The sequence below is a fragment of the Mesocricetus auratus genome, unplaced genomic scaffold (assembly GCF_017639785.1).
Source record: "Mesocricetus auratus isolate SY011 unplaced genomic scaffold, BCM_Maur_2.0 Super-Scaffold_15014, whole genome shotgun sequence".
In the NCBI taxonomy this organism is placed as follows: domain Eukaryota; kingdom Metazoa; phylum Chordata; class Mammalia; order Rodentia; family Cricetidae; genus Mesocricetus; species Mesocricetus auratus.
The window spans coordinates 7,673,149-7,957,727 of NW_024429186.1; the positions used below are offsets into that span (position 1 = coordinate 7,673,149).

Genomic DNA, 284,579 nt, shown 5'->3' on the forward strand with positions numbered 1-284,579 from the left:
CCGAGCTTGCCTATACGGGCTTGGGAACCCTGCAGGTGCCCGCAGACGTCCCCAGAGAGGCCCGGCGGCATTACTAAGGGGTAGGGGTTGCGAGTGCCAGCCTCCGCGCCTTGGGAGCCGCGGCCCTCGTTCTGATGGGATTGCCCAGCGCCTGGCCTCCTCCCGGGCCTGTCAACACCTGTCAACATCAGGGAGGCAGGTGCTTTTGGTCGGAACAGGCAGATCCAATCACTTTGACCTCCTCAAAAAAAAAAATCAGACTGGTTAATAAGAGACAGCTTCTGTGGAGAGCACAGCAGCTCAGATTAGCCTAAAGAGAGGCTGTGGGTTCACGGTCAAGTGAAGCCCTAGGAACGAACCGCTGGTTGGATGTTGACGCCTGCTCCTGGCCAGGTGCCCCAGGAAAGAAAGAGCAGGCTAAGCGGGAGCCCATTTCCATCCCTCGGGTCCATTTGCCCCCTCAGAGCCCTGCACACCTGCACACCTCTTCAGTGAAGGGCGAAGACTCCCTCTCCCTTTATCTGTCCCTGCTGTCACCTTATCCGTGCTTTGGCATCTCGTTCTTTCGCCCCTTCAACTAACTGATGTCCTCTACGCTCCCACGGTCCTCATAGGAAGACCCAGGTGCATAAAGTGGCAGAGGATGTCTGCCATTCCGGTGAGGATGCTGAAACAGTAAAACAGGCAGGTGAGGGGGGAAGGGTACACAACCCAGACCCCAAGGTCCGAAAAGTGTGGCGGCTGGGAAAACAGAGGAAGGAATGGACCCGCAAAGCCAGCACAGAACGCTCCAGGAAAACCCTGAGACAGGCTGGTCCCTGTCGCGTTGTGAGGGGAGAAAAGACGAACTAGGCATGGAAGTGGTGGCGCACGCCTTTAATCCCAGCACTGGGGAGGCAGAGGCTGGTGGATCTCTGTGAGTTTGAGGCCAGCCTGGTCTACAAAGCAAACTCCCAAACAGCCACAGATGTTACACAGAGAAATCCTGTTTTGAAAAACCAAAAATAAAAGACCAAGCCAGCCAACGCTGCCACAGCCACATACCCCTCTCGGCACCAGGGTAAAACTCCTTAGCTTGGTCTATGGTCTACGGGGCCCACAGGACCCGGTTGTGCTATTACCCTGTCCCTAGCTGCCCTCACCTGCCCCCGAGTTTGCCCCCACCACATCTAGTTCGGTGTCCACCTGCCTAGAATGTTGCATGCCTCCTGGGGAGACAGAGACGTCTGCGCAGGGGCTGGAGAGATGGCTGAACAGTTAAGAATGTTTGCTGGTCTCTAGGAGGACTGGAGTTCTGTTTCCGAATTGGGGAAATGCTCCCAAATGCCTGCAACTCCAGCTCCAGGGTGTGTGTGGCCCTGTGGCCGGCCCTCTTCTGCACACATGGGCACACGCCCACACATACACACACACAAATGAATATGGATCTTTGAAAAGTATATAAATAACTGTTCACCACCAAATAGGGAGGGTATCAACAGCCCAAAGAAAGAGCTCCATCCTCATGCGACTGAGCCAAAGAGCTTATTAGGGTTATTTACAGAAGCAAGAGAGACTCCCGCACAGCTACACCACCCAAAGTCCACCCAGCATGTGTGACAGCACCTCAAAACACCCAGGACCTCTCAAGACCCCGGGCAGCCAGGGGCTGGAAGGGACGGCCACTGGACTCTTGGGTGAGGGTCTAGTTCCTCTCCTGGGAGTGAACAGCTCCTTCCCATGAATCTATCAAGCGCTCTATCATCTTGCTTCTCATTACCGTGCCTGCAGAACCAAGGTTTTCTGCAGGTCCCTGTAGCAATCTCCGTCACTGCCATGGTCATGGTATTCCCACAAGAACAAGTGTCTTCTTCGTCCCCCAGTACCCCAAGACTCAGGCAAGAGTCACTTCCTCAAGCCTTCTATGGCCATGCCAGGCTGGCCAAGGCCTCCACCAGTCTGCCACCTGTCCCTTCCCTACTACGCAGTGTGGTCAGTTGACACAGTTGTTTGTCCCCTGACAGCGTTAGAGCAGGAGCATCCTCACAGCACAGGGCTGCAGGGTATGCAGCTGGGGCCCATGGAAGAGGAGGTCAGCCTGACCCTTTGCCTCACCCGCTCCAGAGGAAGAGACACTCGAGCCCTTTGAGTCCTTGACTTCTGTCATGACTCTCGGAATTCCTGCCAGTTCTTAGAGCCATTAACGGCTGAGGCTGTTCCCCCGAGGGAGGGGCTGACCAAGGCAAAAGCAGAGATGCTGTGCTCTGCTGCCCAAACATTGGGCAGGACAGCGGCCTGGCTGGGGGCAAAGCAAAGGCGTCTCTACAGTCGGCCTCTGAGGCCAGCACTCACATCTTTGTTAATGTTTTGAGATAGTGTCTCATGTATCCCAGGCTGACCTCCGACTCATCGTGAGCTGAGGATGACCTTGAACTTCTGAGCCTCTGCCCTCCACCCCCCAAAATCCGGGACTGTGGGCGTGCGCCGCCACACCCAGTTCATGCAGTGCTGGGGATTAAACGCAGGGTTTTGTGCAGACGAGGCAAGCACTCTGCGAACTAAGCTAGATCTCCAGCCCTGTACTGTGTCTGTTGACCCTCTGACCCCTGGTGCTTCTGACTTGGAGGCTGGCAGAACAAAGGAGTCATGTCCCATGTGAGCTCAGCCTTGGCAGTGAGAACAAGCCTCTGCAGCCCGCATTGGGCCAACAGATATTTTATCCCATCCCGGGGAGCCTAGAGGAACAGGGCCCTGGGAACAAACACGGGGTTACCAGGGGGAAGCCTTGACACCCCACTGGAGATCCCTGAGGCTCTGAGCATCTCTGGGACCAGCTGAAGGGGTGGGGGGCTGTGCCAAAATGGGGCACTAAGGGGCCTGGCCAGCCTGCTTCCTATTACATGATGCTGCCCCCTGGGGTTGCTCCAGCTGCAGCCGGCTGGCTGAGCAAGGATGGGTACTGCTTGTGGGAACCCTCCTCTCCAGCAAGGGCACAGCATGGCGGCACTGCCTGTCTGCTTCTCTAACCCTTCCCCTTCCCAGATGGGAATGTGTGGTCCTCTGCCCTCAGCTTTTCCAGCTCCTTCAGCCTCTGACCCTTCTGCCCTGCTCCCAAACCCCGACAGATCAATAAGCTGCCGGAAATGTAAACCAAGGCTGGGGTTCAACTTGCAGATTTGATTTTTGTCCTAATTATTATTGTTGCTGTCATGAAACACCATAACCAAAAGCAAAGTGGGTTGGAGAGGGTTTCTCTGCCTTACACTGTTGTTCATTGTTGAAGAAGTCAGGGCAGCAACTCAGGCAGGGCAGCAACCTGGAGGCAGGAGTTGATGCAGAGGCCATGCCAACAGCCTGCTTTCTTATAGAACCCGGGACCACCAGCCCAGGAATCCACAAGGGGCTGTGCCCTCTGCTATGAATCGCTAATTAAGAAAATGCGATACAGGATTGCCTACAGCCCAATCTCACAGAGGAGTTTTCTCAATTGAGGCTCCCTCCTTTGGTTTGTTTTTGAAACAAGGTCTCAGGTAGCCCAGGTTAACCTCAAAGTCATTATGTAGTCAGGATAACTTGAATTTTTCTTCCTCCTGCCTCTACCTCCTAAAATCTAGGATTAATAGGCATAGACAAAAAGAAATCCTGATTTTTGTTATTTTTGCTTGTTTTTAAGACAAAACCTCACTGGGGTTGTGGAATTGGAGGTAGCCTTTAACAGGTGCTGAGGTAAAGTTGAATCTCTCACTAAAGAACACTGAATCAGCCGGGCGGTGGTGGCGCATGCCTTTAATCCCAGCACTCGGGAGGCAGAGGCAGGCGGATCTCTGTGAGTTCGAGGCCAGGCTGGACTGACACCCTCCAAAACAATACAGAGAAACCCTGTCTCCTAAAAACCAAAAAAAAAAAAAAAAAAAAGAACACTGAATCAGCCGGGCGGTGGTGGTGGTGCACACCTTTAATCCCAGCACTCTGGAGGCAGAAGCAGGAGGATGTCTGTGAGTTCAAGGTCAGCCTGGTCTACAGAGTGAGTTCCAGGACAGCCAGGGCTACACAGAGAAACCCTGTCTTGAAGGAGGAAGAGGAAGAAGAAACAGAACTACCAAGGAGAAATAAAACAGGTTGCTGATTTGCTTTTGGTTTTTGAGACAGGGCTTCTCTGTGTAGCCTTGACTGTCTTAGAACTCATTTTGTAGACCAGGCTGGCCTCAAACTCACAGAGATCCACCTGCCTCTGCCTCCCAAGTGCTGGGATTAAAAGCATGTGCTGGCCGGGCGTTGGTGGCGCACGCCTTTAATCCCAGCACTCGGGAGGCAGAGGCAGGCGGATCTCTGTAAATTCAAGACCAGCCTGGACTACCAAGCGAGTTCCAGGACAGCCTCCAAAGCCACAGAGAAACCCTGTCTCGAAAAACCAAAAAAAAAAAAAAAAAAAAAAAAAGCATGTGCTGCCACCGCCCAGCTAGATTACTATTTTTTTTAAAGGTTTATTTATTTATTATGTATACAGTGTTCTGTCTGCATGTATGCCTGCAGGCCAGAAGAGGGCACCAGATCTCATTACAGATGGTTATGAGCCACCATGTGGTTGCTGGGAATTGAACTCAGGACCTCTGGAAGAGCAATCAGTGCTCTTAACCTCTGAGCCATCTCTCCAGCCCCCTAGATTACTATTTTTTTAATCATATTTTCAATGTAAATATAGACAGGCTGAGGTTGTCCACAAATGCCCAAGAAGAGAGGAAAAGAGAAGGAGTAGGGGAAGAAGAGAGAAGGATGGAGGAGAAGGAAGAAACCAGGGGATGTTAGCCGTGAGGGTGTCCGTGGGATGCTTCAGAACTCAGTGCTGAAGGACAGACCTCAGGCTGGGAGGGAGCTGGCGGGCAGATGAGTGGGGTAACCAGCTGGAGGTACCCGCACCCCCTCAGAAGCATACAGTGCCCTCCTGACCTAGGCATCTAGCTATGTGCAAAGCTCAGGGAAGAGTCACCGGGCACACCCATCCTGGTATCCGTCCTGGCATCCGGCCCCGGGGAGATCCAGCTCCTGCAGATCACACCCTTTCTGGTCTAAGGCTCTAATTCTAAAAATGGAACTTCCAGGCGGTTTTCCCTTTGCAGAGTCAGAGCTGCCTAGCGCGAAGCTCCAGGGCTGTGGACTGCAGAGCACCAGTGCCGGGCTGAGAAACAACCACGGTGAGGCAGAGGCCCCCACGGCAGGCAGCCTGGCCGGCTCTGGGCCTGTGTGCACAATCCAGCTTCTTCACTGAGTGCCTGCACCCTCGGAGAGAATGGGACCACGGTTCCTCCAAGCTCTGCCGGCCACCACATCACTTCCTGCCAACCCAATCCTGACTCAGGAGGACGTGGTGGCTGTGCTCCTCACGTGATTCTGGAAACACACACCCTACATGTGCGCATGCATGTCCTGGAGGCCTGTCTGAACACAGGTGAAGAAGAGACCCCAAGCCTTAAGAGGATACCGGCAGCTGAAGGTGGCTGAGGCTTTAGCCCCAGCATTCGGGAGACAGAGGCAGGCGAGTCTCTGAGTTTGAGGCCAGCCTGGTCAGCAAAGGAAGTTCCAAGACAGCCAAGGCTGCAGAGAGACACTGTGTTGAAAAACACTCAGGAGGAGGGTCCAGCGCCTAGTACAAGGAAGGAGGTCCTCGGGGGCCACCGTCTAGGATGAGACAGGATGGCTTAGTGGTGGGCAGAAAGGACACGGCTGCCACACAGACAGGGCTGACTGCAGGTACACCTGAAGCTTCCCCACACGCTTCTGCGCTCAGAGACCACCTCAAACTTGCTGGGGCTGATCCTGAAGGCCTGATCCTCTTGCCTCCGAGCGCCAAACCTCCCAAGGAGCAGATTCCATACTGGTATTCGCTATTACATCCTCCTTTCGTTTTTCCCTTCTAAGGCAGGATCACACTGTGTAGCCCTGGCTAGCCTGGAACTCACTCTGCAGACCGGAATGGCCTCAGGCTCACAGAGCTCCTCCTCCCTCTGCCTGGCTGAGCTAAAGGTGTGTGCCCCATGCCTGGCTGGGGGTTTCCTTTTAAGCTCTAATCAACTGCCCTGCAGCTTGTACTTCAGTGGACACTTTGTCCTCAAGCTTCCTTTTGTGTCCGTTCTTTTTCTGTTTGTTTGAGACAGTGTTTCTCTCTGTAGCTTTGAATCCTGTCCTGGAACTTCCTCTGTACACCAGGCTAGCCTTGAACTCGCAGAGATTTGCCTGCTTCTGCCTCCTATGTGTTGGGATTAAAGGCTTGCGCCACCACCACCACTGTTCTGCCTTGTCTTTTTCCTGTGGACCTACTTCCAAATGGCACACAGAGACTTCTTATTAATTATGAAAGCTCGGCGATGGCTTAGGCTTATTACTAACTAGCTCTTACAGCTTGAATTAACCCATTTTTGTCAATCTACACTCAGCCACGTGACTCATGGCATTTACCTGTCCTCTTGGATGTTTTGCTCCCTCTGTGTCTGGTTGGTGCCTCTGCGCTTTTTCTTCCCAGAGTTCTCTCTGTCTTGCTCTCCAGTCTATACCTCTGCCTGCCTAGCTATTGGCCATTTAGCTCTTTATTAAGCCAATGAGAGCAACACATCTTCAGAGTGTACAAAAAGATTATACTACAACACCTGTATCTATTCTTAACTTATTTTTAGTTTTTTTGCTTGTTTGTTTTACTTTGAGATAGTCTTACTATGTAGCTCTGGCTTCTGTTATTTGCTAGGTAGACCAAGCTGACCTCAAACTCATGGAGATCTGCCTGTCTCTGCCCGAGGTCTGGGATTAAAGGCAAATACCACCATGCCTAGCAAATTCTCTTATTAATGAGACTAAAAATCCCAAGAGGGGCCCCCAAATTCCCAGGTGTATCAACTCTATTGGGACTCCCCAAAATTTCCAGCAACACATCCTTTCTGCTGTTTAAAGTTTTAATCAGCAGAGAAATTAAACCCATTCCTACACCCTAGACAGGGTCAAAATTCACAGAGACCCAACTGCCTCTGCCTCCCACAAGCTGGAATTAAAGGAATGTGCCACCACACCTGCCTTTTCTGTTTCTTTGTTTTTGTGTTGAAACCTCATTTCATTCTGTAGCCCAAGTTGGTCTCAAACTCATGGCAATCCTCCTACCTCAGCCTCCCTAGCAGTTGGGATTACAGGTTTGTGTCATCAGAACCATCATCATCATCACGCTGTTTATTCTACAGGTCTTGCGGCATAGCTAGAGGCCTGAAGAGTGCTGAGGAAACTTCCAGCTGTGTGACTGGAAGCCCTCCCCTTGCATCCTGCCATGGCCCCCGGCCGTGTGGTCTGGGTTTCTTTGCATCTTTACTTTGTTCATTCCGCCGGTCCCGAAACTGCATCAATGGGGTAGTGAGGGAGTGGCATCCTAGTGGCAGGGCAGTGGCACTGTCACATCTTTCAAGGTGACATTCACCCACATTACTCTCCCATGGAGTCGCCATCTGCCTGTAGTTAAGAGACTTGGCCTGCTCCAGCTTGAACATGACCAGATCTTCTCAGACAACATCTGGGGGCCTCTGTCGGGCTTTCGTGAGCCATTCAGTGTGGTGTCTGAGTGTTTCGTTTTTGTGTTGCTAGGGTTTTTTATTTTGTATTATTTTGGTGTTTCAAGACAGAGTTTCTCTGTGTGGCCCTGACCATGCTGGAACTCTCTCTGTAGACCAGACAGGCCTTGGACTCACAGAGATCTGCCTCTGCCTCCCGAGTGCTGGGATCAAAGGTGTGTGCCACCATGCCCAGCTTGTTGCTAGGGTGTGAACCCAAGGCCTCCCTCAGGTATGTAGGCAAAGACTCTGAGCCAGGCCCAGGCTCCTCTTTGCAGTATAAAATTGCATTTTCTCCATGCTGAAAATCCCACGTGCTTACTGCACATCTGTATGTCCACCTTTAGGCTTGCTTATGAAACACAAGGTCTCAGGTAGCCAAGGCCTGACCTCCAAGTCGCTATGTAGCCTGAACTTCTTGACTCCATGCCCACTTGCTAGGTGGTGGGAATGGGGCTTCACACATGCTGGGCAGGCCCTCTCGGAACTGACACAGCCCCTGCCACGTATCTGTCTTGTGAAGTACAGACTCAACTCTTTGCCTTGTTTTTTGAGGGAGGGGTCTTTTGCTTTTATTTTGGGGCTCATTACATAACCCAAGCTCATGATTGTCCTCACCAAGATGCCTGACTGAACCGTCTCACTGAGCTCCAAGGCTCCTTTCTATGGACTGGGTGCTAGACCTTGGTCAGACACGTGTTCTGTCATTCTCTCCCTCCAGTCTGTGGCTTGTGTGTCTTTCCCCCTATTTTTATTGCAATAAACTATACCCAATGTGCAATTTACCATCTAAAGCATTATGAACATTTAGCACTATTCAGCACATTATCAATTTATAACCATCCCCATCCATCTCCATGATCCTTCTCATTTTGTAAGATTGACTGTAAAGGTCAAGGGTGTGGTTCAGAGGCAGAGCACTTGCCAGCATGTCCAAATCCCTGGGTCCCATGCCCAGCACCGAAAAAAAAAAAAAAGAAAATTGGAATTTGAAGGTCTGGGACAATAGGGGACATGAAGACAGAGAGCTAGTTCCCAGGCAAGAGAAGGGAGGAGGGAGGGAGGGAGGAGGGGGAGGGGGAGGGGGAGGGAGGGAGAAGGCCGTTTTGATATAAAGCCACTTCTCCAGGTGAGAGACCCTGATACCTGGAAGTCTGCCAGAGTCTGGTGACGTGTCAGGATTTCTCGGTATGGTGTCCGGTACGGTGTCAGCTCCGTTCTGCAGCAGGGAGAAGAAGCTGCAGAGCGCTCAGCTTGAGCAGGGCCTGGTTCTACACGACACTGCCGGAACTCTGTTGAGGGTGTTCCTGGAAACTGTCATTCTGCTGTCTGCCACTATGACATGACGGCTCTCAGTATCTCACATACATGAATCATACAGCTTAGTGCATGTGCTGCTGGGATTGAACCCAGGCCTTGTGCATGCTGGGTAAGCTCCCGCCCTTGAGCATCATTCCCAGCCCATAATTGGCATTTCCATATCCTCTACTATTTCTCTTTTCTATGCCTTGGGAAGACGTAGACTCTGGACTCTTCCCTTTGAGTTTGTTGTTTCACAGGTTGAACCTGGAACCTCCTGCCTCCTTAGCCACACTCTTGGGTAACAAAACACCAGAACTCCCTAATCTGGCTCCAAGTACTATCTAAGCACGTAGAGGCACAAGCTGAAGATGTCACTTGGAATTTGGGGGTGTATACACTCGGTTGAACTCCCAACACCACACGCGGGTGAATACAAATACACAATGAGGCCAACATTGTAATGCCTCGTGTGTTTACCACGAGGGAAAAAGCAGGAGAGACAGCAGCAGCAACCACAGAAGCCGACAGCAGAGCTGGACGTGGGTCTCTGGTGTCTCAGCGTCTCTGCCACCTGAGCACCCACTCCACGATGACCCGAACACCACGGGCCTGTGGGAGTCTCCACTGTGAGCTTCCCTTACGCCTTCATCTTCACCCCAGGACTGGCCTCCCGTCTTACGCCTCCGTCTTCACCCCAGGACCGGCCTCCTGTCTTACGCCTCCGTCTTCACCCCAGGACCGGCCTCCTGTCTTACGCCTCCGTCTTCACCCCAGGACCGGCCTCCTGTCTTACGCCTCCATCTTCACCCCAGGACTGGCCTCCTGTCTCCTTCTGCAGCAGCTCCCCTGCTCTTCAAGTGCAGCTGCAGACAGCTGAGGACATATTTCTGGGTCCCCTACACTAGGTACACTCACATGGCACTTGGAGAGGAGGACCATGCACTTCCTCTGGATGGGCTCACACCAAGGGACCAGCCAGGAATACAGGAATCTGGAAACATTCCCCCAAAAAGGTATTGGACAGCATGGGGTGGCACATACTTGTAATACCAGGAAGATCAGGGGTTCAAGGTCATCCTAGCTACACAACAAAGCCAGCCTGGGGTACATCAGACCTTGCCTCAAAAACACAAAAGGAGAAAGGCATCGGGTGCAGGTTGCTACGGCTAGGATGGAGGACCCTAATGGACACATACATCCAGCCATTGCCACCCAGGCACGGGGGAGGTTCAGGCCTGTGCAGATGGAGGACACAGCCCACCCACTCAGAGGCATAGTCAAAGTCCATGGACCAGTTGGAGGGCTCAACTGTCTGGCCCTTCAGAACACAGCCTGACCTCTGCCAGGAGGACGGAGCATACCCTGAGCAATAGTAACCTTAGGGTTGGTTCTGCACAGGCTAATGTGGCGCATGCCAAAAATAATTTTCAGTGTGGAGATGGGGAGCTACTATGGCCTGCCTCAGGGGTGGCCAGCGCTCCAGCCCTCAGGATTCCCTCTGCAGAAGCTTCCCTCGGCAACCATGGGCAAGGCGTAGATAGCGCCTGTGCTGACCCAGTCTCCTGTCTCATGAGTGTCAGCCAGAGCAGAGAACATCGTCCCATTTTACACGTGGAGAAACTGAGACTCCAAGGACACTGGTGGTAAGGCCTCAACTCAGATGTGATCACTGGACCACTGTGATTGCCACGTCACTCCAGGGACATAGGCCTGAAGCTTCCAGGGTTCAGGTCCAAGTGACCTTGGACAATGTCTTCTGACCGTCTAGCCATCTTGTGCCAAAGCCGCTGAGCACGCAGACTCTGTTCCCACCCCTCCCACACAGGAAGCTGTACCTTTCTCTGGTCCCTTGCCATCTGTCCGCCTAGCACATGCCCAAAGCCCTCTTCTTGGCCGAGTCTGTGCTAACTATGAAAGTATGTGTCCTGGGACTGGACAGTCCCCACAGCTAGGAACAGCAGGAGCCCCTCTCTCAGGTTCTGAGGGCAAGAGGTCACCACCAAACAGCTGGGGAGCGGGGTCCTCTAAAGTGAGGCTCACCCTCTTCTCATACTCCCTTCCTGAGCCTTTGTTGATGTTTGAGACAGGGTCCGGTCCCACCATATAACCCCAGAACTCACTCTGTACACCAGGCTGGCCAGGAACTCACAGATCTACCTGCCTCTGCCTCTTGAGTTGCTGGGATTACACGTGCGCACCACACCTGTCTTTGATTTTTATCCCCTTACTCATTTGGGTGTGTGCAGTCATGCTCTGGCTGTGTCGAGCATGTGGAGGTCAGAGGGCACCTTGTAGTTCTTTCCTTCCACCGCCTGGGTCCTGGGGACAGAACGCAAGCCGCCCCGCTAGGTGACCAATACATTCATCCACCGGGTCACTCTCCAGCCCTCAATCCTTTTCACAGCTGTTTAATAATATATTCTGGGCAGGGCGTGGTTACACAGCACTCAGAGGGCGGAACCTCTCTGGGGCTCACCACACTGCTGTCCTTGCCTTCTGGCTGCACCCCCTGTCATGACTCTCAGATGCCCAGACCCGCAGTGATTCCCAAAGCCTTTGAAAGGACAGCTTACGTCTAACCACCTGCCTGTCCACGAGGACCTCTCCCCTCCCACCCCCGGCCCCCCACAACACAGCGGCCACCCTGCCCAGGCCGCTGCAGGACACAGCCGCTGCTCATCAGTGTCCTCTGGAGCTCCCTGCCCATGCCAGCTGTTGGCCCTGCACTCCCTAACCAAGTCGCCATTTTCCACAGCACTTACATCTTGCGGCAATCTGTGTAATTGACATATCTGTTGCATACACTGCTCCCCCTGCCCTGTCATCTCCTGCCTGCTCGGCTCTCCTAGGCTCCCCGGCACCTGTAGCTGTGACTCAGAGCCTGCCTGTCCTCTTGGATTGCACCAGACAGCAGCCGTGGCCACAGCCAGGCAGGTTTGTAATATCAGGGCTCTGATCCCAAAAGTGCACCCGTGCACAGCACAGGCTGAGTCCTGAGACCTAAACCCGCCCTCAGGCTATGAAGGACACCCAGGAGCCCTCCAAGCTCAGCCCTGAGGAGGGCATGATCCACACGAATACGGTCTGACGACCCTGACAGGCCTGCTTTCTGTCACCGCTGGGTGGAAGGGTCCAGGCACTGAAACACCTCTCATTTGACATGTGCGTTTGTTGAAGGCAGCAACAGAGGAACAGTTTGGGGACCGAGACGGTCCTGGGTCTGCCTGACTGGATGATTAGATTCTGATGCCACAGATGTGTTTCCAAGATGCCCTGCTAACTGGACGGAAATGAGGCTAGCCACTGTGTGCAGGAGGCACCTACTTCAGTCGGAGTGGACACAGCATGCCCGACCCTGGCTGCTGCATGGCTTGACCATTGGACAAGCTTGGGAACTCAAAGGACATGTGGGATACAGTTTTTATTAAAAACAAAAACAAGGGTTCCTTCACCTAGAACTGTACCCCCAACGACAGTCCTCCCCAGACCAGCCCTTAGGCTGCACAAGCTCCTTGGTGAGGATGTGAGGAGTGGCAGGACAAAAACGAACCAATGCCTTTTCCAGGGCCTCTAGTAACATCTAGGCCTAAGGGCCCCATAGGCTCATGGGGACTAGCACTACTGGGAGGCGTGGCATCGTTGGAGGAGGCGTGGCATCGTTGGGGTAGGTGTGTCACTGGGGCAGGCTCTGAGGTGTCAGCAGTTCAAGGCAGCCCTAGAGGGTGTCATTTCTTTCTGCTATCCACAGGTCAAAATATATAACTCCACTCTCCTTCTCCAACGCCGTGTCTGCCTGCTGCCCTGTGCTTCTCACCATGATGACAATGGACTAACCCTCTGAACTGTAAGCCAGTCCCAATAAAATGTAATCCTTCATAAAAGGAACAGAAAACATTAGGCCTGCTTTGGGTTCCTCTTTTTACTCCACAGCTGGCTGGAGCCTGTCTCTGCGGGCAGCTCCTCCCCGGGTGCCAGTGTGTGCCTGGGGAGGCAGGCTGTCAGCTGGGCCCGGGAAGAGCCTCATCTGGCCACCTACCTGGCTTACCCTCCTCCAGCTATAGCCCTGTACTTTTCCACAGAGACCAACTCAGGACAAAGTGGAGCCAATTACAGCCATCAATAGCGAGCAGTTGGAAGCAGCAGAATGTTTCTAGACCAATCGATTCTTTTTTGACAACATAAAGTAAAGAAATGACATTCTTGGCAAATGACCACAGTCAGCAGCAACTTCCTGAGCAGACATGGGACCTAGGGGCCTAAGACAAGGGTCACTGGGGGTTAGGGTCTGTCTTTTCTGGAAGCTCTTCTCAGTACCTGGTGGGGAGCCCTACACTGACTATCACTGCGTTGGGGCTGGGTGCCAGCTGCAAGCGTTTGTCTCCTGGCTACAACATGGAGGGGACTTGAGGACACTGGGCTGTGAGGTCAGCCGGTCTCAGAAACCGGACACTGTACAGGGCTCCACGTAGGTGAGATCCCGGGAACCATCGGATTCGTAGGACAAAGGCAGAGGCAGGAGGGACAGCCAGGGCGGACTGGCAGCAAGAAGTAGAATTTAGGAGGGACAGGTTCATCTGGGGAAAAATGAACAAGATCTGGAGATGGGGGCACACAATGTCATGTGACCGTCTACAACATACATGTGCGTGGTGCCCCAGTGCCGTGACGTCAGTGAGTTAGCTGGTGACGGCAGGATGATCAGGAGCTAAAGTGGGGTCAGAGGTCAGGCATGGCGATGCATACCTTTGACCCCAGCACTTGGGAGGCAGAGACAGACCCATCTCTGTGAGTTAGAGGTCAGCCTGGTCTACAAGAGTGAGTTCTAGGACAGTCAGAGCTACATGGCGCCACCGTGTCTCCAACAAACAAACAAAAAGAATTCCAGGTCTCCGTGGGTTATAGACTGAGTCAAGGCTAGCCTGGAGACTACATGAGACCTTGGTTTCAAAGCAAAAAGTAGCAAACGCTTCAAATCATTTTGTTTTGTACTTAAAAAAAAAAAAGTAAACCAGGAGTTGGTGTCACACGCCTTTAATCCCAGCACTTGGGAGGCAGAGGCAGGCGGAACTCTGTGAGTTCGAGGTCAGCCTGGTCTACAAGAGCTAGTTCCAAGACAGCCTCCAAAAGCCTCGGAGAAACCCTGTCTCAAAAAAAAAAAAAAGGTCATCTGGGTGCCAAGTTGCAGTTACAGCTGAGCATGTCCGAGTTCGTGCTGATTTTGGCAGCTGGCAAAGTGTGGGAGGCTGAGGGGAAGGCAGCCTACAGGAGAGTTAGGGTAGGAACACCTGGGGTGTTGGGAGAGGCACACACAGGGTTAGGGGAGAGGCACACGTGGGAATAAAGGGGTAGGATGAGGCTGGCGCCCCCTCGGGGTGTCTACACAGAGAAATGATGCTGGTTACAGATGAGGCTGGAAGTCAGAGAAAGGGTACAGGCCAGACCTCTTGACTGTGACTTGACAGAAGTTTCAGCTGCATCTTCCAGATGCCATGCTGCTCTTCCGTAATCCCTTTATGAAATCATAGACAATATGTCACCTCACTGAGGCCTGAGGATGGGGTGTCTGAGTATACAGTGAGACTCTGTCTGAAAAACAAAAAACTAAGAGGGGTAGGCATGGTGACACACGCCTTCAATCCCAGTGCACGAAGGCAGAGGCAGGAGGATCTCTGAGTTGGAAGCCAACCTGGTCTACAGAGTGAAACCCTGTCTCAGTACTAAATAACTTGATTTTTGGAAAAGTGTAAGGGATCTCTGGAATTTGCTGATCTCTCGCCCTCACCCGCACTGGCGTGCAGGCGAACACTTACAGCTACGTTAATGGGGTGTAGACACAAAACCGTACTAGCTGATTCTGCAATGGTGCTGGTGTCTTGTTTTTTTATTTTTTTATTTTTTATTTTTGGTTTTTACGAGACAGGGTTTCTCTGTATTGTTTCGGAGGCTGTCGGTCCAGCCCGGCCTCGAACTCACAGAGATCCGCCTGCCTCTGCCTCCCGAGTGCTGGGATTAAAGGCGTGCACCGCCACCGCCCGGCTGGTGTCTTTTTATTTTGGTTTTTCGAGACAGGGTTTCTCTGTGGCTTTGGAGACTGTCCTGGAACTCACTCTGTAGACCAGGCTGGTCTAGAGCTCACAGAGATCCGCCTGCCTCTGCCTCCGAGTGCTGGGATTAAAGGCGTGCACCACCATCGTCCGGCTCTGGTGGTTTTTTGTTATGTACCATTATCTTTTTAAGCCTAAGTCCTCTGGGCTTTGGATACATAAAGGAAACAACAGTAAAGTGTCAAGGTATGCAGCCCGTGTGCCCTAAAAGAGTGGGCACTGGGTGCTGATTGGGTGAATCCAAGACTACAGGTTTCCAGTCATTCTCTCTGCTCCCCTCAAATGCTGGGTGCTTGGGGGTCACAGGGAGGAGGATACAGCCAGGACCCCAAGAACGGTTGTCCAGGATGGGGGCTACATGCTGATCGTAACGAAACATGGGTCCACCAGGAAGACTGAAGAGATCAGGACACGCCCGGGCTGGAGATGCAGCTCAATGGGTAGAGTTCTCACAGGGCATGGGTTGAGTGTGGTGGGACACAGTCTCAGTACTGAGTTGGAGGCAGGAGACCAGAGATGCAGGCCATCCTTGGCTACAAAGTTCAGGGTCAACCTGGGCTAAGTGAGCTCCTGTCTGACACCCGACTCCCAAAGGTGACGGTTGGTCACTGGGAATGCTTGGTGCTCTGGAGGCAGATCTGACATGCATTCTCTGCACCTGTGTCAGGAGGCTCACAGCTGCATCCGACTCCACTCCAGAGGTGCTCACATCCTCTCCGGCCTCCGTGGGTACCTGTACACACGTGAGCAAACATACACGCAAATAAAAACAAATACATCCTAAAAAAAGAAGGAATATGGTAAAAGGCAGCTGAATGGAAAGAAAAACAAAACAGAGTTTTGGCAGGGTCTTTTATCCCAGCATTCAGGAGGCAGGGGCTGGAAGATCTCTGTGAGTTCAAGGCCAGCCTCCCTGTTTCAAAATAATAATAATAATATTGTTTTAATGCAGTCACCCTACAACAGGAAACAATACCCCAATTAGATATGATAGCCTAACAAATAAAAGCCCCATTACCAGGAACAGTTACTTACCTCTTTGTGAGTTGTTGTTGGCCAATGGGATTCCATGGACCTTGAAGAATTACCAGCTACTGCCAATACCCTTGGTTACCCTCCAAGAGCTTGATGGGCCGGGCGTTGGTGGCGCACGCCTTTAATCCCAGCACTCGGGAGGCAGAGGCAGGCGGATCTCTGTGAGTTCGAGGCCAGCCTGGTCTATTGAGCGAGATCCAGGACAGCCTCCAAAGCCACAGAGAAACCTTGTCTCGAAAAACCAAAAAAAACAAAACAAAACAAGAGCTTGATGGTAAGACCCTATTGCTAGAGACACCTCATACCTGAGCCTCAGAACGCAGAGAAATCCTGCTGGTATTCACCTGGAAACTTCAGTCCCGCTGGCTGTTTTCACGGCGCTGGAGGAAGGCAGCTGTGAGCCCTGTGAGCTGCTGTAAGGACTGACTGGCCTGACCAGGTGTGCCCAGCGGGGCAATCATGGCGTGAACGGCAGCTACCAGAGCAATTAACCACTGTCTGAGGGGATTTAAGGCCTGCTCCATGAGATGGAATCCATACCAGTACATAGTATTAACATGATTCCTCAGGACTTACTGCCATACCCATTGATCGCTGCATCTCTCCATCCCTATCAGAGAGGCTTCTATTTGCATCAGAAGGCGATTAACACAGACCCTCAGCTCTTCACCGTGTAGAGAGTAAGTGGCTGTGCTCGGCCCTAAAGGGGGCAGTGGGTATCTTACCCTTCCCGAATCTCGGGAATCGTTGAGGAAGAGGGAGAGGAAAGACTGTCAGTCAGAGGCACCAGGTGTGGTGCAGCACTCGGGAGGCAGAGGCAGGCGGATCTCTGTGAGTTCGAGGCCAGCCTGGTCTACAGAGTGAGTGCCAGGACAGCCTCCAAAGCCACAGAGAAACCCCGTCTAAACAAACAAACAAATCTTAGAGATTGCGGGTGACTTAAAGGAAATGGCATGTTCTGGATACCTGTGACCCCACGGTGACTGATGGCAGCATGCACAAGACCTGTGTGAGCGCAAATCCCCTGACAAGACCCCAGCATGGAGGAGGGGACACAGAGCTCCACCCAGCCGAGGAGCTCCTGGCGTCCGATGGCTGCTGGGAGGAGGATAAGGACAGGTCCCACTCCTAGGAGCTGCTGGACAACACGTACTTGGGAAGGAAAGCAAGGAGACAACTCAAAGGTGGGTGGGGAGGGAGGGGAGGAGGGGGAAGTGGGGGAGGGGAGGAGGTGGAGGTGGGGGAGGGGAGGAGGGAGAAGTGGGAGGGAGGGAAGGAAGTGGGGGAGGGAGGAGGGGGAAGTGGGAGGGAGGGAAGGAAGTGGGGGAGGGGAGGAGGGGGGAGTGGGGGAGGGGAGGAGGGGAAGTGGGAGGGTGGACATAATCAATACAGTGTATAAAATTCCCAAGGAGTTAGAAATATATATATATATATGTATATATATATATATATATATGGTTTCTCTGTGGCTTTGGAGGCTGTCCTGGAACTCTGTAGACCAGGCTGGCCTCGAACTCACAGAGATCCGCCTGCCTCTGCCTCCCAAGTGCTGGGATTAAAGGCCTGCGCCACCAACGCCCGGCTAGAAATATGTTTTAAAGTTAAAAGTTAACAGGCATTAATGGGAAATTAGCGGAGGGAAAGGGCTGGAAACACTGGAGCCCCAGACACAGCTGGTTCCCTCTATTGGAAACCTAACCCTCTTCCTGAGACAAGAAGCTCCTTTGGCCACACCTTCCCATGCTGCTTCTTAAGTAGAGGGTGTCACAGTGTGACTTAGAAACTGTCACACGGTGGTGGTGGTGGTTTTATATTCCTATTTTAAAAAGCAAAACGATAGCAAAATACACCAGCAAACAAAACTTGGTCCTACCGCTTCCCACAATTCCTCATCAACAGGAAGCCTAAGATATCTGTTGCAAGTTTACGGGACGGGACGCATCAAGGACAGCAGGGAGGGGACTGTGCCTGGCTGCTCTCCTCTGGGCTGGAAGCTTCAGCATTTCAAAAGCTGTCCCTTCTCACATGGGTCTTGGCTTTCAGGGCGGTGGGAAGACTCGGCCTGATCTTAGGGACAAAGGGTTGAGGTTCAGAACAATGAGAAAAACCTGGGTACAAGCTGTCTCTACATCCGGTCATGGGACTGGGAGTGTCCCTGGAGGGCATCCAGAGACCTGTCACTCCACACAGCTCCTCCAGCCTGCAGAGAGATCCTTTTGGAAGACATCATGTCACTGAAGCTTCAGCATTTTGCAAGAGACTGGGCCATTGCAGACACTGACACTAGAGCCACCCTGAGGCCACACGAGGTTCTGCAACCTGTGTACTGCTGTGTCAAAGGCTCTGAGGCCTCGGGGCCCGCCAGGCTTCCTGCATAGCACCGGTATTAAGTAAAAGCCTGTGACCAGATTTCCTGCTATGACTTATGTAAGCCAGCCAGAGCTCCTGTGTTTTAAAGACCACACCATTTTCCTTCCTGGGCGACTTTGAGCAGATGAACCGCAGCGTCAATGAAGCACAGCCCAGCTCAGAAGACAGCCAGCGATGTGCTTTTGAGACCGCCTTTTTTCTTTGTTTATTTACTTTTGGTTTTGCAAGACAGGGTTTCCTCTGTGCAACTTTGGAGTCTGTCCCAGAACTCACTCTGTAAACCAGGCTGACCTCGAACTCACAGAGATCCGACTGACTCTGTCTTCTGAGTGCTGGGATTAAAGGTGTGCACCACCACCGTCCAGAGATTGCTGTTTTAATTTTAACTATGTGTTTCCCTGCATGTATATCTGTGCACCATGTGTGTGTCTGGTATCCTCAAAGGTCAGAAGAGGGCTTCAGGTGCCCTGGGATCAGAGTTAGAGCTGGGAGCTGGGAACTGAACCCTGGTCCTCTGGAGGGCAGCCCTACTCTAAACCACTGAGCCATCTCCGCCCCCTTTTGAGACTTTCTAAGGCAACTACACAATCTAAATATTAAAAAAAAATTTGAGATTTATCAGGGAAGTGCTTTGTAAGGAAATCATTATAAAGCATGTCACTGAGACAGCCTTTATGTTACAGACATGTAAAAGTCCATATGCTGGTGGCACATGTCTACAACCCCAGCATTCTGGAGACAGAAGGCAACTGGAGAGACATGAGCAGTCTGGACTACATAGTAAGCTGGAAGCCCACCAGAGCTACACGGAAAGAGTGTGTTTCAAAAGGCTAATGCTTCAGTATGGGGGGATGACCTGGCAGGTGATGGATTTTGCCACTGGATGCAGTGGTGTGCGTCTGTGGTCCACCACTCCCACAGCAAGATGGGACACAGAAATGTGAGTCAGCTGGGGTTGTGTGTGGGGGGTGAGTACGGCCTGTGCAGTGCAGCAGCACAAACAGAGAGACACAGCCTCGACAAGGAAATAACCAACCTGTAAAGTTGTCCCCTGACTCCATACAAATGTCATGGTATAATGCCTGCACCCTCCCACACCACACATGGCACACACACAAAATAAATTTTAAATTAAAAAAAATTCTAAAGCCCCACCCCTAAACAAAAAAATCTCTAAGTAATACTTTACTAGAATGTGGCTATGAAAGAGACTTAACCTTGATATAACGTGTATTCTCCCTGCCAGCCTGGACCCATAGATGTGTCAGTCCCAAATGAACACACAGGATGCTATATTAATTATAAAGCTGTTGGCTGTTTGCTATGGTTTCTTATTGGCTAGCTCTGACTTAAGTATTAACCCATAATTACTAATATATATATATATATATATATATTTTTTTTTTTTTTTTGGCTTTTCGAGACAGGGTTTCTCTGTGGCTTTGGAGGCTGTCCTGGAACTAGCTCTTGTAGACCAGGCTGGCCTCGAACTCACAGAGATCCACCTGCCTCTGCCTCCCAAGTGCTGGGATTAAAGGCGTGCGCCACCAACGCCCGGCACATATATATATATATATATATATATATATATATATATATATATATACATTTTTTTTTTTTGGCTTTTCCAGACAGGGTTTCTCTGTGGCTTTGGAGGCTGTCCTGAAACTCGCTTGGTAGTCCAGGCTGGTCTCGAACTCACAGAGATTCGCCTGCCTCTGCCTCCCGAGTGCTGGGATTAAAGACCTAATACATATTTTTATAAGGTCTTATCTTACCGAGGATGCCAGACTTGCACCTTCTCCTCCCAGGATCACGTGGCGACTCTCCACTCTTGACTACATTTCCCAGACTAGACTCCCCCTCGACTCCTAGTCCCACCTATCTTGCTTCCCTATTGGCCAACAGTGCTTTATTTATCAACCATTCAAACAAACGTATACACAGGACTTCCCCCATCACCTTGACATGACATTTAAAAAACAAAACAAATGTTATGCTCAAGATAACTGCAATTACAGTTTATTTGCAAGTATTTGTGACTTTAGGAGGCAGAAGCTGAGGTGCTCTGTGAGTCAGAGGCCAGCAGGGTCTACATTTAAAGACCTATCTGGCCAGGTGGTGATGGTGTAATGTAAGCCTTTAATCCCATCACTCAGGAGGCAGAGGTGGGCGGATCTCTGTAAGTTTCAGGACAGTCTAGTCCACAAAGGAAGGTCAAGGACAGCTAGGGCTGAAAAACAAGCAAACAACAACAAAAAGACCCTGTCTTTAAAAAACATAAAGTGTAGCATTTCTCACTGTGGAACTGGGTGCACTTTCTAGGATCAGTTCAACTGTTGGGTTTGAGTGAGCACAGGACAGCAGACAGGCTTCTGAGACAAACCTCACGCTTATCTTTCTGCTGCTGGGACTCTCTCTCCTGTTAATCCTGGAGCATTCATCATCACAAGACCCACAATTGGACAATCTCAGGGGACCTGACCCCCGGGGCAGACGAGAAGACTGAAGTGTGCTCTTGGCACAGACTCCTGCTCATCCCCAGTCCCTGGGGCTGCCTCTCTGTTGACAAAGGCCTTGGCCTGAGGAAAAGATGTTTGCTTCTGCTCTGCTCCTGTATTCCTCCTCTTCCTGTGGGAACACCTGACACAAACGACTCTAGTGAGAAAAGATTTATTCTGGTTCAGGCTTTCAGAAGGGTCACACAGGGGAGGACACGGCACTGCAGGGAAGTACACCCCACGGTGACCGGGAGCAAAGAGTGCAACCAGAGTACTGTTGGCACAAGACACCTCCAAGGATCCGCCTTCATCCCCAACGGTCCAACCCAGAGGAGAGAGGCCATCTGCCGGCCTTGGTAACAGGTTAGCTGAGACTCCCCGCTGGCTGGTGTGAAACGCTCTTCAAAGACAGAGTGGCCCTCAGCCTGGTGCGATGGCACCTCAGTGTCTAAAGGTGCCCACCAAACCTGCCAGCCTGAGAGCCTCTGGGACTGACGGGGTAGAAGAAGACAGTGACTCCTGAAAGCTGTCCTGTGGTCACGCGCACACTCACCACATCGCACACGCACACTCACCACATCGCACACGCACACTCACCACATCGCACACGCACACTCACTCACTTACTCACACACTTATACACGCATATTCACATATTCACACACTCACACACTCACCCGCATCGCACACGCACATTCACACTCACTTACTCACACACTTATACACGCACACTCACCACATCGCACACGCACACTCACACACATCGTACAGGAACACTCACTCACTTACTCACACACTTATACACACACATTCACACACTCACACACTCACACACACTGCACACGAACATTCACACTCACTTACTCACACACTTATACACACACATATTCACACATTCACACACTCACACACTCACACGCATCGCACACGAACATTCACACTCACTTACTCACACACTTTTACACACACACATTCACACACTCACACACACCGCACACGCACACTCACTCACTTACTCACACACTTATACACACACATATTCACACATTCACACACTCACACGCATCACACACGAACATTCACACTCACTTACTCACACACTTTTACACACACACATTCACACACTCACACACACCGCACACGCACACTCACTCACTTACTCACACACTTATACACACATATTCACACATTCACACACTCACACACTCACACACACATCGTACACGCACACTCACTTACTCACACTTATACACACACATTCACACATTCACACACTCACACACACCGCACACGCACACTCACTCACTTACTCACACTTATACACACACACTCACACACATCGCACACGCACACTCACTCACTTACTCACACACTTATACACACATATTCACACATTCACACACTCACACACACCGCACACGCACACTCACTCACTTACTCATACACTTTTACACACACACTCACACACACCACACACGCACACTCACTCACTTACTCACACACTTATACACACACATATTCACACATTCACACACTCACACACATCGCACACGAACATTCACTCACTTACTCATACACTTTTACACGCACACTCACACACATCGCACACGAACATTCACTCACTTACTCACACACTTATACACACACACTCACACACACATCGTACACGAACATTCACTCACTTACTCACACACTTATACACACACATTCACACACTCACACACATCGCACACGAACATTCCCACTCACTTACTCACACACTTATACACGCACACTCACCACACATCGTACACGAACATTCACTCACTTACTCACACACTTATACACACACATATTCACACATTCACACACTCACACACTCACACACATCGCACACGAACATTCACACTCACTTACTCACACACTTATACACACATATTCACACATTCACACACTCACACACACATCGTACATGAACATTCACTCACTTACTCATACACTTTTACACACACACTCACCACACACATCGCACACGAACATTCACACTCACTTACTCACACACTTATACACACACACCACACATATTCACACACTCACACACACATCGTACACGAACATTCACACTCACATTTACTCACACACTTATACACACACATATTCACACATTCACCACACATCGTACACGAACATTCACACTCACATTTACTCACACACTTATACACACACACCACACATATTCACACACTCACCACACACATCGTACACGAACATTCACACTCACTTACTCACACACTTATACACACACACCACACATATTCACACACTCACCACACACATCGTACACGAACATTCACACTCACATTTACTCACACACTTATACACACATATTCACACATTCACACACTCACACACACATCGTACACGAACATTCACACTCACATTTACTCACACACTTATACACACACATATTCACACATTCACACACTCACACACACATCGTACATGAACATTCACTCACTTACTCATACACTTTTACACACACACTCACCACACACATCGTACACGAACATTCACACTCACATTTACTCACACACTTATACACACACATATTCACTCACACACATACTATACACATCACACACTCACACACAATAACTATAAAAAGGAGGAGTAGGGGGCTGGGGTAACGAGTCCCAAGCCCTGTCACCTGTTGCTGAGTCCTGCAAGCAGATGAGGACCTGACAACATTACCATTGGGCCTGATACTTAGGCAAGTGGTAGAGTCGCTGGCCCTCAGCTGCAGGGACCAGGAGTCTGTTTGCAAAGGTCCCTGGTTCTGATGCGACCTCCCCTAACTGACTACAGCTTGCTTTTAGTTTCTCTTCCCTGAAACAAGTGGCTTGGGACCAGTGCCACCCTCATACAATGTATACTCTAGGACGAGTCACCGAGCCATTAGCTGAGGGGCACAGCCCATCTGTCCAACAATATCGGTATCCCTGTCTCAGGATGACATTCTGGGACAGACGATCATCGCGCTGGCGACGTGGGATCTGTGCAGGTTTTGAAGGCCCATCAGTAGCAGCACACAGGGTGACATTAGCTCCCTGCTGCTGACAAACTTCCAGAGACATCAGCACAGAGGAGGAAAGGAAGCGGTCTCACAGGTCCAGGTCACTCGGCCCCGATGCCTTGGCTTGCTGGTCAAGTGCCACCTCGTGTCAAGAAGCAAGTGGCAGAGGAGGCTGTGGCAGCAGGAAGCAGAGAGAGAAAGAAGGGGCTGGACTCCTCCTAGCCCCTACCTACCGAGCCTCTGGGAGACACGCAGTGGGAGACGGCACATCAGTCCACACTCACCACTCCCTCTCTAACTGGGTGATGGTAGCTGCCACGCAGTCTTTGCCAGCTGAGGGGTCATCTCACTTTAAATGGTGACGTCACCTGTCGTCAGCAGGCTTGTGTTTGTGTTTGACTTTACTGTGTCAGGGCTTGGACCCCAGGCTCCCACCCAAAGTCCGCTGAAAGCCACTCCCAGCTTGCACTGGTCTAATTGTTTCAGTGAGACTTTATTCATACTTTGACATGGCTGTACTCTGAATTCAAGACACAGACAGCGCTCATACAGTGTGTCCACGAGAACGAGCCGGCTGGGACGCAGTCAGGAAAGGCAGATCATGGGCCATACCGTGCGTGCACGTGCTCACATGCATGGCGCGGGTGCTGGGGCCCGGCCGGGTGGTCTCCTAACTCGTCGTCTTGTGCCTCTGCCTCAGCCTGCGCCACATCCTCTCCAGTGCCACTTTCCCCATCAAGAATGTGATGGCGAAATTACGCTTGTACCAGTCTCTACAGAGAAGGAGAGGCACCGGTCAGCCACAGGGTCAAACAGCAGCTCCCCGGGGTGTGGTCTAGGCTCCCTACCTCCACCCCAACGGGCCATAAACATCTGTAGCCAGTTTCCTCCGTATGGAGGGTGCTCATCTTCCTCTGGCCTTTACTAAAAGATTCCCAAGATCCTCTCTGAATCCAGGGACATTCTAGATAGCACTGTGGAGACCAGTAACCATGGAACACAGCCTGGCAGGCTTCCTAGGGACGGGAAGGTATCCTGCCTTGGTCTAATTTATACACAGACACCGTGTTCCCCACTAGGAGGCTGCCTGGCCACAAGCCCTGAATCCCTTTTCCCGGACGACAGGTTTGTGTCCTCATACAAAGCGTGGTGGAATCTGTACAAGGGAAACGCTGCCTACAAGCCATTCAACGGGAGTCATTCACTGGTGGCAATTTCAAACCTAATGGCGAAGTCTGGAGAGCTCAATGGACAGAGGACAGGCACATCTTAGCCCTGGTGCAAGCCTCGGGCAGCCCCTGAGCTACTGAACCACTTCTGCTAGGGCTGGATCCACTGAGTTCCTGGATCTCAGTGACGAGGTAAGAGAGGAACCAGAGCCTGGGAGGGACAGCACAGGTCACACAGTGTAAGTCCCCAAGCTCCATCTACACGAGAACTTTACCACTCCCTCGCTGAGGCAGCACTGACACGCCACACCCTGGATAAAGAAAGAGGAAAAGCTTGGGAGAGCGAGAGGGCGCTCCTCCAGGTCTCAGGCCAAGGAGAGACACGCTGTCTCGTGATGTGGATGACCTGACCGACCAGGTAGGTGAAGAGCCTGCTGAGAGCAGCTGTACACGGGGAGCCTGTAGGGGGCAGTCAGGCTCTGACAGACAGGGACACTGCCGCTCATACAGCCTTCACTGTCACCCATATCCTCTCAGGGACTGCCACAACGGCCACACCCAGTCCTCACTGCTATATTTTAAAGCAAATCTCAAGTTGCACCTTAACTTTTACCAGAGACAACCAGAGGCTAAGGTGGTTATTTAAAAATCAGACTGATCAGGCCAAGCATGGTGGCCACTGACGTGGGATGTCCTTCTGTGTGCTGTGAATGCGTTGCTTTGACTGGTTGATAAATAAACCTGATCTGGCCAATGGCCAAGCAGAATATAGCTGGGTGGGAAATCCAAACAGAGTTACAGACAAAAAGAAGCAGAGTCGGGAAGATGCCATGTAGCCACCAAAGGAGTAACAGGCCAGAGCATCACCAGTAAGTCACGGCCATGTGGTGATACAGATTAGTAGGAATGGGTTAATTTATATGTAAAGGCCACTGGCCAAACAATTATAATTAATATTAAGCCTGAGTGATTATTTTATAAGAAGAGGCTGCGGGACTGGGTGGAACAAACAGAAGTTTCAATTTACAGCCCACACCTTTAATCACAGCACTTGGGAAGTGGAGGTAGGCAGACGCTCGGTGAGTTCGAGGCCAGCATGGTCTACATAGTGAGCGAGACCCTTTCTCAAAACACAAAATCAATAATATTAACAAAAGAGCCAAACATGACGACATATGCCTGTAATTCTATCACTCCCAAGGCAGAGGCCTGGTCCACCTAGCAAGTTTCAAGCCAATCAGGCCTATATATGAGACCTTGTCTCAGATTAAATAAATAAATAAATATAATAAAAGGGGGGGGAGAGTCACAATCTCACAGGATGATCAACTAACTCATGGACAAAACCACCTCATCTTTAGATACCCTGTCCAGATATCTGAAGACTCTGTAGAACTCCCAATATTTTGGGTTCAGCTGACATCAGGTTATGGTTTCAAATGTCTTCAGCTTTACATAGCCAAGGGAGACCCGTGAGCTTTCGTGAGCACTGGCACAGACACGGGTGTGCACAGACACGGGGCTGCACAGACACGGGTGTACACTGACACTGTGTTGTCCTCTGCATGTACAGTTCTGGGGAGGCTGCCTGACTCTGCCTTACACTGCACATCCTTGCTGGTCCCTGCATGGCTCTCCTGTGGCCTCTGGTCTCTGCTGACCTCCTCGTTTCCATTCAGGCAATGTCCTGACTGACTGTACACCCCCAAGGAATGACACTTGCTGACCTAAGGGCCGGGGGTGCCATGGGTGCTGAGCACACAGGAAGGCTGACAAGTTCAGCTAAAATGGCAAAAAGTGAAGATCACAAACTCATGCGACCTCCACCTCCAGTGAACACGTGGAAGCTTCAACTAAGGTAAGACAATAAGCAAATGCAGACATGACAGTCTAACTTTCGGGAAGATGCAAACACTTACCGGTTATAACACATGTGCTTCTGAAAATTCTTACTCAGAAACTCCTTATAAAAGTCAGCCATTTCCTCTGCATCCAGTGTTGCTCTCTGACCTGGAAGTAAATTACAACCTAACATAAGAAGTCGCCTGTGATGGTGACTATTTGCAAGCCCAGAGCACAGGTAGAAGTCTAAGGATCAGAAGTCAGAGGCCAGCCTTGGTATAGGAGAGCCTGTCTCAAAACTACAAGCACCAGGGGCCTGGTGCATGGCTCTGTGGGTAACGGCACCTGCTGTCAAGTCTGAAGACCTGAGTTCAATCCCTGGGACCCAGAAGGTAAAAGGAGAAAATTGACTCCCATTAATCATCCTCTGACCTCCACCTACATGCTACAGCATGTGCACACACACACTCACACACACACATACACACACACACTCACACACACACAAAAGTAAAAGGTTTCAAAGATTCTATTTTCTTTTTCAATTATGTATACATCTGTGTATCTATTCACAGGTCTGCGCACAGTGGGTAGGCAGAGTACCTGCACAGACCAGTGGGTGTTAGATGCCCTGGGCAGCTGTGAGCCGCTTGACATGATTGCTGGAAACCAACCTGGGTCCTCTACTAGAACAGAAAGAGCTCTTAAGCATTGAGCCATGGCCCCAGTTACTCCTCTCTGTAGGACCAGACTTCGTGGCACCAGGATGGAGCCCAGGGCAGAGCCACTTTCGGGGAGGCAGTCTTAGCCCATCCATAGAGAAGGGAGTGCTCTCTCCTCCAGCAGCATCTCTGGCCTTTCATGGGGACTGTCCAAACAGAAAGGCTGTTCCCCCGGCAACAGCAGCACAAGCTGTTTCACTGGAGGGACAGGCTCCCCTGCTGGCCGTGTAGACGTAAACTGTGTCCGCCCTCCACCTACTTCCTCATCTGGAGCAAACCATCACCACAGCCCAGCCTCACAGGAGCCTCTCTGAAGCTTGGCAGTAGTTGGAGCTGAGAGGGTACTCTGGACGGCCTTGCCATTGCTGTACTTAGCGCAGACAGGGAAGGGTGAGTGCAGGGCGGAGGCAGGCACAGCTGCCCACACCTGATGCTCTCCTAAGGGGCTCTCAGACAGGTTATAGGGTCACCACGCCCCAACTCCTCAGGTCAACGATGGACAGTAGGAACCTGCCAGGGTTTGCCAAGTCATTCTCGCTCTACTCCCTCTTGTGATAAACATAAAGCAGACTGGGGCAGGAAGAGGGGTGAAGAGAGGGCTGGGGAGCAGGAAGGGAGGAGGAGGGAGGGAGGAGGGGGAAAACTCAATCATTACATCAGTTCTGAAAATGCGTGGGCGTCTCACAAATGCCAGCAGACAAAGTGGCTCTGTCTCCATGGCTCCCTCTTTTCTAGATGCAAACACTTGTGCAATCATGGAAGGGGAGGGGGACGCCTTCCTGATCGTAGTTGACAACTGAAGTCGGGGCTTTCCACTTCCTGCACTTGCAGGCAGCCGGTGAACCCCACACAGCAGTAGAACGTGCAGCGTATCCCGCAAGCAGGTGGCCAGCCGCTCTGCCTAGTCTGCGGTCACATGGCTTCTAGACAGCCCACTTTGCAGTTAAAGGAAGCCTGTAAGGAACCCTTGCTGGACTCACGTTTGCTCCATAAGAACTTCTTAGAGACGGCTCATAGCTACTGCTTGTTTTCTTCTTTACATGTCACAACGGGTGCAACTAGATCCTTCTAGAAAAGGGCTAGGGACTTCAAGCTGCCACCAGCCACCAAAGCAGCTCCAGCAGAACTGAAGGAGAGCTGCCCTGTGAATGCAGACTGCCCCCTTGCTGCCTGAGACGCACTGTTTGTTAGGGCTGGCAGCTTCGTTTTCACACTCGTCATCGTCCATAGGTGTTCTCACCAAGGCAGAGTGGCTGCAGTCTGTTTAAGAGTCCTGATGGCCAATGGCATCTTGGCTATAAACACTGCCCATCTGCCATTCACGGTGAACTGTGTGTGCTTCCTGGACACTGAACCCTTTGTCTGCTCACCCCCTGGGTCTCCTCCATCCCCGGTTCCCATGGCAGCAGCCAGGCTCATTCAATACAACCCCATCTCTGTCTGCTGACCCAAGGCCCAGCATGGCTGGAGCTGGCCTGGGGGCTGGCATCACTGGACAAAGGAATAAGCAGGGCGGCAGAGGGCCAGAGTACACCAGGCAAGAGAAGGGCAGGAAGGAATCCTAGAGTGGTCCTGCCCCCACTGCCCGAGCACGGCCACGGCCAGGGCCCTGCTCCCCATGCCCAGCTCCTCGGCGTCCACTGAGCTGTTCAGCCAGCGCCTGCTGGAAGTCCCCCCACAGGAGCCCCCGCTGTTCAATGCTTTCAGCCCCGTGCTGCTGCTGTTTGGGTCTAGAATGCCTCCTGTGTCCTACAAGGCACAAGGCGTGGAGTCAAATAGGAGGCTCCTGGGTCACTATGTGTGCTTTCAAGGGGGATTGTGGGACCTGGGTCCTATCCATTTACAGAACTGGTTTGTTTTTTTTTAAATATACAATTTATTTTTTATTTTATGTTCCCTGGTGTTTCGCTTGCATGTATGTCTGTGTGAGGGTATCAGAAACTGGAGTTACAGACAGTTGTGAGCTGTCATGTAGGTACCGAGAATTGAACCCAGGTCTTCTGAAAGAGCAGCCAGTGCTCTTAACCACTGAGCCATTTCTCCAGCCCCATGATTTTGTTATTGCTGGTTGTTTTTCAAAACAGGATTTCTCTGTGTCTGTGTAGACCAGGCTAACCTTGAACTCACAGAGATCCGCCTGCTTCTGCCTCCCAAGCGCTGGGATTAAAGGCGTGCGCCACCATCGTCTGGCTCAGCCTGACTTTCTACCACTAGAAAGGTTAGCTTTAACTCTGAAGTCTATCAGTAACTGACGCCCAATAATAAAAAAAATATTTGGAATGTGTATTCTAAGAGGAATAAATCTAATTTTTTTCTTTTACATCAAAATCAATTCGTTTTTCCAATATAACTTCCTAGACAAAACTCTGACTGAAGCTCCAGGGGGGTCTCCACAGAGCCCGACATGTTAAGTGTTTCTCAGCACATGTGTGTTCTCTCAGCCACTGTGTCCCCCTCCCCATTTCAACCCCCTCAGCCTGGTAACTCTTTGCCTAACCTCAACAGAACATGCTTTTAAGCATTTCTACATTATGGAGGCTGTGTCTAGCTAGCTGACAAGAACTCCCCAGGACTCTTGTTGTGCTGAGGAACTTGACATCCACGCTCAGCAGTTTCCAGGAACACTTTATTAACCATGCCGCTCCCACCCAACTGGGATTTGTGTCCTCCACATGGCTCTAAAGACTGTCAGAGTGGTGACTCTGTACTGTCTGTCCCTCTCCATAGACAGTCTGTCTTTTTCATTGCCAAGTTAATTATAAGTGTTACATAAGGCCAGTCTTTCAGTACATAGCAGAGTCACTAAGAAGACTGTCATATTCACAGGGGTCAAAACAACTCTCCTGTTAGAAGAGCGGCCAATCTCTACCATAATACCACAGCATGAGCCGACCCGGTGCCACCATCTGGTAGACCAGACACCCCTTATGGAGACAACACACGCACACACATGGCCAGCTCTCTCTCTCTCTATCTCACACACGCACGTGCACGCACACACACGGACAGCACACACACACACTCTCTCTCACACACACGGACAGCACACACACACTCTCTCACACACATACACACACATACATGCACACACAAATACACATACACCCTCTCTCACACACAACACTCTCTCATACACGCACGCACACATGTGCACGCACACGCATGCGCGCACACACACACACACACACACACACACACACACACACACCTAGCAGAGGCTGCACTGAGAACTGCCGAGATCAGCAGGGTCTTGTGGCTGCCGTGGGTAGAGCCCAGCCTTTCTCACTGTGTGGTCTCGGGTTGGGCACTCACCCTAGTTAAGCCTCAGGTTCATCACGCATTATTTGGTCTTTGTGGCTGATACATGGAAAGGACTCAGAACAGTGGCTGGCACTCCATCAGGACCAAACTGACCACCATCCATTCCCACACTGAGTGTTGGGCACAGCATCCTCCTCTGTTGTGGACCCGCTAAGACACTGGTTGTCAGCACAGAGCAATAGAAGGGGGCTAGCACCCAGACTACTGCTCCTGAGCCCTTCTCCTGAGGAAACCAGGACAGCTAGGGATCAGCAGAGAGTGAGGGCACTTTGAACCCAATGACAGACTCAGCTTTGGAATTAATGGCTCTGGATTATCCATTAGAATATCTTGACAGTAGGCATCTACTTAACAAACAGTAAGGAATATTAGTAAGGTCTAACTTCAACACTAAGAGAAAATGGCCAACGCTGTTTTGAGTAAAAGAAATGGCAACTCAGGTATGGTGGCAACCTTGGTTAATTCCTGTACTGGGGAAGCTGGACAGAACTCAGGGTCAGCCCCAGCTACACAGTGAGACTTTGTCTCAAAAACCCAAAAGCCAAACAAACAAAAAGGAGACAAGCAAATCCAGCAGCCTGCATCTATTTTCCTGTCCTAGGAGACGGACAAGGACCAAGTGGTGAGGCAGCAGGCCTGCCCTGTGGTCACAGGGTCCAAAGCCTGTGACGAGGGCTGGGCATGATGGCCACACCTTTAATGCCAGCATTTTGGATCTCTGAGTTCAAGACTAGCCAGGGCTACATAGTGAGACATAGTTTCAACAACAACAACAACAACACAAGTCCACAAAGGGGGAGTACCAGGTATGAATTTTCGGCAGAATAGTCTAGCTATAAAGCAAAGAATGGATTTAAAGCAGGGATTGACAAGCCGGGCGTCTCAACAAAACAAATAAAAAGACCAGAAGCTGGGGAAGACTGAGACACTGCAGTGGACAGAGAATTAACAGGGGTCTAACTTCAATGCTTACAAGACAGGGATGCAAAGTGTTGGGAAACGCACAGTTCAATTGGCCTGACTTAGAAGAAGGTTAACAAACTGCTCTTCTCTTTCTGGCTTGAGAACTGACTCAGGAATCCAGGAGAGCTGGGAAGGTGGGAGGCTGGGTGATGGGGACGTCTTCTGCACGTATGTTTCTCTTACTGGTTGATGAATAAAGCACGGTGGCCAATGAGGCAGGATGGTAGGTGGGACTAGGAGACAAGGAGGATTCTGAGAAACATAGGCAGGGTCAGTTACTGTAGGAGGAAACAGCACTCTGCCATTAGCCATGTGGCATATTAGAGGCGCATACAGATGAGGTAATAAAAGGGCGGTTTACTGCACCACTAACCACACCCACTTTAGGCATGACTAAAGACGTATACGGACGTAGTCGGTGAACTATGCCACTTTTGGGCATGGCTAGGGGCGTGTATGGAGGAAGGAATAAAAGACTGAACAGCAGAACCTCTCGCCCTCTTTTTGGCTTCCAGTTCGGGGGCAGAAAAATACTCAGCTCATCTGGGTTACTTGTTTTTCTCTTGTGAGCAATTTCTACACTAAATACTTACTTATATTTTCAATAAGTGTGCCGTTTATCGTTGCAGCATCAAGTTACCATGTAGGACATGAGAGGAATAACAGGTCTAGACCCTTTCTCCGGTAAGAGAAGGCCATATGGAAATACTTAGATTATTAGAAGTGGGTTAATAATTTAGACAGAACTAGACAATAAGAAGCCATAGCCAGGGGCTGGAAGGATGGCTCAGAGGTTAAGAGCACTGGCTGTTCTTCCATTGGTCCTGAGTTCAATTCCCAGCAACCACATGGTGGCTCACAATCATCTGTAATGAGATCTGGTGCCCTCTTCTGGCCTGCAGGCATACATGCACACAGAACACATAATAAATCTTAAAAAAAAAAAAAAAGAAGAAGAAGCAGCCATACCTAGCGGCCAACATTTAATAATTAATATAGCATCTGTGCGTTTATTTGGGGGACAAGGACTACGGACCTGCTGGGCCAGAAAACTCATGCTTACAGTTGGAGATTACAGAGGCCTTGGCTTGAAGTCACCCTTCAGCAGGATGAAGGGCTGTGCTGTCGATGGCTGAGGATTTACCTAGAATGCTCAAGGCCCTGGATTCCACTTCCGGTACCATACAGAAAAAGGAAATCAATGGAAAGAGGAGGCCCTAAAGTCTGAGAGGCTGTGGTACCCCTGAAGGAGGGAGACAGAGGAGGGGGCCAGGAGCCTGTGGGAACCATGATGGTACACACACTCAGGAAAAGACGTCTCCTCAGGCGAGAGACAGAAAGGAAAGACACAGAGGTTGTCTGTCCCTCCACTTCCCTGTTTGGTTGGAATCTCAAGCTCACCCCTGCATGAAAGCCCCCTCCCTCCAAACCCCATCCACTCAGAGACTCTCCCAACAAAGGGAAGGCACCAAAGGCTTCCTTCCCTGAGGTTGCCAGCTGCCCCAGTGCCTGCCTAAAGCGGTTAGCTTTTGACCACACTTGGACACAAACCCAGCTGGGGGCGGACACGTCATCACCCCTTGCCTACAACCTATATAAACTCCCTACTTTAGTTCAGGCGTGTGACTTCTCTGGCCTCAAGCTCTGGAACTGGAGAATCTTCCTGGGAATTGCTTTGTTCATATAAACCTGTTGTCCTACTTTTTCAGTTCAGCTTGATCTGGCTTACTGCATCGGCAAAGAAACCTATTTCTTCAGACATTAACACAGCACACACATACTGACCTGATTCGGTTCGCAGGCCCAAGCCTTTAGCTTGCAGTCTTGAGTAAATGAATTCTTCTTTTTCCTGCAAGACGACCATCAAAACTCTCTTAGCCAGATGAGCTTGGGGAGTGGAGACAAGGGGAGCAGGAAGTCAAGGTCATTCTCAGCTATGAGACTGAGCCCACCATGCCTACATGAGACCCTGTCTAAAACATCAAAGTGAGGAAAAAATTAAAACTCAACAAACAACTCTCTTCTCTGCAGGAGTGGTGGTACATGTCTATAACCCAGCTCCTCAGGAGGTGAGGCACCATGGGCAATTTAACATGACTCCATCTCTAGGTAACATTAAGACGGGCTGGAATTGTAGCTTACTAGTAGAACACCTACCTAGTGCAAAGTCCTAGGTTTAATACTCAGCACCAAAAACAAAAGGAGAGAGAGAATGGTCTTCTCTAGCTTCCTACTTCTCTCAGTTAGAGCCCAATGCTGGGAAACACCACACCTCAAAGCCTGCTTTTTAAAAGATTTATTTTATGTATGTATGAGTGTCTGCTTGTATGTCTGTGTATATATAGCATTGTATGCACAGTGCCTGAGGAGTCCAAAAGGGGGCACTGTATCCCTGGAACAAGAATTACAGCTGGTGCTGGGCAGTGGTGATGGATACCGTTAGTCCCAGCAACTCAGAGGCAGACAGACGGATCTCTGTGAATTCAAGGCCAGCCTGGTCTACAAAGTGAGTTCCAGGACAGCCAGGTCGACACAGAGAAACTCTGTCTCAAAACATATAAACAAAAACAAAAAACCTTGAACTCTCATAAGTGACGACCTAAGACAGTGACTTTGTGTAAACAGAAACACCATTGAGGACAGGAACTAGTCCTGGCCCCTTGTTACTTCTCTTCCCACAAAATCCAAACTCTGTGACTTATGATGGCCAAGGTTTCTTCCATACAACTGCATGATGGTTTGAAACAATCCTTTGATCTTCTAAAGACTTCTGTTTTATTTTGAGACAGGGTCTCACTATGTATCTCAAGACCAGGCTGACCTTGAACTAGAGATCCTCCCGCCCTTGATGCCCAAATTCTGTGCATCACAAGACCAGGCTGCTAAACACTCTATTAAGAAAAGACAAACCATTCTATATATTCACACAAACCCCAAACAGAACAGCAACAATGTAAATGCTGTGTGTATTGTGGCTGAGTGTATTGTTCTTCACAGATATGAGTTCCACACTTACCTTTCTAAAAGTCAAGTTCTGGTTCGCCCAGAACTGCTGGTTCCATTCTTGTGTTTCTTGTCTCAATTCTCTCAGCCTTTGCTCCAAGGGGGACTCGTCTTCAGGAGCATGAAAATGAACTGGGCGAAGGTTTGAGTATTTATCTGGGGGTCCTATCCAATCATGGCAAGAATGTCTTGGAGGGCAGAATCTTGAGACCTTTAATGAAATGCATGGGATTAGCATTCAACTAAACCCGACCCCGGGTTACAAAACCTGACCCTGGTGTTACAAAAATTAACAATCAGTCGTTATTCAGGACCCTCATCTTATTCTGTGAAAGACTACAATGTAATCATTTTCCTAACTTTGTTTTGTTTTCCTTTTTGGTTTGGTCAGACAGGATCTAACTATGGCCTCAGCCTCCCAAGTGCTGGTATTACAGGCAGACACTAACACACCTGGCTTAAAAACATTAATGCCATTATACTGTTCACCAAATGATGCTGAAACAGTTCTACATCCTGACAGAGGAGGTGGCCAGGCTTAGCAGGCAGTCTGTAACTCCAGCTAGAAAGCTGACGCAGGATCACTGTTTGAAGCTAGCATGGAAAATCTGGTAAACTGTACCTCAAAATTACAAGTGTAAGCCAGGCGTTGATGGCTCACGCCTTTAATCCCAGCACTTGGGAGGCAGAGGCAGGTGAATCTCTGTGAGTTCGAGACCAGCCTGGTCTACCGAGCAAGTTCCAGGACAGTCTCCAAAGCAATACAGAGAAACCCTGCCTCGAAAAAAAAAATTACAAGTGTAGATAAAGGGACTAAGAATGTAGCTCAGTAGTAACAGTTTGCCTAGCACTCCCAAGGCTCTTGGTTCTATCCCCAGGACATCTAAAAAATATTGAATGTGTATGCTCGAGCATATGCACTTTGGTCTTCTGAAGACACTACTGAGGCCAAGTGATGGTGGCACATGCCCTTAATCTCATATTCAGGAGGCAGAAGCAGGCAGATTTCTGAATTCTAGGTCAGTCTGGTCTACAGAGTGTGTTCCAGGACAGCTACAGCTACACACAGAGAAACCCTATTTCAAAAGACAAAACAAACAATAAAAAAAGATAATGAAAAACAATCTTTTAAGACTGGGTGTGGGGCATACATAGTTTATGCCTCTCAGGAGGCAGAAGCAGACAGATATATGAGTCTGAGCTTTATAATGAGTTCCAGAATATTCAGGGCTATATAGTGAGACCCTGTCAAAATCATAAATGGCGGCTGGAGAGACGGCTCAGAAATTAAAAAGTGCTTGCTGCTCTTTTAGATGACCCAGCAACATCATTTTCTGGTTCACAGTCATCTATAACTCCAGCTCCAAGGGAGCCAGATACCCTCTTCAGGCCTCAGCAGACAAGCACATGCCACATAACGTTTATTCACTAATAGGTTTTTCTGCCATGCCACCCCCTGACCAAGCAAGTTTCTTCACTTGCGCAGTAAGCCAGATCAAGCTGAATTGAAAAAGTATAGCAACAGGTATATTGAACAAAGCAACCCGGGAAGGTTCTCCAGTTCCAGAGATCAAGGCCAGAGAAGCCAAGCACCTGAACTAAGGTAGGGAGATTTTATAGATTGTAGGCAAGGAGGGATGACACATTCACCACAGCTGGGTTTGTGCCCAAGTAAAAGCTGAGCTTTTAAATGCAAACTTGAGCATCTGGCAACTTCAGGATGCAGCAATAACCACCAAGAATACAGAACTGAGCTTTTGGTGCCTTCGTTTGTTCAGAGACTCTGAGTGGGCGAGGTGTAGAGGTAGGGGTAGGAAAGGGGGGGGGGGGGACTTCCCAAACTGTGCAGGGGGAGCAAAGGCTCTAACCAAATATTCATATACACATGAACATAAATAAATCCTTCAAAATATTTTTTAAAGTCAGCATTTAATTATATGCTTGTTAGGTCTAATTTATATGTTTATCATAATATCACATATCCTTTATTTTTAATTTATGGGCATCGCCCCCCAATATCAATCATCTTAAAACAAAGGCTTGGGGCTGGAGAGATGGCTCAAAGGGTAAGAGCACTGGCTGCTCTTCCCAGAGATTCTGAGTTCAATTCCCAGCAACCACATGGCAGCTCACAACCATCTGTAATGAGATCTGGTGCCCTCTTCTGGCCTGCAGGCTTACTTACATGCAGGCAGAACATTGTATACATAATAAATAAATCTTTAACAACAACAACAACAACAAAAAAGGCTCTTCCTGCAAGTTCAAAATCAAGTCAGGGAAAATGGGGACACAGCTCAGCAAGGCTTCACACATGCTGGGCAAGCAGTCTGCCCCAAGGAGCCACACCCCAGCCCTCTGAAGCTTTTCCTATTTATTTATTCATTTTTGTAACTGTGAAGATTGAAACCAGACCTCACGCAAGTGCTTTGCTACATATTTTTAATAGACAAATAGAAAAGGATGCTCTGGGCACTGGGCATAGTGACCCCTGCCTGGGGAGGCAAGGCAGACGCCTACTTAGCCCTCTAAGGAAGCCCCATCACCACGGGAGCACTCTGTCCACACTGCCCCCACCCGGTCCCCACCCTGTCACCCTGCACCACTGCCCACAGCCAAAGCAATCGCTAATGCTTTCTTTGAAAAGGCTGCAGCGAGGCTGGAGATGGCCCCGTGGTTAACAGCACTTGGTGCTCCCACACGGAACCCAAGTCCAGTTCCGCATATTCCAGGCAGATCTGACACCTCTGGCCTCTGTGGGTACCTGCACTGTTCTACATATGCCCATAGTTGCACACACACCTCCTAACCCAAAATAAAAACATTTCTAAGTTTATTTTTAATATTTTTATTTACTTATTGTGTACAGCCTTCTGCCTATAGGCCAGCAGAGGTTACCAGATCTCATTCAAGGTGGTTGTGAGCCACCATGTGGTTGCCGGGAATTGAACTCAGGACCTCTGGAAGAACAGTCAGTGCTCTTAGCCGCTGAGCCATCTCTCCAGCCCTTTTAAGTTTATTTTTGTGTACAGTGTTTTACCAGCATGTATACACCTAGTACCTGTGGAGGCCAGAAGAGAGTGTCAGATTCTCTGGAAGGGGAGTTATAGAGGGTTATGAGCAGCTATGTAGGTGTTAAGAATTGAACCTGGCCGGGCATTGGTGGCTCACACCTTTAGTCCCAGCACTCGGGAGGCAGAGGCAGGCGGATCTCTGTGAGTTCAAGACCAGCCTGGTCTACAGGGCGAGTTCCAAGATAGCCTCCAAAGCCACAGAGAAACCCTGACTCAAAAAACCAACAACAACAACAAAAAAGAGTTGAACCTGGGTCCTTGGTAAGAGTAGCCAGTGTTCTTAATGACTAAGCCACCTCGATAACCATAATAAATAATTCTCTTTATTGTTTTTATGGAGCTGGTATCAAACTCTGGACCCTACCCATTCAAGGCACACACTCTCTCACTGAGTCACAGTCCCAGGCCCCAGTGGCTTACCTTTGTGTGTGTGTACTTGTTATGGTGGCTGTGTACAGTCGAGGTGCGGGCACCGTGCCTATGTCACTGAGCCATCATCTCCCTCCCAGGGCTAACTTGTACAGACCACTCCACCACATGTGGCAGCTTTGGATGTGGTGGCATCAACATGATCTACGTCAAGTGTCTTCCTTCATCACTTTGCGTATCTTTATTATTGGAAGTAGGGCCTCTCAGGAAACCTGAAACTCATCAAATGGCCAAGCTGGCTGCCCAGCCAACAAGCTTCATGGATCTGCCTGTTCCCATTCACCACCAGGATAGAGACACACTGGGTTTTCACATGGGTGCTAAGGATCCAAACCTAAGTCTCACTGCATGTGTGGCACACACTTGACAATTAAGCCATCTCTCTAGCGTTCCGAAGGCTTATTTCCCCCTTTCTTCAAATGTTGGTGTATGTGGTATGTGTACATGTAACACGTGTGCATTGTGCATGCGGAGGTCCAAGGTTAGCTCTGGGTGTTGTCCCTTGTCGCTCTCTACTTGTATGCTGAACTTGAAGGCCAGTTTCAGCTTACTCCAGGGCTCTGTCTGCTTCCCGCATGCTGGGATCACAACAGGCAGTCACACTCGCTCTCATGTACAGGAATCCTCAGGCTTACAACGACTACCCGCCGCACATGGCAATTGCGGGGGAAATAGAGCATGCTTAGAAGCCCTGAGTGAGCCAAAAGTGGAGCGCGCTCTTCACATCTCAGGTTCTTGGGACCCCAAGGGGTTAGCTCTGGAGTTTCTGAAGCTACCCACAAAGGCCCAAACGCTGGGATTGCAGGCACGTAGGCGGGCCTGGGGTCCTGAGTGCGAACTTCTCAGGAAGGGGAAGACGCAGAGGCAGGCAGGCCAGTGCTAGCGGGAGCAGGGGAGAGAGCAAGGGACTCGTGAAGTGCGAACGGCCACTGCTGCTGGACCGCTGGGGACTTCAGAGACCCAGCACAGTCATACCCACCGCCCATGCTGCCCCTCAACTGCCTGGCCTTTCTGCACTTCTGCGTATAGCTTCAAAGCCTACAAGGAGCATTTTCACTGGGTAGACACACGTTCTTTTTCTTCTTAGACTTCATCCGCAGCAGGAGATGCTGAAAGAGCACCCCATGTGCACCTTTAATCCCAGTACTCAGGAGGCAGAGGCAAGAATTCCAGGCCAGCCCGATCTACATAGCTAGTTCCAGGCCAGCTAAGGATGCACAATGAGACACCGTCTCAAAAACAAATAGGGGGTGGCCCCAGTAAGCACTCTTCCTAACTGCCGTGCGCAGCACGGTGAGCCCAGGAGAGGCCAGCAGAGCAGGGGTCTCTTCAGACAATCTACTGGTGTCAGACCACCTGCTTCCACAGATGAACCTGGGTAAGGAAAGTTCCAGTCACTCTGCTTTGCATAATAACTTGAGAGATGCTTATCTTTGGCTATGATGGGTTAATTCCTCTGCTTTTGCTACATGAAAATACTTTGTGTCTTTGTTCACTAAGCAGGTGCTATTAGGAAAGAAAGCAAGAGGCTTGGGGGAGGGAATAAACCCTTCTGTAAAAGAAGCCTCCCTTTGTAGAGTGAATAATTACTGTAATTTAAGTTCTTATAATGTAAGAAAATAATGCCTGGCTTCCTGAAACGTGGACAGGAGGGCCATGTGTGGGAAGGGAGACTCCTTGTGGGCCACGTACCCTGCAGGGAGTCAGACAAGAATCCCTGCCTGTCGAGAGAGAGGCAGTTAGCCTGCCTGTCCTACCCTGCTTCCAGGCCCCTCCTTCCAGGCAGTGTTGCAGTCCAGAGCCACAGTGGGAGATGGGACAACAGGAGTGTGCATACTTGCCAGAGGCGGAATGCTTTACAAGGCTCCTCTGAGATGAGAGCTCAAAGCCTTCACTGGATTTGGGACCCCCAGTCCCCTACTGCATGAAGAAAGGTGCTACATAAACCCCAAACCAAATTCAGCTAACACAGACTATCCCGTGAGGCACTCAAAGCTTTAATTCTAGGAAAAGCAACAGTCACAGACTCTCCTGCTATCGGGGTGTCGTCTGCAAGACAAAGCATACACTAGGACCATAGTAGGCGTCTCCTCCCTCCAGTCCTCCATGGCTTCTGCTTTATTATCTTTGTCTTTCCTACCATCCCAGGATCCAAAGTCTGCTTCGCAGGTGGGCACTGCAGTGCTGTGTCTTAGGGTTACTGTCATAAAACACCACGACCAAAATCAATTTGGGTTTAATCCACTCACAGTCCCATAGAGCAGTTCAGTATCAACAAAGTGAGGGCAGAAACCAGGAGCCCAGAGGCAGGAGCTGATGCACAGGTCACAGAGGGGAGCTGCTCACTGGCTTGCTCCCCATGGCTGCTCAATCTGCTTTCTTACAGAACCCAGGACCATCAACCCAGAGATGGCCCCACCTACAATGGGCTGGGTCCTCCCCATCAACCACTAGCTGAGAAAATGCCTACAAGCTGGCCTACAGCCTGATCTTATGGAGGCATTTTCTCAACTGAGGTTCCCTCCTGTCATTTGACTTTAGATTGTACCAAGTTGACATAAAACCATTCAGCACACTGCCTAAGGATCTTATCTGTGGCTTTTTCTAACTCCTAATTCCTCTTAAAAGTTTACAGTACTCTGACAGTAAGCTGCTCAAGGGGCCCAGTCTCAAGCTACAGATTTAGAAAACTCCTTATGCATTCTCTCGAGGTGGGCAAGTGGCAGCTAGAGTAACATAGTAAGGTTTTTAGGAAACCACATTTTCAGGGGGAGTCAGCCTGTTTTCCTTCACGGCCACCTACAAACACTGAGGAGCATGAATTACCATATGAACTCTGCCCGCAGTCACCTGTGAGTGCCTCAGGGACCCACCCAGGAAACGACAGCCATCACTAGACACATGGCTCCACTGATGCTTTCAAAACTGCAGAGGTGGCTCCTTCAAGGGCCTGTCTGTGTCCCTGTGCAGTACTTCAAGTTGTTTGTTGCTGCCTCTAAAACACTATAAATGGCCTGTGCTTTGAAAAGTCAGGCCCAAAGGTTCAGAATGTTCTTCTAGTTGCAGAAAAGCTTAAACCACAATAAACAACCCCCGAGTCAGAAAGGGCAGGCTCCTGCTCTTTTTTTTTTTTTCTTTTTGAGCCACAGTTTCTCTCTGTAGTCCCAGCTGTCCTGGCACTCGCTCTGTAGACCAGGTTGGCCTTGAGCTCATGATGGCCTCTGCCTCCTGAGAGCTGGGATTAAAGGCATGCACTACCACTCACCAGCAACATTTATGACGTTAAAAGTGGCCTTTTTTTCCTGAAAAGGATTTCATATAGCCTCAGAATTCTATGTATCTGAGGTTAGCTTTGAATTGTTTCTCCCACTTTAGCTTCCCGAGCAATACGGATAAGGGCATGAGCCACTGTGCGTGACTGACAAACGTTTCTGAGGAACGGCACAGCAGTGAACGGCACAGCAGCGGTGGCATATCACATCAGGAGGCCATGGGTCAGGGAGTGACAACAGGCCTGTGCAGTACACAATTATTTGTTTTCTTTTGTAAATGATGAAAGTGTAAATGTCCTCTATTTCACTAAACTGTTATCCTTTGGCTGCAATGATGGCTTGGTGGTGAAGATTAGCTACTCTTCCAGAAGACCTAAGCTCAATTCCCAGCACTGGCATGGGGAGGGTTGGGGGCCCGCTCAGGTAGTCTGAATGTAATTGGCCCCCATAATCTCATAAAGAGTGGCACTATGGGAGGTGTGGCTTTGCTGGAGTGGGTGTGGCCTTGATGGAGGAAGTGTGTCATTGTGAAGGCGGACTTTGAGGTCTCATATATATGTATGTATATGTATGTGTATATACATGTGTGACCCAAGCCACCTCCAGTATCTGAGTCCACTTCCTGTTGCCTGCACAAGATATAGAACTCTCAGCTACCTCTCCAGCACCATGTCTGCCTGTATGCCACATGATGAGAATAAGCTGAACCTCTGAACTGTAAGCCACCCTATTAAATGTTTTCCTTTATAAGAATTGCCATGGGGGCTGGAGAGATGGCTCAGAGGTTAAGAGCACTGACTGCTCTTCCAGAGGTCATGAGTTCAATTCCCAGCAACCACATGGTGGCTCACAGCCATCTCTAATGAGATCTGGTGCCCTCTTCTGGCGTGCAGACAGACATGCAGGTAGAACACTGTATATAATAAACAAATAAATCTTTAAAAATTCTTTAAAAAAAAGAGTTGCAATGGTCATGGTTTCTCTTTACAGCAATAGAGACCATAACTAAGACAGGGGCTGACTGTCATCTTCAACTCCAGTTCCAGACGATCCAACACACTATTCTAGCCTCTGCAAACCCCACATGCTCAGATACACACACAGGTAAAACACTTATACACACAAAATTACCTTCTAGCAGGGCGTGGGTGGCGGGCATCTTTACTACCACCACTCAGGAGGCAGAGGCAGGTGGCCAGCCTGATCAACATAGCCAGTTCCAGGACTACACAGAGACACATGTCTCAGAAAAATATAAAGACAAAAGCAAACTAACAAACAAAACTCAAAACTGGAAACAACAACAACAATCCCCCTTAAAAATAACTGGGACTGCAGATGTGACTGAGGCCCTAGCCCTGAGTAACCCCTTCTGGTGGACACCATAGCCCCAGAACTGGGAAGGTGAGGCAGAGAGGAGAAGGTCAAGGTCATCCTCAGCTACATAGCAAGTCTGAGGGCAACCTGGGAAACATAGACTGTGTCAAAGACAAAATTAAAGGGCAACTAATGCAAACAGACCAGAAACAAAGTTATGTAGGTACTAAACGTAAAAGAAAAATATGCAAAATAAGCCAGTATAGGATTTAATTGCTTGAAAAAAAGACTTGCAATGTTCCTTTTTTTTTTCCCCTTTAAAATTTATGATGCATATAGTGTTCTGCCCCCATGTATTCCTGCACGCCAGAAGAGGGCACCAGATCTCATTACAAAAAGCTGTGAATCACTATGTGGTTGCTGGGAGTTGAACTCAGGACTCTGGAAGAGCAGTGCTCTTAACCTCTGAGCCATCTCTCCAGCCCATGCAATGTTCCTTTTTAAAAATGTTTTTTTTGTTTTTATTTTTCTGAGACAGGGTTTCTCTGTATTGTTTTGGAGGCTACCCTAGAACTTGCTCATAGACCAGGCTGGCCTGGAACTCAGAGATCCGCCTGCCTCTGCCTCCCAAGTGCTGGGATTAATGGCATGTGCCACCAACGCCCGGCTTTAAAAATTTTTTTTCGGGGTGGTGGTACATGCCTTTAATCTTGGCACTCAGGAGGCAGAGGCAGGCAGATCTCTGTGAGCGCCAAAGCTACACTGAAAAACTCTTTTTTAGGGTTTTTTCTTTATTTTTTTTGGAGGGGGGCGGTTTTGAGTCAGGGTTTCTCGGTAAAACAGTCCTGGCTATCCTGGAACTCTGTACACCAAGCTGGCTCAAATTCACCTGCCTCTGCCTCCCAAGTGCAGGGATTAAAGGCATGTGCTATCACGCCGGTTTTAATGTTACTTTTCTTTTTTTTTAAGATTTATTTATTTATTACATATACAGTGCTCTGCCCACATACCCGCAGAGGGCACTAGATTGAATTGTAGATGGTTGTGTGCCACCATGTGGTTGCCGGAAATTGAACTCAGGACCTCTGGAAGAACAGTCAACGCTCTCAACTTCTGAGCCACCTCTCCAGCCGGTTAATGTTACTTTTTTAGACTTGCTTATTTACAAAGGATCTTTACAAAGTAACAATCATCTTACAATCATTTGATAGCTCAGGAAACAAGAAACAAAGTAACATATAAGTTTCCCCTAGGCAAAACTGTTTCCTTTGTGCCACTTAATATTTATCACAATTGGACATTTAGATACTAAATGTAGCCAGTGTCGCATTTCAAAAGTGCTGGCTTGTAGCCAGCTCCCTTAGCCACAGTCATCCCCACTGCTGTCTTCCAAAGGGTGAGTAGCACCGGCTTGCCACTTGGACTACAAAAGGTTGAGTGTTATCCTGAGGACGCAGACTCTGGGTAAGATTTACTTTTTGTTTGTTTTGTTTGAGACAGTGTCTCACTTGGTTGCCTTGGCTCCAAGTTGCTATGGAGCTGACCTTGCTATGCAGACCAGCCTGCCTTGGGAGGTAAAGGCGTTCAGCCCCCACACCCCCAGCAAGACTCTTCAAAGATTACTCCTTCTTGGTCTTTTTTCCAGGGTTAGTTCACCAAATAGGCTAGGGAAGGTCATGCAAGGGCTCAGAGGTGAAAAACATTTCATGAGAAAGCGTGAGTTCACTCCTGGAAGGAGTGAAATGTCTCCAGAAAGCTGTACTCTGAACTCCACAGCAAGCATCTCTCTCTCTCTCTCTCTCTCTCTCTCTCTCTCTCTCTCTCTCTCTCTCTCTCTCTCTCTAATGATTGAATGTAAAGGAAAATTCTCACCCTGAGAAAGCTCTTGGCTGAGTTACATTTTTCCCTCCCAAAACATGTTCAGACACCTGTTTTGTTTTTTTCTGCCCAAGGACTAAAATTCCATTTTCTAGAGACAGAAATGAAGGCTTGTTTGTTTCTTCTGCCAGGGAACCGAGCCAGAAACCAGGAGCCCAGGCAACAAATCTTCACTGTAGACTGGACAGGACTTCAAAGCTGTAGTTATAATAAAAGTGTGCTGACAGACACAGCGTCACAGAAATGAAAGTTCACACAGCAGGCACATTTTGCAATTCTTAATTATCTCCCTTTTGTTTCTGGCCTGCCTTAATTATCGCTTAAACAAACCTCGCCAGTCTCTGTCATTAGCCTGATGACACACGAAGTGTTGGTACCCACGTGCCCTGTTTACTGTTGTATCTGAAATCTTAGTCGACATTTCCATCTGACTGACAGGCTCCCTCTGCCGTTACGAGCATATTCACAAACAACGTGAAGTCTACAGAACGCTAGTCTCCCTTAACGAAGCGAAAACGAGGAACTGCACACTTCAGGAGCCGAGCAGACAGACGCAAACAGTAATTAGCTCGGGGATAAGCAGGCTTCGCCCTCTCCCTAGCAGCCCGCGGGGTCGGCTCCGCCGCCTCCCTCCCTGCCAGCGTCCCGGGCGTCCGGCTTACCGCAGCATCCCTGCGCTCCGCACGGCGTTCCCGGGCCAGCCGGCCAACGCCGCCGGAGAAGGAACGGCCGACGAGCGGGCGAAGGGCTTTGCTTCCGGGCCGCAGAGCCGCCATGGCCCGCGCGCAGCGCACTGCGCGACGCACGGCAGAATCGCGACGGCGGGAGGGCCGGCTTTACGGCAGTGTCGCGCAGGCCGCGGCGACGCGCGGCGAGGCCGACCGTGCACGTTCCCTGAGAGAGGCGGCCGAGCGGCGGCGGGACGAGGCCAGGCGGCGTCTTCCCCCGGGCTCGGAGCCGTGCGGCCGGCTCTGCGGCGGCGGTGGCGACGCTGCGGAAGTGGAGGAGCGCGATGGCGCGTGCGGCCCAGGTGAGCGCAGCGCGGCGCCGAGCGGGGGGGCCGCGAGCTCCGTGCTTTCCCGGCTCGGGCTCCGCCGCCCCCGCCGCGCAGGCCCGCGCCCGCCCCGCGCCCATTGTGAGGTCAGGCGGCGGCGCGTCGGGGCCGGCCGAGACCCCGGGAGCGGCCGCCGCGGCCAGTAGCTGCCGCCGCCTCCGCCGGCCCCTTCACCGGCTGCCCGGGTGAGACCTAGCCGGGAAGGGCGAGGGGGATGCCGCTGGGGGCCCCGCTCCGGTGCCGCTCCCCGTGACGGGCCGATCTCCCACCTCGCCGCCCTCCGCGGCTGCCAAGACCGCCGCCACCCAGACCTCTCCGGGGTAAAGCGCTGCGAGGGCCGGGCTTGGACCCTCCCCCGGGACTGGCTGAGTTCTGTGGCCGGCCCGCCGCAAGTGAGCTGTTTGACCGAAACCTGAGAGCCTGGGAGATGCTCTAAGCACGCTTACGGGGAGGCGAGTGACCCAGTTAATCGCGGTTGTCACGTTTTTGTTTTCTGTTTTTTGCGCGGGAGGGGGATGGGGCGAGCAATTGAAGCCGAGGGCGAGGACTTTGAAAGTTGCTCAGTTCCCCTTTCTGAAAAGGAGAAGGTTGGCCCTCCGGCGGACGGTGGCCCTGGGAGTGTGGAAGAGCTGTTACCTTCCACACGGGTACCTCCTACCCTGCGGCCCCAAAAAAGCAGTTTAGGATGACGAGAACTAAGGAAATGACGTTGCTGCTGATCAGGCTTGGCCAGTATGGAAGTGTATGCGGCTCACTTTCACGGTGAAGCCAGAATCCACCCCAGACTGGACAGACTTCTTTCTGTCTGTTCTCCGAATCCCTGCCATGTTTCCCTGTTTGCGCTTTACTTTTGAGTCATGGGCTCACTAAGTGCCCCAGGCGGGTCTTGAGCTCATGATTCTCTTCCCTCTGCTTCCCTAGTGCCGGGCATGTAGGCACACAGCAGCACAGCCGGTTTGTTTTGTTCTGTCGGACTGCTCTGAGGAGAGGGAGTTGACGTGTCACATCTCCTCTTCCCTCAAGTATGTTTTTCAATCTGTGAGATAACAAAAGCTTCCGTCTGTGTGTGTTGGTGCGTGCCCAGGTGCCAGAGTTCAGTCCGTCCGTCCCCCACACACACACACCATTTCAGTGGTGTCCTACTTTGTTTTTTGAGGCGGGGCTCCTCATCACCCGGAGCTCCCCAATCAGGGTAGGCTAGCTGGCCAGTGAACCACAGAGAACCTTGCTCCCTGCCTCCCTGGCATCGGTAGTATAAGTGAGCACCGTCTTGCCTGGATTTTATATTTTATGTGCATCGGTGTTTTGCCTGCATGTAGGTGTGTGCACAACATGTGTGCCCGGTGCCTGTAGAGGCCAAAAGGGGGATTTGATCACCTGGAACTGCAGTTCCAGGTGACCAGAGCGGCCATGTGGGTGCTGGGGATTGAACCCAGGTCCTCTGGAGAGCATCCAGCGCTCTGAGCCACTGACCCCTCTCTCCAGCCCCTTCCCTGGCTTTCTTTACATGTGGTCTGGAGCTCCAGCTTGGGCAGCTGACTGACAACTGTCTCCATAGCCCCAATTAGTCCTTTTTAAAAGTGGGCTTACAGTGGGTTGATCTAAGAGTCCTGCATGGACGGTAATAAGTTACTCTTGCCATCTTTCAGTGCTTGTGAAACTGAACACAGAAGTATGGATATGGGAAACCAACACCCTTCTATTAGTAGGCTTCAGGAGATCCAAAGAGAAGTCAAGAGTATAGAGCCGCAAGTGGTTGGCTTCAGTGGCCTACCGGATGACAAGAATTACAAGAAACTGGAGAGGATTCTGACAAAACAACTTTTTGAAATAGACTCTGTAGACACAGAAGGAAAAGGAGACATTCAGCAAGCTAGGAAGAGGGCAGCGCAGGAGACAGAGCGCCTGCTCAAAGAGTTGGAGCAGAATGCAAACCACCCACACCGGATTGAAATCCAGAACATCTTTAAGGAGGCACAGGTCCTTGTGAAAGAAAAGATTGTGCCCTTTTACAGTGAGGGCAACTGTGTGACTGCCGAGCTTGAGGAAGGCATCCAGGACATCATTCTGAGGCTGACACATGTTAAAACCGGAGGGAAGGTCTCTTTGCGGAAAGCAAGGTACCGCACCCTGACCAAGATCTGTGCAGTACAGGAGATTATTGAGGACTGCATGAAGCAGCAGCCGTCCTTGCCACTGTCTGAGGACGTGCACCCTTCTGTCGCCAAGATCAACTCTGTGATGTGTGAAGTGAACAGGGCCAGGGGCACGCTGATCGCACTTCTGATGGGCGTGGACAGCACTGAGACTTGCAGGCACCTGTCGTGCGTGCTGTCCGGGCTGATCGCGGATCTGGATGCCTTAGATGTGTGTGGGCATACGGAGATCAGGAATTACCGGAGGGAGGTGGTGGAGGATATCAACAAACTACTGAAATACCTAGACTTAGAAGAGGAAGCTGACAATACGCATGCGTTTGACCTGGGACAGAACCATTCCATCCTAAAGATAGAAAAGGTCCTCAAGAGGATGAGAGAGATAAAAGATGAGCTTCTCCAGGCGCAGAGCCCTCCTGAATTGTACCTGAGCTCCAAGACGGAGCTTCAGGGCCTGATTGGACAGCTGGATGAAGTGAGTGTTGAGAAGAACCCCTGTATCCGGGAAGCCAGGAGGAGAGCCGTGATTGAAGTACAGACCCTCATCACGTACCTGGACCTGAAGGAAGCCCTGGAGAAGAGGAAGCTGTTCCCTTGTGAGGAGAACCCCCCACACAAGGCTGTGTGGGATGTCCTTGGAAACCTGTCAGAGATCCAGGGCGAAGTCCTGTCATTTGGTGGAAACCGAACTGATAAGAACTACATCCGTTTGGAGGAGCTGCTGACCAAGCAGCTGCTGGCCCTGGACGCGGTTGACCCCCAGGGGGAAGAGAAGTGCAAGGCGGCCAGGAAGCAGGCCGTGAAGCTGGCCCAGAACATCCTCAGCTACCTTGACCTGAAGTCGGACGAGTGGGAGTACTGACGGCCAGAGCTGCCCCGCTGCTTCGCACTTTACCTGCTTTCAGAGCTTCCGGCTCATGAAGCCTAAATGTAATTTCTATGTGCATATTCAATCTCAGTATTTATGATTTAATCAGATTATATTCAGTATTTCTGCTGCTTTTGATGTTGCAAAACGAATATCATTATAGCACATTAACTTTTCCATCTGGCTCATCATCTTACAATGTGTGCTTTGTGTTGATTCTGTGTGGTTTTAACGGGAATACGAGAAGGGCAGTAGTCCTCATTTTTAAGTGGGTTGTGCAAGCATTAAATGCAGAATTTAAGAGTCTAACTAGCTAAACGAGGAGGAGGAGGAGGAAACTCAGGCTGACTGGGAATAAAGTCCAAGTATAAAAACAATACAGAGATGTTTTATTACACTAAACAAAGCTTGGCCTTTTAAGTTACAAGGCCTGATTGGTCCTTCCTCATGGGGTGAGGTTTTTGTTAGGGTGGTCAGTTTTGTTTTGTTTTTCATACACATTTTTTTAATTACTTGTTTTTCATACACATTTTTGCTTTAAAAAAAAAAAAACCTGTCCCCCCTAGGCTTTTCATTAGAGAGGAGGAAATCTTAAGTACAACACACAAAAAGATTAATGAAACCTAACGACCCAAAATTTGAGACTGCTTGAGGAAGGGTAAAAACAGCTATTCAATGCCTTCAGTTCATTTTTGCTTGTGAGATCTCAACTAAAATTCTCATTAGTTAAAAAGGCTAGGGACCTTAAATGACGCCAGTGGCCCTTTTACAGAGCCATGGTCGTCTCCCTGTGACCGAGGAGGACGCCTGTTGTGCCCAGTGGCAGGTCACCGCAGCTGAGGGGCATCTGCCTGGGGCTGCATGAGATGATTCCTCTTGTCAGTTACCCCTGTGGAATAGACACGCCCATTTAACATGACCTCAGTTACACCATGACACCAGAGACCATAGGTAATCCAGGAGACCCTGTCTCTGCCACTGGCATCCTAAACATCACCTGTATCTACTAGAGAGAGACTGTGGTGCCTGGTGACACTGACTTGAGGACTCCTCATTTGCCTCTCGGTGCATAAAAGGTTTCATTACTTGTTTTATCCTTTTTGTGTATGGGGGTGGGGGTTGTTTGATTTGGCTTTTTTGAGACAGGGTTTCTCTGTAGCTTTGGAGGCTGTCCTGGAGCTCGCTCTGTGGACCAGGCTGGCCTCAAACTCAAAAAAAATCTGCCTGCCCCTGCCTCCCGAGCGTGCGCCACCACCGCCTGGTTTGTTTTACCCTACCCTCAAAGGGCATATGTGTTTCTGTGACTGTTTTCTAAGTACCCAGCTCTATGCTGTCTATTAATGCAAACAAAGGAATTCCCCACAATTCTGCAGTGGCTGGACAATGCGGGTCCCACATCATGTCTAATAAGCCCCATTCCGTGTCCCCATTTTATCACATGTCTAATAAGCCCCATTCCGTGTCCCCATTTTATCACATGTCTAATAAGCCCCATTCCGTGTCCCCATTTTATCACATGCCCTGTGAGAGTCACCCTTCTCAACTCTGGTGAGCCATGTTGTTTTGGGGTTCCCCCCACACGATATTGATTAGGAAACTTTGTAAGGGAATTCTCTTCAAACTTGTACAAGTGTGATGGATGAATAAATTAGTGTACCGTTCACAGGACAGCGGGTCCCCAGAGCTGTGGCTCCTCCTCACCAAAGTCCCTAGATTGTCCTTTTGGCCAAAGCCGTTGTGCTGACTGCCCCTCAGCATCACGGCTTTAGAACGCCCTTCAAGTGTGACTGCAGGTTTTTAAAGTGAACTCTGGGGAATCATTCATACCTGGAAGTCACTTCAGGTGCACCTTTCCCTGTTTCCAAGAGTGACATGTCAGCCTTCCAGTGTCCTGTTGAAGCAGACTTTGTCTCTTTAAAAGTGGATTTCTGTGACCTTCAAAGACACCCACCCCACACTGCACAGCTTGGAGCCCTGCCAAGCTCAATGCTACCCCCCCCAGTGAGATTTACCTGTGGCCTTTGGGTGCTGGAGGTGGTCACATGACCTTGTGTGGCTGTTGGGAAAGGCTTTGTCTCCTGTTAAGTTCCTTGGACCCAACTATAAAGAACACTAGCAAAGTTCAGGCTCTCATTCCTTACCCTCTTGGGACCCTTGTATGTCACTGTGGACAACTTCCTGGACTTTTTAACTCCGGCTCTCCACTGGGGCAGGTCTGACTCTCCTCTGGGGCAGGTCTGACTCTCCTCTGGGGCAGGTCTGAGTCTCCAGTGGGGCAGGTCTGACTCTCCTCTGGGGCAGGTCTGAGTCTCCTCTGGGGCAGGTCTGACTCTCTCTCTCCACTGGGGCAGGTCTGACTCTCCACTGGGGCACATCTGACCCTCTATCCACTGGGGCAGGTCTGACTCTCTCTCCACTGGGGCAGGTCTGACTCTCTCTCCACTGGGGCAGGTCTGACTCTCTCTCCACTGGGGCAGGTCTGAGTCTCCTCTGGGGCAGGTCTGACTCTCTCTCTCCACTGGGGCAGGTCTGACTCTCCACTGGGGCACATCTGACCCTCTATCCACTGGGGCAGGTCTGACTCTCTCTCCACTGGGGCAGGTCTGACTCTCTCTCCACTGGGGCAGGTCTGAGTCTCCTCTGGGGCAGGTCTGACTCTCCTCTGTGGCAGGTCTGACTCTCACCTCTGTAGCAGTTTTGTGATCATATGTGAAGATCTGTTCCTAAAGAAGCAAGGCCTTTGTCAGCATCAAACCATGCCATCCCCGCTTCTGAAAAGAAAGAAATGGCTGGAAGTAGTCATGTCTTCCTTGAAATTTGGATAGCGTTGCCTTCTGTTCCTTCTTTGTCCATCTAGATGAAAATCTTATGACAGAGTCACTGTTAAATGGAATAAATGTGCCTATTCAGTTCAATGCTTTTATTTTGCTAAAAAAAAAAAAATGCCCGTAGATTAGCGGTAATGAAGCTCAGTAGTTGTTCTCATTTTTAAAGAGGTTTTTGGCCGGGCGTTGGTGGCGCACACCTTTAATCCCAGCACTGGGGAGGCAGAGGCAGGGGATCTCTGTGAGTTTGAGGCCGGCCTGGTCTACAAAGCGAGTTCCAGGATAGGCTCTAAAGCTACACAGGGAAACCCTGTCTCGAAGAACCAAATATATATATATATATTATTTGTGTGGCTACTTCATAACTAATTTCACCACTGTTATGAATTGTGATGTAAATATCTGACATGTCACCCCTGTGACCACCCCCCAAGGGAGTCAAGATGCACAGGTTGGAGACCGCTGCACTAGGAGCTGTATGGATTTGGCCACCCTGCGATCTGGTAGGTCAGGGAAAGCCTAGCAGCCTCACAGGACAACTGAGCATGGGACTAGCGTTCCCTGCAGCAGGGCAACACCCAAGCAAGCTTGTGCACGGCTCCAGTCCAGCCCTGGAAGCAGGACTGGGCTCCGCCCTTCCTGGTTGGGACGTGTCTGAAGCCATCAATTTCCCATGCTGTAATTAGATGCTTTACTGGTTAATCTACCATTACGTCCCTATGGGCCAAGTGCCCTGCAGTGTTTCATATAAATTCCAAGTTCTTAGAACCTACTGCCACTGCTTTAATACTATCCAGAGATCGTCACTCAGTCACGTGACCAGGAGAAGACAGGACAATAAAGTGCAGGTCTACATAAATTAATTTACCTGGGGAAGGGTGGTGGCACATACCTTTGATCCCAGCACTTGGGAGGCAGAGGCAGGCAGATCTCTGTGAGTTCAAGGCCAGCCTGTTCTACAGAGCGAGTTTCAGGACAGCCAGGGCTACACAGAGAAAACCTGTCTCAAAAACAACCACCTGGAAAGTCCTAGCAATGGCTGGTGTGTAGTCCCTAAGAGAGGAGGATTCTACCAACTTAAGGTGCAGCATGGACATCACAGCTCGGTCTCTGTCAGAGCCAGAGCTACTGGTGAGCCTCTTAAATTTTGGCTTCTGGAGGTGTCACACTTCAGGGTAAAGGGCCAGGTGATTCATGAATGGAACATTTAGCTAAGGTGTCACATTGCTCCAAGCTACCAAGTCAACACTGGCAGAGAGGAGAGAGAATGCTGTGGCTCGCCCACTGTCTTGTCTCTAACTGCTGACGGTGCCTGGGCCTCTCCAGAGCATCAGGGCCGGAGGCTGCCCATCCATCCCCACCGGCCTGCACTCCCTGGCTCACTTCACTGATGACAAAAGCCTTTGATACCTAGGCCCTTTCCTTGAAGCTACCTGCTTCCCACACGGACGCTGCTGGTTGTCTCCAATCTCACACTGCACACGTCACTCTGAGGTCCTGAGTGAGCACAGGTGATGGACAGCCAGCCCGTTGGCAGCCTGGGCCGCTGCCTCACCCCACACGCCCCTCCCCGTCTCTAGGTCTGAAGCTGTGTCTGCCTTCCCCATTCTAGCACTGGCTTGCTTGTCCATGGCCAGGTTGCCTTCTTTCAAGCTGGCCGGGTAGGAGCAGACACTCGCCTGCCTGTGGGCGAGCTGTTCTGGGGTGTCTTAGCACTCGCCAGGCACTCGAAGATACTCGCCTAATAATTAGGCAGAGAGCAGGTTTGATTGGCCCTTCATGCTGCTCCAGAGAATTCGCAGAGTGCAAAGGACCTCCTCTCTGCTGTCCAGCTCTCTGGTGTCACCTGTCAGAGTGCCTCAGTTGGGGACAGAGTCGTCCTGGGCTGACAGTCTCACCCTGCTCTGGTGCTGCTGCCTCACTATGCAGGGTTGGGTCCAGCCTTAAACCTCACCTAGAACTCAAGTCTGTGCCTTGAAAATGCTGAATTCATAGCTGTGCTGTGACAAGAAAAAGTGTTTTCAGGGGTGGGGGATAGGTGATCAGGGAGGGACTATGGCAAAGCTGTCCTCTTTAAGACTGATTCCTTGGCCCGGTGATGGTGGCTGCGTTGACACACGCCTTTAATCCCCTCCCTGCCTCCCGGGCGCCAGGATCATAGATGTGCGACACCGTGCTCAACTGAAAATACAGTCTTGTCTTACAGCATGTGCATCCAAAACCAGTTCAGGCTGGACCAGGCCTCCTATTACATACACAACACTGGACTAAAACCCCTAAATTTCACTCTTAGAGAGGCAGGCAAACGTTGTTATTGTTCAGGGGTGAGAGTGTGTATAGTCCAACAGAAGTGGCAGGGGTTAGACATTGCTAGATGTACTGTCTGAACAGGGGTGTGTGCGTGTGTGAGTGTGTGAGTGTGTGTGTGAGTGAGTGTGTGCGTGAGTGTGTGTGAGTGTGTGAGTGTGTGTAAGTGAGTGTGAGTGTGAGTGTGTGCGTGTGAGTGAGTGAGTGAGTGTGAGTGTGTGTGAGAGTGAGTGAGTGAGTATGTGTGAGTGTGAGTGAGTGTGTGAGTGTGTGTGAGTGAGTGTGTGGGTGTGTATGAGTGAGTGTGTGAGTGAGTTGTGTGGGTGGGTGGGTGGGTGTGAGTGTTTGGGGGGGTGTGAGTGAGTGTGTGTGGGTGTGAGTGAGTGTGTGTGTGTGTGTGAGTGTATGTGTGTGCAGGCAAGGGAGCTAGGCTGCCAGGTGCATTATTACGGGAGGGGGTGTACATAACCAAAACTAAACAGGATCCAAGGCTAAACTTCCCCTGTGCTTCCTGCCCTGACTCATGTGACACGTGAGCCCTGAGCTCCAGGACGTCCTACTTCCTATCCCGCCATTCCACAAGCCTGCGCAGACGGCCCAGCCCACAGCGGCTCTTCTCCTCAGGAGCCCAGATTCTACCCACAGCTGCTTCAGCCCCAAGTGGCTGTCTGGTGGGCAGATGCAGGTGTCTGTCACTTCAGATCCTGGAGTTTCCACTAGGAAGGAAGGGTCAGCCATGCCTGGAAGCGAGAGGCAGGCAAGTGGCAGTATGGGGGGACTGGTGTCTGAGAACACACGTCAGTGCCTGAGAGCCACCTTGGGTAGGGCCTGTCTGCTCGGCGACACTGAGCTCCTCCCTCCAGAGCCCACCTTCCAGCCTCCCGCTTCCCTCCGCAGCCACCAGCTCCCCACTCACAAGACTCCCATTCTGTCTTCTTGTGGTGGATCCATTCTTAACTTGGGACAGGGTTTCTCTGTGTAGCCCAGGTCATCCTCTGTAGACCAGGCTGGCCTGCAACTCTCAGAGATCCTCCTGCCTCTGCCTCTGAGTGCCGGGATTAAAGGTGTGCGCCACCGTGCCCAGCTGCCTTACAGTGGTTCCACTGTGCAATAGCGTGGTTTGTTTTCCTCCCTGGAGTCTAGGGCTGCAGGCCTGGCGGGTCGACAGGGCAGCTGGGCTCAATGCCTGCCCCCATGACTCAGGGACATGCCCACTGCTGATTTGCTGGGGGGCCTTCTGGGGAGGATCCAGGACTGCAGCAACCACGCAAGTCTGTGTCTCCTCTGTGTCTCACCGTGGCTGCAATAAAGAGCAGGGACCAGTGACCTTTGCCAGGCCGCAGGACAGCGTGGTTCACCCCATTTTGGTTTCTGCCACCTCCCAGGTGGGATACCCCCAAGTGCCTGAAGTCTCCCCATGCACCTGTTTCCTGTCTACAGACAGGGTCATCACTAATGGGTTGTTGGATGGTTACATCCATAAGCTACCGAGGTAGTATCGATCTTGGGGACCTTGGCCACACAGCCTCTGCTGTGGGAGGGCAGGTCTCCCCTAGACCTGCCCACCTCTGCTCCCCTCCAGCAATGCCCATGTTTGCCGTCTCCTAAGCTTGCTTCCTTTACCCAGCCCCCTCCCCAAGGATGTAAACTGAGGGCAGAGGGTCTGTGGCTTGGAGCGTCTCCAGGCTGTGGTGGCAGGCATTTTCACCCTGCTCATCTGGAGCTCCCTGGACAAATAGTTTAGGTCTGAAACAACACTTGTGGCTGTCCTAGGTCAGGAGAGGTTCAGACAAAGGGGCCCAAGCCTAGCTTTACAACAAACACGATTAGCCAGGAGAGAGCAGAGGCTGAGAAAGCCATGTTCTAGAAGTCAAGGCCCGTCGGCAGCTGAACACAGGCCTGCGTCACTCACTTGGGTAAAGTAGGGATTTTTTTTTTTTTTTTGGTTTTTTCGAGACAGGGTTTCTCTGTGGCTTTGGAGGCTGTCCTGGAACTCACTTTGTAGACCAGGCTGGCCTCGAACTCACAGAGATCCACCTGCCTCTGCCTCCCGAGTGCTGGGATTAAAGGCCTGCGCCACCAACTCCCGGCCTGAAGTAGGGATTCTTTTTTTTTTTTTTAATTTATTTATTACATATACACCAGATTGAATTGTAGATGGTTGTCAGCCACCATGTGGTTGCTGGGAATTGAATTCAAGACCTCTGGAAGAGCAGTCAGTGCTCTTAACCTCTGAGCCATCTCTCCAGCCCCTGAAGTAGGGATTCTTAATAAAAAGGAATTTCAGGGCCAGCCAGTGCGGGGCAGAGCTGGAGTTCACTGGGAAGGAAATTTTAAAGCAAGCGTTAAGCACTGGGGTTGACAGAGAAGGCCCCAGGGAACAGGTAAGAGGCACTCTGGTGTGCTTGTGGGCTTCTCGGGAGTCTCACTTAAGGAACAGTTTTCGTGGCTTCCTCACAGCTCAGACGGTTGCTAAGGAACCACCATTCTCATTAAATGGATCAGTGGTTTCGGGTGTGTATGGGGTGGGTTAGAGCTGAAAGCCCAGGCCACGAGAGAAGCTGTTTCTACACCAAGGCTAGTGGTCTTGTTTGAGAGTCCTAGAAAATATCGGGGAAGCAACTAGGCTCTATATGCAAAGGCCGCTATCCCCTCAGGCCTGGCCTTATGCGTGGTTCATCATTATTTTAACTTGTTTATTCTGCTATGGGTACCATAAGTTATTGTGAGTGCAGACACGCTTATACCAAGGCCCGTCTGAATTCAGAGCACAACCTCCAGCTTAGAGTTCACCTTCCACCTTGCTTGGGACAGTGCTGGGGGTCCCGAAAGCGTCTGGGGGCTCTCCTGCCTGCCTCCCCCTTCCCCCCGGGGATCACAAATCTGTGGCACTATGCTCAGTCTATATAGTACTGAGGACTGGTCCTAGTGCTTCATGCATGCTAGACACGCCCTCTACCAACGGAGTTACACCCGTTCTTATCTGAAATCGCCCTACATAAAGACAGTACTGTTTTCATAGAAAATCTTGCTGTTTGCCAGAATTTTTTAATTTTGGTTTTTTGAGACAGAGCTTCTCTGTGTAGCCCTGGCTGTCCTGGAAATTATCTGTGGACCAGGTTGTCCTCAAACCCAGAGATTCACCTGCCTCTACCTCCAAGTGCTGGGATTAAAGGTGCCCCATGCCCAGCCCTGGCTAAGCATTCTTGACTTGACTTCAGCTGGCAAGAGGCTTCAATCACTCTGCAGTGGGGACTCCTTAGTCTCCCTCCTCGCTCACCCTGGTTCAGGGAGCGCTTGGCCATGGTGGCAAATAAGAAGAAAAGGCCATGTGGTGTGCACACTGTGGCGTTCTGTGTCTCCTCATCTTCCTGGCTAGGCCTGGGGTAGGGGAGACCCACACAGCAAGGTGCCCGGGGTCCAGATGGCAGACTGAAGCATAGGAGAAAGCCATCTGCCCGCAGTGGGCCCCATGGCCCTCCCCAACTCAGGCCCGAGCCACAGCAGCTGTCTGGCCCTGCTCACAAGGGCAGAGGCTGGCTCTGGCTACAGAGCCTCGGTGGAGGATGGGGAGGTTTTTACCTGGTCATAGGAGGCCCTGGAAGAGTCGGCTCCTGACTTGCGAGTAAGCGGAAGAGCCCAGCAAGTGCCTCCAGGCAGCCCAGTTGCAGCCCCCTGCCTGGAAGAGCCACCTTAGACCCTGATGACATAAGATGGGTTAGGTCCCAGCTCATCAAAACCTGTGACGCTTGCAGACAGGAAGTGCTGTGAGTGTAGGGGTGAGGTTGTGAGTGTAGGGGTGAGGTAGGTCCTCTGACGAGGCAGGCATGGGTCCTGACTCGATGCCACAAATGTGCCAGGTGAAAGGGAAGGAGCTGCCAGCCACGTGGTCGGCTGAGAGTCTGCAAACCTGGGTCCCTGGGGCCTCTGGGCTACGGGCACACCAAGGACTAGGTCTATATTCTGAACCAGAAACATCCCTAAATCAGCCATGGAAGGGTGGAGGGCCTGGAGCTAAGAACACTGGCTACTTTTCCAGAGGACCCAGGTTCGATTCCCAGCAGTCACATGGCAACTCACAACCATCTCTACCTCCAGTCCTGAGGGACCCACCACCTTCTTCTGACCTCCACCAGCACCCGGCACCGTGGGTACACAGAGAGATAAGCAGGCAAAACACCATACATATAAAATAAAATGCTTTTTCTGAGACAGGGTTCTCTGTGTAGCACTGGCTGTCCTGGAACTTGTTCTGTGGATCAGGCTGGACTGCCTTTGCCTCCCGAGTGATGGGATTAAAGGCATACACCATGCTCAGCTGGAAATCTTTGAAAAATAGCAAGCCAAAAAACAAAACAAAGAAACCAAATGAACAAAAACAAAGCAAAAAAGGAAGGAGCCATGGGCACAGCCCATCTCCAGCCCGGTGTTGCCAGGGGCAACAGCCTGCACTCAGCTCGTCCGAGGCTGGTCACCCAGCCTCTGTCTCCATCGTGCATCCTTCCTCATGCTTACATGGAAACATGGCTTCCTGCCTCTGCCAGGCCAGCCCTCTACCACTGGGAACACCAGCAACCACCTTTGTTTTTCCTGAGACAGAGTCTTAGGTTGCCTAGCCGGGCCTTGAAGCCACTCTGTTGCTCTGACAGGCCTTGTCCCCTTACACCAGATTCCTGAGGCAGTATTACAGAGTTCCTTCCCCAGGCCCAGTCAGTCAGGTGACTTTCTTGTGAACCGTGACTGGAAGAGGCCTGGCCCTCTAAAGGGAGGGATGGAAGCCGGGGCTCCTTTCGGGCTCAGCTGTCTCCTAAGCCCCCATTGCTAGGGACTTGCAGAGCCGGGTGTGCAGAGACAGTCCTGGTCACGCCCTGCCCCCAGCCTATATCATCCTTCTGAGGGTAGAGCCCTTGACCTTGGAGCACCCTCAAAAACGCATACCTGGTCCTTCAGGATTCCTCAGCCTATCTTGTTCTTTCAGTTGTGACCACCAGGAGGCGCTCAAGGCCGGTTTTTTCATTGTTTTCTCTTCTTTTTTTAAATCTGAGCACAGGCCACCAAAAATGGACAGGGCCCAGCCTGCCAGTGCAGCTGCCAAGCCTGGGCCTCCCCTGCTGCGTGCACCTGTCCCAGCTGATGGTGGACGGGGTGGCTGTGACACCACCTGGGCGGCAGTTCTGAGCCCAGGTAGATGAGGCTCCAGCTGCGCTGAGGACTGTTCACCATGCACAATCACAGGCTGGCGCCAGCCCTGCGTTTCTGGCAGCCTCACTCTAAGACTCCAGGTTGCAGGGAGCCGGGGGGTCTCCATCCCTGGCCCACTCTCTCACAGCTCCATGTGGTCCCGGGGACTCAAAGCCTGGGCGTGACCTCTGGGTGTGGGGCTAAAAGGGCGGATCTGTGCCCCCCCCCATGTTTCACAGGCTGTCGCCTCACCTGGCCACTCCCTTTTAGGTAGCCAGGGCTCCTCTTCTATGACCCAGACCAAATGCCACTCCCTGAAAGAAAACAGCCCTCAGCATGGCCTCTGTGATCTGACAGACCACTGCGGCTGGGGAGCCCCCTCTCGCCCTGCCCCACGGGCATTCTGCTCCATGCTGAGGGTCAGGGGTAGGAGAGGCAGCGAAGCTGGGCAGAGGCTGCAGAGCCAGGGCTTGTGGTGTGGGGAGAGCGTGGTGGCGGGAGGGAGGGAGGGAGGGAGGGAGGGAGGGAGGGAGGAGGGAGGGAGGGAGGAGGCTGGGCTCCTACCTTGCTAGGTTCCCCCAGTGATACTGAGACTTGAGGCCCTAACAATTTCTTCTGCTCCAAGCTTCAATTCCCTGTCCCATTTAAGACTCCTGTCCCTTGAATCCTGGATTGATTGCTCCTCCCTCCCTCCCTCCCTCCCTCCCTCCCTCCCGTCCTCCCTCCCTCCCTCCCTCCCGTCCTCCCTCTAGCTTCTGAGCCTTAGCAAGTGGATGGCTGAGGTTAAGATGAACCCTGGCCTAGGCCCCTGAGCCCTCGCTCTGGTCTGAGCAGCCCTGTATTGGAGGCTGGAGATCCAATCTGCCGCGTCACCTAAGGAACCTAAGCCCCTGGGACCTGGTGCTCCCCCAGCTTCACTGAGCAGTCTGTGTGTGGCTGTGTGTAACGTGCACATTTGTATGTATGCATGCCTGTGAGTTCATGCCAGTGTGCGAATGTCAATGTAGGTTCAAGCGTGCATTGTGTGGGCTGCGTGGGTGTGCTTGTGTGCACTTGTGGTATGTGTGCTGTGTCTATGTGGACACCCTTGTGTGTGTGTAGGTATAAGCACACGTGTGCACTTGCATGTGTGTGTGTCAAGGCAGGGATGGGGATAACGTGGGCCTTGGAGTCTGAGAGCAGTCCCTGACTGAGGACAGGCTGCGCGCTTTGGCCGGGGCTGGGGAGGGCTGTAGCTTGGACTGGCTCGAAGCGTCCTGGGAACAGGCCCAGAAGGAAGCTTGCACAGGCAGGCGATGGCACCATAGCAACGGAGAACAAAGTGCTGGCCTACTTACACCCCACCCCCACTCCTCAGTCTGCTGGGTGGGGGGGCATAGGGCCTTTGGGGCTCCAGGGACGCTGTGCCCCTGACCTTTGGGAGCCCAGTGCCCTGGGAGCTTTGGTCTCCTCTTGGCCTAGCTAGGCCTGCAAGACTGATTCACTTCCTTCATCCATAAATGGGTGAGGAGTGGGTGTGTGGGGGCCCAGCACTCTGTAAATGTCCCTGCCCCTGTGTGACTCGAGGCACACGGCTTTAAAGATATTAACAGATGTCCCATCCCTGGAATTTTTGGTGGTGTTGGGCGAATGTGGCACCCAAGTGTCTGTGACCCTTCCCCCAGTCAGAGTGTCACCAAGCTGGGAGGGGCTTCCTGCCTTCTCCCCTCGTACCCCTGATTACCCACACCATCCTCTAACTCCAGACCTGGGCTCAGTTCAGGACGGTAGGATGACTTCTGGGACCTGACTAGTCCTCTGTGACACCCCCACCCCACCCTGTGGGGTCTCCAGCAGAGTGCAGCAGGGCTGAGAGCCAACAAGTCTTGAGGAGGCTTTGTGAGTACCCTGGAGACAGGAAACCCGTGGCCTCATGTCAAGGACGGGTGTCACTGGACACTATCCACAGAAAAGCAAATATTTTCCTGACTTCCTGGAGCCCCCAGAGGCCTATGCAGCCCCAAGTTGCTGTGGCTCATGGTCTTGTGACAGGATCTTCCCATCTGCCTGAGCCTGGAAGGCAGTTGTGACATGCAAGTTCCAGTTCTCCCCAAGTCTGGCAGACCCCCCTCCATCATCACTCACACAGCCTGAACCGGCACCCAAGAGCCCCCTAAGAACAGCGGCGACCGGATGAGTGAGGGTGGGTAGTCGCCCTGTGCACGGAGTGGGGGATGTGTCCCCTTCACAGGCACCAGCTGCAACTGCGCTCCTCAGCTCCCCCTTAATTTATGCCGTGAGGAGGGCCAGCCACTCGCTGGTCCCCCACTTGGCAGCGGCTTTGTCCCCAGGCGGATTCCCAAGGGCTGCCTCTGGGAAGAAAGGGCCCTTCTCTGGTGGATGGTGAGGTCACCAGGAGAGGCCCCACAGGCACAAAGGCTTCAGGGCCCCCACCCCACCCCACCGGCAGCTGCCGCTTTGTCCTGAGCGCCTGGTCTCCCAGAGACCCCACAAGGCCCCAGTTCAGCCTTGGAGGGGCCGTGGTTTCCTCTCTGGAAAGTTCACACAGCTCCCCCCACCTACCCCTGATCAAGTAACAGCACCTGCTGGGGTGGGCTCCACCCAGAGACCAGGCTAGGCCAGAGGCCTGGTCAGGGACTTGTATACCTGTCTGTCCAGGTCCTCAGGACAAGCAGACAGCTCCAGAAGTGGTTGAGGGAGGTAGCCGAGGTTAGATGAGCCTTTGGGGTAGCTGCTGTCTCGGCCAGAGGCCGGCTCTTGGGCAATTACCCAGAAAGTGCCGAAGCCAGAGCTCCCTGGCCTGGGGCACTGGTATGTACGTGCAGTGTGTGCAGGTCTAAGTGGAGGGAGGGGACACTTCCTGTGCAGTTCTCAAGGAGCTCCAGGAGCCCAGGTGGGGAGCTCCTGAGTGTACCCCGGTCCACATGGGCCTGGGAGACTAAGGCTGAGAATAAGCTTTTCCCCCAAAGCCCCAGCTCTGAACGGAGTCTTTGGAGTCTCTGCTTGTCCTTCAGTGGCCATAAGCAAACCCTCTCTGAGGCTGCACCAAGGATTCTGGCACCAGGGAGACCAACAATGGGGCCAGGCAGGTGGCAATAGCTGTTCTAATACAGCAGGGAGGAGGTGTCCCCAGAACATCCATGATGCACAGTGCCTGCCAGGCCCTGCTGTCCATCCGCTGGGTGCTACTACATGCCCAGCTCCAGATGGGGAAATGGCCACATCTCCCTAGGAACATGCAGGTCAGCTGAGGAGACGGACGTGGGGGGAGGCAGGGACTTTGCAGGGATGTGGGGACTTTTGAGAACTCATTCAGGGGAGGGAGAGAGAGAGAGAGAGAGAGAGAGAGAGAGAGAGAGAGAGAGAGAGAGAGAGAGAGAGAGAGAGAGAGAGAGGAGAGAGAGAGTGAGTGTCGGGGGGAGCTTCCAGGATAAAGACCTGGTGACCACACCTAGAAGCTCAGAGATTGTCATGGGTGGGGCTGGGGGCAGATTGGGGTGATCCACAGCACAGTAACAGCCCCCCAATAGTTGGCAGCACCCAAACTCCAGAACACCTTAGCAGTCTCCATGGAAGGAGGAAACGAAGCCTGAGGGATGAAGACTTCTCTGCCTCAGGCAGAAGCCGGGAACAGGAGACTGCCTCGGTCTGGGCCTTCGGGCTCAGGTGGGGGCTGCTGCCAAGGGCCCTCCCCAAGCGGAAGCTGAACAGTGCCCACCCATCTTCTTTTGGTCCTAATGACAACCGAGGCATGATGCCACCAGCAGTCACTCTAAGGAACCCATGGATTTTGGGCTTCCTCCTCTCTCTCCTGGGGGCGAGCCAGCCCTCCTAGTCTGCCCTGGCCTGTATACTGCAGGCACGCCTGAGGCCAATTAAGGTAATGTTGCTTACAGCTCAGGTAAGAGCAGATGGAGGCCCAGATAAGGGTCCATCCTTCCATGAGTAAACAGTCAGCAAGCCCAGCTGGGGTAATCATTTTGCAGCTTGCAGGGTGTGGCTGAACTCCCCACAACGGCAGTTGCTTGATTCTAAGGATAGCCACACACACCAAGGATCTCCTGTGGAGGGCCTGAGCGGAGGCATGGGTCCACCTACAACTCGAATCCTCGGCTCCCTGACTCCTTCAAGCCAGGCTCTGGGAGTGAATGCCAGGTGTGCTCCCTTGGGACCAGAGGGGCTGGGGACAAAGGAGGAGGAGTGTAGGGCAGGCTGCCACCACCAGACAGACTGCAAGAGCCCAGTGCGGAGCTGGCCTGTGGCCCTTACAGGGAAGATGGCATTTAGCATCAAAGGGCCCACAGCCAGTTGTCTGGGCCTCCTGAGGGGAAGAGCCACTGCAGAGCTGGGGTAAGGGGACACCAGTGCCCCGTCTCCCTCCCCAACTGTCCCCTCCTCACTGCCTGGTGCCCTGCATGTCCATTGCTCGTCCTGTCGCCCCCACTGTTTCCGCCCCACAGCTGGCCCTACCACCCACAATGGGAGCCTGCATTCCTCAGCAAGGCCGGGACCTCAGCAGGCCCAAGCTTCCACGAGGAGCCAGATTGGGGGAGGGTGATGATTTACCCCACGCATGTCCAGTAGCTCAGAGTAGCCAGTGATGTGTAAGCCCAGTGCTGTGTGACAGAGGCTGCCAGTGCAAGCAGCCGGCCACTGCTGGCCACCGGGGCTGGCTCCTGGCACGGTGTGACTTCCTGTGGCAGCCACACTCGGTTTTCGCCTGCTTCCCTGCTGACATCCTCACTCTGGGCAAACGCGGTGCATCTGACAGGAAGTGCCTGCTCGGGTGCCTTAAAGTGGGGTTAGGAGAGACTACCAGGTGCCAAGTTAGTCCCACAGGAACACAGGCCAGTCAGGACGCTTGGCGCAGGGCAGATGATGGGAGACTTCTACAGTCCACACACCAGACTGCAGGAAAGTGGGTTTCTGACCGAGCGTAGTTCATGCCTGTAATCCCAGCACTCAGGAGGCAGAGAGGGAGGACTGTGGGTTACAGGCCAGTCTCGTCTTCATAGGTAGACCCTCCCCTACCCCCAACACACACATTTTTTTCAGGAGGAACAGACCTGTTGTTGGAGGCTGAGCTACAGGGGTGATAGAAGGGGACAGGAGGCCTCCATTAACGGAAGAGACGAGCGTGAGGACAGACAAGTGTCTCCAGGCCCTTTGTCCCCTGCCCCTGCTCTCCTCTACCCTGCGGGGCTAGGATGCCAGGGTGTTTTGGGGCGCCCTGACCCACAGCCACACTTGGAGGAGAGGATGAGTGCACTCAGTGAGTGACCTGTGCTGGGGACAGGGTCACCCCTTCCATCCGCCCCACAGCCTGTGACTACGTTCCCCGGCTTGAGGGGTTCCTAATGAAAGGGAGGCTTGGAGCCTTTTACCACAGAAGTGCCACAGCCGAGACAGGAGCATCACGAGGGCCTGACTATCCCTCCCTTCTAGCCCTTCATCCAGGTTACTCTGAGGTAATGCTGGACCACCCCATCCTCCCACAAACACCCACCATAAGCACCATGAAAAAGTTGCTATGCCTTAAACATTCAAAAATCAGCCGGGCGGTGGTGGTGCACGCCTTTAATCCCAGCACTGGGGAGGCAGAGGCAGCCTGGTCTACAGAATGAGTTTCAGGACAATCAGGGCTACACGGAGAAACCCTATCTCAAAAAAACAAACAAACAACAACAAAATCAAAACAAAGAAATAGAAAAAGAAAAGAACCAATTCATTTCAAGTTTCCTGGTAGCTGCATTATGAAAGGAAACACTTGGAAACCTGGTGTGGAGGAACACGATACGCAGGAGACAGAGCCCTGGGGATCTGGAAACATCAGACTCTCCGCCCTTTCTTTGGTTTTCTGAGACAGGGTTTCTCATTGAGAAAATGCCTCCCTGACATCGGGCTGTAAACAACCCTGCAAAGCTTGTTTCTTTCCTCATTTCTCTCTCTCTCTTTCCATCTTCCCTCCCTCCCTTTCGCCCCCTCCCTCCCTCCCTCCCTCTCTCTCTTTCTTTAGCAGAGTTTCTGTGTAGTGCTGGCTGTCCTTTAATTTACTCTGTAGACCATCAAACTCTCAGGATACAAAAAGCTAGGCTGCCCAGAGGCAGGGGCAGACCCAGGCTCTGGCCCCCCAGATAACCCCTATCCTCACCTGTGAGGGGCACCAGGGTTACTTTAGTTTGAGCAGGAGTCTGAGGGGTCTGGGAATGGAGAGAGGGACAGGATGGGCAGGAGGGCTTGAAGCTGCCAGCCAGCCTGTGTGTGTGTGTGTGTGTGTGTGTGTTGAGAGAGGGGCTGTGTGTGTGTGTGTTGAGAGAGGGGCTGTGTGTGTGTGTGTGTATGTCTGTGTGTGTGCGTGTGTGTATGTGTTGAGAGAGGGGCTGTGTGTGTGTATGTCTGTGTGTGTGTGTGGTGTGTGTGTGTGTGAGTGTGTGTGTGTGTGTGTGTGTGTGTGTGTGTGTTGAGAGAGGGGCTGTGTGTGTGTGTTGAGAGAGGGGCTGTGTGTGTGTGTGGTGTGTGTGTGTGTGTGTGTGTGTGTGTGTGTGTGTGTTGAGAGAGGGGCTGTGTGTGTGTGTGTGTGTGTTGAGAGAGGGGCTGTGTGTCTGTGTGTGTGTGTGTGTGTGTGTGAGAGAGGGGCTGTGTGTGTGTGGTGTGGTGTGTGTGAGTGTGTGTGTGTGGTGTGTGTGTGTGTGTTGAGAGAGGGGCTGTGTGTGTGTGTGGTGTGTGTTGAGGGGCTGTGTGTGTGGTGTGTGTGTGAGTGTGTGTGTTGAGAGAGGGGCTGTGTGTGTGTGGTGTGTGTGTGAGTGTGTGTGTGTGTGTTGAGAGAGGGGCTGTGTGTGTGTGGTGTGTGTGTGTGTGTGTGTGTGTGTGTGAGTGTGTGAGAGTGTGTGTGGTGAGTGTGAGAGTGTGTGTGTGTGAGTGTGTATGTGTGTGTGTGTGTGTGTGTTGAGAGAGGGGCTGTGTGTGTGTGTGTTGAGAGAGGGGCTGTGTGTGTGTGGTGTGTGTGTGTGTGTGTGTGTGAGTGTGTGTGTTGAGAGAGGGGCTGTGTGTGTGTGGTGTGTGTGTGTGTTGAGGGGCTGTGTGTGTGGTGTGTGTGAGTGTGTGTGTGTTGAGAGAGGGGCTGTGTGTGTGGTGTGTGTGTGAGTGTGTGTGTGTGGTGTGTGTGTGTTGAGAGAGGGGCTGTGTGTGTGTGTGGTGTGTGTGAGTGTGTGTTGAGAGAGGGGCTGTGTGTGTGGTGTGTGTGTGTGATGTGTGTGTGGTGTGTGTGTGTGTGAGTGTGTGTATGTGTGTGTGTGAGTGTGGTGTGTGTGTGTATGTGTGAGTGTGTATGTGTGTGTGTATGTGTGTGTGAGTGTGTGTGTGTTGAGAGAGGGGCTGTGTGTGCGCAGCTGTCCATCAAAACCAGCTTCCTCTCACATTCTCCTAAAAACATGCCCATGACTGCCTCTCCCCTCTGTGAAGGAACAGATGTCGGGGGAAAAAGCTGATTATTGTCAAAGGCTGGAGGCTGTGACCGGAGTGCTTGGTGAGCGTGACCCAATTCTGAGCTATTCTCAGCCTGGTGGGAGCCAAGTTATTCCCTCCCGCTGAAGATCCCGCCTTGGAGGCAGCCTGACTTTGAAACGCCCTCGTCCTGGCAACAGACTCAAAGCAGGCTGGCCAGGCTGCTCTACATGGATGCGGCCCTATTTGCTGATGACCCCCATGCAGAGCCCACGGGCCCTGTGGCCTGGTCGCAGGCTGCTGGCTTCTGCAGCTACATCCCAGGGCTAGGGAAGGGCAGAAAGGACTTGCTCCTTTATCTCTCAGCCAGTGACCTGCTATTCCTTCTTATTCTCAGGGTCTCTCTCTGCTCCAGGCACAGGAAATGCTTCAACCAGGGACTAGAAGAGCATCTCTGGACACAACAAGGTTTTGACAGCCCCAATGCAGCTGGGCTTGGACCCGCTGTACCTAAGCTCGTGATGCTGGCACAAGTCCTACAGGAGAGGCAGCCAGCAGCAGCAGCAAGCTGACATCCGCTCTCTCTACCCCAGGCCTCTCAAGAGCAGGTCTGTCTGCCGTTCTCACCCCTTCGGGGTTACTTGTTATCCAGCATGTCCACAGCAGCAGCTAGTGAGTACACTCCCTGGGAAATCGTAGAGGTCAAGAGAGAGACTGTCTGCTCACGCCCAGCCCAGGCAGAGCCAGCCAGCTTCAACACACAATAAAAGCGCGACCAACGCCCCGACTTTCTCTCCCATGGTCCTGATGACTCAAGGCCCCCAGAAGTGCACAGGCTATTCAGAGTGCCTGCCTGGAGCACAATGGTTTGTCTCAGACGGACCAGAGGTGGGACCCAAGTTCTGGCCTTAGATTCTCAAACAGACAGACAAGAGAGGGCTGAGCCGGGGACAGCTCGGCTGCATGTGTCTCAGGTTGAATGCCAGAATCAATCTCAAACTGAACGTGTAGTGACTTTATAATCCTAGAGAAGACACATGGGGTTCCTGGGGTTATTGACCAGCCAATCTCGCCGGACTGGTGAGCTCCAGATGAATGGGACCCTATCTTAAAGAGGGCGGGTGGCATTCCCAGTTACCTATGGCTGTTCTCTGGCTTTCACACACTCACAAACACACACATTTTTCTGCTTATTTATATTGCAGGGAGGGGCAGGGATGCTTGCGTGTCCCATGCTGCACACGTGGAAATCAGACAGAACTGGTTCTCTCCACCCACCCTGTGGGCCCCAGAGATTGAAGTAAGTTTCTCAGTTTGGTAGCAAGAGCCTGCCTTTACCTGCTGCGCCATCTTGCCAGCCCCTTTCCCCCCCTCCCTGAGGAGAGCTTCTTCAAGCAGGCAGTAGTTATCACTGTGGCGTTTTGCAAGCTCACTGTCCCAATCGTTGACATGACACACTCCATAAACCACGAGGCAGTCCCTGTCTCATCCCCGCAGGGAGGTGACTCACCAGCAGCCTGAGGGTATATCCAGAGACGAGCATACCCCAGCCCTGCATGGCTAAGGGCAGACTGCCCAACTGAGCTCTGCTGTCAGGTCAACTCCATAAGCCTGCAGCCCCTTCCCTGGGAGGTCTTTCGAACCACTACCCGCATAGCAGAGTCCAGGCAGTTTCTCTTGCTGCTCCCACACCGTGTGTCTGGTTCAAGCAAGGCCAGCTGTGCACATTGGGCACTGACATCTCCCAGATGTTCCTGACCTCAGGAGCTCGGGCCTGATGGAGGCCCCTCCCCAAGGAATCTCTTATTTAATTGGTCAAGAGCAGCCTAGGCTAGCCTCAAGTCCACAGGGTGCTCGCCAGCCCGTCCCCTTTGGCCTCTGATGTGCAAACTGGGCAGAGTCTCACCCTCCCACCTGTGTAGCATCTGCAGAGGTGGGCATGGAGCGCTGCTCCTTGGAGGCCCCTGGCAGTCTGCCTGCTACCAGGACGCAGACCAGGCTGCGGGGAGATGACAGACAGTACAATGGTCAGGAGGTTCCAGGACGCTGAGGCAATGTGAGAGGCAGAGGTGTACCTTGAACCTATACTACCCACTGCTCACCTGGAGATCCAACACTAGATGCCAGGGCACAGCTCACAGGTGGCTAAGGGGGAGGTGTACCCCTTGGGAGAAACTGACTGTCTGGCCCAGGAGCTTCTAGCAGGTGAAGCAGAGTTGCACCTAGGGGTGCATCTGGGCCCCCGGGGCTGGCGCTGCAAGTCAGGCTTCTGCCAAGGAGGTGTTCGGATGTCCCAATCACAGCGCAGGAGGCTGTGACCCGGGAAAAGATCGAAGGGAGACCAGAGGGCCACACACAGGAGTCAGGCTGGATGGGGAGTGCCTAGGATCTTGACCCATGATGAGTCTGGAGGCTCTGAGTCAGGCAGATTGGCTAACAGGACTCAACCATGGGAGTCAGACCAGGTCTGTAGGACCTGAGACCTTGTCTTGGGGGCTTCCATGCTGAGAAAGATCAGTAGGGTGTGGGACAGAGGATGGCTGAGCTGAATGTTCCCGGGTGAAAGTGGATAGTCTGGGAAAGCAACCAAGAAGGGGTGATCTACCTAGGCATGGTGGTGCACCCCTTTAATTCCAGCACAGGAGGCAGACAGGCACATCTCTGATTTTAAGGCCAGCCAGGGCTACACTGAGAAACCCTGTTCCAAAAACAAACAAATGAGGAAGATTTGAGCAGAGCCTTAGAGACTCGGGGTTCATGGCTAAGTTCACTGTCAGGTGGAGCTCTAGTCTGAGCCGGACTCAGAGGTGAAGTGGGGTTGGGTTAGCCCTCCAAGGCTCAGACCACAAAAGCAGAATTTGGTTATTCCACAGAACAGTAGGCAGATTGGGTTTTTCCAGCCTTCGTCACAGTCCCTCACCCAGGCCTTGGTAGCTCACAAGACATTTACTCCTAGAGCCCCATGTGGAAAAAAGACATCCTGGGCCTCACTGTCGGCCCGAGTCCACACTGAGCAGAGCCTGCTGCTGCTGCAAGGCAACGCCATCTCTAGACTTTACTGTTGTCTGGGAGCCCTTCCCCAAGGACACAGTGCAGGCGTGCTGGCGTGCGTGCGTGTGTGTGAGCGTGCGCGTCAGGGTAAGCAGGGCACCAAGGTGCACAGGCCATCCACCTTTTAGCAACTGTTGGCACTCCTCCACTCTCTGTTGGACATGGCCCAGGGACCCCTCACACCCTCCAAACCAGGCACTAAGGAAAAGCCAAGAGCAGGCCCTAGAGGCTATCGGTCCTAGGGGCCCTGAATAGCTCTGAGGGCACACAGACCTCTCGGGCTGTAGAATTCCCATCCACAGGTGACCTAGAGTTGCACTGCACAGGGAGCGGGCAGCCTGGGAAGTCACCACCAGGAACGCTGGGTTAGGTCCTCGAGGGAATGTGGGACGGAGTGTAGGTCAGGAGCAGAGGGAGGCCTGGTGCCCTAAGCAGTAGAGACCCAGCAGTGGAGACCTCTCGGAACAAGAGGCCCTTTCTGCATTGGGTGGAGGTGGCCATACACTGCGCCTTTGTGAAGCGTCCTGGGCTGCTATCCTAGAGCTTAACCCCACAGTACCAACTCAGGGTGGACAAGAAGCGACAGAGGTCAGGACGCCAAGTGTGGGGCAGTGGGCCCGGAGGACAACAGCTGAGACCGCAAAGCCCTCCAGCAGCCAGGGCAACAAAGCACAGCAGGACGAAACACTTATTGGTCCACTAGGTACCTCAGGGGCCAATGGCTGCTTCCATGCAGCAGGAGCAGCTGCGGGGCAGCCCCACGCCAATACGATCCATCGGGGCCCTGAGACTCCCTTGAAGCTGGCCACACACCAGGTCTGAACGCTAGGCCCAAGACGGCACATGCAGCAGTCTGCAGCCAGGGCTCCTAGGCATGCACCAGCTCTTTGACCCTAGCTCCAGCAGGGGTTTGACAGGACACAGACCTGTGCCACTGGACTCCCTTTCCACAGGATGATGGCACCGACGATGGCACGCCAGGGATTCTGGGTACAAGTATGCTCACACATGGCCTGTGCAGCACTCAAGACCTATGAGGTAACTCCTTTGACCCCTAGGCCAGTCTGGTCCCTTCATCAGCCCTGCGGAAGTACAGAGATGAGGGCAGGGGCAGGCTTTCCGGGTTAGCTCAACTACAGCTTTCCCCTGAGCTCTGGCCCACCAGTGGCTAGAGCCTTGGACCAGGGATAGGATAGTCCATGCCCCTGTAGGTCAGCCCAGGTTTCGGGCAGTGCCCGGAGCTTCCTTGGCCTTCAACTTGCACGATTTGGTCTCAACACCCAGGAGCGCCTATGGCAGAGGAAACTCCCTGTTGACAACAAAGAGCGGCCAGGACAGAGCTTGAGAAGAGCAGTGATGAGGTGGAGCTTCCCTCTCGGGAGACAGGAATGCCTCCCTCCTCAACAGGGCCAGCCTACTCACCCCCCTCAACCACCTAGGAGGCCCCTGCCTCATCCACCCTGCCATCTGTTTTTAAACAAGCCCACAGGCAGCGGCTGGCCATATAAGGCAGCCTCTGGCCTCCCTGCTTGCATGTGATACTCCTGCCCAGGCCCGCTAGCCTGGAGTCTTGGTGGCAAAAGTCAGGTAGCCAGTGTGACCCACAGTCTCCTTCATGGGTGTGCCACTACGGAAGGGGCTGGCATCGGAGCCCACGCTGACCTCTGAGTCACCGGTCCCCAGGTCAGGCAGGGGCAGACTGACGGTGCGTACATTGTAGACCTGGGGAAGCACCTCCAGGGTACTGAGCTCTGTGAAGCCATGGGCTGCCAGTGTCTGGCATGTGCGCTGCACTTGCTCAATGCATGGAGAGAAGGAACAGAAGCGCCCACCTGTAGGAGCAAGACACGGGGTCAGAGGGCAGAGTCAATAGCTCCCACAACCCACCCCGGACCTGAGGCTGCCTGCCTGCAGACTGTGAGCCGGTAGGCTATGGAGCTATGCAGGGACCTCGGAAGTTGTAAAGTTGCACCGGATCTGAGGACCCACACTGGGACAGGAGCCCAGGTCAGCAGTCAAGCCCAAACCCAAGACGCCTGGGTTTCCCTGGCTGCCAGCAGGCACAGCCAGCCTGCCTTACAGGAGGCAGTGGAAGGCTGGGGGTCAGGGTTGTCAGAGCCAGGCCCAAGAATAGCTCTAACAATAGGGTAGCATGAGGTGGTGTGTAGGCTGCTGCTGTCACAGGAAATTAGAGGCTGTCGTTGGCTCTTGGGAACAGGAGGAGCCTAAAGAGAGCACAGTCTGAGCCCCTCCCTGCTGCCTCCCACTGGGGCAGCCCACAGGCTTCACAGCCTGCAGCGAGACTGTGCGAGAGAGCCCTATCTGTGTCTTGGCAGGGGATCACGAGCAAGTCAGGGCAGGGGAGGAGTGTGTACAAATGTCCCTGGGCCTGGTACCCACAGTGCTCTCTGACACTGGACACCTGGCAGGTATGAAGTAGGAGCTGGCCTGATGTCAGTACAGAGTCCACTGTCACTCAAGAGCAGAGCACACCACATCCCGAACGGCCAGAAGCTACCAGAGACAGGTCGTGTTAGAAAACCCCAGGCACACAAAAAAAGGCCTAAGCACCCAGAGCGGGAAGATCTGGGGACAGCACAGAAAAGGGGACAGGGGACCAAAAACCAGGCACGGGCGCCTCTGGATGACTCTGCAAGGAGGCTCACCTGCTTAGACCTCAACGGGGCTGGACCAACCAGGGCCCTGCCTCAGGTCAGGGAACCTTCAGGTGTGGACTCCCAGGATTCCCCTCCCAGCTCTAAGCCACCTCAGCAGACACGAGGGACACAGAGATCTGGGCAGAGCTTGAGGCAGCAGAAAGACCTGGACTCCTGCCTGAGAGGCTTCCCCCCACCCTCTGTATGGAGCTGGGAGGAGAGCAGCCCTGGCTGCCAAGCCTGCTTCTTCTCCAGAAAAGGCAAAAATCCCTGGGACTCACCAGCCGCCTCTCTGGCTCAGGGCCGACCTTCTCCAGGCCTCCCTATTGCTCCGCCTCCAGAGTCTTCCCTAAAAGGGTCCAGCTGCCTGGCTCTACAGCATGGGTGTGGGGAGTCTGCAGGAAATGGCTGGGGGTAAGGGACTACTTATGACCTCCATATTGAATCCAGGCCTGCCCTGTCATGCAGATCCTATCTGCACTTGCGTGGAGTTGCCAAGGCCCCAGGGCCTCCGTGATTTCCCAGCACTGTGGTCTCCAGCCAGTCCAAGGCAGTCTTCACTTTGTACCAAAAGGGATCCTGGCCTGCCCATTGCTACTGCAAGGCCTACAGGAACCATGTCTCCCTGGGTTCTAGATGACCCAGAAGCTCGACCCCCCCCTTTCCAACACCACCGACATACCTTCAACCTTGAGGGCATCCCAGGCATGGCCCACAGCTTCCCAGGGTGATGGGATATCCAGGAAGACAGCATCAGCCACATGGGTCACACCAAAGCCACTGCGGCACACGTCCTGGGTGTGCACGGTCACCCACTGGCTCACCCGGTGCTCCTGGAACTCCTCCCGGGCCTTGTCTGCCCGCTGCTGGTGGAACTCCACGGTGTGTAGGTGGCCAGTGGGGGCAATGCTACGGATGATGGCATGGGACACAGAACCACTGCCCGTGCCTGGCGGGACAAGATGAGAGGGTTGAGGGGTCATCTGAGGACCTACACCACCCGTAAACAGTTCCCTTGCTGCAGGCCTGAGTTCAGCTGACCCCAGGGTCAGAGCTACAATCTGCTCTCAGCAACCTCAGCCCTGGGTTTGGGATGCTGGGCTGTGTAGTGTCCACAGGCGAGGGCAGGGCAGCCCTACCCGGTGTACACACAGAACGAGTCAGAAGCACAGAGGCTGTGGGTCTGGGCAGGGCTAATGCTGGCCTGTTCTAGCCTGGCCTGGCGTCTTCTAAACTACGGTCAACCCATGGGTCTACCTCCTGCCATGAGCTCCCATGGGTCTCCCTGACAGCTGTCTACCTTATTTTCTACCTCCTGCCGTGAGCTCCTCCCCACACCCCACCCCCACTGCACAGGGGCAATTCTCCCTGCTTCTCCTTGAAGTCATGTGACCTACAGCCAACCTGCTCCACCCTTCCCATAATGTCACCAGTCTGTCAAAAAACCTTCACTCAGATGGACAGTGGTGCACGCATTTAATCCAGGTGCTTGGGGTAGGGGCAGATGCAGGCAGATTTTTCTAGAGTTCGAGGCCAGCCTGGTCTACAGAGCAAGTTCCAGGATAGCCGGGGCTAACACAGAAAAACCCCGTCTCAAATCACTTAAAAAAAAATAAAGCCTCCACTCTCCTTAGAAGCAGGGCTACGTCTTCGGCTGACTTCACACCCGCAGGGCCTGGGCTAGCCCATCACCACTCATCCCGGAACTGGCCTTCCTCAGCTCCCAGTGCCCTGCTTGGTGACCACGGTGGCAATGGCCTCTCACCCCACTGTGGCAGTACTCTTGGGGTGACTCCGCCTCAGGGGTGATCCCGTCTCCCACCTCTGTGCCTCATCCCCAGTCCTCCCCTCTTCCATGTCTGCAGACGCTGGCCCTGCCTCCGCCTCCAAGGGAGGCTGCGGGCTCCTGACAGCCCCGTGAGGGTGCCCTCCTGCCTCCCAACCTCATTTACTGCTTCTTCGTCCTCGCTCCCTGCTCCGGCCAGAGGTCCTCTCCCCAGCGTGCACCAGCATCCGCCTCCTACCTCAGGGCGTCTGCACAGCTCTTCTGTGGCTTTTGCTAGAACCTCATCATTTTTAGCTCAAAGGTCACCTTCCCAGATCCCTGACTTCCTGAGTTTGGGGGATCCCACTAAGTCACCCTCAGACGAGCATTCCTGGTTATAAGCATCTCACAGTCAGCAGCACTGAATGGTCACCAGGTTCACCGCCTGTCCTGTCTTTTTGAGGGCGGGAACTTCGTACCACACAGGAGCGAAGGAGTTGTTGACTGACAAAGGGATGAGGGCCTGAGAGAGGATAGTGCCCACTGCAGGACAGGAAGGGTTGTTAGGGCTGGCTCTGAATTCTGCTGTCCACCGTCTCCCTCTGAAGGGAGAGAAAGCCAGCAAAAGGGGGGATCCAGGCACTCTCATGACTCTGAACCCCAGTTTCCAAGCCCACCACAAAAAAACGCCACCAAGGACGTAGCCACATGTGGCCCAGGAATCACTCTTGTTGGAGATACATGCCTAGGTTGTGTAGTGGTCACAGCATCCAGGGGTGTGTGACAGAGAAACAGTCAGCTCCAGAAACCTCTACCCACCCCCTGGTCTGGTCTCAGAGACAGTGCTGCCAGTCTTTGCTGGAACTAGGCGAGGGTCTGGCCGTGAATGGCTGTGGGCAGAATAGTCCCTACACTGAGCTCTTGGAGGTAATTAGCCTCCCTCTAGGAAGGGACAGCTGGCCTAGAGATGACGGTCAGCACTTTGGCCAGCACCAAGCCTAGCCCTGGCACCTCAAAGGAAGCCAAGACCCCCATAAGGTACCACCGCCGCCTCCCCCTCTTCCTTCTCCAGGTCAGTCCCCACCAGATGTCACTTCCCTCCCTGCAGTCACAGACTCCCCACCAAGCAGAGCTGCTAGAACAGAAACCAAGTAATTCAGCACCCATCTGCAATAAAGGGTTCGCTGCAAAACCGTCTTTAACCGTGGTGGGTCTGGCTCTCACTTTTATGTCGGTGCTCAGCTCTGGAGACACCAGAGGAGCTCACCTGATTCACAGACCACAGAACCGGGTCGCAGCTCTAGCATCATGGTGATTAAGGCAATGTCGGTGGAGTAGAGGATCTGTGTGCGGTGGGGCAGGTTCACTGTCCAGAGCTCAGGGGTGGGGTGAAGCACATACACCCAGCCGCCTCTGCTGCAGATCACCTTGGAGCCAAATGGGCGGCCAATGAGGTCCACTGAGTGCCGCAGGACGCCATGCCGGGTCTGGGTCTGGGCCCCACGTTGCACACGCACCGCCATCATCGAGCCATGGCCCAGCGACAGAATGGCCGTATCGCCTTCCTTGATCAGCTCCTCGTACGCCACGAAGCTCATGGTGTCAACGTCTACCAAGTATCCGGGACCTGGGGAAATGGTGTGTGAGCGTGAGGTAGGTCCAGGAGGTAGGAAGGGGGTCTGCGGTTGGGTAGAGAGGTCTGTGGGGCCTGGGTTCTGGCCAGTATGGGTACGGGTAGCTGGCTTGGTCGGGCAACCCAGCAGAGCTGCACTCTAGCCTGACACGCGGAGCCCTTCTAGATCTGGGCGGACACGAGAGAAGCCCAAGGATTCTCGCGCAAGAGCGACCAGAACAAAGTTTTTTCTTCACTCCCCAGCTGTGAAGGCGGAGGCCCCTGGAAGGTGTGCTCCAGCGGCGGAGCCGAGTCGCCGCCAAGCCGGGATTCCGCGGCGCCCCTTGCCCAGAGTCCCCCGGGCGGGCTCCCGACGGCAGGGACGGCTGGCTACCCGCGGAACGGCGCGGGACCTGCAGGCAATCCCGGAGCGCCTCTCCCGCCCTGGCCACTTAGTCCACGCTCGGACACTCACCCGGCGCACGCCGGCTCTCGGCTCACACGTGGCTCCGTTGCGACCGCCGCACTTCCGGTGCCTTTTGATGACGTCGACGCCGGCGCGGGGATTGCCGGGAGCCTCGGCGCTGTCCTCTGCGCGCCCCCAGAGGACGTTTCCTGGCTGGCGTCTCCGCGCCGGTGGCCTTGTGTGCAGACTTGCGCGTTGCCTGGGAGACGCGAGCGCTGTGCAAAATAAAAGTCCCCTCCTCGCCAGCGTCTGGTCCGCGTGCGGCTCTTTAGGGCTGCCCAGGGCTTGGGGCTTCTGCCCGCCCGATAGGCCTGACCCTAAAGCGCACTTTGACAGCTGGGCAGGCCCGGGGCCTCCCTGCCGGGGCCACCAGAACATTTTGTCTTTGCAAACACCCTGCCTGAACTCCTGGATGAATCCTAGAAAGTGGAACCCGAGAGCAGAGGCGGGGCCCAAAGGCTTTGGTCAGGGCCAGGCCAAGTATAAGGAGAAGGGGGAGTCTGGAATAGTCTGCCGAAGTGACCCGGCCCTGCCTGAGGGGAAGGACACCTAGGGTTCTCTTCCGCCATCCCTGGCGTCTTGAGGGCTGGGTGAACGGGGGAGGGGCTGCGGGAGACCCGGGCAGAAAGGGGAAGCTGTAGGGGTGTTTTGTCTCAGCAGAGCTGATTCAGAGCCCTCATGGGCTCCTCGTGAAGGAGTGTTGCTCATGAAGGAAGGTTCTTCCCCGGAGTGGAGCGTGTGCAATGGAGAGGGGAGCCGGGGCAGGGAGAGTGAAGGGCGAGGCTTCAGCAGGAGCACCTCCAGGCTCCCCAGCCACCTGGGGAAGGTGGGGGCGGCCCAGCCCCACGAACATGCCCTTTCTACAGTCCTGCTGGCTTGTGGGGATCCTCTGGGGCCAGACTATGCCAGTATGTGTGAGGGCCTTGCCCTGGAAACCCAGGTGCCTGACATTAGGGCTTCAGGTCTCTGCCCTGCCTGGCCTTGATCTGGTAGCTTGAGAGGGTAGGCAATGAGGGATTTTTGGATTTCCATGCTGTGGAGTCACCCCAGCCCTATCCTGGACTCCACAACCTCTGTTCCAGTAGGCTACTTCACTCCCGTGATGGTGCGCAGCCCAATCCACACCCTAATTGCTTCTCTGGAGAGTTAGACTTTCCACTTCTGGGAGGCTCCTCCCCAGTCTCTCAGCGGCATGGAGACCAGGCCCGATTGTGTCTCTCCCCAGCCTGTGAGCTCAACACAGGGTTTTCCCTTAGTCCCAGCTGTCCACTGCTGGCCTGCCTGTGCCTCCTGTGTCCCTTCCTCAGTCTGCTTTCTCGAAGCTAGCGTTTGCCATGTCTAGCCTCAGCCTCCCTGAGACCCTAGCTGGTGGGGGCATGGGGGTGGGAGGGGGGCTTCCGAGGGTTCTAATAAGAACGGATGCTACATTGCTAAATGCATCCCGCTAACTGTGATGCCACTGAATCATCCCCTACAATTTTATGACCACTTTATAGATGGGGAACAGAAGGTTAATTTGCCTAACATCAGACACACAACGTGGTTCAAGCAGGATTGAATTTTGTCTTTGAGACAGTTCCCCTATGTAGCCTTGGCTGGTCTGGAACTCACTAAGTAATACATGTTGGCCTCCGACTGGGAGAGAACTGCCTTCCTCTGCCTACCAAATCCTGGGGTTAAAGGAGTGTGTCACCTGGGATTGGAGTTTAAAGCCTCGTTTCAGAGAACTTGAAGGAGCAGGAATGGAGGCAGGCTGGAGGTGAGGAAGCTGAAGATGCCTTTGGGGGCGGCTGCTCCACCTGCACCTCTGGCAGGGTCTGGGTTGCCAAGAGTTCCCTGTGAGCCAGGCGGTGTCGGTGCATGCCTTTAATCCCAGCACTCAGGAGGCAGAGGCAGGCGGATCTCTGTGAGTTCGAGGCCAGCCTGGTCTACAAAGCAAGTTTCAGGACAGCCTCCAAAACAATACAGAGAAACCCTGTCTTTTTTTTTTTTTTTTTTTTTGTTTTTGTTTTTCGAGACAGGGTTTCTCTGTGGCTTTGGAGGCTGTCCTGGAACTCGCTCTGTAGACCAGGCTGGCCTCGAACTCACAGAGATCTGCCTGCCTCTGCCTCCCGAGTGCTGGGATTTAAGGCGTGCTCCTCCAACGCCCGGCGAGAAACCCTGTCTTGAAAAAACAAAAAACAAAACAAAACAAGGCCAGGCATTGGTGGTGTACACTTTTAATCCCAGCAACCAGGAGCAGAGGCAGATGGATCTCTAAGTTCAAGGCCAGCCTGGTCTACAGAGAGTGCCAGGACAGGCTCCAAAGCAATACAGAGAAACCCTGTCTCGAAACCCTCCCCCCCCCAAAAAAAAACACACCAAAAACCCAAAACAAAACAGGAGTCCCTTTTGACTGGCACAACCCCCTGATTCCCGGTGTCCTCCTGACCTTTGCCAATTCCCCTTTGCATTCCAAGAGCAAATGAGCAGAGAGGAAGCAATTCACTCGGCATAGACTAAGGATGGCCTGTGTGGAGCTTAGAGCCGGGCCCTGTCTGAGCCTGCACTTGCCCTGCTGGGCTGGCCCATGCTCTGAATAAAAGACTTGGGACTCCTTTGAGGCCCCTTCCAGGCCCTGTGGTTAATGTATGACTTGGTGTGATTACTTGGTGTGATTTCTAAGGAGATGGAACCATAAATCTTCTGAATGATGTCACCCAGCTTCTTGCCTGGAAGCTGGCAAACCAACTACTGTTTTTCCCAAGGACAGCAGAGGGTCATCCACAGTCAGGTCTAGGCTGGATTAGCAGGCCCTCACCTTGTTCCCTTCCTCTGAGGCCCTCCAGGACTTCCAAGCAATCCCCCAAGTGGGGGTCTCACACTGATGTTGTGGTCTGAAGGCTGTGAAGGTTCCTCATCTATCTACCCTGCTGTCATCTCTGCTACAGCTGCCTAGCCACGCTGCTCTGTGAGTCTGCCCAGCAGCCGAGGGTAGACACACTCTGCCCAGCAGCCGAGGGTAGACACTCGGGACCCTGGGTGCCTGGGTGCCTGAGTCAGCACTAACAGCCAGTCCTCCTTTCTGTTTCGTGGTGCAAGGGCACAGACTGAAGGCCACAGGAGCCCGTCCCCGTGCTGGGTGTGGCTGACTGCGGCCTTCTGTACCTCACCTTATTGCAGCCCTGGCCTTGTCCATGTGGGGAGACGGGAGGAGGGCAGAAGAGGAGGCTGCGAAACTGTGAATGCTGGAGACAAAGAGGAAGCCCTGAGCCCCTGCCCCCACCCTGGACACCATGTTTGCTTCCTCTCTATTTCTACAAACAGAAACTTGAGCACTTGGGGCTCAAGCAGAACCAGCTTGCCTGACATGGGTAGGCACTGGGTCAGCAGCTGCAGACATTTCTGAGAGGGGCTGAAGGGGGCATAGAATGCCGGAATTACAGGCTTATGGAACACCTGCTGTCTAGCCAATGCGTTACTCTCTCTCCCTCTCTCTCTCTCTGTCTAAGACAGGAGCTCATGGAGCACAGGCTGGCTTTGAACTCCTGATCTTCCTGTCTCCCCCTCCCATGTGCTGGACTAATAGGTTCTTGTCACCACCATACCCATGCTTGTCTCCACATACTTGGGGGGCATGGTATTTCTATGTAATCCTGGCTGTCCCAGAAGTTACTGTGTTGACTCTATGGCCTTAACTAGGATAATCCACTTGCCACTACTTCCTGAGTACTGAGAGCTGGGCACCACCATTTTTTTTAAAACATTTTATCTAGCCGGGCGTTGGTGGCACATGCCTTTAATCCCAGCACTCGGGAGGCAGAGGCAGGCGGATCTCTGTGAGTTTGAGGCCAGCCTGGTCTACAAAGTGAGTTCCAGGACAGCCTCCAAAGCTACAGAGAAACCCTGTCTCGAAAAACCAAAAAAAAAAAAAAAAAGATTTTATCTATCTATCTATCTATCTATCTATCTATCTATCTATCTATCCAGTGTTCTGCCTGCATGCCAGAGAGGGCACCAGATCTTTGTGAACCACCAATGTGGGTGCTGGGAATTGAACTTAGGCCCTCTGGAAGAGCAGTCAGTGCTCTTAGCCTCTGAGCCATCTCTCCAACCCTCAGCACATACCTTCTTATATGGGGTTGTTTTATTTGGCCTAAAAACAGTGACTTGATCTGGGTGGTACAACCCTGTAATACCAGAACTGGGGGGGTGGCTCTTGTCAAAGCAGGAGAGGTCGAGGCTGGCCAAGGCGAGCGAGAGAACAGGTGGAGTCACTTTGTAGCTTTGAGGAGAGCACAGCCAGGGCTTTTCATGCTCGCCCAGGCAGAGCCCTGCGTTCTTGGCTCCAGAGCCTTCTGCTGAAGTACCTGCACATTCTCTCTCAAGCCTGGAATTCCCGTCACCCCTCCCGCAGCCTTTTGCTCAGGGCAGCCCAGCTCCCGCAGAAAGGCAGGGATCCTGTCGCCCTCGTGTTCCTTGCATCTGGGCACCTGGACTGGCTCATCGTGAAATGACTGGAGGAATTCTGACAGACGCATAAGGACGGGAGGTTGTCTGGTTCTTGCTTTATTTGTGCAGCCTGGAGTGGTGAGGAGTTGGAGAGAACATTAAACTCATGCCTACACTTTTACTGACTTCGCCGCCCACCCACCTTTCCGCACCTTTCCTCGCAATGGCTGGTGTCCCCCCACCCCCTCCTCGCAGATGAGCCGAAGGCCGGATCCTAACGTGTCTCTCCCACTCCACATTCCCTGATCTATTGGCAGAGAAGGGACATACACTGTCCTTTCTTTTGTTTTCTTTTTGTGGGGGGGCGGGGTTCGAGACAGGATTTCTCTGTGGCTTTGGATGCTGTCCTCAAACTAGCTCTTGTAGACCAGACCAGCCTTGAACTCACAGAGATCCGCCTGCCTCTGCCTCCCGAGTGCTGGGATTAAAGGTGTGCGCCACAAACGCTAGGCCAACACTGTCCTTTCCACAGGTTGGATTCCTAGAATTCCTGTGTTAGGTCATGGAGGTAGACCATTTTTTTTTCATTTTAATAAATACTGCCAAATTATTTTCCAGAAAAGATGAAGAGGCTGGCAGTTGCAGGCGGGGTGCAAATGCCTGTCTTCACACATTTCAATTCACAGCCGGCGCTGTCTGGGGTCAGTCTGCTACAATTCCCCACGCCTGGGTGTGTGGGGCTGGGGGAGAGAGACTGTTTCAGCGTGTTGGGTGCCATTAGCGAGCTTATTTTTGGCTGATGCTGTCTCCACTCCCGGTTTGCCTGCTGACTGTAGGTGCTGTCTTTGTGGGTGGGGTGGTAGGAACCGGTCCCCTGAGGAAAGGGCCAGGGGATGGAGGTCTGGATACTCAAAACCAGCCCCTCAGAGCTCAGTGTCTTGAACCTTTTAGGGTCTGGGTCCAAGGGTGTTGGCTCGGTTCATTAGATCCCGCCCAAGGTCTGAACACCCTGGGTGCTTCGGGGCTGGACCATAGCCAGACTGCGCCTCTGGTGCTGCACCAAGAACACCCAGGAGATGCCCGCGGGCACCTTGAGGAAGGTCAGTGGCTCTGTGCCATTTCGTACAGCTTGGGTGCGGTGGATGAACGCCATACCCAAAGTTAAAGACCTGGAAACTCTCGACAGGCCCCCGCGCCAAGGCGGTCCACCAGACAAGGCAGGAGGAGGGGAAGGCAGGAGACCCAGTACCAGCCGGCTTTCCAGACTCAGTTTCCCGCCCCAAGGCAGTGTATATGAGAAAGATCTAGGATACTTAAGGCCCTGGGGTTCTGCCTTCGTTACCTTGTGCGAGCGCCGCGGGGATAGCTAAACTGTGGTGTCCAGACTCGGGGACCGCTGGGGTGGGCGGCTGGGGGTGTCGAGGGCTGCTGCCACGGACAAAGCAGCGGCACCACCCCAAAGCGCGGGCCAATGGAATGAATGGGCTATAAATAACCGCCAATGGGCAGCTGGCGACGAGCCCCTTAAGAGCTCCGGAGCAGCGAGCCGACGCTGTTCGTCTGTGCTGCGCCAGGAGCTGCTCAGGCAATCTGCGCCCTCGCTGTGTCCCGCATCCCGGTGAGCGGATCCAAGGGTCAGGGGTAGCTGCTCGGGGCACCGCGCGGAGGGGTGCGGGACTGGGGCGTCACGCACGGCCGCGCTGCGGGGAGCGCGCACCGGACCCACTGGGGACCAGGGATGCGCAGGCGCCGGGAGCAGAGGATGCAGACCCCGCTGACCTTGGCGGCGTCCGGGGGGGAAGCCGCAGGGGTCCCGAGCGGTTTGCAGGTCCCCGGAGGCCGATGCGCAGAGCTCCTCTGACCCTGCGCTTCCCTGCAGCCCGCCACCGCCGCCATGCCCTTCTCCAACAGCCATAATACGCAGAAGCTGCGCTTCCCGGCCGAGGATGAGTTCCCTGATCTGAGCAGCCACAACAACCATATGGCCAAGGTGCTGACCCCCGAGCTGTACGCCGAGCTCCGTGCCAAGTGCACACCAAGCGGCTTCACGTTGGACGACGCCATTCAGACTGGCGTAGACAATCCGGGTATGCGCACCCCTGTAAGCGTCAGGCTTCCGTCTCCCCAAGAGACCCCCTGGACAAGGGTCCCTCTGCCTTTCCCTCAACCTCCAGCGGGCTGGGGTCCCCTCATCCCCTTCCCGCGCTCAGCCGCAGGGACCTCAGCTCCAGCCTGGCGGTGACGTCAGTGTCGCCGCTCCCCTCCCCCAGGCCACCCGTACATCATGACTGTGGGTGCGGTGGCGGGCGACGAGGAGACTTACGACGTGTTCAAGGACCTCTTCGACCCCATCATTGAGGACCGGCACGGCGGCTACCAGCCCAGCGATGAGCACAAGACCGACCTCAACCCAGACAACCTGCAGGTGCGGGGCGGCCGGGTCAGGGCGCGATGGGGAAGAGGGGTCTCGGCGGCGCTCACTCCCGCCCTCACTTTGCGTCCTCAGGGCGGCGATGACCTGGACCCCAACTACGTACTGAGCTCGCGGGTGCGCACCGGCCGCAGCATCCGCGGCTTCTGCCTCCCCCCGCACTGCAGTCGCGGGGAGCGCCGCGCCATCGAGAAGCTGGCGGTAGAAGGTAGGGGTCAGGTAGCAGCCGGCAGAGCAGCTGCGCTCTTATCTGCAAGAGCGTTTCCCCAGGGGACCGGGAGGGTCAAAGGTCCCAGCCTCGCGCGCGGGGACACACTGCCTGGGGTGGGGCGGCGGGCTCGCTCGCCCACCCGCCCGGGCCTTGAACTCTGCACACCGCAGCCCTGTCCAGCCTGGATGGAGACCTGTCAGGCAGGTACTACGCGCTCAAGAGCATGACCGAAGCGGAGCAACAGCAGCTCATCGACGACCACTTCCTCTTCGACAAGCCTGTGTCGCCTCTGCTGCTGGCCTCCGGCATGGCCCGCGACTGGCCGGATGCTCGCGGCATATGGTACGAGCCCTCCCCCTCTCAGTCCTCGGAGGGTGGGGCCAGGCCTGATCTCCTGGTCCCTTGCCGTGTCACCCTGTCCCAGCCCTCCGCGCAGGTGACCTTGGTCCCTCAGATGTGTGAGATTCCCTGCGCTACTGGAGGCCGCAGTCTCCAGGGATTCAAGGGTGGTGACCGGTCTCTTAGGAGCCGGCGCTTCTTGTTTTCTCTCCTTCTCACTCACAAACCCCGCCGGGATTCTGCCAGTGACGCAAAAGCCTCCGCACCGGTCCGGGCAGGGCTCCTACCCCTGCCGACTGTGAGGGCGGAGGTGCGCTTGCTTCATCGGGGGGGGGGTGTTCCGCCTACTTCAGCCCCTAGCCTGCCACACACCACGTGACTGGGGTGTGTGTGTGAGGTGCCCTGGTCGCCCTGCCTTCCTCCAGTGTTGCTGACATGGGAGCTAGCCCACACTCGCTAGAATAAACACCCCATGACTTGGGAAACTTTTTGTTTGGGGTCACCTACCTACGGTTGTCTTTGGATGTGTTTAAGACCGTATGGGGGGCGCTTTTGCTTGACTGGACCCCTTCCCCAGGCACAATGACAACAAGACTTTCCTGGTGTGGATCAACGAGGAGGACCACCTGCGGGTCATCTCCATGCAGAAGGGGGGCAACATGAAGGAAGTCTTCACCCGATTCTGCACTGGCCTCACCCAGGTCCGGCGTGGCGCCCACATCCAGTGCCTGCTCACTCTGAGGGCTTGGTACCTGGGAGGGGTCCGGGCGGATCCCAGAGTCCACATCTCCCAGGGTCCCTTAGGGCTTCCAGCCGGGCTCTCCCTCCGAACTCTCCCTTCTCCACCTCCAGATTGAAACTCTCTTCAAGTCTAAGAACTACGAGTTCATGTGGAACCCTCACCTGGGCTACATCCTCACGTGCCCGTCCAACCTGGGCACCGGACTGCGGGCAGGTGTGCACATCAAGCTGCCGCACCTGGGCAAGCACGAGAAGTTCTCCGAGGTGCTCAAGCGGCTGCGGCTTCAGAAGCGGGGCACAGGTGAGGGCAGGCAGCACAGGTGAGGGCGCCGAGGTTCAGGTTTCCTCAGTCCGGCCGACCTGCCTGTCTCCCTGTCCCCCTCCCCCCCCAGGTGGTGTGGACACCGCTGCGGTCGGCGGAGTCTTTGATGTCTCCAACTCGGACCGCCTGGGCTTCTCGGAGGTGGAGCTGGTGCAGATGGTGGTGGACGGAGTGAAACTTCTCATCGAGATGGAGCAGCGGCTCGAGCAGGGCCAGGCTATCGATGACCTCATGCCCGCCCAGAAGTGAAGCCTGGCCCTCACCACCATCAGCCTGCTGCTTCCTAACTTAATACCCGGGCAGTGCCCGCCACGCATCCCTCATGTTTGCCGCCTGGCGGCTGAGCCCTTAGCCTCGCTGTAGAGACTTCTGTCGCCCTGGGTAGAGTTTATTTTTTTGATGGCTAAGCTGTTGCTGACACTGAAATAAACTAGGGTTTGGCCTGCCCTGTCTCACGAGTTGTGCCTCTCCTTTCCTGGGGACGGTGATGTGGGGGTGTGACCTGGCCATTTGTGTCAACTGAAAGATTGCATATTAGGCATACATGGTGGAGAAGGAGGGAGGGGCTCTTGAGGCTCTCCATTCCAGCCTGAGCATCTAAGGACACTCGTGCTTGCAGGGTGGAGCCGACTGTTTCCCCAGCTTCAGCCAGAGAGGGAGGGAGTCAGAAACTTGACATGCTCCCAGTCCTCCCAGCAGCCTGACATCCAAAGGTCCCTCCTCCGCTTCCTCTCCCCTCCAGGTTACTCCAGCTCCCAATTAATCCTCTCCCCAACCCCTTCCAGCTTCCATCCTCCTCGTGGTCCCCAGGCCCAGCCCTCCTCCATCCCGATCCGATGGCAGCAGGGTCCTTCCATCTGTAGCTGGCTCTCCAGGGCCCTGGTGGTTGGGAGGAGACCGCCCTCTGCTCCCACTCATCCAGTGTTTGTGCCACGTCATCTAGGAGACAGGATAGTAGACAGCGACTCTGGGGTGACCTATCCACGCACACGTCAAGGGGGAGGGATTCCAGGGCTCTCACATCAGGGGCCCTGGGCAAAAGGCTGGGCTGTCTAAAGAGCCATCTTCCTGGTGGCTTATCCCGGCTGGGGCCCCATGAACAGATGTGCCCCACATTTGAAAGCTGAGAAAAGACCATGTCAACCAGGGGCTGGAACTACAGTTCCCCACCCCCACAGTGCCTCTTCTAAGACAATAGTCTTGTGCTGCCACCTGCTGGTCATGGCCATGACATGCTTGCCCACTAGAGATCTTGGACATTAGGACACGGTTAACGCAGACTCCAGGCCCTGGACCAATAGACTAGGAGGCAGCATTGAGCTGTGAGCTACAGAAGTGTGTCCCAGTTGCTTCTGTGGCCAGGTTGCAGCTGTGGTCTCATCTAGGTGGGGTGCAGGCTGGGGAGAACCCTAGTGTGGGGCTTGACTTCTGTGGAGTACTTAACGGCAGGAATTGGAAGGGCATCGACCTCATTGGACAGGCTGGGCACAGGACAGAGCAGGTCCCCTGAGAGTGCGAAGGGGAGGGCCTCCTTAGTGTCCAGGGATAGCACTCCTCTCCTAGGATGCCCTAATTAGCTCCTAGCTAGCACTTTTGTCAGGAAGGCCTGGGGCCCAGACTAGACCAGGATGGGGGCTGAGCAGTCGCACTGTAGACTTCAGTCTGGCGACAAAAAACAGCCCTTGGAACCATCTCCATGAACAAAAAGAGAGTTTTTGACAGGGAAGGATGCAGGCAATAAGACAGGAGCACTAGGCACAGGGGGCATGTACGACCAAAACTCTCCAAGTCTGCCGCCACACCCCCAAAACAGGAAGTGAAACACAGTACCCTGCAATGAGGTTTATCTTCCTGTAACTACCTCAGGCCTATCAAGTTCCCACCTGGAACGCTCACTGCCCTTCCTCCTGCCCCTTGAACCCAGAAGGTTCTCCCGTTGGTTCAGGCCCCTTATCACCAGCAGCGTTAGGACCAAATAGGCTGGCTGTGGCTGGGATGAGACAGACCCGCCCCACTGGAAGTGGGCACAGCACTAAGCATCTTTCTCCCCTACCAAACCCTAAGGATGCAAAGAGCTGCAGCCAGAATCCCTCTATTTGGGCCTCACCACACATTCCTCAAGGTCCCCGCGGGCAGAGTTCAGACTGGAAAGACTGTGTTTTCCAGGCAGTGACTCTCATGAGCATTTTGGATCAGCCAAGGCACCAGCACCAGCTGGCTCTCTCTAGCTCTCACTAGCTGGGCAAGACCTGTGAGGGGACTGGCGAAGGTAACCTGGGTACCTTGCCCCACGTCCCTTCCGGCCGAGCGGCATCCTGACCACGGGCCATTTCCTGGCCTCTAAGTAGGCTCAGAGCCTCAGGATTCTCCTGGGCTCTGGGGCTCCTGCCCCAAGCTCTCCCAAGCAGCAGGAGAGTTTTGGAGCTAGTGTTCTGTCTTCTGTGCTGGGCTGTAAGCTGCAGGGGAGTTGGGGCCCAAGCAGGGTTTGTATACACGGGCTCCTCCTGCCTGAACTTGCCAGACCTATGGGACTCCCTCCTCTTCCTCTGGATCTGAGATTCAAATGAAGACGCTGAGCTTGACTTTGCCCTGCTGGGGTGGAATCTGGGGGTGGATGCAGGGAGGAAGGCGCTGTGCTCTCTGTGCTCAAAGGCAGCAGGGGTGGAGGCGCAGCGCCCTGGGGCACCCTGATCACACTGTGAATCCTGCACACCTGGGATTGCCCTGATTTCCTGCCGGGAACAGCCAGAGAAGGATTTCAAGTGGGAGCCACCAACACTGCTTGGGGTGATCCTTTGATGGGGTGAGTGCTCTGTCCACTGAGACATCTTTAAGTGGGGTTCCTGACCTCCAACCTCCCCATGCTACTAGAACCTCCCAGCCCCCCACCTGGGTGCTGGTAGAATTTCTAGACACTGGCCCAGAAAGACTGCAATCCTACAGAAATAACCAGGAGACACACAGCTTAGAATGGGAAAGAACTGGCCAGGGCTGTTTACCTGCAAAAGACAAAAACATAAAAACCAAACCAAACCCCTCAGTCTACCTCACCCCTCCTACTTCATGCAGGCAAACCTCCCACTGCTGTAGACAGCCTGAGGAAGCAGAGAGGCAAGCATGGGTTATAAAACAGCTCGTACTGAGATCCCACACAGATTATGTATGGAAAAACCCCCAGAACAGTCCTTGGCTGTGGGTGGTGGGGTAACAGGTGATTTCCTTCTTTATACTTCTTTTTCCAGATCCCTTCCAGAGAACATGCATTGCTTATATAAGGCTATGCTTTTTGCCCCGTTGAGGGTCAAACTCAGGGCTCTGCACATGCCAGCTGAGTGTCCCATCACTGGGCTACATCACCAGCCCTCCTTATGTGCCTGAGGATGACTTTGAACTTTCGATCCTCCCGCCCCCATCCACCATTGCCTGGGATTATGGATGTGCGCTACCGCACCGTGTTTTGCAGTTCAGTGTTTAGGGTTAGACTAAGGGCTCTGCACTAGTCAGTGCTCTGCTGACTGAGCTATGCCCCAGCCCGGCCCCAGTAAAATTGGAAATATTTTTCTTATTTTTTAAAAATTTTTTTGGTTTTTCGAGACAGGGTTTCTCTGTGGCTTTCGAGGCTGTCCTGGAACTCGCTCTGTAGACCAGGCTGGTCTCGAACTTACAGAGATCTGCCTGTCTCTGCCTCCCGAGTGCTGGGATTAAAGGCATGTGCCACCAACGCCTGGCTTCTTTTCTTCTATTTATAAAGTTTAAGAATTTAGTGTGTCACAGTTGGTGGGACCCTCCCCTGATGGGGAAACTGAGGTTCAGAAAAGCCTAAGTCTAGGTCAAGTGGGGCTCAGTTTAGCCTTGTTGTGGGCTTACTTTCCCTGCTCTTTAACTTTGGGGCTTTCAGGACTCCTCAGGGGTAGGTCCTGCTCCTCCCAGTAGTTTAGAAGGCTGCAATTGCCCAGAGTTCCTTACACTGCACTTTTCTGACCCAGCCTGGTACTTAACAAGCCTCCCAGGCAGCTACTCATTGTACTCACAGGGTTTCGAGTTAAATCTCTCTTCTGCTGGCAAAAAGGAAAGTCGCCCTAGGAGTGGGTGACAGCCCAAGAAACAAGGCTTTTCATCAGGAGGCTGGGATCCATGTCTGAGTCAGGCAACTTCCCGCCTCGCTTTAACATGGCTTTCTGCTTTGCCGAGGACACAGAGCAAGGGCTTTGGCTGGGGCTCAGAAGTCCTGACTCCCACTCCTTGTCAGACACTGTCTCCACTTAAAAGCTGAACAGTAGCTGGGTGTGGTGGCACACACCTTTAACTACAGCACTAGGGAGGCATAGGAGGCACGCAGATCTGCGTTTGAGGCTAGCCTGGTCTATATAGCGAGTTCCAGGCCAGCCAGTACTAGATCATGGTCCCCTGGTAGCCACAAAGCTTTAGTCCTTAGATTGACATTTAAGCAGCCACCTTGGGATTCGAACAAGGCACATGGCACAAGAACCCTGTGTTTGTACCACCTAGAAACTAGGTCCTAATGGAAACTTGTGTGGTGCTTCCATCACTCCTGGGAAAGAGATGGACTGGGACCATGGTCCAAGGCTCGCAAAGGCAGCTTCAGCGCAGAACAGGGCTGCCTGTGGGTCACTGGGTTGGAATGTGGGTGGAATGAAGACCAACCTGGCTCTGGGTGGCCCCGAGGCCTATCTATACTTAGATGACTCATTAGATTGGTCCGATGGTGTCAGGCTGTTTGGTGGCTTTATGTCTAGCTCACAGCAAGGCTCCATTTTGCATAGTCTACCATGCCTATTCCAGAAAATGTGGTCCCTGCTCCAGGGGACTCTGGGCCAGGTTCACTGTTCTCTCGAGCCTGTGTTCTTGGTCACTTCTTCATCTTGGTGCTAACAAGCAGTGTGCTCACCATGCATGCCAAGGTTGTTCCAAAACAAAATCCATTCCATTGAAAGCAAAGTCTAGGTCTGAAAAAGCCCCTGACCACTCAGCCCTGTGCATATGGAAGGGGCTCAGATGGACCAGATGGTCAGACACAAATGCAGCTCATCCCATGTAGACTTGTGGACTCTGGCCTGACAGGGACCAACGCTGCCTGGGCCGGAGGCCTCACCTCTCCCTCAGTCCTGGAGAGAGGGAGCAGGCACTGCTCTTCTCTGGCCTCCAGTCAAGGAGGTCATGGCTTTGTTTTAGCAGGGTTCCAGTGTTTGCTTAAGTTCATTAATGACATTCCAAAAGGTGTCCAGACAAAAGGATGAGCAGTGTGGCTGCTCTGGGTGACAGGGTGGGTTCCCTAGGACTCACGGGATGGAGGGGGCAGGGTGACTAGCGGGCTGGGGCTCAGCCCCGGGAGAACTGAGCTGTGTCTAAGAGTCTGGGCTGTAAGAGGGTGGGGGCGGCAGGGTAGTCTGAATGGGGCCTTCTGAGGTTGGAAGGGCCACTCTGAGGTTCCTCTACCCAAGGGTTCTGGTACTGTGCCAATGAAAATGACTATCTGCTACTTCCACGACTGCTTTGAGAATGTGTCTGCATGGCCCACGCCTGCTGGCAGCTCCCTTGAGGAGGCAAGCCAGTGCAGGCCTTGCTCTAGAAGGCGTGGCAGAGTCAGGCTGCACATCAGGCCTTTCCTCCAGATCCCCGGAGCCAGGCATCTCCTACAGTGGGGTGGGGTCTGTCTTGGTCTGGGAACGGCACACATACTCCCCAGGGAGCTAGGTCAGAGCTAAGGACAGAGTGCCCTAAGAGAAGTGCGCTGTCTCACACATGCCTAACCAGGGACTTGCTGGTGTTATGGCCCCACACAGCATGAGTGAGAGATGAGCTGGGCTCTGTGCCGCCTTCCCACTACTGCTCCTCCCTCTCCTGCTGCAGACTCACTGTGCCTGGCATCTCTGCCCCGTCTCTGCCTTTGTCCCACTGGGGCTACCAGTCGGCCCCTCTCTGCCTGGATACTGAGCTTCTCAATAAGGGAGGCTACACTTTGCCCATTTTGTATCTTTAGGATCAGAGTAGCCCCTCCCTTCGCTAGCCCACAAAGTCAACAAAGAGATACATTTTAAGACTGGGAAAGCCCAGGAGCAGTTAACCAATAGAAACAAACTCTCCGTTTCCTTTCTTCTTCTGATTTTAGTCTTCAATCCTTAATTCCTGATTACTTGAAGCTCCCAAGACAGAAGACTCTGCGGCAGTTTAGGAAGCGGATGTCCACTAGGAAAAAGCAGGAGCTGTCCAGCTTCCGGAGTCCCAGGACAATGTCGAGAGTCTGGCGCTGGAGGGGGGGAAGATGGAGGGGGAAGGGGGAAGGGGGAAAAGATGGCGGCGGGATGGGCAGGTGGCTTAGCTCGAGAGGTAAGGCATGGTATCGCTAGAGCAGAAGTGTGCACAGGGCCAGCCAGGGCAAGAGGCACGGTAGTACTTGTTTCTCACTTATTTATTTATTTATTTATTTATGTATGTATGTGCATTGGTGTCTTGCCAGGGGTGTTAGGTCCCCTGGAACTGGAGTTGTGAGCAGCCATATGGGTGGATGGGTGCTGGGAATTGAACCTGGGTCCTCTGGAGGAGCAGTCAGTGCTCTTAACCACTGAGCCATCTCTCTAGCACCCTTGTTTCTCTTTTTAAGTATATTTTTATGTGTGTCTGTGTACCATACATGTCAGTGCTTGCAGAGGCCAGAGGAGGGCACTGGACCCCTTGGATGGAGGGGTCTAATTGAGGCTGCCTGGCATGGGAGCTAGGAACTCAGGTCCCCTGGAGGCGGCAAATGTTCTTGTTTTTAAAATAATTTACTTAACTTCATGTACATTGGTGTGAAGGTATCAGATCCCCTGGAACTGGAGTTTCAGACAGTTGTGAGCTGCAGTGTGGGTGCTGGGAATTGAACCCAGGTCCTCTGGAGGAAGTCAGTGCTCCTAACCACTGGTCCATCTCTCCAGCCCCCAAGGCAAATGTTTTTAACTGCTGAGCAATCTTCCCAGTCTATTTGTTCCTCTTATAGTCAGACTCCCAAAGGCCCCCAATTTATCAATGACCAGAAGTCACAAGATGGGTACTCAGGGTTCTAGAACACTAAGTGAGGAGCTCTGGGCCTGCAGCAGTCAGCGTAACCACAGCTGACATAAGAGGACCCACAGCCAACCAAAGTCAGTGCCGGGGGAGGGGGCGCGGAGGAGACAAAAACCAAACAAACCAAAGTGGTGCATTTCCTTGGCCAGAGTGTTGGGTCTAATCCACAGCTCAGGGTGAGTCCTGGGGAGATCAGGCTTTCCCATGGAGGAAGGCATGAAGGAGAACCATGGAGGAGGACCATGGAGGAGGATACGGAGGACATGAAGGAGGACATGGAGGACGACCATGGAGGAGGACCATGGAGGAAGACATGGAAGACATGGAAGACATGGAGGAGGACCATGGAGGAAGGCATGGAAGACATGGAGGAGGACCATGGAGGAAGGCATGGAAGACATGGAGGAGGACGTGGAGGAGGACCATGGAGGAGTACATGGAGGAGGACGTGGATGACATGGTCTGTGGTGTGAGGAAGCACTCACTGGCTGCTCCATGCTGCCCAAGGCCCAGGCTCACTCCTTTTTTATAGGTTGACATCCAAAAGGTAGCTTGGCGGTGGTGGTGCACGCCTTTGATCACAGTGCTCTGGAGGCAGAGGCAGGCAGGTATCTGAGTCCCAGGCCAACCTGGTCTACAGAGTGAACTCCAGGTCAGCCAGGGCTGTGCTGAGAAACCCTGTCTCGAAAACCCTTCACCTAAAAAGTGAAATCCAAATGGTACAAGACACCTGAGATGGATGATAAAAAGTAGGTATCCTAAATATGGCTGCTTATATGTCATGCCAGTATTTAGGAAGACTGCATTGAGTTTGGGACTAGACAAAGCTATATGGTGAGTTCCAGCACAGCATGCCCTACAAATCTGTCTCAAAAAACAAACAAAAGTGAACAACATCTAGGGCTGGGCGTGGCGGTTCACCTTTACCCCAGTACTTAGGAAGCAGAGGCAGGAGGTCTCTATGAGTCTCAGGTCAGCCAGCCACCCAAGGCTACACAGAGGAACCCTATCTCAAAAGACAAAGCAGCAATAATAACAAACTCAAAATGTAAGACAAGGTAGAAAAATAAACATTCTTTTTTTTTTGTTTTGTTTTTGTTTTTCGAGACAGGGTTTCTCTGTGGCTTTGGAGGCTGTCCTGGAACTCGCTTGGTAGTCCAGGCTGGTCTCGAACTCACAGAGATCCGCCTGCCTCTGCCTCCCGAGTGCTGGGATTAAAGGCGTGCGCCACCAACGCCCGGCCTGAAAAAATAAACATTCTTACCTAGCTGTGAACCATGAGCTACAACAATGACCAGCCTGGCAAGGTATAATGCCCATGTATACAATAGTAGCAAGTATGTTATGGGGGTAACACAGTTTAAAATATTTTAAAAATTAAGCTGGGTATTGTGTGTACAACTTCAATCCCAAAGGAGGCAGAGGCAGGAAGATCTGAGTGTGAAGCAAGCCTGTTCAACATAGTAAAATGGTCTCAAAATAAAAAGCAAACACTGCTGGGCCGTGGTGGCACACGCCTTTAATCCCAGCACTTTGGGAAGCAGAGGCAGGCGGATCTCTGTGAGTTCCGGGACAGTGAGGGGCTGTTACACAGAGAAACCCTGTCTCAAAACAAACAAACAAACCAACAAAAAAGTCAGCGTTGGCCGGGCGTTGGTGGCACATGCCTTTAATCCCAGCACTCGGGAGGCAGAGGCAGGCGGATCTCTGTGAGTTCGAGACCAGCCTGGTCTACAGAGCAAGTTCCAGGACAGGCTCCAAAGCTATAGAAAAATACCTGTTTCAAAAAACAAACAAACAAAAAGCAAACAGTAACTGCAAAATCATCAAAAGAACAGGCAGCTTGGTGGAGATCAAAGCGACAATACCCTGGCTGTACTCCCAGCCCAGCCTCTGATGGCTGGAAGTCAGGATTCGATGGGTTAACCGACCCCACAGCTGCTGCCTGTCTGGGGAGGACACGCAGAGACCATTTAGCCACTGAGGCTGTCCTGCCCTTTGCAGACATCTAAAGCATCTTTCCTACTTCTGCACACGCCCACTCTGCACTTCTGGTGGCCCTATTCTGGGTACTGGGGATGCAAGAAAAAGGAGCTGAAGCTTCTCTAACCCTATGCAGCCTCACACTGTGGGGTGGCAGACTGAATGCCAGTGTGGGGACAGTCCTGCAAGGAGCACTCTGGGGAGCACCAAAAGCATCCCACTTGCCTGCACCTGAGTGCTAGGCTCAACCCTCTTCCCTGGCCCCTCAGGACGACCTCACTATGAAGCTCTACTGTCCTGAAAGTTGATTTGTAGATCAGAGATGTTCCCGACTCTCCCCCACTCCCCCTGCTCGCCATGATGGGATTCACTTTTCTTACTAAGGTTCCACTGGTTGGCGATGACCTCTCTCAAGAGCTATAAAAGCCATGAGTGGGATAATCCAGAAAAGGGGTGATCCCTACCCCCTAAGTGGTTATGTAAATAAATGGCACCGGAACCCAGGCTTTGGATGTGCTCTGCTAAAGTCACACCCTGGCACGTTCTGCCAGGGCTCTTGCAGATTGGCTCTGATGTACAGGCTGTCCATCTGTCTAGTCCTTGACCAGCAGGCCCGAGTCAGATATTACTGTCTTTTGTTTGTTTATGTTTTTGTTTTTTTCTGAGACAGGATTTTTCTGTATTGCTTTGGAGGCTGTCCTGGAACTCACTCTGTAGACCAGGTTGGCCTTGAACTCACAGAGATCTGAGATCTGCCTGCCTCTGCCTCCCGAGTGCTGGGATTAAAGGCGTGCACCACCCAATGCCAGGCTTTTTGTTTTGTGAGACAAGGTTTCACTCACTATAGCCCTGGCCGGTAACTCAGAGATCTGCCTGCCTCTGCCTCCCAAGTGCTGGGACTGAAGGTGTGTACCACACCAGACTGTGCCATTCTGACTTCTGGAGGTATGTGGGAGAGGTTAGAACCATCAGTGTGCAGAGAATGGAGTCTGAACTGAGCTCAGAAGTACTAGCATGTTTAAGGCCTTTGGTTCAACCTCCAGAAAACCATACACACACACACACACACACGCACACACACACCCTCTCTCTCTTCCTCCCTCTTCCCCTCCTCTCTCTCAAAAACAAAGAAACAAACAAAACCCCAATGCTTGCCAGGCACTGGTGGCACACACCTTTAATCCCAGCACTGGAGAGGGTGAGGCAGGCGGATCTCTGAGTTTGAGGTCAGCCTGGTCTACATAGTAAGTTCCAGGACAGCCAAGACTATAAATGAAGGAGGGGTGGAAACCTCATCTGGGGAGGGAGAGTCAAGGGGTAAAAGATACAATGTGTTTCCAGACATGGTGGTCACTCTAACAATAGTTTAAGATAGCTCCAGGCTACATGAGGTTCTCTGAAAAAACAAAAATCAAAGGGATGCATATATCAGACTGTCAAAACTACCAAGGCACACACGCCACTCACCCTTTTGTGGCCTAGACAGGGTCCTGTTCGGAACAGCTGTCTTGAAGAGCGGTATGTCTGCTACAGGACTCTTGAGCTGGTGGACTGAGACCACTTATGAACACTGAGAAGAGAAGTGTGCACCACCACAGTGGGCTCTAATTCATTTTCTGCAAAGGTGCTGACCTCCGGGTAGAATGCATTTTGACATGGTCCCGCTTCATAATGGCACTCACTCTCTGGGGCCTTCTGCTACATCAACCAGAGGGGAGAAACTTGGCACCTTTGCATAGACTGGTTGTTTGCTTCCCTGCAAAGTACTTTTTAAATTCACTCTCCCCGACATCCCCCCCATGTTAAATTAAAACACAGTGTCATGTAGCTCAAGATGCCCTTGAACTCCAGACACTTGTCCCCACCTCCAAGTGCCAAGTTACATGTGTGCTCTACCTTAGGGAGCTAAATCCAAGTGGTGCCCTTCATGCTGGCCTCAGATTTCTGCACAGTGGGCCAGCATTTCCAGAGATGAAAAGAAGTCCTATTTTTTTTTTTAATGGTAGGAAAGTTAGTTGTTTTTTTTTTTTTTTACGAGACAGGGTTTCTCTGTGGCTTTGGAGGCTGTCGGTCCAGCCTGGCCTCGAACTCACAGAGATCCGCCTGCCTCTGCCTCCCGAGTGCTGGGATTAAAGGCGTGCACCACCACCGGCCGGTTGGAAAGTTAGTATTTTAACCCTAGCTTCGGGAGCATATTGCCTGCCACGTTCCCTAACTAACTTGAGATACTTCCAGGAAGTAGACAAGAAAAAAAAATTACGTGGCATTTATTTTATTTATTTTGGTTTTTCAAGATAGTGTTTCTCTGTATTGCTTTGGAGGCTGTCACTCTGTAGACCAGGCTGGCCTCGAACTCACAGAGATCTGCCTGCCTCTGCCTCCTGAGTGCTGAGATTAAAGGCGTGATTCTTTGAACCGGGGTCTTACTAGGTAATCTTGGTTGTTAAGGAACTGTTACAGAGATCAGCCTACTTTGTCCTTCCAGGTGCTCTGATGGAAGGCATGTCACCACATCCAGCAAGATTCATTCATGGAGCAAAAGCTCGTCATGACCCTTAAGGGACAGCCCAGAAGTGCTGCCCTGGTGAGGAAAGTGCTGTTTAGCAGAGATCGAGACCAAGAGCACCAGCGGGCACAGTCTGCAGGTGGAACTCCAGAAGCCCATGTGTACCTTTAAAACTTAAAAGGATATAAGCAGCTGGCAGCAGGTCAAGAGGCCAGACACCTCCTGGCTTAGCACTTCTCTCTATCGGCCTTGAATCCAGGCACTAAGACATGGTGTGACTTCAGGGTCCCAGCAGACTTGTTGCTAGGGGTCTTCTTCCTACTCTACTCCACTGCTGCTTGCCTGGCCTCACCTCCCGTGAACCTCTCGACGTGGTGTCAAGACTGCACCCCAGCTCTACTCAGTTTTGGTCTTCATCCACAGAGTCCTGAAGTCCTGGGTCTCTCCCCCTTGTTTAGCATTTGCTTCCTTCCAACCTGCTCTTCTGGGTTTCTTCCTACCCCGAGTTTCTTGCATTTCGGTCCACAGCAGCCACACTGCACAGACCACAGTCACCTCTGCCTTTTCCTTCTCACCCTGGATCAATCAAGCTGCCTCACTCAGTGTTCCCAGAGCCCCACTTAAGCCTGCTGCAGGCAACCTCCAGATGCCATGCTGTCTGAAGGTCTCTGCTGGGCTCTCTCGTCCTCCAGCTGTCCCCTTACAATGGATTCCAAAACCAGCTGCCAGAGATGGCTGACAACCACAAGCAGGGAAAAGAGGATCTAATCACATCTCCATTTCTTGCCGGCCTTGGAGATTCTCAAGATGCTCTCGTGTGTGTGTGTGTGTGTGTGTGTGTGTGTGTGTGTGTGTGTGTGTGTGTGTGTGTGTGTGTCGGGGGGTGGTGATATGCGTGTGAGCACAAGTGCCCACAAAGGCCAGAAGCTGCTAGATACGGATGCAGAAGATTAAGCCCTGGCCCTCAGCAAATGTAGTATGTACTCCTAACTGCTCAGCAATCTCTCCAGCTCCTAAGCCCCACTTCTCATTTGTGAACTGACAGCTGGAGTGCAAGTTTCAAGGAGACAGGGATCTGTGTTTTCACTCCTCATGTTGTCTTGTATGACAGTGCCTTGATCCAGGAGACAAGACAAGAAATAGCTGTGATTTAAATGCTAGTCCAGATTTCCTGCCCCAGGTAACACCTACCAATCAATCAACAACTAACTAACAACTCTGAATCAATGCAACAGTTTCCCTGTAACATTGAAACCACAAACTAAGTGTCAAGTTCATTGGCCTTCTCTGCATAACCATGTGGGTGTTGGGAAAAGCTGTAGGTCTGATTCATGTGTGAATCACAGGAGGGAGAGGAATAGCATGGAAAAACAGTTCCCTGATGTCAGGGCCTGGTGATTCCTCACGGGAAGGCATGGTCCCAAGGACTAAGCAGCTACCATTCCTCCCCAGGGACCAGGAGGGCTGGGAGAGAAGGAGCTACAGATCTAAACCGCTGGGGTCTGAAGAGCACTCAGTACTGCGTGCTTCACGTGGCCTTTGCCTTTACCCAACCCCATGGTGGAGGTCAGCAGCATGCTTCAGGACTGCCTACTCAGACTGAGGCTTCAATACACCATTAGGAGACAGTGCAAGATTTTACTGAGAAAAAGTGAATTTTTAATTATCTTGTGAATCTACTTAGAAAAACACACACAAGCAATGTTCACAACTATAAATTTAAACCTTTTGCACTAAAAAACAAAACAAAAACCAAAAAAAAAAAAAAACCACAAAACAAACACAAAACCACAGGCATGAACTGTAAACCTGTATTAATTATCAACTAGTCTTAAGGTTAATTCTTAGCAGTAATTCAGTATTTTCCTTCTTGGCAATTGTAATGTTTTAGCACCAAATGATCTCCCACAGAGGTACTAGTAATGCTGGCTGCCAGTGTAAGGAGATGTTTCCAATACAGTGCTTCCCACACACACCATCCACTCACACCACACACAGGAGTCATGTGCAGATGGTGTCCCACTGACTCCCAGGGCAATGGAAACAAGACAGAGGCAGGGGTCACAGACTTTAATGTAGTGCATTCGTAGAAAAGGCCAGCCTTCGCTCCCAGGCGTGCTCTCATCCTCAGACTTTAATGTCATGATTTAGAAGATGCAGACGTTATTGCCTAAATATTACTCTATACATTTCCATCAGTGTTCTGGAAAACACCTTAAATTGCTACTTAATTTACACCGTAATTACTGTGCTACAGCTTTAGCTCATTGGCAATTTTGGAAGCAATATTTTTGAAAGCTATGGATGTCCCTGATATCCGTTTAAACCGGACTCCATTCAGAGACAGTCTTGGCAGCTTACAGACTTCCATCTCCCACTGCACCAGGTTCTCTGCGTGCCCGTCGCCATGGACACAGAAGAGCAGGAAACGCTCCCTCTGCTCATAGTCGCAGTTACTGGCATCCAGCACTTTGCGGATCTCCCGCATCATATCGCTGGGATCCATGGAACTAGTGGTTTTCATGCTCCAGGTGAAGCGCAGGGAACGAGGTTTTGCCTCTTTGTGTTCATCCTTTTGTTCCGAAGACACATTGCGACTGAAATGCACAGGGCAGGGTGGTTTTTAATTGTACTAGAAAAAGAATCTTCTACCTTAGCTAGCTGGTTACCCATCCCTTCAGTGCAAATGACAATCGACCCCACGCACCTCACATATACCTAGAGGCATACATCTATATCCCCGACTGCTAAACATAAAGACTGCACACAAAAATCTACAGGGCTGGAAAATGTGCAGGAGCCCCCTGTACTGGAAATCCTTTGAAATGAGGCAAAGCAGGCAGAGTTCACTGCTGCACTCGGGTGAGTGCTGCCCAGCAATCCTGCTCTTTCACCCACAGCTTCTGTTACTACACTTATGCTTGCCACAAGTTCCACAGCAGCCAGTGCTCAGAGGCTGACTTGGCGTTCCCGGCTTAGCATCACTGCTCCTCAGTTAGGTGCTGAGGACACAGCTCGGTCAGCCATTCTCTGTCACCACCATCTATCTGGTTGTTTCTCTATTTTGTTTTTAATATTATTTATTTATTTACTTATTATTCTTTACTGGATGAGTGCTCTTTCTGCATGTAGTGCTGCATGACAGAAGATGGTTGTGGGCTGCCATGTGGGTGCTAGGAACTGAACTCAGGACTCTTAGCCACTGAGCCCTCTTTCCAGCCCTTGTTTCTCTATTTTGATAAAATTCCAATTTCATAGTTGAAAATATCCAGGCCATGCTCCTGTGGTACCAGCCACTCAGGAGGCTGAGAAAGAAGACTCACAAGAGCCTAGGAGCTTGAGGTGAGCCTGTGTAAGCGAGGCCCATCTCAAAATAGGAAAAAACAAACACTACGAATACCACAACTCAGATGATCTAATCTTAATGAAACAGACGGAAAAATGAAACACTACAGCCCACTTGTCTGTGGAGAGCCGAGATGACTGGTCTGCACGAGTCGAGGGCTCAAAGCACAACAAAATTGCTACGTTAGACACCCACAGGTCACACAGGCAAGCACGAGCTTGGCAACATGTTTGGGATCAGGAACCCTTACTTGAGGAGGCAGAAACAGCACAAAAAAACATGGGCAGTCGGCTGGAGTCACAGGAGGGAACAGTAATGGTGCAGACCAGGAGGCCTGGTCACATACAACTTAGTGAAGTTCAGTGGGACCAGAAGCAGAGGTGTTTGTGTGTCCTCTATTTTTGTGGAGATGGGGCTTCATGAGGCTCAGATGAGCCCGACCTCCTGGTCCTCCTGCTCTATATCCCAAGTACTAGGACTATAGGTGCATGCTATCATGCTTGCTGAGTTTTTGTTTTGAACAGGGACAATGCTACCAAATGCACAGAGGCAGGAAAGTGCAGAGTGAAATCAAGTCCCACCCTAGAGCATGGGCCCACCACACTGGGCCAGAGTGGCCCTGAGCAGTGCTTGCATGGCAAGCCTTGTCTTGTTCCATACCACCTTCCTGTTGTGGGTGGGGCAACACATATGGGGAGGCAAAGCTGGCTCTAAGCTGGGACCCTTGAAACGGCAGCTGACACAGCGCCCCGGGCCTCATGGGCAGGTGGTCAAGCAGCAGGTGCCAATGAAGGTGTTCACATGGAACCCTGCACCAGAGCTTGCTCTGGAAAGTGCAGGAGGAGGCCTACCACTAGAGACGGAATCCTGAGCCCATCTGGGATTCCATAGTCACACAATGAGAGCTACATTTTTTAATGCAAACATAAACTTACATAATCATCATTTTAAAAGAAAACACCACCTCAGCCCTCCCAACCTTATTCAAGGCATCAAGACAAGTGGGGTTGAGCTCAGGAAAGCCTTCACGGCACACCAGTGCCCTCTCATGGCTGCTGGCTTGCAAAGCAGTTCCCTAGGTCCAGCAAGCAGAGCCAGCAGCCTCAAGAACATTCTAGAACTAGAACCTTGATACTGCCCCAACCAGGCCCACTGTACTTAAGTGAATAACCAGAAAACAGCATTGATCTTCTCTGCTACAACAATGAAATAGGTAAGTACTTAAAATATTTGAAATAAAAAGCATTTCCCTCACCTTGAGCCCTCATATCTCCCGTTCCTCTCATATTCAGTTGGAAGTCTCAATGGACAGAACGCAGAAGCAGAGGAAAGTGGGAAAGAGAAAAGAAATCTTATACGCTGTCCACAGTCACCCGTTCACCAACACAAACATCACATAATGGATTCAGATGGAATCAGTTCAAACTCCTCCTGCATCTGACTGCTGCTGCTGGGTTGTCCACGAGGACGCAGTCATGGAAAGGGAAGCTGCGTGTTCACATCAGTTTCTTCCTGCTGTGCACACTCATGACTTTGGACCAAAGCTGTTCTGTTCTGTGTTCTATTCCCATGCCACACAGTATACTTTCCATTAAAAAATAAATGGGGTCATCAGTAGACCTCACATTCAAATATAACACATTTGTCCAATGAAAATTTGCTATTTGGGAAGGTCACCCACCATGAAGTGGCACTTGCAATAAATAAGAGATGTTTCATAAACACAAAAATGTAGCCCGGCCTTCCTGAGAGGCACAGGCAGGCAGTAACTTAAAAAAAAAAAAAAAAAAAACCAAACCAAAACAACAACAACAACAACAAAACCCCATCACCAACTACAGGGTCTCTCTATGTAGCCTGGTTGTCCTGGTCTTAGGATTCATGTAGACTAGGCTGGCTCATAGAGCTCTGCCTGCCTCTGCCTCCCAGCTGATGTTAAGACGTGCACCACCATACCTAGCTAGGAAGCAACCTTAATGGCAGTGTTTCTACTTTGTACGTGCACATTCCAAGGACATCAGCACCAAAAATATTAACCCAACCGGAACCCCTCTTACTATCATGCTCTGGAGGATTTTATGTTCACTTCCAACATCAGAGTATTAGTCACTTCGTCATTTTATAGCCTCTGCCAACTCAATTCTCAGTAAAACAAAAGTGATGACTCATTCAATTACCACTTACCTTCTGCATGCTTGAGGCTAAATCATTAATTGTACACTTGATTACTGAACATCTCATTCTTTAAAAACAGCAGCATGCTAAGTGCTATTAGTACCAAGACAGAATTATCTGGGTGCTAAATCACTCTACTGAAGAAAGAGTGCACAGGGCATGCACAGGCTTCTGCTGAGTGGGCGCCACAATCCCTTTCAAAGGCCCACAGAGTTAATCTATTTCTTTCCAGTTTCCTTCCAAGGATATGAGAATTTAGTTCTTAGCAGAAAGTTTAGTTTTAAAGAAAAGAAAACAACAACAAAAAAAAACAGGACCAAAAAGCCAAACCTGATGTTAATTGCAGGAGCCATTTGGGGAGGGTGGGGTGAGGATTGAAAAGTAAGTGTACATATATAAATCCTACCTTTTGATAAACCTGAATGACATGTTTCTAAAAGAAATTAAGCCAAAAAAAAACAAAAAATTAACAAAAAAGACTTATATAAAGTAAACATAAAATCTAATTAATTTTAGAAAGGATAGAAAAACAAACAAACAAAAAAACCAAACACCATGGCCCCTCTTCTGGCCAATATCCAATAAAAGCAACATTTGTTGAAAAAGTAAAATTATAATAAACACTTACATTTTGAGTATGTGGTCCTTTAATTTGAAACATGTCTATCCATAACTAAATTCATTATAAAACTTTAAGATAAAATTCAGTCTTTAAAAAAACTATCATGATCATTATGATATTATTAATACAGAGTCTTACTGTATACATCAAAGGCTGGTCTTGTCCTTGCAACCTGCTTCCACCTGAGTGCAGGGATTACAGACCTGCCACTACGCCTGCAAATTCAGTGTCTTAAAGAAATAAAATGTACTTTGCAATGTACTTATAATTTCTCAGGTTCCTACAGGCTATCTGAGGAGCAGAACTCTTTCTTGACTTCTGGCATATAAACAAAGGACCTAATTACAAGTCACTCAGACATTAAGAGGTTCATCACTGCGCTGTATGTGATGGCATGGTCCTAGATAGCATAGAGGCAAGGAATGCTGTAAATCTGAGGCCAGGCAGTGTTCCAGAGCCAGGGCTACATAGCTAGACCACGTATTAGAGGGGGTGGGGCTAGTAACTCTGCTTGGTAAAGTGTTAGCCTAGCATGCATGAACTCATTGATCTCCAGTCCTTCATGAAAGCATGGATGGGCATAGCTTTAATCCCAACACTCAGGAGGTCTTGGAGATAAGATGATCAGAAGTTCAAGGTCTTCCTTGGCTACCTAGTTAGTTTGAAGACAGTCTGGGCTACATGAAACCTTGTCTCAAAAACAACAAAACAAAACTAAACACAACAACAATAACAAACTGAAGGAAACAAGTGGGCTGTGCTGAACAGTTTGACAAGACCTTTCACACACAAAAAAAGCTCTGGGCAAGTGTAGGCAGGAAAAGCCCAATGTTGTAATGGATAGTGCAGACACACATATTCACCAAACAACAGTTCTGGATTCTTCCTCTCTGATTTGGGGTTACTTGTGTACTGCTTTTAGGGAAGTCCCACCTCTTGATCTTGTGTATGGCACTGTCATCTGTAACTGTGCTAGGCTCTAATCACAGCTATCCTAGAGTGCATGCAGCCTGAGAACCACAGGCTGGAAACGTTTGTTTACACAAACTGAGCAAACAACGGTACACAGCAGGATACATACTGTATAGAAGACTGTGCATGTAAAATATTTTTAATTAGACAGTACATATAGAAATATTATTTCAAAATGATTATTAGTCCCTGCCATTCCAGTGCTGGGCCTTGTGAATTCACTGAACCACATGCGTAGACAAGGTCTGTCCTACTTTCCTTTCTTTTCTCGCTAGCTGGCTACTAGCTACCTATCTACCTGTGAACTGTCGGGTGGTGCTGAGAATTGAACTAGTGTCCTCTGGAAGAGCAGCCAATGCTCTCAACACAGGTTTTCTAAAAGAGCAGTAAATGCCCAACCACTGAGTTGTTTCTTCAGCCCTTCACAAAGTTTCTAAACGGTAAGTCAAAAGTTACTGTCAAATAAAACATAAGTACTTTTCTTAATTTTTCCTCCCTCAAACTTTTCTTTACTACCTAAATGAGGTAGAAGGAAGATTTGGAAGGCAGAATGAAGACTTGTACCATGCTTGGGATCATGTGGACCAGTGTGGGGTACAGAAACATCTGTGTCTGGGCTGGAGCTTATACTGCCTGTAGGGTTGGACAGCTTTACTTGTTTATCCTTTAAGACACATTTCTAGTGTAGGATATAAAATTGTGCCCAATCCATCTGAACCTCACCTTCATTCTTCTACAGAACGGGGAACACCTGTCCATGTACAGAATAGACTGTGGGATGAAATATAAGGTGAAGAGAGGACCTTATAAGGAACAGAGTATTCATGTAGGTATATACTCACTGTACATGTAGAAATGTATGTATTACTTAGAGATACCACACATAAAATGTGTATGACACAGATGTTCATATAATATACAAATATATATGTATGTAGAAAATAACTATATGAGGGGGCTGGAGAGACGGCTCAGTAGTTAAAAGCACTGGCTTCGGGCCTGGCCGTGGTGTTGCACACCTTTAATCCCAGCACGCGGGAGGCAGAGGCAGGCGGATCTCTGTGAGTTCGACACCAGCCTGGTCTACAAGAGCTAGTTCCAGGACAGCCTCCAGAGCCACAGAGAAACCCTGCCTCGAAAAAAACAAACAAACAAACAAACAAACAAACAAACAAAAAAAGCAACATCTGCTCTTCTAAAGGACCCAGGTTCAATTCTCAGCACCCACATGGCAGCTGACAACTGTGTGCAAATCCAGTTCCAGGGGACTCAATACCCTTACATACACATACATGCAGGTAAAACACCAATGCACATAAAATACAAATTAATAAAAGAACAACTATATAGTCGATGTGACCTTGAATACCTTTATCCCCTCTAGTACTTGGGAGGCAGATGCAGATGCAGGTATATCTCTGTGAGTTTGAGGCCCAACTGGTTTGCATAGCAAATTCAAAGACAGTCAGGGCTACACAGAGATATTGTCTCAAAAAACAAAATGAGAGCCAGAGACTGTTTAGTGGTTAAGAGCACTTGCTCTAACAGAGGACCTAGGTCTGATTCCCAGAATCTACATGATGGGTCACAGCCATCTAGAACTCAAGTTCCCAGGACTCTGGCGCTCTCTTCTGTCCTCTAGGGCACTAGGCACACATGTGGTGCTCAGGCACTTATCTGAACAAACACGCCACACATAGACAAACAAATCTACAAGAACAAAGCAAAATCCAAAACAGCCAGAAAACCCCAACCAATCAAACTATATACGCACAGATATCCTATATAACTTAGCACAAACTAAGTCCTCAAGTGTTAGCTGGCTGTTTCCTTCAAAACATTCTGTTTGTGTCTGATGTTAGGCTTTGTGTGACAGGCGTCACCTCAACAATCCAGTTTTGACCTTTTTTCCCCCTGCATGGATCTATGCTTTCTTGTTTTTTGAAGACAGGGCTTCTCTGTGTATACAGACCTAGCTGTCCTAGAACTCACACTGTAAACCAGGCTGGCCTCCAATTCAGAGATGTGCCAACCTCTGTCTCCTGAGTGCTGGGGTTATAGGTGAGTGCCACCACCACCTGGCGTGGATCTATGTGTATGTGGTGTGTGCAGAAGCATGCTCAGAGGACAAAGGACAGTATCATGTATCCTGCTCCATCGTTTTATGTCTCACTTCTTCCTTCTTTCCTCTGTTACATTTTATATGTGCAGGTGTCGTGTCTGCACGTAAGTGCATCCCTGCAAGCACTGCATGTGGGGGCCAGAAGAGGGCACTGACCAGAGTGGAATCTGACTCCCTGAACTGGAGTTCTACCTAACTGAGAGCGGCCATGTGGGCGCTAGAAACTGACCCTGGAGAAAGTGTAGTGCGCAGAAAGTCTCAGCGATCACCTTGTCTCTACCACCACAGCAGGGTCACAGCGTGAGCAGCGAGTCTGTGACTTTTTATATAGGTCCTGGTCCTTATGCTTTTTAGGAAGCACTCTTGCTGAGCTACCACGACAGCCTTCACATGCTGGTATTTTAAATCAATGACAGTCTTACATAACCAGACAGCACTAAGGAGACAGATAAACTGAAGGATTCTTATGATGCTCAAGTTATTATTATCTAAGCATCGATCATGGGGGCTGGTGCTGGTGAGATAACTCAGTGGGTAAGGTACTGGCTATCAAGCCAGACATGGAAGGGACAGATGGTTTCATATTTAGAGACAATTACAGTCACAGTGTTTTTCTTGATGACTGCTAAACCGCAATAGATATGTCACGTGGACAGATGTGTGAACAATAATACAAACAACAATTAAAGAATAACTCTACTCAAGCGCTAGACACTTTTGGTATTGTGAAAAGATGCTGAGTTCTATAATTCTATCTTAAAGTCTAACGGTGAATACAAATGAGCTGGGGGAGAATGAAAAGGATCTAGGCAGCAGCTTCATGAATTAGGAAAGACATTTACTTTTTCTCTTTGTATTTGCCCCAACCATACCAGCAGCCCATGACACCTACCTCCTTGTGAGTTTTGAAGTTAATTTACTAAAAAGATTAGTGGAACCTCGGCTTCGAGTCTGGGACAGTGGTGTGGCTTCGTGGGACAAGCTGGGTGAGGCAGGTGGGCCATTATAGGTTGCGGTTCGCCGCTCTCGAGGCTGGCCGTGGAAAGTGCTGCGGCTGGCTGTGCCTCTTGGGAAGCGAATCCGATCTGGGGTGGTCGCACTGCTAATACTGTGGGTGGAAGCAACTGGAGTTCTCTGGTCTGGAATAGTGCTAGGAAAGCAGAAAAAGAGACGTCTTTGTTCCCAAAATTGTAACCAATGAACATTTATGAGCACAATACACCTTTTACACATAGTGAAGTAGATTAGCCACTGTGAACCCAGACCCAAAGGATCCTTTAAAACAGGGTTAGGAGCAAAAGGTAAGTTCAGTGGGAAAGGATACTGAAGGAACAGGACAAAAGACAAAGCTGAAAGAATTTAGGGATACCATGTACGTACATTTCAAGGACAAGATTAATGTAGGATGAAGAAAGGCTAACTCAAGCTTTCCCCCTCTACTTCCCTTTCAAGCTGCTTACACACAGAAAACTGTGCCAAAAGGAAAGAAAGGCTTGCATGTGAAAAGGAAACCAAAAAATTTCCAGAAGCACACAAATGGCATAAACATAAAACCCCACATGCTGAAAGGAAGCTAGGGTGGGGATTTCTTATATTCTGTAGTGTGCCAAGCATGAAGACAGGCATACATACACATACGAACAACACAGACAAAATGAAACAGGATGTGCTCAACTGAAACTATATGGAGAAAGAGCATCTTGTGGATGACTATAACAAAATCTTGAACCACAAGATCCACAGTACACACTTAAGCAGCAGTGGTACACATTAGCTTCACAAGGAATGTGCATGTTTCTTACATAGCCTTGAAGTTATCTCCTTCACTGTCTATTGGAGGTAACATCATCTTGGGGTGCCCAGAGGCTGACATGGACATCGACTTCTGATGTCTCAGCCGACAGGTAGATGTGGCACAGAGTGAGGCAGGGCTAGCTGCATAAGCGAACACTTCTGTCAGGCTGGGAGAGGGTTTGGGTTCAGGCAGAGGCAGAAACAACAGTGTGACGGAACAGTGACAAAGAGCAGCCTGCTGTCTGTCTAATGCACACAGCTTCTCCCCAGCCCTGCAAACCTCAGAGACTGAGAATCTCTTTAACTTGTATCGGGACTTTGGGCCAATTGCTGGCCTGTAGCTACTTTTGCAAATAGCAGTTGAAGAAGTTCATTATCTTAAAGAAAATAACAGTTTACATGTTTGAGTACTTCTATATGTGCCCTTTAAGCTCTGCCTAAAATTAAAATGCATCCTAAAGATGTCCTCGCTATATTAATTTAGGTGGTAAAACGAACCCGGCAGAAGCACACAGCACCTTTCACCTGCTCCCTTTTAAATGAATGACTGAAATCATGGACACAGAAACTTATTATCTATCACACATCAGAGTATCCTACGTCATTTGAACAACACAGTTGAGAACCTTCTCATCAAGATGGGGAAACTCAGCATATGGACTATTTATGAAAGAGTGTCACAGTGATTTAAAGCCTTCATTGCTACCTTGCACATGACTTCACACATCTCACCCACAGAGTAGCACCCTGGCACCTGCTTTCTCTTTTCACCTTTACATGGGTTATGGGGATCAAACTCCAGTTACCAGGTTGGTATGGCGAATGACAAATGTCTTCCACCTGCTAAGAAGTCTGTCTCACTGGCCCGTCTCTCTCACTCTTCTCTGGTCAACACATGTGATTGCTCTGCCCAGCTGGGCACTAGGGTCACCATGTGCATGGAGCACAGCAAGAAGAGAGAAAGCAGGAGTGTTTGGTTTCTATGGAGTACACATGTGTCTTAGAGATTGGGAGAAGGGCTTAGGTGTAGAGCAAGAGATTGGCAAGACCTGAAGGTACATGAGCATAAGAGAGCACAAGACCAAGCTAAAGTATAACCCATATTTTAATTATGAACCATGAGGTTAAAACTACTATATTAAAATTGTGTGTGCGTGTGAGAGAGAGAGAGAGAGTGAAGAGGGAGAGAAAGTGGAAGAGAGGGAGAGGGAGGGAGGGAGAGGGAGAGAGGGAGGAAGAGAGAGGGAGGGAGGGAGAGGGAGAGGAGAGAGAGAGAGAGAGAGAGAGAGAGAGAGAGAGAGAGAGAGAGAGAGAGAGAGAGAGAGAGAGAGAGAGAGAGAATATGCCTGTAAACTCTAGAAGAGGGTACTAGATCTGCAGTTTTAGTTAATTCTGGTCCTTTACAAGAGCAATAGCAATAGCAATAAATGGGGGTTGGAGAGATGGCTCAGAGGTTAACAGCACTGGCTGCTCTTCCAGAGGACCTGAGTTCAATTCCCAGCGACCGTACGATGGCTCACACCCATCTAAAATGAGACCTGGTGCCTTCTTCTGGCCTGCAGGCATGTATCCCTGCAGGCAGAACACTGCACACATAACAAATTAATAAATCTTAAAAAAAAAAAACAAAAAAACAAAACCCATGTCTCCCACCTCCCATAAAAAAACACCCTCCTCCTGCTACTTGTAAGTGCTATGATTACATGTGTATGCCACCACCTCAGCCTCATTTTAGAAGTCTAATATAGTGGATTTCTTTTTTCTTAGTTTCTTTCTGTTTTGGGGGTAGAGGGACAGGTTTACTCTGTGTAGGCCTGGAAGACCTCTACCTCCTGAGTGCTGGGATTAAAAGTGTGTGCCACCACCATCAACTGGCATCATGCTTGGTATTACCAGAGATCATTCGTGTTGGAATTCTATATAACTACATATGGGAGACAATCCAGCATAGTTAAGACTAACAATGGAATACACTAGTTTCACAAGTCAATGGGCACAGACATCCAGTAGTTCCTGTGTATTTCAAATGAGTAAAAAGAGGGCAAGAGAGAGGAGGCAATCATGATCCAGGATAGAGACCTATGAAACAAAATGCCTCAAATCTGCAAGCCCTTCTCTAAAGACAGTTCCTGAAATGCTGGAGGCTATTGTTTGCGGTAGAGAACAAGTTACTTGTTTTTACTACCTTAAACAAGTTTGCTTGGCCCATCTGCACTGGATGGGACGTGTGTGATCACATGTGGTCAGGAAGTACGTAGGCAGACTGGACCTGATGGGAAATGCAATGGATTACGGGTTTTTTCCTTAAGCCCCTGCCGTACTTGATTCTGGGCCATTTTCTGGGGAGCCTGGGCACGGACCTGGCTAGTATTTAATTGACATTTGCTTCAAATTTGGCTTTAAACTGTGGTAGTAGTCTTATTCTTAATCAGTGGGATTAACACCCGGTCTACAGAGCATGCTCTAGGACAGCCAGAGCTGTTACAAACAGAAACCCGGTTTTGAAAACTAAACCAAACCAAACCAAAGCAAAGCAAAGCAAGATTCAGCAATGATTCCAAGGGAGAGAAAAATCTCCTCACACAATCTAAGGGCTTACTCATGGTACGCAAGTGCTCCACTACAGAGTCACATCCTAGCCCTGTCTATGACAGTCCCACTCAGTAGTTGGAGATAGGTTTGCACCATTAAGCACTTTTTCCTAAAACTCCTTGTAACTGGAATTAAAGGGCCATGGAGCCATGGCTAGGTTTACAGTTTTCCCTTTTATTTTTAAGACTGAAAGAAAAAGGAAATGCAGATACAACATTTAAGGCCAATCTGGGATAGAGGGGAGATCAACCCTAAAAACTCCTCAAACAAACAAAACCCACAGGTTCTGTCTTGCAGGGTATGATTCTGGGACTGTTTGGCTAAAGAGAAAGATGATATCTTCAAACATTTGCCTGCTATGGTGATGGTGCATGCCTGTAATCCCAGCACTCAGGAGGCAGAGACAGATGGATTTGAACTAAGAAAAGTCTGTTCCAAACAAAGGAAAAGAAAGCATTTGTCTTTTGTCATCCTCCTCCTTTTTGGTGTCTCAAATGTGGTGTTTACCCGTTTGTCAAAGGTTTTCTATCTCTATCTACCTTTTACTGCATTTTGACTAGGCTGACTGGCTAGTCACCCCCAAGGATCTGTCTGTCTACACCCCACAGTGCTGGAGTTACAGGTTGCACAGGATCTCTGAGTTCGAGGCCAGCCTGGTTTATAGAGTTTCTTCAGGACAACAAGGGCTGTACCGAGAAAGCCTGTGTGTGGTGGGGGTTAGGAGGTGAGGATTAAATAAAAGAATTCTTCAAACTATTTCCAAAGACTGAATAGTGGACTTAGAAAAATGAGCTGGTTAATTATAACAAGAGTGTGAGAGGCTAAGTGTATGCACATGCAGATAGCCATAAATACAGAGCAGAGGGGTTCTATACCTGAACACTTTTTACAAGGTCTGACTGAGGGTTTGTGCTCAACATGCTTTCTCCTGTTTATGCAGTCCAGAAAATGGCACCTCCCATACTTTAAATTCCCAAAAGGAATTTTAGTACTTTAGCAACTAAGAAGCTAAGGGATAGGAAACAACATCTTTTGAGTCCTATAGAAATTCTAGGCTCTTCTGTTATCTTCTATTAAGTCACAGGTGGTCTCAAAAATACTTGAAAGGGTTGAGACTGGAAATGTGATAAAAGAAAATCTACCAAATCCGGACTACTAAGAAGAATAAAGGCTGGCAAGTGGACAAATGAATGAGGACACTTGCCGCTAGGCCTAATGACCCGAGTTTCATCATCTGACCTCTACATGCACACACTGAAGACGCAATGAGGGACTGTCTAAATCAGGCCTACGGGAATGCTTGTGAAAAGCTGTCTTGATTATATTAGTTGATGTGGGAGATTCAGCCCACTGGGTGTGAAGGCCCTAGGTTTGAGTCCTAAATTGTATGAGTGGAGAGAATGAGTTGAGTACATGGATTCATTTCTCTCTATTTTTACCTTGATGGCCCCACAGCCATGGGTGGACTGTAGCCTGGCATTGTGAACCCAATAACCCTGTCTCCCTTAAAGCTGCTTTCATCAGGGTACTTTATCTCAGTACTCTAGGAGCAAAGGGATTATTCCAAATTCAAGGTCAGCTACTTAGATAACGAGTTCCACGTTCTGAGACCTATTTCAAAACAGAACCAACAACAAAAATACAAACACAAGCAAAACAACCACCTATACAGAAAAACAGAAAGCCCCACAAAGGATCAGGAATATTTTTAAAAATTCATAGCCGGGCGTTGGTGGCACAGGCCTTTAATCCCAGCACTCGGGAGGCAGAGGCAGGCGGATCTCTGTGAGTTCGAGACAAACCTGGACTACCAAGCGAGTTCCAGGACAGCCTCCAAAGCCACAGAGAAACCCTGTCTCGAAAAACCAAAAACCAAAAACCAAAACAAACAAACAAAAAAAAACATTGATATAGGGCTGGAAAGATTGCTTTTCCAGAGGATCAGGGTTCAATTCCCAGCACCCACATAGCAGCTCACAACTGTCTGTAACTCCAGTTCCAGGGACTCTGACACCATCACACAGACATAATACATGCAAGAAAAACACAAATGCACATAAAACAAAAACTATAAAGAAATTCACTAATGAATATAGTCTTTCAAGATAAGGATAGCTGACCAAAAGTCCTAGTAACACATTGAAAGGTTTGACAATAGGTTCGTGGCAGCTAACTTGATACGATCTAGATTTACTTAAGAGCCAGCCTGCAGGCAAACCTGTGAGGGATTATCTACTTCGGTTCATGGGGGAAGAGCCACTGTAAGTGTGGAGACACCATGTCTTGGCTGGGTCCTGGACTGCAGAAACAGAAGGCAAGTTGAGTGTATCCTGACTCTCGGTGTGATGAGAGCAGCTGCCTCAAGCTACCGCAGCTATGGCTTCCAACATGATGAACTACACTCCGGAACTGAGAGCCCAAATAAGCCCTTCCCGCCACGTGTTTTTTTTTTTGTTTTGTTTTTTTCGAGACAGGGTTTCCCTGTGGCTTTGGAGGCTGTCCTGGAACTCGCTCGGTAGACCAGGCTGGTCTCGAACTTGCAGTGATCCGCCTGCCTCTGCCTCCCGAGTGCTGGGATTAAAGGCGTGCGCCACCAACACCTGGCTTCCCTCCACGTTTTGTTGAGGGATTTTGCCCTAGCAATAAGAGAACTAACTAACTAACAAATATGCAGGTGGGTCTTTCTCAGGCAGTCACAGAGGTCAGCAGTCACACATGTTGTCTAAATAATGGGATCAAACAGACGAAAACCAATGCAATAAAACAAATCAGTGTCATAAGACACGTGTGGCAGTACACACCTGTAATCCTAGTACTTGAGGGTGGAGGCAGGACAATCGGGAATTCAAGTCTTCAGTAAAAGAGAACGATGATGACTACCACCCCAACTCAGCACTCCTCACTTTCCACTGTTGATCCATCCTCAGGGTTTCACACATGCACATTCCAAAAAACCTCTATAACGCGCAGTCCTCTGAGACTTACTCTGACTTTCCTCATTCAGAGTTTGGTTTATTCTATATAGATTAAGCATTTAACCAAATCCCACCAACTAGATTTCTTTTTCCATCCCCTTAAAATCAATAGTACTTCATGGTTTCTGGATCCACCTAATCCCATTTTCTTTTCTGAGACAGGGATACTGTGTATGTAGCCCTCTGGAACTTGCTCACTGTGTAGACCAGGTTGGTATGGAACTCAGAGGTCATTCTCTCTCTGCCTCCCCAGTGCTGGGATTAATGGCATGTGCAACCACAGCCCAGCTTCTTCTTCTTTTGTTTTTTGTTTTTGATTATACAGGCACTCACATGTAGGAGATGTCCTACCTTTGCAGAAGACAATCAGAGGTTATACTCTTATATATGTATGTTTTTTTTGCCTGCCTGTATGTCTGTGTAACCACATGCATGCCTGATGCCTGTGGAAGCCAGAAGAGATAATCAGATCACTAGGACTGGAGTTACAGATGACTGCTGAGTTGCATGTGGGTGCTGCGAATCAAACGTCCTCTGGAAGAGTAGTCAGTGCTTGTCACTAGAGGCATCTCTCCAGAGCTCATTTTCTTTTTCTTATTTCATAACTCTGGAAAGCTGTTTGCATGATATGATCTTATACTTACAGACACATGAGTAGATTATTTAACATTTAGTATTAATATTTCAATGTTTAGTATTAATATTATACTATTTCACGGCATGCAGAAGACAACTCTCTGTGTCCCTAGAGTCTCAAGTATATTCTCTGAGGGGGAGACTATGCTACTGCTGGTGCTGGGAATTAAAGAGATGCATCACCACCACCCAGCTGAAGTTATTATTATTTTTATAATATTAAAGCACTATACCCAAACCATACTCAGATCTTGTCCAAAACAGGAACATAAACAAAATCTCCATTTCCCTACTCACCATTTTAAAAACACCTTAGCAGGCCAAAATCTTCTGAAGCAATCACAGTGGTTCAACCCCAACCTTTCCTTGTCACACATAGCCAACCCATAGGAGTGGATGCTCTGGACAAAGAGAAGAATCTGGAATCCTAGTATCTTGCTAGAAATTAGCATTTAACGTTACTTACCTTTAAAGAATAAACAGTAACCATTTGTATTTTGATTATAAAAGTGAGAAGTAACATACTACCACTTTTTTTGCCAGTAGGTAAAATCTCATACCTGTTTTCTTTGCCATTCTGAATCACTGAGTGTCTATCCGCTGCAGACCTCTCACTGCAAACATAAGTGTTTCGTCGTGTCATTCCACCAGATGCTGCATTACTCTGCAAGAAAAGGGCATATTTATCTTAGCCCACTTGGTAATTACAATTTAATAAGGAATTTAATAAAAAAAACTAACAATTTGTATATGCAAGCAAAAGAATTTGAAGAGGGATGTTGTCTATGTGTTTGAGGGTGTGCACGTGCCAGAGGCTGGAGGTTAATGTCTGCAACCTCTAGGTCACTCTCTGCTGACTGAGAGTGTGCCCAGCTGAACTCAGAGCTCTTGCACTGCGGTTAGACTACTTAGCCAGCTTGTCCAAGGGACACTCTGTCTCTGCCTTTAGAGTACTGAAATCATAGGCAGGTGGCCATACCCTTCTGACTTTTATGTGGGTGCTAGGGTTCTGAGTCCTGGTACTCACACTTAAGTGGCAAGCATTTTACCCATTAAATCGTCTCCCCAGACCAACACAGTCATTCATAAACAAACAGCTAAATAAAACAAAGTATGTTATTGTACATTCTCTCTCTCTCTGAACTCTAGTCGTCTGAAAGAAAACACTCTTAACTACTGAGCCATTGTTCCAGTTCCTTTTTAAAGTCTTTAAATAAATCTAGTAATTCCAACATTTGGGAGGCTGAGGCAGGGACATCTTGAGTTTCAGGCCAGTCTGGGTTACACAGTAATTGGTTACACATTAATTGTCTTTAGACAAAAGAAAAAATTTAATATAGTATTTTAAGGATAAGGCTAAAATATATGTAAAAATATATACTAATATACATGCAAATAAAATTAGAACATCCTCCATGATGTTGGGAATTTGACAACATATTAGCAGATAAAGATAGTACAAGTATGAACAAGCACGGAGAGATAGCTCAGTGCTTAAGAGCACCCACTGGCTGCTTCTCCAGAGGACCTGGGTTCAATTTCCAGCATCTACATGGTGGCTCAAAACTGTCTGTAACTCCAGTTCCAGGGATCTGATGCTCTTCAGGCACCACAAATGTGTGTGGCATACAGACAGGCAGACAAAAACACTCACAAGGACATTGTGAAGTGAAGAGAGAACAGAGAGAACACATGCAAGGCAGGACATCCTTGCAAATCTTATGATGTCTGATCAGTGTCTAGTATTCAGAATACACAAACAACTCTTACAACATAATCCCAGAATGAAAACTTAAAAATGGGCAACTCAACGGCCAGTAAGATGGCTCAGTTGGTGGTGTGTTTGCTCCCAAGACTGACAACTTGAGTTTGACTCCTAGAGCACACACAGAAGAAGACAAGAAGCAACTCCCTTGAGCATATATGCACTGAGTGTATGCATACAAACAAAACAAAACGTAATAAAAAGTTTTGGGTTTTTTTTTTTTGTTTTTTTTTGAGACAGGGCTTCTCTGTATAACAGCTCTGGCTAGAACTCCATTTGCAGACCAGGCTGGCCTTGAACTCAAGAGATCTGCCTGCTGGGATTAAAGGCATGCACGACTACTGCCCAGCAGATTCCAAAACTCTTAGGTTGAGGCAGGGGAATTATTGTAAACTCAAGGCCACCCTGGGCTACACAGTGAGATCCCATTTTAGTTCCATTTCTAGGAACCACATGTTAGAAAGAGAAACAACTTAATACAAAGTTGTCCTCTGATCTCCATGCATACTAAGGGGTATCTTCCACCCACAAATAGATACAATGTAATTAAATAAACAAACAACAAAATGAGTGGGTATAATGGCTCTGTGGGTAGTTGCTAGCTGCCATTAGTCTGGGGACTGGAATCCAATCCCAGAAACACACAGTATGGGTTGTTTTGTAATTCTGATACAAGCTAGAGTAATCTGCATAGAAGAACTTCCCAACTGAGGAACCACCTCCATCAGAGAAAGAGTACTGTAGGCAATCTGTGAGGTCATTTTCCTGATAGATATGGGAAGACTTGCCTCATGGTAGGTGGTCCAACCCTGGGAAGGTGGTCCTGTGTTGTATACAAAAGCAGAATGAGCAAGGCAGTCAAACAGCTTCTGATTGGGTTCCTGCCCTAAATCCCCTATGACAACCTGGAAGTTGGTAAAATGACATAACCCAGTCAGGCAGTGGTGGCACACACCTTTAGTTACAGCAGTTGGAAGGAAGAGGCAAGAAGGAAGGTTTCTGTGAGTTCAAGGCCAGCCTGGTTTACATAGCGAGTTCCAGGATGACACAGAGAAACCTGTCCCATGACTTCCACATGTGCCTATGGCACAGGCCCTACCTTCCAGTAATGCACACAATTTAAAAGAGGATAAAGTGAGTTAAGAACCCACATTTAAAAAAAAAAAGAAGCCAGCGAGGGCTACACAGAGAAACCCTGACTCAAAAAACAAAATAATCAAAGCAACAGCCAGGTGCAGCAATATGCACTGTAGCCTAGGGCTGGGAGACAGACAGGAAAATTACTGGGTAGCCAATTTGACTTAACCAGGGAGCTTCAGATTCAGAGTCTCCCAAAGACTAAGGTGGGAAAACCTATGGCTGAAGCTGTAGTCACAAAGAGTGTGGCAGGCCACACTCAAAAGGTAGAGAGCAACTGGTAAAACCATTTCCACTGTCAACCTTTGTCTTTCTTACCAGTCTGTAACGACAAGTACATATACATGCACACACACGTAGCACATACAGGATAGAAAACCCAAGTCTACACAGATTTGTGTAACAGCTCTGGCTATCCTGGAAATCGCTTTGTAGACCACACTGGCCTCGATTCCACAGAGATATGTTTGCCTCTGCCTCATGAGTGCTGAGATTAAAGGCATGTGCCACCACCTCCAGGCCACTCAAGACATTTTATACAAATGTTTACAATGTTATTTTTTATGTTTAAAAGGTAGAAATAATATAAATGTCTATCAACAGATGATCAAATAAATTAGTTTGTATGTCCCATGAAATAACCCTCAGGTTTTAAAAAGGAATGAAGTGTTCATACATGCTACAACTTGAACTCTCAAAATATTACCCTGAATTCAAGAAACCAAACACAAAGGAGTGTATGTATTATATTTAGCTCCATTTATGTGGAGTCATCAAAAAAGGCAGCTAAGGAGCCAGAAAATGACAAGTTATCACAGTTACAGAGTATTCTGTGGTGCTGAAAAGTTCTCCAATTCAGTTGGTCAGTGGCTCATACCTGTAATTGCCGCACTTAGGAGGCTGAAGTCAGCCTAAGCCACAGACACAACACCATGTTTCAAGCTACCCAACCAACCAAATCTAGTGAAACCCCCCAAGGGGGGGGGCAGGTTCTTAAAGATGTATGATGGTTATACACACCAGCTACACACTTAAAACCCCCAAACGAAGGAATAAAAGTTACAATAAAAGATTTTTATTATGTACTATCTTTACTTATTTTTTTGTGTACTGTTTTTTGGAGGCAGGATCTCATCATTTTATCTCTGGTTGCCCTGGAACTCTCTATGTAATTAGGTTGTCCTTAAACCTACAGAAGTCCAGATGCCTCTGACACGCAGACACAGAAGAAACAGACAGACAAAAGGAGGATGGGGCCCCACAACAATTTCACCAGGACTATGACAAAATCATTAAGATGAACAACACCAACTAAAGATCAGCTTTGGAATACAAACTGCTCAGAACAATTTCAAGGAGGTCAACTGAGATGATCCAGCCTCATAGACTACTCTAGCAAGGACTTCAGACAAGCCCTGTACTTTCCCATTATACAGAGACGTGACAAAAAGGATAGTATGACAATTAACTCAACCTTTTCTTTTCGGAACCCCTTAACATGCTATTGCCCCCAGACAGCAGAAAGTAACTTTAAGAATAGAGTGCCCACATTCCCAAGAGGTGAGGTGGGTGGTTTTTGCTAAATCAAAGGGTTATGGATATTTTTTCATTGTTTAGGGAAATTAGTTACAAGTTGTGACAAAAAAAAGCTAAAAAAGGGAGATTAGATTCAAGGTTCTTGTTTTGAAAGAAAAAAAAGGGAATACAATATGATAGGATAAAAGGGTAGATTGTTCAATCTATTCTAAAAAAAAGAGAGGATATAGATATCATAATATAAAAAGTTAGATTATTAAATCTATTTTTAAAAAGAAATTACTTGTTTTAAATACTTTACATTGGATTGGATTTTTATATATTGTATACAAATACTGCAGATTGATAGAAATTTGAGATCAACTTTGTTAAACTGTACATATATTTCTAATCTTGCTCAAGGTATTGTATCTGTAGAACTCATTTAACAAAGTAGTACAAATTTCTAATCCTAGAAAGTTATTATTACCAACTATATAAGATAATAAGGAGATGTAGGTCAGTATTTAGTCACCTGCTACAATAGAACTTGTAGTCACATTAGGTATGTTATCAAGGACAAACGAGATATATTTTTAAAAACCAGTCCTCTTCAAACACTTCAGAGATCTATAGAATGTGGCATTTAAAATGTTTTAATAGCATAGTTGTGGTTTTTCTGTTGTTTTTTTAAATGACAACGAGACATTTCTGTTCCTGGCAGCATCAATCTACTTCAGAGAAGATGATGGGCATCGAAGGAACTCCACATGGAGTTTACCTTCTTTGTGGTATAAGTAAGCCACTAACCAAGAAGTGCCCTCCTTGCCTCAACTGCTAACAGTACGCTATTCAAACTGGACAAACAGAACATAAAAGAGAATGACTGCAAATTTAGCTAAGACGAGGCGGGACAGTCCTTCAAAATCCTGCTTCACAGAAAAGTCTCTCAGAAGATGGATGCCCCAATGCTGCAGAGGACCCTTGGGTGACTATCCAGGCAGCCAGCTGCTCCTGTCATTTCTCACATTTCTTACCTTCTTGCACTTTCTGTTTACTCAGTTAATAGTATTTCCTTTCCATGTCTCGAAGGAGTTGAAGACTATATAGTATAGTTATAGATTTCACTGTTTACCAGAATCGGGGAAAAAAAAAAAAAAAACTCACTAGAGAAGTGTAAAGTGTAAAAGGTTGAGACATTAAAAGATAATTTGGGGCCGGGTGTTGGTACGGCACACCTTTAATCCCAGCACTCAGGAGGCAGAGGCAGGCAGATCTCTGTGAGTTCGAGACCAGCCTGGTCTACAGAGTGAATTCCAGGACAGCCTCCAAAGCCACAGAGAAACCCTGTCTCGAAAAACCAAAATTTAATAATGCAAATTAGAATAGAAAGTAAATTAGGTAGAAGACTTTGGACTCACCAAGATAGAATAGATATGGAATATTTTCTCTGAATTTGTCAAATGCAAATGGACTATATACTTATTGTAGCCTTCTTTTTGTATTAGACAAGGGGGAAATTTGATGACATATTATGATTAGTTAAAGCTTGCCTGAGCGTTCAGAAAGTGTGGTTCCACCACCATCTGGCCAATCATAGAATAGTCTTTTTTTTTTATTTTTGGTTTTTTGGGACAGGGTTTCTCTGTGGCTTTGGAGGCTGTCCTGGAACTAGCTCTTGTAGACCAGGCTGGTCTCGAACTCACAGAGATCCTCCTGCCTCTGCCTCCCGAGTGCTGGGATTAAAGGCGTGTGCCACCAACGCCCGGCTTAGAGTTGTTTTTTTGAGACAGGGTTTCTCTGTATTGCTTTGGACTGTCCTTGAACTCACTCTGTTGACCGGGCTGGCTTTGAACTCACAGAGATCTGCCTGCCTCTGCCTCCTGAGTGCTGGGGTTAAAGGCATGTGCTACCAACGTCCTTTTTTTGTGTGTGCGTTTTTTTTAATTACGTATACAATATTCTGCCTGGATATGTGTCTGCATTATATATTTGCATGCTCAAGAACTCTGGAAGAGTAGCCAATGCTCATAACCTTGGAGCCATCTCTCTATCTATCTATCTATCTATCTATCTATCTATCTATCTATCTATCTATCTATCTATCTATGCAGTGTTGTGCCTGCATATAAGCCTGCAGACCAGAGGAGGGCACCAGATCTCATTAAAGATGGTTGTGAGCCACCATGTGGTTGCTGGGAATTGAACTTAGGACCTCTTCTGGAAGAGTAGCTAGTGCTTTTAACCTGAGACATCTCTCTAGCTCCCAATCAGAATTTTTAAGTGAAGATAAAGCTTTAATATATCACGAGTGGATCATGTTCAACGAAATTCCAAGATGACTGGGAGAAAAATTTTGATGATACCTAGCTACTACACTTTGGATGAATGTACCTCAAAAGTCCATATAGTAAAGGCTTGATCCCTGGGGTGGGGCTACTGGGAGGTTACAGGATATCTAGGAGGCAGGACATTGTGACAGGTACTGAAATCACCAGGGCATGTCCATGAAGAGTATGTTGAGACTCTTGTCCATCTAGTCATTTGCTTCCTACCTCGTTCTATCGCATGTCCATGTCTATGTATGAGTCGTAAGCCTAACCCACCTTGAACTGGAACTAGCCCTGAACTAAGATATGTCTTTTCTCTTTTTAGGTTAATTGTCTCAGAATTCTGTTATAACAATAATTCTATGTAATATTGCTGTGATGGGGGAAGTCTTTCTGTATCTGTTTCTCTTATTGGTTGATGAATAAAACACTGTCTGGCCAATGAGGAAGAAGATATGTGGGACTAAGATCAAGAGAATTCTTGGAAAGATAGGCAGAGAGGGCCTGCCAGGCCAGCTGCCATGCCAGGCGGTGGTGGCGCATGCCTTTAATCCCAGCACTCGGGAGGTAGAGGCAGGAGGATGTCTGTGAGTTCGAGGCTGGGCTGGACCGACAGCCTCCAAAACAATACGGAGAAACCCTGTCTCGTAAAACCAAAAAAAAAAAAAAAAAAAAAAAAAAAAAAAGAACAGCTGCCATGTGCAGCCCAGGAGGGTAGGACACTTCAGATGGTCTCCGGTAAGATAAGGCCGTGTAGAAATACATAGATTAATAGAAACGGGTTAGCCAGTAAGAAGCCCTAGCCACCGGCCAACATATTTTATAATTAATACAGTTTCTGTGTGTTTATTGGGGGCTGACTTGGTTGTGGGACCAGGCAGGCAGGGCGGAAACTTCCATCAACACTTGTGTTACTTATTATTCTTTATAAATAGGTAAATGCTGACAGTTGATAATACCGAGAATATACTTTCAACATGTAGATAAGAGAAATAGGGTAAAATGTCACAAAAACGAGGAAGAAAGCACATATCTTCTATTGTCAAGTGAAACTGAATTTAAAATGCAGGAGACTGAGCCAGGTGGTGACAGTGCACACCTTTAATGCCAACTCTCAGGAGGCAGAGACGGGGATCTCTGAGTTCAAGGCTAGTCTGGACTACAGAGCAAGTTCCAGCACAGCCAGGACTACACAGAGAAACCCTGTCTCCAACCACCCCCAAAAAGTAGGAGACTGAAATTAAAGTACAATGCTACAACGACACTTTATGAGGCATTTGGAAGCCAAGATACATTGATTAGACACAATACTAGAGAATGAAATGGACAGAACATCTTGGATTTCCTTAAGTTGACCCCAAAACATAATGAAGTGTCCTATTCTGGGTTTTTCTATCAGTAAAAGGGCTACACTCCTATCAATTTTGGGGGGGAAATCATGATTGTAGTTAACCTCAAGACTGCTTATTGTTCTGTGCCAATAATAATTACCATTTCCATTCTCAGGAAAAAAGGCCCCTGAAACTAAATGAATTCACAGTAATCTAACAAACAGAACTACTTATTGAGGGACTGTATTAAGGTTAAGGGTTCAGAGCCATATAATTAGCATACCACATATGTAACTTTGCTTCATTTTCTTTACCTGTGCAGGCTTTGGTACTCAGAAAGACCTCAGTGCAAATACTTTCCCTAGAGGACAGTGACCTGTTGGCACTGTGCAGATCATCTTCTGCCCAGTTACCTTCCGCACTGCCACTGTCTAGAGAGTAGATGTCTCTGGGGTAACTTCTTATTGTTGCTGACACACAGGACCTGAGTACTTACCTAGCATGGAGAACGTGCTGTGGCTGACTGAGCCCCCGCAGAGCTCTGGATAAATGAGCTCCAGTGCAACAGTGTTAAGAAGCGGGGCTTCCAGGTCACTAGTGCTTTACAAAGGGAGAAGGACAAATCCATCCCTTTTATCTGATGGTGATACCGTGTCCTCACCTCGGCAGCATGTGGCAACAGAATGCTACCTTGAAAGCAGCAAGGATACTATCCCTCACTAGACGGCGAGTCTGCTGGAATTCAATATATATTTCTGTTCTTTATAATTACATCTCAGATGTTCTGTTATAGCAGCAGGAATGAATTAAAAAACAAAACAAAAACCCAGGAATTATCAAGAGGACCATCTACAATGCAGGAAGTGGTATATAGCAGCACAGAGGAAAGACACTGCAGGCAGAGGATAGGGTAAAATGGAGGGATGCAGAAGACTAGCGGGCCCCAGGCCCAAACACTGACTAATGCTATTCTATACAGTGGTACTTACACTGGGGACAGCAGGGCTTTTCTTGCGTTCGGGAATATCCGCTTTATTGGGGTTGCTTGCATTCCCAAGCATGGGACTGGCGGGGGCGATCCCCTTTCCCCCTACAGCAGTGCCGCTCTGCTTGCGGGAGGAAATCCCATCTTCTTTGAGGTCACTATCTGCAGTGCTCGTCTGACTCCGCTTTGGATATGCCACAACTGAAGGGATAGCTGGTCCAGCTACAATAAAGAGTTCACTCTTTAAAAGACAGAATGAAGTTTCATTCTTATTCTGTGAAAATTAACATTTTGTAAAACAATTTAAATTTCTATTCACCTGTAACTAAAAACTAGTAAAATTTTCTAAAATGTTTTCCATCTTATTATTAAACAAAAATTCTACTTTATAAAAAGATTGTGAAAGATTAACAAATTGAGTTGCCTTTCAGAACTAACACAGTGTCGTTGTCTAGAAGATCACTAATCAAATTAACTACTCACATAGGTTTGCAGAACAAACTATTCTGGTACAATCAAGCAAATTATATCCTTTTTAGTATGAGATACTGTCATTTTGTCAGAATAAGACAGCATGGATTTCATGTTCCATTTTTTTTGAAAATTGATCATGTCTTAAAAAAACACCAATATTTAATGGGGATGTCCTTCTGTATGGTGTGAATATATGTCTCTCTTATTGGCTGATGCATCTGATGCATAAAGCTGTTTTGGATAATGGACAGACAGGATTTAGCCAGGTGGGAAATCCAAACAGGGAAAGAGAAAGTTAGCAGGTGGAATCAAGGAGATACCACGTAGCCAGCCACCAGGGAGGTAGGATTCCCAGGCATTCTCTGGGAAGATAAGACCACATGGAGATACAAATTAATAGAAAGTAATAATTAAGAGAGAGCTAGCCAATAAGAAGCTTGAGCAACAAGTTAAACAGTTTATAAATAAGCCTCTATGTGTTTATTTGGGGACTGAATGCCTGAAGGACTGGGTGGGACAGAAATTACCATCTTCAAATATTATAGATACGGAAGATGAGTATATGAGGAAGGCAATAAAGCAGAGGAAAGCACGTTCCTTTAGGAAGTACCAGCTAGGGATGAAGTTGTCACAGCCATGTTCTAGTAGAGCACAAACAATGAGGACCATGGTAGATGATTAACTGGTCTCCTAAGTTAGCCACCCAGAGGCCCCAATGTTAACACAAGAGATCTGGAGTACAAACATTAGAAATGGACACAGATAAAATGTTATGCTCTCCCCTCCCTTCTGATCTCCCCTCCCCCTCATTTTTTCAAAACAGGGTTTCTCTGTGTAGCCCTGGCTGTCCTAGACCTTACTCTGTAGACCAGGCTGGCCTTTGAATTCACAGAACTCTGCCTTCTTCTGTCTCCCGAGTGCTGGGATGAAAGCACTGGCCAGTGCTGAAGACTTTGATTTGAATTTTAAAAATTACACTTATTTGTGAGGACACACACATGCATACATGGAGACCAAACTATGTCAGTCCTGGGTATTGAACTCTGCTTGTTTGATTTGGTGGAAGCAACTTTACCCCAAGTCATCCTGCTGACCCAATGTATTCTGTCCTTTGCCCACTAGGGTATTTCCTTAAAAAAAAAAAAAAAAAAAAAAAGATTTACTTATGTGCATTAATATTCTGCCTGAATGTAAGTATATGACCCACAGAGGCCAGAAGGTGTCAGATTCCCCCGCAACTGGAGTGATGGATGGTTGTGAACCAATATGCAAGTGACTAGGGATTGTATTCCAGTCCTGGGCAAGAGCAACAAATGCTTGAAATAAGTCATCTCTAAGTCATCCTCCCAGCCCCTGAGTTGTTCTTTCTGTTCAAATAACTCCCTTCACTAAGGCTGAGGAGATGGCTTAGAGGTTAAGAGCACTGCTGCTCTTCCAGAAGACCTGGGTCCGATTCCCAGTGTGCACATGGTAGCTCACAACTGTCTGTAACTGCACTCTAGGGGATCTGGCTCCCTCATACAGACATACCTGCAGGTCTAACACCAGCGTACAAAAGTAATAATAAAATAAAACAAAAACAACACCCAACCCCCAAGTTGCTGTATGCACCAGTTACTTCCCTTTAAATTCTTTTTTATCTTTAAAAATTTTTTAGTGGTCACTTATTTAATGTTTGTGTACATACATGCTACAATGTGCATTTGGAAGTCAGAGAACAGCATGCAGAAATAGGTTGTCTTATTCCACTATATGGGTCCCATGTACCAAACTCAAGCTGTCAGGCTTTTCAACAAGTCACCGTCATGGCACTCTTTTCTCTGCTTTTGGTGTTTGTGCCGTGTGTTGAGGCCAGAGGTTGAATACGTATGCCATCTTGTACAGATTTACTTACTTATGTGTATGTGTGTTTCCCTTTGTGGGTTTATGTGCATCATGTGCATGCAAGAGCTCATGGAGGACACTGGATCCCTGGAAATGCAGTTACAGGCCGTTGTGAAAGGATACTTGTGTGCTGTGAACCAAACTGTAGTTCTATATAGGGGAGCAGTTAAGTGTTCTTAACCACTAAGCTCTCCAGCCCCAGGTACCATATATATATTTAGATCAAGTGGTATTCTCAGTAATAAGTATTATTATATAAAAATAATAGGCTGGGTGGTGATGGTGCACGCCTTTAATCCCAGCCCTTGGGAGGCAGAGGCAGGCAGATCTCTGTGAGTTCCAGACCAGCCTGGTCTACAGAGCGAGTTCCAGGACAGCCTCCAAAGCAATACAGAGAAACCTTGCCTTGAAAAAACAAAACAATAAAAATAAAAAAAAGAGTAAAAATATCAATCAACTTGAAAAAATGTTAGTATTCTATGTCTTACAGTATCAAAAAAATTCAGTCAACATATAATTCTCATCAGGTATGACATAGGCCTTTAATACCAAAACTCAGGAGCAGCTCTCTAGAAGTTCAAGGCCAGCCTGATTCTATATGTCAAGTTTTAGGCCACATAGGACTATAGAGTGAGACCATGTCTCAATAAAACAAAGCAAAACAAAAATTAACAACAACAACAAAAAAGATCTATGTAAAAATAAACAAGAATGGGTATCTCATTAGCATGAAAAATTCCCTTTTAATAAAATAGTAGCACCACATGTATATAAAGAATTACTTTAAATCCTTTTATCATTTATCAGTGATGTTTGGCTCTATATATCTATAAACTGGGGACACACAGAACTTTCCCTGGTGAAAATGGATTGTGAGTAGATAAAAGTCCTCATTTAGTAACGAGTCACAGGACAAGGGGTCAGGAGTCAGCTCTGTTCCAGACATTCCTCTTTGCTCTGTCCCAGGGGAGACTGGCCGACATTCCTTTTTCCATGCCTTATTGATAAAATGAAGGGTTAGCAAATGTATGGTTAAAACCTTTTTATCTAGGAAAAACGTCATTAGAAATACAGGTGAAACCTACGTGTTTAAGGAAAAATAAATTACTATGATTATTCCCTTGATAAATAAATGAGAAAATTCCACTGGTTTCTTTCAGGACTTAGGAATAATTCCCTTTAAATTCGGTATCTTAAGGGCAACATGCATCAAAGGTGACATTCAGTACACAGGCCCTCAAAAGCTCCTTGTTAGCTGCATGAATACACAGGAAGACAGAGACTGACATCAACCCTATAGACAGGGTAAGTCAGCCCCCTCAAACACAGTGTTCGTTGTTTGTCTTCTTTCCTCCTCCCTTTCCAAGAGGGTCTCAGCCTAAACCAACTTCAAACTTGGCAGAAAGCCAAGAATGACCTTAACTTCTTTTGAAGTTTAAAAAAATTATTTATGCAGATAGTTAGCTTGTTTGTACATTTGTATGTGCCCACAATGATCAGAAGACAGAGTTGGATCCCCTAGAACTGGAATTACAGATGCTTGTTCTGTCATGTGGATGCTGAGAACTGAACACAGGTCCTTAAGAAAAATAGCCAGTGTTCCTAACCACTTAGTGAACTCTCCAGACCCAATCTTAAATTCTTGATCCTCCTGCCTCTACTTCCCAAATGCTGGGATTACAGGTGTGTGTCAAAATTTATTTATTTATTATTATTTTATTTTTGGTTTTCAAGACAGGGTTTCTCTGTATTGTTTTGGAGGTTGTACTGGAACTCGCTCTAGGGTTTCTCTGTATTGTTTTGGAGGTTGTCCTGGAACTCGCTCTGTAGACTGGGCTGGCCTAGAACTCACAGAGATCCACCTGCTTCTGCCTCCCGAGTGCTGGGATTTAAGGCATGCGCCACCAACGCCTGGCAGGTTTTTACTTTTAATTGAAGTTAAAAGAGAAAACCATGAGGCTGGGAAGAGGATTTAGAAGTTAAGAGCACTGCCTACTCTCACAAAAGAACCAGGTTTGGTTCCCAGCACCCACACTATGACTCACAAGCATCTATAACTCCAGTTCCTAGGGATCTGACACACTCTTCTGGCCTCCATAGGCACCAGGCACGAGTGGTTGCACATAAATATATGAAGTTAAAATACTCACACACATGAAAACAAAATCTTAAAGTCATTTCCTACATGTAAGTGCTCAATAGCCTCCTAAGGTTAGTTGTTACAACACTGACTGCATGAACAGAGAATGTTGCTATCAGTATAGATACCTTTACCAGTCGCAATGCTCTGGACAGTAACCTGACAAAGAGTTGTACAACAGAGATATGCATAACTACAGATGAGGTTTTCGTTCTCTAAGCCTTAGCCAGCAAAGTCTACCAAATGTTCCAAAAAGTTAGGGGACCTTAATCATACCAGCCCCCTAATGCTAGCAAGTCCCTTTCTGCCCACCAGGCTGTATACAAGAGAAGACATTCAGAAGCTACTGGAATAATCTAGACTTACCATGGTCACTGTACCGTCTCTGCTTCTGACTTGAAGAAACACTTCTCTGCACTTTGTGATGAGGAGACTGTCCGGTGCTGTTGCTGAGGTCACTGCTTGGCCGCACCTTAGCAAGTGAAAGGTTGCTGCTAGAACTGGAGTCACTACCGTCCAGCTACGGGAGAATGAGAAGAGCAGCAACCACACACAGAGCCCAATGGCTGGTCAGGAAACTCCTGGTGACACACTCCTCCCGGTCAGAGAGGAGCTATCACAATGTACAAAACACAACTTAAACTCAGTCAAAAGTATTTTCTGACTCCAGAGAATGAGATTATATGTTAACAGTCTCCTTCCTGACCTTTTCGAAGAACTAAAACATTATACTCTATTTCCTTTGGTATTTTAAATCATTTTCAAACTATTAATGACTAAAGTTAACTCACGATTATACAGGCTTCTGACATTACTGATCATAGAGGGTTATTAACGTTAAAATAGTAGCTTATGGGCTAGAGAAATGGATCAACCAAAAATATAAAGTAGTAGTTTAAAACTGTCAATGAAGTTAGACTACAAGTAGGCAAAGTTTTAAAATGAATACCAAATGTTATATTTAAAAAATTAAGGAAATGGTTTATATAAACTAATAATCTTTACTTTTTAAAAAATAAAGTCAAATCTGTTTGGAGACAGGATCTTTCGTAGTGCAGTGAGGAGTGCATAAGTCCCTGAGTCTCCTCCTGTCTCCACTTCCTGAGTGCAAGGTCTCTGGGCATGTGCCATCATGCACCGAACACCCATCCTTCTAACACAGCGCACTTAGCTTTTCCACTCTAAACACTCTTACCTCTGAAGATTTTCTTCCCAATAACAAGTATGTAGCTGTGATTTCATCATACTTCATTTTACTAAGAGATTCTTGAATTTCTTCTTGTGAATATCCCATTCCCACCATAATATCTAAAAGATAAAATATGGTTTATATATTTTATTTGGATTAGAAATCATGCTAGCATAGAGAAAAAGAATTTCATTTGATTTAGAAGATTATACATTTCCTATCACAGAAGAGCTGCTGAACATGTCTCATTGGTGCTGCTAAAGACTGTAGATTAAGCTCCCAATTTTGCTTTGTTTTTGTTTGACAGGGTTTCTTTTTTTTTTTTTTTTTTTTGGTTTTATGAGACAGGGTTTCTCTGTATTGTTTTGGAGGCTGTCGGTCCAGCCTGGCCTCGAACTCACAGAGATCCGCCTGCCTCTGCCTCCCGAGTGCTGGGATTAAAGGCGTGTGCCACCACCGCCCGGCTAGACAGGGTTTCTTTGTATAGCCTGGAACTCTCTCTGTAGACCAGGCTAGCCTCAAACTCAGAGAGATCCCCTACCTCTACCTCCCAAGTGCTGGGATTAAAGGTGTGTGTCACCGCTGCCTGGCTAAGCTCTTTTTTTTTTTTTTTTTTTTTAAATTTTTTTTGGTTTTTTGAGACAGGGTTTCTCTGTATTGTTTTGGAGACTGTCTGTCCTGGAACTCGCTTGGTAGACCAGGCTGGCCTCGAACTCACAGAGATCCTCCCGCCTCTGCCTCCCAAGTGCTGGGATTTAAGGCGTGCGCCACCAACGCCCGGCCTAGCTAAGCTCTTAATTAAGACAGAACAGATAAGCGGATCTCTAAATTCCATGCTAACCCTCCCTTCATTTCTGAGACACACAGACGAAAACAGGTATAGTACACACACACACACACACACACACACACACACACACACACACACACACACACACACACACACACACACGGAGACATGGGCAATTACCTATTCTTTTCTGGTCTGAGATGTCTAGTTCTGGTTCAACAAATGGCTTAAGCTCGTCTTCCTCATGCCCTGCATTGATCCACCTGTCCTTCATGATTTGCTGAAAGGGGAACTATGTGTTAGTAGCACAGAAAAAAGTATCTCAACAATCACAATATTTATGGTCATGATTTTCAAAATTTTATTGAATAACAAAAGGAAAATTAAGGCAATTGTTTGTTTGTTTTACTTACTACTTAAAACCCAGCAAGTGTTTGGTGTCACACAAACTAAACAAAATTCTGTTAAATACCTCCCTCCCCACTGGTGTGGTTACCTCGAGAGTGCCACGTTTAACTGGGTTCAGCACCAGGAAGCGTTTGAGAAGGTTTTCACAGTCTGTGGACATGTAGAATGGGATTCTGTATTTCCCTCGTAGTACTCTCTCTCTCAGTTCCTTTGGGAATGCAGGAAAGAAATAATAATTAACTTTTAGGTTAAAAGCAAGCTCATAAAAGCATCCATACAAATTTAACATTAATAAACGTCAATCTATACGATTTTATAAAAATCCTTAGTTTTTGAAGAGCATGGCTGCAGCTGCTTCTTATACCTTCAGGTTTTGACCATCAAAGGGAAGTGACCCACTGACGAGGGTGTACAGAATGACGCCGAGACTCCACACATCCACTTCGGGCCCGTCATACTTCTTGCCCTGGAAGAGCTCAGGGGCTGCATATGGAGGACTACCACAGAACGTGTCTAGTTTACTGCCAACAGTAAATTCATTGCTAAAACCAAAATCTGCTATTTTAATGTTCATATCCGCATCTAATAACAGATTTTCAGCCTAGAGAAAAAAACATCAAGACAAAAATGAAACTTAACTAAAATACAATTATGAGGCATTTCATAAAGGCTTTTTACAACAACTTATCTCCTAGTCAGTAAATGTAAAAACACTATTTCTAGAGAAAAAGAGATAAATTATATTCCTAACTTGATATTAATAAGCAATTAAAGATTAATTACAACAAGTTTAAATACCAAATACTTCAAGGTCAAGAAAAATGTAAAAAGCTTCTTCAATTAATAAGAGTCTTTTAAAAAATACAGATATTTGTTTTAGGTAGCCCCATTTCATAAAAACTACTAAATGAAGGGGAAAAGAACTCCCAACCTCACCTCAAAGACAAACCAGTCACTTCTGCTGATTTTAGCAGACAGGCATTAAGCAGGTGTGAGACTGCTGTCTGGGGTACAAGGGTGAGCAAGACAGGTGAAACTGAGGAGGAGGTGAGACTGAGAAAGGTACAGACTGTGAGCGAGCAGGGTGTCTGGGGGAAGAATAAAGAGTCGCAGGAGAGTACATCTCTGTTGACAACTGAAAAACAATGTGTGGAGAGAGATGCTCCAAAGAAGTGACTGGGGAGGTAGAGGACACCAAACAGACAGGGCTTACACACTAGTTTCTACCCTCAAGGTGCCAGAAAACCACTGAAGATTTTGTTAAACAAGGAAATGACAATTTTTTTTCCCTTTTTTGGTTTTTCAAGACAGGGTTTCTCTGTGTAGCCTTGTGGCTGTCCTCAAACTCAGAGATCCACCTGCCCCTGACTTTCAAGTGCTGGGCTGGAAATAACAATCTTATGTGTACTTTTGTTTGCAGAGAGGGTCTCATCATTTTAACTCTGGCTACCCTACTGTAATCAGGTTGTCCTTAAACCCACAGAAGTCCAGAGGCCCCCGACACAAAGGCATGGGCACGGAGACAGACAGACAGACAGAACTAAAGATACAATGGGAAGAGGGGAAAATCAGGAGTAGACAAACAGGAAACTGTGTTTTTACTGATTATTCCATGACTGTCTGGCTCTGGAGAGTAGAAATGGCATAGAAGAGCAGGAAGGAGCAGCAAAAGGAAGTGGTGACTGAATGGAGACTGAGCAGGAGGCTCTTGAGAAGCAGTCACCACAATGAAAAAGAAAGGACAGCTCTGGCTGCAGGGACAGACTGCCAGAATGGACACACGCAGGGTGGGTGCTGAGAGGAGCAAGCAAGGAGACAGTAATGCTGCGAGGAGAGTGAAGATCGAGGTCTAGAGAATGCGCTGCGAGATACAGAGAGGAAGAGGGTGTGTCTGGAAGCAGGGTGGGGGCCAGCAGAGGTGCTCAAGTTCCAGTAACAAGAAGAGGGAAGAGGACTGCCCACGGGTGAGGCCAAGCTGAAGACCTCTAAGAAAGCTGCTCTGCCAGGAGAGCAGAGATGCAGCCCAACAAGCACCAGAGCTTACGAGACAGAGTGCCTTCCCACACGGGCACAGGCAGCCACTGTCCAGGAGACCTCTGTGTGACTACGGGTGACTGTCCTCCAGAGATAAAGACCTGAAATGCCCTTTTCTTCATTTATGTTAGAAACAAGCTTGCTTCACATGTCAATCCTAGCTCCCTCTTCTTCCCCTGAAATACCTTTTATCAACTTCATTTAACAACAATAACAAAAACCTCTTCACTATGTATCTTGGTCAAAGGGAATCAATCATTATAAGCTTTTTTAAAAAATTATTATCGCCGGGCGTTGGTGGCGCACACCTTTATAATCTAAGCACTCGGGAGGCAGAGGCAAGCAGATCTCTGTGAGTTCGAGACCAGCCTGGACTACCAAGCGAGTTCTAGGACAGGCTCCAAAGCCAGAGAAACCCTGTCTCGAAAAACCAAACCAAAACAAAAAAAACAAAACAAAACAAAACAAAAAAAATATTATCATGCTTAAAAACATTTATTTATTTAGGTTTTTTGAAACAGGGTTTCTCTGTGTAGCCCTGGGTGTCCTAGAACTTACTTGTAGATCAGGCTGGCCTTGAACTCACAGAAATCCACCTGCCTCTGCTTGAACTAAATGTGGTGCCATTGCGTCTGGCTTAACATATTTATTTTATGAACATTGGTGTTTTGACTGCAAGTATGTCTGTGTGAGGGTGTCAGATCTTGGGAGTTGTTAGCTGTCATGTGGGTGCTGGGAATTGAACCCAGGACCTCTGGGGAAAGCAGTTAGGACTCTTAACCAAACTTACTTTTTTCTTATTCAACAACACAATCTAATTTTTGTATGCAAAACGGCCACCAAGAGAACTATACATAATGTAACAAGGATGCTTGGGCTCACCTTGAGGTCTCTGTGAACGATCCGTTTTTGGTGGCAATACTGTACTGCAGACACAATCTAGACACGAGAAAAGTGGGTTAGTTACCAATGGTGCATACTCACGATCACAATATTCATTCATCTTTACTTCTTCTTTGGGGTTTTTGCTTGTTTCTTCTGAGACAGTCTCACTATGTGGCTCTGATTGGCCTGGAAATGGCTCTGTAAGCCAAGCTGGCCCCAAATGCATAGATCCCTGCTTTGCCTCCTGAGCACTGAGAGGTTAAAGGAGCATGCCACCACCACACCCTGCTTGTTGTATTCAAATTTTAAGATGGTTTTGTGTAGCCCAGGTTAGCCTTGAACTTTCTACAGATGGCAACGATCCTGAACTCCTTCTGATCCTTCTGCTTCCAAACCCAAGTTCCAGGACTGAAGGCATGTAGCGTGCCACACTGGGTTTATGTGGTGCTGGGATGGAGCCCAGGGCTTCATGGATGCTAGCAGGTTCTCCACCCACTGGGTCATATTTCCAACCCTGGTAAACATATTTTCTGATGTTGAGGTTTTTATTGAAGGTTACTTTCAAACTCTGCTTTTGAATCACATCATACAATCTCCTGACACTTTTCATATCTCTTCCTTTAGCTCCAAACAACTCAAAGCTAACCTGATAAAACAAGAAATGGAAGATACTGAAATCTATTGCTGATTTTCTGGTACGAAGCTAGAAATAATTCTTTCTTTCTGTTTTTCAAGACAGTATCTCTCTGCGTAGGCTTTGATGTCCTGGAACTCACTCTACAGAGCAGGCTGGCTCCCATCTCCCAGTGAAACAATGATTTATAGAGCCTGAGTGTCTTCTCCCTTGGGCTTTGAGATGGCTCAACAGGCAAAGGCACTTGCCATCAAGCCTGACGCCACCAATCTCTGGGGCACACACACATGTAGAAGGAAAGAACTGAACTATGTAGGTCATTCTAACATCTACATTCACACCCTGGCCAATCTGTGCTCGTCCATGCATAAACACTAAATACAACTTAAATCCCTATAGACTCCATCAAGTGTGATTCGCATTCACTGCTAATACAATGTTTTAGGTATGAAAAGTACTTAAAAAATTTTAATGGCCAATCAATGTTCTGAAAGATTGTGTGGAGCCCAGAGGTCAATACTAGGTGCTTTTTGTCAGTAGCTCCCCACCTTTATGTTTGACTGTGGGTCTGTGAAGAGGCCAGAGGTCAGCATTGTCTTCCTTGTCTGCTTTCTGTCTTATTTTTGGAACACAGTCCTCAGTACACCTGGCTCACTGATTAGCTAGCTGCTCCCTCCAGCACTGGGGTTGTAGGTGCAAATCCCTATGCTGTTTTCTGTGTGCTCTTGGGGACCTGAACTTAGGTCTGCATGCTTGCCCAGCACGCACTTCACTCACTGAGTCACTCCCCAGCTCCAGATGCCACTCTTAATCGCATCTCTAATAGTACTAACAATGCAACTTATTGAGTTAACAAGCCAAAGACGTATTAATTCATACCTGTCTAAATTTAGCTCTTGCTTCTTTTTCCTTCATTCTTCCATGTGCAACCAAATAGTCAAATACTTCACCTATAACAAAAAGAAATAAAAATTAGGCAGATATCCTGCACCTGAGCATTAATTTTCTCACAAATAGGTAACATTCATTTTTAACAAAATTCTAGTCTTTTTATTTAATAATCTTTTAGGTTTATTTATTTTACATGTGTGAATGTTTTGTCTGGATATATACCTAGTGTGTGCAGAGGTCAAAAAGAAGTATTTTTATTCCCTTAGAACTTGAGTTCCTAATGGATGTTGTGAGCCACTATGTGGCTCCTAATCACTGAGCATACTCTCTAACTCCAATTTTAAAATTTAGGTATTTTAAATGTAAGCATGAAGTAAAACATGGTCACTAAGCTATAACCAAAGCTTAAGATCTTAGCTCACAAGGATAATCCCCAGGCTGAGGAGAAACCATAACATGTTTAAATTATGCAGCTTGGGTCTCAACAGAAACTGAGCAATCAAGATGGAAACGTAAACCATGCGTGGTGGCGCACACCTTTAACTCCAGCACATGGAATATCTCTGGGTTCTAGGCTAGCCTGGTCTCCCCTGCAAAATGAATCTTCCTAAAGATTATTACCACAAAGCATTACTTCACTCAGCAAATGTTTTTAGTCCCCAACTAACTGCAAGGCAATGTTAGCCTAAGATGTGTTACTTTCGTTTATGAGGTGGAACATTTGGTGCAAAGATGTGTCGCATTCTTTTATGTTGCCGTTGTTTAACTCTGTGAAGCTGCGTTACTTTGCCTGTTTAAAACACCTGACTGATCTAATATGGAGCTGAACGACCAATAGCAAAGCGGAAGAAAGGACAGCCAGGCTGGTGGGCAGAGAGAATAAAGAGCAGGAGAAATCTGGGAAGAGGACTCAACTACAGCCACCCAGCTACAAAGCCAGCCATGGAGTAAGAAGTAAAGAAAGTATACAGAAATAGAGAAAGGAAAAAGCCCAGAGGCAAAAGATAGACAGGATAATGTAAGAAAAGCTAGCAGGAAACAAGCCATGCTAAGGTTGGGCATTCATAAGAAAGATAACATTCTGTGTGATTTATTTGAGAGATGGGTGGCAGTCCACTCCCCAAAACAAAAGAGTAAAGAGAAAAAATAAACAAACAAACAGCAAATTCAGATCCCCTTTCCTAATGGAATTTGCTGGCTAATGAGAGAAGCAATGGACACACATGTATAGAATATATCAGAGGTCCATGAATGCTGTGAAGAAAAGGAAGAAAATAACAAGAGTTTGTAGGGCACGTGTTTATACTCTGCTTATATCTGACAGAGTGGACAATGAAACTGTCAAGAGTGAAAGTCTGCATGCATGCATACATATATGATAGAGAGAATAAGGCAATGAGAGGGAAAGGAGAGAAAAGAGAGGAGGGGGAGGGAGAGAGAGCGAGAGAGAGAGCGAGAGCGAGAGACAGAGAGAGAGAGGGAGGGAGGGAGGGAGGGAGGGAGGGAGGGAGGGAGGGAGGGAGGGAGGGAGAGGGAGAGAGGGAGAGAGGGAGAGAGGGAGAGAGGGAGAGAGGGAGAGAGGGAGAGAGGGAGAGAGGGAGGGAGGGAGGGAGGGAGGGAGAGGGAGAGAGGGAGAGAGGGAGAGAGGGAGAGAGAGGGAGAGAGGGAGAGAGGGAGAGAGAGAACATAAGGCAGCCATAGATATTGAGGAAGTGTGTGCAATTGGGAGAGTACATGGCAGGTCCACAAGAGTTCAGCAGGTATTGGAAAGGGCTCTGGCTAGATTCTGAATGAGGTGAGAAACAGAAGAAATAATTGATTTCATAAAAGAATCACAGAATTTGAAAGTAGGAAGAGTCAGGATGAGGGGAAAGAGAGGAATCCCACGGTAAGACCCTCAGTAATCAAGTCAAGCATGAGCATGAATGGCTAAGTAGGGTGAGCAGTGAGGCTCAGAACATGTAAGGGCGATACCAGCAGAGCTTGGTGTGCTGGTGTACCCAGCAGCAAGCCCATCACAGGACAATGGAGGCACAAGGACCAGTTTAGTGTCATCTTTGACTACTGTAGTGCTTTAGATGAGAGCTCTCATACACTCTGGTACTTGAATACTTGGCTCACAGTTGTTTGGGAAGATTTCTAGGTATGATCTTGCTGAAAGAAGTGTGTTCACGATGGGTGAGCTTTGAGAGCTTAAAACCTTACCCTACGTGCTCTGTGCTAGTGGTGACAAAAGTGACCTCAGCTCTCTGATCCTGCTGATAGGACTGAGGCTTCCTGCTATGTCTCCCTGACATGATGCATGCTGATTTCTCTGAAACTAAAGCGCAAATAAACTCTATCTTCTATAAGTTGTTTTGGTCATTGTGTTTTAACACAGTAAAAGTAACACACATGAATACAGCTACACAAGTTCATGGCTAGCCTGAGATACATGAGACCTTCTCATACCAAACAAATTAACAAACAAAAACCATACACACCTACACTCCCAAAACAAACAAACAAACAAATACGTGGGGGCAGAAACCTGACTCAGTGGTTAAAAGTGCTTGCTACTCAACCAAGATGAGGTTGGAACAAGACAGAGGTGGCCACAACCTATAACACAGTGCCAGAGGGGAGAGTCAGGATGACCTCTAGAGCTTAGGGGCTGACAGCCTCGCTGAAATTATATTTCAAGTTTCAAGGAGAGATCCTACCTTAAAGGAATAAGGGATAAAGAGCAATAAAGGAGGAAACCTAACCCCATTCTGTTTTCTGTGCACATCCATGTACAAGCACAAGACCCATCCATACACACATACATCACACACACATAAAATTAAAAAAAAAAAAACAAGAAAACTATTAGTGGATGAAACCTATTTACAGACCACAGATGAGGTCCAAATAGCTAATTCATAATTTATTAATACATTAAAATACAGTATAAACCTCTTAAGAGATTCCTATAACTATGAATCACAATAACTAAGTTTTAAGGAAAACAATTTATAAGCCAGAAAAAATGTTCCTATTAAAAACATATTAAAACTCAGATTAAGCAGCTCGACTAAAAGCCTCTAAAGGCTATTTATTTACTAAGCTGAGCGGCATTCCTGTCAAGGTCAGGGACAGCATGGCTGGGATGGAAGGACCAAATGTGGAAGTTCAGAATGCCTTTATTTCTAGTGTGGTCCTTGAAACTAGCTAGCTATGGCACCCTTGGCAGATACCTTTCTGAGCAATTCTAAGATTCTACCAAATGAAAAGGCACTGCCTTTATTGCTAGCATTCAGGGGGAAATTTATATGATCAGCTTGGTCTCAGAGTAAGTCCAAGGTAGTAAAGACTATACAGTGAAAACCTGTCTCAAACAAACAAATGGAAGGAAGGAATAAGGGAGGGAGGGAGGGCTACATAAGGAGAAACTATCTTTAAAAAAAAAAAAAAACTGGCCGATGGCGGCACACACCTTTAATCTCAGCACTTAAGCGGCAGAGGCAGGCGGATCAAGGCCAGTCTGGTCCAAAAAGTGAGTTTCAGGACATCCAGGGCTACGCAGAGAAACCCTAACAGGGAGTAGTGGCGCTTACTGCTCTTGCAGAGGACCTGGGCTCAGTTCCTAGCACCCACATAAAGAGGCTCACACCTGCCTGTAATTCCAATTCCAGGGGATCAGATGCCCTGTGGGCACCTGCACTCACGTGGTATACAAAAATTCATGCAACCCCATCCATAAATACACAAATAAAAGTAATAAATCCTAAATATGATAAAAATTAATACAAATATACGGTCAATAGTGAATTTAGAATATGGAAGAACTGGAGTTGGTTACATCTACTATAACACATTCCATCCTGTCACAAAGCTTATAATTGTTTTTTAATATTTAAAATTGTCTTGTGTGTGTGGCTGTTTTGCTTGCATGTATGTCTATGTATCATGTGTGAGCATGGTGCCCTTGGAGGTCACCATGGATCCCCCTGGAACTGGAGTTAAAGGTGGTTGTGAGCCTCTATGTGGGTACAGGAAACTGAACCTGGGTTCCCCCCAAGAGCAGCAAATGCTCTTAACCACTGAGTCAGTCGCAACAAGCTTACAGTCTTGATTTACTAGTTCATTCACAACATTAAAGCTATGGTTGAACTTTCTACTTCTAGGTTTTACAACTTGGATGAATGAATGACAGAAGTATGATCCTACAGCAAGTGACAAGTTGTGTCTCTAGGGGTTTATAAAACAATACATGTGCTGGTTAGTGTTTGTCAGCATATTCTACCACAATGAAAAAATGAGAGTTGTGTATTATCAACTAGAAAGAAATGCTAAAAGTGGAGTCAGAGAGATGGCTCTGAAGGTGAGTGCTACTCACGCAAATCTGATCATTTTGAGTTCAAGGCCATGGTGAAAACAAGGAACCAAGTCCTCCAAATTGTGCTTTGACCTCTACACGTGCGCCATCGCACATATAAGTAACAAATAATGATGAGGGATGTCCTTCTGCGTGCTGTGAATATATGCTTCTTTTATTGGTTGATGAATAAAGCTGTTTCAGTCAATGAACAGGCAGGATGTAGTCAGGCAGGGAAATTCAAACAGGGAGAGAGAAAAAGGTAGCAGGCAGAGTCAGGGAAATGCCATGCCAAGGAAACAAGAGACCCGGACATGACCAGTAAGTCAAGACCACATGGACATACATAGATTAATAGAAATGGGTTTATAATAAAGAGAGAGCTAGCCAATAAGAAGCCTGAACCAAAGCCAGTTTATAATATAACATAAGCCTCTGAATGTTTATTTGGGACTAAATGGCTGTGGAACAGGGTAAGACAGAAACTTACTTCTACAAATAAATGTAATAAAGACAGCAATGCTAGGCTGGAGAGATGGCTCAGCAGGTAAGAGCACTGATTACTCTTCCAGAAAACCTGGGTTCAATCCCAGCACCCACATGGCAGCTCACAACTGCCTGCAACTACCGTTCTAGGAGATCTGACATCCTCACAAAGACATACATGCAGGCAAAATACCAATGTACATAAAGTAAAACTAAATAAGTAAATTATTTAAAAAACAACAATGCTAATAATCAAACACCACAATCCACATAACTGACAAGGTGAGGGAGGCCACTATTTCTCACTCTGATACCACATCTCACTCTGTACAACATCTATGAGTATTACATAAAATTCCAATGGCTACAGGCACTGTGGCTGTACATTGTTTTTTGTTTTTGTTTTTTTTTTTCCTTTATGGGGTTTTTTTTGAGACAGGGTTTCTCTGTGGCTTTGGAGGCTGTCCTGGAACTAGCTCTTGTAGACCAGGCTGGTCTCGAACTCACAGAGATCCGCCTGCCTCTGCTTCCCAAATGCTGGGATTAAATTAAAGGCGTGCACCATCAATGTGCAGCTTGCACATTGTTCTAAAAGAGAAAAAAAGGAAGACACATACACATACTCTCACTCTGTAAGCAATATAAACGTGCTTACCTCCACTCGCATATTCCATGATTAAGTAGAGGGTTTTTTCTGTTTCAATGACCTCAAACAACTTCACTGGAGGGAGAGGACAGATGAGAAAAAAGAACAAATGTCTATATGTACAAAACATGCATCTATAAGCTACAAACACACCCCAACCTTTTCCTGTTAAAGGTTTCAGAGAGGGATTAAAAGAATAATGTCCTATACTACAGAATTTTGTTAAAACAAAGAACCATAAAAACAATGATCATTTCTGGGTAGTGAGACTGCTCTGACCACATGTGGGTTTCTCCCCCCCTTTCTCCCTGTCACTGTCTACGATGGTGTGTTTGTGAGTGGGCTGTCCTACAGCAGCTCAACCTATCGCCTTCTGTAACTTGGGGAACATATTGCAGCTCTCAAAGAACTAGGTCCTTTTGTTCATATTCTGAAAGTAAAACTACAAATAACTAGAAGGAGTTATATGGCAATTAACAATTTTTCTTCTTTTGTAGTACTGAGAATTGAATCTAGAATCTCACAAATGCTAGTCAAGATTATTCCCAAAGATTTTTTATACTTATTTTGAGATATGATCTAAATTGCAAGGCTGGCCCTGACCTCATTCTGCAGTTTATTAAGCCATGGATTTAGCCTTTTCTCATCTAAGCCTCCCAGGAAGCTAAAATTACAGGCAAGTGACACAGGCAGCAAAAACAAACTCTTTTTCTTTCCTCTGGAACTGAGGTCTGAGCATAGGGTCTTGGGCTTGCTGGGGAAATCTATAGAATGGTCTACATAGTGAGTTCCAGGACAGTCAGAGCTACACATTTCTAAAAACTAAACCCAAACAAAAAACAAAACAAAAAAGAATGATTTTACAGGGGTGGGGTCAATGACAGTTTGCTATGATGGTTCCTTTCTTTAGCTAGAACTTTGAATTTCTGCTAATTTTTAATGCTGCAGAACACATCAATTAAAAATAAACATATTTTTAAAGGAATATGAAATAAATCTTTGAAACTATTAAATTACTGCTGTACAGATCTACTTTAATTTTGTTATTTCCTTTAAAATTTTCTTTAAAAAAATAGGATTTTTTGATGATTTAATAAGATACTACACCAAAGAAAATACCTGACAAAGTAGTTAGTATTAAATGAACTAATGAAATTCTCAGACCATTACTTAGCCTCTTTGTTCAAATTGTTAAGAAAACTAACTTGAGAAAGTAAAGACAGTACTGGTAAGTAAGTAATCAATATAAAAATAAAGATATTTTTAATATGCAAAGCAGATAGTGGCTCTTTTGAGAAAATTGTCTTTTGTTGTTGTTTTTGGTTTTTTGAGACAGGGTTTCTCTGTGGCTTTGGAGGTTGTCCTAGAACTAGCTCTGGTAGACTAGGCTAGTTTCAAACTCACAGAGATCCACCTGCCTCTGCCTCCTGAGTGCTGGAAAGGCCATTCGCCACCACCCACTGTGAGAAAATTATCTTAATGCCATATGAGTCTTAAATTTTAAAACTAGCTGAGGTGGTGGTGCACACCTTTAACCCCACCAGGGAGACAGAGATAGGCAGATCTCTGAGTTTCTTCCTGGTCTACAGAGTGAGTTCTAGGACACCCCTCCACTCCCCCCCCCCTCTTTTGGTTATATGTTATTTTTCTATTCTGAAGAATTCATAAACATTACCTATCTCATTTACTCTTGAAATACTTTTAGAAAAAGCAGCCATTACTTTACAAAAATGCAGCTACACTATTTAAAAGTCCTATTATGATATATAGAATCAAATTTTTTACATACACTTAGTACAAATATTTTCTTAGGAACACAGACACAGCAAAAGTTTATCTTCAAAAATCTTATCAACCAATGAAATACAATTATATTTCCCAATACACCGAAAAATAAATCAGCCTGATTATAAATATTCCTATGGCATTAAAGCTTAAGTCAAAATGTTTAATACCTGTAATTTCAAAGAGCTAGTACAAACAGTAATGTTATATTATTTTATTAAAAGTATACCTGGGTTGGGAGAAAGGGGGTAGAGTCCTATCACTTCACAAATACATGTTTAGCTTCGTGACATAGTTTCAAGATTGCATATTTAAAACCCAAAGTATTTAAGAAAACAGAAAGTACCTATGTTTGGATGATTTAAAATCTTCATTATTCTTACTTCTCTGAAGAGCTAAAAAAAAAAAAAAGACAACCCCCTATGTTATTAAATGTTATACTGTTTACAGAATACATTTACGTTTTTCTTAGATAACCGCTTTATTACTTATATTTATTACCCTGTTCCTATGAATAAAATAGTATAGAAATTCAGAGTAACCCTGAAGTATTACCAAAAAGTATTCCCAAATACTTTCACTAATGGAAAAAGCAGCAGTCCTGAGAGGAACAAGTACCACACTCTGAATTTATTTTGGCATCTAAAAAATAGTTTGTGACTAAACTTGGTCTGATTCATTATCTAAACACCCGAGAGCCAATAAAAACCTGTGTAGCCCCAATGAACTACATTAGGATCACAGGAGATTTTGTGACTCCAAATGATTCTCCAGGGAGACTCTGAGCGATAGTAGAGTAGGAGCCATCTGCAATAGAGGTCCTCCTGAGACACACCTCACGTGCGGCTCCACTGGCTTCCCCCCAGTGCCACAGTAGCAAAGTCAACGAGAGCAGAAGCTGGAGAAAATGTTTGCCCAGCAGGCTCTACCATCGCGGTTCCGTGTGAAGCTGATCCTACCTCTTTCAGAATGAGAGGTAGTACAAAGAAAGAGACCCTCTCCTCGGGCTCCAGCCCTCTGCCACTCCAACAGCACACAGCTACACCAGTGAGCCACTGTGATCTTTGCACAACTGGCTCAAGAAGGACATGCAGACACACAGAGAAGTGATGTGTGTGCAGTGGGAACACGTGCTGGCAAATGAAGACAATTATTTCCTAAAGGGTTTACAACTATTGTATGGGTGTGACTGCTCCGCACGCGTGTAAGTGCATGAGGTGCATGCACTGTGGCAGAGCCAAGAGAGGCGTCAGATCCCCAACAACTATCACTACATGTTTGTGAGCCACCACATAGTGCTCTTCTGAAAGAAGTCACTGCTCTTAACCACTGAACCATCTCTCCAATCCCCCCCCTTTCTCTTTATTCCCCCCACCCAGACAAGGTCCCACTAGGTAGCTGGCTTGCATGGAACTTGCTAAGTAGGTAGAAAGCTACCTGCCTCTGCCTCCTAAATACTAGGATTAAAAGCCGAGCATCACCACACCCTTTGTTGGATTGGTTTTTGCTGTCACCAACTGTGATGAATCTGGGGTAATTATCTAAACGTTAACTATACCAGAACTTCACAGATCTATGCTTCTTTGCCAGTTTCGACCTTATAGAGTGCTCTTAGTCCTCTGTTAGAGTGAAGGTAAGGAAGTCAGGTGTAATGTGAAAGACTTGGCATTTAAGACTGCCCCCCCCCCCTTTTGGTTTTTGAGACAAGGTTTCTCTGTGTAGCTCTGGAGTCTATCCTGGCACTCGATCTGTAGACCAGGCTGGCCTCGAACTCACAGAGATCCGCCTGCCTTTTGCCTACCGAGTGCTGGGATTAAAGGAATGCACCACCAACATCCACCTCTCCTTTTTTTAAAAAGAGAATCTAAAACAGGGTTCCTTAGATGCCATTAACAATACTGTTGTAGGTCAGCAACAGATTATTTTTTGTAGTACTGGAGATTGAATTTAGGACTTTGCACATAAAAGACAAGTGTTCCATCACTGGGGTACAAGATCAACCCACTATTCTCAGTTTTATTTTAAGATAGTGTCTAACTACATTGTCCAAGCCAGCCAGGAATATATTCTGTAGACAAGGTATCCTCAAAATGATAGTGATCTTCCTGCCTCAGTTTCCCAAGTGCTGGGATTACAGACAATTTATTTACCGTGTCTGGTGACTGTTTTCAAAGCTGGTGTTTGTTTGGAGCCACTACTGGCACTTGAGAGCTCTGCAATAATGAGTGGTGCAGTAGCCTTTTTGGTATCTTGAGGAATCTTAGATGTGGGATATTCGAGAAACTGCCTATTTTACAGGCAGTTGGTGCTCTCTTCATGTGGTCTGCAGTGTGCCCTAGCACCGGGTTATTTGGGACACTGTTGCTTTGGCTTCTTTAAATCAGTAGTTTTCAGGGGGATGAGGGTTGGTTTGGTGGTTAATAGCACTTGTTGCTATCGCAGAGGACCAGGATTCATTTCTCAGCACTCGTGTCCCAACTGTCTAACTCTAATCTAACTCTCTCTTCTGACCTCAGTGAGAACCAGGCAGGTAAAACTGTCATACACACAAAATATTGTTAAAGAAAAAACAAAACAGTAGTTTTCAGCACTCTGTACATTGGATTCATTTGTGGATTCTTTTCTTTACCCAGGCTTCTTGCCCAAACAGGTACTTTCCTCCCTAGAGGTCCTGGCTGAAAGGGTTGGGACAATATAGTGGCAGAGCACTTTGGGACAGACACAATTCTACAAGGCAGCCAGTTTTACATTTTAAATTATATTTATTCATTTATTTTGTTTAGGTTTCTAGGGAGTTTTTCTGTACAGCGTTGGTTGTCCTGGAACTTGGCTCTATAGTCCAGGATGGCCCTGAACTCATAAAGATCCGCCTGCCTCTTCCTCCTAACCCTGAGTGCTGGGATTAAAGGTGTGAGCCACCTGTGCCCAGCCTATTCATTTTATTTTATGTTTACCTAGTCTTTAGCCATGAGCCTTTAAAAAGAAAACTCCTTCCCATGGGTCCTGTAAGTCCTGGGGCTGCCTCTACTTCACTAGTCGCCTCCTTCCCCCTGTGGAACTCTTAGGCATGCTTCTATACAGTGGACTCCTTTCCCCAAAAGCTCAATACAGACCACTTACAAAACTTTGGTCATAGAACAGCTGTTCATCTTCCCGCTCCCCCCTCCTCTCTCTCCCTCTCCCCCCCCTCTGTTTTTTACGAGACAGGGTTTCTCTGTATTGTTTTGGAGGCTATCGGTCCAGCCCGGCCTCAAACTCACAGAGATCCGCCTGCCTCTGCCTCCCGAGTGCTGGGATTAAAGGCATGCGCCACCACCGCCCGGCTTTTCCCCACTTCTTTTTCTTTCCTTTTTATTATTTTCTTCCTTGCCTCTCCTGCACTGGTTTGTAACAGGCTGGCAACTAAGGCCCTTGTCCGTTGCAATTTTGTGTCTGCAGTAGACTGTGTAATGAATCTGACAAACTGATACAAACAGAAATCTTCACCGATGACCTGAGTTTGATCCCCAAAACCTGCATGATGGAGAAACAACTTCAAGTTTTCCTGACCTTACCTGTATACCATGGACTGTGCACACACAAAATAAAACAAATGTAATTTTTTAAAAAAGCATTGAAATTTTAGAATAAACATATGACCCATTACATATAGAGTTCAAGAAATCAAAGAGAAGAAACAGAAACTGAGATTTTTGTTGACTGACATAAACAGAAAACAACTGGATGATATTTTTTACCTGTTGAGGTCTCATTATTAACATTGTGTGATTTCACCAGGTCATGTGAACAAAGATTCTATGGAAACTATAACTTTTCCAAAAATTTCTGACTTGAACTTTTGGACTAACAGAAATATAACATATGGATATGAATTTGATGTAGACTATACAAAGACTTCTACCTGGCTTCAAAGACAGTATCTACCATAAAAGGCAATGTTTTAATTTTTAAAATGTATGTATTTACATGTATAGGTATTTTGTCTGCATGTATGAATGTACACCACATGCATGCCTGGTGACTGAAGAGTCCACAAGGTGTTGTTTCCTGGCACTGGAACTAGAAACGGTTGTGAGCCGCTATATGAATACTGGAAATAAAGCCTGGGTCCTGTGGAAGAGCAAAAAACATTCAACTGTCTGGGCGGTGGTGGCACACGCCTTTAATCCCAGCACTCGGGAGGCAGAGGCAGGCAGATCTCTGTGAGTTCGAGGCTAGGCTGGACCGACAGCTTCCAAAACAATAAAGAGAAACCCTGTCTCGTAAGAAACCAAAAAAAAAAAAAAAAAAAGCATTCAACTGTGAGCCATCTCTCTAGCCAAGATGAAAGTATTTTTCAGAGTTGGCTATCATACATCATACAAGCATTCATCATACAGAGCATCCATCACCAGTGTCTGCAATCTAAGAGTTCAAAAGGTACAACTAATGCAAGCTTGCTCTGAGTACCTCAGAACTTTACATTTATTCTCTATACATGTAGACAGTGGGAAGATGATTTTCTATATGTGGAGGATACTTCAACCTTTTGAAAAGAAAGCACAGGGTTTCCATCTCCCATTTGGCTGGCTACCTGTCACTAAGACATTTCCTAACAGGCTCAGCCTTTTAAGTAGAGTTCAGGCCCTCTACCACAGAGCCATATACCTACCATTAATTCTTAAGTCATATTCAATACTTGGCTAATCCTACTTCTGTTTAGTTCTCCCAAGAAATTGGCCTGGTCTCCCTTTGAGCTTCAGGTGGGACTGTAATCTCAGTCCTTGAGAAGCTGGGGCAAAAGGAATGCAAAAGTTGTAGCTTCTAGGCCAACCTGGACTATTACAGCAAGACTGCCTTTTTTAAAAAATGTTTTTAAATTGATCAACCAGTCAATCAAATTTAAAAAATACAGGAGATGGAATACGGGCTGGTGGTTCCAAGCAAAGGCAGATCACATGGACCTGGGAGTTTGGGATCAGCCTAGGTAGCATAAAGATATTCCTGTCTCCATGTTTTAGCAGGGATAGAGATGGTCAGGAGTTAGGATATGAGCACTTACTGTTCTTGTAGAGGACTCAAGATGTGATTCCTGACACTCACACCTCAGAGCCATCTGGAACCCCAGGCCTGTAGAATTCAGGTATGTACATGCATGCACACAGGCAAAACATTCACGCACACAAAACAAATCTAAATGCTTTACTGCTCAGTCCACAACAACAACTCAGAAGTATTCTCCAATGAAAGGTCTTTGTCTGTGTTTTGCTTAATATTTTAAATGAGTGAAAACTCATACCTAATTTAGACAGCACCAAAGTAGATGCGACAGTTAATAAAAAAGATTCATGGCTCAAAAATAACCCCAATAAGGCTCAGAATGTAGCTTAGAGGTAGAATGCCACAAATACAACACACACATACAATGACACACACAGATCCAAATTACAATAGAAAACCATTTTTAGCAAACACCATGTAACTCATGCAATAAAAACAATCAATTTAAATACAGTGCAAACTAGGCCTCCTATGTGAAGGGCATCTCAGTCTAAGTATCTACTTTGGAGAAGGGAGAACTGAGATCTTGAAGGTCAGCTGTATTTGGAATGGAACAGTGGACTTTGCTTCTGCAGTTCCATATGCCTGTAGTAATATTTTGTTTGTAATCTAACAAATAAAACATGTCTGAAGATCAGAATGCAGAGCTAAATCACAAGTTAGACAGACAGACAGACACACGCACACACACACAGCCACTAGCTAGCCACACCTTTAATTCTAGCATTCAGGAGACAGGAAGATGGACCTCTGAGTTCAAGACTACCCTAGGCTCCATGAGAGTGAATCAATCTAAAAGAGAAACAGAGCACAAAGGTGATCCCAGCCCTTAGGATCCCACGTATTTAATCCCAGCACTAGAGAGGAATATAAATTGGGAAGGCAGTCTAGGTTTTGGTGGAGAGCATTGCAGTTGGCAACCACACTGAGGATAGGCTTGACCCCCTTAAGTCTTAGCCTTGGTAGAGGTAAGAACTCTCTAGTGGCTTGGCTTTTCTGATCTTCGGGCATGCTTTATTTGTAAGATTAGAAACAAAATATGACTACATAAGTTGAAATAGAGAACAGTGTCATAGACTTTTCCAGAAGACAGATGCTCCTCTAGAGCAAGGGAGAAAAGATGTCTACCAACAGGGTTGTTGAACCAGAACAAGATGCTGTGGGAAGGGAAGACTGGCCAACGAGACAGGGTTGTTAACATTTGAAACATTAAAACATCAACTATTTTATTACAGGTTATAAATGTTTTGTTTATAATTAGACAGTTCCAGTTTAAGAAAAAAAGGTTGGCTGTATTACAGAGGTGACAAGTTTTTGTCCCAGAGAAGACAGAATTGAGACCTCTAAAAGCCTATGGCTGTTGTCTGTCTGTCGGTCTTTCCTTCCAGACAGGGTTTCTCTGTAGATTTGGAGCCTGTCCTAGAACCTGCTCTGTAGACCAGGTTGGCCTTGAACTCACAGGGGTGCCCCTGTCTCTGCCTCCTTAGTACTAAAGGCATGCACCACCATCGTATGGCTACAAGGACATCTCTTAAATGAGCTACTACAAAGATGTCCCCCCTTTTCATTTGAGATCCATGCCAACCTGTGACCACCAATGAATAGACACCTTTTTACGGGCTTCCCAGGAGGCAGTGGTGCGCAGGGAAAGCAAGGGGTCTAGCCTTTATTATAGCTTCCACAGGAAAGCCAAACCAGAGCAAACATGTTAGATTGGACTGGATACAGGATAATCTCAGAAACTCTGAGATAGTCTCTGGTTAATACCTGGCTCTTAAATACACCCTAGAGAGCCAGATAAAACAGAGGGTTTCAAATATAGGCTCTGAATTTTCTGGTTTGCATATTAAAGGCACAAGAAAGGGACAGTAATTTGTTATATCTTAAGAATTAGTTCACCCCGGGTAGAGACAGCAAGGCCCCAGATACCACAGAATCAAGACTAGGAAATAATAACAGTGTACACAGCCTGCTTTGGTTTTCTTCATAATATTTTCCAAGAAAGCAAGAACTTCACCTGGCTCAGTGATGTACCCACAGTTCAAAGACAGTGCCTGACATACAGCACGTATTTAAATAAGGAAGGAAGGAAGGAAGGAAGGAAGGAAGGAAGGAAGGAAGGAAGGAAGGAAGGAAGGAAGGAAGGTTAAAAACATGATTCGAAAACTGGGAGGTGGTAGCATATGCCTTTAATCCCAGAACTCAGGAGGTAGAGGCAAGGTGGATTTCTGTAAAATTCCGGCCAACCCGATCTACAAAACAAATTCTAGGCCAGCCTGGGCTACATAGTGAGATCCTGTTACAAAACAAAAACAACCAGACAGAATTAACATGAACTGCCTTATGAACTACAAAAATTAAATGAGTAAATACAAATAAAACATTTGCCCAGACTAAAACGAATTCTAATCGGTCTTAATAATAAAAAACCCCTGCCGGGCGTTGGTGGCCCACGCCTTTAATCCCAGCACTCGGGAGGCAGAGGCAGGCGGATCTCTGTGAGTTTGAGGCCAGCCTGGTCTACAAAGAGAGTTCCAGGACAGCCTCCAAAGCCACAGAGAAACCCTGTCTCGAAAAACCAAAAACAAAATAAAACAAAACAAAAAAACCGGAGTCGGCTATCAGGAGGTGAAAGCTGAAGGATCAGAAAAGCAGAGCATCCAGCCACTACCTCTACCCATGCACAGACCAAAGGGGTGATCCTTTCCCCAGACTGACTTCATAGACTGCATCAGTCTACATGAATCCTCAACTGTATCTCTCTCTTTTCTACTCCAGCCTTACAGTTCTCTCTCCACCCAGCCATATCATTCCTGTCTCCACCTCTTAACACTGGGATTAAAGGCCCGGGATCTCAAGTGCTGGGATCATCTTTGTGTGAGGTCTGTCTCTCTAACAGACAGACTCAATCTCGTGTAGTTATAGGTAGCCTTGAACTCACAGAGATCCATCTGCTTCTGTCTCCTGAGTGCTGGGACTAAAAGTGTGGCCATCACTGACTGACCTCTAAGGCTAACCAGAGCGGGCAGCTCTGCACTCTGATCCTCAGGGAAGCTTTATTTGTTAGATCATAAACAAAATATCACAATGTGCAAATATTAATGATTATTGTCATTAATAGTATACCACAATTAAATCCTACAAAAGAGGCCTAATTGTAATCTACCATTCACTTCCTAAATTCCCTTATTTCCTGGAGGAACAATTTTAAACACAAACACTTTTCCACTCTAGGAACTCTCATGAAAGATCAAGCAAACAAAAAAACTACTACTCAGCACAGATCAAGGCTAACAGTGTTATTATGATTGTTCTGAGCTTTACTAAAAACTCTAGATATTAATTTACTTCTTTCTAACTCTACAGAGTTGCTTTAAAGGCCCAGAAAAGCGAAGTGGCTGCTCACACATTGGCTCAGCAGGGCTGAAGCCTGATTTCAGTCCATGCAATCTGCTTATGCATGCTCCTGAGCATCACTCCTGTGTTGACAGTCTACTGTCTCCTCCAAGACTGAAGGAACACTCTGACTAGTAATCATCTGACTCAATGTGCCAGCCTGAACATAATAAAATCAACACCACTTTAAAATATATTCAAAATTGCTTGGGTGAGCTGGTGAACCTCTTCTGGTAATGGAAACATTAATGGACTACATAAGTGATGAAAGAATGTGACTAAATTGATAGTTACCTTCCAGGGCAGGTTCAAACCTTTATGTCACTAGCTACATATTACTGTTTGTGGGGGCTTAGTGGCTGGGACATGTAATTCCAGGACTCTGGGAGACCAAGGCAAGGGGATTGTCACAAGCTCAAAGCCAGCTTGAACTACACAATAAGACCCTGTTTAAAAACAAAAACAAGGGCTGGAGAGATGGCTCAGTGGTTAAGAGCACTGGCTGTTCTTCCATTGGTCCTGAGTTCAATTCCCAGCAACCACATGGTGGCTCACAACCATCTGTAATGAGATCTGGTACCCTCTTCTGGTTATAAGCATACATGCAGGCAAAATACTGTTTACATAATAAATATTTTTTAAAAACACGCAAAAACAAAACAAAACATATATAGAGAATTGTTACCCATGTGTGACACACTGTGTGAATAATAGCTGTTTGTTGAAAAAGCTGTTAGAACAATCCTCCAAAGTGAGAAAAGTTATTGTATAGCCTGTTGCCATTTTTCCAAAAGCAACTCACTGTTAAAGAGTAAGAAACAAATATATAAAGACTGCTTATAATTTATATCATTATGTAAAAAAAAAAAAAGGTTACTTGATGGGCAGTGGTGACCTTTAATCTAGCACTAGAGGCAGAGGTAGGCAGATCTCTGTAAGTTCGAAGCCAGTCTGGTTTACAAAGTGAGTTTCAGAGCAGCCAGTGCTACACAGAAAAATTCTCAGGAAAAAAGAGGGAGAGTGCTACTCACTTAATACATCTGGTTTTAAATATTGCCCTATAAATCAAATATATATATATATATATATATATATTTATATTTGCTTGGCTTGGATACATCTAACTTCAGGACAAGTATTCAGTAGATGGTTCACCTCTGAACTACACTATTGACCAGTATCAGTTAAAGATGTGTTACATACTTTCATGCTGCATTTGTTTAACTCTGTAAAGCTGTGTTATTCTGCATGCCTGAAACACCTGATGGTCTAATAAGGAGTTGAATGGCCAATATTGAGGCAGGAGAAAGGATAGGTGGGGCTGGCCAACAGATAATAAACACAAGTAAAGAAAGAGGAATAGAGGAGGAAGAAAAAGTTAGAAGACATCAGGGGCCAGCCACCCAGCTAGCTATACAGCAAGCCACAGAGTAAGAAAAGAAAGGTATATAGAATAGAGAAACTAAAATTCCAGAGGAAAAAGGTAGATAGGATAAAATCTTTTTTTTTGGGGGGGGGGGTCTTTTCAAGACAGGGTTTCTCTGGGTAATAGCAGCCCTGGCTGTCCTGGAACTCGATTTGTAGACCTGACTGGTCTCAAGCTCACAAAGATCCACCTTTAAAGTCATGTGCCACCACTCCCAGCAAAACAGAATAATTTAAGTTTTAAAAAGTTGGCTAAGGGTTGGAGAGATAGCTCAGGGGTAAAGAACACTGGCTGTTCTTCCAGAGGTTCTGAGTTAAATCCCAGCAATCACATGGTGGCTCACAACCATCTGTAATGAGATCTGGTGCCCTCTGCTGGCCTGCAGGGATACATACACATGCAGAGTACTCATACATAAAATATAAATAAATAACTTTTTCAAAAAAATCTTTAAAAAAAAGAAAGAAAAGTTGGCTAGAAACAAGCCAAGCTAAGGCTGAGCATTCATAAGAAAGAATAAGAGTAATTCCAGAGCTGTGTGGAAGGTCCCCAAAGAGCAAAGAGTTAAAAAAACAAAACAAAAAACACTATACCACAAACTATTATAAACAAAAATTGATGCCAGTACAAAAATGCTTAATCACACTATTGGTCTAAACAGTGTACTAAGAAGACATACACTGTAGGAACTTGATGTTGTAGTAACAGTGCCTTATACTAAATAATAGCAATGATACTAGATAAAGCAAGCACTCAGGAAGCAAGGGGGAGATTACAGCCAACTTGAGACAAACCTCTGTTAAAATGCCTGGAAAATTGGTACAATTCTAACTATCTCTAGGTTCACATGAAGAGTAAATGATTTGCAATACCATAAAATACAGAATTAAAGGTCCTCAGTATATGTTATAATTAATTTCCAAATGCTAAATTATAGTATTTCCTAGCTTATTTATTAGCATTAAGTATTAGATATGAAAAATTAAGAAAACAGGTTAGGGGCTTAATGGCAAGATGCCTTTAATTCCAGCACTCAGTAGACAAAGACATGTTCTAGATGAGTTTAAGGCCAGCCAGAATTAGTCAGACCTTGTCAGAATGGGAAGAAGAAAAAAGAAAAAAAAAAGGAGGAGGGGGAAGAAGTGAGGGAGGGAGGGAGGGAGGGAGAGAGGAGGAGGAAGGAAGGAAGGAAGGAAGGAAGGAAGGAAGGAAGGAAGGAAGGAAGGAAGGAAGGAAGGAAGGAAGGAAGGAAGGAGAGAAAGCAAGCAAGCGTACTTCAGAACAAAGGACCGGGATCTGTTTGCATCGTGTTCAAATACTATTTATAGTATCAGATGAAGTCTAACTCCTCCCTCCTCCTCCCTGACTCTTCTCCAAATAACAGATATAGAGCCCCCCCAAAAAAACAGGATAAAAATCACCATTAGAAATACAGTAGTAATTAAATTGTACATTACATATACCAAAGTAACTTACAACTGCAAAGTTTGAAATTTACAAAGCTCTTTAACATACACTATTTCATTACAACATCCACTTTGAGATGATGAAATAATACTAAGTAATAATCACTATGTTAAAGAGAGGTCTTGGGGCGGAGAGACTGATCGGAGGTTAAGAGCACTGGCTCCTCCAGAGGTCCTGAGTTCAATTCCCAGCAACCACATGGTGGCTCACAACCATCTGTAATGAGATCTGGTGCCCTCTGCTGGTGTGCAGGGATACATGCAGGAAGAACCCTGTATATAAAATAAATCTTTTGAGAGGGGGTGGTCTTGATTGTTGCCTATTGAGTCTTGAATATCTGGACTCAAGAGATTCTCCTGTGTCAGGGTTACCAGCAGTTAACACTACAGGGCCACACCACCATCACTGGATTAAGCTATCTTTATTTTAAAGATGAAAAACCTACTGGGCATGCTGGCACTTTTAGTCCCAGCACTCAGGAGGGAGAGAAAGACAGATCTCTATGAGTTTGAGGCCAGTCTGATTTACATTGCAAATTGCAGGGCAGTCAAGGATACACAGTGAGACCAAGAAAAAAGGGGGAGGGGGAGGAGGGCAGGAAAGGGGGGAGGGGAGAAAAAGACCTAAAACTGAAAAGTTTAGAGACTTGCTCCTGGTCAAGTCAGACATTCAGTTAAGATACATAAGCAGATGGGATGGCTCAGTGGGTAAAACCACTTGCTACACAACCCAGACAACCTGGATTTTACCGAACCCACATAAAAATATAAAAAGAGAAGGCCCGGCATTGGTGACACATGCCTTTAATCCCAGCATTGGGGAGGCAGAGGCAGTGGGATCTCCGTGAGTTCAAGGCCTGCTTGGTCTACGAAGTTCCAGGACAGCCTCCAAAGCCACAGAGAAACCATGTCTCAAAAAACAAAAAAAAAAAAAAAAAGGAAAACTCAGGAACCAACTCCATGCAGTTATCCACTGACCTCTGTAAATGTGCCATGGCACTCAACACAGGTACACCATGCACTCGCACAACAATAATAAAGTTTTAAAAAGCAAAAGCAGAGCCTTTAATCCCAACACTTGGGAGGCAGATCTCTGTCTACAAAGTTCCAGGACAGTCAAAGCTGCTAAAAAGAGTAACCCTGTCCCTGTCTTGAAAAACCAGAAAGTTTAATGAAGCCAAAAGCTAACAGTGTGTGTGTGTGTGTGTGTATTTTTTTAATGAATTATTGCCTATAAAGGACAATAGTCCTTTACTTAAGGCTAAAACATTGCGGAAGAGGGGGCAGATTAAAAGAGCCAGACAATCAGAGAATTTGCTCTTAGTAACATCTCCTAGTAACAACACGATTGCCCAAACATGAGCTAAACAAGGATGACATCAATAAGTGTGCCAAACCACAGAAAACCCCATGAAGTCTCATCGCTACATAAAACTACAGACAACTGAGGAAAGCTGAGAGCAGGGGACGTGGTCTTCCCCAGAACAGAGCATACATATTAGCTGTTCAGTGCCTTACAGTCATCTCTAAAAACATACATACAAGTGACATTGTATGGACCGGAACAGGCTATAGTTAGGAATGCATATACATATACTATATGCATACAATAACAAGTGGTGGAAATACAAAGTCATAAATAAATTTGAAGGAGAGCACGGAAGGATTTAGGGAAGGCTTGAAGGGAGAAATATTATAATTAAATTATAATTTCAAGAAATTTTTAAAAAGATGGAAGTGCTCAAAGATGTTTGAGCTCAAGCAATTTCCTTCCTCTAGAAGCCTTACAAGTAAGTGGCTCAAGAAAAAGGATATGTCTCAAATGAAAATATTTTTTTTAATTCTATCTTAGTCAAACATTTAAAATGACTGCACTCAAATGAAGTTAACCAAACTATTGTTAGGAAATATTCCATTTAAGTTTTGGGGGACAGGAGAGGGATGCCTAACTACAAAGCTCAGGCTGGCCTTAAACTTGGGGAGAGAGTTTCTGCCTCTGTCTTCCAAGTGCTGGGTTACAAGCACACACACCACCATCATGCCCAGCAAGCTATATCCACTGAAGGAACAGAAAGCTTTGTTGCACTAACAGTTAAGATATGTAAGAGGTAAAATATATAGCAATTAAAACATAAAAATTAAAAATAGTAAATACTACATCGACATACCTTTTGCAGACTTGTTGGATTCAATTGAGTTTTGTCAATTATTTTTATTGCAACCTAGGGGAGAAAAAGTATTTACAGATTTTCAGAACTTGCTAATTATAGACTAAACAGTAAAAGTTGTATAAATCCTCACACATACAAAAAAACAATTAGAACTTCGTAAGACTATGTGATTAAGAAGAGACATCATGTAAATGATATTATAACATTCTCTATTTGTTACTTACATAGAGGAGGGTGAAATAATCTCTTCTACCCCTCCCTCAAAGTATTATACAATGAATACACTTCAAAACTTACATGCAGTGTAACAAACCTCTTCACTGTGGGGGGGGTGGTACTGGCTATACAGAATCTCATTCATGCTAGGTGAATGTTCTGCTATCCATCTATACCTCCCCATTCCCACTTTACTCTTTACTGAAACTAATTTTAGCAAATGCTGGCATTCTAAGGCAGAAACTTAAAAGGAATAATTAGCCTAAAGAGCTCTAGGTTCAAGGATAGCCTGGTCTACAAAGTGGGTTCCAGGACAGTCAGGGCTACACAGAGAAACCCTGTCTTGGAAAACGAAAACAAGCAATTTATTTATTTAGTATATATGTGCACACACATGCATGCCACAGATGACAACCTTCTGAAGTCAATTCTCTTTCCACTATGTAGGTTCCAGGGATTAAATTCAGGTCATCTGATGAGGCTAAGCCACAGGAACCTTTACCCACTGAGAGCCATCTTGTTAGCCCAACACTACATTACTTTAAAAAAAAAAAAAAACTACTTGGTCTAAAACTTCTACCTGCTCAGAAACAGAAAGCTTTGTTGAGACTGAAATACTCCATCCTGCAGTGAAGCTCCTTCAGCAGGAAGATAACTTAAAACAGCTTCAGGAAGTCCCTAAAACTGACCAGATACACTAGGCCCTTCCTTGGTGGGGTAAGCAATGAAACCTGAGAGTCCCCTCTCAGATAAAAGGAGTTTAGCTGCAAAGAACTCTGAAACCAGACCAGCTACCTGGAAGAAGTAGAAACCAACCAAGCTGCCTAGAAGCAGTTTATACAAACTGAGGCACCCAGAAAGGACACTCTTCTCTTCAACCAACTCAACTACCTGCAGGCAGTGTGCCCCAGGTTCCCAGCTTTGTGAGCTGTCACCCATGCTGGGGTGGCTTTAGTGATACAGCTGTCTTTGAGTCATTTCTGCTCCTGTGACCCCTCTCCCATATTCTTACAAGTAACATGGATAAAACTTATAGTTCACCCAGTTGGACTTTGGTGGTATGTGCACTTCGATCTGTCCTGAGTTCCTACCTGGGGAGAGTATATTTTTGTGTAATGTCTCCCCAGTTTTGTCAGACAACAGCGTGGTACTTACATTTGTTAAGTTGATCTAAGGCCTTGAACACTCATAATTAGCAATCAAAGATACATTAAAAACGGAGCAAGGACAACGAAAAAACATGGCTTCCAACATTTTAACAGATTACAAATGTCACTTATAAAAATTTACAGTATTTCAAAGTAGAATTAATTTTCTTCAATCTTTACCTTCTTTCCTTTTTTATGATTTAGTTTTAATTTCATGTGCACTGTTTTGTCTGAATGTATGTCTGTATAAGGGTGTCAGATCCACTGGGACTGGAGTTACAGACAGGTATGAGCTGCCATGCGGGTGCTGGGAATTGAATCTGAGTCCTCTAGGACTTGTAACTGCTGAGCCATCTCTCCACCCCCAAAACTTTATTTTCATAAGTGATTTTACATATGTATCTGGAATCTCCAATTCCAAATAAATGTTTCTTTTCTGGTCATCATCCAATGTCACTCTTAGGTACAAATCTGGCAGTGTTGAGACCGTTTCCCATTTTCTTCCCTCTGAGTTTCTGAAACCTGGTTTCTAGCTGCTCTTTATAATTGCTGTTTGTAAACAGCAATTCTATCCTGCTTCTATTCTTACAGATTCATATTCAGGGACCACTTTTGTTTGTTGGTGGGGTTAGTTTTTGGTTTTGGGTTTCTCTGTGTATCCCTGGCTGGCCTGAAACTCAGAGACCCGACTGTCTCTACCACCATTCGGCTTTTATTTATATTTTATGTATATGAGTGTTTTGCCTGCATGTGTGTACCTGGTGCCCAGGGAGGCCATAAAACAGCACTGGATCTCCTAGAACTATAGTTACAGACAGTTGTGAGCTACTACCTACGTACAGAAAATGAACCTAGGTCCTCTGCAAAAGCAGTCAGTGCTCTTAACTGCTGAGCCATCACTCCAGGCAGGAACTGCTTTTCAAAAATGTCAGATATGTTGTATACAGCTCCATTAAATGACAGAAAAGTTATCAACGCTCCCATAAGTGAAAGATAATAATTTAACATATATACACAGCAATGAAACCTGAGGAGGAAGTTCTTAATCTCTTTTCCTCTAAACTGGGTTGATTAAGTCACCAAATTAACCTTGGACCTGAGCTGGAGCCTGGAGAGCTGAAACCTTGAGATCACCAAGAAAGAGTGACTAAGGGATATGATTACTGTGGCGTAACCAAAAAGGTGGAGACTAGAGAGGAGACTACCACTAGTTCTCAAGGCTGTGGGTGGGGGTGGGGAAGAGTGTTCCAGAAAAAGCCATGTAGGTTTTCTGGGTGAGGAAAGGGGGTTGACTGTGCCTGTCACGTACTGTACAAAGTTCTGGAAATTCATTTAGTAACTATGATGCCAGAAGCAAAGTGGAAAGTTTCAAAACAGTAACAAAGAGGTTCATGCATAAGAACAGGCAAAGCAAACATTCCTGGAGGAAAATGTTTATCTTCTAGCATCTGACCAAAAGATTCTATCTAGTATTTGGACCCTGAAAGGTGTTAAAGCATCCATAACCATTTAAAAGAACAGTCAAACTGTGAGTTCGAGGCCGGGCTGGACCGAAAGCCTCCAAAACAATACAGAGAAACCCTGTCTCGTAAAAACCAAAAAACAGTCAAAAAAAGGACTCCAGGGGCTAAAGAGACAACAGTCAGGAGTGCGTGCTGCTCTTGCAGAGGACCTGAGTTCAATCCCCAGCAACCAAACTAAGAGCTGACAACCACCTACAATTCTGGCTGTAGAGGGATCCAATGTCTACGGCTACACTCAAGAGCACAAAACGACATAGACAGTACACAAACATATAATTAAAAAAATAAGCCATGCAGTGGTGGCACACACCTTTAATCCCAGCAGTTGGGAGGTAGAGGCAGGCGGATCTCTGTGAGTTCATAGCACAACCTTGTTTACAGAGCGAGTTCCAGGACAACCAGGGCTACACTGAGAAACCCTGTCTTGAAAAAAAAAAAAAAAAGAAAGAAAGAAAAAAGACTTTAAATAATAAATTTTTAAAAATGAAAGAATTCTAAATCCCTTAAATTCCCAATATCCTGAACAGCAGTCTGCTTAAGCTGCCATAATAAATACCACAAACAGGTAGCTTAAACAAAACAATTCATTTTTTCTGTTTTAGTGAATGATAGAGTTCAAAATCAAAGTGCCAGCAGAGTTGGTTCTGGTGAGGGTTTTGTTCCTAGCTGCAGACAGCTTATCCCTTCTCAGTATATCCTTACATAGTAGAAAGAGATGATTCTCTGTTGTTCCTTTTTCAAATTACCATTGATTAAAGCTCACTTAAACTTCTATGAAGACCCTATTACCAAATATAGTCACACTATAGGCTAGGACTTCAACATAAGAGTTTGAGGACAAGCCAGGCTGTAGTTGTCTTAGTCCTGCCCTGGGTGTGAACATTATTACATGGAAATTTTAGAGAACATCTATTTAGAAAAGCTAAAATAATCCCAGCACTCGGGAGGCAGAGGCAGGCGGATCTCTGTGAGTTCGAGACCAGCCTGGTCTACAAGAGCTAGTTCCAGGACAGCCTCCAAAGCCACAGAGATACCCTGTCTCGAAAAAACAAAAAAATAAAAATAAAAACCATGGCTTTGAACCCTATACTTTCAGAATGTACTGAAAGCACAGTATCAGCTTTAGCTTTCAATTACTTATATTATTGTACATTATTCAAGGCCTTTCTTTCAATCTTCTATTGCTCACTTCCAAATCTTCTCCTACTTCTATTCAACTGAAGCAAATAAATCTGAATATTAACTCTTGTCAGTTTTTGTATCGTGGTTTTTAATTCAAGTTCAATTATTCACGCCTTTCACCCTAAGAAACAACTCTATGTTGAGTTCCAGAATAACAAAGACGCTATCCATAATATCTGAAAGAGTAAGGTAGTCCTTTTTTTTCCTTTTCTTTTTGGCTTTTCAAGACAGAATTTGTCTGCATAGCCCTGGCTGTCCTGGAATTGGATTTTAGAGCAGGCTGGCCTCAAAGAGCCACCTGCCTTGACTTCCAAGAGATGGGATTAAAGGTATACACCACCACTGGCCAGTGTATTTCTTCATTCACGTCAACAAAAACAATGCACAGAAGTCTGAACCTTAGCAAACTCTCATTAGGTCCCACAGTAAGGCTGTTTGTGGAAAAATAAATGAGGGCTAAAGAGATGCCGCAGCTGTTATGAGCGCATCCTGTTCTTGCACATGTCAAACAGCTTACAGCCACCTGACACTCTAGCTCCAGGACAAGCAATGCCCTCTTCTGGCCTCAGATGGCACCTGCACACATGTGCACATTCTCCCATAGAGACACACATGTACACATACTAAAAATAAAAATAAGGGCTATCGAGATGCTCCACAGTTAGAGCACTTTACTCTTGTAGTTCACAAACTGCCTATAGTATCTCCAGTGCCAGAGTGTTCAATGCACACTTCTGACCTACACAAAGCAGACACAGAAACATGTATAATTAAAATAAAGGAAAAATTTTAAAATGGAAACCTTAAAAGAAATGAAAATATTCCCACCATAATTTGGATTATAAACATATATGTAAAAATAAAGATGTTACATATTAACATCCAATAGTATATTGTTGTATATTAACTTTCTTGTTGGGGTATTTTCCTGGCTCGCCTCTAACAGTGATCTGCCTGTGTCTGCACCCTCCCCCCAAAACTGGGATTAAAGGTGTGAACCACCAGCTTATTTTAAATATTACCTTTAATTGTTACCTTCTAATAAAGTAACTATCAATAGCAATAACCCATATGTAAACAAAGGCAACTGATTTCAGAGGGAAAGGGACATAAGATACAAGATGATAATCAAGAGTTCACCGAAAGAATGTATTTGAATAGCCTAAAGACAAATATAAAAATTGTTTTCAAAAGAGTATGCCTATGCGTTTTTCTCTGTCTATTTCCCAAAATTCCTACAAACTTGTTAACATAGTCTTCATAAGGAAAAAAAAACAGACTAAAATATATAACTATCTGAAGCCTCAGAAAGGTTAGTATGCCACAAGATCATGTTTAACCAATTACAACTGATGATAAACACTTGTAAGTATTTAGAATCATAGGCTAGGGGTTCAGTGCTAGCATATGTAATACTGTGAGTTCAATCTCCAGAACTGCTAATTAAGTAAACAGGTAAGAATTAAAGGCCAGGCAGTGATGGCGCACGCCTTTAATCCCAGCACTCGGGAGGCAGAGGCAGGTGGATCTCTGTGAGTTCAAGACCAGCCTGGTCTACAGAGTGAGTTCCAGGACAGCCTCCAAAACAATACAGAGAAACCCTGCCTCAAAAAACAGAACAAAGAAGAAAAAGAAGCAGAAGCAGAAGTTGTTCTCACAGAGTGGACAGAAAATAATCCCTTTTTGTTTGTTTGTTTTTCTCAGTATGTCTTTCTTTCTTTCTTTCTTTTTTTTTTTTTTTTTTTTTTGGTTTTCCGTGACAGGGTTTCTCTGTGGCTTTGGAACTAGCTCTTGTAGATCAGGCTGGTCTTGAACTCACAGAGATGCGCCAGCCTCTGCCTCCCATGGGCGTGCTCCACCAACGCCCAGCTCAAGTAGACAGAAAATAAAGGAAATATATGAAGAGAAAATACCAACTGGCCAGCATTATTTAAAAAGTTAAGAGGCCCTAGGCATAAAGAAAAAAAGTAGCCACCAAGATTGGAAACTCATTCGGTGGAAACCAGGGGGTAGGAGTAAGGCATGGGAACAAAAATGACAAATAAGTAGTAATTGGGACAACCTGCTACAACTCCCAACTCTGCCACAAGCAGAAGAAAAGATCCCTGTCTAGACGAATGTAATATGCCCAGAGAAGAAGACAAGTGTCAGGGGTTTCCATGAAAGTACCATATACCTGTCAAAGGCAAGCTTGGTGGCCACGTATGTCCTGTACATGTTGGGCACAACTTTAGACTCACTTCTTAGAACTCCATTTTAAACACAGATAGCCAGAAGACCAGATTACAAAGACAATCTATACAAATGATAAGGAATGTTGCTCCCTTGTGAGCACATATGCACACAGACAGACACACATGCACAATATGTTTAATTATTTTTATCTACATATGCTAAGTATGTGCACAGGAGTGTAGGTGCCTGTGGAGGCTCTAGCCTAGAGCTAAAGTTACAAGCAGTTGTGAGCCACCAGACATAGTTGTTGGGAATCAAAGTTGGATCCTCTGGAGGAATAGTCCATGCTCTTAACTGTTGAACCACGTCTGTAGGCCCAAGTAAATCCGCCCCCTCCTCCTATCACACACACACAAACACACCCCACATACCCTATAAACAACTGCTATAATAGACAACCGAAACATAAAGATTCTAAGTCACCAACAGATAACTAATAAATGAGAGCTGGTGAGATGGCTTAGACGACAAAGCATTTTGGCCACCTCCTAATTCTGATCCTCAAAACTCACATGGTGGAAGAAAAAATAATCAACTCTCACAAGTCATCCTCTAACCTCCCCGTGTTAGCAGTGATGTGCACACATGCACACGTGAGTACAACAGACACAAACACACAATGCAACTTTTAAAAATGAATAAAGGGTATAAAAAGGAAATCACTTAAAATATGCATAATGGGTTTGGAGACAGCTTAACAGTTAAGAGCACTTGCTCCTCAAAAAAAACAAAAAAACAAAAAAACAAAACAAAAAACCAAGCATATTTCCTAACACTCGCATGGCCCCTCACAACTGTCTGTAACTCCATTTCCAGGGACTCCTATATGCCCTGTTTGCCCTCTGCTGGCAGTGCACTTACATTCCTGAAGGCAAAATATACACATAAAAGAAGCAAAAAAGAGTTGGGCGGTGGTGGCACATGCCTTTAATCCTAGCACTCAGGAGGCAGAGAGAGGCAGGCAGATTTCTGTGAGTTCAAGCCCAGCCTGGTCTACAAAGCAAGTTCCAGGACAGCCAAGGATACACAGACTATATCTCAAACCTCCTCCTACAAAAATGAATGACAAAATATAAGGTAACATAACAAATTTACATAATTATAATGGAAAAGTATGATTTGGTTTGTAACATCTGATTATAAACCTGATGGTCTAAACCATCAAGGTTATGGCTTGAAGGTTTGTGTCGTCCCCACCCGGCCAAAACCCATGTTGAGTTTTAACTGCCATTACATTAAACAGAAGAATATTGAAGGGGAATGACCGGGCCATAACTGAGAAATGGGTGGGTAGAGGGACATTATAAAAGGAATTCAGTCCTTCAATCTTGAACTTCTGTCTCCAAAACTATCAGAAAGTATTTTTCTAAAAAGTAAGGTACTATCTGATATTCTGTTACATCAGTAAAAATGGGTTGAGACAACCAGACAAAAGTCTCTTATACAGCTTAGGCAAGGGGGTGAAAAAAATAAGACATTCATTTTTGGTAGGGTAATTCTGATTTTTTTCAAAATTATCTCAGCAGTGTGCATTGCAATGTGAAATATTTAGCCACTTTGATCCAGGGCTTTTTTTTTTCCCTATGACTCTATTCTACATTCTTAATAAGATCACACATAGTAGCAAATAATGTTTCCTATGGACCTATTTGTAACAGAACATTTAGAGATCCCCAAGGGTCACACTGTGGCTCACTGTATCCTGAAAGACTATGCTGCCTTTCCTATGGTATGAAACCCACGAGGACAAACACCAGTGACAGTAGTCAAGGCCCATTACTAATCAAAAACACTACTATTTGGTTGGCAAGATGGCTCAGCATGTAACGGTGCTTGTCACACAACTGAATTTGAAATGTGCACCAACAGTGATGGGAGAGAACTGAGTCTAAGAAACCTGTCCTCTAATCTCTACACACACTCTAATTATAGCAACAATAGCATTACTACTGGAAATAGTCATAATAGAGGACATCATTATGTCTATGAGTCTCTTTTTTTGTGAAACCAAAAGTTAATGTCTATATAAAAACCTTTTGCTTTCTACATAATAAATTTTATGTTTACAAATATGATTCTGATCATACTTATAATAAAAAGGAGAAAAAAGAAAATGATTTTGACTAAAGTTTTTGAAAACTGAAGAGAACCTTAAATTAAGCCACTTTGGTTACCACCACTGTTAAAGCCTTCTGGAGAAAGACTACACTACAAATAAACACAGTAGACCAGACTCCAGAAAACAGTGTCTGTTCCTTTACCTCTGCCACCTCAGGAAACCAGGGCAAACATCTAGGACTGGTGAAAGCTAATGTGTTATCCTAAGAAAGGCCCACTCAGCTGGGCGGTGGTGGCGCACGCCTTTAATCCCAGCACTCAGGAGGCAGAGGCAGGCGGCTCTCTGTGAGTTTGAGGCCAGGCTGGACCGACAGCCTCCAAAACAATACAGAGAAACCCTGTCTCGTAAAAACCAAAAAAAAAAAAAAAAAAAAAAAAAAAAAACCAAAAGAAAAAAAGAAAGGCCCACTCAGGGACAGCTCCATCTAGTCAACTTGTTTTGGGATCCTTGTTTTCAGTCTCCACATATCCACAAAAATATAGTCGCTAAAACTGAGACTGTAAAGGGCAAATACTCTAGTTAGGGTAGAACATGGCTTCCCAGACTTCTTTAAGGTCCAGTATTAACAACACCAAAAGAGCTAAATCTGCTGACAGGGTGACTGGCACAGGGCTCGCTCTTAGTCCCTGCCCTAGTGAGCTATGGGCATCAATGCCATGGCATGCCTGTCATGCAGTGCTGACATATCCATCATAAGAGAGCGAGGCATACAACACATCTCTTTTTCTGTTTGAGTTTTGTTTTTTCCCGAGACAATTTCTTTGTGTAGGCCTGGTTGTCTTGGAACTCACTCTGTAGACCAGGTTGGCCTCAAATACAGAGATTCCCCATCTCAAAGAATCCTGCCCTAGAAATTCAATCACATAACACCTGCCCTGTCAAATAGGGCTCATGTCATGTGTGGTAGTGCACAACATTAATCTCAGCACTCTGGAGACAGAGATGTAGATTTCTGCAAACTGAAGACAGCACAGTCTACATAGCAGCCAGAGTCAAAGAAAAAGAAAAAGGAAATGTCTGTTAACTGCTTTTCCATAGCTATATTCTCAAAGCCAGTGGGGTGCTATAAGTCTGCTGTGTGGCCTAATGAACACAGTCACTTTCTATGTGAATGCAGACACTGCTGAGTTTTGTTTCTATTTGGCTGTATTTTAATGTTATGGGTCAAATGAATAACTGTTTGTAAGAGAAGTATCAACAGTCACTATATTCTTAACTGGCTGTATTTAAAGGGCTTACTGCAGGCCGGGCGTTGGTGGTGCACGCCTTTAATCCCAGCACTCGGGAGGCAGAGGCAGGTTGATCTCTGTGAGTTCGAGGCCAGCCTGGTCTACAAAGCAAGTTCCAGGACAGCTTCCAAGACAATACAGAGAAACCCTGTCTTGAAAAACCAAAAAATAAAATAAAATAAAATAAAATAAAGGACTTACTGCTCTGTTTCTTTTTTCTTAGTTTTGAGACAGGGTTGCTCTGTAGCAACCTGGAGGTTGTCCTGGAACTCTCTCTGTAGACCAGGCTGGCTTCAAACTCACAGAGATCTGCCTGCCTCTGCCTAAAGGTGTGCCAAACCACTGCCAGGCTGTTTGTTTCTTTATTTTAAGGCAGGGTTTTTCTGTGTAACCTATTGTCCTAGCTGTCCTGGAATTCACCCTGTAACCAGGCTGCCTGCCTCTCAAGTGCTAGGACTAAAGGCACATACTACCTCTCCCAGCCAGAGCATCTCGTTTAAAAGCATCTTCTTTTTTTTTTTTGGGGGGGGGGGTTTCAAGACAGGGTTTCTCTGTGGTTTGAAGGCTATCCTGGAACTTGCTCTGTAGACCAGGCTGGCCTCGAACTCACAGAGATCCGCCTGCCTCTGCCTCCCGAGTGCTGGGATTAAAAGCATCTTTCAATCATACAATTATAGTCATCTGACCAGTATTTGTTACATGTATAACAAGTACCAACCTCTTCCCTACATACAGCAGTCACCATTACAGAGTGGAGGAGGAAAAACAAGTCAATGGATGTAAGATAAACCCTGCTGTGTAAGAGAGGTGTCAGGGGTGTGTCAACAAACACTTCCCAGAAGTAATCCCTACACAGAAGGGCAAAGAGTACTTTAGTCAGACAACAGGTGCCAAGACCTAAATACAAGAACTCTGTCAAAGCAGAAAAAAGGCTCTGCATCACATAAGAAGATGCAAAGAGGAAATTAATTCTGTGGTTTCAATACGTGTACTTTGATAAGTAATGCAAGAGAGCCAAGATCACAAAAGCTGGGAAAGCATGTGCCTTCCGGCACAACCTGGTAAACAAGGACTACTAGAAATCCTCAGAAAAGGAAGGAAACCCATGGGATAAACCTGTAAACACAGATAACTACTGATCTGCAGGTATGGTGCGCTTATGGGCCTATGAACAGAAGAGCATGAGTTCTGTGCATGATGTTCACGACAATTTTACTGATTTCTCCACTGAAAAGGAACAGAACATTATTCATTTAAGTTAGAGCATCCACTCAATTCATTTACAGCAACAGAAAAGCAGAACTTCCCAGTTGTTAATATGTGTCCCGGCCCTTAAAAATTTAGCAGAATACCACAGTAGAAGCAAACACAAGCTTTACCTCTCTGCCTGTGAGGATGTGTCTCGCCAATTTGACTTTTGCAAAGTTCCCCTTGCCGATTGTTTTCAACAGTCTGTAGTTTCCGATGTGAGGCTGTTCATCTGCACAGGAAGCTATTGAGTTTCTACACCGAGCTCCAGAGCGCCCGGTGCGGGAGGTGACTTCTTGCCTCCCGTCTCCATGTGAAGTGTGCTGAAACGTAATGTACACAAAGACAAGGAAGTCAGAGGACATGCAGTACTGCCAAGTTTTAGTAGCATCTAGTAGAAGAAACAAAACATTAAGGCTTTCGCTTAAATCTTAAAGGTTTGAACCACATGATATAAATTAATGAGGAAAACAAACTTACAAAAACAGATCAAGTGTTATAACTCACTTAGGTTCTCAGAGAGCTGAGTCAATTCCAACTTATGATTTTTCAAACTTACCACAGAGTACAGTAGAAACCATACTTGAAATTTTGCATTGCAACTGTTTCCTGAACCACTAATATACAGAGTGACAATTTAAAAGCACCAATAGGCCATGATGGAGAAGTAATGACCAAAACTATACAGCACATAATTCAGCCAGCTCTTTTTGGATCTAGGTATTTACTTAATTAAATTATCCAAGATATACAACACTTTCTTATAAAATAGGTTTCTAAGCTGGGCGGTGGTGGCACATGACTCTTATCCCAGCACTCGGGAGGCAGAGGCAGGTGGATCTCTGTGAGTTCGAGGCCAGCCTGGTCTACAAGAGCAAGTTCCAGGACAGCCTCCAAAGTCACAAAGAAACCCTGTCTTGAAACCTCCTCAAAAAAAAAAAAAAAAAAAAAGTATTCTTAGCACCTTAAGGTGCAACTAGCCTAAGTTATAAAGTTTGGTAAGTAATAATTAGAAAGGCATTTGCAGTAATGTTTACTACAATTGTAACCCACTGTCAGCTGATATGCATTTGTATTTTAAGAAGGTGACTATCACATAAAATAGAACTTAACTCTTAGCAACTGTATCTGTATGTCTAACCCTCACCACAGCCTGTGAAGGAGCAGAATGTTAAATGTCATCACACACTGATGACATTGAGCAAACAGCTAGTTAGTGAGAAATCCAAAGAGAATGTGCATTACTATTTCTTGTTACATTCAATCAACTTTTCTCTTTTTATGCATGTTTCATTTTAAAGTTTTTTGTTTTATTTTGATTTTGTTCTTTACTTAAAAGAGCTATATGCCTGGCCAGGTGGTGGTGCACACCTATAATGCCAGCATTCAGGAGGCAGAGGCAGGCAGATCTCTGTGAGTTCCAGGCCAGTCATAGCTGTTACAGGGAGAAACAACAAACAAAACAGAGCTATGCCTGAGCTGGAGAAGTGGAGCAGGGCTTCAGCACTTGTCGCTCTTGCAGGGGATTCAGGGTTGATTCTTGGCACTCACACATTGGTTCAAAACTCCCTAATTCTAGTTTCAGAAGGGTCTGAGGCCTTCTTCTGGCCTCCAGACACCAGTCACACACATGGTGCACAAACACACAAGCAGGCAAAACCCTCAAGCACATAAAATAAATAAAACTAAAACCCTTCCAAAACCATTACCATTTCTCCTTTGGAAAATCAACCAGACATAGGTGGCCATGGTGATGAAAGCCTTTAATCTCAGCACTTGAAGCAAAGACAAGCAGATTTCTATGAATCAAAGGCCAAGCTGGTCTACACAGTAAGTTCCAGAGCTACATAGTAAGACCCTGCCTCAAAAAATGACGGAATGAATAAAAAGCAACTAGACAGCATAAATCTTGAAAAGATTTTTAAAGTTCTATTCAAGACCAATTATTACAAACTTAGTAATTCTTGGCAAGTCAGTTATATTTAAATTAAACTAAATTTGCATAAGCCTTTTAGGCAAATAACTTTCAATAAAGGGACCCAGAAAGGCACTAGAATTCAACTAGGGAGAAGGGGATTTTACTTCCACTGGGGACATTTGGCAATAGTGGAGATATTTTTAGAGGTTACAATTGAGGGTGTGCTACTAATGCCATGCTGGTAGAGGTCAGTGACACTATAAACATCTATAACACACAGGACTGGGCTGGATGGCTCAGCCAGTAAAGGTGTTTGTTCGCTGCCATCCATGACAAGCCTGAGCTGGATCCCCAGGACTCGCATGGTGGAAGGAGAAAGGAACTTTAGCAGGTTATCCTCTGACCTCCCCGTGTACACCACAGAATATGCACCAAGTTACCCAAGAAGTAAATAAGTGTAATAAAAAGGGTTGAAATGAGCCGGGCGGTGGTGGCGTATGCCTTTAATCCCAGCACTCAGGAGGCGGAGGCAGGAGGATCCCAGCCTGGTCTACAGATAGAGTTCCAGGACAGGCTCCAAAACAATACAGAGAAACCCTGTCTCGAAGCCGCCCCCCCCAAAAAGATTGAAATGGAGCAAAGAACTGCAGTCCAAAGCTTGCTATGGTAGCACATGTCTGTAATCCTAGCACTGGAGAGACAAGAGGGAAGACTACAAGAGGCCAATCTGGGCTCCATAGTGAGTCAAAACCAAAACCAAAACGAGCTAAACAAACAAAAGCCCACAAGTATTCACTTGGACAACAACAAAACTACCTCAATATATCAATCATTCTAAGATTTACGTGATCTATTGTAGGGAAATGAAACTCGTTCATGTTCCCTAAACCCTGATTCTACTGTTTTCCATTATAAGCCAGTCATTGTCTCTATCTTGTTCAGAGAAACTGACAGTCACACACAGTTCCTTCCTCTCAGTTTCCTCCCACTTTCAAGTCAACCCAGGCTTCCTCTTCAATCTCTCCACTTCTCCATTTCCCCCATCACTGCACCCATCTTTGGTAACATGGTGTATCTCAACCCTCTTCTAATACAGCCTCTTCAATTCCTCACACACCAACAACAAAAAACAACGCTCTTTTTCTTTCCTTTTTTTTTTTTTTTTGTTTGTTTGTTTGCTTGTTTTTTGAGACAGGGTTTCTCAGTATAAACAGTGGCTGTCTTGGAACTCACTCTGTAGACCAGGCTGGCTTCAAACTCACAGAGATCCCCCTGCCTCTGGCTCCCAAGTGCTGGAATTAAAGTTGCTCAGTATCATGCCTTTAATCCCAGCACTGGGGAGGCAGAGGCAGGCAGATCTCTGTGAGTTGGAGGCCAGCCTGGTATACAGAGTGAGCTCCAGAACAGCCAAGGTTACACAGAGAAATCCTGTCTTGAAAAAACAAAAAAGGAAATCAGTCTGGGGCTGGAGAGATGGCTGAGTGGTTAACAGCACCGACTGCTCTCCAAAGGACCAGGGTTCAACTCTCAGCACCCACATGGCAGCTCACAACCATCTGTAATCCAGTTTAATGGGACCTGACACCCACAGCAAAACACCAATGCTCACTAAATAAAATTTAAAAAGAAATCAGCGTAGCCAGACAGTGGTGACACACACCTCTAATCACAACACTCAGGAGGCAGAGACAGGCAAATCTCTTGAGTTTGATGCCAGCTTGGGCCAGGGATACACAAAGAAACTCTCTCAAACAAACGACCACAAAAACCTCCAAACCAAACAAGAAATCAGTCTGCACTGGCATAATGGCATGTGTCTTTGATCCCAGTGTTTAAGAAGCAAAGGCAGGTGGCTCTCTGTTAGTTTAAAGCCAGCCTAGTCTATGAAGTGAGTTCCAGGACAGCCAGGGCCACACAGTAAAACCCTGTCTCAAAAAAAAAAAAAAAAACCGAACCAGAAAAGAAAAATCATTCTGAAGGGAATGTGGGGGTCTGGCTCAGTAGAATACATGCCTACCACATCTAGGCCAGGAGGTTAATTACCAGCAACACACACAAAAAGTACTGTGAGGTTTGAAGAAAGGAAAAAGAAGGTAATCTCACTGGAGTAAATTTCAGATGGTATAGGGACAGAGGTTTGGTGAGCTTTAAATAAACTATCAATGATGATTAATTTTTATGTATTTATTGTGTCTTGCTTACCCAATTTATTCATCTCATTATATGTCAGTAATTCAACAAATACTTGCTTACTGCACGCCTTTAATCCCAGCATTCAAGAGGAAGAGGCAGGCAAATCTCTATGAGTTTGAGGCCAGCCTGGTCTACATGGCAAGTTCCAGGATAGCCAGGGCTATACAGAGAAACCCTGCCTTGGAAAACCAAGGGAGGGATTATGTAAATTATATAGTATGTTAGAAAGTAAAGATTTGGCCGGGCGGTGGTGGTAATGCCTTTAATCCCAGCACTGAGGAGGCAGAGACAGGCGGATCTCTGTGAGTTCGAGGCCAGCCTGGTCTACAGAGCAAGTTCCAGGACAGCCTCCAAAACAATACAGAGAAACCCTGTCTCGAAAAACCAAAAGAAAAAGAAAGTAAAGATTTGGCCAGGCATTGGTGGCACATGTACCTTTAGTCCCAGCACTCAGGAAGCAGAGGCAGGAGTGTCTCTAAATTCAAGCTCAGCCTGGTCTACAAAGAGTTCTAGAACAGCCAGGGCTACACAGAGAAATTCTGTCTAAAAAACTAAGGGAAAAAAAAGAAAAGACTTGGTGAGGAAAAAAATAGATGAAGGTTGGGAAGCTGGAAGGGCCATGGTGTTCAGATAAGCCTTACCAAGGAGACCCTTGAGCAAGATGAGAAAGTAGCAGCATTATTATATGGCTCATAACCCTTTTGGGGATCCAAAAAACCCTTTCACAGGGATGGCCTAAGACCATCAGAAAACAGATATTTACATTATGATCCATCAACAGGATCAAAATTACAGTTATGAAGTACCATCAAAGATAACTTTAAGGTTGGAGATCACAGCATAAGGAACTGTATTAAAGGTCGCAGCATTAGCAAGGGTGAGAGTCACTGCTTATGGTTCTGGTTCTAGACAGAAGAGCTACAACCCTCCTCCAGTGTTCAAAGCACAGCAGGGAAACACCTAAGACTAACAGTATAGGGAGCAGGAGAAACAGGAGACATACACAAACAGAAAGAGGAGAGCAGGTCATCATGGAAGGATAATCATGTCACCATTATCACCAATATACCATAGTATGAAAAAGATGTTTTATCATTGAATATCTTCAATGTCTAGAAGGCAACCTTCTGATGATTTAAACTCCTAAGTCTACTCTCCCAGTAAAGCTATAGGTAACACACCAGGCCTAGGATAGGCGAGGGCTAGATAAGGGAGGAAAGAGTTGGTAACAAAACATGAAAAGAACATCAAACATCCTCAAAGGACTCCCACAGCCATAGATGCTTGCCCAGTTTAAATAACTCTTCTGGGCAAGTCTTAGAGCAGAAGGTAAATAAGGAATGGTTCTAAGTCTAATCCTTCCTAGGATTCTCATTCTAGAATGTATTCTTATAGATAGTATAGTCATAGAATACTGATGCATATGAAATGAGTAATACAGAATCCTGGGATCACGGGTGTTGGTGGCACACGCCTTTAATCCTAGCACTTGGGAGGCAGAGGCAGGCGGATCTCTGTGAGTTCGAGACCAGCCTGGTCTACAGAGCGAGTTCCACAACAACCTCCAAAACAATACAGAGAAACCCTGTCTCGAAAACAAAACAAAACAAAAAAAGAATCCTGGGATCAAATCTTTGAACTAAATTACACAAATTTCATATTAAATGGATACCATTTCATGTAAAATGTATCACAAATCCCACAATAGTTAGGCTCCTTCCAAAGCAACTACCTAACTATTAAAGAAGAAATACAGACAAAACACTTCCTGGTTTGAGCTCAAGGTTAACCATGGCTTGTGCAGTTTAGGTGATTAGTAGTGTTAAAGAATCCTAGGGGGGGGCTGGAGAAATGGCTCAGTGGTTAAGAGCACTGGCTCTACTTCCAGAGATCTCAAGTTCAATTCCTAGCACCCATACGGTGGCTCACAGCCATCTGTAATGGGATCTGATTCCTTCTTCTGGTGTACATGATGACAGGTCACTCGTATACATAAAATAAATAAATATTTGAAGAAAAAAAAAAGAATTCTAGATTGAGCCAGGTGTGGCGCCTTGAATCCCAGCACTTGGGAAGCAGAGGCAGGTGGATTTCTGTGAGTTTGAAGCCAGACTGGTCTGCAGTACCAGTTCCAGGACAGCCAGAGCTACACAAAGAAATACTGTCTAAAAACAAAAAAACAAACAAACAAACAAAATGAAATAAATCCTAGGTTAAAGAGTTGAACTACCCCAGTCAGCTTCTGTTACAATAATAAAATACCAGAGAGGCTGCAGGGATGGCTCAGTGGTTAAGAGCACTGCCTGCTCTTCCAGACGACCTGGATTCAAATTCCAGCACCACATGGCAGCTCACAATTGTAATCCCAGTTCCAGGGAACTCAAAAGCCACAGCAAAACACCAATGCACATTAAATAAACTAAAAAACAAAAAAAAACCTGCAATAAAATGCCTGAGATAATTAACTCGAGAAAAGGTTTGTTTCTTTAGCTCACCATTACAGATATTTCAGAAGGCAATGGTATAGCTGGCAGGGCAAAATTGTTCACCTCATGAGCTAGGAAGAAAGGTTCAGGAAAGGGGCTGCCCCCCAACGATACAAGGATTTCCTAAGAGTTCCAAAATGGAGAATGAGGTTTTGCAAATAGGTCTGTGGGTGACATCAATATTCAAACTGCCACACTCCAAAAATGAAAAGTCCTTTTTCACCAGGAAAGTCTTCTGGAGTCAATGCCTGCTCTCCCTACTCTTATAGAAGGCATATATGGGTCAGTAGATCAGACATAGGTGTAATTTTTTGTCAGTTCAAGAAAAGACAAGAGAACACACGGAGATAGAGAACAGAAAGTACTCACACTACAGCCAGGCTGTTCCTAACATGGATGAACACTTGTTTCAGCACCTCAAATACTTCGTGTCATCTTCTTTTTTAATTTATTCTATGTGTATGAATGCTCTTCCTGCACGTATGTCTGTGCACCACATGTGTCTGGTGCCCTTAGAGGCTAGAAGAGTATGTCAGACCCCCAGCTGGAGCTAGACAGTTGTGAGCCAACCTGTGGGTGTTAGGAACTAAACCCAATTCCTCTGCAAAAGTAGTAAGTGCCCTTAACCACTTAGCCACCTCCTTCAAGTGTATTCTTTAAATCCTGTCAAATGGACATGAAAAAATTCCAGGTATATTTTTTTCCCATTCAAACTTAATTTGAATTGCCAATAGATGTGATACAAGCCAGGAGGGTTTACACTCCTTGGCTCTTACTTCTAGCCTGGAGACAAGCTCTAGAGCTAAAATTTCATTATTATTTTTAGAATGATAAAATTCAGAACCTTTTAAAAATTTTTATTTATTTTTATAGATGAGTGTTTTGCTTGTCCATATGACACCACTTGCATGTCTAATGCCTAGGGACATCAGAAAAAAGCATCAGATATCCTAGAACCAGAGCAACAGATGGTTTTGAGCTACCACGTGGGCACTGAGAATCAAACCCAAGTCCTCTGGAAGAGCAACAAACTGTGTGTGTGTGTGTGTGTGTGTGTGTGTGTGTGTGTGTGTGTGTGTGAGAGAGAGAGAGAGAGAGAGAGAGAGAGAGAGAGAGAGAGAGAGAGAGAGAGAGAGAGAGAGAGAGAGAGAGAGAGAGAGAGGGAGGGAGGGAGGGAGGGAGGGAGGGAGGGAGAGGGAGAGGGAGAGGGAGAGGGAGAGGGAGAGGGAGAGAGGGAGGGAGGGAGAGAGGGAGGGAGGGAGGGAGGGACAGAAAAGAAAAAAGAGAAAGAGACACAGAGACATCCAGGGTCTTGTTATATAGCCAGTTTGGCCTTGACCTACGCCCCAGTCATCTGCCTCTCAAGTGCTGGGATTACCCACCACCACTTGCTTACCAACACAACAATCCCTTTTGAAATAAAGTAAGAGGTACAATCAATTTATAGTAAACTGGGTATAAGTCTCTAAGCCAGCAGTTCTCAACCTTCCTAAGGCTGTGACCCTTTGATACAGCTCATGTTGTGGTAACCCCCCAACCATAAAATTATATTTACTATTCCATAAATGTAATTTTGCTACTGCTATGAATCATAATGTAAATATTTTTGAAACCAGAGGTTTGTCGAAAGGGCCGTGACCCACAGGTTGAGAACCACTGATTTAAGAGCACTGTCTGTCCTTCCAGAGGGTCCAGGTTTGAGCCCCAGCAGGCAACTCACAATCATCTGAAACTCCAGATCAAACAACCTCTTCTGGATTTTATGGGCACCAGTTACACATGTAGCACAGACACACAGGCAGGCAAAACAATCATACACATAAAATAAGCTTAGAAAAGAGAAAATAATGTTGGACGAATGAGAGTGTTGAGCAAGTAAAGGCACTTGCTGCCAGGCTTGACAACCTAAGTTTCATCACCAAGGCTCATGCTGTAAAAAGTAAAAGTTGACCTCCCAGACTACACACACAATATAAAAATTTTAAAGTAATGAATAAATGTCATTTTTAAAATTTTTGCAAGATTCACTAACTTGCCCAGGCTAACCTCCATCTAACTGACCATTATCCAATTCTGCCACCCCAGTCCATAGGATTGCAAGCATGTACTATTATCATTCCCAGCTCATACTACATAATCTTACACTGTTTTATGTGTATGGGGGTGTTTTGCCTCCATGTAAGTGTGTGCACCACATGTTCCCAAGGCAATCCAAATGTGTTGGATCTCCTGGAAGTGGAGTTTCAGCTGTTTTTAAGACACCATGTGGGTTCTGGGAATTGAACTTGGGTCCTCTGAAAAAGTAGCCAGTGCTCTTTTATCCCCTGGGGCATCTCTTCAGCCCCACATACTACATATTTAAATAGGATACTATATAAATTACTTTATGTTGCCTGAATATAATGAAATAAGAACAAGTAGTAACTATTCCTATAGTCTAGATTCACACCTTTTTCGTTTTTTTTTTTTTTTTTAAGTTTTTTGATCAGTTTCTCTACGTAATAGCCCTAGCTGTCCTGGAACTCACTCTGTAGACCAGGTTGGCCTCAAATTTAAGAGATCCTTCTGCCTCTGCCTCCCGAGTGCTGGGATTAAAGGAGTGCACCATCACCACCGCCCAGCTTTAAAGTGGCATAATGAAAACTCATGCAGAGTTTGAAGTCAGCCAATTTAAATAGGCTATTCCAGGCCATCCAAGGCTACATGGTAGAACCCTGTCTTAAATGCAAAACAAAACAACTCATAGGATTTGAAAAACCCATTATATTTAGCAAAAAAAAAAATCTCTTCTAAAAACTTAGGCAATCAAAAGCCTAGTTAGCAAGCTGAACACTAAGGCAGTGATTTCTAAAGTGTGATCCCTGGGTGTGCCTAATCATTGTCTTGGAACCTGGCAGGAATGCAGCCAGGTCTGAGGTGAGAACCGGAGATGAGCACGTCAGCAATAGCAATAGCAACCCTCCAGGTATGTTTGCTCAGGTTAGACAGTACAGGCTAGTTCCACAAAGCCCTGGGTACTTTGTTCTGCTGGACAAGCAGGTCCTAAACAAGAGCGATCTGGTTCTCAGGCGTTCAGTACGCCCTCCACAGCACAGCTTCATACATAGTAAACTTTCCAATTTGTTCACAGGTGAATGCAGTATCACCCAATCAACAGCTGGCGAGACAATATCACCACTAGTTTATTTCACAGAAGTCAATGATTGTGACCATGCTATACTAACTTCTAAATACCTGATATAGCTGGTGTGGTAGAGCACACCTTTAGTTTGAACATTTGGGGGACAGAAGCAGGATTATTTGTGAGTGTGAGGCCAGCCTGGCTTATATAAAGAATTCCAGGACAGCAGTGGTTCTCAACCTTCCTAATATTGTGACCCTTTAATACAGTTCCTCATGTTGCAATGACCCCCAACAATAACTTTATAACTGTAATTTTGCTATGGTAAATAGCTTCAGAGTCAGAAGTTTGGCAAGTGGGTAGAGACCCACAGGTTGAGGACCACTGCCACAGAGACATAAAACAGCAAGTGAATATCTAGAGCTGTTAGCTAGCAAACCTCTACCTCCAGTCAGTCCTCTAGAAACAATCCAGGTTAGAAAATGTGGTATGCTTTGAAATCCAAGTGAAAATTTCATTTCTAATTTTGTCAAATATAAAAACAGGATTTACTAACAGATCTCTATACAAGTCAACTATAAAACAGTTAGACTTTCTTTCATCTTTAAAAAGCATCCTACTTTTGGGCCAGAGAGATGGTTGAATAGTTAAGAAGTCTTGCAGACCCAGGCTGAGTTCACAGCACCCACACTGGGTGATTTACAACCACCTAAAATTCCAGTTCTATGAGGCTGGACATACTATCTTCTGGCCCCAAATGTTTAAGTAATTTTTCTGCCCTAAGATGAAAGTTTATATTCCTATCCATAAAAGCGAATAGTAATGTGAAAATCAAACACATGAGAAAAGAATAATGTATAAAAAGGAAAAAAATTATTATTGCAAATTATTTTATTTATATCTACACTACAGATAAAAGCCAAAGTTTCTTTTTTTGTTTTGTTTTGCTTTGTTTTGTTTTTCGAGGTTTCTCTGTATTGTTTTGGAGGCTGTCCTGGAACTCACTCTGTAGACCAGGCTGGCCTCGAACTCACAGAGATCTGCCTGCCTCTGCCTCCCGAGTTCTGGAATTAAAGGCGTGCGCCACCAACGCCCGGCCCAAAGTTTCTTAAAAGCTAGAATGCATCTGTCCACAAGCTTAACGTCAGCACTAAAGAGGCAGAGGCAGAGGCAGGTGGGTCTCTGTGGGTTGAAGCCAACTTGGTCTACATAGGTAATTCCGGGTAAAACACTTCAAAAGGAAGCACCCACAAAAAAAAAAAAAAAAAAAAAAAAAAAAGGCTAGGCAAGCACTCTACTAAGCTACACTCTCAGCCCAATTTCTTACACTTGAATTAATGAACAACTTTTGTTTTTCTTTTTTTAGATTTTCTGTTACTTATGAAGCTCCTACACCCAAGATACTGAACTCCAAGATAAATAATGGCTTCAAAGCACTAATTTATGCCTTTTTTGACACCACATTCACTAGTGACCAAAGGTGAACAGGCAACACAAAGGCTAGAATAATATTCTTAACACAAATGAATGTAATCATTTAAAATTTAAAATGCCTAGGATGTCTGTTTACTTACACACACACACACACACACACCCCAAGCCGTTCTAGTCAAAATAACCAATGACCACCATCTAATAAAAGTTTTTTTTTTTTTTTTTTGGTTTTTCAAGACAGGGTTTCTCTGTGGCTTTGGAGGCTGTCCTGAAACTCACTCTGTAAACCAGGCTGCTCTTGAACTCACAGATTAAAGGAGTGCACCACCGACGACTTGATAAAAGAATTTTCTAAAAAATCATGGTACATCTGATGAAATACTAACTAGCAATAAAAAGAAATGAACTATTAATATGCTTGAAAACACAAAGCTCAGAAGCATTACTTGCCCAAACAATGGTGGGGCATGCCTTTAATTCTAGCACTCTGAGGTAGAAGCAAGCAACTCTCTTGAGTACGAGGCCAGTCTAGTCTACTGAGCAGAGTTCCAGGACAGAGAGAAACCCCGTCTCAGAAAAACCAAAAACAAAACAAAAAGCAAGCATACAAACCAAACAAAAACCATTATGCACAGCCAGGGATACTTAAGTCAACCCTGTCTCAAAAAGAGAAAGAAAAGAGAGGCAGGCAGGTCTACAAGGCCTTATGCTCGTGGATGAAGCCAGTCACACTAGTAATCACAGCGCTAAGGAGGCGGAAGCAGGAGGATGGGTTAAGGCTAACCTCAGCTACACTGTGAAACTGTCCCAAACTTTTTGAATAGTTACATATTTTATGGTCCCACTTACAAAAAAAAAAAGGTAAAGTAAAACTACAGGGACAGAAATGAGATCTTTCTGGGAGATGGAAAAGTCTGTATCTTTGACTGTGGTGGTGGCTATATGACTGCTCATTAGAATGTCCACTTAGAAAGTGTTGATGGCCGGCGGCGCACGCCTTTAATCCCAGCACTCGGGAGGCAGAGGCAGGCGGATCTCTGTGAGTTTGAGGCCAGTCTGGTCTTCAAAGAGAGTTCCAGGACAGCCTCCAAAAAACTACTGAGAAACTCTGTCTCGAAAAACCAAAAAAGAAAAAAAAAGTGTTGATGTACCAGGAAATGGTGGCACACACCTTTAATCCCAGCACTCGGGAGGCAGAGGCAGACGGATCTCTGTGAGTTCCAGGCCAGCCTGGTCTACAGAGCTACACAGAGAAACCCTGTCCTTGGGGGAAAAAAATCAATGATCAAAGTCAATCAATCAATTTACTTGCTTCATTTTTGAAGTGACCAGAGATGATGATGAGGATCAATCAGGTCAAAGGTAAGTTTCCTCAAAAGAATGTAAAAATAGTCTCGGGATTCTGAGCCTGATTCTCAGCTATGAGGAGAATGAGGTAGAAGGCTCCCTTGAGTGGTCCAAGCAACATAGCAAGAACTATGGAATGAGCCGGGCGTTGGTGGCGCACGCCTTTAATCCCAGCACTCGGGAGGCAGAGGCAGGCGGATCTCTGTGAGTTCGAGACCAGCCTGGTCTACAGAGTGAGTTCCAGGACAGCCTCCAAAGCCACAGAGAAACCTTGTCTCGAAAAACCAAAAAAAAAAAAAAAAAGAACTATGGAATGAAGAAAGGGAGGCAGAGAAAGGAAAAAAAAAGAGAAGGAAAGGGGAAAGGGAGAGGATGGAGGGAGGAAGAATAGGATAAAGTCTAATTTAAGCTCTCTGAATTAGGTGTAAGAACATACACAACTGTATATTAATATATTACAGAGATGACTTGGACTATGCTCTGCATAAACAAATTACTCAATAGCTATCAAGCACCAAGTAGCATTCTGAAGATTAAAATGAAGGCATCTGGTACCACTAGGTCACCGTGTCTAAGGATGGTGGACAAAGCATGAATGCCGGGGAGCACGGAGGCTTTTCCAAAGAGTTGGCATTTTCCTGCCAGCGGTTACCTCATAGCTCTGTATAATGAAAGGCCAGTGAAGTTTCTTTACAAGTTATTTGCTAAATGCTTTACAGGGAACGAAGCTAGGCCGGAGCAAGCAGTTTGGAATCCAGTGTGGGAGAAGGGCTCAAAACAACACACTTGGGCAGGTCAAACATTTCTTCAATAGAACGTCTAACGCGCTTGTCACTCCCTAGCAATGCTGTTCCAAGCTGCTGTTTGGTTTGTCTCTGGAGGTCCTTTCGAACAAAATTCTTTTACAAAGATTTGCTGGGTGTGCACGCTGGAATGGGCCTGGGAGCAACTCTCTAGGCCAAGCTCTGCAGCAGCGGAAGGAAAAGCCAGCTCAGTGGGTGTCCCTCAGCTGGGCAGCAGGACAGAGAGCCCAGCTTCACTCCACCGTCTGCCTCTCGAAACTCCCAGCTACCGCTTCCGAACAGACTTAGATCTCTTTGCAAGGACGGGAAGCTGCTCCTTGATAAAGGCAGCCGCTCTCGAGCGGAGCTCCTCGTAGTTCTCTTCGGGAACTACGGGGGCCCCCAAGGCTCTCTCCGCAGGACCCTTAGTTTTAGCGGCTGTCATTAAACTTAGTCCCATCCTAAAGGACCGTCCACTTGACCCGACCGCCTCCCACCTCTCTGCACCACCAAGGACGGGCAGGCTCTTAGCTAACAGCAGAGCCGGGCTCCAACGCGCACCGGCCGCGGCAGCGCACCGACGGGCTCGTGCTCAGCCGACCGTCAGGACGGCGCGCAGGCCGCACGCGCCGCGGGGACCGGGCAGCGCCCCGAGCCCTGCCTGCCAGGAGCCCCTGACCCGGGTCCCCCTGCTACCACCCTGAGGGTCGGCCACCCCGCGGCGCAGGCCACTCACGTTTTCAGTGTCTCGTTCATTCACCGTTGGCAAAGGGGTCCTAGTGGACATCTTACTGCGCTTTGATTCTGCACAACGCCAAGGCGAAAACAAAACCGCCCAGCTCTGGGCGGCGGGCGAGCAGCGGCCGCGAGCCTCCGGGCCCTGCCCTCCCCGGCCGGAGCCTAGATCCCCGGGCTGGCCCGGGCCGTGCGCCCGCGGGCCCCGGGGCTCATTCTCCCCCAGCGCCGGCGGCCGCGGCGAGGAGCCCAGTGGAAGGGGGGCCGGCGGGCCGCCGCAAGCCTCAGGGCGCCTCGCGGGCCCCTCGCCTCCCGCAGCCGCAGCGCCGCGGAGCTCAGCCCCGGGGGCTCCACACAGCGCGGCCGGCAGCCCCCGAAGAGGCGGCGGCGCAGGAGGATGTAGCGGAGCTGAAGCGCGAGACGGGCCGCCGCGGCCTGCGGCCGCCGACCATGGAGGGGGCCGCGGGGGAGGCGCCCACGCCCTGCCGCTTTCCCTTCTCCCGCTCGCTTTCCGCCCGGCCTCGCCCTGCCGGCTGCCACCGCCGCTCCCCGGCACCTCAGGAGCCTCACAGACCCAAGATGGCCGCCCCTCGGCTTCCTCCGCTGCCTCCGGCTGCCGGAAGTGACGCCGCCGCCGCCGCCTGGAGTTCCGCCAATCGGCGCGGCCGGAGCGAGTGCCGGCTGCTGTTGCTAGGGGCGACTCGTCCTGTTGGTTCTGAGGGGGAGGCGCCGCTGGCAGCCCGAGCCGGGTTCCAATGGGCATCCCTGACCGCTCCGGGCCACTGCCCTCGTGGGCGTCCTGCCCCCCGACTGGTGGGCTGACGTTTACAGAGTGCAGATCGGGGCTGGCTGGATTGCTACTCCTGGAGATCCTACCGTTTGCAAAAGTCGAGATCGCTTTTCCCGGGCCACGCAGCAAAGGATGGAGCTACTGAACCAGCAGTTACAGGTCTAGAGGAGATGGCAAGAGCCAGGCTCCTGCTCCATAACTGAGATATCGAGCGCCCAGTCAATGAACTTTCTTGCCTCTGGCTCTAGGGGGCCGCTGGATACCTGGCCCAGGTGAATACCCATCCGGATGAAAGAGTGTGCAATGACAACGGTGGCACCAAAGGGATGGGAAGAGGAGTTCGATGCGAACACGTAGACGCGCCCAGGGGTCCATTCCTAAAAGCCGGTAGGGGCTATACAGCAATATTTCTCTGTCTCCCCACCCCTCGATCTCCCACACCCCCTACCGCTCCCTTTCAGAACCCTCTTCCCTCTCCTGCTTCAGCCTCCTGAAGAGTGAGGTGACTATAGGCTTGGGCCGGGCTCAGTGACCTGCAGCTGGAGCTCTTGAATATACTGCTGTTCTAGAAGCCCTCCTCAACTTGTCGCCTCTTTATGTCTTCTGAGGATGGAATCCATTGGTACCGAGAAAGAGGGGCTGTGTAAGCTTGGGTAAGGCAAACCGCTATAATAGTCCACCTTGTACTGGTTACCGATTAAGCCTCAGGGTGCCCGTATAAGACACAACGTGTGATCTGAAGTCTTGACAAGTTAGCTACTTAACCAAACCATCTGTGCTGGTTATAGCAGAAGGACCTAAACCCCATTCCTACAGCTTTAGAAATAGGTAAGTTTGTGAGTGACTGACTATACTTGGCTTTGCTTTCTTTTCCTTCTCACGTTTTGCTTGCTTTTATTTTTTTTATTTTTTATTTATTTATTTTTTTTTTGTCCACCGACATCCCAATGTCTTGCCTTATCTGGGACATTTTCATGAAACATAGATCTTTAAACACCAGCATCACTTCCAGAGAGGTCAGGGGATCCCAATAGAAAACAACAGAGTTAAGAAATGTGATTCTTAGCCGGGCATTGGTGGCGCACACCTTTAATCCCAGCACTCGGGAGGCATAGGCAGGCGGATCTCTGTGAGTTCGAGGCCAGCCTGGTCTACAAGAGCTAGTTCCAGGACAGCCTCCAAAAGCCTCAGAGAAACCCTGCCTTGAAAATCAAAAAAAAAAAAAAAAAAAAAAAAAAGAAATGTGATTCTCTTCCTCCCTTTTTGGTCAAGCAGAGACCTGCAGTGGCATTCCTCTGAGTCAAGTGTTTGCCACACACGGTTCAGCCCACATGTAGATTGTGACAACTGGAAGTGTCCTCGAGAAGAGCTGGGAGACCGAGTGTGGGCACCCAGTCTCACCTAGGGGCCTGGGTCAGGGGAAGCTTACAGAGGGCATGCTCACTCTGGAGATGGGTTGATGGCTACACAGAGGCATGGTGGTGAGAAGCAACAGGATGGGTTCAAGCACACACCATCAAGAGTGTGTGAAGATGGGGAGTCAGACCACACAAACAGGAGCCAGGAAGATTTAGACCGCATGGTACCAGGCCTCCCCTGATGACCTCTGGCGATTCAACATTGGCTCCCGATGAAGTGAGGAAAGCCTCCAGAACGTTGTCAGCCTCAGGAAGGAGCTTTGAAAAAAAAAAAAGCCCAAGGATGCTGTGGAGCATTCCACATCGGCCAGAGAAGTAACTGGACATGAGGCTTCCCCCAAGGGGATTTGCTCATTCGCGCTGCACATTAAACGGTGAGTCAGCGAATACCAAAGGTTAGGAATAACGATGACAGCGCTTGACCTCAAGGTATTTCCTAGTTTTCATAAAGTTTAGAATTGAAGACGCTGAACTTTAAAGGCCCAGTAAAGACCTGGAAGCGGTAGGCATGTTTGTGATGTGTGAACGGGGAGGAGGTCCGGGGGGTGTGAGCGGGGAAGAGCACTGTTCCGTCCAGAGGAACCCATGCAGTCCTGACCTTTGAGGCGGGGAAGAGCACTGTTCTGTCCAGAGGAACTCATGCAGTCCTGACCTTTGTGCACCTGTGATCCATCTGCAAGGGATGGAGCGATTATCCCTGAAACTCTTGTTAGAATGACACCTCGCATTCCCTTTCAGAATTCCTGTTTCCTGCCTGGTTCTTCTCCCTTTTATTTATTTGTCTATTTATTTATTTAGATGGTCTTGCTGCATAGCTCAGGTTGGCCTCAAGTTCCGATCCTCTTGCCTCACCCCTCCCCCATGCTAAAATTTCAGGTGTACACCCGGTTTACTTCTGTCTTCCTGTTAAAGCGGTACCTACTTTGAGCATCCTGACAACAAAGCCATTGCAGTTCAGAAATGCACCCAGGGCTGGGGAGGTGGCTCAGCAGTTGGAGCTCTTCCAGGCAGAAGGATTAGATCTCCCAAAGTCCACATAAATCCCAGGTGGGCAAAGCAGCCTTGAAAGATAGGATGTCTCATTGGCCTGGAACTCCCCACCAATTAGGCTAAGCTAGCTGTCCAACCGGCCCCTGGGACCTGCCTGTCTGTGCCCCCTCAGGCATGGAGTTACCAGCACAGTCACCACCCCTGGCTCTTTCACCCCGGGCTCTGAGGATGAGCTCCGGTCCCTGCCCTTGCGTGGTTAGCACTTCCGTCTCCGAGCCGTCTCTCCTACACTTAGGAGACAGAGACAGGAAGGTCTCTGTGAGTGTGAGATCCCTCTAGTGTAGATACTTCCAGGCCAGCCAAGATGACACAATGAGACACTGTCTCAAAAGGGGAGGGGATGCTAGAGAGACGGCTGGGCAGTTACGAGTACTTGCCACTCTTGTAGAGGACCTATGTTCAGTTCCCAGAACCTTCTGGAACTCCAGTTCCAGGGGATCCAGTGCCCTCTTCTGGCCTCCTCCGGTGCAAGGTGTGCACACACACATGCACATAGAGCCAAAACACACTTAAAATCATTTTTTATTTGTCTTGTCATGGCAATTTAATGGTAACTAGTAATATTAGCAATGCCATCAAGTTGCGCATGCTCCACACCAGAATTCTGTCCTAAATATTTACCCTAAAAGAGTGCAGTGCACAGGCTGTCGAGGCAGCTCATCCGATGAGGGTGCCAGCCTCCAGCCCTGTCAACCCAGCAGAGGAGAGAAACGACTCCTGCAGGCTGACCTCTGACTTCTGTGCCTGCCTTGGCATTTGTGTGTGAACAGATGCACATAAATGAATAAATGTAATTAAAACTTCCTAGTTATTGCCAGGCGTTGGTGGTGCACACCTTTAATCCCAGCACTCAGGAGGCAGAGGCAGGCAGATCTCTGTGCGTTCGAGGCCAGCCTGGTCTACTGAGCGAGTTCCAGGACAGCCTCCCAAACAATACAGAGAAACCCTGTCTCGAAAAAAACCAAAAAAAAAAAAAAAAAAAAAAAACAACACAAAAAACAAAAACTTGCTAGTTATTGTTTCTTTTTTTTTTGTTTGTTTGTTTGTGGGTTTTTTACTGTTTTGGTATGGTTTTGATTTGGTTTTTCTGAAACAGGCTTGCTCTGTGTAGCCCTGGCTGTCCAGAAACTTGCTCTGTAGACCGGGCTGGCCTCAAATTCATAGATGCCAGCCTGCCTCTGCCTCCCGATTAAAAGTGTTCAATACAATGCCTAGCTGATTTTAACATTTGTCAAGGGAGCTGGAAAGATGAAGATGACTGTTACTGAGGACCAGAGTTGGGTTCCAGTCTTTATTTCAGGCAGCTGTCAACTGTCCGGAACTAGGGAATCTGACATCCTCTTTTGTCCTCCACAGGTACACGCACAGACCCACACAAACTCACGTGTGTGAACATAATTAAAAGTAAAAACAAGCTGGTGTGGTGGCTCACATCTTTAATCCCAGTACTCAGGAAGGAGAAGTAGGTGGATCTCAGTGAGTCTGAGGTAATTCTGGTCTACAGAGTGAGTTCCAGGACAGCCAGGACTGTTACACAGAGAAACCCTGTCTTGAAAAACCATAAAAGAATAAAGTAACTGAATCTCAAGAGTATAATCTGAGGCTGGCAAACTGGTTCAGTGGGTGAGGTCCCATGCCGCCAGACTTGGCCACCTTGTGCCTACACAGTGGAAGGAGGGGGCTGACCCCTGCAAACTGTCCTCTGACTTCGGAACACTCTGAGGTTCGATGCTGGCTGGGACAGGGGAGAGGGGTCCAGCCTTACAACCTGGTAAGTATGATCTCACACGGGCAACTCCAGATGAGGGCAGGCAGGACAAGAGGGAGCCTGAGAAGCTGTCCGGACAGATTCCATTCCTGAGGCTAGAATGCCTCCTCTCCTGTGGTGTGACCTCAGACATGAGCTGTCTAGGGCTGGCCCTCTGAGTCAGCCCTGAGTCCCACCTACACGCCTTCCCCGTGGGGTGTCAGGACTCAAAGCCTTCTTTCAAAATGAGGCCAGGAGAACCAAGGCCATAATGTGACCAAGTACAGATGAATAATTGGTGTGCTGGAATATTAATAGGAAGTAGCCTTTGTAGCCAAGGAAATTGAAAACAGATTCTCATAGAACAGGCTCTCTAATGTAGATCCAAGTCAAACAAATAGAAAACAAGAAAAACCTCGAAACTCCAAATCTCCTTAATGATGGAAACCTACTCAGAAGCAATCTTACTTTTTTTTCAAGATAGGGTTTCTCTGTATTGTTTTGGAAGCTATCCTGGAACTCGCTCTATAGACCAGGCTTGCTCTCGAACTCACAGAGATCCGCCTGCCTCTGTCTCCTGAGTTCTGGAATTAAAGGCGTGCGTCACCAACGCCCGGCTAGAAATCCTACTTTTATATAAAAGTGATGTCATAAAAATCACAGTTTCAGTCAGGCGTTGGTGGTGCACGCCTTTATCCCAGCACTCGGAAGGCAGAGGCAGGCGGGCTCCAAAACAATACAGAGAAACCCTGTCTCAAAAAAAAAAAAATCACAGTTTCAGTCTCTGGGAATGGTAGCACATACCTTTAATCACAGCACTTGGGAAGCAGGAGGGCAAATCCTTATGAGTTTGAGGCCAACCTGGTCTACACAGAAAATTCCAGGGCATCCAGGTCTACAGGGTGAGACTCTGGCTCAAAACAAAACAAAAACAGAAACCCACCAAATCCTGTTAAACTTTTTTGAGGGGGAGGGGTAACAACCCCAGAGCTTTGTTCATGCTAGACAACTAACTGCTCAGCCACTGAGCTATAGGGTTATCTTACTCCCGCCAGGTTGGCCGTGAATTTCCATTTAGCCAAGGCTGCCCTCAAACTATCTGCTTTACTTTCATTTCTGTTATTGAGATAAAATACCCTGGGAAAAGCATCTTTATTTTATCTTACAATTCCAGATTATAGTTCATCATTGTCAGCTAGTCCATGAAGCAGCTAGTCCATGACGTCCACAGTTCAGAACTGAGAAAAATAAATACCTGCCTTCCTGCCTGGCCCTCACCTTGCTCTTTCTACTCCCCACTCATACACAGTCCTGGGCTCAAAAGCGGGGGACGGTGCCCCCTACTTAGCCTGCGTCTGCCTTCAGTGAAAGCAGTCAAGACAATCTCCCACTGCGACTCTTTGCTGCTGGTTCTGGGCTGTGTCTCCCTGACAACCAGCACAGATGGGCAATAGCACAGTTCCCCAGCATATGTGAGGTACTAGGATGAATCCCTAGCACCACATAACAAAATAAGATTCCTAGTAATTATATGAAAATCAAAGGACTAAGATGAGGTCAGTGAACCTGTATTGTGGATGGGGGACCTAGGGACAAACCTGGATAATTAACATTTCCTGATTTCAAAACGTAGTACAAAACTACAAAGCATAACCAGGTATGGTGAGTGATACTAGCCTTTAATCCCAGCACTTGAGAGGCAGAGGCAGGAAGATCCCTGAGTTCCAGGCCAGCCTGGTCCACTGATCTAGTTCAAGGGCAGTCAGGGCAACACAAAGAAACCCTATCTCAAATAAAACAAACATTAAAGCTATTAAAAAACAAATAAAACCCCAAAATCTAAACCTCTCAAACTTTATTTTTGGTTTTTTGAGACAGGGTTTCTCTGTATTGTTTTGGAGGTTGTCCTGGAACTTGCTTTGTAGACCAAGCTGGCCTCGAACTCAGAGATCCACCTGCCTCTGCCTCCCGAGTGCTGGGATTAAAGGCGTGCTCCACCAATGCCCCGCTCAAACTCTTTTAATGCAATAGTTTTTCAGGCAAGATGTCAAAACAACAAAATAATCATCTTCAGGATAAAAATTCTGTGCTGATAAAAAAAAAAAGAGCGCTTGTTGCACTTGCAGAGGACCCAAGTTCAGTTCCCAGCACCTGCTTAATACAATTCACAGTCAGCTGTAACTCCAGCACCAGGGCATACAGTCCACTCTTCTGGCCTTGAGGGCATCCACACACACACACACACACACTACATATATATATGGTTTAAAGCAAGACTAAGCGGTGGATGTGTAGCTCCCTTGGCAGAGTGCTTGCCTGGGATGTATGAAGTCCATGTTTCATCCCCAGCACCCACAAACCAGGCAGTGGTGCACAACTGTAATCCCAGCACTCTAGAGCTAGGAGGATAAAAAAGTCTAGTTCATCCTTGACGACATAGTGAATTGGAAGCTACCTGGCTACATGAGACATGAGAGAGACAGAGACACAGAGAGAGAGAGACAGAGAGACAGAGTGAGACAGACACACACACACACACACACACACACACACAGAGAGAGAGAGAGAGAGAGAGAGGGAGAGAGGGAGAGAGAGAGAGAAAGTAATAGAATAAAAACTTTGCAAGTCCCATACATCCAGGGATGTTTGTGTACAATATATAAATAACTCAACATGAAAAGACACAAAGCAAGCTATGTTAACATGGATGGAAGCACTGGTTAGACATTTCTACAGAGATGTACACAGGGCCCATGGTAAGCACATGAACAGATGCTCAGAGTCGTGAGCTATCATGGATGTGGAGGCTGCTTCACACCCACCCGGATTAGCTGTCATCAAAGTGACAGGGAGGGGTGGGGTGATGGAACAATGGCCCGAGGATAAAAGCCAGGACTGCTCTTCTAGAGGACTTGGGGTTCAGTTCAGTACCCACGCGTGTTGTGTTTTGGTTTTGCTCTTTGCTCTTTGGGCTTTTTGAGGAGCCCACTACCCAGCTCCCAAATGAATCACACAGAGTCTTATTATTACTTACGAGTGCCTGGCCTTAGCTTGGCTTGCTGCTAGCCAGCTTTTCTTTTCTCTTTTTTTTTTTTTTTTTTTTCGAGACAGGGTTTCTCTGTGGCTTTGGAGGCTGTCCTGGAACTCGCTTGGTAGTCCAGGCTGGTCTCGAACTCACAGAGATCCGCCTGCCTCTGCCACCCAAGTGCTGGGATTAAAGGCGTGCGCCACCAATGCCCGGCTACTAGCCAGCTTTTCTTAGATTAACCTGACTGCCTTTTCCCTCTGGGCTTTTATCTTTCTTTCTTCTGTGTGTCTTACTCTGTGGCCACCTGGGTGGCTGGCCCCTAACATCCTCCTCTTGTTCTCTTGCTCCTTCTCTCCCTTGGTTCTTCTATTTGTCCTCCCTGCCCGCTGACCCTGCTTATCCTTTCTCCTGCCTCATTATTGTCCATTCAGCCCTTTATTAGCCCATCAGGTGTTTTAGAGAGGCACACAGCTTCACAGACTTAAACAAATGCAGCATAAACAAAAGTCACACACCTTAAAATAATATTCCCCAACACACATGTTGGCTCACGAACATCAGTACAGCAGTTCTGGGGGTCCTGCTCTCTTTTGGCATGTGATACAGACTTATGTGATTACAAAACACAAACACATAAAGTATATTAAGAAAAGTATAGGTGATAAGCACTGAACAAAGAATGTGGGGATTCATTGCTGGTAAGAATTTAGAAGTGCAGCCTCCTTGGGAAATAGATTACTAGAAATCAGAGAGAGAAAGGAGGGAGGAAAATTAAGCAGTAAGAGACTTTTAAAAATATATTGCAGGCTGGCAGTGGTGGCTCATGCCTTTCATCCCAGAACTTGGGAGGCAGAGGCAGGCTGATCTCTGTGAGTTCAAGACCAATCTGGTCTAAAAGAGCCAGTTCCAGGACAGCCTCCAAAGCCACAGAGAAACCCTGTCTCAAAAAACCAAAATTAAAAATATGAAAATATATTTCACACTGGGCGGTGGTGGCTCACCACTTTCATCCCAGCACTAGGGGTCGGGGGCAAACGCAGGCAGATCTCTGTGAGTTTGAGGCCAGCCTGGCGTACAGAATGAGTTCCAAGACAGCCAAATCTACACAGAGAAATCCTTTAAAACAATTTTAAAGACCAAAATAATAGTAATAACAAATTATTTCTGTGTGTGACTGCAGGAATGTTTGTGCCTCTTGTGCATGTAGAAGTCAGAGGACCCAGAACCCAAGTCTTCACATTCCACCTTGATTGAAACAAGGTGTTTCAGACAGCTAGCTGGCCCATCTCTGCTTATCTGACCATAGAAATGCTCAAATTATAGACGTGTAATTTCAATACGACAAGGACAAAAACTGTGTGTGCCATTTTCATAGTAGTGGCTTTTCTGGCATTCTGAGGCTTAACTGTAGGGTAATGTCCATGGTCATTGAGCAGCTTCTGGTCTCAAAGAGGGTCTTTTTTTTTTTTTTTTTTTTTTGAGATAGGGTTTCTCTGCATAGTCCTGGCTGGTCTGGAACTCACTCTGTAGACTAGGCTGGTCTCAACTCAGAGAGATCCTCCTGCCTCCTGACTGATGGGATTAAAGACGTGACCAATCACCCAGCTCCTCCTCCTCAAAAGAGAGTCTACGAAATGCCATTGCATTCACAAGAAAGAAAAGGCAAGACGTCCTATGATGTTTCCTGGGAGACATAAAGAAAAAGCTATTCACCCCAATAGAAGAGGGTATCTACAGAAACAAACAAGAACTTCAAGTCCAGCCAGGCAAACCAATTAACGTATTTTTTTATTTTTTATTTTTTCAGGTTTTTCCAGAGAGAGTTTTTCTGTATTGTTTTGGAGGATGTCCTGGAACTTGCTCTGTAGACCAGGCTGGCCTCGAACTCACAGAGATCCACCTGCCCCTGCCTCCTGAGTGCTGGGATTAAAGGCGTACACCACCAACACCTGGCACCAATTAACTTACTATTGGTGTTAGTTACAGGAGCATGGGGTGATTTTCAGGCAACTGCACCACCAAGGTGTCCCACACCAGTCAACTGTTTACCTCTTTGTGTAGACCTCTTACATAGTGACTGTGGGAACCCAGGGGAGGGAAAGGGACTCCTGAGCATCCAGACAGTCATGCCCCTCCCCAGTCCCACTGCATGCCTGACCCACAAGGGTGCTGTACAGATCATCTTGGCAGCTCTCCCCCAAGGCAGCAATGATCGTGCCAACCTAGAGGACACAGCTACACCACAGACATCCTTTGAATTTAGACCGGGTGGTGATACAGCGCCTGCCAATTTGTTGGATTAAGAAGCACCCAGGAGATTAGCATCACACAGCTCCGAGTGTGTTCTTTCCAGGGAAGGTTAGCAGAGGGAGGAAGACTGGCCCTGAATGAGGGCAGCACCATCTCAAAGGCCAGGTACCAGAATGGAGTAAAAGAGACATGAAAAGAGCCGGGCGTTGGTGGCCCACACCTTTAATCCCAGCACTCGGGAGGCAGAGGCAGGCGGATCTCTGTGAGTTCGAGGCCAGCCTGGTCTACAAAGTGAGTTCCAGGACAGCCTCCAAAGCCACAGAGAAACCCTGTCTCGAAAAAACCAAAAAAAAAAAAAAAAAAAAAAAAAAAAAAGAGACAGGAAGAAAAAGCCCGACGACACAGACCTCCCTCCCCTTCCCTTTTGTGGCCACCGTGGCGTGGACTGCTGTGTCTGCCACATCCTGTCCACCATGCTGGGCTGAGCCGAAGTAAACATGCTCTTCTCTTTTTTGTTTTGTTTTTCTGTCTTTTTTAAATTTTATTTATTTGTTATGTATACAACATTGTGCCTCCATGTATGCCTACACCAGATCTCGTCATAGGTGGCTGTGAGGCACCATGTGGGTGCTGGGAATTGAATTCAGAGAGGGTCGAGTTCAAGAAGCCACAGGCTGTCCTGTGCTTCAACACTCGAAGAACAGGCCAAGGGCTCTGAGCCCCCGAGAGACACAGTCTCCTGGTACCAGGACTTTGAGGAAAGTTGTCACTCATGGGAAAAGGCCAGAGGTGGGGGAGGGGGAGGGGCTCACCAATCATGCAGTGTTGGATGGAGGGACCCAGAGGTCCCAAACTTCAAGGCTGTAGTACGTGGAGTGGGTTCCAGGGTCCCGGAATGCCTCAAACTGCCAGTGAGCAGGAGGCAATGCCAGGAGAGCCTTTCCTGGTCAGGGAACCAATGTTATAATTTTAAGAAGAAATGGTGAGGGGGTGGGAGAGGGAGCTGGGACTGACATGTGAAACATTCACCTTTCTAATTTAAATAAAAACATATAATGAGAAAAAAATAATGTTCAGTTAAAATCCTTGCACCAGTAAAATATGTTGAATTAAAAAGTGCTTAACTTACGCCTTTAATCCAGCACTCGGGAGGCAGAGGCAGGTGGATCTCTGTGAGTTCAAGGCTGGGCTGGACTGACAGCCTCCAAAACAATACAGAGAAACCCTGTCTCGTAAAAACCAAAAAAAAAGTGCTTAATTTAATAAAACATCCTTGTTTTTCAAAAAGAAAAAAGAAAAAATGGTGAGAGCCGGGCGTTGGTGGCACACGCCTTTAATCCCAGCACTTGGGAGGCAGAGGCAGGCGGATCTCTGTGAGTTCGAGGCCAGCCTGGTCTACCGAGTGAGTTCCAGGACAGCCTCCAAAACAATACAGAGAAACCCTGTCTCGAAAAACCAAAAAAAAAAAAAAATGGTGAGAAAGAATCACACCACACACTGGGCTCACATGGGAGGTCTGTTGGAAGAGGAGAGAGAAGGGGCAGATAGCAGTCCCTGGGGGCAAGAGTGATGAAAGAGAAAGAAAGAGAGGGGGAGAAAGACGGGGTAGGCAAGGCCCACCTTCTATAAGGGAATGTGTGGACTGTGCACAGGAGGTGCTCTTAGTGCCTGCAGCTGAGGCCTTATCTTGTCAGAGCCCCAAGGGCAGGCCAGTACAGATGCCTGAATACTAACAGTAACCATTGAGAGTGAAGACACAATGTATACCATCCATAACAGAACAAATTAGAATGAGAGCATGAACATATCCCCAAACAACACCTTCCTAACCTCCCAACAAAGGCAAGAAAAGGATGTGAGGGGCTGTAGGTGTGGCTGGGGGGGCTAAGAGCACTTGCTGCTATTGCAGGGGATTAAAGTTCAGTCCCCAGCAACCATGTCGGCACCAGATAGTCACACAGTGTACATACATACATTCATAGGTAAGGCACTCACACATATAAAACAAATCTAAAAAAAATTTTTACAAGAAGCATGCCAGGCATGATGGTGCAGCCTTGAATAGCACAAGAGGCAGGGGCCCTGGCAGTGGTGGTGCCCGCCTTTAATCCCAGCACTTGGGAGGCAGAGGCAAGCGGATCTCTGTGAGTTTGAGGCCAGCCTGGTCTACAGAGCAAGTTCCAGGACAGCCTCCAAAGCCACAGAGAAACCCTGTCTTAAAAAAACAAACAAACAAACAATATATTCAGAAATAATAAAAATAAGATAGCTGTGATGTTTAATCATTGTCAGCTTGATTGCACCTTATTTCTAAGAGATCAGCCCATGCAGGTCTGTGAGAGTATCTCCAGGAAGGATTAACTAGGAGGGGTGTCAGGAGGATAACCCCCCCAGACCAGTGAGCAGCATTTTCTAGGTGAAAAGAAGTCCAAACAGAGACAGTGCTGTGTTTTTGGTTTTTTTTTTTACTCTTCCTACTCTTTGACTCTTTTTTGGGGGGCACCACCCAGTTCCCAAATATATCACACAGGAGTCTTATTCTTACTTATGAATGTCCAGTCTTAGCTTGGCTTACTTCTAGCTAGTTTTTCTTAACTTACATTAATTATCTTTCGCCTCTGGGTTTTTACCTTTCTCTATTTCTGTATACTTTCTTTACTTCTTACTTGGTGGCTTGCTGTGTAGCTAGGTGGCTGGCCCCTTGAGTCCTCCTCCTTCTGTCTCTCCTAGATCTTTTTTCTTCCCAGATCTCTCTATTTATTCTCTGCCTGGCAGCCCTGCCTATCCTTTCTCCTTCCTGGCTTTGGGATGTTCACCTCTTCATTTCAGCAATCAGGTGTTTCTGACAGGCAAAGTAACGCAGCTTCACAGAGTTAAACAATGCAACATAAAAGACTGCAGCACATCTTTGCATCATTAAAAAAGTGTTCCACATGCCTGGCAGTGGTGGCGCACGCCTTTGATACCAGCACTTGGGAGACAGAGGCAGGCAGATCTCTGTGAGTTCGAGACCAGCCTGGACTACCAAGCGAGTTCCAGGACAGCCTCCAAAGCCACAGAGAAACCCTGTCTCGAGAAACCAGAAAAAAAAGTAACACATCTTAAAATAATATTCTACAACAATGCCGTATTTTTGGTTTTTCGAGACAGGGTTTCTCTGTGGCTTTGGAGGCTGTCCTGGAACTATCTTTTGTAGACCAGCCTGGTCTGGAACTTACAGAGATCCGCCTGCCTCTGCTGGGACTAAAGGCATGTGCCACCACTGCCCGGCTCAGTGCTGTATCTGAAGTAAGAAATTTCTAAGCTAGGAATGATTGGTCACATCTTCAATCCCATGACTTGTGAAGAGGCAGGCAGATCTTTGTGAGTTTGAGGCCAGCCTAGTTTACATAGTGAGTTCTAGCACAGCCAGAGGTACAGAGAGACTCTGTCTCAAAATAAATGAAAAATCTTGTAGGACTCCAAGATACAGTAACTACATATAGAGCACAGTGTTGCATTGTGTATTCACAACAGGTTTTGTTTATCCACTTGGCAGCTGGACTTTTGGGGTGTTTGTGACTAATGCTGCTGTAATATTAAAGGACAAGTTGCTACTTGGAAGTAGACTTTCTTCTCTCTTGGGTGTATTCCTGAGTGGAATTGCTCACTCCTTTGGTATCTCTGTGTTTAAGCTCTTGAGGACCCAAAGCCCATTTTCCAAAGCTGCAACACTGTCTTACTCTTGTGCACGGTGGTTCTGATGGCCTACTGGGGGCCTGGTCTTTCTCATCATTCTCATTGACATGACAGACCGCCACGTGCTGGGTGGCACAGCCCAACACTTTCCCTCTCCCATGGCATCAGCACCCTCTACTGCAAGTTCTGTTTCATGACTGCTGCAAGTGGCATTTTTTGGCCTGTGGCTTCATCACTGCCATTTCTGCCTTTGTTTTATCTACCCTGAAAGGGGTAAGCTAAACTCAAGGGGTTCACTTCTTTTTTTTTTTTTTTTTTTTTTTTTGGTTTTTCGAGACAGGGTTTCTCTGTGGCTTTGGAGGCTGTCCTGGAACTCGCTCTGTAGACCAGGCTGGCCTCGAACTCACAGAGATCCGCCTGCCTCTGCCTCCCGAGTGCTGGGATTAAAGACGTGTGCCACCAACGCCCAGCTAAGGGGTTCACTTCTAATAATTTAGAAATAAAAGGACCAGACCCTCACTCAGCCCCTGCTTTAGTAGCCATGACAGACTACAGAAGAGACACATAGGCCTCTGACACAGGAAACTCCAGATCCCTGGCCTCCCGGAGGAGCCTAGGGCCAAAACTGAACACAGAGAAACTCCAGACCCCATCGTCCCCCCCACCCCAGCCTCCTAAATGCTTGGTTCCTGGGAACTGTTTGGCCACAAAAGAAACTCCAGGGGGACCAAAACCTCCCCTGTAGTCTCCAGGATATAGTTCTGAAAACGGTTGGTATCTATGTACAACAGGCCACCTGCAAGTAACAAGACAATGCCATAGAAACCACAGAATGGAGCCGGGCGTTGGTGGTGCACGCCTTTAATCCCAGCACTCGGGAGGCAGAGGCAGGCGGATCTTTGTGAGTTCGAGGCCAGCCTGGTCTACAGAGCGAGTTCCAGGACAGCCTCCAAAGCCACAGAGAAACCCTGTCTCGAAAAACCAAAAAAAAAAAAAAAAAAAAAAAAAAAAAAAGAAACCACAGAATGTTCCCTCTCAGCGCTGACCAATGAAAATAATTGGTACACAGGTATTTCATGCCAAAATATGACTTTGGAGTATGTTCCTAATTGTACCCAAATGTCAAGCAATCAGAAACCAACTTGTACCTACTGATGTAATCCTGTAACTTTTGTCTTTAAAACCCAGCAGTAGACAGGGAACTTCACTGCATCTGGGGGCTGCTGAGTAAGTTTGCTAGACGGGGTCCCCGTTATAGTTAAACAATCATTAAACCTTGCTTTTGCAGTTTGGTGGGTCTCTGGGGACTTTACAACTTGGGCACACCACCATTGGTGTGTGTGTGTGTGTGTGTGTGTGTGTGTGTGTGTACACACTCAATATGCTCCCTGCCACAGCAGTGCACACTTGTCATCCTGTTAGTTGGAAGGCAGAGTGGCAAGAGGTTTGCAGGTCTGGGGTCAGTCTGGTCTACATAACAAGAGCCTGTCAAAACTGAATCAAGCAGGGTGTTGGTGGTGCAACCTTTAATCCCAGAACTCGGGAGGCAGAGGCAGGTGGATCTCTGTGAGTTCGAGGCCAGGACAGCCTCCAAAACAATACAGAGAAACCCTGTCTCGAAAAAAAAAACAAAAACAAAAACAAAAAAAAACCCTGAAACAAACTACAATCGAATGTGCTTCTTTCTCCTGAGAACACAGGCAAGTGCACCTGAAGAGCAGCCAGATGATTCAGGACAAGCTCCTGGCCTCAAGCTCCCTACACCTCCCTTTTGCCATACAAGGCACCACACAGGTTGTGAGACTTGATGTGGCTTCCTTTTAATAGCACACTAGTGGTGGGAAGTGGTATCACACGTGGTTTTGATGGGGGCTTTCCCGACGGCTAATGATGCTGGCACCTTCTCACCATGCCTATTAGCAACTTGTGTTCCTTGGAGAAATGTGTGTATGCAGATCCTTTGTCCAGTTTCCCAGTTTTTGAGCCACTTGTTTCTTCGTTACTGACTTGTAAGCTCCTTAGGCAGCAGTGATTCAGGGAAGATGCTGAAATAGGAAGTTCGAGGAGCCCACTCCTCATTTAGACGGCAATCAATCCAGCAGGGTCTGTCTGGTATGAGGGTTCTGAATTTCTGGAGTCAGCTGGAAAATCTGCAGTTTCCAAACCAAGCCTTGTGATAGGATCTCTAGCCATTGTGTGAGTGTGGGTGTACTCACCTGTGTGTGCGTATGTGGAGACTAGAAATCGATGTCCATTGCCTTCCTATTTTGCATTCCATCTTTTTTTTTTTTTTTTGAGGCAGTGTCACTCACTAACCCAGGAGTTCACCATTTTGACTAAGTAGTCCGGACAGGGAGCTCCCATGCCTGCTTCTGCTCTCCAATGCTGGGGTCATATACTTATGTCACCAAGCCTGGCTTTATGTAGATTCCTGGAATTCAAACCTAGGCCTCAGAATCGCAGAGCAAGCCAGCCCCATGGGTAATATGAGGAGCAGAAGTGTGTTGTCTCACAGGGTCAGAGCCTGTCCACCGTTTAGGATTGGCGTCTGGGAAGTGTCGTCTTGCCTGGGAAAGGAAGGGCAAAGGAGAACAAGAGACTTCTGCTTTTAGCCTAATTGAGAAGAGAGATCATATGGAAAAAGTGGTCAAGAACTCCTTAAATTCGATGGAATAAAAAAATAAAATAAAATAAAAAACAAGAGGGAGAGTTCATTGAGAGCAAGAAGGCCAGGAAATCCTCTACCTTCCTCAAGAATGCCCTGACAAGGGGGATGGTCATGGCCACTGCTACAATCCTTCCCTCACTCAGACCCTAACCCAGAGTCACAGTGATCAACTGGTCCTACACTACCCAGTGCCCATGGGAGATAGTGGGAAGCGCCTGATGTGTGTACCCAGCCACACCCAGGACCTTCAGCCACACCCAGGACCTTTGGGGCCCAAACCTAGAGTGTCTGGAGAACCTGTAAACAGCCCCACTGATGGAAGAGGTCCCCTTCCTGTCGCCCCCAATAACATTGTGAAAACCAACCCTCCCCCTAAAAGGAGATTAATTGCAGCTCTTGGGATGCTGTGGTGAGAGGGTAGAAAATTTATGGCCCACCTAAGCTGTAGCAAGTTTGAGTCCACCTTGGAATACAAAAAAAGTTTGAGGCCAGCCTGGTCTACAGAACCGAGTTCCAAGACAACCTCCAAAGCAATACAGAGAAACCCTGTCTTGAAAAAAGAAAAACAAAGCCACAAAGACTGACACACACACACACACACACACACACACACTCATTCACTCACAAAGGTAGGATGGGGGTGGGGCGGGGTGTGTGTGGATACAAAATCCCCCGATAAACAAAACCCAAGGAAGTTCATTATTACTAGATGTGCTCCCATAATAACACACGAAATCCTAGGCATGGATGGTGTTTCATGCCTGTAACTTTTCCCTGAGACTGAAGCAGGAGGATTGCTATGAGTTTGAGACCAGTCTGTGCTATCAGGAACCCTGAACTACAGAATAAGATCCTAACTTAAAAAACAAAACAAGACAAACAAAACTCCAAACAACAAACAAAAAAAGGGGGGAAGCAAAAGTCCTAAGTAGGAAATTATGTTAAATAAACTAGATTAATAAAGAAGACAAATACTGCATGTTTTCTTTCATATACAGAAATTAGATTTAAAATGTGTACTTGTTTTCATCTGTGAGAAGGGAGGAAGAGTTCTTCAGGGAAGTGGGAAATAGAGGAGGTGATAGATCAGCCTAATAAGAAAACAGAAGTTGAAACTAACTAGGGAAGGAAGCGGTCCACGGTGTCAGGGGTGGCTGGAGAGATGGTTCTTGGTTAAGAGTGCTGGTCCCCAGTACCCACTGCTCATGACTGTTGTAACTTCAGTTCTGACCTCCAAGGGCACCAGGCACACACATAGAATACATACTTATGTATAGGTAAGATAGTCATAAACATAAAATGATAAATATCAAAAAAAAGATCCTGGGACTAAGGGGGAGAAGAATCTAGTGAAATAGAGGGCTTAAAAACCCAATAAAGAAGCTGGGTGTTGGTGGCGCACGCCTTTAATCCCAGCACTCGGGAGGCAGAGGCAGGCGGATCTCTGTGAGTTCGAGGCCAGGCTAGACCGACAGCCTCCAAAACAGAGAAACCCTGTCTCGTAAAAACCAAAAAAAAAAAAAAATCAATAAAGCCGGGTGGTGGTGGCACATGCCTTTAGTCCCAGCACTTGAGAGGCAGAGGCATGTGGATCTCTATGAGTTCAAGGCCAGCCTGGTCTACAGAGCCAGTGCCAGGACAGCCTCCAAAACAATACAGAGAAACCCTGTTTTCAAAAACCAAACAAAAAGCAACACAAACTACTGCAGCCAACAGACACTCAGATGACTACCCACAGAAGACAGCAAGCACACAGGGACCTTCTCCAGGACAGGCCATCAAGGAAGGCACACATCAAGCCTTATGTATTTTATTTTATTTTTTATTTTTTTAAAGATGTTTCTTTTTTTTTAAAGATTTATTGATTTATTACATATATACCAGATTGAATTGTAGATGGTTGTGAGCCACCATGTGGTTGCTGGGAATTGAACTCAGGACCTCTGGAAGAGCAGTCAGTGCTCTTAACCTCTGAGCCATCTCTCCAGCCCTATTTTATTTTTTATCTATCTATCTATCTATCTATCTATCTATCTATCTATCTATCTATCTGGTTTTTTTGTTTGTGTGTTTGTTTGTTTTTGGTTTTATGAAACAGGGTTTCTCTGTATTGTTTTGGAGGCTGTCGTCCAGCCTGGCCTCGAACTCACAGAGATCTGCCTGCCTCTGCCTCCTGAGTGCTAGGATTAAAGGTGTGCGCCACCACCGCCAGGCTCTATTTGGTTTTTTGAGACAGTATTTCTCTGTATTGTTTTGGAGGCTGTCCTGGAACTCACTCTGAGATCCACCTGCCTCTGCCTCCCAAGTGTAAGGCGTGTGCCACCACTGCCTGGCTCTTGATAAGCAAAAGCCAAAAAACAAAAAACAAAACAAAACAAAAAAACCCAAAAAACAAAAATCCAGGTAATGGTGTCAAACACCTTTAATCCCAGCACTCAGGAGGCAGAGGCAGATAGACTTCTGTGAGTTCGAGGCCAGCCTGGTCTACAGAGTGAGTTCCAGGACAGCTGGGACTACACAGAGAAACCTGTTCTTGAAAAACAAAACAAGAAGATCTGCAAAGGGTCCCTCCTCCCCCACAACGGGATGAAGTTAAAATGTAGACCTCATTAACTAAGAGCCTGGTGTAGTTCTAGCACTTAGGAGAATCCAGAATTCCAGGCCACCCTAGTCTACCTAGTAAGAACCTCTCCCCAAAGGAGTAATAAACTAGTATGAATAATTGTTCATTATAGTTATGACTTATGGTTCATTATGCATTACATATGGATTCTCTAGTACATGCCAAATAATACACCACAAAGGAAAACAGAAAAAACTCAGTGCAGGACGATTGTAACAGCTCTAAGAGATGGGAAAAGAACACGATGAAAGGGAGTGTGTCTGTCACATCTGGCGTCTCTGCATGCTGAAGACCTTGTGACCAGGTCTTCAGTGTTCTGCATGAAAATGAGCTGTACCTTGGGATGCTATACCCTGCTAACTTACTAAAAAAGTTAAGATCAGAATAAAGGCATTTTCAAACTTATCGACTGTGGAAGATTAGATCATTGCTCAAAAAGTTACTCCCTTACCTTGATTTCCAAGAAGGAGCATGCTTTCTTGGCCCACCAGGTTTGGGCTTAGTCATGTGACTAATCTTTATCAACAAAATGTAAGAGATGTAACGCAGACGGAAGCTTGAACTATGCTTTTACCTCCAGAAGCATCCCTCATGTTGAAGTAGAATGAAGACAGGAGAGTAGGGCTGTCAGGGTCAGGTGCAGCCAACTCCAAAGATCAAGTTGCAGATGCGGAAAGAAGGCAATGGTATTTTGTCACTGAAATTCAGGGTTATTTGCTGTGCAAAAAAACCCAAGTAACGGCCAGGTGTGGTGGCACATGCCTTTAGCCCCAGTATACACACAAATAAATACATGTCAGATATGCATTTTCTAATTTTTTATTCTCAAGACAGGTTTCTCTGTGCATCCCTGTGCTGGAACTCGCTCTGTAGACCGAGGTGGTCTTGAACTCAGAGATCCGCCCGCCTCTGCCTCTCAAGTGGTGGGACTAAAGGCGTGCATCACATAGTTTCTAATTTTTAAACTACTTGTTAGACCTGGTGTAGTGTAGTGGTGCACACCTTTAATCTCAGCATTTGGGAGGCAGAGGCAGACAGATATGTGTGAGTTAGAGATCAGCCTGGACTACATAGTGAGTTCCAGGATAAACAGGACTATGTAGAGTTTCAAAAGAAAGAAAGAAAAAAGAGACAAAGACACAAAGTGTAAGAAAACATGGTCCCCCACTGACCTTTCTTGGGAGCTACTTGGGGGTTTGAGAGGACAAAGAGGGAAGACCTGAGACCTTGGAAACAGGATTCAACTCTTGAGAGTAGTAAGATCCAGGCAGCAATGGCACTGGGCAATAGACAGGAGCTGGACTTGATACTGCTGGCATCAAGGCATTTAGGGGAGGGGCTCCACTGCCCCAAGGGTTCTGCTGCATCCTTGAGATTGTGGAAGAGTCTGGAAATGGAAGAAATGAAGGTGATGCAGCAAGGAAAGAGAAGTAATCTGAAACACAGGACAGTGGATCTCAGACAAAGCTGTAATGACACACCTGTCCACCCAGCACTTGGGAGGTGGAGGCTGAAGGGTAAGCAATTTAAGGCCACTCTGGGCTATATACTGAGTTTAAGGCTAGCCTGGGCTTCAAGAGATGCTCAGTAAGAAAAAAAATGTGACTCAGGTGGTGGTGGTGCACGCCTTTAGTCTCAGCACTTGGGAGGCAGAGGCAGGCAGATCTCTGTGAGTTCGAGACCAACCTGGTCTACAAGAGCTAGTTCCAGGACAGCCTCCATAGCTACAGAGAAACCCTGTCTCCAAAAAAAAGTGTTGTACACCTTTGCAACAAACAAACATACAAAAAACAGAGCTAGGAAGACAGCTCAGTTGATAGAGCTCGGTCATGCAAGCTTGAGGACCCAAATTCTGGCCCCCAACACCAATGCAAAAAGCCTGGTGATGGCGCACGCCTTTAATCCCAGGATTTGAGAGGCATAGGCAGGGATCTCTGTGAGTTGGAAGCTAGCCTGGTCTACAGAGTGAGTTCCAGGATAGTCAGAACTGTTTCACAGAGAAACCCTGTCTCGAAAAACCAAAAAATAAAAAAAGGCCTGGTTTGCCCACGTGTGTCTATAATCCAGTTCCTGTCTCAAAAAATAATAAGGTGGGCAGTAATCAAGGAAGATGTCCAGTATTTGGCCTCTATACACACACACACACACACACACACACACACACACACACACACACACGTATATATATCACAAACATATATACTAACTCAGAAAGAAACATGCATGTTACATAACCCCCCCCCACACACACAGGTGTGCATACACCACACAGATAGGAAAAAACCCATACGTATACACACCACACACACACACACAAATAAAAACACTGCTGAGAGTGTCTCCTTTTGACTCACTCAGAAACCTTTATTGTAATTGTCGATGGATTAGAATGACTTCAATGTTGACAATATAAAAAGAACCATAAAGATGACTTAAGCTGGGAGCCAGTAAGTCAAGTCAGAGAAATAAGCACACTCATCTTCCCTCTGGGCAGTCCAGGGGCATTCTTATGGACAGAAGCATAATTAATGAAATCTCAAACACTATGTTTAAGTAGCTTATGAAAGTAACCAATAGATGGACTGAGAATAATAACCATGTTGAGAGGAAAATATAGGGCTTGGAGTTAGTTCCTCACTTGTCCTTGTAAGACATCAGTGCATAATGTTCCCAAGTGATAGCAGCACATATCAGGGCTCATAGACCACACAGCACAGGGGTGCACTACTTACAGAAGTTCACCCAGAGTCCAGAGCTCCTGGGATCGTAATGGAGCCGGAAATTCTTATCTCCTCATGGCACTGTTGCCATTATGACCTCTTAGGGTGTCAGTGACATGGCTTCCTCATGTGTTCCTTGTTCATGCTAATTTAAACAAGCCTAAGAATGGCACATATAATTATATACAGCTTGTCATAATTGATCATGATCTATGCCCATGATACCTACTGACTGTACTTCTAGTCATCATTTTAGAGTGAACTACTTATAAAAATAGTTTACCTTGGGAGGCAGAGGCAGGCAGAGCTCTGTGAGTTTGAGCCTGGTCTGCAGAGTGGGTTCCAGGACAGTCAAAGCTACACAGAGAAACCCTGTCTTGAAATCCCTACCCCCTCACCCCCCAAAAAAGAGGCATGCTATCATACCTGACATAGCTTTTTAAATTCTATGGTTTGTTTTTTGAGACAGGGTCTTATTATGAACCTGCGGCTGTCCTGGAACTCACTATGTAGACCAGGTTGGCCTCAAACTCACAGAGATCCTCCTGCCTCTGCCTCCCAAGTGCTGGGACTAAAGGTGTGCGCCACCACAGCCCTGCTCAGCTTTGTTTTTATTTTCCTGATGTGGAAGTCTCACTATGGTGCCCATGCCAATCTGAAGTTCCTGGGATCCTCCAGCCTTAAGCACCATCATATTACTATTAGTATACTGTTATAATTATGCTCACTAATGTACCAGTTAATATGTTGACATTACATCAGGAATAAAGCCAACAAGGTGATGACTTAGCATGCTAAGGCACTTGTAGTAGAAGAAAGAACTCATTCTTAAAGTTATTCTCTGACATCCCAACACTAAAAGATTGAATGTTAAGCTAGGCATGGTGGCAGTATGTAATCCCAGCACTTGAGGCTAGGTTATATTAGACCCTGAAAAAAAAGTATTTGCCTCACAGCTCGTGGTTGTGGAAGCTAGGACATTCGAAAGCTTGGGGAAAGCAGAGAGTAAGGGACTTGTGGATGGTAGAGGACATCACAAGGACAGCAGGTGGGGGACGGCTAACGAGTCTCTCCCTCTTCTTTTGGAGATAGGGTTCTCTGTGTAGTCCTGGCTGTCCTGGAACTCACTCTGTAGACCAAGCTGGCCTCATACTCAGAGAGGTTTGCCTGCCTCTGCCTCCCGAGTGCTGGGATTAATGGCGTGCGCCATCACTGCCTGGCTTCTCCCTCTTCTTATAAAGAAACCCGGAGGGGACCTGCATGGCCTTGTCTATTCTCACCTCCAAATACCACTGACATAAACTTGAGGGGACTTTCCCGATACACAAGGGGCAGCGCACCTCTGTTGTGCAGTCTAGTGTGAGCAGCGGCCTGCACTGCCGCAAGCCCTTCTTGCGCTCCTGACCTGTTCTAAACAGTCTTCCTGTGCACACTGAGTTAGCACTGGATCTCCATTTCCAAGCAAGAATCTGCTGCCTGCAAACACTAGTGAGGCCCGGGAAGCAGCACTGTACTGCTTCCTCCTAGTGGTAGGAGGTGCCAGGTACAGTAGTTCACCTTTTCTTCAGCAGGCCTCAGATGACTAGACCAGTAAGAATGAGAAGGCCCGAGAGGTCTTATGACCACCCTCACCCACTCATCAGCTCCAACCAACACAACATCTTAGTGCAGGGCAGCAGTGTGCTGTCTTACAGGTGGGTCCGGTACCTTAGAGATTCATGACAGAGCAGAAGCAGCATAGCTCTGGGGAAGACAGAATGGAGACTGGTGCCTTCTCCCAGGGAACTATGGGTGAGCAGTGTGGCAGCTGCCCCATTGCTCATCTCGGGACTGCTGTCAACAGTCCACCTGCTTCACTGGACCACGTCTGGACCCAACTGCCATCACTCAAGTCCCTGGAAGTAGAGCCATCAGGAGGGACTCCGTATATAGTGCTCTCAGAAGGGATTAAGGAAGCAGGATGGGGCCAAGGAAAGGACGTACACAGAGCTGAGGGAGAAGGGCTCTATCTGGACTCTTTAGGGAACAGAGCTTATAGAATGTGTGTATGTGTAAAGGGAATGATTTGGTTTTGAGACAGGGTTTCTCTGTGGAGCCTTGGCTGCCCTCAAACTAGTTCTGTAGACCAGACTGGCCTCAAACGCAGAGATCCATCTGCCTTTGCCTCCCAGAGTGCTGGGATTAAAGGCGTGCACCTACCCTCCTTACCCCTGCCCACCATTTAAAGGGGATTTACTAGAGTGGTTTACAGACTGTGGTCCAGCTAGTCCAACAATGGTTATCTACCAACAGTAGATCCAAGAATCCAGTAGTTGTTCAGACTCTCCAGAATCCTGAAGCAGGCTCTAATGCCAATGAAGGAATGAACATGTCAGCTAGCACAGGCAGGTAAAAGCTTTCTGCCAGTAGATGTGGCCCAGACTCAAGGTAGGATCTTCCCACCTCAAAAGATCCACATGAAAATTGGGTCTTCCCACTTCAAATGGCTGAAGAAAAAAGTATCTCACAGGTATACAAAGCTGCTTGGGTTTTAGTTAATCCCAGGTATGGTTAGGTTGACAACCAAGAATACCCTTCACAAGGGCCAAAGACTGAATTTTAGAGCTGGTCCCAGCTCTAGGTGGAATGGGTTTATGCATACCGCTTCCTACCCAGTGTCAGTCATAGCTTGATGACTTCTCAAGACATGGTAGCCAATTCTGCTGAGGCAGTTCCCTGTAGAATGCAGCTTGAAGCTGAACCAGTCAACGCTCATAGTGATGAGGTGGCGAGTATCTGCAGACACCTGCACATGCTAACATACAATGCTTTGAGACAGGATCTTTGTATGTAGTCCAGGCTGGCCCCGATCTTAAGAGAACCACCTGCTCTCTGCCTCCCCCAAAGGCGTGCACTATCATGCTTGGCTGAAACTTAAATATGAGTGTTTGTGCACATGAGCAGTGCCCACTGAGGCCAAAGGGCACCAAATCCCCTAGTTACAGGTGACTCTCAGTCAACTGATACAGGTCCTAGGAACAGAATTCTGGCCACTTTTGAGATTATATAATCTTGGCTCTCCTGCTATGTAGATCAGGTTGCTCTCAAATTCACAAAGGTCTACTGCCACCATGGGGGAGGGGAATGATTCTCTTTTTAAATGTTAGGTGTCTGGGTGTTTTAGCAACGCCACACACTCCAGTTTCAAGGGTGCACACAGGTCACGCCCAGCAGGTATGTGGAAGAAACTGGCCATATTTCAGGTTAGGTTTAAGGCCTAATAATCTTTAGAGCAAAGGGGTAAATCACAGATACCTTACCAGCCAGCATTGGGTAAACCCAGGCCCAACTATGCCCAGCCAAAGAAACTATGTGTAGGGGTTGATGAGGTGGTTGAGTCTGCTGCCAAGACAACTGGATTTGGATCCCTGGGAATCACATGGGGAAGAGCCTTCCACAGGTTGTACCCTGGTCTCCATGCATGTGATATGGCACACATGCCCATGCAGAGTGCAAGTTAGGGTAGGCATGGTGGCACAAATGCCCATCATCTTAACACTTGAGAGGGGAAAGCAATCTCAGTACCAACACCCTAGGCCTTAATGAGTAAAACGTATAAAGAACCAGGGGAAGGAATTAAATCCTTTTTTTAAAAAAGGCAGTTTTCAATCTTCAGCCAGTGACCAATGCAATCAACCTGTTTTCACACATAGGGCCGATGTACTCTCCAGAATATCCAACATTCAAATTCAAAGCATGATCCCTAACACTGAATAGCTTTCAGTGCATTTTACTCTAAAATAAAAATATAGCTTATCTTTTTAGTATTAAACCAGAGACAAAATTTAATTTTAACATTGTTTTAATCAAGTAATGTAGATGTTTGAAACAGGAAACTTTTAAAGACACTTCAATAGAGCAAGGAACAACTGATTACTCTTAAGATCCAGATTGTGTGAATTTGAATCCCATTGGTTTGGCACCAGACAAGAAGCACAAGCCCCTTCCTTCCTCAGTGTTGAAGACCTGACTGAAACAGCTCTAAGACAATAATAATCTTAGCAGCCTGAGGCTGAATGTGCTGATCTACTTGACAACAATCTCAGAAAATGATGACAAATGGATGGGTGGGCCATGCAACAAAGAATTTGAAACCTAGGAGACAAGTGAACTTGCAAATACCTCCTCTTTGGTGTGACACTGCACATTCCCTTGTTACCATTCCAGGTATATGGCTCCCATTCCATGCTCAGCAAGCTTTAATTTTAACGAAATATTTGTATCATTTCAATGCAAAAACCTCACATTTATTGAAGTTTTATAATTTGTGAGATGGATAACACAAAGGGTAAGATCTAAACAATGTTATGAGCTAGTATGCCACAAATTAACCACATGGGTTCTTAACTTTGAGAATGCACTCTTGTGGAAATATATGCTAACAAATTTTCAATGTTAAAGATGGGTATGCAAATATAGTCAGGAACCCAGATGGAGTTTACACCAGCTAGTGGGTAAGGAATTCACTGGTGTGTGTGTCTAAAGTCCAAGGCTCTGAGTAAGTGGTCAGGCCCTAGCAACTACACCTACCCAGTGGCCATCACCAGACTTCTCATGTGCCCAGCTATATTCAATGTGAAGTAAAAAAAATCCCAAGTCTTACACCAAAATACAGGCTCTGACTCAGAAGTATGATTTTAACTTTCTCTTTAAATAAGACAATTGGGGGGAGGGGGATCAAGCTTGAAACACAGTAACTTATTTTGGCAAGATAGCAACCAAAATCTAAAGTACAAGCTATAATATCCAAATTAAAAGGCATTGAAGAATAAACCATAATATTGGGGGGAGGGGGAGAACACAAACACAAGATACAGTATGTCTAAACATCTTGAAATTATAATTTAAGGGTAAAAGCTGAAAAATTATGCAGTTTTAGCTAGAGATTAAGTGCACCTTTTCCTGTTTCTCCCAAATAGAATCAGAGTTTACGATTTAATCATACCTCAAAAGCTTTTCCTCAGTACAAAGCAACCACTAAATACACACAAAATACTTATTTGTAAATTATTTCCCTGGCTCATCCAACGTGCAATGCACACGACTCCAAAGACTACAATTTAGGGTGAGTGTACACAAACTGAAAAACCACAACTCCAAATTTCAAAACTTGTTCTTAAAATCATCGGACACACAGGTCATTTTTACTTCTTATGAAGATGTCACACTGTCATTTGCTCCCTTAGATAATGACAAGAATTATCAGTTGCCAATCTGAACAGAGAGATGGGGACTGGAGATACAACTTTCAAAACACTCCATTTCTTAATGGCTGAGTAAAGTCATGACAATTGTTTGCATTCTCCAAGTTTCAGCATCTACAAACTACCAGGCTCAAGGACCTTAAGTTAAATGGTGTAACACCCTAAAAGTAGCCAATTACTTCAGTATAAGCCATTCAGAGCCCAAAGTCTGAAGAATGACCAAAATCAAATCTTTATTTTATAACTGTATAAATGTGATCCAAATGTGTCCACCACTAGTTTTCCAAAAGAAACATGCTATAAATAAGCAAACTACAACTGCTCACTGATATGTATGGACTCCCTAGATGTCTCATTGGGCTTAATTATAGACCACTCACAGTAATAGCTTTTTAGTATCAAGTGTAGCATGATGTTAAGCCATTTTAGCTTTTGCACATACATGTTGCACTTCTGGCTGATAATGGAGAAAAATTTGCAGCATTATACTGTTAAGCTAAGTTGCATCCATCCTTTTAAATGGCATCAATATCAATGTCGTCATCCTTGTTGTCAGACTTCACAGTTTCAACTTTTGGTACACTGGCAGTCTTCGAATATACCACCTGACAAGATAAATGATTTCATCAATATAGGCATCAAGTAACTGCCCCAGTTATACTATTTCCATTAAAATTCTTTGCATGTTCCCTTTTCTTACTTCCTTCAGAGCTTTCTCAGGACCCACCACCTTCAGACTCATGGCCTTTCCCTCACTTCCATTATGGTATTTTGAGATAGAATTTGAGATAGCCCCTAGCTGTCCTGGAACTTATGAGATCCTTTGCTTCCTGATTGCTAGGGTTAAAGGTATCCACAACCATGTCTGTCTTTTATTTCTTTATCTTAATAGATTATGTCTTTCATTGTATTAATCTAATTATTCTCCAGGTAGCTCAAGGTTAGAAAGAACATTTGATTACCTAGTATACTCTCTCCAGAACCACACAAAAATTGTCTCCTCCACCGTCCCCCCCAAAGATTTTTTGTTGCCCTGTGCAGCCTTGGCTGTCCTAGAATGTGCTCTGTAGACCAAGCTGTAGAATGTGCTATAGAATGTCTCTGCCTCCCATGTGCTGAGATTAAAGGTATGTGCCACTATGCCTGGCTGGTTATACTTTATCTATAATCTGAACTACACTTGGGGTCAGTTGAGGTTAACCAGGGCTACACAGAAAAAAAAACCCCAACATCATTGTTAACCAAATACTCATTAACATATTCCCCAGCTTTTACCTCAATATTTTCATCTTCATCTTCTTCCTCGCCACCAGAAGATTCTTCCTCTGCTTCCTTCAACCATTTAATAAATGGTTCTGCTCTAACACGAATCTCTTTGGCAAGTTCTTTTGAGACATATTTCTTAGAGGCCTAAAAAAGTTACGAATTTTCTCACTGAAGATGTGAAAATATTAAATTACTTGTACAATAAACTAAAGGGACTGGATCATACTCTAGACTAAACAATTCCTACTGCCTTAACTAGAAATGGACTCAAAAATTTTATCAGAGTAACATAACAGCCCACTCCCACCAGCTGTTTTGATGCTTCTGAAACTTATGTGCTCCCCACCTTTTCTGACCAGCTGATGATGACCTCTTCTTCTAAAAGGTCTGCATCATACATCTCCTTCAAGATATGTGGGATCTTGGAGATCAGCTGAGCTTGATGCATCGCTACCACACATTCCAAACCGTGAAGAAGGTACCGCTGAGCCTTTTTGTTGTTATGACAAAACTGCAAGGAAACAGCACCAATAATTGTCCCCGTTTTAGCATTATTCAATATTTATACATATTCATTTTCTTAAAGCATAGCGCACGTTACAGTGACTTGGCCAGAAAAAGGTCAATGTAGATACCCTTACTATTTGTAGGTGCTCCCACACTTGCTAAAGTGGGCCAATCACCTATTTTCAGGGTGATAACAGTGGATTAAAGCGATTTAAAGCCACAGTACTAAGGTCATAACCTTTACTTAACACCTCCCAAGTGTCTTACTCTTAAGAAATGGCGCCTGTATTTTTTGATCTGCTCTCTTATCTTCTCATTAAAGAGAACTTCAGTCAAAACAAGAGGACCCATGGCTTTTACGTCCAGTCTTTCTGCTTCAGCAACAATTTCTTTATCAGATGAATCAATAATGCCCTCTTCTTTCTTTTTCTGGAAACAAAAAAGCAATTCAATGAAGTATAGGTATATTTTGTTATGCTTGAGATAGAAGTCCCTTCTCCAGGATTTCTAGTCAATTTATGGAAGTATACCCACCATACTTCCTCTAATATTATTTCTTGATTGAATAAGCAAAGGACAAAAGCAAATACAAGCTTGAATTAAAAATAGTCAAAGGTGTGTGGTGGCACACACCTTTAATCCTAGCAGAGCCGGGAAGATCTCTGAGCTCCAGGCTAGCCTGGTCTACATGAGTTCCAGGCCAGCAAGGGCTACAATAGAGATCCTTTCTCAAAAACTAAAAGCAGCAATTAAAAGATATCAGAGAGAAAGTCAAACATGACAAGCATATGAAGCATCTACAGATTAAGCAAATTTACCTTAACAAAATCAAACAGGATGTTAACACGCTCTTCTATAGTTCTTTCCAAATCATCGCTGAGTGTCAGAACTTTAGCATGGTCACTGATTTCATCCATTCTGCGTCTCTGAGCTTCCTCGGTTGTATCCTCCCCCCAGTCGTCATCCTCCTCCTCTTCCTGTTTAAACAAAAGCAAAGGCCTTCAAATAGCATTATCAGTCACACTGATATATACCCACAGTCCATGTCTATCAGCCTAGAGAATATATCTTTCATGTCAGAGTAAACAGCAAAATGCTAACTAGGAAAAGCCAGGCTCAAAAATATAGCAACCAATAGTATTGTTTAACAGTGCACTAAACAAATACAATAAACACAAATTTTTTGTTCACTCCAACCAAATGCCAGGCATTTCACAATTTTAAGTGCACTACACTTACCACAGCATGTGGAGGAGGACTAATTTCATTTGGTGGTGGAGGTGGCGGTGTCTCACTGCTGGAAACGGAGCCATTTTCCTTGTCCTTGCCCTTCCTATTTTTCTTTTCCTTTTCTTTCTTTCCTGTACCACTGTCACTATTCTCTACATGGAAACAAAAGTTAGTTTAGTCCTATGGTTTATGCATCACTGACTATTTTTATCCTACCCTCTCACCATTACAACTCCTTAATAAGTAAAGGCAACTTAGACTTTTGAAGGGAGGGTTGGAGAGATGGCATAGTGGTGCAGAGCACCTGCTAAGACCCAGGTTTGATTCCCAGCACCCATATGGTGTTTCACAACCACAATCCAATTCCAAAGGATCCAGTGCTGCCTTCTGGTCTCTAGGACACTGCACACATGTGGTCTACAACCAGACATGCACACAAAGCACCAACATACCAAAATAACAAAAATTCTGAACCACATTTCACAGGTTGTAAAACAAGAGGAAGCAATACTATCGGGAATATAATGTCTCAACCAGGTAGCTTACCCCCATGAATTTAAACAATACGTCAAAAATCTGACCACCTAACAAAAAATAGCTTGTTTGAGCCTATATAACGGCTTGTCTCATGGGAAGAGAACACCGGAATAGGTTAGACTATCTTGCTATAGCAAGCTCAAATTGTGTCAGATAGTTTTGTTCATCTGCCACAGAGTGTTGCTTGCAATGCTTTAAGCCACTGTAGCTTAAATGAATCAAGCCTTGCTTCCAGAACCGTAGATCTTTTAATGAGGTTCCACCATAATCTGTTACAAATCAACAGGAAGGCAGTTTGGTTTTTAAACTTTTACTTAAAACATATTTTTCAATATTTTATATTCAGTTAAAAGTCATAAGGTCCTGAGCCAGACAGGCCTGCCTAGTCTACAAAGTTAATTCCAGGACAGCCATGGCTATGCAGAGAAAACCTGTCTTGAAAACCAAACAAATCCAAAGTCCAAAGACTTAAAAGTTCCTTATACTGTATGTACTTATATTGTAATTAAAAAAAAAACCTCCCATTTTAAATTCCAATAGTCATTTTATTAAAAAGACTCACCAGGTGGGTTTTTGAGAATGAATGTACAGAGTTTATGGTGTGTGTCAAGCATGCCTCGGTACCCACAGGCTTTACAAGAATTACCTATTGTTTGCTTCTTTGGATTGACATGCTGTCAAGAAAAGTAAAAACAAGTGGAAAGTTGAAAACTGTATGTGAGTTTATGCAGCATTATAAAACATCTAACACTAGTTTAACACAAATCTTCTTCATGGCAGCCTAATTTTAACAAAAACATTTTCTAATAAGTCTGGTATAACCACATAATATCACAAGAGCACACACAGGATGACAAAGATCTTCAAGGCACTCACCAGATCGGTTTCAGGATTCTCACACTCAGGACAGAGAACAAATTTTTTAATGAATCCATCCAACATGTCTTGCAGCTTATTCGCCTCATGAGATCCGTTGACAATGTACCGGTCATTCTTAACATCAAACTGGGTCTGTGCTCCCAGCTCACAACCAAAATATTTGGTGGGATCTATAAGACATTTCAATATAGTTAAGCCTTAGCACTGGCTCCATACAATCTATACAGAAGTCACCGTTCTGTAAACCTTACAGGGTCACTGAGATATAGCCAGGGTGGTTTAATGACATCCCATCTAGTTGGTCAGAAGTTCCACACTTGCTAATTAACAAAGGACTGAGAAAAGATGCATAGCTCAAAGACTCTCAAGACTGTGCATAATATCCCTTTTCAGGCTTCTCCAAGCTTTACTTACACGTTGGAGGCCGATTAAGCGCCTTTGCAACGTCAACCATGTTGACTATGACTGTCTTGATTCCATTTCCTTTGCCCTCAACCTAAAGAAAATAAGAATTTCAATTTTGTACAGTCTTCCCTGTAAAATGAAACGTAAAGAAGACCCTATGGACCAGCTTCCTGCTCAAACAGAAGGTCAGCATACCTTGGCAATCAAACGGGGCATCTTGTAGCGATAGAACTGGTCTGACACGCTGCGGTTGACGTTGACAGACATTTTGGCTTATTAGTGACTTTATCAATAAGGTGAACAGATCTTTGATTGCAACTTTTTGGTATCTTCTGTCTGGAGAAGAAGGGATGACATAAACGACTGCAAGAGTTCTCGGTCTCTGACATGAAAAAATTTTCGCCACTGAGGCTGTAAGCTTCTTGCTTGTATGCTATGTTTCCCCAATACAGGTACCAATGGCTGCGCAACAGCTCTGAAAGAGAAAAGGAGAAATACACACAAGTCCCCACAGGGTTAGTACCGACCCCATCTGGAGGATCCCCGAGTCCATGTGGGACATCAGTTGACCATGTAACAAAAGCATAACCCGAGGAACCTTGGAGGCCACCATTTTGACACGGGCTGTGACGGCGGCAGGGAAATGAGGAATCGACACAGACACGAACCCTGCTCCCTCGGCTGCTGGGAGTCCGTCGGGCCAGAGAGACGGCCGGCGAGTGGCAGGCTGCTCCTGCCGAGCGAGCGGGCGGGCGGGTTGTAACTGTCGGGAAGGGGACCCGGGCGCTCCTCTCCCCCTCAGCTCAAGCCCGAGAGCAAACAACTTGTGCGATCGCGCCTCCCCCGGCTGCCATCGTTGTCAAGCGGGAACCGTCGAGCCGGACCTGCCAACCGCCAAGCGGCGGCTTCGGCGCCTCCCGGGCTGGCTTCAGGGCGGCGCGTCCAGGCCGGGAGCCATTGGCTCCGTCGGAGCACGAGGAAGGCGGCCGGAGCCGCGCCCGGGGCTCCCTTCGCTCGCTCGCTCGCTCGCTCCCTCCCCCGGCGCCCGGCCGACCTTCGCCCCCGTCCCCATGGCTACGCGACGGCGAGCGCCCGCCGCCCGGCCTCCCTCTTCCGGCGGGGCGGGCGGGCGGCCCCCCGTGAGTCACAAACGCGCCCCGGGCCTGACTCAGCCCGGCGCCGGCACGCGCGCGCGCGCCCGCTCGCCCCCGCGGGGCCCGGCCCCCCCCAAACTGCGCCACACGCGCGGCGGGTCACGCGGCCGCGCCGCCATCTTGCCGCCGCCATGGCCCGCCGCCCAGCGACTCACCGTTTTCGTCAAATAAAGACATAAACCCAACGCGGCTCGCCCGGGACTGGGAGGAAGAGGCGCTGGAAACCGGGTCCGGAGCGGCGGGGCGGGCGGCGAGCGGAGGGGCGGCCGGGCAGGTGCCGCCGCCGAGCAGCGGGAGGGGCTGTCCCAGCGACGTCCGCGTCCACACCAGCAGCGCCGAGCCTGGCGACCTGGCGGGGACACGGCTGTGAGCCGCAGGCGGCCTGCCCCCCGCCGGCGGCCCGCGGGGTGGAGGGGCGGGAAGCGCTGGGCAGGGGCACGGGCCACCGCCCCCCGCGGACTCACCTCTGGAATGTTCTCGCTCTGACTGAACAACGCCGCCGCCGCGCTCAAGCTACCCTCGGCCCCGGGTCCCGCCCCCTGCAGCGGGCCGACGCCGCTCATTGGCCGCGGGCCCACCCGAGCTCGCTTGCCATTGGCTCGCGGGCGCGTCGGTCGCACTTTTCCCCGCCCTCCACTTCCTGGGGCTCCACTCGTGGGCTCGGCCCGCCTCCCGCCTATCCCCGCTTCCTTCCCCTCCCTTCCCCCCCTTCTCCGTCCTTCCCAGAGGCCTCCGCGGTCTCGCGATAGCTCGGTTGCGCTGTGAGTTCGGGCGCTGAGGCAGTATGGCCACGGTCTCTTCCACCCGCCGGGTGGGGCCGGGCTCCGCCGCGGCGCTGCTTGGCTTTGGGCCGCGCGCGGGACTTGCATGCTCGCCCTGAGCACGCCGAGCGCTTCGGAAAGCGCATCTCGGGTTGCCTCTTCCCCGCTGTCTGGCCCGGGCTCCGGGTCTGGCATCCCCGAGCTCGGGAAGCAAGGCCGACTGCCTGGCTAGCCGAGGCTCGGCGCCTGCGACCCTAGCTCCCCGCGGTGGAAACGCCACCTTTTGTGTGTAACGGGGGCCCCCGAGGGTGCGTCGCCGTGCGGTCTCGACCCCAGTGAGGTCTGGCGGTGCCTGGGGTTTGGACATCCCCTCGTCGGTGGCGCAGGGCCGCTCTGCCCAGCCCTGGCCGCTGAGCCGCAGCTCCGGGCAGGTGTATTTACTAACAGTTTCTCTTCTGCAGAAACTCCCCCCACCGTTCAAAAACTTCGTCTTTTTTCTGTAAAAGTTCCCATTGAGACTAAAAATTCACCCGTTAAAACCATGTGGAAATACCTGAGTGGGACCCGAGTCCTGTTGGAACTTGAGGCTCCTGAGAGCAGCCTGGCTTAGCAGCTGCCAGGTTTCCTGGATGGGGAGAAACAACAGGGTTATGAAAGAGGGGCTGCCCTTTGTTCTAAGTCAGAGCAATCTGTGAGGTGAAAATAGATCTGTTTTGTTTTGCCCAGAACCAAGGTTAATTTCCCATGACTTACAATGCCTATGGCGCCATTTAGAAATGGACAGTGTCATTAGGCAGAATAAAGACACGATGCAGAATTGGAAGATTTGTGTCATTTTCTGTGGGAGCTTTTGTTGTTTCGTAGTCGAAGGTCCTACGGTTTTTAAGCCGAATGCACACTGCTGAGGTCTTACCTGGGTTCCCCCACCTTAAAGTGGAAAGATAGATTCCACACAGTGCTTTATGGGTCATGATTTAGCAGTATTGAAACATTTGAGTTTTTGCTCTGCTACACTCAAAAGGCATGGTTTTAGAGATTCAGAAAATAAGGATGTAAAACCAGTCTGAGGTAAGAAGCTTGTCTCAGAAAGGTATTTTTGATAACGCGATACAAAGTGGTCTTTTCCGTGGTCTGATCTTTAATTTCATTTAAAAAAAAAAACTTGTATTGGCCCAACACGCTGACGCCTTTAATCCTAGGCAGAAGCAGATAGATCTCTGTTAGAGGATAGCCTAATCTGCATTGTGAGTTCCAGGACAACCATATAAACAAACAAGTAAATAAAAATAAAAAAGCACAGGGCGGTGGTGGGGCACGCCTATCTTAAGAAAACCAAAAATAGCCAGGCAGTCTTGGCACACGCCTTTAATACTAACACTTGGGAGGCAGAGGTAGGTGGATCTCTGTGAGTTCGAGGCCAGCGTGGTCTACAAGAGCTTATTCCAGGACAGCCTCCAAAGCCACAAAGAAACCCCCTGTGTCAAAAAAAAAAAAAGCCAAAAATAAAGAAATAAGAGAAAAAGCTTGTGCTCAAGCCGGGCGTTGGTGGCGCACGCCTTTAATCCCAGCACTCGGGAGGCAGAGGCAGGCGGATCTCTGTGAGTTCGAGACCAGCCTGGTCTACAGAGTGAGTTCCAGGACAGCCTCCAAAGCCACAGAGAAACCCTGTCTCGAAAAACCAAAAAAAAAAGCTTGTGCTCACAGGAGGTGGTGATGTGTGCCTTTAAACCTAGCGCTGTGGAGGCAAAGGCAGGAGGAGCTCTGAGTTTGAGACTAGCCTGGTCTACAGAGCAAGTTCTATAACAGCCAAGGCTACACAGAGAAACACTGTGTCAAAAAACTAGCAAAAAGCCGGGCGTTGGTGGCGCACGCCTTTAATCCCAGCACTCGGGAGGCAGAGGCAGGCAGATCTCTGTGAGTTGGAGACCAGCCTGGACTACCAAGCGAGTTCCAGGACAGCCTCCAAAGCCACAGAGAAACCCTGTCTCGAAAAACCAAAAAACAAACAAACAAACAAAAAAAAACTAGCAAAAAGCTGGCATTAGTTGTAACTTTTTAAATGTATGCTCCACTAAGTTATTGTGGACAACTTCTAAGAATAACTTTCACGCCCTCTCACCATATGCCCAACTTGACCCCAAACTCACTGCCTCTGCTCTTCTAGTAGGGGAGTTAGACAGATGCTTGCACACCCTGCTAAGTGCTCTTGGTCACACATTTATCAAATGCTTACCATATCCTAGAACTAATACATTGAAGACTCCTTATTCCCATTTTACAGATGGGAAAATTGAAGGGGCTGCTCTCCAAGGCTGTATTCCCAGTGACTTGCAGATCTAGGATTATGTACCAGCTCTCGAGGATCCCAGAGCCTCCCTGGGTCAGCATATGGCATACCGCCTCCAAATGAATACATAAGTATAACTAGGCAGTTTACACTAACCCCACTTAATGACTAATAACCTGGCAAGGAAGTGTATTATACCCACACTTTACATGCGACGACAGCTCTTTAACACACGGTGGACAGCGTTTGAACTCCAGCTTCTGTGACGCCAAGCTTATTGCATAATTTCCCCTATCATTTCCGTCCCCACCTCATTTGGCTTACTTCCTTCAGTCAGGTACTTACAGTTTGTTAAATAATGGACTCTTGGTGCTTATGAAATCCTTGTCCATGGGTTGTGCATTTTGGCACTGGGTAGCTGACATGAATAGCTGCTGAAGACGAGTGAGCTGACTGGCTGGTTGTTTAGACATTGGTGTCCCGGAGTCTGATGAGGCTGAATTGGTCCCCTGAGTTAAAACCAACTCTTCGTGGACTAGAGCTTTGTGTTTCTGAGGCCATTGGGGGGACTAAGGGACAGCCAACTTTGAGGGGCCATCTGGTTGGCCAGCTGCTCCACCCCCCTCTATGACCTGTGTCTCTCAGCTTTTAAGGCTGCACAGGTGCCTCAGTTGCTGTCTCTTACTTGAGGAGGAGCTTCAGGGCATGAGCTTATCCCCTCAGTGTGTACTGAGAACAGGCGGCCAAAGGGGCCATCAGGGAGAGAGTAGTGTCTGGTAAGTACGGAAGCCTTGATTGCCTTAAGGGCTGGTACCCTAAATCACAGCCTTCTAAGCAACACAGGGGATTGGGTAACAGTGTGGACAGCGTGGAAAGTTTGGCAACAGTAAAAGGAATTGATCACTAAATGTCCAGAACTTGATTCAAAGTCGAGCACACAGTAGCTTTGAAGTGTCCCGACAGCCCTTGCCCATTTTGCGGTGTACAGCTTCTCTGCAACCGTGGTTCTGAACACTTGACATGTGCACCTTGTCTTGCACGCCAGCCATGTAATGCCAACAAAAGCTTCCCGAGTCACCTCTGCCCAGATTTAAAAGCACTGTGGTTTATGAGGGGCAGTATTTTTTTTACTATAAGTACAAACTTATTGCTCTTATAGAATCAATGGTTTCATTCCAGCAAAGGCCTTTAATATTCTTCTACTGTCATTCTTCATCATGCATCACATTAGTATATATTGTGTTAGAATGTCTTATTTATTTACTTGGTTATCTTGAGTCCTATCTTCCCACTGTGAAGTCCTGCTGGGTCTGGAACTCATAGAGATCCACCCTCCTCTTTGACTTCTGAGTGCTGGGATTGATTGTGTGTACAACCACACCTATCTGGAATTTTTATGGTTTTCTTTTTTTTTTTGGTTTTTACAAGATAGGGTTTCTCTGTATTGTTTTGGAGGCTGTCAGTCCAGCCCAGCTTCGAACTCACAGAGATCCGCCTGCCTCTGCCTCCCGAGTGCTGGGATTAAAGGCGTGTGCCACCACCACCCGGCTTCAAATATTTAACTAAATTTTAGTTCCTTATGCAAAAATAAGCAAGCACATTTACTTCATTAGTATGCAAATTTGCTTCTTTTCAAATACATCTTATGTATTAGAGGTGTGTGTATTTGTGTGTGTGTGTGTGTGTGTCTGCCTGGTGAACACCCCACTGATGTTTTTCTCTTTCAAGTCTGGCCCTCTAGCACAGTCAGTGGTTCTCAACCTTCCCAATGCCCTGACCGTTTAATATGCTTCCTCGTGTTGTGGTGACCCCCAACCATAAAATTATGTCATTGCTACTTCATAACTGTAATTTCATTACTTGCCTGAATCGTGTTTGAAATGTAGGATATGTGACATGCCACCCCCAAAGGGTGGAGACACTCGAGTTGAGAGCTGCTGCTCTAGCAGGGGGCTCCCCGCCTTTGGGACCTGCCTCCACCCCCTCCCATCCCACCCCCCATACCACATCTGCTGGGGGACATCACTTCATTAAGGTTCTCCATCCACTTGTCCCTGCTACTTTTCATTCTTAGCAGTTTGAGGTCAGGGACTTTGTTTTTGTTTTTCTTTGAGACAGGGTTTCTCTGTGTAGCCCTGGCTGTCCTGGAACTCTCTCAGTAGCCCAGGCTGGCCTGGAACTCACAGAGTTCACCTGCCTCTGCTGGGATTAAAGGTGAGCACCACCACTGCCTAGCCAAGGGACCTTGTTTTTGACAACAAAATAAACTGATTTGGTGGAGGCCCAGGCAAGAAGCAGGAGTGTCTGGGGAAAGAGGAGCATCCAGGTGACACGGTACCTTCCTCCTCCAAAGCTTCTTGTCTGGCATTCCTGGAAAGAGCAGGAAGTGCAGAGCGGTGTGAGTCAGCCCGGCTTCTCCCCCACACGGGTGCTGGGTCCCCAGCTGGGTCCCCAGGAGTGAGAACATTGCCTCTGCTCTGCATTGGTTGTCTCAGGAACACGGAAGGTTCCTGGCATGGTTGCTGCTCCACGCTGGGCCGGGTACAACCTCAGGTGCATGGTCCCTGGACTGAATCCCCACCCCCACACTGCTAATGCCGCAGATGTTAGATCTAAATACTGCACAAGGCTCGTTCTCCTGCCTGAGACGCTGGGATTACCACTTTATTCTTGGTCCTGGCAGTCATCTGCAAACCTCTGTGAGGGAGTACCACAACTGTCCCCCTCTCATTTCTAATCAGTTGTGATTGTGGCGATTTGTCCACCTAGATGAAGGTACAAGCACTGGCCAGTGAGTGAACCCTGATCCCTAATGATCTGGGGGAAGTGGATCCTGTGATTGGAGTACCAGGCCACACCCCTGGGAATGTCTCGGTAGAGCTTTTGTGCTTAGTTAGAGCTACCTGGGGTCTGGGGTCATCTGTATTGGTTACTAAGTACCAACATGTGGGGCTGTGTTCCGGGATCTCCCCCCACCCTCTGTGTGTACGTTTGCATGTGAGTGTGCAGGTGCATGGGGAGGCCAGAAACGGAAGACGGGTGACTTCATCACTCCACTCTGTTGCCTTGAGAGGAGGTCTTTAACTGAACTGTCTCTGCTAGGCTGACAAGTCACCAGCTCTCAGTATCTGCCTTTCTCTGCCCTCTACTGCTGGGCTACAGACACATAGGGCCTGAGATCACACGCTAGCACTCATGCTTGCACAGCCAGCTAACCACTGCGCCTCCCCAGCCTCTAGGATCCACTCATTTCTTAAAGGAGATACCTCCTGCTTACCTTCGTGAGACCTGTTCTCTGTGCAGAAGCTTATTAAAACACAGGGCGGGGGCTAGCAAGACAGCTCAGTGGCAAATGCATCTCGGGCTCGGTGAGTCGGGTTCAATTCTAGTGCCGGCATGTTTGAAGGAAGTAGCAGAATCTCTCAAGTCATCTTCTGACCTTCGCAGACACACCAAGGCATGTACATGCCCACATATACTGCTCAGCAAATGTAATTAAAAGGTAATTTTGAGTCAGCTGGGTCATGGTGGTACACACCTTTAATCCCAGCACTAGGGAGGCAGAGGCAGGAAGATCTCTGTGAGTTCGAGGCCGAGCTGGACCGCCAGCCTCCAAAACAACACAGAGAAACCCTGTCTCGAAAAACCAAAGGAAAAAAAAAAAGAAAAAACAGTGTAGTGTAGTGTGTGTGTGTGTGTGTGTGTGTGTGTGTGTGTGTGTGTGTGTGTGTGTGTGTGTGGGTGTGGGTGTGGGTGTGGGTGTGTGGGTGTTTAGATCAAAGACTTGGATCTTACAAAAGAGAGGATGTTTTTTGTTTTTCCTGGGCAGGACATAAAATTTCTGGAAGTTTCCCAAAAGTTGCAGGTGTTCATTTACTTTGGGCCCCCAAAAGAGAGATTCTTCTCAGGAGCTTTCTTTCTCGGTATTTCTGGGCAATCAGTCTGCAAAGGAAATTGATGAAGAGGCAGGCCTGTGATCCAGTGAGTATATCATGGAAGCAGTCTCCAGGTCCAGTCGTACCTGGTGGGGACTGGTTTGTGTTATTCACACCTGTTTGTTAGAATCAGAGCAACCTGAAGTGCTCATTGGTCACCATACCCAGTGAGGTGCACATTCTCCCTTCACCTCACAGAAACTGTTGCTCACAAAGATGGCTTAGCACCCCCCTCAAAAAAAAAAAAAAAGAAGGAGATTGACTGTGGCCATTAGACATTTATAATCAACCCCCTGTAAATGAAAACCAACATTTATAAACAAGCATTTTGGGAATTTGGGCACAGTTTCCTATACCACTTCCTGCTGATTGGAGGTGCTGGTGATCAGGTCTTTTTCTCATTAAAGACCTGGATACACCAAGCAGTTAACCGGTCCCTACATGGTGGGAAGAACCAGAAGCTGGGTGTCAGGATACCTGAGTCCCACACAGGTGTGTGCTAAGCCATCTTTTTATTTTTATTTTTCTCGAGACAAGGTTTCTCTGGACTTTGGAGGCTGTCCTGGAACTAGCTCTTGTAGACCAGGCTGGTCTCAAACTCACAGAGATCAGCCTTCCTCTGCCTCCCAAGTGTTGGGATTAAAGGCGTGTGCCACCAACACCCAGCCACAGTCAATCTCTTTCTAAAGATAAAGGGCAACATGATATAGAAATGAATACACTGGTATGGATTTTGGTTGATTGATATAAATTTAAAGTCTATTTTTTTACAGTGTATATATATTTTTCCTCTTGTTTAAGGCATTATGTTTATGCAGCACATTTAAGATGTAATGTATAATTAATAATAATGTATAATTATAATCATCTATAATAGCCAAACAGTCATGTTAGCTAGGTTTTCTAGATGTGCAGAGAGATATATTTCAGATGAATAGGTAATCTTCAAACACTTCAAAGACCTACAGAATATGGCATTTAAAAAATTTTTTTTTGAGACAGGGTTTCTCTGTAGCTTTGGAGGCTGTCCTGGAACTAGCTCTTGTAGACCAGGCTGGTCTCGAACTCACAGAGGTCCACCTGCCTCTGCCTCCCGAGTGCTGGGATTAAAAGCATGCGCCACCACTGCCCAGGAGGCATTTAAAATGTTTTAAGAACCTAGGTTTTTCTCGACAGTGAGACCCGTCTGCTCCTGGCAGCACCGGTTACTTAAAGAGGAAGATGGGAACTGAAGAAACTCCTTATGGAGTTTGCTTCCAATGTGGCAAGACTAGCCATGTGGGCAGGAACTGCTCTTGCCTGGACTGCTTGACTGTATGCTGTATATACTGGACATGCAGGACCCACAAGAAAGTGACTGCTGAACTTGCCAAGACAAGATGGTTCTTCAGGGTTCTTGCTTCACAGAGGAAACTGCTAGACATTCTGCAGGACACAGAAGAAAGCAACTGACGTCCTCCCTGCTTCACTGAAAAGTCTGCCGGACACTCCAGGCCTGTAGGCTGAAGATGGATGCCCCAGTATTGTAGAGGAACTTTGGGTGACTGTCCAGGCAACCAGATGTCTCTGTCGTTTCTAGAGTTTTAGAAGTTGCTTACAATGCACTTCTTATTTACTTAGGCAATATTATATCCTTCTGGGATCTTTGGTGGAGTTGAAGATAGTTATAGTTTTCCTTAGTTATAATAAAAGATAAATTATATATAACACTTTAGACTCACAAAAATAGGCTAGATGATAAAGTATTTTCTTTAATTTTGCCAAATACAAATGAACTAAATATTTTAACTATAATTCTTGCTTGATAACTGTTTTATTATATGTAATTTTACTATGTTGGAGTTGAAACCTTCCTTTTTTAATTAGAAAAGGGGCGATGATATGGAGTGTCCTTCTGTATGCTGAGAATATGTGTTGCTTTTATTGGTTGATAAATCTGATTTAGCCAATGGCCAAGCAGAATAGAATCAGACAGGAAATCCAAAGATAAAGAGAGAAAGTAGATGGAGTCAGGTGAAAAACCTCGGCATCAAAGTGCCGGGCACTGAACCGAACCCTCTGCCCAAGAACCGGGGCCAGACCACTGGCTGCAAATGCAAGAGGTGATTTATTGAGTACACAGGCGCCTGCGGATGCTACTGCAACTCAGGTGCAGAGCATACCGGGCTTTCAGGGAGTACAATATTTATAGAGTTTCAATGGTTACATGAGTAACAGGCATTTCATTGGCTCATCTTGGGGGCAGGGGTAGTTCCCACGGACTAAGTTTCCTGGTATTACTTTATGAAAGACCCAGGCATACTTCAGCAATTATTATCCTGGTCCCATGACTACTATGGTGATCATAGACACAACTGGGGGCAAGGGTAGTTGCCAAGGACTAGGTGTCCTGGTATTGTCATATGAAAGTTCCCAGCACGCTTCAGCAATTATTATCCAGGTCCCATGATTGCTATAGTGATCAGACACAATTGGGGGCCAGGGTAGTTGCCAAGGACTAGGTTTTCTAGTATTGTCATATGAAAGTTCCCAGCACGCTTCAGCAATTATTATCCGGGTCCCATGACTGCTATAGTGATCACAGACATCCTGTTTTGAGGGTGAGACACCTGGTCTGGGTTTCTTTCATTAGGCAACGGCCTGGCCTTGCTTTTCTTTTCCTAGGGGGGCCCTGGGTAGGGGTCTTTCACAGGGAGACGTCATGTAGCTGCCAGAGAGGTAAGATGTGAGGTAACAAGCCACAAACCTCATGGTAAAATATAGAATAATAGAAATGGATTAATTTAAATGTGAGAGCTAGTCAGTAATATGCCTGAGCCATTGGACAATTACAACTAATGTTGGTGGGCGGGGCAGAAAACCTCCAACTACAAGGATTCTTGCAGTTTGATTCTCTTCCCTTACTCTTGATTTGATTGTTCTGATGTTCTGTTCCAGACAGGTCGGAGGGGAGGCAGGATCTGAATGCAGTGCTGAGGAGGATGCCTGGGAAGCCTGTGCTTTCCAGTCTGCTACACCTGTGAGGGTGCATTTCCTCTAGACTACTGATTGTCACTCATCAGCCACTGTGCATCCTGTCCAAGGGTACACACGGGACACTAGAGCCTCAGTAGGCACCAGGGTCATAATATCTGCTCATGTTTATTTTGATCCAGAGCCAACATTATAGACATTAGGAGACTGAGGGCTGGAGAGATGACTCAGAGTACCTGTTGCTCCATGAGATGCATGTGCATGCCATGCTGGCAAAACACCAACACACATAAAATAAGAATAAATAAAAGTCTTAAAATTAGGAGACTTTAGCCGGGCGTTGGTGGCGCACGCCTTTAATCCCAGAACTCGGGAGGCAGAGGCAGGCAGATCTCTGTGAGTTCGAGGCCAGCCTGGTCTACAAAGTGAGTTCCAGGACAGCTTCCAAAGCCACAGAGAAACCCTGTCTCGAGAAACCAAAAAAAAAAAAAAATTAGGAGACTTTACACGCATATCTAGGTTTCTGGCACACTGGAAAGTCTCATAAGACAGCTTGTGTAGAGTCTTGTCTCAGCCAAGTGACCAAAGCCTAGCTTAGGGCCTGACTGCTCATGCCCGAACACCGTTGTCCCCCGATCAAGTGTATATGAGTTCTGCTCGAGTGTGTCTGTGCACTGTCCCTGTTCAGATGCACATTTGTACCCACACCTTCCCATCATTCACGTTCGCTTATTTTACCTCTGCTCATCTCTACTTCAGTCATACATTTACATGTCCTCTCTGTTCCAGCCGTAGAGAGCTTGAACATTCAACACAGTGTGTCTGTTTTTTCTTAGTATGATGAAATAGCTGGGGCAGGCTAGCTTTTTTTTTCAGAGTGAAGAGATCTATTTAGTTTGTTGTGTTGGAAGCTGAAAGTCCATTCAGGCAGTCCCATCAATCCAGCGTTATGGAGGCAACATGTAAGCGATCACACACATGTTAGGACTGACAGATCGCGTCTCTGAGCAAGAGACCAGGGAGACAGGCACCTGTATTAGTGTCCTTTCCTGACACTGTGATATATAACACCCAACAAAAGCAACTTAAGAAATGAAGAGTTTGTTTTGGTTCACAGGTCCAGGGCACAAGCCATCCTGGTAGGGCAGGCACGACCACAGAAGCTTAACACATTTGATCTCCAGTCTGGAAGAAGAGAGTAATGAAGGCTTTTGCTCAGTACACTTTCCTATTTTTACACAGTGCAGAAGCCCAACACAGGAAATAGTGCTAATCCAGTGGGTGGGTCTCATTTTTGTTGTTGTTTTGTTTTTTTTTCTAGACAGGGTTTCTCTGTGTAACAGCTCTGACTGTCCTGGAACTCACTCTGTAGACCAGGCTGGCCTCGAACTCACGGTGATCTGCCTGCCTCTGCCTCTCAAGTTCTGGGATTAAAGATGTGTGCCACCACTGTCTGGTGGGTCTCATCTTATTAACCCAAGGAAACTGTCAACAAGAGCGCCCAGAGGCTTGTTTTCCAGACGATCCCATACTTCACCACATTGCCAGTCCCCGGTAGCAAAGCGCTACAGAGTACTAGAATTCCGACAGCAGAAATGTATTTTCTCAGACTGCAGCTGCCGTAGATCATTGGTGCTTGTTGCTTTTTTTTGGCTCTGGATCTCAAGGCCAAGCTATATGTCCTGCTTCCAATGCTTGCTGACAGCTCTTGGTGTCCCTTGCTTGTGTTTACAAAGCTCTAACCTTTAGGAAATTGTGTTTTGTTTATTTACTTATCACATATATGCACACACAGCCTGGAGTGGAGGCTAGAGGTCACCTTGAGGGAGTTATTTCTCCCCTTCCACCATCTGGCGTCCTGCGATCAAACCTGGGTCATCAGGTTTGGTGGCAAGTCCCTTTATCTGGTGTGCCATCTTGCTGACCTTACAAAAACTCTAATATTATTTAAGACAAAGTGGCCCTGGCTGGCTTGGAACTCAGGAGAGCCATCTACCCCTGCCCCCCAACTGCTGGGGTTAATGGCATGCCCTGGCAGGCCCAGCTAAAGCTGCCATCTTGATAATGATGGGGGATGCCTAAAATCCCAGCGTGAGGGAGGAGGGAGGATTGAGACTGAGGTCAGCCTGGGCTGCAGAGGAAAATGTTTAAAAGAAGAGATTAAATGAGTGAAAAAAAAAAAAACAGCTGCAATCTCAGCTTTTGTTGTCACGGTGTGCATGTCATCCCTTCTTAAATAATGCCCTATTCATTGGGTTAAAGACTCACCCCACACAGGATGCCCTATATTACTTGTTTATACCAAGTTAAAAACACAACCAGCCTGAAATTTACAACAATGCGTTGTTTATCACCACTTGGGGAGCTACATTGGCCAGTGCCTCAGGAGCTGCTCACATGCTTCAAGTTTTCATGACAAGTCTGGTGGGCTTACCTATTACCCCACAACAGTCCTCCTAGGCATAGATTCTCTTGGTATATCGCTTTGCAGATAAGGAAACTGAAGCACGGATATTAATGAAGTTTGGCCAAGGTCACCGTGGAGGCAAAGTTGGCCTGAACAAAGCAGGCAGCTGAGTCTGAAGGTGATGCTTGACCAACTGCATTCTTTTTCCCTTCATACCTTTCCCTTCTGATAGTGACAACAGAGACCTAGCCTCTGGTCTGGGGCTGATGAGCTGGAGTCTGATTCTCATCTCCAAGTGCCCCTGTGAGATAGAAGCCTCTTCTCGACTCTGTCACCTGCCGGGGTCATGCTGAAGGTATGATGCCCCCAGGGTCATGCTGAGGGTATGATGCCCTTCCGGGGTCATGCTGAAGGTATGATGCCTCCCAGGGTCATACTGAGGGTATGATGCCCTTCCGGGGTCATGCTGAAGGTATGATGCCTCCCAGGGTCATGCTGAGGGTATGATGCCCTTCCGGGGTTATGCTGAAGGTATGCTGCCCTGCCTGGCCATGGGTGCTGTTTTTAAACTTCTTCTTAGAGTCGATGTCTCCGTGTCTGTGATATTCTTTAGTAGATGGGAAATGCTTTCATAAGCCACAACAACGTGCTCTAAATAGCCTTTAATTTTTTGGTACAGTTCTGAGCAAATATAGCAAGTACCAGATGGGACTGTGGGATTCTTAAGGAAAGACTGGATTCATTTTGAGTTTTCTTAAACGAGGTGAACTCCCACGTCCAGCTCTCCCAATGTGACATTCTGTGCTGAGCAGAGCCCGGCTATTCTGAGCTTTTGTGTGTCAGGGGCCCCTGCTCAGAGCTCCTGCTTTGGGTTAGTGCATAAGGATGCTTACATATTAGGTGCTTTGTGCAGAAGGAGGTCTCTCATGCTAGGTATTTACAAAGTTCTTTTTTTCCTTTTTTTTTCTTACTTTGTTTTTTGTTTTTGAGGCAGAATTTCTCTGTGTAACAGAACTCACTTTGTAGACCAGGATGGCCTCAAACTCACAGAGGTCCACCTGCCTCTGCCTCCCAAGTGCTGGGATTAAAGGTTGGTGCGAAGGCTGGGCACTGAGACCACGTCTCGCCGTGTTCTGTGTTTACCTCCCTCAAACTCACTTGCCTTCTGTGGCAGCCAGCTGAAATGAAGCCTGCGTTCTTTTCCTAGCCTGAGTCCGGCCACGACAAGAGGGCCTCGGGTTGTGCCCCCCAGCCTGTCCATTGCATAATACGCCAGGAACTACAGGTGGGCAAACTGCTTTATGATGAGAACAGCCCGAAGACATAATGGCCTTCACTACTGAGAACCGCCACGCTGAGAAACATCCTGTGCCTTGGCAGTCAGGATCAGACGTGCATGGTTGGCTACAGCCGACCGTGGGAAGGCGCCCACCACTCTGTGATCACTCGTTAAACATCTCTAGACCAGCAGCTTCTTGGCAAGAGATGGTTTCCCCCCCCCCAGACGGTTTCTCTGTGTAGCCCTGGCTGTCTTGGAACTTGCTCTAGGACAGGAGAGAAGCATGTGCCGCTACAAGCTGGCAAGATGGCTCTGGAGGGGCGAGAACCCTGCCATCATCATTAGCTAGGTTTTTGGAAGACAAAGTTCTTTCTCTGTCAGAACGTTGCTGCTGCTAATTGGCTCCCGTCACTTTCATCACACGGTGAGCAGTGACACAGCTCCTCAGAGAACAGGTGTCTTGAGCTCAAGTCCCTCAAGGTCTGGGCAGGTGATAAGAGGTGACAGGAGAGTGAGACAGACTGCAGTGCAGCAGGAGGAATGCTGGGGACTGTGGCAAACTGGAGGACAGATTTAAAAGTGTCACACTTGCCAGGGCACAGCAGCAATACTGGTAACCTCAGCACTGGTGCAGGAGGATTGTGGGTCCAAGGCTAGCTGGGCTACATAGTGAGACTCTGTCTAAAAACATGTAGTAAGCTAAGACATCACATTCAATTAGTGAGGATAAGCCCTCAGATTAAAAGTCCACACAGACCAGAAGAGATGGGTAGTGTCTAGCTGCTGAGTACTAGTCTGCAATTTCTGCTGTGAAATGGGAAACTTATGTCTGGAAGGGACACAGGGATCTTTAGTCCCAACTCTGACTTTTCAGAAAAGAAACATGACTAAGAGACTGCCTGTTGAGATAGGACTGGTGGAGAATCTCAATTTAGATAATCTGAGGACTCTACTCTCTTCTCCCTCACAGCTAGCTAGAAACATTCTCTCCCTAGATTAAAAAAGAAAACCTTCCAAGTTTGAATTTAAATCTTTTTAAAAATAGATAAATTTATTTTATTTCATCGTACTGCTTATCAAGAGTCTGATACTTTTCTATTTTAATAATAGCTGTCACTTCTCAACTAAACTGCAAACTTCTGTTTGGCAGAAACTTTGATAAGTGTACTATGTGCCTGCTAGCTTTTTAAAATGATTTTATTTTCATTTTCTTCCTTTCCATTTCTTTTTTTCTTCAAGATAGGGTTTCTTTGTGTTGCCCTGGCTGTCCTGTTCTGTAAACCAGTCTAGCCTCGAATTCACAGAGATCCCCTGCTTCTGCCTCCAGAGTGCTGGGATCAAAGGCGTGGGTCACCACTGCCCGGGTTTTTTTTGTTTGCTTGTTTGTTTTGTTTTGTTTGAAGAACCTGTACAGGATCTGGATTCTGGGGAGGTTGGAGAGCAGCAGGAAGACCTACTGAGGCCTGCAGCATGAAGTTTTCTGGACTATGTTTCTAGACTATGTATTGTGGATCCAGGAAGTGCTCCTCACCAAGGCTAATGCTTTTTTTTTTTTTTTTTTTTTTTTTTTTGGTTTTTCGAGACAGGGTTTCTCTGTGGCTGTGGAGGCTGTCCTAGAACTCGTTTGGTAGTCCAGGCTGGTCTCGAACTTACAGAGATCCGCCTGCCTCTGCCTCCCGAGTGCTGGGATTAAAGGCGTGCGCCACCAACGCCCGGCAAGGCTAACGCTTTTAATATGATTGTGAAACCCAAAGAGAGTCACAAGGCGTGTGTGAGGCATCACCCCATTCTGTCTGGATGCAAACTGAGCAGAGGTGTCTTAAAGTTTTCTGGCGCAGACAACTTGGTGTGTTATATGATTTCCCCAGGAGCTCATCTGGGCAGAGAACCGTCTCCATGGTCACTCACAGAGGCCTGGGTGTCCTGCACTGGATGATATGGGATAAACTTGGTGCCCCAGGCAATGAGAAGGTTGGTTTCTGTCCATGGGACAAGCTGAGAGCCAGAACTCAGAGCCGGTGGTTGCACTGCATGGAGGAGAGGGGTGTGAGTCCACGTAACCTTCAGGTTTGCATTCGTAGGTAATGGTACGCCAGCTCTTGTGGTAGGGCAGGTTCAGCCAATGCTATAAATGGCCTCGTCCTCCAAGGACTCATTTTCACGCCACACCTAGCTTCTAACAGTTGCTCTGGGCTGGGAGAGGAGGAGTGACTTGATTGATTCACCTTGTCTATAGTATACAGGATCTACAGCCAGACAACTCTCCATTTTGTACACTAAGAAGAACTGGACAGCTACTCAGTGCTTAGAGGCTGGTGTGTGCGTGTGCGCGTGCGCGTGTGTGAGCGTGTACACCCGTGCTGCTTCTGGTGCCGGGCTGAGTGAAGGCCTGGTGATCTTGTTCTGGAGCTTGGGTCCTGTCTGGACTGTGAGTTCTGTGTACCCCGGGAGAACCTCCAAAGGGGACCGCTTATCTTCTCATGACAAACATGTACCAACCCAGAAAACACTCATATCAAAGCCACACATGTCAGAGAAGGCACAGGTAGGAGAGGGGTGCCCTTTTTGGTGCTGAGTGTATGTGAATAAACGTTCTGTCCGTCTGCCAGCCTGCCCACCCCCAACACACCCTTCTCTTAAGAATGCCCCGTGTAATGTGCACACTTGGTTGACTGCATTTCCAGTTGTGTTTAGTAGCCTGGAGTTAAGTATCTGTCCCAGATCTCAGAGGGCTCAGGTGACTTCCCATGTCTGGATGTCACTGTCTTTTTCTCCCATCTGCCTCCCAGTGCTGGGATTGGAGGCGTGCTCCCCCCACACACACACTGTGCAGAGAGGCTTTTAAGTCCATCCTTACACAGTGGCCCGTGGCCGGGGCTCACCTTCAATGTAAGATTTGCTCTTTGCAGTGTGGGATCTCATCTTTACAACATGTTGAGGTGCAGGGGGTGCAGGGTAGACTTTTGTGAGCAACTGTTCTGTGTGTTCTTCTTTGAGGGTTATAAGACTCCCTAGTTTTAGACACAACTGGCCTGGGCTTTTCAGATATAATTCCTTCTTCTTTCTGTTTTTCCTGTTTGATTTATGTTGTTGATGTTTTGTTTTTTGAGATAGGGTTTGTCAGTGTAGCTTTGGAGCCTGTCCTAGAACTCACTCTGTAGACCAGGCTGGCCTTGAACTCACAGAGATCCATCTGCCTCTGTCTCCCAAGTGCTGGGATTAAAGGCGTGGGCCACCACCGACTGTCCTAGGTAAAGTTTCTTGATTAAAAATATTTCTGAAGCCGGGCGTTGGTGCAGCACGCCTTTAATCCCAGCACCCGGGAGACAGAGGCAGGCGGATCTCTGTGAGTTCGAGGCCAGCCTGGTCTACAAGAGCTAGTTCCAGGACAGCCTCCAAAAGCCTCGGAGAAACCCTGCCTCAAAAATCAAAAAAAAAAAATATTTCTGAGACAAGGTCTCACTATGTAGACCAACTAGGCTGGCCTGGAACTCACTGAGCTCCTCCTGTCTGTTTCCCAAGAGGCAGGATTAAAGGTGTACGTCACCATGCTCAGCCTTTAACTCCTTGATTTTTTTTTTCATTTTGGTAGTACTTGGTTGATTGATATTTAGAGGTTATAGCTTAGTGGTATGGGTTTGATCACACAGCACTACAATGAAAATAGTGAAACCACTCTAGTATGAGGTGTTGAAATCTAAAGCCAGGTACGCGGTGGCTCATTCCTATAATTCTGGCATTCCAGAGGCGGAGACAGGAAGATTTCTTGGAGTTCAAGGCCAGTCTGTGGCCACATAGTGACTTGCAAGCCAACTAGAACTCTATAACAAGACCAACATCAGAAAACAAATGAACAAAAGCCAGCCAAGCAAAACAGCAGTCTCCCACTAAGCCGATGGTTGTGTCCATCTGTTCCTCTTAATATCCATGTGCTTTTGAGGCTATATCATTGGGTCCATGTTGATTTTAAATTACTTCATCATTTTGGTGAATTGAGGCTCTGGTGGTTACTCAGTTATGTCTCTCTGCTCCTGAGCTGGAGAGGGGCTGGAGAGATGGCTCAGAGGTTAAGCACTGGCTCCTCTAGAAGACCTGAGTTCAGTTCCCGGTATCCACATTAGGTCACTTGCCGCTGGCTGTAACTCCAGCTCCAGAGGATCCAGTGCCCTCTTGTGGCCTTAGTAGGAACCTGCACACACACATAGCATGCACACCACACACACAAATAAAAATACAACTAAAAAACGTTGGAAAAAATTCTGTTTAAAGCAATGTCCCGACAGAGCTAAATTAGCTGGACTGTCTGATCGTCCTGTTTACCTCCCAATCGCTGGGATTACAGCTGCACACACCACCCCTGCCTGGAACTTGTTTCTTCTGTCCCTTTCTTGGCACGCCTTCATTTTTCTGCTGTTTCGAGATTGTATCTTATGTAGGCCAAGCTGTCCTCAGACTCAACTATCACAGCGTAGTTGAGGCTGACCGTGAACTCCGAGTCTCCACGCCTGGTTGGCGCTTCCCTTTTCTCTCCACCACTGACTTGGGTATTTTCATTTTCTATTTCTGTCTTACCCCACTTCCTTCTAGGAAGCTTCTTCCTCGAGATCTCCCCGTCTACGGGTTCGCGCCTTGGCTGTGATCTGCCCCTTATTCTATTGTATTCTGGATTTCCGGCCTTGCCTCCCACGGCTGGGCTTCCCGCCTGTCCTTGTCCCTGCTCTTCTTTCCTGTTGGTGTTTGCCTGTTGTTAAGATCTCTCCTCGTCCAGCTGTCAGGCTGGTGCTCTAGCCTGACACTCCGCTCCCTGTAGACTGTGGCACGCAGTCCTTTAGTCTCCTCTAGACCTGTCCTGCCCTGCGTGGGCCCGATGCTTGGCTTTGTGCCGGGTTGACCACCCTGACTCCTCACAGCTGCCAGCCTTAGTGATCTGACTACACTAGGTCGCTGGCTGGGAGCAGCCTGTGGAAGTGTGAATTTCCTGGACTATTTATATCCCTGGAGTTTGGGCGGAGGGAGGTGAGTCTCACGCCAATGCACACTCTTATGTGTGAACGGCCTGGGCCTGCCTGTTCCCTATCCCCATTTCCACCGTGGCAGATGAAGGGCCAAGAGGAACAGTGGCCCTGGCTGATATGTCTGTCACAGTTTCCTTCCGGCTTCCTGCTGTTCCTGTCTTTTGCTTGAGGGTCATGCCCTCATTTGATGAGTGTTAGGATTGAAACAGAAAATTCTATCGCCACCTTCCTTGTAGGTTTCTGAGGACAGAAAAAGAAATCAGGTCACAGGGTCTGGATAAAATGCAGGATAATTAAGGTTTAAAGCATTTTTCTTCTGCAGACATTCTAGGAGAAGCCATGAGCTGGCTGCATCCTGCCTGCCTGGGGCTGTGGCCCTTGGAGAATGCTGGCACCAACACCCTCACCCAACCCCCGCCCCGGTGAAAGCTGCCTGACCTCGCCATGCAGCTTTTCCGCTTGGGAGAGTACCATTTAAATTCATCCCAGTACTTCCTCAACTGCCAGGGAGACGTCCTCTGTCCATGCGGGAATCTGGGTCAGCTGCTCGCAAACTTGTTGTTTGCTCAAAGGGGTACACAGTCCAGGCCACAGGCGCGGGGAGGGAATATTTGAGGAGGTGTGTGTGTGTGTGTGTATGTGTGTGGTGCATAGCAAGGGTTGTGTTGAGTGGGAGGCGTGGCCTGGAGAAGGATTTTTGTTTTTGAGGTAGAGTCTCACGTAGCCCAGGCTGGCCTCAAACTCACTGTTAGCTGGGAATGAGTTTGAACTTCTGACCTTCTTACCTCTATCTCAAGCGTTGGGATCACACATGGTGCAGCCATGCCCAGTGCATATATAGATGTTGGAGATAAACTCAGGGACTTGTACGTACTAGGCAAACACTATCAACTAAGCTATATCCTCAGCCTGTGTTTTCTTGGTAGGGGGGCTAAGAGGGTCTTTCTGGGTAGCCCAGGTTGGCCTTGAACTCTTGGTGTTTCTGTTGCCTCTGTAACGTTCTACCCAGTACGTTCCAGCCTTACCCCCAGTGCTTTGAACAATGAAAGGTAAGCCTAGCCACCGAACTCCAACCCTAGCTCCAGGTATTCTGACACAGGCTTGCTATGCTAGACTGCCCAGGCTGTCCTTGAATGCTTTTTGTTTTTGTTATCGACAAAAACCGTGTTATTGACAGAGACTCTCAGAATGGAGTGTTCTGAGCATTGCCACTGACATAGGGCATGGAAAGAAAGGCCCCGGTAAGGTGTGGCATGTGTGTGGGTTCTGCTGGGACAGAGCACAGGCTACTTGGTCAGCATGTACAGCTCTGTGCTCTGTCTGCACCCCCTTAAGCTCACTCATGAGTCAAGGCCTCCAACCCCCTGCAGAAGTTTTTTCCTTCCTGGATAAGGCAGAGTTGAGCCTGGCTCCTGGATTTCCACATTTCCAGCTGACCTGGAAGAGGGGACTCACTCTTCAAAGGGGGAGGTTGCTTGGGCCTCAATGTCTTCCTACCAGAAATTGGCCCCTATTCATAGACAGGATGTCACTGTGGTGTTGGCCCATGGTGAGAGGCCCTGTTTGTGACCTCAGACCTCTGTCTTCTGCTGCTGTTCTCAGGGTCTCGGTGTTTTCAGACCCGAGAGTGTGTATTGCAATTATTGAGCAGTATTGTAGAATGCACATCTTACAGTGCGTCAGAGTGGAGAGTTTGAGAAAGCATGAGAGGGCCTCTGCCTTGGGCCCTGTCTATGCTTACTGCGGTGAGGTGTGTGGACACAGCCGCATCTGTCTCCAGGCCGAGAACCTGTGCAGTGGGAGGAATCACTTGGGCTCAATGCTCCTTGCTTCCTGGACACGTTAATCCTAGCCGGCCCAGAGCTAGGTAGTCATTCCAGAAGGGTCCACCAGAACTGGCTTCATGAGGACCAGAATAGAGGAGCTAAGTGGGGCTCAGTGCAGGTCTAACACACTGCTCAGAGTCAGGCCCCGGGGCCACCTAAGGCAGAGGCAACGGCAGGTCCTGCCTGCACCGCCCTAGCCTTGGTGGTCTCCCTCCTGAGGCTGAAGTCAAGGCAGGGGCTCCCAGCAGGAATGGTTCAGCCTTGCTGTTGCTTCTTCTTTTTCTTCTTCCTGTAAAGAGAAGCCTTGTCTCAAAGAAGCAAAGCAAAACAAAACTTCAACGTGTCAGGTACATACATTTAAAAACGGAGTAGACACTTGATGTGCTCAAAAGTCAACCCGAATGCCTCACTGAGCTTGAATATGCTATTGGTGAAGTGATGGAGAGAGGACCTAAGCAGGGACAAGTGACGGCTCTGGGTGTGGCATCTGGGCAGTCTCACTGGTTCCGACTTCCCCAGCGAGTGGAATGCTCATGGTACAGTCATCTAAGACAGTGCTCTTGGACTAGGGCTGCGATTTTGGGTTTACAGGGGTGTCAGCAGCAGCTTTTTTTTTGTTTTGTTTTGTTTATTTGTTTGAGACAGGGTTTCTCTGTGTAGCTCTGGTTGTCCTGAAACTCGCTCTGTAGACCAGGCTGGCCTCGAACTCACAGAGATCCCCTGACCCTGCCTCCCGAGTGTTGGGATTAAAGGCTGCGCCATTACAGCCCAGCTCATCAGCTTTTTTTTTCGAGACAGGGCTTCTTTGTATTGTTGGAGCCTGTTCTGGAACTCCTGCCTCTGCTTCCCGAGTGCTGTGATTAAAGGCGTGCGCCACCAATGCCCGGCTCATCAGCTATTTTTTAATGGAGTAAACCTATATTTGTTAGGTAGAATACACACTTAAAACCCTACAGGGAGGCCCACTGGGGTGGGAGTCTCATTCAAATTTGTCGATGTGCATTGAATCACAGGATAAATAAACGAGTGTCTTGCTGTTGAATGGCCAGAAGCCACCGAGCTAGTCAGCTGCGCGGGGTACCTGTGAGACTACCACGACACCGTGTAACTGCCGTGTCACAGGAGTGCTGAGAACTGCTACTCCCGTCTTTGTTCTTTGCCATGGAGTCTTTCTGGAAAGAACTCTGAGCCTTTCAATGTCCACTGCCCTACTTGTTAGAAAATGTCCCCTACTGCTCTCCCTCTCTTCCACGCCAAGCAGCCCTGCTTTCTGAGTCTCACCTGAGCAAAGTCCTGACCAGGTAGACAGCCAAAGGCTCACAGACTCCTCAGCCCATAACCACTAGATGGCGAGGCCTGACTGTGATCTCTGAGGCGTGGTGGGATCCTTGCCAACCCCGCTAGAAGGGCAGGCAGCCGGGAGAGGGCGCTTCCGCAGGAGCCCCGCGTCCTTTGTGGTCCCTATTCTGTGGGTGGGAGTGTGGGGCTGGGGGTGGATCCCACCAGCGTGGTGCCTCTGGGGTGCAATCTGGGGGGAGGGGCGCCGGCACTCGGGCCCAGATGTGATGGTTTGGATATTTGCTTCAGGAGCCTTGGTTGATCTTGACCCCCAACAGTGCGACCCTGGGGAGGTTTAGGGGGCGCCCTTTGCAGAAGGAACTGAACATTCTGGGTGCCCCCCTCCCCACGCCCACTGTCACCAGGGTGTGCTATCGTGATCCGCCTTGGAGTGACCTGTGAGAGATGGCCCAAAGGGAGGCTGCAGGGAGAGGCCGCTGCTCCTCGTTTTCTAGGTTTTAAATCTTTATTTATGTGTCTTGCCTGCGTGTACGTCTGTGTAGTATGTGTATGCTTCGTGCCCACAGAGTTCAGAAGAGGGTATCTGATTCCCTCTGGATGACAAGAACTTAACCTGGGTCCTCTGCAAGCCTCACAAGTGCTCTTAACAGTTGGGCTAGCTCTCCGGGGGCCACCGTTACTAATTACACCAGGGTACTAGGCCTTGCTCTTACTGTCTAGGCGATCAGGTTGGGAGTCTCAGGTCTGTCAGAGATGTCCGCACTGAACTTTGTTGGGAAGTAGGTGTCCTGGAGGGCTGTCTGGCAGCCTCGGTGGTTGCCATGTGAGTTCTGGTCACAGTGGAGAGACAGGAGGTAACCCCGACAAAGTGGAGGCCCTGGCAACTCTCCCCTCCCCATGAGGTGATTTCTCGATAAACCGTCTTCCTTCGGCAAGGCCGCTTCTGTTTCCTGCCTTTTCCAGCCCTAGCGGGTCTGAGCACATGCCACCTCTCACTGTCCCAAGGGTGCGTATAGCGGGAGGACTTCCTTCATTGCACACGTGGGGAAGCAGGGATGCTCTGTAGAAAAGGGATGGTGGGCGTCTGAGGGACCCAGGGAAGCGGCTCTGGAGGAGGCACTTTGTGAAAGTCAGGCAAGGAGAGGGTCCTGGGTCTGGAAGGTTCATGGGTTGAGTGTGCTCTGCTGAAGGGACCCCGAGTGCGGAGAGCCTGAAGGCCAAGCGGAACTCAGTGTGCTTTAGTACAGGCCGTATGAACGTTCAGTTTTGGTTTTTTCTTGAGATAGGGTTTCGTATAGGCCAGGCTAGCTTCAAACTGCCTGTATAGCGGAGGCTGACCCTGAACTCCTGGTCCTCCTGCCTCTGCCTCCTGAGTGCTGGAATTATGATGTGCCACCATGCCTTTATTTCTTCGTCGCTTTTTTCTTCCTTCCTTTCTTTTCTTTTTCTTTTTCTTTTTTTCCGAGACAGGGTTTCTGTATTGTTTTGGAGGCTATCCTGGAACTCACTCTGTAGACCAGGCTTTTTAAAAATAAACTCAGGAAGATAAATCTAAATGACCCAGTCTTTCCCAATACACCCTATTGGCACTGGAGGGAAAGTAATTCACACGGTAGATTTCAATAGCCGACAAAAGTCTAGAATGAAAAGCTCGGCCTTGTTTCTCGTCTCTTGCCCCGGAGCTAAGTTCTTTTCACTTATGGATGTTTCCAAAAGGGTTCACCGGGGACCATAATGTGTCACAGGGTCATCTCTGTAACTTGCTTAGAGAAGATCGCTCAGCCCACAGACTTCTACAGGTCACACTCAGGTGTCGGTGGCTGTTTCCATCAAGGCTTGGGTGTTGGGGACACACTCCATTGTGTGTAGTGGCCATTATGTGAACTGTCACGGATGTTGTAAACAATCTATTAGAACAGTTTCCTCTTGATGTGTTTTGGGCCTCAGCTTTTGTGAGCCTGGCTGGTGGAATTAGCTTTAAGTTCTGGCCCCACACCTTCTGCTTCCTGGTCTACTGTGTAGTCTCTGCCACACTCAGGCCGCCGTGAGCCCCACGCGCCTCTCCCACAGTGGCGGACTGAAATCCCTCAAACAGTGATCCGAAATAAACATTCTTTTCCCGTCATGCCTTTTGGTAAAGTGAAGAAAAAGTAACTACTATGATGCCTTTCAAGGAGTTGTCCATTTAACTTAGGCCATAGATCTTACTGTTTGAATAAGCAATTTCAAACCATTTAACACAACATTGTGCCAGACCATGGTGGCGCACACCTTTAATCCCAGCACTTGGGAGGCAGAGGCAAGCAGATCTCTGTGAGTTTGAGGCCAGCCTGTCTACAAAGCTACCCAAAGAAACCCTGTCTCTAAAATAAAAAACAAAACAACAAAAAGCAAAATCCCCCAAAACAAACATACCATTGTAAATGCTTCCAGTGGGTCTGATTATGAATTCTAGTCTCCCAGAGGAACCGCCTACAGTCAGGTGTCTGCATCGTGGTGTTCTACTTCCGTGGCCAGACTGCATTTGCTGTTGAAACCTGGTGTAGAAAGGAGTTGAGCCAAATAGTACAAGTCTGTACTCCAGCATGTGGGAAGGTGAGGCAGGAGAATTGCTACAAGTTCAAGCCTGGCCTGGCCTACACAGGGAGTTTCAGGCCTGTCAGGGCCATATAACAAGGGATTATTATTTCAAAAGACAGGCAAATAGAAAGCAGACCCCAGCCAGGTGTGGTGGAGCCCGTTCATACCCCAGTGTTTAAGACGCTGAAGCAGGGTTTGTTTGTTTTGACCTCCTGAGTGCTGGGATTAAAGGTGTGCGTCCCCACATCTGGCTCTGATACAATTTGAAGACAGCTACATAGTATGGTTTGAGGCTGTTTCAAAAATCCCAAACCAAAGCCAAACAAAAGATGCAAAATCAAAGTTAATGAGGACAGCGATAGCTCACCATGTAAAGGCACTTGAAACACAAACCTAACGGCCTAAGTTCAGTCCCCAGAACCAAGTAAAGTTGGAAGGAGCAAACTGACTCCAGAAAAAAAAAACTTGAGAAAACATTGCATTTTATTCAAAGGCTTTGGAGAACACCTTGACTGGAAACTTGGAGTAGCAGCTTGAGATGCTCTGCATGACGAGAAGTAGGCAAATCTCCTGGGATGCAGCCTGCTCTTTAAATATCTGTGTTTAAATCGGGCAGTGGCTGGCCCATGCCTTCAGTCCCAGCACTCAGGAGGTAGAGACAGAGACAGTGGGATCTCTGAGTTCAAGGCCGTCCTGGTCTACAGAAGGAGTTCCAGGATAGTGAGGGTTATCCTGTCTCAAAAAAACCAATAAATGTTTGTTTGTTTGTTTGTTTGTTGTTGTTGGTGTGTGTGTGTGTGTGTGTGTGTGTGTATGTATGAGAGAGAGAGAGAGAGAGAGAGGCTGTCTCAGTGTATGCCACATGTATGTGGGTATCCGCAGAAGTCAGAAAAAGGCATCAGATCCCTGAAACTAGAGCTCGAGGCAGTGTGTGCTATCAGAAGTGGGTGCCGAGATCTGAACTCGGGTCCTCTGAATCTCTGAGCCATGTCTTCTGCCCCAGGCAAGTTTGGTGGGTTTTGTTTGTTTGTTTTGTTTTTGTTTTTTGTTTTTTCAAGACAGGGTTTCTCTGTATAGCCCTGTCTGTTCTGGAACTTACCAAGCTGGCCTCTAACTCATAGAATAGAAATCCACCTGCCAGACATGTTTTTAAAGAGCGCAGGTAGCCGGGTGTTGGTGGTGCACGCCTTTAATCCCAGCACTCGGGAGGCACAGACAGGCGGATCTCTGTGAGTTCGAGACCAGCCTGGACTACCAATCGAGTTCCAGGACAGCCTCCAAAGCCACAGAGAAACCCTGCCTGGAAAAAACCAAAAAAAACAAAACAAAAAACAACAACAAAAAAAAAAGAGCGCAGGTAACAAGGTATGGTGACCCATGTCTCTAATTTCAGTACTTTGGAGGCAGAGGCAGGTGGATCTCTGTGAGTTCAAGACCAGCCTGGTCTACATAGTTTCTGGCCATCCAAGGCTACAAAGTGACACCCTGTCCAAAAAAAACAATCACAAGTAAGTCTCAGCACAGAGTGCAGAACTTCAAGTGCTCTTCCGGGCTGTCCCTTCACTCCCCAGGCCCCTGTAGTATTCAAAGAGCTTTGCTATGAGCCATTAAGAGGACCATAGAGATCCCATCAAACGACAGATTGCTCAGGGAGCAGAACCCAGCATGCTGGAATGACCCCTGCTGGTTTAGGGTGGGCTCCTAAAGCGTGAAAAACAACAGGCTCCTGCTAGCCCCATATCTCCCTTTTATTTAGTGACTTCTTGCTTGCCAGCGAACTTGCAGTGGTGGCCACACCCTAGGGGCGTGGGTTCAGGTGTGCAGACGTGAGCCCTTGGGTGGTGGTCAGGTCATCGGAAGGGAGCAGGAAGACTGGAGTGGTTATTTACTATTAATTGTGTAAGTGCTTCCCTAGTAAATGCAAGTTTATCGTTTATCTTGGGTTTTGTGGACCCATTTAAACCCGGCCTTCACTCTTCTCCAGAGGGTTCTGAGTTCTGCTTCTTCCAACCCTGGGTACCAGATGACAGGATTTCTTCTTGGCCTCTGAACAGGACCACAATGAACCCACTGTCAGGAAGAACAATGGGAATGGACTGGGAAAGGAGGGAGGCCACTGAAGGTCTGAGAGATGCTGTGCGTGATGCTTGGGACATACCAGGAAGATGCCCATCCTCCGCTTGTCCTCTGCCTGGTCCCTGTGGAGCTCCAGGGTGGGTGAGGCAGGGTGTGTGTGTGCACGCGCTTTGGAATGCTGTTGCAATCTGGGTGTCCAGAGCAATGCCAGCCTCCCCAGGCTGTGGGACAGTGTCTGCTAGAAAGGCATTCAAGTCCGGGTATTGGTTATTTGGTTGGGGGAGATTAAACATTCCTAAAGAAATTGCCGTGCCAGGATTCCTTCTAGCAAGCATGGTGTGGACACTTTCATCCTCCTACAAGGAAATGTAAACACCAAGCTGTTTGTCAGAGGTCTTAGGACTCCCAAAGCTGCTTTAGCCATTTGAAAACAAACTTGGTATCTGACCTAACGTCCTGATCATGGTCAGACTTTCTGTGGTGTATGTTCCAGGTAAGCTCCCTTGCTTTGACAGCAGACCCTGTCTGCCCAGGATTCTCAGTAAGAAGGGTGTTGTCTCCATTGGGTGGTCTGAATCTCCCAGCCTTTTAACTGGCCTGAGGGCCTGAGTCAGTCTGTCCTACGCAGCTGAAGCTGGCCTGGAGCTTACTTTGTAGACTAGGCTGTCCTTGAACTCACAGAGATCCACCTGCTTCTGTATCCCAAGTACAGGGACTGGAGGTATGCGTTACCATATCTGCTCTGAGTCTATTATTCATGCATTCCCTGACTGCTGATTGACAGGCACCTTTGCCCTGACTGAAAGTTGTTATAATTCTTTCTCTGGAGTCTGTGCTCCTGGGCCTGTGTCAGTTATATTGGACTAATATTAAGATATTTTATTTTTTTAAACTGTGTGTGTGTGTGTGCACATGTGCCATTGTACTCACATTGGGGTAAAAGGATAATTTGTGGCAGTCCTCACTTTCTGCCAGGTGGTTCTCCAAATTGAACTCAGGTTGTCAGGCTTGTTGGAGAGCAAGAACGTTAGGAGTCAATTCCAGGACCTGCTTAGTAGCTCTGTCCTGTCATCAAACACTCTCCTGTTCCTTCTCCCCGATGTTACAGCCGGTTTCAGGAATGGTGTTCAAGTTAGCTGGGCTGTGCTACTGGCTGGAGGGCAGTGGTCGCTTGTTCTGCAGGTGGTGCCCACAGCTGCCCACCCTGCCATGCCTGCTGGCAGACTCCTCAGCGGCGCCGGGGTATTTCCCATGTTCAGCAGAGTGGCCTGTGTGAGCATCTGTTACTCAGGTGCCACTGAGGTGGCTGCTTGTTTCCCCGGCACGGTGTTCCCTCTGTGTGCTCAGATGTGCCGAGGCCCCAGGTTCCCCCTGCAGGAAGAGGTCTGGAGAGCAGAGAGATTCTCTGGCTTTAGGCCAGAGTTTCCAGGAGGAGTCCAGGGCCTCCTTGCAGAGCCACAGCTAGTGAGCCAGGGCGCCAGGGAAAGGCACCCCTGGAATACGGAGGGATATCGTGTATCTCTGGCTCTATGCATAAAGCACACAGACTTCCCTGAGTGTCAAGGAGTGGCCTCTCTTGAGACTGCATAATAACAGGCAAGATAGCCAAGATATGGGACTTAGAAAGAGGGCGCTCCCTAGCACAGTCCACTCAAGCCACCAATGCCATCTGTGACAAAGGCAGCACTTATGTAGTGTGCCATTACCTTCCATTGCCATGTCCATGTGTATGAATGCATGAGGACGCCAGGGTCCAACTTAATCACTCTCTACCCTGTTCCCTTGAAACGAGGGCTCTCGCTGAAGCTCTTCATTCAGGTTAGGCTGGACGGCTGGCCGTTCCCAGCATTCGGCTGTCTCTGCCCCCAGCACTGGAGTCCCAGGCACTCACAACCACGTTCAGCCCTTGCAGATCCTGGGGTCTGAGGTTAGGCCCCATGTTTGCCTGAGCATCCTTACCCACTGAGCCAGCCCCCACAACCTTTCACTGTCTTATCTCTTGAGTATTGGCACTCAACATACTGGATTAAGGTTGAACCAAAGCACTTAGAACCGGAGTGGTATCGTTTCGGCAAACACAGACTCTGACAGTTCTGATTCCACTGCCCTTCAAAAGGAAGAAGAAGCTCAGATTGAGGAAGCTCTACCGTGTCTTGGAAAGGAGATGACAGCAGAGAAGTGACCCCGGCACTCAGCCACCCCTCACAGGTCGTCTGCGGAAGTAGAACAGGCGTCTCATTGGTAACAGCTACCTGATGGCTTGCAGGCCCCACCCAGTTGAGGAGCGTGGTCCTGTGCCGTTTTACCCTCACTCGGGATCTCGCTTGCACACCATGAACTAGCTTCGTTTGGGCTCTGCCATCTCCACATGGAAGTGCTCTGTGTTAACAGAAGAATTGGGGGGACTTAAAAAGGGTGAGAATTGTGCCGGGCGTTGGTGGCACACGCCTGTAATCCCAGCACTCGGGAGGCAGAGGCAGGCGGATCTCTGTGAGTTCGAGGCCAGACTGGTCTACAGAGCGAGTTCCAGGACAGCCTCTAAAACAATACAGAGGAACCTTGTCTCGAAAAACCAAAAAAAAAAAAAAAAAAAAAAAAGGGGCGAGAATTCACAAATATGAACTAGGCATGATGGCACATATATATATAATCCTAGCATGCGTGGGAAGTGAAGTCGGGAAGATCAGGAGTTCAGACCACCCTCAGCTATCTGATACCTTACCTTAAAAACCATCAACGGGGCTGGAGAGCTGGCTCACGCTCTAAGAGCACTGGCTGCACTTCCAAAGGATCTCAGTTCGATTCATAGCCCTTGCTTGCATGGCGGCTGTCAACTGTCTGTAATTCCAGTTCCAGGGATCCAATGCTCTCTTCTGGCCTCCACACACGCTCCATGCACTCAGTACATAAATATATATGTAGGCAAAACACCCACTCACATAACAACAACAACAAAATCCCACCAACAGAACCAAGCATAGTTGTGTATGACTTTGGTCCCAGTACTCAGGCAAGAAGGACCTATGTGAGATTGAGGCCAACCTGGGTCTACATAGTGAGTTACAGGACAGCCAGGGCTACATAGAAAAACCCTGTCTCAGAAAATCAAAACCACAAAAACAACCACACACATGCACACACACATAAACACAGACACCCATTCTCTCTCACACACACAAGCATGTGCATACACTCACAGTATCAAAGAAAATGTAAACTTAGGCTCTAGCTGGTCCCTAACTGTTCAGTTATGTTTGGACAAACACATTTTCTAAGCAGTGTACCATGTAGCAGCGCAGAAGGAGTTGTTTGGTTTTTACTGGTGTTTGTTTTTTGAGACCATCTTGCCATGTAGCTCAGGTTGGTTTTGAACCCTTCTGCCTCAGCCTCACCAGTGCTGGAATTATAGGCATTTGCCACACCTGCCATTGTTGGGACCCCCTCCCAGGCACTCACTGTACCAGGGAGCACCCCTCAGGTCTGAGCCCTGATGGGAGCTGTAATTGGGGACAAGAACCCTGAGAAAGGAAGCAGGGCAGGATGGCCAGCCCTGGCTTGTGGTGGCATCTGCAGGCTGAAAGGGCTCCTATCCTGGACTGCCATGAAGTAATCTGAACAGACCGGGCACCCTGACGGACAGATCGCCTGTGTTCCCAGGTGGGAAGAGTCCGAGATCAAGGTGCTGACTGGATCCTTCGGAGGTTAAGAGGGAGGACTTAGACTGCACTGCTGGTACCCTTAGTTCTCCTCCAGACCTGTGAAAGACAATCCCATCTTTGTCTCTAGCTTCACTTCCTGTTCCTCCTTCATGCATGCATTTCTGTGTCCAGATTCCTCATGTGTATGTATGTGTGCGTGTGTATGGTGTATGTGTGTGCATGTGTATACATGTGTGTGTACATGTGTATGTGTGTGGTGTGTGTGTGTGTGTGGTGTGTATATGTGTGTGCATGTGTGTGGTGTGTGTGTGTATGTGTGTGTGTGCTGGAGGACAACCATGGATGTTGTGTTCCTCAGGTGCTGACAACTTTCTTTTCCTTCCTTCCTTCCTTCCTTCCTTCCTTCCTTCCTTCCTTCCTTCCTTCCCTTTTCTTTCTTGACACAGGGTCTCTCAATGGCCTGGGAGTTGCTAACTAGGCCATTTCTGGCTGACCTTTGAGCCCCAAGAATCCACTGTTTCCGCTTCCCTAGAGCTGGGATTACCAGCGCATGCCACTATACTCAGCTTGTTTTATGCAGGTCCTAGGGATTGAACTTGGGTCCCCATCTTTTAAGGCAAGTGCTTTACTGACTGAGCCACAGCTCCCACCCCCTTCCCCTATCAAAACCTCATTGTACTTGAATTGGGATCCCTCTTCCCTAGTATGAGCTCATCTTCACATACCTGCATTCAAGTTTCACATCTGCAATGTCACATTTTGAGATCCTGGGAACTAGAATCTCAGCATATGAATTACAGGGAGACACAGTCCACATGTAACAGTCAGCATGGGGTGATCACTCATGCCAGTGACATTGCAGCAGGAAACATGGATACAGTGAGCAAACACATGCAGACTCTGAGGGAACAGCATTCCAGGAGGAGGGACCAGCACACGAGCTCTGAGACGGACACATCTAAGCACAGTAAAGGAACAGAGAAGATGGAGCTGATGGCCAGAGGTAAGAGAAGTGTGATTCAGCTGTGGAAATTCACACCTACGGATCGTATTTACAGCAGCGAGTGTGAGGAGAGGTGTTCTTATTTAGCTCATGGGAGATTACAGAAACTCTGAGACAGAGCCCACTGGCATCCTTGAGTGGTAGGGGACCAGCGATTCGCACCAAGTCCACAGAGCCGGGAAGATGCATTTCCTTCGCCAGGGAGGGCATGGATGCTAGCCTTTGTGTCACACTCCAGCTAAAGCAAGAAGGAAAGGATGTGAAGGACACAGCTGTCTTGATGACTCTGTTGCCATGAAGGGTGCCGACAAAAACATGGTAAGGGACAAGAGGCTTTGATTTCCTGTGTCAGAGAGCTATAGTCTGTCAGGCTGGGGATGTCACAGCAGCGGGAGCTTGGAGCGGCAGATCCCATCACATCCTCAGTCGGGAAGCAGAGGGAGGTGCCACTTTCTCCTTTTATACAGTCCAGGAGTCCAGTCCATGGCATCTAGGACCACGCCTAGAGGCCAGATGTTTCTAGGTCGCCTCAAATTGACAAATGAGATTGATCATCATAGTACCCACTATTGTTTACAGGTTTCTGCATACCCCCAAACCCTGGGGCATTTTCAGAGCATAAGCACCAGCTCAGCCATTTTATTCACTTACACATTGCATACACTCGTGGGCCCTGGTCATGGCTGCGGGGGCCAGCCAGCTGTGCAGATGTGGTTTGGACGGTCCAGATGTGCAGGTGCGGTTTGGATGGTCCAGCCCAGTTTCTCTGCAGCCGCCGCCCAGACACTCTACATCTCCTTTCGTGAGTGTAGACTGTGTGGCTGCTGTGGGTGAGGGCGCTGACTTTCCAAGCGTACAGCGGACAATTCAAGGTACATTTTACCCCAGTGCCCAGCTCAGCATGCATGCTGGCATTGGATTCTCTGTGCCGTGCCCCTGATTTGAGAGCCCCCATTCCTGGTCCCCGAACCCACCTCTAAACACCAATGGCTTGTGCCCAGCGCCTGCTCTGTGTTGTGGATTCAGGGAACCGTGATTAGAAGAGTTAGAAGCTCCAGAGGGAAGTCAGGACAGGGCTCCGGGGACGGCCAGCCGCCCGCCTCTCTGCTGCACTGGGAAGCCCACTTTGCTGGTGTTGAGTGAAGGATCTGAGGGTGGCTTAGTCTCCTCGACAGGTGCAGTGGTGCTCCAGGTGGATTAATACAGGGCTGTAGGGTGAAGCCTGTGTCTTTATGGTTGGGGTCACAGTTTCGTGTCATCAGTAAGAAGTAAAAAATGACCTCTGCAGCAATTGTAGTAAGAGTGACTGAGGCTGGCTGGCTTTTGTCTGGTTTTCAAAGCTCACCAACAACAAATCCTTAAACCAGACACCTGCCAATTCAAGACATCCTGTGGCCACAGGGAAGCTTTCCTGCGGTGGGGAGGGTCTTCCTTCCCCCTATAGTACTAGGCAGCTGCTGATGGAAATCAGCCCCAGCATTATCCATAACTTCAAGTGACTGTTTTATCACCTCAGCTGCGCTCAGGAACTGCACAACCTGTTAAAGAAAATCTGCTGCTCACACACGTCCGACCCCAATGGTGGGTGTTTATATGCCAGCTGCCCACACCCAGTGAAGCAAGGGCTGCCATTTAATCCTGACATCATCCACTGAAAGTGCTGAGCTCACAAGCTGGGGTCCAGCCCCACAGCATTGCCTCCAGGACAGAGCCAGTGGCAAGCCTGGACAAATGAGCAGATGAGGTGCATAGGCTGAGGTCTGGGAGGGTCCTTATCACAGGGGATTCAGTCCTATGTACAGATGTTGGGGGCCCTACATTCCTACATCAGCCCAGAAAGTTCTCCAAATCCCTTTGGGTAAGATTTATTGGCGCACGCCTTTAATCCCAGCACTTGGGAGGCAGAGGCAGGCGGATCTCTGTGAGTTCGAGGCCAGCCTGGTCTACAGAGCGAGTTCCAGGACAGTCTCCAAAACAATACAGAGAAACCCTGTCTTGAAAACCCCAAAAAAATTTTATATGGAGGTCCTATTACATAGCTTTGATCAATAAGTCAGTGGCCACTGGCACGGCTCAGTCCCCAGCCTTTTAACCAGTCTGAACCCCAACAAGGGGCTGGGGTGCCCAACCTTCTACTCACAGATTGTCCCTTGAGCGACCTGCCCCTCTCCAGCCAGTCAACACATGAATGCAAGCTCCTGCATGGATGAAGGGGGAAGTTGCTTTTGACACAGGACTCTGTTCTCTGTACTTAGAAATCCCAAGGGCTTGGACTCTCTTGTGAACCAGGTGAAGTTCAAATGTAAATTTGTTTCACATGCCTTTTTATACATTTTAGTTACAGTTGTGTTTCAGGAACTCTGCCAGGAGAGACATAAACTGTCTACCACTAACAACAAACTAAAGGGTTCCTCCAAAGTCCAACTTGGGGAACCAATGGGTTCCTTTGGTTCGTTCACGGAGCCCCGGTGAAGGTGGGTGACCCTAAAGCAGCCGCTCCCACATGAGTGACAGCTTCCCCATGGATGCATCCATGGGGTCCCCCTGCTTCCTGTTAACCTTCCACACACTGTATACTCAAGCACCTCCTAAGACCACAAGGTCATGTGCACTTACATACATCGAGCTGAGAGGTGCAGGAGCCGGTGGCTGGAATCTCGGGAGACCTTAGTGAGTGGGATGAAGAGACGGTTGTGATGTTCAAGGGTGTGGGGACTGTGGGGAACTGGTGTGGGAGCCCTTTTAGATTCTTCTTTGGTTATAGCGGTGAAACCTGCAAATGTTGGAAACGTGTTCCATGCCTCCTAAACTCCGACTTCCAGGCCCCTCCTAGGCAAAGAGCCCCAGAAGGGTATTTCTTATAGCATGGTATTCTGCCCGTTAGTTTACATACTAAAACAAAAACTTGACTTTCCACTTTACAGTGTTCTCAGTAGAATCTTTCTCAAATTAGTCTCCTGTGGATTCCTGTTACATCCTTTATTTCGTCAGACAAAAATGTCATTATTTTGTTATTTTGTGCCAGATAATGCCAGCATCACAGATTTGTGCTGGCTGGGGTTTCCTTGCCGGTCTTGTGACATCTGAGGCTGCGCATTGCTCCATGTTCCTTCAGAAGTTACCGACAGGAAGCTGTTGGGCCTGGGTGGAACCTGAATGTCTCAGGGAGTGTTTGGCTACTTACTTTTCATGTTAGCTTCTGCTTTTGCTAACTTGCTGTTACAGAATGTCTTGTAATACCTTTCTTTTAGGAAATGACTGTATTTTGAGAATGTTTCTGCACAGCCTATAGAAAAGCACATTCCTCTGATGGGCCATTTCAACTTCACCGAAACTGTGCAGGTCGCCCAGGCAGCTGCTTTTGCAAGAGGCGGAAGGGAAGTCATTCAGGGAAACAATGCCAGAACTGGGGGCCCAGCCTTTCTCCTCAGCAGCCAGGGATAGAAGGAATCTGAGAAGGTGGCGGTGGGCCTTGTACCCAGGTTCTGCTTGCTGTTTGGTGAATCCTCATTTCCCCAAAGTGACACAGGGGTATGGGTGACAAGTTTCAGGGTCACTCCAGTCTTAGGCCTAAGCAAGGCGTCATCATCAGGTTGGCAAACCAGGAAGGGGTTCAGTGGGTGAGGTTATGTGGTTTATATTGTACAGAGTTCAGGGAGAAGGGATCAGGGTGAGCGATCACAGCGTCCAAGAGGGAACTGAGACCCTCTCTGACAGGCCTCTCCTTCATCTGCCCTTGAGCGTGGGGTCGTCCCAGGCTGGAGGGGCCAGCGGTAGTGAGCAGAGTGACCTTGAGTGGGCACATCTGCCTCTGGAATGCTGTGGAAATCCCTGTCTTTCCTGGGTTGGCCAGGAAGGGATCGGGTTACCCTCTGGGCTGTCAACGGAGGGGCTCCCTCATCGAGATCGTCAGCCTAGGGCTGACTGAGGGGCCCCAGCTGGTCTTCGGGAGGGGAGTGGGAGGGAAGCCGAGCAGGGCCAGCAAGCTCCCGGGGACCCACTGGAGAGAGGAGGCCCGGGGACAGGGCTGGCGGGGCAGGCCGCAGCTGGGGTGCAGGGTGGGGTGGTGGAGACGGGAGCAGCGCGTGAGGCTGGGGCTGAGGCGAAGAGACTCGCGCGAACCGAGACCCAGTGACCCTCGGCGGCGGCGGCGGGGCGGGTGGGTCCGTCTCCCCTCACCGGTGCCCCGAGGACGTGCGCGCGCCCTCGGCCTCGCGCCCCGCCCTCCCGGCCTCCCCGCGCCGCCTCCCTGCGCCATTCCCCGAGTCCCCTGGTCCCGGCCATGGAGGGTCTGGTGCTGCGCCCCGCCAAGGGCTACAGGGTGGTGCTGCTCGGCAGCGTGGCGGTGGGCAAGACGGCGCTGGCCACGCAGTTCGCGTGCGGCCGCTTCCCCGAGCGCTGCGAGCCGTCGGTGGAGGAGCTGTTCAGCAAGGTGATCGAGGTGAACCGGGCTCCCGCGCTGCTGGAGATCGTGGACACGGTGGGCGCCGAGCACCTGGTCACCCTCAAGGACCTGTACATCCGGAACAGCGACGGCTTCGTGGTGCTCTACAGCGTGTGCAGCGAGGCCTCGTTCCAGGCCGTGCGGCCGCTGCGCGAGCGCATGGGCCGGCTGCGGGGCTCGCGCGCCGTCCCGCTGGTGTTGGTGGGCACCAAGGCCGACCTGGACGCCGAGCGCCAGGTACTGACGGCTCAGGGCCGCGCGCTGGCCCGAGAGTGGCGATGCCCGTTCCTGGAGGTCACGGCCAAGAGCAAGATGATGGTGGACCGCGTGTTCACGCAGGTGGTGCGCGAGATGGAAGCCCTGGCGCCCCCGGCGCAGGAGGCTCCCCGCATCCCCGCCAACGTCCTGGAGACGTGGCCCGCAGAGAGGTACATTGGCTAGCGCGTTGCGGTTGGCCGGTTCAGTGCCTTCTCCCAGAAAAGTTACCGAACCGTAAACAAGTGGATGTTTCTATATATTCACTCCAAACGGTGCTTCAGTCTGCCTACGTGTCTTTTTTCAATGTTTGGCAAAAAACTTTGCAACCACTCGCCCTGCTGTTGACCTCCGACTGTGCTATAAGAAGAAAACAAAAACTGCATTTTTCTTTAAAGAGAATTTACAGCCCTATTTCTTCAATCAGCTTGTTTCTGGGCTTCCCGACCCCCACCCCTACCCCTGTCTAATTTTTGTAAATAGCAGCTTGTGAGCTTTGGATTGGTTGGGGAGTCTGCACTGAAAACAAGTTTTCCTCAGTTGCAGGAGGGTTTTCTCTCTCCTTTTTACAGCTTTGAATCCAGCAGTAAGATTTTCCTCAACGTGAATTCCTAAATATAGTTATGATTTAGGCTGGGTTGGTTTGAAAGGGGATACTGCATGGAGGACAGCTGTGCACACAAAAGGTAGCTCAGCCCGACCTTTTAGTCACACTCAGATGGTTTCCACATCCGTGCGCTGGAAATAAAATTAGAAGTTGGCAATTTTTAACATGCGCCTGTCTAGCTCATGTGCAAACCTATATATAATTCCCAAAGCTTTATTTTCCATGTTTTATTGTGTGTGTGTGTGTGTGTGTGTGTGTGTGTGTGATGTTTGGGCACATGTGTGTAAGGGAACAGCCAGGCTTTGGTCCTCCCATTCCTCCTTGTTTGAGACAGGGTGTCGTTTTTGTTGGTGTTCACTGACTTCTGGGTTCTTCTGTCTCCTTGGCACATCTTGTGAAAGGAGTACTGGAATTACAGTACAGGCTGGGATTTGAACTCAGATCCTCAGGCTCGTACAACAAATGATTTCCCTATTGAGCTGTCTCCCCAGTCTCTACTTCCTAAAGCTTTCACATACCTTGTGTTTGAGTTATTTTCCAGGAAAGTTGGTGGACATGTGAGGGTCATTTCGTGTCATTTTCATGTGTCAGGACTCTCTCTCTCTCTCTCTCTCTCTGTCTCTGTCTCTGTCTCTCTGAGATGGTTTCTCTGTGTAACAGCTCTGTGGAACTTGCTCAGTGGACCAGTCTGGTCTCGAACTCACAGAGATCTGCCTGTCTCTGCCTCCAGAGTGCTGGGGTCAAAGGCATGCACCACTACCATCGGGCAACAAGAGCTCTTTAATGCAGCTGTTTAGTAGTGCAGGGTATTTAAAACTGACCTTTGAAATGTGCTTGTGACAACTTAAGAAGTTCCCTAGCTGCAACATAGTTTTAAATTTGGGGGTCTCACCCATGCTAGTAACTTGAAACAAACCAGGAAGCTCTAGCCTTCCTGTGACCTGAAAGAGTTAACATTGTTAAAGGAAAGTTGGTTAGCCGGGCATTGGTGGCGCACGCCTTTAATCCCAGCACTCGGGAGGCAGAGGCAGGCGGATCTCTGTGAGTTCGAGGCCAGCCTGGTCTACAGAGCGAGATCCAAGACAGCCTCCAAAGCCACAGAGAAACCTTGTCTCGAAAAACCAAAAAAAAAAAAAAAAAAAAGGAAAGTTGGTTGAATGGCCATGTGACAGGGTCAGTTCACTTTTATTTATATGATATGAATGTGATGCTTTTCCTTAATGTAAAGAGCATGTTTCAGAACCCATGTACAGATTCGCCGAGAGAGGCCGCTGGCTATTCTGTCTTCACTCTTCCTCCCCTCCTGAGACAGGTTGGCTTTCCAAGCCTTAGAACCCATCGTACACACACACACACACACACACACACACACACACACACACACACACACACCTTGCCAGACCACAACCATCTCTCTAAGGCTCTGTTTCAGAGATGAGGAGTATGTAGGCACAATGGGAGTACCTTCCTGGCCTCAGCATTGTGTCAAAGCCAGCCCCTGCTTCTGGAGCAGAGGAAATATAAGGTTCTCTATGCTCTCGACAGGCTCCGAAGAGAATGCAATCTCCAGCCTGGGAGATTGACCCCAGGGACTTGGGAGCCGGGCGTCTCCTTCCAGCTCCCCATCCGCTAGTGCTGAGGCCTCCAAGGATTGCTTATATGTCCCTGGGTCCCAGCCCTTATACATACCAGCCCTTGATCCACTAAAACGCTCCCAGTCCCAGCCAACCTCTTCTGCCTTTGGACTTTTGGGATGACCTCATATACCCCCAGTCAGATCCAAGTTTCCAGTTGAGAGTCCAGGGCTCTTGTTGCCTGGCCAGTGGACCAAATGAAGGAGCAGGGTGTGAGGCCAACTCCTCCACCCTCAGGAGTATGCTCAGGAGTGAGGAGGAAGCAGCTTTCTGGAACACACACACACACACACAAAACTAAAGACATATATACCGGATTATACACACACACACACCACACACACACACACACACACACACACAAAACTAAAGACATATATACCGGATTATACACACACACACCACACACACACACACACACACACACACACACACACACACACACACACACAAAACTAAAGACATATATACCGGATTATACACACACACACCACACACACCACACACACACACACACACACACACACAAAACTAAAGATATATATACCGGATTATACACACACACACCACACACACACCACACACACACACACACACAACTAAAGACATATATACAGGATTATACACACACACAGGATTTTCCTTGGTATATTTCTATCATCTGTATGTCAGGCATAAGTTGCCTCTGTCCCTTTATCGGCACAGGAGGCCTAAATGACCCCAACGTGGATTTGCAAGGGACTGTCAAGGAGCACTGCCCTTACAGGTATAGTTTCCAGGTCAGACATCTCAGGCTGGCGTGCAATGACCTTCCCAGGTCTTGACACTGTGGCCCTGGCCTGTGCAACTAAGGAGTATGTCCCCTAAGTGTCAAACTGAGCAGTGGAGAAAGGGAAGAGGGAGGCAGTGAGTGTCCCAGCCCCTGCCCCTCCCTGGGCTCAGGCGGAGCTGTTTCTGGCCAGGGCACTGTGGTTTCTCTGTGTGTGATTAGGGCTGCTGTGGGGTAAAGAATTCTCCTCTTCCGAGAAATACCCACTTTCTCCAGTGTTACAGTGCATAGCCTGCTTGGGTAACTCCCTCATTGTAACACTGGGGGCTCGATGTCATCTTGTGGCTGCAGTCTCTGAGATACCCCAGTGACACCCACTTCCCAGTGCTTATTCCCTGTGGTAACCTCAGCCCCTGAGGCTAGTCTGCCATGTTAGAGCTCTTTATTTCAGAAACATAATGTGACCTGAGTGATAGGTTGCCACTTTCAAAATCACTTCACAAAAGGGTCAACCTCTGCCATGCTTGCCCCCTTGAGAAATACACATGTGTGATGATGTGTTATTTATGATTTAGTAAAGATTGCTTGAAGTATCAGACTGCAATGACAGACACACTTGTTAGCTATAGAAGCTAGGTGGTGGCAGCACACACCTTTAATCCCTGGACTCAGGAGACAGAGGCAGAGAGTTCAAGGTCACACTGAGCTATGTGAAACTGATCCAGTCTAAAAGAGAAACAGCTCACACAAAGGAGATCTCAGCACTTGGGATCCCGTGCCTTTAATCCCAGGATTTGAGAGGAATGTAAGGAAGAGGCAAAGTCAGCCTCGGAGCATTTGGTCTCCAGCTGCGTTGAAGAGAGCAGTGCAGTCTGGATTGCAATCTGAGGTCCAGTGGATCAGCCCTTTCAGCTGAGCTAGAGGTAGGAGCTAGTGGCCAGCTGCTTTGCCTTTCTGGTCTTCGGCTTGGAGTTTGAACTCCAATATCTGTCTCTGGATCTTTTATTATTTGTGCTACACGCATATGCAGTGCTAGGCCCTGTAGTCACAGCAAGGAACTGATGCCTCCAGCCAGCAGCCGTCTCTTAGGCTAGACTGCAAGTGGGCTCTTTCCAGGTGAACATGAGGATGACCGTGTCCCGATAACACCCCAGAGACACAAAATGAATCCGATGAGACACAGCGCAGAGGACCCAGCTCAGTACCCCAGGTTTCCAGTCCCCCAGGACACCGAGATCCCACGCTTGACTGTTCCCAACCCTGAGGTCGAAACTTTTGTTTTTTCCCTCCTGCATCACTAGATACCCAATATAGCGATGAGGCTAGACAGGGTGCTGACAGCAAGCCTCTCTGAAAATGCCCACAGTCCGCACTCTGAGGAGTGTGGCAGCCAAAGGCAAAAGCTCCCCAGACAGGCCATCACGAGACAGGGACTTCAGGATGCTGGGCGTGGCAGAGGATTCAGAAGGAAGTGGCTGATTTGCTGCTGGGAGTTGCAGAATAACGCATGGCTGAGCCCTGTTGCCACCCAGTGGTAAGCAGAGAGTGACCCGCTGCAGCCCAAGGCCTGGCAAGGTCCCCAGCAGAAGGCTGAAGTGGCTGCTTGGTTTTATTGTGCTGTGAAGAAAGACAGAAAGAAGAAGATTGTAAAAGGAGATTTTCGCCATCTATCTCAGTCCCACTGGACCGGTTTCCTCTCTGCCCACCAGGTCCTGCAGCCGCTTAGTGAAACAACCACTCACAGACTTCATACGTATTTATAATTGTTTGGCCATTGGCTTAGGCTTCTTAACTGCTAACCCATTTCTATTAGTCTGTGCATATCCACGTAGCCTTGACTGACCAGTGATGTCCGGGTCTCTTGACTCCCCCACAGCTGCATGGCATCTGCCATCTGTCTTTCTTCTTCCTGACTCTTTGTTCAGAATTCCTGCCTGGCTAAATCCTGCCTGTCCGTTGGCTGAGACAGCTTTACTCATCAACCAATATATAGTGACAGCATCCAGAAGGGCATTCCCCCATCAGAAGACTGCTGCACACAGAGGACAGAGTCTTCAAGTCACGTGTAGCTCGCACACACTGTGAGGTAACTCCAGCGGTCTGAAGTCCCACCCTAAACTGTCCCCTTAAGTCCACACTGGTGATATCCATGCTGATATGACTCTTCAAGAATCTTAGTGGACCTCTGTGATTTGGGGTCAGCCCATTACAGAAAAGGCACCCCCTAAAAGCCTTTGAGCTTTTGGTCTTCTTCTGTAGGTGTGTCAGAGACCAGTACCTCCAGCTTCCCACAGGTCCTATCGATTGGGTATGCTGTCTTTCTAAAGGACCATTACATTTTGTTATGAATTTGTGTTTTACATTCCAACCCCAGCTCCCCCTCCCTCCTCTAGAGACGCCCCCCCCACTCCTCTCCCTCCTCCCATCTGCTCCTCAGAGAGGGTAAGGCCTCCCCTAGGAAGTCTGCTCAGTCTGTCCCATCATCTCCTTGAGGCAGGGCCAAGGTACCTCTCCACCCCACACCCCTGTGTCCAGGCTGGGCAAGGTATCTGTCCACATAGAATGGGCTCCACTAAGTCAGTTTGTGCATTAGTGTTAGGTTTTGTATCCACTGCCAGTGGCCTCATATGTTGGCCCAGTCACACCATTGTCACCTATTTTAAGGGAGTCTAGCTCGGTATTATGTAGGTTCCCCATTTGTCAGTGATCTCTCACTAGCTTGAAGGACTGTTACATTTAAAAATATTCATTAACATGTATATTTTTAAAGATTAATGTAATCTATTTTATGTGTACAGATGTTTGGTCTGATTGTGTGTCTGTCCACTAAATGAGTGCATTGCTCTAGGACCAGCAGGAGGCATCAGATCACCTAGGCCTGTGAGCCACCGCTGGCTGTGGGTCCCCTGCAGGAGCAGCCAGTGCTATTAACTCTGCCACACCTCACCCCTCCCCATTTTATCTCCGCATTCGTTTGCATATGTATTTGCCGTGGTTAGCATGCGGAGGTCAGAGGACAACTTGCAGGAGTTGGCTCTCTCTTCCCACCAAAGGGCACCCGGGACTGAACTCAGGCTTGGTGACAGACGTAACCTTTTGTGTGACTGAGAACTGCGGAGCCCAGAGCCCCAGTCCAATCACTGTGTAGGAGGAGGGGAGAGCCAGGTAAACTGTCTCAGAGCTTCGCGGGTCTGCAGATTACAGGACACACTGCGTGCACGGGGAACCGTACTTCAGGTGCTGCCTCCTTCCCAGTGTTTCATAGGATTATGAAGGCTAAAGGTTAAGGTTTTGTTTCCAGGCCACCGCACATTCAGTTGGCACTGCCTTGGCTTATGGAGCGATTAATATGGTCCATAAATTGATATCGTAGCCCAGGAATGGCTGCAGTGGCCTTGCCTCTCTCTCCACCATAGAAGAGAGCAAGAGTGAGTTCAGCTGAAGAAAAATGGCTTCTCCCTGGAAGCAGCAGGCTCATTCAGTAACGTGAAGACGCGCATGTGCGGGCGCTGAGTGCCAGTGGTGGGTGGAGCTTGCTCTAAACCTCTACCGCACCCGTGGCCCTGGGCACTGGATGAAGGGTGGAACTGTTGGATCCCATGGGCATGCGGGTGGACGTCACTTCCTTTACTGTGAAACTTACTCCTGGACGAGAGAATTGGGGAAGCCTGAGGTTAAACACACCTTCTCCAGAGCACGTCCCCAGCCAGGAGCTAAGCAAGCTGCTGAAGAGAGTGAAGTTCAGGCTTTGGAAGGACCTGGGGTGGGCGTGGCGCAACAGGACAAAGAGCCAGCCTCACGGAGTCTTCGTCCGTTGACGTGGACATGAAACATGCATTCTGTCGGGTAACGTGAGCCCTGGCGTGAAAGCCAAGCCCTGCTTCCCCAGGCCAGCTGAGAACAGCCTGGCTTTTCATCTTTTTTTTTTTTTTTAGACCAGGATGGCCTGGATCAGAGTGGCCTCCCAGGTTCCGGGATTAAAGGTGTGCACCACCGTGCCCAGCCTCACGCCTGTCTACCAGGGACAGAGCAGCTGTTTGGCATTCTGAGCTGGCCTGGCTTCCTCAGCAAGACCCTGGTAAACACAGATGTCATAGTTTGCCACCCCACCCAACAGTGCAAGACAAGAGCAGAGTCCCTTTGCAATATTGTCTGCGCAGAGGTGAAGCAGGGATACCGACTGCCCAGTCCACAGAAGACCCAACACCCAGGGGCAGCAGCCTCCTCTCACCCACCCCCTTCATCCTATCAAGTCCTGAGGGCTCAGGGGACCCATGGGGGGGGGCACCTTGGGGAGGGGCACTTGTGTATAGAGGAGAGCACAGGGAAGGGTCAGGGCTTCCCAAGTGAGATGCTGAGTCAGCTTTTCCAGGCAGGGGTCCCCCAACATCCTGCATCATGTGATGTCCTCCTGCTTGGCTCTCAACCAGGAGTGACAACCATGCCTACAGCTCAAAGGGTTCACCAGGGTCAGGAGGCGTGTTTTCTCAGATCAGGGTCTCAGGTTCTCAGAGACTGGGGTCCTGGAATCTAGGGTGACCCCCAGGATATTATCCAGCCCTTCTGTAAGAGATCATTGGGGGTGGGGACGTCTCTGGAAAGCAGTCACATGTTAAAGGGACAGGTGTGCCCCTCCTCAGGGCTGCTGATGAGTCGAAGGGCCTGGAGCCCTGTGTGCAGGGGCCATGGGGACAGTACAGAGGAGCAACACCACCTTCACCACCCTGCCCCTTCTGACTTTTTTGTTTCCAAGATAGGGTTTCTCTGTGTAGCTTTGGTGCCTGTCCTGGAACTCGCTCTGTAGACCAGGCTGGCCTCAAACTCACAGAGATCCGCCTGCCTCTGCCTCCCAAGGGCTGGAACTAAAGGAATGCGCCACCACCATCCAGCTGTTGTTTTGTTTTTTGAGACAGAGTCTCATTATGTAGCTCTGGTTGTTCTGGAACTTGCTATATAGACCGCGCTGGCGTTGAATTAGCATAGATATTCTGGTCTCTGCCTCCTGGGTGCTAGGATTAAGGACACGCACCACCATGGCCAGCTGAGAAATCTCCTTGAAACAAGCCACGTATAACTACTTCCCTGAGTTAACAGAAGAGGAGGTTTTCAGGAAAGGATTCTCCCAAAACCTTCAAGAAAAGACTGTAAAAGACACTGTGTGTTGACTATTCTTTTTCTGACTGGATTCTGGTCACTTCCCAAATATTCAAAAACTCAGACAAAACAGTTGATGGGTGAATGCCATGCAATGACTAGAGATTTTTAAATGCATTTGCAAGAATCGAGAAGCCACACCTCAGGTCTGTGACCTCAAGCACTCGGGAGGCTGAGGCGGGATTGACTCAAGTTTGAGGTCAGCCTGGACTACATATTGAGGTCCTAGCTTAAAAAAAATACCAATAGCAACAAAATACTATTTAAAATAAAACAATATTTAAGATGCCAATAGCAATGATATGCTATTTAAAATAAAATACTATCTAAAAAAATTCCAGTAGCAATAAAAATAAAATGCATTTGTAGCAGTGAGTATATTTCCTCCTGTGTGTATTTAGACCCCTATCCTGAATTGACTTTTTTGAGACAGGGTTTCTCTGTGTAGCCCTGGAATTCTCTGTGCAGATCAGGTGATCTTGAATTCAGAGATTCTCCTGCCTCTGCCTCCCAAGTGCTGGGATTAAAGGCAAGCGCCACCACTGACCAGCTTGAACTGACCTTCTTTAACAGTTTTTTTTATTTATTTATTTTATGCGTGAGTGTTTTGCCTGTGTGTATATGTAGGTGCCACGAGTGTCCCTGATGCCCCAGAAGTCAAAAGAGAGCACCAGTCTGGTCCCCTGGAACTGGAGTTGTCGATGTTTGAAGCTATCAGGTAGGACCTCTGGAAGAACAGCCCGTGCTCGTAACCTGCTGGGCACATCTCTCCAGCCCTGAGCTGACCTTCAAGGCCCGGTTGTTAGAGTGCTTGCCTAGCCTGCTCAGAGACCCAGGTTTTTGAGCCACAACTCTGAAAGACCTAGGTGTGGTGGTGCATGCTGTAACCCTAACCCTTGGGAGCTGGAGGCAGAAAGTTCAAAAGGTCAAGGTTATCCTTGGATACATAGTAAGTTCATGAGTTTAAGGTCAGCCTCAAGAAAGAAAAAAAGTAAAAGAATAATTGTTGCAGCTTGGACTAGCTCTAGACAACACAGCTTTATGACAGCACGTGTAACACAACTGTGAAATCACTTTGTGCTGATTTTCTGATACTGATGTCTGTGAAAACTGAAGGCAAAAGGCTAGCAGGCCAGCTCCTGGGTCTGGATGGCCAGCTACATGGCAGGACTGAGGCCCCTTCTCCGGCATTCCTGGGCTGACCTGAGCTATATTTAGAACTTTGTGGCATGTTGTCTGCCCGCAGCTCAGGGCTGCAAGTAAGCTTTATTATATGGGGAGCCTTGTAAAATCTCCTTGCAAGCTGATTCTTCAGTGACTGCTCAGTGAAGACTTTAAGTGTAGCTACCAGAACAAGTGCAGGGTGGTATTCCTGTACATCAGGAGACCAAATCCTGGGGACAACCAAGGGGAACGAAGCTCTCAAAGCGTGAACACACCATGAAGTCTACTAAGAAGTCACTACAGGGTGGAGGCTCTGTTTTTGCTTTCATTAAGACATATCAAATAGGCAATTCTTTTGTTTTTGTTTTTTATCTTTTTGAGAACAGGTTTCTCTGTATAGCTTTGTAGACCAGGCTGACCTTGAACTCACATAATATAAGCAAATTCCTATAAGCAAATAGGAAACGCTTTATTTATACAGCAGACAAGGGCTACTCTTGGTCCCAGGCTGTAGTTGTCTTAGTCCTGCCCTGGGTGTGAACATTATTACATGGAAATTTTAGAGAACATCTATTTATATTCTTTTCGGTGCTTTTGTATATTTGTGCACATATACAGTGGTGGTGGACATGTGTGCACATGTGTGTCGTTGGAAAAGAATTTCAATTTCAGCGTCATGCAGAGGAACACTTGAACAATGTGAAAGTAAATGGCAAGGCGATTTCTTTTTATCAAAAAGGGTGCATGTGCCATGATACCAGCACAAACGACCAGGGTGCCCTCTGTCCTTTATCCCCAACATTGGTGACAACTGTGTCTCATTCCATTGGTAGGAGCTCAACTTCACAATCAGTTGGCTAATCACTGTAGAGGGTGGAAGGGAAGAGGTTCAGGGAGCACGAGCCCTCGTTGAGCTTAGATACTCTTAATAGAAGTAAGCAAACAAAGCCAGCGGTGGTGGCGCACACGCCTTTAATCCCAGCACTCGGGAGGCAGAGGCAGGCGAATCGCTGTGAGTTCGAGATCAATCTGGTCTACAAGAGCTAGTTCCAGGGCAGCCTCCAAAGCCAAATAGAAACACTGTCTCGGAAAAACAAAACAAAACAAAACAAAGAAAAGAAAAGAAAAAGAAACAAATCAATTCTCACATATGTGCCGATGCCTGCAAAGGACAGAGGACAACTTCAGAGCCACCCAGCTCTGGGACCCGAACTCTGGAAGAGCAGCAAGTGCTTCTGACAGGTGAGGCCCCTGCAGCCCCTCCACCTTCCTCGTGAGGCCGGCCTAGTCCCTGAACCTGGTGCTCGTCCTGTTAGCTAGCCCCTCCCAGCCCTGTTTTTACTTTTCCTGGGTAAAAACCTTAATGGTCCAATTGTCCAGGCCAAGAATAAGTTCCTGGCAGTCCTCTCAAGTGGCAAGCTTCCCAAGTGCTGGGCTTACAGACATGCACCACCATACCAGACTGCAATATACGCCACCCCCGCCCTGGAGTCTTTAGCCATTCCTGTTACCAATTATTTCTACAAAGCCAGATTGCTTCGAGGGAATTATCTGTTCTGCATACACATTCTCAGACTGGCCCCAGCAAGGTGACTTCCCTTAGCCCCTTCTGTGAACTCATGGGCCTGACTGTTCCCATGAACCAGACAGGAGCTGCCATTGATCCGGGTCCTTCAGGCACCCAGCTTCCATTTCTGTTTTTCTTTGAGTCTTTGTCTGCTTACAAAAGAGGACGAGTTAATGTACTCTCGTGGGAACGAGAATTACTTCGAGGGCTCTGGTGGAGAGCAGGGATGAAGGTAGTTGAGTATACTCTCTGTAACTCACACCAAGGAACAATGGGGAGTCGATTGCCAGGGTGTGTGTGTGTGTGTGTGTGTGTGTGTGTGTGTGTGTGTGTGTGTGAAGCTGGAGCCACTCCCACCAAGGGAAGACAGAGCTTGTGGGCACCTTCTAGAAGGAGTCCGGGGCTGCTGCTCCTAACGTCGTCAAGCATGGGGCCCTTTCTGCTGTAGGGTTCTCACCCTGGGCTCAGCTATAGGAATTTGGAGTTCAGGCCCACTGGTGAACCTGCTGACTTTTCTGACCTTGGACGCAGGAAGCTTAGCTTTCTCTCTGTCCCTGCCTGCATCAGGGGGCAGGTTGCAAGCAGAGATATTCCTGAAAACGGCCTATTTTTAGCAGATGCTTCACATATAAGCAGAAACCCCTGTGTTTGACGAGGAGATGTGGGCAGACTGGGATTGGTTATATCCTTAGCTGTCTGCAGCAGTGTGGCCTGAGGCTTCCCAGTGTTCTTGAAGCTCCACGGTGTGTTTCCTCTTTCCCTCAAGACTTCAGAAGCAGTTAACCAAAGCGAGCCGGTTCCGACTCTCTGTAACTGGCTTCTCCTGCATACCGTCCCAGTGACCAGATGGGCTGGAGCCCAGGGGCCCATTCTCCCTGCCCTCTGAGGCTCCCCAACAGTGGTGGAGTAGGATAGGAAGGCTAGAAACTCAAGAGGGTGTCCACGGAAAAGAAGAACTCAGCCTGGAGTCTAGTTAACCTTCTCTGCTAACTGAGAATCCAGAAACTTCAAGAGAGTAGAGTGGTCCTGCATTCAATTCCTATGATTTGTGCGAAACTGCTGGTTGTGGTAGTGTGGGCACGCAATCCCTGTGAGAGGTGATGGAAACCAAAGACTCAGGAGGATCTGGGGCTTGTTGGCCAGCCAGTCTAGCCTAACTAGTGAGCTACAGGCCAATGATAGACCTTGTCTTTTGTTTTTTTTTGGGGGGGGGTTTACGAGACAGGGTTTCTCTGTATTGTTTTGGAGGCTGTCGGTCCAGCCCAGCCTCGAACTCACAGAGATCCACCTGCCTCTGCCTCCCGAGTGCTGGGATTAAAGGCGTGTGCCACCAACGCCCGGCAGACCTTGTCTTAAAAATGAGGCAGGCAGAGGCTGGAGAGGTGGCTCAGTGGTTAAGTGTGTGCTCTGCTCTTGTAGAGGACCAGGGTTTGATTCCCAGCACCCACATCTGGCAGCTCACAATTGCTTAGAACTCTGGCTCCAGGGGATCCGGTGTGTTCTTCTTAACTTTTTGGACACTCAGTTTAAAAATTAAAAAGAAAATTAAGTAGGTAGATAGTGTTTCTGAGGATGACACCTGTCTTAGTTAATGCTACTATTGCTGTGCTGAAATACCTTGAATCAAAAGTAGCTTGGGGCCGGGCGTTGGTGGCGCACGCCTTTAATCCCAGCACTTGGGAGGCAGAGGCAGGCAGATCTCTGTGAGTTCGAGGCCAGCCTGGACTACCAAGTGAGTTCCAGGACAGCCTCCAAAGCCACAGAGAAACCCTGTCTTGAAAAACCAAAAAAAAAAAAAAAAAAAAAAGGTAGCTTGGGGAGGAAATGGCTCACACTTCCTCACCACTGTCCATCGCTGAAGGAAGTCAGGACAGGAACTCAAACAGGGCAGGGACCTGCAGGCGGGAACCAATGCAGAGGCCATGGAGGGGAGCTGTTTACTGGTTGCTCATCATGGCCTGCTCAGCCTGCCTTCTTATAGAACCCAGGACCACCAGGCAAGAGATGGCAACATCCACTATGGGTTGGGCCCTCCCCCATCAATCACTAATTAAGAAAATGTCCTATAGGCTTGCCCACAGTCTGATCTTATGGAAACATTTTCTTTTCTTTCTTTTTTTTGGGGGGAGGTATTCAAGGCAGGGTTTCCTCTGTGACTGTGGAGACTGAAACTTGCGCTGTAGACCAGGCTGGTGAACTCAAAGAGATCTGCCTGCCTCTGCCTCCCAAGTGCTGGGATTAATTTAGCTTTTCTTAATATTTGTTGTTGTTTATTTTGAGATAGACTGGCCTTGAATTTACTAGGTGGTGGAGGGTGACTTTGGACTTCTTAGCCTCCTGCCGGTTCTGGAGTGTTGAGATCATACTCATGTGCCACCATACCCGCTTCAGGCTTTGTTCCTCCTTTAGCCTTGTAAATTGCCTCCTTAGAGAGGCATAGCTCAGAGAGGATCACAGCTGTAAGCACTGCAAGGGTGCTGAAGCTCATGAGACACCACGGGTTCTCTCCCCGTGTCAGATTGCATCCCAACTTTTCTATAGACCGTCTGTCTAAGGACTTAGTAAACTTGCTAATTCCATTTCACTCTGGTTCGTGTGTGTGTGTGTGTGTGTGTGTGTGTGTGTGTGTGTGTGTGTGTGTAGTTAAGGATACAGCTTTAAGTATAGGGCCCCATGGATTTGATTGTGGCTACACTGGGCTGTGTGTGTCTCCCTGGTACCACTGACGCCGTCAATCTGGACTACTCAGTCTTGCGGCTTGGACATTGTGTCACTTTTCTGATGCTGTGACGAAACACCACGACTAGAAACAACACAAGGAAGAAAGTTCATTTTCCAAGATGGAGAGAATCCATTGTGGTGGGCAGGAGACGGAAGGAGAGAGAAGGGGGGGGGAGAGAGAGAGAGAGAGGAGTCTATAACCTCCCAAAGCTCCACCCCACAGTGACATACTTCTTCCAGTCATGCTATACCCCTAGAGGTCCCACAACCTCCCTAAACAGCACTACCAATTAGGAACCAAGTATTCAAATACATGAGCTACAAGGACATTTCTCCTTCAGCCACAGACACTGAGGCCCCAGAGGCTCTGGTGTCAACGAGTAAGCAGAAGTCATTGCCAGGACTAAGTGGGCTACGCCTAAGACCCCGCACACATCTCTGCACCCCTCTACCTCCTGCTCTGTATCCTTTCTGCTCTGGAAGTGTGTTACAAGTTTGTGAGCCTTTTGAAGTTTACACGCAGTTGGTTTCCATTCAGGCCCCCCCTGTTGGGTTGGTTTCCTCTCTATGCCCAGTGGCTTTCTGCAAGGCCCGTTGGTGTAGTCATGGAGCTCCAGAAGAGAACAACCCCTTTTTGAAAGACCAGGTGACCCAGGAAATCAATCGGTTCTACCTTCCCTTGAACCAGAGTGGCACAGTGTCACTGGAAATGGACATCCAGAGTGACCTCAGCTCTGTCCCCACAGACCTCCTGGAGCCAACCTCCTAGGTAGCCTGTGCCTTTGTAAACCCCAAAGTTACACAACTTGAGTTGATGACCTTCGGGTGTTTTAAAACAGCTTTGCTCGTCATCCAGCCAGCTCATTCCACTGCGATGGGCAGACCTCTGTGGATCCACATGACCCTGCTGGATCTCTCCACCGACAGGTAGACTGTCCCTGAGGTTTGGCAGTGAAAGACGGGCCCAGAGAAATGATCTTGCGCACACGCATTCTTACTGTGTCAGTACTGTCGAGCTGATGCAAATGTAGCCCAACCAGAATTTTCTGTGATTGCCTATCCAGCCCGGCTTTCACCTACAAGGCAGACGACCCTTTCATGTCTGGGAAACGAGAAGTCAACATGCCACTGCTTTGAAGTTCCGGTCTGAAGCCTTCAGTTATGTGGGTCTCTGATCCCAGACACACACCTTGCAGGACCTGCTGAGCGTGTCCCCCCCCCCGTGGATGGCACCGGAGACCCCTCCTTGGTTCTCAGAGCACTGAAACCATCCTTAGGACATGCATTCACACATGGTTGTCACTGACACTTTTATTTCACTTGGCACAGCGCCCCCTGGCTGTGAGCCACCTTCTGTCCAGCGTATCCATGCTGCGTATATAACCTGCACTAACCACCTAAAAGGGACCTCAAGCATTAGTCTTGTCAACATCACAGTTTGGGTTTACAACACTTGTATCATAGGATAGTATTGTAACAGGCCCTGAGGCCTTAGCACCACTGGCTTTGGAGGGGTAGTTTCATGTTTGGGGCGCCAGTGGAGTTAGGCTCTACCTTTGATGATTTGCTGGAAGGTTTCCATTCACCAGAAACGATTGAGTCTGGGTGTTCCAAAACATTGTTTTAACTCAGTCTTTTGATGTTATAAAGTGGTTATTCAAGTAGCTTCCTTTTTTTCCTTCCTTGTTTTGTCATTTTACAGTGGCCCAGAGTCCTCGAGCATTCTTGTTAATGCATGATAGCTCTTGGCTCCAAGCCTTTGTCAGCCTTGATGTGTTCTGCATGCAAATTGCCAGACTGGTCCCATTATCCCTCCTCAGCACCCGGTAACCCTGAGCTCATGAATTCCACAGGTGCTATGATCTTCACATCCTCCTGGCTCAGACAGCTATGGGGAGGGTGGGCAGAGCCGGGCTGTCCTTTCCCGTCTCAGACACCTGGACACAAACAGCTGCCTTCGTGCAGACTTACACCATCTTCAGGCTGAGTTACTCATGGACCGTTTTCAAAAACAACCCATATGTTTCAAGCTGCTCCGATGCTCTGAATATCGTAATGAACCCCTCCCCCCACTGTCTTGCTCTGTCCCACCTGGCGTGTGAATTACCTTCCGTCCAGCGTATCCATGCTGTATATAAAACCCACGTTACCCATTTAGGAGAAGCCTCAATGATTAGTCTCTGTCAACATCATAGTTTGGGTTTACGACACGCGTATCACAAGGATAGAATTGTAACAGGCCCTGAGACCTCAGTACCACTGACACCATGTTGCAACACCATTCTGACCTTAGAACCCAGGACACAGGCCCCAACACCTGCCAAAATGAGAGCAAAAACCTCATCCATCAGAAACCTAGCCCATAGTTTCAGGATCCAGGAAAGTCCCTAAGTGTGATAAAGTGTGCCTTTTGTCCTCTGCAGTTTCTCTTCTTGCTAACTGAAGTGTGTCACCCAGTATATGGCTTCTGTGTGCAAAAGACAAAGAATGGTGAAGCTCAGGACTGCATGGTCCGGCAAGTTCCCCACGCTGCTGCTGGGAGGGAACACAGACTTTTATTTAAAAGTGCCATGTTGGTTTTCTGATGGGATTACCTCACAGCAGTATTTGACACAGATGATTCCATTTTAATTCTGCTAAGTCGACTGTGTTCATAGCCAAATAGGCTCTGCAGAAGAAAAGAGCTGAACTTGAAGACCGGGCAGTCGTGGAGAAGTCAGGTTTATCTAAAGGAACATAACTGGTAGAATGAATGGATGATTTAGCCCAACAATGGCCGTTTCTCCATGGAAAGGCCAAGAATCCTATAGTTGTTTGGTTGATAAGGCTGGATATCTCAGCTGATTCCAAAGAAGGAACACCTCAGCAGCAAGACAGATGAACTTGCCAGGGAGAGTGAGGACAAGCAGGCAAAGAGCAAAAGCGTCCCCCTTCCGTGTCCTAGGATGTCGGCTGCCACCAGAAGGTGTGGCCCACATTTATGTAGGTTTTCCCACCTCAGATGATCCAATCAAGAAGATCCTCTCCCAGGTAAGCCCAGCCTGTTGGGGTTTAGTTTATTCCTGAAGTAGTCAAGTTGAAGACTAAGACTAGCTGTCACAATCAGGAACCACCCAAAAGTAACACCTCTTAACCCAGCACTCAGGAGGCAGGTGCAGGCACCTGTGAGTTCCAGGCCAGCCCGGTCTACACAGTGAGACCCCTGTCTCAAACACACACACACACACACACACTGCAACTACCCCAGATTAAACACAGAACAAAGATGATTTTAAAATAGAAACACGGAGGGGGGTGGTGAAGAAATGGTCCAGTACTTAAGGGTAGGTACTGCCTTCCAGAGCCCCCAAGTTTGATTCTCAGCACCATGTCAGATGGCTAAAATGCCACAACGCCAGCTGTATGGCCTTCCCCCTCTCCTGGCCTCTTTAGGCATCCACATTCACACATGTGCGTCAGACACATAAATAAAAGTAAAATTTTAAAGTAGAAACGAACCCCATGTATAGGAAAATAAAGAAAACCAACTCATATCAAAAAGCCAAATAAGGAAACTTCCAGGTGTGCAAATGGGAAGGCTGTGCCACCAGCAGAGTCGTGACACAAGAGCTGTGGAAAGATCCCCCAGCAGAAGCGACACCGGGAACTGCCCAGAGCCCCTGAAAGAATAACAGCAGTCCCAGGGTGTGTGACGTAAGACTAGAATAACAACAGTCCCAGGGTGTGTGACATGCACAACTCTGTGAGGTGGTAGGGGGCTGACATCTGTCTTCCCAGCACTCAGGAGACTGAGGCAGGAGAATTGTCATGAGTTCAGCCTAGCCTGGGCTACCGAATGAGACCCTATATCAAAAAACCAATGGCTGTAATCCCAGAACGTAGGGATGAATTTTTTAAAGCCAGTATAGTCTACATGAGACCCTTTCTCAGAACAGTAAGAAGGAAAAAATAAAAAATAAAAAACATAAAAAAGGCCGATGCTTCCAATAGCCTAGAAATTAAATTCTTCGGATCAACTTAAACTTACACTTAAAAATGTGTATATTCTCATTAGAAATTGGAAGGTGGATCTAGATAGATCAGGTGACTCACTCTTTTTTTTTTCTGTTTTTGTTTTTCTTTCCCTCAGAGCAGAGGATCGAACCCAGGGCCTTGCACTTGCTAGGCAAGCGCTGTATCACTGAGCTAAATTCCCAACCTGCGACTCACTCTTAAAACCCAAGCACTCGGGAGAGTTCCTTAGCAAAAAGTGGGTGAGGCCCAGGCTTCACATAAACCCTAACCTAACCCTGAGCAGGGATCCAGATGGGTACCCAGAGCCTGGGAGAGGACCGCAGTCGGCCACGAGGGGGCGAAACCGTCCCAGCAAATGAAAAGGTGCGCCTGCGAGTGGTTTTCTCAGGTGGCTACAGCCTGGGAACCTTCTGCAGCCCAGGACGGAGACCTGGCTTCCTTTTCCTTAAAGGACCCGGGAGCCCGGGAGACTCTAGAATTTCTGCAGCCCCACAGTGGTCCAGGATCATGCCTGAGGGACCGAGTGTCCCCCACATCCGAGCAGTTCCCGGGGCCACTGCCTTACAGAGAGGCTTTGGATTCGAGAAACTTATCCCTGGCCCAGCAATCTGAGGCAGTCTCTCTCTCTCTCTCTCTCTCTCTCTCTCTCTCTCTCTCTCTCTCTCTCTCTCTCTCTCTCTCTCTCTCTCTCTCTCTCTCTCTCTCTCTCCCTCTCTTTCTCTCTGGTTTTTCAAGACAGGGTTTCTCTGTGGCTTTGGGGGCTGTCCTGGAACTCACTCTATAGACCAGGTTGGTCTTGAACTCACAGAGATCCGCCTGCCTCTGCCTCCCGAGTGCTGGGATTACAGGCATGCACCACCAACGCCCCACAAGCCACAGTCTCTCGAACAGAAGGGACCTAGATAGATACACGTTGTGAGGACAGCATCCAGAAGGGGTCCAAAATCATAATAGCAGGGGTTTGCGGGACCTGCCATTGGCCATCAAGGACTCTGCTGGCTCACCCTACTCTTCTAAAGCAATCTTACAGATTTTCTCCTAACAACGAAGAAAACAGGGATTGTATTTCCTTGGTGACTCCATGGGTGACTCAGCTTCTTCTCTGCTCTGTCCTGGGCTCAGTCACTTTCTCCCAGAGCAAAGTGGGAGGGGATGACCCTGGACCCAACTCCTGGCTGCTGGCTCTGTCCTGGGTAAGATGTGGCCCCAGGACTTCAGCCCTCTCCCGGTTAGCTTTCCTTCCTCCTGCCTGATGTCTCATTTCTTATGGAATCGGAGTGTTGGTTTAAAACTCAGCCAGTCTGGCGGTGGTGGCACATGCCTTTAATCCCAGCACTCGGGAGACACGGGTAGGCAGATCTCAGTGAGTTCAAGGCCAAGCTTGGTCTACAGATTGAGATCCGTCCGGGACAGCCAGGACACAGAGAAACCTTGTCTGGAAAAAAACCAAACCAAACAAAAACCAAAAAGCACCCCAGCAACAACAAAAAATGTTTGCATATTTATTTAGTGTGTGTGTGCGTGTGCATGCGTGTGTGTGTGTGTGTGCGCGTGCGCACGCGCGAGAGCGCGCGTGTTCACACACCTGTGGAGATCAGAGGACAGCATGGCAGACTTGATTCTCTCTTTCTACCATGTGGGTTCCTAGGATCAAACTCAGATTATCAGTTTTGGCAGTGAAGTGATTTTACACACTGAGCCTTTTTTTTTTTAAAGTCAGTCTAGAAATCCACAGGGCAGCACAGTCCTTACCAGAGAACTCTGGAACAACCCTTGGGTCACCCCGATGGTCCCTTAGACCCTGAGCTCTTCCCAGACCACCTCTGTGTGGGGTAGCTAGAATGAAGCTCACAGCCTTAGCATCAGCTCAGGGCCACAGGCGGCTGTCCAGTGGCCCCTTCCTCTCCAGCCCTCTAGGTTAGTGGGGAGGCAGAACCCTTGGTCCCTAAAACCTGGACCTGTGGAGGCCCCCAGGGCTCCCACACGCCTTGGGGCTCTGGAGCACAGCCTGGCAGGGAGCAGAGCTGGAGTCAAGGACACCAGAGGGCAGGGAGGATGCACAAGCCAGTTCTGAGGCCTTTGGCTCGGAGTCCTGGACTCTGACTAAGGCTGACATTCACTGCCCTCGGGCTTAGGAGCCTGTCTACCGTGTGTCCTTCCTTCAAACTGCTCTGCCCTGACCCCAGGCAAACTGCTGGTTCCCCTGGTGTGTGACAGTGAAATCTTCCTGGTGGATGGAGACACGGAAAAGGAGTTAGATTTGGAGAGGCTGAGGCTGAGCTGCTAGGGCTGCCAGCCTGGGGCCCCTTGGGTGTGCTGTGCCCCCTGGCTTTCTGGGGTGTGGGTTGATAGTGAATGAGCCATTGTATTTTGTGTTCCTATTGTTGGTTCTTCCCTTCCACTGGGTGTTTTGGGAGTTTCCAGTTTTCCCTACAAAGAGAATCTTATTGTGTGATGACATTGAAGTCCTATTATTCCTGCTAACATATATTTCCTGTAAGAAAAGCCTCTTCAAGGTGAGACTGGGTGACCTTTCACCGAGAGGAAGGACACCTTGTCTGAGAATCTCCGGTCTTCACTTAGTTGCCTGGAATCCCAGAAGCCCCTGCAGCCCCACTCCTCAGGGAAGTCATCCTGGCAGATCTCTCAGGCCTTTCTTGGTTATTTTGGGAACCATAGTAATGGATTCTGCAGTCTATTTAATTAGCAGCTGCAGTGCCAAGAAATCAGCAAATTCAGACCCGCTATGGATTTTCATGTGACTTTTGAGTTGTCACAGGGAGATGAAATGTATGCTCTTGAAAATGATCATGATAGAGCAGCTCACCCGGTCAGAAGCTGTTGACGAGGTTTAGGATTCAGAATGATATCACTCTTAGACAAGGTCAGGGAAAAGAAGGCATGTTAATGTTGTCCTATATTATTTCTCTCCTTCTTTTCTTCTTTGAAACAGGGTTTCTCTGTGTAGCCCTGGCTGGCCAGGAACTCACTGTGTAGACCAGGCTGGCCTTGAATTCACGGAGATCCACCTGACTCATGTATTATAATTCTTAGGGCCAGACACTGGAAAATCATTAATTGACTTTTGAAGCAAAAAGGAAGCATTAATGGAGCTCAATTTTGCTGAGACGAAAAAGAGAAATCGTGTTTTAGTAACAGCTCAGTAAGGAGTGCTTATAAATCTGTAATTTTTATTCTACAAAGAATCAAAACACTTTTACATTTTATCACACACACACTCACACACACACAGATGTGTGGATGCCAACTGCCTGTGGTGAAAGAGTAAATTGGCATAGACTTTTTGAAACAAAAATTTAAATTATACATATTTGTTTGTGTGTATGTGTGTGTGTGTATGTGTGTGTGTGTATGTGTGTGTGTGTATGTGTGTGTGTATGTGTGTGTGTGTATGTGTGTGTGTATGTGTGTGTATGTGTGTGTGTGTATGTGTGTGTGTGTGTGTGTGTGTGTGTGTGTGTGGTGCCTGTGCCGTGGTGTTCACATGGAGATGAGATTGAATTCTCCAGGAGTTGGTTCTTCCCTTCCACCTTTGGTTCTAGGGATCTATCTCACATCTTCACACTTGTGAGGGGAGAGTTTTACCAGTAAGTCATCCTGCTGGCTAAAGAGTACACTAAAAATAATTTTAAAATGTATTTATTTATGTATTTTATGTACTCGGGTGTTGGGTCTGCATGTGCCTATGTAGCCCAGAAGAAAACATTAGATGACATTGTATTACAGCTATAGATGGTTGTGAGCCAACATGTGGGTGCTGGGAATTGAACTCAGGACCTCTGGAAGAGCAGCCAGTGCTCTTAACTGCTGAGCCATCTCTTCAGGCCCTAAAAAAGACTTTTGAAAGATTCATTTTAGTTGTAACTATGTGTCTTTGCAGATGAACACATTGTATCCTCTGGAGCTGTAGTCATAGCCATTGTGAGCTGTCTGACATGGGTGCTGGGAACTAAACTCCTGTCTTCTGAAAGATCAATACAACCCCCCCCCTTTGTTGAGTCAGAATCTTAAATCCAGGTTGACCTTAAACTCAGGTCTGCCTGCATCTGCCTCCATAATACTGGGATTGAAGGTGTGTCCCATCATGCCCAGAGCTAAGCCTACACTCTTAACTGCTAAACCCTCTCTCCAGCCCCTGAATGAATTTAATTATAAAAATTAGTTCCAAAAATGTCTATGGCAATCACTGTTCCATCATAGACACTTAGTTTCCTTACAGCTTTGCCAAAACAGAGGCAATCGCCTCTCTCTCTTCTTTTTTTCTGAGTTTGCTCACACCCTTTCTTGATCTGTTCCTTTCATCTCTCCCTGCTCCTTCCTCATCCCCAGGCACCTCCTAACCCAGTTTCTTAAAAGGTTCTTTATATTTTGCAGGGTGAAACTGTCGGCCATAGGCTCCATCTCTCAGTGCCTAGAGAATATCATTTTTCACAGCTCCTGAGGCAGGTAGCTCTTATACCTAGGAGCTACAGGTATACCCTTCTAAACTTCATCTCATCCATTCTCTAGCAATTATGCAACATGACACAGCACCAGATCAGACACTTCTATTGCCGCCGCAAAATTCAGGAATCTCCCGAAGTACCCTCCGTGGGCAGCAGGGGGCTAATCATAATATACCTAATGATGGAGGCTTGTGAAGACGAGAAGGATGGTTCTTCTCCATAGGTAGAAACATCAGAAGAACTTTGACCTTAGCCTTCATCTTTCCTGGTCCCACAGCCATCCCAGGTGGAGAGGCGTCCCTGATTGGCCGTCAGTGAACTACCGAGCCTTCTTCTCTACTCTTAGTAGGAGTGCTCCAATGGGTCCCTTCCTCTGCCTCTAAGGGACTCACCAGTGCTGATACACAGGCAAGCATGACTGTCTGCTGGAGTGCCCAATGCCTTCCAGTGAAGGATAGGTTCTTCACACTGTCTTCTGTGGTCACAACGACCATGTTTTCATCCTCATCTGCCTGTAATTCACAGGCTGCGTCTAGGCAGGTCATCTCTTGCCCCTCCCAACAAACAGTGTGAGTCCTTTTTTTTTTTTTTTTTTTTTTTTTTTTGGTTTTTCGAGACAGGGTTTCTCTGTGGCTTTGGAGGCTGTCCTGGCACTCTCTCTGTAGACCAGGCTGGCCTCGAACTCACAGAGATCTGCCTGCCTCTGCCTCCTGAGTGCTGGAATTAAAGGCGTGAGCCACCAACGCCCGGCAAAACAATGTGATTCTACATTGACAGCTTCTGTATGTTTTATGCTAGGTGTGTGTGTGAGTGTGTGTGTGTGTGTGTGTGTGTGTGTGTGTGTGTAAAGCAGAGTGAATGTAGCTTTGCAATCAGAGGGCAAACTAAACCCTCCTTAAAATAAATGATCCAGTCTGATAATGCCACTAGGTATGGGAGAAGTGAATCAGACTCACTGCATTTAAGCCCACAGATGAAAACCTGCTGAGTGGTGACGAGTTACTGGAGCTTGGAGGAGGCATGGAGATTGGGGACAAATAGGACCTTGGCATACATCAAAGTGATTCAGTCAGGCCGGGCGTTGGTGGTACACGCCTTTAATCCCAGCACTCAGGAGGCAGAGGCAGGAGGATCTCTGTGAGTTCGAGGCCAGCCTGGTCTACAGAGCGAGTTCCAGGACAGCCTCCAAAACAATACAGAGAAACCCTGTCTCGAAAAACCAAAAAAACAAAACAAAAAAAAAAAGTGATTGAGTCAAGGAGTGGTGTCACTCTACCAACACCACATGCAGAGATTTGGTGTCAGTGAAGTAGAAGTTGGTGTACACATACGGCCCGGAAGTGAGTCCCTTCGCCAAGAGATGGATGCATTAAACATCAGAGGCCGGGGAGGATGGAGCTTTTGTCCATCTGGTGAAGTGCTGCTCAGCCTTCACCTCTGTTCTTCTGCTGAGCTTCTTACCTGGAAGCCATGATCACCCTGACAGGGATTAGCGTTGGTCCTGTGTGTTGGCAGTCCCTCTCCCTGGCCAGCGTCTTCCAGGCTCACCAGTGTGTTATGCTTCCAGACCAGGGACTTAGAGGTTACTTTTACTAAAAGTGTAGGCTCTTAGTCCTGAGGATGCCAACGGGCATTATAAAGCTTGGTGTGTCTGCCTTCATTTCACATCTGTCTTCTTTACTGCCTGTTCAGCTAGGCTCTGCCTTATGACTGTGGTCCGACTCCTGTTCAGCTCCACTTGTAGCATATCCATCTTTTAATGAGGGGTCATTTTAAACTGGCCATGATTCCCTTCAGGGATGAAGATACAAAGAGAAGAATAAATAACTCAGCTAAATAACTCAGCTATTTGCAGGACTCGTAGGGATGTTATAACCCTCAGATGGTCAGCTGCCAGGTTTTACAGTGCCAGACCTCCACAGTAGGCCTGGAGGTCTCCAGTCACTGCCTCTGCCTGCTAGGGGTAGGAATCTCCCAGCCTAACCACCTCAGTATGAACCTGAGGTCAGCCAGCAGAGCCCTGGGGAAGGAGTGGCTGACTAAGAACGAAGTCCCTGAGTGACGGAATGCAGGTGTGAGTTCGGATGATCCTGTCCCCTGGTGTCTCACTTGCCTCTTTTTCAGTCCTGACTCTGGCCACATTCCTGGGTCATTAGAAATCGATTTTCCCACAACAGACAATACTGGAGCCGAGAAGGGGGTTAAATATGCAGCTAAGTGTGGGAGCACTTGTCTAGCATGGGCAAGGCTCTGAGCACCCGGAGCAGGAATGGGATGCCAATCATTTTCAGGCTGTAGACTCACCACCTCTGTCTGCACGAATGGGCACCTTGGAGAAGAGGGAGCATTAGAAGTGTGATCATGAAGAGCCCTTCAGCTGCTGTCCTGGGGTAGTCATTTCCTGAAGCAAATTAGCCTTGCCCTTGGCCCTCGGTGTGCAGCTATGGCCTAAACTGCTAACCATTTCTCTGTTTTGGTTTCAAAGTTCTGTTTGGTTTTACCCACAGGGGCAACAGTGCACTGTCCCTTGTTACCTCTTGACAATATCCAACCCCCTGCTCTCTGCCACACTATACAGAAATCTGCTCTTTCCCTTTGACTTTAGTAAGTTTATTGTTGATAGCCTAGGTTTCTCTTTTTTCAAAGGTGATAAAAATATTCAGTCTTCATGAGCCATCTGGGGATTAAGCAAAGGTCCTGGCCTTGAGGCATAAGGTCAGTATCTGTGTATCCAAAACCGTCAGTGGCAATGTGCTTTTAGAATGTCAAGACTCTGATACATTGTTTTCCCAAAGTGGCTAAATAAGAACACAATTTGTGTCAGGCAGTAGGCACACACCTTTGATCCCAGCACTCTGGAGGTAGAGGCAGGGAGATCTCTGTGAGTTTGAGTCCAGCCTGAAAAACAAAAACAAACAAACAAACAAACAAACAAAATCACAGTTTGTTTTTGTTGTTTTGAGATAGAGTTGCCCTTTGTAGTCCAGTCAGGCTTTTTTTTTCAAACAGTCCTTTGTTTTCAAAATTACTTTTTATTTACTTATTAAATTTATTTTTGTGTATGCAAGCACTTGCTTGTTTATACGTCTGTGTACCATGTGTGTGCCTGGTACCCACAGAGTCCGGAAGAGGGTGCTGCGTTCATCTGGGACTGGAGTCACAGGCAGTTGTGAGCAGCCTGGTGTGGGTACTGAAAAGGAAACCTAGTCTCCTGGAAGGAGAGCCTGTGCTCTTAGCTACTGAGCCACCTCTCCGGCTCCCAGGCGGCTCCTGTAGAAATCCCCTGGCTTCTCATATGCTGTGGTGGCAAGTGTGACCAATCATGCCTGGGACAGAAGATTTATTTTATTCTATAATTTTGTTGTCAACCCAACATAGCAGTAGGGAGTACTCAGGAATGTGCAGATGATTGCAACCCGGGTGTGTTACTATGACAGATCGTCAGGGTGTCTGGGGAGGTCAAGGCGAGGGACAGTTATAGAAGAACATGAAGGTTATTTTGAGACAATAGTTCATTGGTCACAGTGATTTGCCTCAGGTAGTGATGTGTGCTTGCTGCTGTTAGGAGGTCTTTGGTAACCAGCTCTGACTGCAAGGCAGTGAGCTCAAAGGCCCCTGGCAAGCTTGCGGTCAGGGGTGGCTAGCACTGGAGACATGTCCTTGTAGAAGGGACCTTAGCTAGGAGACTGTGATCACAGCACTCTTGTAAGACATTCTTGGCAGCAGGCATGAAGGTTACATTTGGATCCTGAAGGTTCTCTGTTCATGGCCTCCACTCCACTTTATCAGGGTCTGATGTGTCTCCATTTTTTGTTTGACTGTTTGTTTTGGTTTTGGTTTTTGAGACAGGGTTTCTCTGAAGCTTTGGAGCCTATCCTGGAACTCCCTCTGTAGACCAGGCTGGCCTCGAACTCACAGAGATCTGCCTGCCTCTGCCTCCTGCATGCTGGGATCAAAGGCATGTGCCACCACCGCCTGTCAAGTGTCTCCATTTTGATTTAGGCAATTTAAAAATATTTTCTTTCTAAAAAGGATAATATTTTTAGTATTTTTTGAGAATTTCATATATGTACAAATGCATTTTTAATATATTCATTCTCTGTAAACCCTAATCGTCTCTGAATCTACCCCTTTCAGCCTCCTCCTTGTTTGTCTTTTGGTTTGAGTCTAATCTTTAACAGTTGAACCATCTCTATGGCCCAACTCCTTCTTTTTTATTTGAGACAAGGTCTCCCTCTATAGCCAAAGCTGACCCTGAAGTCCCAACAATCCTCCTGCCTCAGCTTCCTGAAATGATGGGATTACAGATGTGAGAGTTCATGTCAGCCTTTTTCCTTCCTTCCTTTTTGGGACAGTTTCACTGAGTAGCTCTGGCTAGCCCAGAACTCACTATGAGGCGGTTTCACTGAGTAGCTCTGGCTAGCCCAGAACTCACTATGCAGATCAGGCTGGCTTCAGACTCAGCAGCTACCTCTGCCTCCTGAGAGATGGGATTAAAGCTGTACAGCACCACACTTAGCTCTAGCTCCCCGCCCCCACTCCTCCCCCATTTTCTGAGACAGGGTTTCCCTGTGTAGTCCTGGCTGTCCTGGAACTCACTCTGTAGACCAGGCTGACCTCAAACTCAGAGGTCTAACTGACCCTGCCTCCCCAGTTTTGGGATTAAAAGTGTGTGCCACCACCACCTTTTTCTTTTTTTTTTTAATTACAATAAAACACACATAAAGCTTCCCATTTTTACCCTTTTTTGGTATGTTAACCTATTAATTTGTTGTTTGTTTGTTTATAGGTGTGTCAGTGTTTGCCCGTGTGTAGATCTGTGCACCACATGCTTGTGGGACGTCAGTGGAGGCCAGAAGAAGGCAGATTCCCTGAGACTAGAGTCACAGATGGCTGTGAGCTGATACATGGGTGCCGGGAACCAATTGAGATCCTCTGCAAAAGTAGTGTGTGCTCTCAAGCATGGAAGCATTTCTCCAGCACACCGTGTGTACAGTACTAGGGACTCAGTCCATTCACCGTGTTTCACAAAGCAAAGCCACCAGAACCTTCCATCCTGTGAACCCAAACTCTGCGTCCACGAACCTGCTAGTCAGGGTTAATCAGCATCTCACCCACCTCAGCTTTCTTCTACTTGTGCCTCCAAGAGCTGATCTTATCCGAACATTCCGAAAACACCACAGGAGTTGGCCACATTGATGCGGTTTCCTGATTGGGTCTGATTAGCCGGAAGTGCTATGACAGGCTGTTGCCATTTGTGGCTCCATCTTGCTTTACGCCTGTTCCCTTTTCCCTCCCAGGATACGGCTTTGATCCGCATTCCTGAGTGTCTTACTGTCAAGATAAGACTAGCAGGTCACTAGGCAAGTAGACTTCCGGCCAGTGTCAAAACACCAGACATCCCGGTTCAAACCCCAGGGAAAATCGACTTCTGCACACAGCCCCAACCAGATTCTTTCAGGTCTTTAGGGGTTCCTCACTAAGTCTTGGGAGCAGTGGCTGTGGGGCATTAGTCTGCCTCCTTCCCAGTCACTGGCATCCTTAATAAAGCTCACCCTCCCCTGGTTTCTGGAGCACTGGGTCTTACAGGGGACGACACTCTTACCAATCAATCGAAAGACAAAGCTCTGTGGAGCTCTCAGTGGGAAAGGCCTGGGTTTGTAACAGAGCACCATGAAGAGGTGGATTAAGAGACAGAGTTTATTGTCTTATAGTTCTGGAGGCTAGATGTCTATGACAAAAGCATGAACACACATATACTCATACACACAGACATACACACATATACACAAACACATGCACACACACAGACATACACAGATATACACACACACTCGTACACACACACACTCATATACACACAGACATACACATACACACATACACTCATACACACATAGACATGCACACATATACACAAACATGCACACACAGACATACACACATACACACTTGTACATACACACACACTCATACATACATAGACATACACACACTCATGAAAGCGCGTGCGTGTGCACGCGCGCACGCACACAGACACACAGACACACAGCACACACACACACACACACACACACACACACGTCCCTGACATGCTGCAGGAGATACACCCCATGCTCCTCTGGACTTTGGGTGGGTCATCAATAATCTCTGAACTTCCTGGGCTTGTACAGACCTCGCCATCTGTCTTCAGCCTCCTGTGCTGTTCTATCACATTTCTCCTTTTGCTAAGGACACTGGTCACTGGATGAGGGAATCACCCTACTGAGCTCATCCTAGGTGATTACTATGTCCAAATAAGGTCACATTGTGAAGGGCCCAAAGTCAGGACATCAGGGTGAGTGTGGGGACACATTTCCCCAGATATTCCAGTGTTTCCTCAATGGACCAGAATCAGCTTTGCTGTGGTGATTGGGACAGAGTTGATGCCTTGGCTCAGCGGCACGGGATGAGTGTCCCAGACTGATCTGATTTTGTCAGGGCCTACCTAGCACATGGTGAAATGGTGTCCTGGCGGCACCATTCCCAGAAGGCAGTCCACGCCCATCGTAAGGGCAGCACTGTCTTCCTTGAGCAGACACATGCCCGGAATGGATTGGCCTTCTCTGCCCGTGATGCTTCTTCTGGCACCTGGGTTTGCAAATTCACCAAATAGCTCATCCGCCATCTTGCTTTTCCGTGGACCTTTTGGCTGAGGGATTCACTCCATTGCCAAGTAAGTGCAGCACTGGGCTTCAGGCATGCAGTTCACTGGTCTCACTATCTACCCCTCTCCCAGGAACTCATGGTTGTAGGGGTGAGCCCAAAATACTGTCCACACCCAAAAGGGGCGTGGACAAGGGTACGTAGAACAGGTGAGATATTTAAGGAAAGGAAAAGAAAAGGAAAAGCTCTCTCTCTCTCTCTCTCTCTCTCTCTCTCTCTCTCTCTCTCTCTCTCTCAGAAGCTAGCCACATTCCCAGAGCTTCTATCCCTGTTTATCTTGTAAGCATAATTAGTAAAATATATTAGACCTCCTTTTCAGATATGTTATTGCCGTCTTCACGCGGTCTTACTGGAAGGCAGCAGACCCAGGAAGGGCGGGGCTCTACTTTATAGGATTTCACACATGCTTCGGAGCCGAGATCACTGTGCATTTCCACAGCTAAAAACTGCAGTAAGCCAGGTACAGGGGTGAGGCGGGACCACACCTCTACACCCCCTAATCCCCTGCCCCCCCCCGTGCCTATGGACAGAATGTTGGCTTCTTGTCCCAGGAGCCTTGAAGGGCTTTGTCTCCATGAGGAATACACTTCCACTGTAGGCACAAGATTGAAGGATGACACTACCACATGGCTGGTGAGGGCTCACAACGCCACTGAATGGGATTGTTCTGCTGGCTTGAAACATTTCTGCAAAAATCTCCAATGTCAAGATGAATTTGCTATCGACCCTAACAAAATTCAAGAGGTGGCAGGGGAAAGGTTCTGTCAGGCATTTGCCGGAGTGAGACCATAAAAGTCTCACACGAGGTTCACCAAATCCAGAGACACGCTTTGCACTTCTGCAATAGCGTCTGCCCAGTGACCCCAGGCTGATGTCACGTTCATAGTAATCATTGTGCTAAAGACGATTACTTCAAAATGTCTTATTTTGCCTTATTTTAACGCTTCCCTTTGGGGCCAGCAAGATGGCTCAGTGACTGAAGATGCTTGCTACCAAGGCTGATGACCTGAGTTTGGTTTCTGGAACCTACACGGCAGATGTAGAGAAAAAACAGGAATAGTGTCGCCCATTCTTTTAATCTCAGCACTTGGGAGGCAGAGAGGAGCGGCTCATGCTAAGAGGGCGGGAAGGAGGGAGGGAAGGAGAGACACAGAGAGAACAGACTCACCCTAGCTTGTCCTGGACCCACACACACATACACAGAAATAAAATATTTTTTTTGGTTTTTTTTCGAGACAGGGTTTCTCTGTGGCTTTGGAGGCTGTCCTGGAACTCGCTTGGTAGTCCAGGCTGGTCTCCAACTTACAGAGATCTGCCTGCCTCTGCCTCCCGAGTGCTGGGATTAAAAGCATGCACCACCAACGCCCGGCATAATATTTTTTAAAATACCTCACCAACCTTGGCTCCCCCAAACAGTCCCTTTGTCTCAGTCTTCCGAAAATGTCTATAGTTTACTATGGCACGTGAAATTGTGTTGCTATCACTAAGTAATACTTGATTTGTTTCAATTTCAACTTCTTTGTATCTTACTCCATCAGGCGGCTTTGGGGAGCCAGGCCTGAGACATCACTAGGGAAATGAGGTGCCCCGTCCCAATCTGGAGGAAGGATGGATACAGCGGTGTAGAGATATCAAGAAAGGTCATAACTGGGCTGGAGGAATACTTGCTTAGAATGCAATGCACAAGGCGCCTGAGTTGATCCCCAACACCACACACACTGGAATGGGGGCGCACACCGGTAATCCCAGCACTCGGAGGTTGACCGGAAGTTAGGGAGCTCAAGGTCGTCCCGGCCTACATAGAGGACTTGAGGCAGAGACAGGTTTCTCTGTGGCTTTGGAGGCTGTCCTGGAACTCGCTCTGTAGTCCAGGCTGGCCTTGAACTCACAGAGATCCACCTGCCTCTGCCTCCCGAGTGCTGGGATTAAAGGCGTGCGCCACCAACGCCCGGCTATATATTTATTTTTGAGACAGTGTCTCACCACGTAGTCCCCGCTGACCAGGAAATCACTATATATACCCGGATGGCTTTGAACTAAAGAGACCAGCCTGTCTCTGACTCTTGAGCATTGGTACTAAATGTGTGTGCCACAATGCCCGCATATTTGGAGATACCTTTATTCTTCAGTAACCAAAACCTTGTTTCCAACCCCCAACCTTATATTAGATGTCCCCTGTGAGATCACTGTCCTGGCACCTCTTGGTTGGCCCTGGATGGCACCACGACCAGGAAAGCCACAGACATGAGTCACTTGTTAAGGCAGAGCCCTCTGCACGTCAAAGTGTCAGAAGAGTAGCTGGAGAGACCCTGGGAACAGCACTAGGCCTTAGGGAGGCGTGTCCTTTCCTGGGCTGGGAATGGGGCCTGGTGAAGAGTCTGTTGGACCTCATCATGACCCTTCTTCATCATGATATTACGAAAGCAGCCATCCTGTCCCTCTCTGGCCACTCTATGTCAAGTGTCCAGTCACTCAAATTGGCTTTTTAGTTCACAAGTCCCTGGATCAAGACAGACGGTGTATCTGGGTGGTGGTGCACACCTTAAATCCCAGCACTCGTGAGGCAGAGGCAGGCGGATCTCTGTGAGTTCGAGGCCCGGCTGGTCTACAAAGGGAGTTCCAGGACAGGTAGGACTGTTACACAGAGAAACCCTGACTCAAAAAGCCAATCAACCAACCAGCCAACCAAAAAAAAAAACCCCTGAAAATACAGAAAGAGAGAGAGAGAGAGAGAGAGAGAGAGAGAGAGAGAGAGAGAGAGAGAGAGAGAGAGGAGGAGAAGGAGGAAGAGGAGGAGAATCATGATTTTTCCAGGCCAGCCAGAGGAAGTCAATGAGTCTCAGGGACAAAATACTGTTTTAGAAGGGCCTTGGAGTGTAGCCCAGTGGTTAGATGGGTCTGGGAGTGTAGCTCAGTGATTAGACGAGCGCTGTGCAGGGTGGAGGCCCTGGACTCCATTCCAGCACTTCAGAAAAGGAAGTGTGGCTTCCTTCACGAAGCCATGCTGAGGCTCAGTGCACAGTCCCACGGAGGTCACAGGGTTGTTGATGGTAGCTGTGATCCCTGTCACACGGAGCTTTGGGGAACTCAGCATGGAAAGACAGCTTGTTCACGATAGGAATGCACACAGCTGTAGTCAAGATGGATTGTGAAAAACCAGCAGGAGGGCTGGGCTAGGCCCACTCCAGCGCCTCTCCCCAAGAAACAGCCTGTTTCTCCAACTCCCGCATATGGACTTGATCATGTGGCCCTGGAACATCCCCAAATGTGACTCAAGCAGGAACTAGAAGAGTGAAATAGGCTGGCTCCTTCTTGCCATGGATGAAACTGTCTTGCCACACGTGTGCAGTCCACACCAGCCTCCCAGGGAAGAGACGTTTCATCAGCTCCAGGACCCTCTGAGGAACCCGGCTCCAGAAGACTGTGGGTCCAGCCCCTAGGCAATCCCACACATCTTCCAACATTCCTCTACCCCGTAGGAGGGCTCTTGGCTGCCAACGCCTCTGCCTCCTGATACTTGACTCCACAATAACAACTGCTGTCTACACAGGAGTGTCCTGTTCTCCCAGTCCTTCACATAAGATTAGTGTCTGTACCACCTCCCAAGCTCAGAGTCAGGGAACTGGGACTCCAGAAGGTCATCAGTCTCAGGGGAGACTCCAGAGTAGAGCAAGGCTCGTCCTGCTGATAAACTGAGAACTATCCCCTTGCCTCAGTTCAGGGAAGGCCTTGCTGAGGTCAGCACGCACCCACTCTGAGCTTTTGCTCTGAATTCATGCTTCTGTCACCTGCTCCACTCTCTCTGGCCTCGCCTTGGATTCTCCAAGGACAGTAGATGCTGCTGCCCCCCCCATCAGCCTCCATGTGATGCCAACCAATGCCTTTACTTTTCCACCCCCAGTGATGTCAGCCACATTCTCTGGGTGACACCCCAGTCCTGGCCTGATCTGCACCATAGCAGCTCCCAGGATCCGCTCTGTGACCCAGGAGTCCCATCTCCATCACAGGGTCCCCTCCGTGACACAGAGTCCCACCTCCATCACCAGGGTCCCCCCTGTGACACAGAGTCCCATCTCCATCACCAGGGTCCCCTCTGTGACACAGGAGTCCCACCTCTATCACCAGGGTCCCCCCTGTGACACAGGAGTCCCATCTCCATCACAGGGTCCCCTCTGTGACACGGAGTCCCATCTCCATCACAGGGTTCCCTCTGTGACACGGAGTCCCATTTCCATCACCAGGGTCCCCCCTGTGACACAGGAGTCCCATCTCCATCACCAGGGTCCCCTTTGTGACACGGAGTCCCATCTCCATCACCAGGGTCCCCTTTGTGACACGGAGTCCCATCTCCATCACCAGGGTCCCCCCTGTGACAAGGAGTCCCATCTCCATCACCAGGGTCCCCTTTGTGACACGGAGTCCCATCTCCATCACAGGGTCCCCCTGTGACACAGGAGTCCCATCTCCATCACAGGGTCCCCTCTGTGACACAGAGTCCCACCTCCATCACCAGGGTCCCCCCTGTGACACAGAGTCCCATCTCCATCACCAGGGTCCCCCCTGTGACACAGGAGTCCCACCTCCATCACCAGGGTCCCCCCTGTGACACAGGAGTCCCATCTCCATCACAGGGTCCCCTCTGTAACACGGAGTCCCATCTCCATCACCAGGGTCCCCTCTGTGACACAGAGTCCCATCTCCATCACAGGGTCCCCCCTGTGACACAGGAGTCCCATCTCCATCACCAGGGTCCCCCCTATGACACAGGAGTCCCATCTCCATCACCAGGGTCCCCTTTGTGACACGGAGTCCCATCTCCATCACCAGGGTCCCCTTTGTGACACGGAGTCCCATCTCCATCACCAGGGTCCCCCCTGTGACAAGGAGTCCCATCTCCATCACCAGGGTCCCCTTTGTGACACGGAGTCCCATCTCCATCACAGGGTCCCCCTGTGACACAGGAGTCCCATCTCCATCACAGGGTCCCCTCTGTGACACAGAGTCCCACCTCCATCACCAGGGTCCCCCCTGTGACACAGAGTCCCATCTCCATCACCAGGGTCCCCCCTGTGACACAGGAGTCCCACCTCCATCACCAGGGTCCCCCCTGTGACACAGGAGTCCCATCTCCATCACAGGGTCCCCTCTGTAACACGGAGTCCCATCTCCATCACCAGGGTCCCCTCTGTGGCACAGGAGTCCCACCTCCATCACCAGGGTCCCCCCTGTGACACAGAGTCCCATCTCCATCACCAGGGTCCCCCCTGTGACACAGGAGTCCCATCTCCATCACCAGGGTCCCCTCTGTGGCACAGGAGTCCCATCTCCATCACCAGGGTCCCCTCTGTGACACGGGAGTCCCATTGCCATCACCAGGGTCCCCTCTGTGGCACAGGAGTCCCGTCTCTGCCCTTACTCCTGTGACTGACTCCTCCATCCTTCAACACATGAGTTCCTGCCCCCTTCATGCGTGCCCCATTCTCCCTGCCCGCTGAGATCCCGAGGTTCCTCCACGTGAGAGCGTCTACCCAGCAAGCCCCTCGTGCCTCAGCTGTGCTCACTCTCTGGTAGGAACCCAACTCCGTCACTCCTGCTCTGCACTTGAACACTGAACCTGGCTGGACAAAGCCCGGGTAGTGGTGTGCCTGTTCCAACCAGATGCGCACTGTGGCTGGACCATCCTACACGGGAAGTGTCGTGGCTCCTTCCCGCTCTCCAGTCCCCAGGACCACGTGCTTTCAGCCCCTCAGCTGAGTGTGCGGGTATAAAATGCTAATACCTACACATGTCTCGGCCGCGAAATCACTCCAGCGACACCCACAAGCAGATTCCAGTGCACATCCGTCTTCCGACTGCGTTTACGTGAAGGCGGAATGTGGCACACTGCCGTGCACTGTGCTCCCCCGTGACATTATACGATCTGGCTTTTCTAGTCCACACAGAGGGACCTTCCTCCCTTTCTTCACTGCCGCACAGGCCTCCATTGTTGGGTGGGGCTGAGGTTATTCCCAGCTGCCCACTGATGGGCACTTTTGGGAGTTTCCAGCATTTTGCCGTGACAAAGGAAGTGACTGACCCGATGCCCCTGTCACTTCACATAATTGCTGGACTTCAGATCACATAGAAAGGGCATAGCTGGCTCCCACCCAGTTGTGAGATCCGTGTGCTAGCCTCACACCGGCCTCCCCAGGGCTGTGCAAAGATAACCCAAGGACTGCTTTCCGGCAGCCTCACCCAGGGCGCTCATTCCTCTGGTCTTGGCAATGAGCCACACCCTCTTCTGCAGACTTCTCAAACTGAGCTTGGCTCAGTTCCTCCCCGAGCCCCCCAGGCTCCCCGTCCCCGCAAGGCCATCCTCACCTCTGGAAGTAGAGCCTCAGACCACAGCTGATGATTTTAGCACAGAGCCCACCCACCCCTGTCAGTCAGAGCCCTCCCTACCCTTCCTCTCTCCCCTGGGGAACTTAGTACTTATGAAGTGTCCTGGGTCTTCTCTGTCTTCCATTTTCAAGGGAGCAGCCCGAGGTGTCCCTCTAGGTCCTAAATCACTAACTCCTCCCTTCAAGAGTCTCTGACCCCTCCCTTTACAACTGGGATGAACTTGACCCTGGCCTGTATGTGTCTCAGCCGTGCTTTCCAGCCTGTCCTGACAGACTTCCCAAAGTCCACCTCCTTTTCCCTACAGCCTGACTCTTCCCAGCTCCCATCTCCCCACCATTGTCCAAGCGGCACTCAGTGGTCTGTGCCAGGGGCTCCTCTGGTCTGGGATCTCAGCCAATAGTCTTCTTCAGTCAGTCCCCCATGGAGTCACAGCTAGTGTCACCTCCACGGGCCCCTGCTGCATGCATTTAGCTCTCCACTGTTTTTTTTTTTTTACTTGGTGTTTGTGTAGACTGCTGAAACAGTGGATATCAGGGAAGTGAGCCCTTCATCGTGGACCCTGATGGACAAACAAGTCTGCTTCCAATGCCAGAGATGGGATCAGGCAGTGACCTCTTCCCTGCGTCAGAGTTCTGGAGCCGGCTGGCCTGACACCACACAGAGCCTCTGCCCCCAAGCCCGGTGACTCACTTCCCCTCTCTGGGGCAAATCCTGCTTATTTTAGGATTTTCCTGGAGAAATGACTGCTGTGGAACTCAAGTGGCGGCTAGGTTGGTTGGTG

General features: G+C 48.1%; 7 protein-coding genes, 3 long non-coding RNA genes and 2 other non-coding genes across 30 annotated transcripts; 5 read left to right on the forward strand and 7 right to left on the reverse strand.

Annotated features, from left to right (window-relative positions):
- Positions 1-24,397: 24,397 nt before the first annotated feature.
- Positions 24,398-45,806, reverse strand: LOC101828788 (cytochrome c oxidase assembly factor 8). The gene is made up of 5 exons (XM_013112217.3): positions 45,576-45,806; positions 34,957-35,154; positions 33,726-33,789; positions 27,012-27,102; positions 24,398-24,696 (listed from the first exon to the last, which is right to left on the reverse strand). The coding sequence occupies exons 1-5, from the start codon at positions 45,687-45,689 to the stop codon at positions 24,594-24,596; spliced, it is 570 nt and encodes a 189-aa protein (XP_012967671.1). The 5' UTR covers positions 45,690-45,806; the 3' UTR covers positions 24,398-24,593.
- A 5-nt stretch (positions 45,807-45,811) lies between these two features.
- On the forward strand, positions 45,812-49,168 carry Bag5 (BAG cochaperone 5). 5 transcript variants are annotated; one of them, XM_013112216.3, is made up of 2 exons: positions 45,812-45,943; positions 47,617-49,168. In XM_013112216.3, exon 2 carries the CDS (start codon positions 47,642-47,644, stop codon positions 48,983-48,985), a length of 1,344 nt encoding a protein of 447 aa, XP_012967670.1. In that variant the 5' UTR covers positions 45,812-45,943; positions 47,617-47,641; the 3' UTR covers positions 48,986-49,168. The 5 variants fall into 5 exon arrangements, with proteins under 5 accessions (XP_012967670.1, XP_040598350.1, XP_012967667.1 ...); XM_040742416.1 differs by lacking the exon at positions 45,812-45,943 and adding an exon at positions 46,072-46,152; XM_013112213.3 differs by lacking the exon at positions 45,812-45,943 and adding an exon at positions 46,160-46,287.
- Positions 49,169-49,359: 191 nt separating this feature from the next.
- LOC121139234 lies at positions 49,360-65,262 on the reverse strand. Of its 3 annotated transcripts, XR_005876090.1 has the most exons (3): positions 61,951-65,262; positions 55,040-55,423; positions 49,360-51,762 (listed from the first exon to the last, which is right to left on the reverse strand). It is a non-coding gene; the product is annotated as an uncharacterized LOC121139234 (long non-coding RNA). The 3 variants fall into 3 exon arrangements; XR_005876091.1 differs by lacking the exon at positions 55,040-55,423; XR_005876089.1 differs by lacking the exon at positions 61,951-65,262 and having other exon boundaries at positions 55,040-56,161.
- Positions 65,263-71,091: 5,829 nt separating this feature from the next.
- On the reverse strand, positions 71,092-78,156 carry Trmt61a (tRNA methyltransferase 61A). 2 transcript variants are annotated; one of them, XM_005068319.4, is made up of 4 exons: positions 76,308-78,156; positions 75,488-75,847; positions 73,138-73,404; positions 71,092-71,630 (listed from the first exon to the last, which is right to left on the reverse strand). In XM_005068319.4, the coding sequence occupies exons 2-4, from the start codon at positions 75,816-75,818 to the stop codon at positions 71,356-71,358; spliced, it is 873 nt and encodes a 290-aa protein (XP_005068376.1). In that variant the 5' UTR covers positions 75,819-75,847; positions 76,308-78,156; the 3' UTR covers positions 71,092-71,355. The 2 variants fall into 2 exon arrangements, with proteins under 2 accessions (XP_005068376.1, XP_040598351.1); XM_040742417.1 differs by lacking the exon at positions 76,308-78,156 and having other exon boundaries at positions 75,488-76,105.
- On the forward strand, positions 75,735-76,543 carry LOC121139235. The gene is made up of 2 exons (XR_005876092.1): positions 75,735-75,873; positions 76,097-76,543. It is a non-coding gene; the product is annotated as an uncharacterized LOC121139235 (long non-coding RNA).
- A 4,049-nt stretch (positions 78,157-82,205) lies between the features above and the next one.
- Ckb (creatine kinase B) lies at positions 82,206-85,231 on the forward strand. Of its 2 annotated transcripts, XM_005068321.4 has the most exons (8): positions 82,206-82,347; positions 82,609-82,816; positions 83,000-83,154; positions 83,236-83,368; positions 83,542-83,713; positions 84,288-84,411; positions 84,563-84,752; positions 84,844-85,231. In XM_005068321.4, the coding sequence occupies exons 2-8, from the start codon at positions 82,624-82,626 to the stop codon at positions 85,020-85,022; spliced, it is 1,146 nt and encodes a 381-aa protein (XP_005068378.1). In that variant the 5' UTR covers positions 82,206-82,347; positions 82,609-82,623; the 3' UTR covers positions 85,023-85,231. The 2 variants fall into 2 exon arrangements, with proteins under 2 accessions (XP_005068378.1, XP_040598353.1); XM_040742419.1 differs by having other exon boundaries at positions 83,000-83,368.
- Positions 85,232-98,382: 13,151 nt separating this feature from the next.
- Positions 98,383-179,820, reverse strand: Mark3 (microtubule affinity regulating kinase 3). 10 transcript variants are annotated; one of them, XM_040742423.1, is made up of 19 exons: positions 179,626-179,820; positions 165,740-165,931; positions 154,706-154,759; positions 141,556-141,604; positions 139,434-139,499; positions 133,942-134,012; positions 132,426-132,482; positions 129,874-130,110; positions 129,598-129,717; positions 129,282-129,381; positions 128,318-128,430; positions 127,489-127,594; positions 122,629-122,846; positions 114,122-114,225; positions 107,367-107,525; positions 106,457-106,714; positions 102,255-102,281; positions 100,929-100,973; positions 98,383-98,924 (listed from the first exon to the last, which is right to left on the reverse strand). In XM_040742423.1, exons 1-19 carry the CDS (start codon positions 179,674-179,676, stop codon positions 98,579-98,581), a joined length of 2,373 nt encoding a protein of 790 aa, XP_040598357.1. In that variant the 5' UTR covers positions 179,677-179,820; the 3' UTR covers positions 98,383-98,578. The 10 variants fall into 10 exon arrangements, with proteins under 10 accessions (XP_040598357.1, XP_040598354.1, XP_040598359.1 ...); XM_040742420.1 differs by having other exon boundaries at positions 127,489-127,642; XM_040742425.1 differs by lacking the exon at positions 107,367-107,525 and having other exon boundaries at positions 127,489-127,642.
- Positions 176,696-176,828, reverse strand: LOC121139608. Its single transcript, XR_005876518.1, has one exon. It is a non-coding gene; the product is annotated as a small nucleolar RNA SNORA13 (small nucleolar RNA).
- A 25,599-nt stretch (positions 179,821-205,419) lies between the features above and the next one.
- On the reverse strand, positions 205,420-213,112 carry Eif5 (eukaryotic translation initiation factor 5). 2 transcript variants are annotated; one of them, XM_005068322.4, is made up of 11 exons: positions 212,973-213,112; positions 211,859-212,138; positions 211,673-211,754; positions 211,256-211,428; positions 210,942-211,053; positions 209,852-209,994; positions 209,431-209,589; positions 208,880-209,041; positions 208,452-208,616; positions 208,115-208,249; positions 205,420-207,444 (listed from the first exon to the last, which is right to left on the reverse strand). In XM_005068322.4, exons 2-11 carry the CDS (start codon positions 211,928-211,930, stop codon positions 207,355-207,357), a joined length of 1,293 nt encoding a protein of 430 aa, XP_005068379.1. In that variant the 5' UTR covers positions 211,931-212,138; positions 212,973-213,112; the 3' UTR covers positions 205,420-207,354. The 2 variants fall into 2 exon arrangements, with proteins under 2 accessions (XP_005068379.1, XP_012967649.1); XM_013112195.3 differs by lacking the exon at positions 212,973-213,112 and adding an exon at positions 212,332-212,469.
- On the reverse strand, positions 210,441-210,565 carry LOC121139609. Its single transcript, XR_005876519.1, has one exon. It is a non-coding gene; the product is annotated as a small nucleolar RNA SNORA28 (small nucleolar RNA).
- A 3,091-nt stretch (positions 213,113-216,203) lies between the features above and the next one.
- LOC121139236 lies at positions 216,204-241,663 on the forward strand. Its single transcript, XR_005876093.1, has 4 exons — positions 216,204-216,641; positions 220,208-220,292; positions 225,413-225,535; positions 241,372-241,663. It is a non-coding gene; the product is annotated as an uncharacterized LOC121139236 (long non-coding RNA).
- A 6,295-nt stretch (positions 241,664-247,958) lies between these two features.
- On the forward strand, positions 247,959-249,387 carry LOC101841869 (ras-related protein Rap-2a). The gene has a single exon (XM_005088582.4). It carries the CDS (start codon positions 248,200-248,202, stop codon positions 248,800-248,802), a length of 603 nt encoding a protein of 200 aa, XP_005088639.1. The 5' UTR covers positions 247,959-248,199; the 3' UTR covers positions 248,803-249,387.
- Positions 249,388-284,579: the final 35,192 nt, after the last annotated feature.

Coding starts and splice junctions, on each gene's coding strand:
- LOC101828788 (XM_013112217.3), bottom strand. CDS start 45,689: ATGGCGGCTCTGCGGCCCGGAAGCAAAGCCCTTCGCCCGCTCGTCGGC. Junction 27,103..33,725: donor GGGCCTGCGAACCGAATCAG/GTCAGTATGTGT, acceptor ATTTACTTCCAG/GTCAGAGAGCAACACTGGAT. Junction 24,697..27,011: donor AAGCACATGTGTTATAACCG/GTAAGTGTTTGC, acceptor CCTTCTCTGTAG/AGACTGGTACAAGCGTAATT.
- Bag5 (XM_013112216.3), top strand. CDS start 47,642: ATGGATATGGGAAACCAACACCCTTCTATTAGTAGGCTTCAGGAGATC.
- Trmt61a (XM_005068319.4), bottom strand. CDS start 75,818: ATGAGCTTCGTGGCGTACGAGGAGCTGATCAAGGAAGGCGATACGGCC. Junction 73,405..75,487: donor TTCTGTGGTCTGTGAATCAG/GTGAGCTCCTCT, acceptor TTGTCCCGCCAG/GCACGGGCAGTGGTTCTGTG. Junction 71,631..73,137: donor GGATGCCCTCAAGGTTGAAG/GTATGTCGGTGG, acceptor TTGCTCCTACAG/GTGGGCGCTTCTGTTCCTTC.
- Ckb (XM_040742419.1), top strand. CDS start 82,624: ATGCCCTTCTCCAACAGCCATAATACGCAGAAGCTGCGCTTCCCGGCC. Junction 83,369..83,541: donor CGAGAAGCTGGCGGTAGAAG/GTAGGGGTCAGG, acceptor TGCACACCGCAG/CCCTGTCCAGCCTGGATGGA. Junction 84,753..84,843: donor GCTTCAGAAGCGGGGCACAG/GTGAGGGCAGGC, acceptor CTCCCCCCCCAG/GTGGTGTGGACACCGCTGCG.
- Mark3 (XM_040742420.1), bottom strand. CDS start 179,676: ATGTCCACTAGGACCCCTTTGCCAACGGTGAATGAACGAGACACTGAA. Junction 134,013..139,433: donor CATGGAATATGCGAGTGGAG/GTAAGCACGTTT, acceptor TTTTTGTTATAG/GTGAAGTATTTGACTATTTG. Junction 106,715..107,366: donor GGAGATAACTTCAAGGCTAT/GTAAGAAACATG, acceptor CTGCTTTCCTAG/CACTATTCCAGACCAGAGAA.
- Eif5 (XM_005068322.4), bottom strand. CDS start 211,930: ATGTCTGTCAACGTCAACCGCAGCGTGTCAGACCAGTTCTATCGCTAC. Junction 209,042..209,430: donor TCCTGTTTGATTTTGTTAAG/GTAAATTTGCTT, acceptor TTTTGTTTCCAG/AAAAAGAAAGAAGAGGGCAT. Junction 207,445..208,114: donor ATGAAGATGAAAATATTGAG/GTAAAAGCTGGG, acceptor TTATCTTGTCAG/GTGGTATATTCGAAGACTGC.
- LOC101841869 (XM_005088582.4), top strand. CDS start 248,200: ATGGAGGGTCTGGTGCTGCGCCCCGCCAAGGGCTACAGGGTGGTGCTG.